The following is a 243,793-nucleotide window of genomic DNA, read 5'->3' as shown; positions in this document are numbered from 1 at the left end:
GCTTTTTTGCTTGTTTATTTTAGACTAGGGAAAGGATTTAAACATGTTTATATGACCAGAAGGTGCCAAAGGGATAGGGCTAAAGTATATAAAAGAAGTCAGAGAAAGAAGCTGAAAGTAAATAAGGCCTTGGAGATGGGATGGAAGAAAAAGCTGAACCCTGAAGGTACATGTTTTTCAAGAATTAAGAGTCCAACTTAGAGTGGAAACTACAAATTTATAAAGGTATCAGATATACATTGTGACACTATTAATTAACACTAAGTAGTCCTGGAGTAAGAAGTGACAAGGCACATGGTAGAAAGACAGGGAAATAAGAGTGCTAGAAGAGAAGACTGAATCAGCAAGTGACTCTTTGGATCAATACACTAGTAAATAGCAACAAGAAGATAAAACTTTATTCTACTCCTGACAAATAATTACAAATTTTAAATTAGTGTTGTTAAAATAGTAATATCAATATATTAATGGTTTTAATGTCTAACTCTTAGAAAATATTAATCCCATACAACTTTTTAAGGATACATTTATATTCATTTATAAATTCAATATCTGGTATAAAGACATCAAGACTCTTGAGAAATTTTTAAATATGAAGGCTTAAACATCTCACCTTACTTGTGCTGCACTATTTTTATTCTATCACAGAGCTAACTAACCATGTATATATACACTCATTAGCCCAAAGCTCATCTCTTGATACTTAAATTAGTTTCTTTAGAACATATTAACTTCTATCATTATGTTAAATAATTCTACCTATAAAACTAAAATAATAATCTATTTCATAAGTTGTTATGAGGATTAAATGAGTTTAAATATAAAGTGCCTAGAATAATATCTGATAAATAGTAAACACTCCACAAGTTACCCATTATTATATAATTATGAACCTGTCACAGAATGACTTTTAAATTCATATTAACTTAAAAATTAAGTATTACTAGAAAAATAGCAAATAATATAGTAGTATGATTAAAAATGTAAATAAGTATTACATATTTTAACAATGATCTTTGCATAATAAACAAAGACAAAGAAAGCAGTAATTTTAAACCAAAAAAGGGTTGATTTTCTCTAAAAATGTAATTAACTTTTAAAAGAAAGGGCTTTCTTTAAAAAATTAAAATATAAAATTTATTCAAAAGCAATAAATAACAGCTTCTATGCAATAAGAGCTACATATAATAAGTAAACACAGCACAGTACCAACAATTCCACTTTTTTCATCACGACATCTTCTTTTAATTACAAGTTTTCTCCCTAGAGTAATGCAAAATAATTGATTAATATCTGAAATATTCTTATATTGATTTAACATTAAAAGTATACTATAATAGTCAGAAACATAATTTAAAGCAAGAATGAGAAATATTTAAGTCAACTGCAAAATACGAATCAGAAAAAGTCAATAATAGACCACATGGATACAGATAGCAAGTAATTCTGGAGGAGTAGATGGAAGTACAGATTAAAATAAAGTAATTTTAAAACTCAAAATGGCATATAAAAATAACAGATGTAGGCATCAGTGTCCTCTTATAGTTCAAAGGCACATGAAAAAGAAAAAAGTCTTAAGGATAGAAAGAAAAAGAAGATAGATGTTTGTATGCACAACAAAGAAAAGTAGGAAGATAGAGGAAAAGGAGATTTAAAAAATACAAAAAATACAAGTTAAATATTTTAGTCATATCTTGGACTTTACCTGGGCTATGAATTTGAAAATATTATCATGTACCTAGGTATTTCCCTATATTCCTGCTTCATCTCATTTTTTGCCTATTTTTGCTTTCCCTATAGCCGATTTTCTCACTTCTAATTTTTCATATGTACTATATTTTGTAAACTACGTACAACCCCCTTTTAGAATAAAATGAATATTAAACAATAATTTTTTATAAATTCCTAACAAACATCCACTGTTCTAATAAAAAAAATGATTAGAATAGTTCTTATTGTGAAGTCTCTGAGCTCTCTGAAATTGTGTTCAAAACTGTATAACTTTTTAAGTTCTGAGCTTTTCTCAGAGTTAGAAGCTCTATGTTATAGTCTTGATTGTGAATAGAATTGCCAAGATAGGAATATGAATTATTAACCATTAGAAAATCTATATTAGGGCTGCAACAAAAAAAGGAAAACATTAATTAAGCCCTTCTCATGTGCCAATTTCCATGTTTTTTTCCATTGTACTAGGGGATTTTTTTTTTTTGTACTGGAGATTCAATCCAGGGTCACTTAACCACTGAGCCACATCCCCATCCATTTTTAATATTTTATTTAGAAACAAGGTCTCGCACAGTTACTTAAGTCCTCCCTAAATTGCTGAGGCTGGCTTTGAATTTGTAATCCTCTTGTCTCAACCTCCCCAGACACTGGTATTATAGGCATGCACCACCACAACCAGTACTGTACCAGTGGATTTTTGGAATGCATTGTAGAGCAGGGCTGCATTCTGAGCAGTTGATTTTCTACACAGAGCCCAACAATAATGACCCCAGCCTTTGCATTGCTTAAGGGCTCTTTACACAAATCAGATGATGAATTAAATTCTCTATAGACTTGGCTGATTTGATTTTTGACAGAAATTAAAGTTACAGCATGTGTAGGAAACAACTTACGATATCTCATGAGTAATAGTAACATCTCATGAAAACTTCAAACTAAACTTTTAAACTTTAGTCACTTAATGATTTTTTTAACAATGCAGATTAAATTTGAACATGGGTGGGGTTGTGGCTCAGTGGTAGAGCACTTGCCTCCCATGTGTGAGGCACTGGGTTCGATTCTCAGCACCGCATATAAGTCAATAAAATGAAGGTCCATTGACAACTAAAAAAAAAGTTTTTTTTTAACATAGCAGATAAAAACAATTGTTTAAAAAGTCAAGTATAGCAGTGAAGAAGTTAAAGACACCATAATTAGGACAAAAATTTCGACGGAGCTCCCCTTCCTTGGTGCCTGAAATTCCTGCTTATTTTTCTTAATGATTAATTCAGGACTATTCTAGGGCCTTTGTATAAGCACCATGAAAGAGATGAATGAGTTCAGGCACAATTCACTAATCAAACTAACTACTTTCATATCTGTTTGGCATAATTGGTTTCTTCACATTTCACTTAAACAGAGTCTCTCTGGCTTAAAAGTTTTTTGTTTTTTTTTTTTTTTTCCGGGCTGGGGATGTGGCTCAAGTGGTAGCACACTCGCCTGGCATGCGTGGGGCCCGGGTTCCATTCTCAGCACCACGTACAAACAAAGATGTTGTGTCCGCCGATAACTAAAAAATAAATATTAAAAATTTATCTTTCTCTCTCCTCTCTCACTCTCTCTTTAAAAAAAAAAAAAAAAAAAAGTTTGTTTTTTTTTTTTTTGTACTGGGGATTGACCCCAGAGATGCTGAACCACTGAGCCACATCCCCAACCCTTTTTTATTTAGCCACAGGGTCTTGCTAAGTTGCTTAGGGCCTTTCTAAGTTGATGAGGCTGGCTTTCAACTCATGATTTTCCCGTCTCAGCCTCCCAAGCTACTGGGATTACAGGTGAACACCACCATGCCTGGCTTAAAAGAATTTTTGTTATAAAGATATACATGTCTTTCTCTATATAAATTTATATATAGACATATATATTTATGTATATTTATATATATAAATTAAATATATATTTATTTTAATTGTAGATGGACACAACACTTTCTTTCTTTATCTATCTATCTATCTATCTTTCTATCTATCTATCTATTCTTATGCAGTGCTAATAATCAAACTCAGTGCGCCTCACATGTGCCAGGCAAGTGCTCAACCACTGAGCCACAACTCCAGCCCTTAAAAGAGTTTTAAAATCCTCCCTGGAAATTAGAGATCAATGTAATGTCATACTTAATAGTGGGCATAATACACTGAAGATCAGAACTAGACTGCAGATCAAGTCTCTACACTCCAATTTAAAAAAAAAATCTCTTATTTTTAAAAAAATTTACAAGTGGTATACCTTTATTAAGATAACATACATGTGAATGACCATGAAATCATTTAACAGTAAAAGTAGAGCAAGTCAAAGTTTCATTCAACAATAGCAGTTTTATCTCTGAATTTTCTTACCTTCCATTAAAGGAAAAAAAAGACAAAAAACAAAGAATAGGGAAATTAGAGAAGAAAGAAATAGAGACCCATCAGAAAAAGCAGCAAGAAGATGTCTTCAATTACCCTTGCCCCTTAAGAAAAAGGTATAATATACAAGGAGCAGTCACTTGAAAACTAAAAAGTCAAGATGAGCATTTGTCTAGTAAACATTGTAGAGATGAAAAAAATGGAGCAATGAACGGAGCTTTGAGCAACCCAAAGAGCCAGTCCTTTCTATCAAAGACAAAATTGAGCTGATTTAGGGAATGTGATTGAGGCACATGAGGTGTAAGAATTCCACGTGACCTTTAAGTTCTAAGTACTGACTGTGGTTAATTAATTTAAAACTCAGTAGAACATCATTCAAAATAAACAAAACTATTTGAGCACAGAATTTAACTTTTGATTTTATGAATCTAATTGGGTATAGAATTTTGAATATTTTAGTACTAAGCTTCAATGATAATGGAATGGTAAAATTCCTTGATAAAACATAAAATGACAAGATATTCAAATGCATCTGCATATTCCAATAACCTACAGAATAAGTAATCATTCTATCAGTTGTGTATTAACTTTTAAGTTCTACTCTCCTAACCCCTAATTGACTAAGCAGCTTCAAGACCAATCTATTTAATCAGAAATTACTGAAGAGGATAGAAACACAATCAATGTAAACAGTATAGTACAGAGCAGGGACTCAGTTTACTCATGTGTAATAATGGGGACAATGACATTATTCATTACAATAGAAGAACTATTAGGTTTTCTCTGTGTGTGTGTGTTCTGCGAGAACTCAGTGTCTTGCACATGCCAGGCAAGTCCTCTACACCTCCAGCCCTACTAAGTACTATTACTTTGTACTATTAGGATAATAATAATAACTATTGCTGGTACTATTACTGAGCTATTATAAAGATTAGGAGTTAATTTATGTTAATTATTTAGTGCCTAATATATAGTAAATGCTATGTCTTATTATGATCATAATCTGTCACTACATTTATCAAAATTATCCTGCACAAATTAGGCTTTGTTTCTACCAAAAATAGACCCTTACACACCTGATTCTAAGGGTCATTGGAATAGAGCAGAGGTTCTTGAAAGGAACAGTACTGACCTGTAGGGAACATTCTAGAAGTCTGTGAGGGTAGTTTGAGTTGTCACTAAATTGAAGAGAAAGGGAAATCCTGCTTCTGCAATGTAATAGGCGGGGACAAACAATGCCGGATCTGGTCCTATGATTTACAGGGTTGGTCCCACATGACAAAATTATCTGGCTAATAACTCTATTAAACTTTCCTATTCTACCTATACTCTCCCATTCTCCAAGTTAACTATTTCATATACCTTCTTTGCTTTTAAATCTCCAATGCCTTATCCTAACTTAGATAATAGCCCTGTTTATTAATCAATAAATTCTTCTACCACCACCAAACCTTCTAGTCCATGTGTTTCTATTCCCACATTTTTGCTCTTCTTCTTACTACAGTCAATAAACTTCTTCCTTTTTACCTAAGACCAGTACCTCTATCTCTCTAATTGTATCTTTTTTGGTCACTGTTTTTCATGGTATTGAGGACTGGAGGCAGGACCCCCACATGCAAGGCAAGGCTCAAACAGTGAGCTATATTCTCAACCCTTTTTAAATTTTTGAGATAAAGTCTTGCTAAATTACTCAGGCTGGCCTTGATTTTGCAATCCTCCAGCCTCAGCCTTCCAAGTAGCCAGGATTACAGGCATGTGTCATCATACCCAGCTAAATCTAAAGTTGTTTGTTTGTTTGTTTTGGTACCAGGGATTGAACCCAGAACCCACAGGCATTTAACCACTGAGCCACATTCCCAGCCACTTTTTATTTTAAGACAGGGTCTCAATAAGTTGTTGAGGGTCTCTCACTTGTTGAGGCTGGTTTTGAATTTGCAATCCTCCTGCCTCAGCCTCCCAGGCTGCTGGCATTATAGGTACCTGGCTCCCATTCGATTTTCTTACCGGCTTTTCTTCCTAACACTTTTTTTTTTTTAAAAACCTGGCATTATTATACAAAGTACATGTATGAAGACTTGAATTGGGTGTCAACATACCTTATATACAAACAGAAATATGAAAAATTGTGGTATATATGTGTATTAAGAATTGTAATGCAAAAAAAGTACATGTATAATGGCATAAAGTGACGTGAACATACTTTATATACAGAGAATCAAAAAATTGTGCTCTATATGTGTAATAAGGATTGTAATGCATTCCACTGTTGTGTATTTAAAAAAAATAATAAAATCATTAAAAATCCCTTTGAAAGTATTAAAAAAAACTCTGGCATTATAACATATATCTATTTACTTATTTACTGTCTACCCCACTAAAATGTAAGCTCCATGTGCAAAGGATATTGGTCACTTTTATTTGTTTCTATACTCCCAGTGCTTGGTATATAGTAGGTGTTCAATAAATATTTATTGATAACAAATCTTTACATATTTGGGTCTGCAACGACCCTGTGCACAAGTGTGCTTGCCACAACAGTTTTGAAGTGGTTTGAGGCCTTGCCCTGATCCATCCAGATCAAGATTATAGAAATTTCAGACAATTGCTGGGTACAATGGCTCGTGCCTGTAATCTCAGAGGCTTGGAGGATCCTAAGTTCAAACCCAGTCTCAGAACTTAGCAAGGCCCTGAGCAACTTAGAAGACCCTGTCTCAAAATAAAAAATAATAGTAATAAAAAAATTCAAAACGTTTAAGTTCAATTCTTGATATCAAAAAAATCAGACAACGAAAAAAAAAAGAAAAAAAGAAATGTCTATGAAGAAATTAAATATCTGAATAAACAATATCTAATAAACACAACCACAGTTTCAAATGCTAGATTTTATCAGACTTTCACAGGGAAAATTTCACCGAGATGGAGTGATATTTTAAAAATTTCTATTATTTGCCTTAGCTTTATTAACAGGTTGTAAGCTATTACAGCAGATATCAAATCTTAGGCAGTTTAATAAGTACAGGAATTTTTATACATAGCTCAATATTTTTCATTGTATAATTGATATAGTAGCTATCCAGTTAGACATAAGTCTTTAAGAAAATGGGCAGGGATAATGATGGTACTGACTTGTTTGCATTTGTATTTTTCACTTCATAAATTTAACTGAATGAAAACTCTACTACAAAAACATATAGAATGTACAAAAATGTCTTATAAAAACAATTAGTGTGCCAAGTATAGTGACGCACACCTGTAATCCCAGTGGCTTTGGAGGCTGAGGCAGAGGGATCACGAGTTCAAAGCCAGCCTGGGCAAAAGTGAGGGACTAAGCAACTCAGTGAGATCCTGTCTCTAAATAAAATATAATATAGGGCTGGGGATGTGGCTCAGTGGGTGAGTGCCCCTGAGTTCAATCTCTAGTACACCTCCCAAAAAAGACAAAAACAAAACAAAACAAAAAACAATTAGTGCAATTACCAATCTACACAGAATAATATAAATAAAATGGATAATAAATTTGGCAGAAGTCATTGTAAATTGCTATCCCTTAATTAACAAGTTTTTCTAAAGGGAGTTAAGTTTACATTTCACAATTCCTATCTTTATATTAACAGAAGACCTTTTTTTTTTTTTTTTTTTTTTTAAATTAAAGCTGATTAAAAACTCTTGAAGGCATGCAGGGAATAGTAACATTCAATAGCTCTATTCAGCAGAGAAACCCAAGAAGTTAAAAGATGGAAAAGAAATTACAGGTATTTTCATTATTGCAAATCACATTTTGAACTTAATTTTTTAAAACGTTACTCAGTATTGCCTTACTTTATTATGCCACTTGCACTGTTTGTTAAATACTTGAAATTTCAAAATATTACTACTACTATTATTATTATTTTATACAGTTTTCTTGCTATGAATAGAAAATTACACTCTTTTAAATATAAGGAGGAGTATGAAGACATGAAAAGAGGCTGCAACAGTCTTTGTCTTAGGTTTATTCTTTTTTTTTTAAAGAAAGAGTGAGAGAGAGTGAGAAAGAGGGAGAGAGAGAGAGAATTTTAATATTTATTTTTTAGTATTTGGTGGACACAACATCTTTGTCTGTATGTGGTGCTGAGGATCAAACCTGGGCCGCACGCATGCCAGGCAAGCGCGCTACCGCTTGAGCCACATCCCCAGCCCTTAGGTTTATTCTTAAAATTTATCTTTTTCTAAAAAGCTACCTTAATGTGTTTGAAAATGAGGCAAAAGAGCATCTAAAAATAGCTGACATTATCTGAAGGACAGTATTTACATAATGTAGACTACAGGCATGTGTATTGCATGGGATTGCAAGCATGTGCCATTGCGCCCAACTAAATATATATATTTTTAACATATATATTTTATACTTTATGTATAAAATTTAAAATCTTCTTTTTAAAATTTAGTAGTGTTTTCCTAGACACTTTAAAGTTGTTTTTCTGTGAATTTTAAGTCTTAAATTTTTTCAATTTGTCTATCACAAAAGAAAAGTACCTATTCTCATTCTTTTCTAGCACTTACATTATATGACCATTACTGATCTAAGACAAACACATACAAGAAGATTTTCATGATATGGCATGCTTGACTTAAATAATGGTTGAAGAATAAAAAATAAAAATGCATATACATACACAAATATATACAGGATGAGTATTTTTCACCTGAAAATCTAAAATTTTTTTTAAAAAATATATTTATTTTTAAAGTTTTAGGTGGACACAATATCTTTATTTTACGTTTATGTGGTGCTGAGGATCAAACCCAGTGCCTTGTGCATGCTAAGTGAGCGCTCTACCACTGAGCCACATGCCAAAATGCTCTAAATCATGACAATTTTTGAGTACCAACATGACATCACAAGTGGAAAATTCCACACTGTGAAGTTTTTGTTTTAGGCACAAATTACTATTTATAAAATTGCTTTTAGGATGGGTATATGTGAAGTATAAGTAAATTTGACATTCAGACTTGAGTTTCATCCTCAAGATATCTCATTATGTACATGTAAACATTCCAAAACCTGAAGAAGTCCAAAGCACTTCTGGTCCCAAGCACTTTGGATAAGGATACTCAACCTATATATACATATATATTATATATATATAATATTCATTGTATATATTTTCTTCCAAGTAATATAATTATATTTATCAGAGACAAATTGTTACAACTTATAATGAGATACATACCTGAGTTAAACCAGCACCTGTTTGCATAGAAGATTTTTTTAATAGTCTCACTTCTTTGTTTATGTATCTCAGCATCCCACTAAGAGTAGTAAAGTCATTACTCTCAGAACTATCATCCTCTATGGTATATGTGTGAGATTTAAATGAGTCTGACTGGGTATAAGTCAGTTCCTTATGGCTTTCTTCTAATGTTGAAGGCTGTTCTAATTGCATTTTCTTTAAGTCCTGTAGTAATTCTTCAGAAAGATCTTCATTACCATGAGATTTGAAACTAAGATCACTGGCACTAATAGAACGACGTAGTTTTCTGCACTTGAAAACAGATGTGTGAGAATGTTTAGTAAACTTTGGATCTTGACTATCAGGCATAATTTCTGGTAGAGGTGTAAAGGGAGCTGGTAGAAACTTGATGTCTTCTGCCTTTTCATGTCCAGAAACTCTAGCTTGTAATCTGGTTAATTCTGATTCCTACAGAAAAATTAAACACAGTACATAGAAGGTGCTCAGTATATTTTTATTAAGTGAATAAACAACCTAGAAAATCAAACTCTTAGAAGTCATCTATGTCAACCTTCATCTCAGAACAGGACTTAAGATCTTGACAGCAACTCTTTAAGAATTTTCCAAGGGCTATTTAAACACTCTACTATTTAAGATAGCTTCATTTTGAGACAATTACATATGTTCATTCAAAATATGTCTAAAGTAGCCTATGGAATTCCATAAATACTAGGTTTTCCTTATAGAATTTTTTTTAGTGTTAATGACAATTTTAATTTCTATTCAAAAATAAAAATCTTACACCTAAAAATTTCTCTGAAAATATATAGAGATACATGGTATACACAAAGACTACCTTCAGAATTTCTAAAAGGAAATAAATATATTATCAGCTATTCTGCTTTTGTAAATTAGAATTATTTTGAGAAAAAAATTAGAGGGTCATAATCTTTAATAAATCAATCTTATTAAACATTATATTTCTGTTATTTTCCCATGTCTTTCATTGGGTACTCTGAGCTGTACCAGGATACTGAGAATGAGACCTGTACTGCAAAATCAAGAAGCCTAAAGAAAAAGAAAAAGAAAAAAAGGATGGTATTTTAATTTTAACTAAAAGCTAAATAAAATATTAAAATTTTCTATTTTTAATATTGGGGATATTGCTCAGTGGTCAGTGCCCCTGAGTTCAATCCCCAGTAACCCCTCCCCCCTCAAATAATAGTAGCCTCCTGTTTAAATGAATCTCCTTTTTTTACAGGTATATTTAAGATATATATTTTTAAATCATTTTTAATCTGATAGTTTCTATTTTTAAGTTTGTTCCCTAAAAATACTGTCCCTAAAACTGAAACTGTTATAACCATAGTATACAAAACAAAATGAAACTTTTAACTCCCACATTCCAGTTCTTTTAGGACTTTGTACTATTTTATTTAAATACCTTACTTTTAAGTGACTAGAAAGAGTGACAAGTTTTTGTTTTGGTGGGGTCTTTTTTTTCTTCTTTTTTTTTTTTAAGAGAGAAGTTTTTTTTTTAATATTTATTTTTTTTAGTTTTCGGTGGACACAACATCTTTATTTTATTTATTTATTTATATATATATTTTTTTTATGTGGTGCTGAGGATGGAACCCAGTGCCCCGCGCATGCCAGGCGAGCGCGTTACCGCTTGAGCCACATCCCCAGCCTTGGTGGGGTCTTGTTGTGTAGATCAGTTTGGCCTCAAACTCAAAGTACTCCTGCCTTATCCTTCAAGGGATTATAGGCATGAGCCACAATACCCTGCTTCCAAGAATTGTTTTTTTTTACATTTATTTTTTAGTTGTAGTTGGACATAATACCTTTTATTTTATTTTATTTTTTTATGTGGTGCTGAGGATCGAACCTAGGGTCTCACACATGCTGAGCCACAACCCCAGCCCTTGAGAATTTTTTATAGTAAACCTTAAGTTCACATTTTTTGGCTACAATTAATAAAGTAGTTATAGAGTTGACATAGGATTGTACACAGCTAGAGTTAGGGTATGTTTTCCTGTCATGTGTTATCTTGCAATAATTGAGAAACATTTCTCAGATAAGTAGGAAAACATAACTTTTCAATAAAAGGAAGCATATTAAATATACTAAAAACAATTTACCTTTTCCTTTTTTTTTTTCCCTCTCTCTTTCTTCCAAGTACTGGGGGTGTTATACCACTAAGCTACATCCCCAGCGCTATTTATTTATTTACATAAATAAATATGTATGTATGTATTTTTATATTGAGACAGGGTTTCACTAAATTGCCAAGGCCAGCCTTGAAACTGTAATCCTACTGCCTCAGCCTTCCAAATTGCTAGGATTACAGGTGTGTGCCACCACATCTGGTTAACCTTTTTCTTAAGACTCAAAGGTCACTGTGAGCTGGCTGTGGTGGTGCACACCTGTAATCATAATGGCTTGGGAGACTGAGGTAGGAGGATTGTGAATTCAAAGCTAGCCTCAGCAAAAGTGAGGTGCTAAGCAACTCAGTGAGACCCTGTCTCTAAATAAAATACAAAATAGGGCTGAGGATGTGGCTCAGTGGTTGAGTGCCTCTGAGTTCAATCCCGGGTAAAACCCCCCATCCCCCAAAAAAGAAGGTCACTGTGTGAACATTACTGTAGTGTGCCATCACTGTCTTAGCTTTGCCTATGTTCCAACTGCTCTCAAATACTAACATATATGCTGTCAATGGAACTGCTTCCTATTATTTACAGCTACTTGTACTTGGTCTGTTTCAACACTTCTATTAGACTTTCTTCTTTCTCTTTTATCTTCCAAACTCCTCTTCAGTTTAGACTTTAAAGCCTATTGAGGTTGTTTTTGAGAGCTGTGTCAGATAACAAAGGAATTCTATTTTCTGACTGCTTTACTGGCTAATTACAGTACATATTGTAAGATCTCTCTAGGGGCTATGGTTATGGCTCAGTGGCAGAGTGCTTGCCTAGCATGTGTGAGGCACTGGGTTCAATTCTCAGCATCACATATAATAAATAAAATAAAGGTCCATTGACAACTAAACAATACTTAAAAAAAAAAAAAAGATCTCTCTATATCTATGGTTCATTTATGAATGGCTACTCCTGACCCAGCATGGCGGCACATCTTATAGTCCCAGCTATTTGTGAGGCTGAGTCAAGAGGATCAAAAGTTCCAGACCTGGCAACTCAGCAAGACTCTATCTCAAAATTAAAAAAAAAAAAAAAAAGTTAAAATAAAAAGGGTAGCTCAATGACAGAGCACATGCCTAGCATGTGAAATGTCCTGGGTTCAATCCCTAGTATCTCCATAACACACATGCAAGGCTATTAAACACAGCCACTATTTTTGCAATTTCCTAAGTAGATAAACTTAAAAATCTTGTAAATGATTAATATCTACAGTCAAACTGCATTAACCTCATTGATAATATTCAGCAAGTAAGCAGAAATAATTACTGTAATAAGGGATTACGATGCAGAATCTTTTAATTTTTTAAGATTGATTTTTCACAATGAAGCTTTCTAATTTTGTATGTTATGCATATGCATCTCCAGAATACTAGGAATGTTAGAGATTTTTTTTTTTTTTTTTTTTTTTTTTTGGTGCTAGCGATTGAACCCAGGCGTACTCAGTCACTGAGCTACATCCCCAGCCCTTTTAATATTTTGTGTAGAGGACAGGGTCTCACCGAGTTGCTTAGGGCCTCACTGAGTTGCTAAGACTGGTGTTGACACTCATAATCCACCTGCCTCAGCCTCTGGAGCCGCTGGGATTACAGGTGTGCGCCACCATGCCCAACAGAATGTTAGCATTTTAATAAAAGTATTAATAGAGTGTTCAGACTAAACATATTTTTGTTTGGTTTTGTTTTGGTGCTAGGGACTGAAGAAGGGTCTCACATATGCTAAGCACATACTCTACTCCTTGATTATACCTTAAACCCCTAAATATAATTTTAGATTATGTCTATTCAGCTTTCATCTACTACCATAAATATCAACTGTATGACAAAAAAGAATTTAAATGCTCAGGATAGTACAGAATTAGAAAGATTTCTAACATATTACTTGGTTAAGTTTTTTCATTTCTATAACTTCCATTTTGCTATAAAAGTTATTTATTATTTGTTATTTTTTTAAAGGACTTCACTGATAACTCTACATTATATATTGGCAGTTTTGAACCAATGTTAACTTTTTAATCTCTATGCATTCTATTGATATAAATTTGAAATTCCAGCTAGGTGCAGTGGCACATGCCTGAAATCCCAGTGACTGAGAAGGCTGAGACAGAAGGATTACAAGTTTGAGGTCAACCTTACCAACTTAGCAAGGACCTTGGCAACTTATTGAGACCCTGTCTCAAAATAAAAAATAAAAATAAAGGGCTGGTAAAGTACATCTTTTTTTGGCACCCCCCAAAAAATCAAATTCCAAACTTTCAAGATCAACAAATAAATAACAACAGTAAACAAATAACAACAGGCTACTTTAAAAATTATGTTTGAGTCCACTAAAAAAGTTCTAAGTATAATTTTGTACTTCTACTTTATAAATTTTACAGAAATTTTACTGGTTTTGAAAAATGCTTCAACTTTCTTAGTAAAAATCCCTCAAACATCATTGTTATTTGTTACATGGGTTTATATTTATATTATACAAATTATGGCTGGGGTTGTGGCTCATCAGTAGAGAGCTTGTCTAGAATGTGTGAGGCCCTGGGTTCAATCCTTAACACCACATAAAAATAAATAAATAAAAAAAAGGTATTCTGTCAAACTACAACTAAAAAATAAGTTTCAAAAATATAAAAATAAAAATAAATTATACAAATTATTTCTTTTGGGTAATACGATATACAGCATATTAATAATTTCTCAAATTTACCTTCTAAATAAATGCTTTTTATTCAAACAGGTCTATGGTGTAGACTGCATTTTTTCCCTAACATTCATGGGCTTTATTATTTTGTTAATAAATTTATTGGTACATTATAATTATAAAAAAAAAAAAAACCAAAAAAACAAAAAAAAAACAAACAGGTCAATAATTGGCCATAAAGTCCTTTACAAACTATAAGAACAGGAAAAAAAAGGCCATAAATTTACTTTTTTTTTTGGTAGTGCTGGAGATTGAACCCAGGACCTTGTGCATGCGAGGCAAGCACTCTAACAACTGAGCCACATCCCAGTCCATAAATTTACTTTTTCATAGATATGTTTCATTACTTAGATGTTTACTTACTTTAATAAGTAATGCTTCATTTGCGGCTTCAATTACTTCATTCCTGTCTTGAACTTGTTGATGTAAATTGCTCACAGTGTCCTGAGCTTCTTCTAATTCCAGTTTTGCCTTCTCTAATTGTTCATTTAGCTGCTGAACAGAAGTCTTTTGAGAGTCGGCAGATATTTTCCACTTTGTATGGTTCTCCTGATGTGAAATCATCTACAAAGCCCCCAAATTGTAAAAATAAAAAAGAATGAAAATAGGGTGGAGTTGGTTTCAACAACATTCTAATACTTGGCTACTACCACTTACTTTTTCTTAAAAGAAAGTAAATTCTGTTTAAATACACAAACATCTAATTTCTCAACAAATAAAATACTAGTAGAAAAAAGGGAGTGAAGGAACACATTGTTTTCCATTTACTTAACAGTTAATCACATGCAATGAACTCTATTTGGATCCTGATTTGAACCATTAAATTATAAAGGCATGTTTTTAGATAATTATAAATTATAATTATAAATTTGAGAATTTATTGGTAATTTATCTAGTATTAAAAAGGTCTTTATTATAATTAATTGTTCAGTTATACAAAACATACTTATTTAAATTTTGACCTTTGCATGTTATATTATCAATGTGTCCCTTTTTTTAATGAGATCTTTATGGTTATACATAGTAGTTGGATTCATCCTGACAAACTCATACATGCATGTAAATCAATTTCAGTTCTTCATCACCCCTTTTCCCTCCCCATTTTTCCTCCCATCCTCCCCTTCTCTCTTCTCCTTCCTCTATCTACTAGACTTCCTTTCACTCATTCATAATTTGCATTTGATTGGCTCTTTATGTAATCTTATCCCTCCCTCTACCTTTCCTTTAGTTTACTCTAGCTTACCATTGGGGAGATAACATTCAACCTTCAAGTTTCTTGAGTTTGGCTAATTTCACTTAGCATATTCTCCATTTTCATTCATGAAAATACCATGACTTCATTCTTTTTAATAACTGAGTAGAACTCCACTGAACATATATATACACACAATTTCTTAATCCATTCATCTACTGACAGGCATCTGGGTTGATTCCATAATTTAGCTATTGCAAATAGTGCTACTATAAACTCTGATGTGGTTGCCTCATTCTAGTATGCCAATTTAGAGCTTTTGGGAGAATACCCAGGAGTGGGATAGCTGAGTCATATGATGGTTCCATCCCTATTTTTTTTTTTAACTTTATTTTATTTATTTATTTTTATGTGGTGCCGAGGATCAAACCCAGGCGAGTTGCTCTACCGCTAAGCCATAACCCCAGCCCCACCATCCCTAGTTTTTTGAGTAATCTCCAAACTGCTTTCCAGAGTGGATGAACTAGTGTGCAGTCCCACCAACAATGTCCAAGTGTTTCTCCACAATTTCGCCAGAATTTATTGTTGTTTGTAATCTTGATCACTGCCATTCTAACTGAAGTAAGATGGCTATAAAGGCATTTTTAAAAAATATTTTTAGTTGTAGATGGACACAATTCCTTTATTTTCTTTCTTTATTTTCTGGGTTATATGCCTGATGTCCTAGTGTCATTATTAATAACACTGCTTTTCATTCCCTAAAGTATTCCCTTTTAGATTAAAGAAGTGGGCAACATATTGATGGATTAAATGAAATTGGTCACAAATTGATAACTGCTGAACAGTAAACGTAAGAGGATTTGCACTATTTATGCTATGTTAGTTTGAATATCTTTAAAATTTTCCACAATGAAAGGTTAAAACAAACTCATTTTTATCTCAAAAAATCAGGAGTTTTGCAATTATTAAGTGACTTTTCCGACAGTTCTGAAGCCTGCATTTTAAAAAAAGAATATTGTTAAAAATTAAGATCCCTTTTTCTAATTATTACGATAATACTGTATCCTCTCAGCTTTACATTCAAATAACACACACTTTAAAAAAAATCTGTGTTGGACTGGGGATATTGCTCAGCAGTACAGTGCCTGCCTACCATGTGTGAGGCCCTAAGTTAATCACCAGCACCACAAAAAATAAATAAATCTTTCTCAGCCATCTAAATGTAGAAAACTATATTATACAATTTTATGACAGACATAAAAATATTAGTATCAAATACTAAACAGCAACACTAGAACAAATTTTTACAGCTTATTTTATATAAGCAATTTTTCCTAAATAATTTCAGGTAATTATAAAACTAAAAATACACAACTGGATAATTACAGATAAAAACAGAATAAAGCTCATATATAAAAGTGCAATGATGAGTGAAGGTCAAACACTTGAACTAATTATTACTGAGAGTCACTAAACTGAGTAGATAATATCAATTAAATAATTATGTTAAGTCTAATAAAATTCACATTTGTCTCTAAAGACCAAGAGTTATAAACTCTTGGCCTGAGAACTGGATACAGACCTACCAATCCCTCACAAAAATGTTATCTAATCCCTACTAAAGGAATTTAATACAAATGTATCTGCAACCTTTATTTTATTGAAAAATGTTTTATTAGGACCAAGCTCAAAGAGAATTTTTTTAGATCAGATACAAAGATTTTGGGCAATATTTTCAAATGTAGTTTTTAAAAGTTGAAAAATATTATTCTAATCAATAATACTTGCTTTGTCCATAAAGGCTCATGATACACTGATAGATGACAAAAGTCCTAATATTGCCTCTCTAATTTATAATTAGAACAAATATTGGAAATTACAAAGCACTATAGACTGATATCACATGAAACTGTTTATGTCAGCTATTAAATATTTCCAATTAGTTTTCTGGAAGTACTATTTTAGAATTCATAATAATGATGGGCCAGGCTTTGGTCTAAGAACTTTACTGTATTAATTCATTTAATTCTCACCAAAGTTTTATGAGATAGAACCATTATACCCACTTTAGACAGAAAGGTTAAGTAATTTGTCCAAGGTCATAAATGTGCTTAGCCATAAGCAAGTATTGGACATAGAATGCCTGGTTCAGGAACTCAAGCTCTTAATCTTACAGTATATTAGTTCACTGTATATGTAAAATTGTGTGCGTAGCTATAAGAAATGAAGACCACAGCTAGGCATAGTAGCACACACTTGTAGTCCCCCAGCATCTGGGGAGGCCAAGGCAGGAGGATTACTAGTTTAAAGCCAGCCTCAGCAAATTAGCAAGGCCCTAAGCAACTAAGTAAAACCCTATTTCAAAATAAAGAATAAAGGGGCTGGGGTTGTGGTTCAGAGACAGTGTTTGCCTACCATGTGTGAGACACTGAGTTTGATCCTCAGAACCACATAAAAATAAAATAAAAATATTGTGTCTACCTATAACTAAAAAATAAATACTAAAAAAATTTTTTAAAAACCTCACAATATATTATTCTGTATTGAACACTTAAGAGCTAGATAGACTCATACTTTTGTACAGATAGGTCAACCCACTTCAGTGGGAGATATCATAACAAATTAAAATTTTCTTTACCTCCAAATGATAAGCTTCTTTGAGGGATTCTACTTCTGCTGACAATTTCTTGATTTCTGCTTGCATTCTTGCTTCTAAATGAGCTTCACGTACTTGAGAAGCCCCCAATTCTTCAACTAAGTGAATTTCATGTGCTTCCTTAAAAAATGACATATTGAGTAAAGGTTATATAATTTGTTTATCTTGTTAGTATAGCTAAACAAATCCAGTGCATTAATAGAAGCAGTTTAATCTTTACATAAACATACTTCAAAATCAATTAATTAAATGGTACATTTTTGAGACTTTTCAGGGACAAGGAGTAGGAAAGTATTAGTATATCATTTGGTACCATAAGTTCACTAACCAATACTTTCTGTAAAAACAAACTAATAACCACAGCATGCTGGACTTTGGCAGATAATAGTGCCTTCTTAGGTATGACTCTGTATTTTTGCTCACTAGTTGCATTATTTGCTTAATAAGAATGAGGGTTTTTAATTTTTTTTTTTTTTTAGTTGTAGTGGACACAAAACCTTTATTTTATTTATTTATTTTTATGTGGTGCTGAGGATCAAACCAAGTGTCTTGTGAGTGCTCTACCACTGAGTCACAATCCCAGCCCATGAGTTGTTGTTATCCAAACTTATTTAATGGTACTTTATACTACCTGTGCTTGTTATGTTAATTAAGTAATTTTATTATACACAGAAGTCCCCCCCTTAAATGAATTAGGTTTTTGCTTTTGATGGTTTTGCTTTCTGTGGTTTCAATAATCTGCAGTAAAACCCAGTTCAAAAATACTAAATGGAAAGTTACATAAATAATTTAAGACAGACATGGTGGCCTACACCTGTAATCCCAGTGACTCAGGAGGCTGAAGCAGGAAGATCCCAAGATGGAGGCTAGCCTCAGCAATTTTGCAAGACACTAAGCAACTCAGCAAGACTGTGTCAAAATAAAAAATGAAAAGGACTGGGGATATAGCTCAATAAAGAAAAAGAAAAGGAAGAGAAGGAAGGAAGGAAGAAAGCAAAGAAGGTAGGTGGCCAGATGTAGTGGTGCATGCCTGTAATTTCAGGAGCTTGGGAGGCTGAGGCAGGAGGATCAAAATGAGTCTGAGCTTAGCAAGAACCTTCAACCCTGTCTCAAAAACAAACAAACAAACAAAAGGCTGGGGATGTGGCTCAGTGGCTAAATGCCCTTGGGTTCAATCCCTGAGAATGAAGGAAGGAAGGAAAAGTTAGTTTTAAATGTAGACGTTCAGAGTGTCATAATGAAATCTGTCATTCTGCTCTATTCAGCTCAGTAGGTGAATCATCCCTTTGTCTAAAATATCCACACAATATATGCTATATAGCCACCATGTCTGTCTTAAATTGTTTATTGTTTATGCCTGTTAGCTAGTAGCCATCTTGGTTATCATAGTATTTCAGTGCTTATGTATAAGTAACACTTATTTTACTTAATAATGGCCCCAAAATGCCACATATGCCAAAGATAAGCTGTAAAGTGCTGTATATATAGAGTTTGATATTGTCTGTGACTTTAGGCATCCACTGGGGGTCTTGGAACATATCCCCCAGAAATATTGTATACAGTATTATAAACACTGAAAACTTTTTTGTGCAAAGTAAATTGTATGTTTTGAAACAGCTGTATAAGTGAGTCACACACATTTGGTACACAATTAGAAGCAGTCAAGATAGTTGTAAAGGGCTGGATTATATGGCTCAATGGTAGAGTGCATGTGTGAAGCACTGGGTTCAATTCTCAGCACAATAAATAAATAAATAAATAAATAAATAAATAAATAAATAAATAAATGTCCATCAACATCTAAAAAAATATTCTTAAAAAAGATAGTTGTAAGATATTATGGGAAGCACAGGCTGGGGTTGTGGCTCAGTGGCAGAGTACTTGCCTGCACATGTGAGGCACTGGGTTTGATCCTCAGTACCACATAAAAATAAATAAACAAAATGAAAATATTGTGCCCATGTATAACTAAGAAAAAAATTTAAAAAATTATTATGGGAATCACCATAAAAATATAACATATTATACTTTGATTTACAAATATCTTTTTATTCTTTCTCTAAAGAAACCAAAATAAACTTTAGATGATAGAATGAGTATGGTTTATGCAAGAAAGACTAATTCTAATCAAATGACTAATATAAAAAGAACCAATTACTGATTGAGTTATCTGTTACATTTTCTGAGTTCTGTATATGAATACTTCTTCTCAGAAGCAGGTGGCAAAGATTTTATCCCATTCTATAGGCTCTCTCTTCACACTCTTTTTTTTCCTTTGCTGTAAAGAAGCTTTTTAATTTGATGCCATCCCACTTATTAATTTTTTATTTTAATTCTTAAGCTTTAGAAGTCTGTTAAGTTGGTTCCTGTGCCAACATGTTGGAATGTTGATTTCATCTCACTTCAGTAAGAAAGGCAATATTATCAAGAATATAAATAACAATAAATGTTAGCGAGAATGTACGGAAAAAGGTACACTCATCATTTTTGGTGGGACTGCAAACTAGTGCAACCATTCTGGAAAACAGTATGGAGACTCTTCAAAACACTAGATATGGAACAACTTCATGACCCAGCTATCTCACTCCTCAGTATATATACAAATGATTTAAAACTAACATACTACATGATGCAGCCACTCAATGTTTATGGCAGCACAATTCACAATAGCTGAGCTATGAAACAAACTTATGTGCTCTTCAACAGAAGAAAGGATAAAGAAAACATGGTATATATACATAATGGAGTATTACTCAGCCATAAACAAGAATGACATTATGATATTTGCCAGTAAATGGATAGAACTGGAGACTAAAATGCTAAGTGAAATGAGGCAGTCCCCAAAAGTCAGAGGTTGAAGTTTTCTCTGATATGTGGAAGCTAATCCAAAATGGGGAGGTGGAGGGTGAAAAACAAGTAAAAAAAAGATCAGTGGAGTACATGAAGGGGAAGGAAGGAAGGGAAGAGGAATAGGATAAGGAAAGATAGTGGAATGAATCTGACTTAGCTTTCATCTGTACATATATGAATATACCACTGGTAAATCTCCCTTGAATGCATATCCACAAGACACCAAAAAAAAAAAAAAATCTATAAGTGAATAGCAGAAAGATCAATAGAGGGAAGGGAACAGGGTGAGGGAGGAGGGAAGGGAAAAAGGAAGTACTAGGGACTGAACTGGAACAAATTGTATTCCATGCTTTTACAATTATGTCAAAATAAATCCTGATGTTATGTACAACTAAAAAGAACCAATAAAAATAACATCAAAAAACAAATATATGAATCTACCTTCAGTTTGAGGTTAAAACATAATATTAAAAAGTATTTATATGACTTCTTTTAAAACCCTCTATTCTCTCTGATGGGGAGGATCACAGCTTCTAGGACAGAAATCTCCTGTTTCTCCTTTGCTAGAAAAGCAATAAAAATTTTTCCCACCTGTTATGTGGTGCACACCTGTAATCCCAGTGGCTTTGGAGGCTGAGGCAGGGGGATCACAGCCTTAACAACTTAGTGAGCCCCTCAGCAACTCAGCGAGACCCTGTCTCTAAACAAAATATAAAAAATGGCGGGGGGTGTGGCTCAGTGGTTGAGTGCCCTTGGTTGCAATCCCTGGACCAGAAAAAACTTTTTACCTTTTTTCTCAGGAAAAAAGGGCATTTTTAAATATATATATGTATGTGTACATCTGTATATTTATTTATTTAGCATTACCGGGGATTGAACTCAGGGCCCCTGTGCCACTGAATTATATCCTCAATCCTTATTTATTTAGTTAGTTTTCAGAGAAGGTCTCACTAAGTTGCCTAGGCTAGCCTTTCTTTCTTTCTTTTTTTAATTAATTTTTATTGTTGGTTGTTCAAAACATTACATAGTTCTTGATATATCATATTTCACACTTTGATTCAAGTGGGATATGAACTCCCATTTTTACCCGGTATACAGATTGCAGAATCACATCAGTTGCACAACCATTGATTTACATATTGCCATTCTGGTGTCTGTTGTATTCTGCTGCCTTTCCTATCCTCTACTATCCCCCCTCCCCCCCTCCCCTCCCCTCTTCTCTCTCTACCCCCTCTACTGTAATTCATTTCTCCCCCTTATAATTTTCCCCCTTTCCCCTCACTTCCTCTTGTATGTAATTTTGTATACCCCTGAGGGTCTCCTTCCATTTACATGCAATTTCCCTTCTCTCTCTCTTTCCCTCCCACCTCTCATCCCTGTTTAATGTTAATCTTCTTCTCATGCTCTTCGTCCCTGCTCTGTTCTTAGTTACTCTCCTTATATCAAAGAAGACATTTGGCATTTGTTTTTAAGGGATTGGCTATAGGCTAGCCTTTCATTTTCAATCTTCCTGCTTCAGTCTCCTAAACAGCTTGAATTAGGTGTATGCCACCGTACTTGGCATTAAAAACACTACTTAAATAATTCCACTTGGGGTGAGGTTGTGGCTCAGTGGTAGAGCACTTGCTTAGCATGTGTGAAGCACTGGGTTCGAATCTCAGCACCACATATGAATAAATAAATAAAATAAAGGTCCCTTACTAAAAAAAAAAATTTAAAAGAAAATAATTCCACATAACTCACTTTTTAAGCGAGCTTATCTTACCAAATAAATCTAATTTTACTATACTTAAATACTACTGATAAGGTCAGAAATAAGATAAAAGTTGACAGCTTCCTTTTTCCTAACAGATCCCCCAAATATCTGATATATCTCCAATAAAAATTTCCTATATATTCTTTATTAGTTTAATCATTTAGAAATGTGACTCAGAGCACAGTTAGGTTTAATCAAAATTAAAGGTAAAAATATTTAAGTTCCTATGCTAAATTAAAATTTTAGAATATCAATAAACACATTTCCTTAAAGTCTAATTAACACAAGTAAATCAATCTAAATACTTTTTTTTAAATGTAAACATTTTTTTCACAATTCCTTTATTTTGTTTATTTATTTTTTTGGTGCTGAGGATCAAACCCAGGGCTCATACAGGCAAGGCAATCACTCTACCACTGAGCCACAACCCCAGCCCCAATCTAAATACTTTTTTAAGACAAGTTGTTAGTCTCATAGTAAATATGAGAAAATATAAAAGCACTTTACCTCCCCAAATGTTCTGAACTGAAGATTTCCAACAATTACAAATTTAGATAAAAGTGGCCACAAATGTAAAAACTTTTACTCAAAAAAGATTTGCTTATTTTTTCTTCAATAGCTCATACTCTCTTGAAAGTCTAAAAGGGCTTTATAACTCAATTTATCAAGAACTTATTAGTTTAGTCCAAACAGTTCTGAAGGACTTACTAGTTATAATTACAAAGTTATAAAAGTATAACATAACTTTTTTCCTCTTAAAAATGTGGTAAATTGGTGGAGTGTGGTGATGTGTGCCCGTAATCCCAGTGACTGGGGAGACTGAACAGGGAGAATTGTTTAAGGCCAGCCTTAGCATTCTAGCAAGGCCCTAAGCAATTTAGAGAGACCCTGTCTCAAAATAAAAATAAATTAGGGCTCAAGATGTGACTCAGTGGTAAAGCACCCCTGGGTTCAATCCCTAATACCATAATAAATAAATAAATAAATGGTAAATTGTACAAAACATAAAATTTACCATCTTAACCACTTTTAAGTGTATAATTTAGTGGTATTAAGTATAATCATACTGTTTTGTTTGCACTACTGGTGTTTGAACTCAAGGCCTCAGGCATGCTAGGCAAGTGCTCTAGCACTAAACTATTCTCTGTACATTCACATTTTTCTGAAACTTGGTTCATTTTTTGCAAGAACTATATAATACAGTTCAAAGTGTTAAAAATTTTAAAGATCTTTCAGTAATAATGAAACTATTTAGAACAGGGATTACTTTCTCTTTAGAGATTTGCTTTATATCTTCTAGTTCACTGGAGAGCCTTTCTATTTCTCTCTGTGCTTGGACTTGTTGACGACGAGCCTCCACCAATTCTGTTTGAGAGGTTTGCTTCTGCTCCTTAGTCAGCCTCAATTCTTGCCCCAAATCTATGCTCTCCTTGTACTGAGTAGCAATATACTGTTCCTGATCTTTCATGACCTGAAAAGCACAAGAAATTTGTAGGTTTCAAAATGAAATACACAATGTACTTCTTATTCTGATTACTTTTTCCTAAGTGAAATTTCCCCTCCAAACTAAATCCCTATAAAACTTAACATACAGTGTGTATTACCCATTGTGAAACTGATATTCAGAAAAAATTTTTTTAATAAGCAAATGGTAAAAGTACAATATAATAAGTCTGAAACTCTTAGTGATTAATTTTTCATGACTTAATATATACAAGCTTTATAATCCTTTACCATTATGAATATAACATTTATGAAAGAATATATATTATACTACAAAGAGAAAAAAGAAGTTAATATTTGATTATTCATGTAAAAATGAAGAATATATTTGCATGGATAATTAAAATCTACCATTAATAGACATAGCTGGGTTAAGGTTATGATCTCACTCTTTATAAAGACATGTTATTAGGGCTACTCCTCCCTCTGAAATATTTTTTACATTATTCAATTAAATCCCTCATAAAGTATAGGTTGAGTATCCCTACTATGAAAATCCAAAATCTAAAATATTCTGAAAATGAAAAACTTCCTGAATACTGACATGAAACCACAAATGGAAAATTCCATGACATTAAACTTTGTTTCAGATACAAAATTATTAAAAATATTATATTAAATTTATCTTCAGGCTATGTGTACAAGGCACTAAGATGTCCCATATATGTATGCAAATATTCCAAAATCAGAAGAAATTCAAAATCCAAAACACTTCTGGTTGCAAGCTTTTTAAATAAGGAATACTCAACCTGTATTGCTTCTTAGAGGGGGAAAAGAAAAAGAAAAAAAAAAAGAGAAGAAAATTAGTTCTAAATCACCCATGTGAGATAGGTTATACAGTAGGTAAGGACACTTGACTTCAAGGACAAAGAAGGAAAGAAACCAGTACAGATCACTAGGGCTTTGATGTTTGGAATGGAGGCACAGGTTATAAATAAATATAAGTATTTTTAGTCCTTCCTTGTTAGAGATCAGACATAATAGAGCTGGTAATAATAGGATTAATAATCATTTTCCCCATCTCTACTGGGGCCTAAACTTACTTTCAAAGACCCTGCTTGATTTATATATGTAATTAATTAAACAAATACTTATTCATACTTACTATAGATATGTACAGTTCTAGGTGTTGGGGATACAGGAGTGAATAAAGGAGTCAAAATGGCTACCCTTGGGGCTGGGGTTGTGGCTCAGTGGTAGAGCGCTCGCCAAGCACGTGCGAGGCCCTGGGTTTGAACCTCAACACCACATAAAAATAAATAAAGAAATAAAGATATTGTGTCCAACTACAACTAAAAAAAAATATTTTTTTTAAAAATGGCTACCCTTATGAATTTATATGCCACAGAGAGAGAGAGAAATAGTCCAATACAATAAAGAGTTATATTTGGGGCTGGGGTTGTGACTCAGAGGAAAAGCACTTGCTTAGCATGCATGAGGCACTGAGTTCAACCCCCAGCATCACATAAAAATTAAATAAAGGTATTGTGTCCATCTACAACTAAAGAATAAATATAAAAAAAGAGTTATATCTGAAGATTTAACAGTTGAGTATTTAAAAACAAGAAAAAGTTACAGACACTAGAAACAAATTCACTTTTTAAAAAGGCAAGTGGGATGAATGGATTTACAAATCAACACACATGCAAACTGATGATATAAAGTCATCAAACTTCATCTGGTAACAATGTATTTGGCTTTAATAATGAACAATTATCATCTTTTTACACACTCTCTGGATGGAGTTCCTCAAGTACAAAAAAAGACTCTTACTAATATCTGTATCTTCAAGTCTATTACATGGTAGATTCTCAGTACATATTATAAGCATGTACTGCGAACTGCATGAGAGATAACATGTAAAGGAAAGGTAGGAGATAAAAAGATAAATAAGACATTGTAAACCATTGTAATATTTTTAAAAGTTAAAGAAGAAACTTAAGGCATTTTGTACAAATACATAGCCTAAAAATACTTATGGCACTGTTTCTATATATTAAAGTTAACAGTTTTAAAACATAAATATTCATTTCACTCTTTCAAGAATACTTCTTCCTTAGGTGGAAAATAATTTTTGCTTACACTCTCCATTTCTTTCAATCTTTGATTTGTTCTTTCAGTTTCCTTTTTCAGTTGACTTATCTCCTGTTCATTTTGTAGCATTACAAACTCTTTCTCTCGAAGCTGTTCTTTGGCATTTTGCAATTTTTCATTTAAATTTTCTATCTTAATTTTAAACAGATGAGCATTATTAATGTAATAATGGAAAAAAGGAAACAGAACAATCATAGCTATGTTCTGAATAATTCAAACTTTAAATACTCATATCTAAAACATCAAAAGTAAAGTAAAAAATTATTAAGACAATCATCATTTAGAAATAAGCATATGAATTTTTGTGCTTAATAAGATGCTTATGGGGGCTGGGGTTGTGGCTCAGCGGTACAGCAGTCGCCTAGCACATAAGAAGCACTGGGTTTGATCCTCAGCATTACATAAAAATAAATAAATAAAATAAAATTATTGTGTACAACTACAATTAAAAAAATAGATGCTTATGTGGGGGTTGGGATTGTGGTCCAGTGGTAGAGCACTTGCCTAGCACACATGAGGCACTGAGTTTGATCCTCAGCACCACATAAAAAAAATAAAATAAATAAAATAAAGGTATTGTGTCCATTTACAACTAAAAAATAAAAATAAAAAATAAAATGCTTATGTTTACATTTAAAATATATTAATAAGATAAAAGTTTCAAACATAATTTGTGTAAGAAAAAAGTGTACATTAAAACAACAAATGTTACATGACCTTACAAATAATTTTATAGATAATATATGCATGAGGTTAAAATATAGAGACAAAGTTGTGGTGGTGTACACCTTTAATCCCAGTGACTTGAAAGGCTGAGGCAGGAGGATCACAAGTTTGAGGCCAGCCTAAGCAAGAGCCTGCATTAATATTTAAAAAGAATAAAATGAACTGGGATGTAGCTCGGTGGTAAAGTGATCCCGGGTTCAAATCCCAGTACCTCCAAATCAAACAAAAAAACAACTCTAAAGAAGAAAAAGTCTACTTCCTATTTTATTCTTCCTTAGAAGCAACCAGTTTCCAGAATTACTTACAAATTCTTCCAGAAATATTTTATTCATATTCAGACATATTATAAGTAGTATGGGGACATATTATAGGATATTAAAAAACATTACACTCAAAATTACATAAAAAGGAGAAAAAAAGAAAAATGTCATCAATGTCATCATCTGTAGTTCCAGCTATTCAGAAGGCTGAAGCAGGAAGATCACTTGAACCTCAGAAGTTTCAGACCAGACTGTCTCAAAACAAAACAAAACAAAAAGCTGTTTTATGTGAATGATTGCTTACAGTTTTTTTTAAATGAGATGGACATCATTACCCTAAGTACATATATGAAAGACACGAATGGTGTGAATATACTTTGTATACAACCAGAGATATGAAAAATTGTGCTCTATATGTGTAATATGAATTGTAATGCATTCTGCTGTCAAATATAACAAATTAGAATAAAAATAATTTTAAAAAAAGTTTGGGCCTTTTATACATTTATTTTACTTATTTATTTTTATGTGATGCTGAGGATTGAACCTAGTGTCTCACAAGTGCTAGGTGAGCACTCTATTGGTGAGCCACAACCTCAGCCCCAGATTGCTTACAGTTTTAGTGTGTTTCGTTTTAGTTTTCTGCAACACTGAGGATGAACTAACATCTGTGTGCATGCATGGTAGACCACATCCCTAGTCCCTTTTAGTCTTTATTATGAAAAAGGTTCTCACAAAGTTGCCTTGACTAACCTCAAACTTGACATCCTCCTGCCTCAGCTTCCCCAGTAGCTGGAATTATCACTTAGCTAGCCCAAAGTAATTTTTTAAACAATTTAAGATGTGTAATCTTTCAATAATTACCTGTTTGTTGCAATCTTTAAGTTCCAATTCTGATTTCTGCAGATTACCCTCTAATTTAATTATTTTTTGTTCCATTTCTCCTCTGTGTTCTCGAATAGTCATATCCAAATGGGTAACCTAAAAACAAGCAATATTAAACTGTTGTTCAATTTTACTCTGATGTAAAATCTATATGCTTAGAATGTGCTTTGGAATTATTTATAGCGGATATAACAAATTGAAACTCATGTCAAACATTTTTTTTATATTCATTTTTTAGGTGTAGATGGACACAATACAATGCCTTTATTTTTAGATGGTGCTGAGGATCAAAACCAGGTCCCACCTGTGCTAGGCAAGTGCTCTTACCGCTGAGCCACAATCCCAGGCCCTAAACATTTTTTTTTTTTAAATAGGAAAAACAATGATTAATTACTAATACTGGGGCTTGAGCCCACATATATAATAATAATAATTATTATTATTGGTAGTGGGGATTGAACTCAGGGGTACTTGACCACTGAGCCACATCCCCAGCCCTATTTTTTTGTATTTTATTTAGAGACAGGGTCTCACTGAGTTGCCTATCACCTTGCTTTTGCCGAGGCTAGCTTTGAACTTGCGATCCTCCTGTCTCAGCCTCCCGTGTTGCTGGGATCACAGGAGTGTGTCATGGCGCCCAGCTTATAATGATTGTTCATAAATAACAAATCAAATGATTAAGACTCCATCTTATGCTGGATAAAAACTGCTAAATGCCTTCCAAATATTTTTGTTCCTCCAACATTTAATTGATAAAATAACTTCTTTTATCCCATTCTCTTCTGATATAGAATAAGATATTAAAACACTCGGAAACTAAGCTAAACTAACCCTTATTCTCAAAAACCAGTTGCTATAAAGATATCAAAATAAAGAGATAATATATTTCTAACTTAAAAAGCGTTTATGTGCAGAGATAAAACAAATATAAAATGCACATTTTACCAAAAATTAGTCACTTCTGAAACCCTATATGATTTGTCATAACAAAAAATTTCATTAAAATATAATTAAGGGCTGGGATTGTGGCTCAGTTGAGAGTGCTTGCCTCACATGTGTGAAGCACTGGGTTCAATCCTCAGCACCACATAAAAATAAATAAATAAATAAAGGTATCATGTCCATCTACAACTAAAAAAAAATATATTAAAATATAATTAAGATGCATGTGTGATGGCGCATGCCTATAATCCCAGCAATTTAGGAGGCTGAGGCAGGAAGATTACAAGTTCAAGGGGGATGTGGGAAAAAAATGGAGAAATTTTGATTGGGCAAAGGGAAGGGAGAAAAGGGGAGGGGGTTTGGGGGCAGGAAAGATGGTGGAATGAGATGGACATTATTACCCCAGGTACACGTATGACTGCACATATGGTACAATGCTACATCATGTACAATCAGAGAAATGCAAAGTTGTGTTGCAATTGTGTATAATAAATCAAAATGCATTGTGCTTTTTATATATACCTAGTTAAAATAAACAAATTAATTTATTTTAAAAAAAGATTATAAGTTCAAGGCCAGCCTCAGCAACTTAGCAAGGCCCTAAGGCAACTTAGTGAGACTCTTGTCTCAAAAAACTTAAATAATAAATAAATAAAATAAAATGCTGGGGATGAGACTCAGTGGTTAAAAAATATACGTCTGTGTGTGTGTATACACAATTTAAAAACATCAACCTGAGCTGCTCTTTGCTTTAGCTCCCAATTTCTCTCCTTAAGTGCCTGATCCATTTCAAGGAGTTCTTGCTTTTTGTCTTCAATCTCCATCTTACAGTCTCTGCAATTTATCAAAAAAATAAATAAATAAAAATAAAAAAAACAGATCAAAGCAGATAGTAGGAATACTATAGTTTTAAAAAGTTAGGCCAACAGGGTTATTTTTCCTATAAAGTAAAAGCAAAGAAATATATGTAATTAATACAAATTGAAGGGTTCAAATTAAAGGAATGATGTATAAAGAAAATGACAACACATAGTTAACAAAAAAATGTACTATTATGGACAATTTAAGATAATTGTTAAATAACTCCCAGGGCTCTAAGATTGAATTGATTTAAGAGTTTTTCTTAAAAAAAGAAAAAAAAATCCAGCTAGGTGCAATGCATGCCTATGATCCCAGTGGCTTTGTAGGATGAGGCAGGAGGATAGTAGGTTCAAAGCCAGCCTCAGCAACTTGGTGAGGCCCTGAGCATCTTAATGAGATGATGTCTCAAAATATAAAAAAAGGGATATGGCTCAGTGGTTAAGCACCCCTGGGTTCAATCCCTGGTCCCTCCCCCCCGCCCAAAATATCCACTGTTTTTTCATACATAAATCATGGGTATATTTGAAAATCTTTTACATGTAATAGCTGTGAGTTTATTACTATAGAGTGAAATATTTATTCTCATGTTTTGTATTCCTTGTATGCTAGGCAACCCCAACCCTAACTATTGTATTTCACAGGGGGATTTTACTCAAAATGTCTTACATATAATGAAGTACTAAAGTCTAATACAAAACATTTAAAATATAGTTTTAATGAATTCTACCCTTTCTAAAACATTAGCATATATAATTTTATATTATAAAATGCTTAATATTAATATACTTTAAGAGAATTTCAACATGGAACTCTTAGTTCTGATATTACAGAGGATGAAAAGGTTGATCTTAAAAATCTTCATATGATCTTCCAGTCAGAAACATGAAACAATGTTAATAAAGATACTGACATTTATTTATTATTTTTTGTGGTACTGGGGATTGAACCCCATGATATAGGTACTCATTTTTAAAAGCAGATTCTAAAGCTAATTTTATCTTATTGTGGAACTAGGGATTGAACTCAGGAGTCTTATGCATGCTAAGGTAACCATTCCACCACCACGTCACACCCCCCAGTCCCTTGAACTAATATTTTAAAAACAATATGAAATTAATTCTAAGGAAATCTTCTTTGAAAAGAGCTGAGCTTATAAAATTAATCTATTAGCTAGAATTTAAGATATCACTGTTTTAGCCAGGGGTGATGGCATATGCCTGTAATCCCAAATATTTTGGAGGCTGAAAGCAGAGGATCTTAAGTTTAAGGCCAGCCTGAACAATTTAGCAAAGCTCTGACTCAAAATAAATAAAGGGCTAGGGAATGTAACTAGGTAGTAGAGAGCTCCTGGTTCTCTATCATCTGGTTAATTTTATGTTTAATTTATTTAAAGACTACCAAACTATTTTCCACGGCAGCTACCATCATTTTAAGTTCCCACCAGCAATATATGAAGATTCCAATTTCTCTACACACTTACCAACACTTGTTATTTTCTGGTTTTTCTTTTTTTTTTTTTTTTTAATGGTTGTCCTACTGGCTATGAAACAGTATCTCACTGTGGTTCTGATTTTCATTTATAAAGGAGTTTGACTTTTATTCTGAATGTTTTGGGAAACCACAGAAAGTTTAAATAGGGAAATAAGATGAGCTAATTAAATGTTTCAAATTATAAATTGAGCAGGAGCAGTGGTGCACACCTGTAACCCCTGCAAATCAAGAGGCTGAGGCAGGAGGATAGAAAGTCCAAAGCCAGCCTCAGCAATTTAATGAGAACCTATCTTTAAAAAAAAAAAAAAAAAAAGGACTGAGGCTGTAGCTCAGTGGTAAAGTGCCCCTAGGTTCAATCCCTTGTAAACAACAACAAAAAAGGTTATCTATTCTGTGGAAAATAGAAGATTGAGGGAATCCAGAATGTAGGCAGGGAGACCAATTAGGAAGCCACAGCAAGAACAGGTGAGAGATGATAGTTCATGGTAAGGTGCGAAAGAAAAGAGGCCAATAAATCCATGGATTTAAAAATACATTTTACAAACAATGTTGCATAATGACCTGAAAAAAAAAGAGATGGAAAGATATAATAATCTTCCAGATTTCTGGTTTGAGCAACTGCATGATACCTAAATAAGGGGGTGCAGCGTTACGATGAAATAAATGAGTTGTATTTTGGCCAACATCAAGCCTTAGATGCTTTTTAAAAATATCAAAGTGGAAATAACAAGTTAGTAGTTGGGTATTTAATCTGGAATTTGAGGAAGAGATCAATACTGTAGATATGGGTTTGGAAATATCTGTCGGATAATATTTAAAGCCATAGGAAATTTATTAAGGATAAGTACATGGAAACAGAATCCTAGGGTATGTTATCTAATTTTTTTGGGTCATCTTGTTCTTTATTCCAGATTTCACATCTGCTTTGTAACGCTTTTCCTTTTCTAGGTCTATGGGAATGCTTTGGCTGTGATCTAGCTCTCCACCTCTACTCAGTATAAATGAGTGCTAGATAGTATTCTGTGCTATTATTGTTAATCATAGTATCACAGTTGGACAGACTTAAATTTAATTCCCTTCTCTAGACCCCACCTGTATTACTTTGGGCATTTAGTTATATATATTTTTCTCAAGACTTCATCATCTTTTTTTCTTTTTTTAAGAGACAGACAGAGAGAGAGAGAATTTTTTTTTTAAAGAGAGAGAGAATTTTTTTTTAAGAGAGAGAGAGAGAGAATTTTAATATTAATTTTTTTTAGTTTTCGGCAGACACAACATCTTTGTTTGTATGTGGTACTGAGGATCGAACCCGGGCCGCACGCATGCATGCCAGGCGAGCACACTACCGCTTGAGCCACATCCCTAGCCCAAGAGAGTATTCTTTAATATTTATTTTTTAGTTTTCAGTGGACACAACATCTTTATTTTATTTTTTTATGTGGTACTGAGGATCGAATCCAGTGCCTCGCACATGCCAGGCACTGGCGTTACCATTTGAGCCACATCCCCAGCCCAAGACTTCATCATCTTATCTATAAAAAAAGAAAAAAAAAAAAAGGTGGAAGTATATATGTTGTAAGGAAATGAGTGAGAACATATATGAAGTCCCTGACACAGTCCTAACATAAAATATGGAGTTAATATAAAGAGTAATACTACTACTAATAATAATTTGCTATTAGCCACTGCTATATGATTGCCCAACTGTTCCTTTTTTTTCTTCTCTTTGCCACTACAGCCAGTGTAAAATGATCCAAATAAGGGTAGAAGTATTAGCAGCCAATAACAACAGCTGAATCAATTAGATGGAACATGGGATAGTTGACTAGATGGGCCACAGCAAACCAACAGCAGTTAGAAGTTTGGAAACCTAGAATTCAATAATAAATTTTATTGTATGACCCAAGGATTCAGAGTAATAAAAGAAATACCTGTAATTGTGATATCAGTTCTTTTTTTTTTTTTTTTTTTTCAGTTCTTATTATTTAACTTACCTAAGTTCCGCTGTGAGATCCTTTATGGTAGTATATTTTTCCTCCAATGATAACTGAGCTTTCTGTAGTACATCTCTCAATTCCTGCAGTTGTCTTAAAGTACTTTTTAATTCTCCATGAGCATTGTGTAGTTCAGTCTCCAGTGCTTCCCGTTTCTGCAAAGTTTCTGTTAGTTCAGTTTCCGTGTGGTGTTGTAACTTCTCTAACTCCTTCACTATTATGAGAAGAGAATAGCTTTATAACAATATACAAACCATTTTTTACTAAGAACTTGTAAATAATTAAATAATTAAGTATCCAGTTTTAAAATAAAATAAAAACAAGATTGACTTAAAAAAAAAAAAAAAAGAGAATATCCAGTTTTATTCATCTATATGAGGCAAAATACTGAACACTCTTGGTCCCTTCCAGCACCACCACCTCAAATTCTCATTTTATTCAACTTCTTAAGTACAAATATACAAGGAGCTAAACTCAGTCAACTGTTTGCTTACCAGCACTTGTTTTCCTTTCTAGTTCTATCTTTGTCTGATCTAAGATCATATCTAATTGAGAGAGATGTATGGCTTTATTTTCTCCATCTCGTTTTAGGTGCATTATTTCTTTTTCCATTTTAGACAGTTCTTCTTTGTACTGATCCATCTCAAGCTTTACTTGCCTAATTAAAAACAAACAATAGAACAGGTAATCTGGAAACTTCAAAACCATTAGACTTGTTTCTGACTAAAGAAAGCCTGAAAATTACATAAGAAAAATATTAGCAAAATGTCTATTGAGAATCTTTTTTTCTATTTGATAGTGGTTGTTTACTTTGGAATCTGTGAGTGAAGAAATGTAAAATAATAAAGTACTTCTATTAATTTATTAAAACAAAACAAACAACAACAAAAATACACGTACCAGAACATATTCCTACACCCCATATTTTATGTAGACTTCTCTTAAGATATTTCTGATTGCAAGGCATTTTATTCAGTTTTAAATCACGTGTTTGTGTTTGGTTTCATAAGGAAATTGGTGGGATTAAATCGAGTTGTGAGAATATGGGAACTAACCTACTGCTTTAGTTCTCTGGACCACTTAACCTAGAGTTTTCCTTATCAACATAAATGTCAAAGGTTGGATCATCAGAAAGCATTGTCTTTTAACTAAATTCAGCAGAATCTGATATCCCTTAGATATTATATCCATCATTCTGGTTATTTTTTAAATACAAACATTCTTTTAGGGTTTTTTTAATTTTTAAAATTTGTTCTAATTAGTTATACATGACAGTAGAATGCACTTTGACACATCATATAAACAGTATAACTTCTCATTTTTCTGGTTGTACACAATGTAGAATCACATTGGTTGTGTAATAATATATGCACATAGGGTAATAATGTCCAATTCATTCTACCATGCTTCCTTCCCCTATACCCCCTCTTCCCCCCCCTTCATTCCTCTCTGTCAAAGTAACTATTCTTCCCTAGTCACCCCCACTTTATTGTGAATTAGCATCTGCATACCAGAGAAAACATTTGGCTTTTGTTTTTTTGGATTGGCTTATTTTGCTTAGCATGATATTCTCTAGCTCCATCAATTTACTGGCAAATACCATCATTTCATTCTTTTTTAAGGCTATCTACTCAGAATCTTAACTCACCTATTATATTTTAAAAATTTTCTTTGTGCTCTACATACCACTAAATACAAATGTATTACCTTGTAATATTTAACAAGGCTAGCATTTGACCTAACTTAATAAAACTTCATATGTATTGAGAATATCCGGGGATAGACACTTCATTTAATCTGGAATTTCTATGATCTGACATAGATCATAATGAAGCCAACCAATCAAATTATTCATCACAAAGATCGATACTGCTCAGGCTGGAGTTGTAGCTCAGCGGTAGAGCACTCGCTTAGCATGTGTGAGGCACTAGGTTGGATCCTCAGCACCACATAAAAAAAAATTAATAAAATAAAAGTCCATCAAAAACTACAAAGAAAAAAAAAATATATATAAAAAGATCAGGGCTGGGGTTGTCATTCAGTGGTAGAGCACTCGTCTAGCACATGTGAGGTACTGGGTTCAATCCTCAACACCACATATAAATAAATTTTAAAAATAAAGTCATTGTGTCCATTTACAACTGAAAAATATTTTTTTAAAAAAAGATCATACTACTCACAGGGGAGCCAAATCAATCATTTTTACTCAGATCTTTATTATTAGAATGATCTTTGTTAGCATATAGAGAAGAAAGATTCCAGGACTGTACAACCTTCCTGCTTTATAGAGGGAACTGAAAGGAGTTGTGGATATAAGCATATTAGTGATTTAAATGACTAACTTAAACTCAGTCAAGAAAGGAGCTGGGAGGAGGGTGCACACTTGTAATCCCAGTGACTGAGGAGTCTGAGGTAGGAGGGTTAGAGGCCAGCCTCAGCAACTTAGTAAGAGCCTGTCTCTAAATAATAAATAAAAAAGGTCTGGAGATGTAGCTCAGTGGTTAAGTGTCCTTGGGTTCAATTCCAGTACCACACAAAAAAAAAAAAAAAAGGAGAGAGGGCATCATGGAATTAGACAGTGCTAGAACTGACAGATAGATTAGAGGTCCTGGTTGGGTCAAAGACTTGTTAGAGTATTATAGGGAATGACACATAATTGTCAAATTTTGGAGAAATTGTAGATACTGGAAATAATAAGATCTAGGGCAAACAATGGGAGTGTCTGAGGTTATTAGAGGAGATTATTAGAGGAGAGTATTAAAAAAAAATCAGAAGCCAAGATGTCAGAAGCATCTGTTAGGTGTATACTGAAACCCCTAAGAACTAAACACAGTGGCACATGCCTGTAATCCTGGCACCTCAGGAGGCTGAGGCAGGAGGATCATAAATTCAAGGCTAACCTGGGCAACTAACTAAAAGAGATACTATCTCAAAAAAAAAAAAAAAAAAGTGTGTGTGGGGGGGTCTGGTATATCTGGGATAAAGTGTCCCTGGGTTCAATTCCCAGTTAATACTCCTACCCCTCAAATCCTTTAAGAATCAGGAGTGGTGGTGGAGAGAGCAGCAGTAAGCCAGGTGGCCTGTAAGAATCAGCAACAGTGAGGGATAATATAATATATTGACATTAGGATCAGAGTACACTATTCTAGGCACTGACTGTATGGTACAAGAGCTATGGGTAAAAGTTTTACTTCAGAGAGCTGCAGGGAAAGAAGCAATGTTCTCAGGGAGTATCACGTTTCTGGTACAGCAAGAGAAAAGAAGAGATAGCGAATATAGGAATGCCTTTTTAGATAGACTGTGCATTCCAGTCCTTCAGGAATTGGGATAGGGTGAGAAAAAGGAGAATATGTGGAGATCTTTTTGGGAATTCATGGAAGGGATGAGAGTTGACCTGGAAATCTAACATGTCTTGTGGTGTATAAACAAAGTTATAATGTGATGAGTCTTCATGGACCCAAGGTAAACAACAACAGCAAGGCTGTGTTAATGGGTAGACACCTGTCACTGAGAAAAAGAAGGCTTGAAGGACTATGGTTAGTCATAAACACAATGTGCAGAGGGAATCTGGGGACAAGTTTTTAGTTCTAGCATGTAAGTTCACTCTTGACTCCTGTTGGCAGAAGAGTAGACTAATTATGAGTGTATTACTATATGCCAATTCTTGTTGATTAAACAGAAGAGGGTCTGCGGAAGCAGGGTATTGCTTTCAGCTCATGGGTTCCTTAATTGACCAATTAAAATATTGATGCCGGGGCCCAATCCAGTTAAACTAAATCATAATCTTTACATGTAATTTAATCTAAATGTGCGACTCAGGTATCAGTATTTTTTACAAACTGCTTATGTGATTTTAATGTTCAGTCAAGGTTGAGAGACACTGTTTTCTTTTATCGTTACTCCCTCCTTTATACAGTTAAGAGTATCTGCAAGTGTCTAGGTGAGGAAACTTTGCCTATAACTTTGAATGTTATTCATCATTTAATACAACAGTTGCTGAGTGCCTATGAGATATAAGGACTTAACGCTAGTTGTGCTAATTGTTATACAGAATTCTAAAGTAAACTAGATATGGCCTTTGCCTTAAAAAACTTTCAATATAGCAGAAAGGTTAAGGTATTAAACTATAATACAAAAAAGGCATAATGAAGGATATGAGGGAGATAAAAAATACTATATGAATTCAGATTATGAAGAAATAAATTCTTCAGGCAAATATTTCAGTGGTTACTAATTTTGAAACAGATATTACTGATATAAAAATGGGAAGGTAAATAAAATGAACATATTCACATTTTACCTGGAAGTACCAGTAAGCTCAATAACTTTCTGCCTTTTCAAATCTGCATCATGAGCAGCTGTTTCACATTTTTCCTCCATTTTTCTCAACTTTTCAGCTGAACTTTCCCTTTGTTTTTGAAGTTCTTGTTCCAGCTTTGATACCTTGTAAAGCAGTTCTCAGTAAGTATTTTAAATTACCAATAAACATTAGTCAAAAGAAAAACACTTTTATAAATATGTAGCCTACCATATTATTCCATTTCAGATGTATTTTTAAAAATCAAAGTAAACTGTGCATTAGAGGGGTGTGGCCTATAGTCCCAGCTACTTGGTAGGTTAAGTATCATTTGACCTCAGGAATAGGAGGCCAACCTGGGCATAGTAAGACCCCATCTCAAAAATAAACAAGTAAAATTTAAAATAATTTTAAAAATAAAAATAAATGATTAAAAAACCAAAATTATATTGAGCTGGGGGTGTGGCTCAGTGGTAGAGTGCTCGCCTAGCACGTGTGGGGCCCTGGGTTCGATCCTTAGCACCACATAAAAATAAATGAACACAATAAAGGTATTGTGTCCAACTAAAAAATAAATATTAAAAAAAGCAAAATTATAGACCATGAAGCAATGTTTTAAAAAAATACAAAAACATAACTTACTTTTTAGCAATAAAGATACTCTATTCACATGTTACTTAAAAAAGTGGCAACATCATAAACACTAAAATAAGACATAAAACCCCAACAAGACTAGCGGGAAATAGCTCAGTGATAGGATACTTGTCCAGTACATACAAAGTCCTAGTTTCTATCCCCAGAACTATAAATAAAAAGGAACAAGAATTGAATAAATAGCTAAGTGTAGTGATGCACGACTGTCATCCTACCTACTTGGGAGGCTGAGGCAAGAGAATTTTAAGTTCCAGGAAAACCTGGAGAACTTAGCAATATCCTGTCTCAAAATAAAATTAAAAGGGCTTGGGGTATAGCTCAGAGGTACAGTGCATGCCTAGCATGTACAAGGTCCTAGGTTTAACTCCCAGCATGGAAAAAGAAAAAAAAATAATTTAGTAAATATTCTCCTTCTCACTCTCTACATTTGAATAATCTTGTGTGTATGTGTGTGTGTGTGTGTGTTTGTGTGTGTGTGTGTGTGTGTGTTCCTTTCTTTCTTCAGAAATTGGCTAGTTCAGTGAAATATTCCTAATTCCCATTTGACTATAAACTCTATGACCTGCATTTTTCCTATCTTTTTTACAATAAAAGAGGTCATTTTCACCTATGTAAGTCAAATTGCTTCTTATGTGTTCTGGAATCAATTCCTATCCACATTCTCAGAAACCTCACACTATTGACACTCTTTTCTCCTTCCTGTATCTTCAATCTCTAGTATTTTATTTTCTTCTTTTTATCTTTTCCATCTCTTGTGGTGGTACTGGGAATTGAACCTGGAGCCTCACATAACACTAGTCAAGTACTCTACCACTGAGCTACATTTCTGGCCCCCCCTTTTTTTTTGAGATAGGTTTCTAGTAAATTACTGAGGCTGGCCTAGAACATGCAGTCCTGCTGCACCTCCTGAATAGTTGGGAATACAGGCAGGTGTCACTACAACCCCAACATTTTATTTTTATTTTCTTAAATAACAGCCCTTAAACATGTTTCCCATTGTAAAAAAACTGTCTTTCATACCTATACCTTCCTCCACCTACCACCCTTTCTTTCAGCCCCTGCAAAGCCCAATTTCTATATTACTGTCTCATTTCTCATTTACACCTCAATCTAAAGAAAAACTGTCTGTTCCATATAAACTTCGATTAAGTCACCAGTAGCTTCCAACTTGCCAATTCATCAATGGACTTTTCCTAATGTCCATTTTACTTCCCAGTGATTCCAATAGCCTATGACAATGTCCTTCCTTTCTTCATAAAATATTTACTTTGGCTTCTATTTATCACATCCCTCCGGGATCTGTCCAAGCCAATCTTCTCACTTCTCATTCAGTATTCTGTAATCTGTTATTTCATGTTTTCAATAAACATTTATATAACTGTGGTTCTCAAAGATAACCTTTGCTTTTGACTTTAGTATCCTCCCAGCTTTCCTAAAACCCCTCACAGAACTAAATAACTAAATAATATTAAAACAGCAGTAAGGGCAGAAGGTACAGTTTAATGGTAGAGTGCTTGCCTAGCATGTGCAAAGCCCTGGGTTTGATCACAGTACCAACAAAGAATAAACAAACCAAAACTAAAGCAAAACCAAACCAAATACCTCCAGTACTCAGGAAATAGGGAAGGGAAACAAGGAAATCTACCTCCTGAATTCTTGATTAAACATCACACACATAAACACAAGGAATCTAAAGTAATAATCTGAAAGGATCCAACATGAATCAATGTATATATAAAAGAAAACCAGAAAGAAAATTTATACTTAAGAAATTGTTGGATGCAAACTTCTGTAGACTCTTAAAGAAGTTAAAGAAAGGGCTGGGATTGTGGCTCAATGGACCGTGCTCGCTTAGAACATGTGAGGCAATGGGTTTGATCCTCAGTACCACATAAAAATAAATAAAATAAAGGTATTGTGCCCATCTACAACTAAAAAAAATTTTTTTCTAAAAGAAGAAGTTAAAGAGAACAAAATATTGACTTAAAACAAAGAACAAAGATAATTATCATACAAAGAATTCATATGAGGCCAGGCATAGTGGTGGCTCAGAAGGCTGAGGCAGGGGCAAGAGGATTCTAAGTTCAATGCCAACTTCAGCAAAAGCAAGGCACTAAGCAACTCAGTGACACGCTGTCTCTAAATAAAATACAAATAGGGCTAGAGATGTGGCTCAGTGTCCAAGTGCCCCTGAATTCAATTCCAAGTACAGCCCCCACCAAAAAAAAAAAAAAAAAATTCAAATGAACTAGTCAAGTTAAGGGGAAAACAACAACAACAAAAAGAAGAAACCTATAACATCAATACAGAAATAAAACCACTTTAAGAGGAACAAGAATCATAATCAGTCCTGCCAAAGTCAGAGTGAATTATAAGGATTTAGGTAGTAGGAGTCAAATAGCAAGGAGATGAAGAAATATTTCAGGGTGAGGCTATATAGTAGGCTTAGTAAGGTCTAGACTTTAATGAAAGGAATGAAAAGTTACAGAAGATGTCTCTAAAAAATAAAACACAGAATACCTGCATGATACACAATTGAATGCACTGAAAGGAGTCTTTAGATCCACTGGAGAGGCTATCTTATATGTTTTCTGTTGCTATAACTGAATACCATATCATATACTGGCTGACTTAAAAAGAATAAAGGTTTATTTTGTTCATGTTTTTGGAGGTGGTTCTGGAGTGGGGAAAGTCCAAAGTCACTATGCTGAAACTGAAGGCCTTCTTACAATGGGGACTCTGCAGAGTCCCAATGTGGTACAGGGCATCACATTACTGTGAAAGGAGAACATAGAAGAAACAGAGCCAAAATGGCTTTTATAACACCCCCCACTATCGAGATAACTCATCAGTCCATAAGTAGATTCATTCATTCTTGAGGTCTGAGCTCTCATAACTCGATCACTTCTTCTTCTTCTTCTTCTTCTTTTTTTTTTTTTTTTTTTTTTGGTATTGGGGATTGAACCCAGGGGAATTTTATCACTGAGCCACATCCCCAGCCCTTTTTTGTATTTTATTTAGAGACAGGATTTTGCTGAGTTGTTTAGGCCTCAACAAGTTTCTGAGGCTGGCTTTGAACTTGAGATCCTCCTGACTCAGCCTCCCAAGAGGCTTGGATTTACAGGCATGCATCACTGTGTCCAGCTCAATCACTTCTTAAAGGTCCCATCTGGTCCAACTCTTATCTTACATTTCAACATGAGTTTTGGTGGGGGCATTCAAAGCACAGCAGAGGCTGAGGATAAATTTGAAATAATGAAAGATCATCCATTTGACAAAAAACTAATCTTACAAATGTAGTAAGATTACATTGGAGGGCTGGGATTGTATCTCAGTGGTAGGGTGCTTGCCTAGCACTTGCAAGGCCCTGGATTCGATCCTCAGCACCACATAAAAATAAATAAGTAAGGGTATTGTCTCTAACTAAAAAAATGTTTTTTTAAAAAAAGATTACATTGCAAAATGTATAAATTTTTCAATTTGTTTATTTCTGCAAATTTTCTTTTGAAAAGAGAAAAAAACAAAAGAAACGAAATATCTGTAAAGAATTCTGTGAGGTGAAGAGAGAGAGAGAGCCTACATCTTGCGAGCAAATTTTTATCCCTCACACATCAGATAGAACACTAATCTCTAGGATATATAAAAAACTCAAAAGCTAAACACCAAAAAAAAAAAAAAAAAAAAAAAACCAACAACAACAACAACAAAAAACAAATAACTCAATCAAGGCGAAGGACCTGAACAGACATTTCTCAGAAGATGATATACAATCAATCAACAAATATATGAGAAAATGTTCATCATCACTAACAATTAGAGAAATGCAAATCAAAACTACTCTAAGATTTCATCTCACTCCAGTCAGAATGGCAGCTATTATGAATACAAACAATAAGTGTTGGCGAGGATGGGGGAAAAACGTACACTCCCACATTGTTGGTGAGACTGCAAATTGGTGCAGCCCATATGGAAAGCAGTGTGAAGATTCTCTGAAATCTGGGAATGGAACCACCATTTGACTCAGCTATTTCTCTCCTCGGTCTAAACCCAAAGGAATTAAAAACAGCATACTACAGGGTCACAGCCACACCAATGTTTATAGCAGCACAATTCACAATAGCTAAACTGTGGTACCAACCTAGATACCCTTCAGTAGATAAATGGATAACAAAAATGTGGCATATATACACAAAGGAATATTACTCAGCAATAACAGAGAATAAAATCATGGCATTTGCAGGTAAATGGATGGCATTGGAGAAGATAATGCTAACTGAAGTTAGCCAATCCCCCAAAACCAAATGCTGAATGTTTTCTCTGCTATAAGGAGACTGATTCATAGTGGGGTAGGGAGGGGGAGCATGGGAGGAATAGATGAACTCTAGACAGGGCAGAAGGGTGGGAGGGAATGGGAAGGGGCATGGGGGTAGAAATAATGGTGGAATGTGATGGACATCACAGAGTACATGTATGAAGACATGAACTGGTGTGAATATACTTTGTATATAATAAGAGATACTAAAAAATTGTGCTCTACATGTGAAATATGAATTGTAATGCATTTTGCTGTCATATATAAATAAAAAAATAATAAAAAAGAAGAAAAAATAATTCAGATAAATTTGGCAAAGAATGAAAGAAAAAAGGTTAGTACTCTAGTATAATAAATTCTCGAGGGCTCTTTCACTAAAGTAATAACTTTGTTCTTATTTTATTTATTTTTTATTTTTATTTTTTGCAGTGTTGAGGATCAAACCCAGGGCCTTGTGCATGCAAGGCAAATGCTTCTGTCACTGAGCTACCTCCCCAGTCCCATAACTTATCCTCAGAACTAAGTAGGAGGAGTATTTTCCTTTGGGAATTTTGTTTTAGTATACTGCTTTGCCATTTCTTTAGAGAAAATCACACCATGTGCTGATCCAAAATGTCAACATTAGAAGGAATAATGATTCAGATAGGTAATATATTTGGGTTAAAAAAAAGAGAGATTGAGTAGAGAAGTCTAAATTATAACTAAATTGTGGCTGCAGTATTAGATAACAAATATGTGGTGACAGAATTAGATATTCAGGTCAGATTATGGAGGATTAGAACTTCATTTTTACAATATCAATACAGAGTATTTCTTATCATGTGAAATATTTAAAGTTAAATAACAATTTCTATTTCATAAAATAAAACCATCCAATAATATATACCTGTTTTTCGAGTTTAGTCTGAATATCTTCTAGCTCTCCATTTCTAATTGTCTCTTGCTGTAACATTTGCTGCTGTTGCTGAAGAGTATGCTGTAGAATAACATTTTGCTCAGTGGTCTCTTGAAGACTGTGATTTTTTATCTTTAGCTCTTTCTGCAAACAGTATACCTAACAAATACATATATTTCTCATTACAATGAACTGTTTCAAATAAAAAGCAATTAAATGTCAAATCTGTCTTAATTATCCTCATTTATTATGTGGAGCAATTGTCATGAGGGTCAATAGTAGTCACAGTTTATTACATAGAAGGGTGAGGTTATTTTTCTGATGGAGAGGTATATTATAAGGACCTGGTTGGTGTCTGGAGATGTATCTTTTAAGACTGTCCTGTGTGATTAGGTTATTTTGGCTGAGGTACTGAAACATGCTTTCTTTCTGGGAGCCTGCAATTATTTTGATACTTACAGGTTGGTCATTATTCATATCTGACCTAACCCATCCCTTCCAAAAAAAACCCAGAAAACTCAGAACTTTGGAATCATAAACAGTCTTCCCTAGGCAGAAAAACTATACCTCTTGTCATATTTCACTGCAATGGAAAGGAATATGTTCTGTATGAGTCCTACTAGATGAAGTGAAAAATATAGGTAGCTATGGATTTCTCTACATTTCAGCTAATGCACTTTTTCTGCTTTGTGATAATAAATCACGGCCATGAAGTACTGCAAAAATATTAGTCAATATTTATTATTAGGTTATTGTTGTTATTTATAAAAGACTATTCCAGCAAAGCACCCGGGAATATTCTTGCTCCAAAAAACACATACAAGGAATAACATTATCAGCTGAGAAATTTCACTCATTCACTCCAAATATTTAGTATTTGAATATGCTGGTCTCTAAAACTGATTTAAAAGATATTCTTAAAATTATCTAGTAGCACTGGTATTAAGAAGGGAAAAAACAAAAACCAAAAAAACTGTCCTTTGCCCTAATAATCCAAATCCTAAAAACCTGCTAACAGAAATCATTTAAAAAATAATATAAATAACCTAGCATAATTTAAAATATATTGAAATTCACATTGCATCAATATAATTATGACAAGATAAATGAAAAAGATAGTACCACAGAGAAAGGTGTATATAAATTTTCTTTGAAAGTTTTCCTATCATTGTTTATGTAATAATTTTTTTTTAAATGAAGGGAAACAAAGCTATTCCTTTAAAGCAAAGACTCTTTCCAAGAAAGAAATTTTAATTCCTTGCAAGACATAGCACAAGAGAATCATGACTTGGTTCTTTTTTTTTTTTTTTTTAATTATCCAGCCGAATATTGGAAACCTGGAATAATCTTAATATTACAGGCAACTAGCTAATTTCTAATTCTGATTTTAATACTCATTTTTATGCTAATCCATTTTACTTAAGTCTGCCTGAAAATAATTTAGTGCAAATATTCATCAGTATTATCTGTTTTCTTTTTCTTTCTTCTTCTTTTTTTTTAATTTCTTTTTTTTTTTTTTTTTGTAGTTGTGTATGGACAGCATGCCTTTATTTTATTTGTATGCGGAGCTGAGAATCAAATCCCGTGCCTCACACATGCTAGGCAAGCACTCTGCCACTGAGCTGCAGCCCCATCCCTACCTGTTTTCTTTATCCGCTCCTGACAAACTAAAGATCACACTTCTATAGTGGTTTATTTTATATCAAACCAATGTCCCTACAAAAAAAGTTTAAATATGTTTTTTTCTTTACTGGAACATACTGTCTCACACTTACTTTCCTATTTAAAGAGATAATGGGCAAAATATTTAAATATGATAAAACAGAAGAAAAAAAATAAGATCTAACCCAAAACACCAAGAAAGTCACATCATATAACAACAAATTTTATTTTATTCAGTAATCTAGTCACTGGCAAAACTTCAATTATAGGGTTGGGTTTGTGGCTCATGCTTGCCTTGCATACATGGGGCACTGGGCTCAATCCTCAGCACCACATAAATAAAGAAAATAAAGATATCGTGTCCTACAATCAAAAAAAATTTAAAAATATATACGTTGATGTATATAATGTTAGCTGTATCCAAATAATAATTTACAATAAATAAATAAAGATATTTTATAACATTTCATTGGACTGTACTTTAACTTCTAGATAGCTTGACTTTAAAGTAAATATAGGGGAAAAGGACAAAAAAAAAATTTTAAAAAAAGAAAAAGTAAATATAGGGGCTGGGCATGGTGGTACATGCCTGTAATCCCAGTGACTAGGGAGACTGATGTAGGAGAGAATCATAAGTTCAACAATATCTCAGCAATTTAGTGAGGCCCTAAGCAACTTAGCAATACTGAGGAACAAAAATAAAATAGAAAAATTCTGAATTCTTTCGACATAATAAGCAAAGTGCTAGACATTAAGGATACAGAGAGAATAAGATAACTCAAGAAAAGGTCTTTAATCTATTACCTGAGAAATTTATTTCAATATAGAAAGTTTAATTTCTAAATCTAATTCTCTTTTGGGGGGGGCGGAATTGAACTCGGGGCACTCAACCACTGAACCATATCCACAGCTCTTTCTTGTATTTTATTTAAAGACAGGGTCTCACTGAGTTGCTTAGTGCCTCGCTTTTGCTGAGGCTGGCTTTGAACTCATAATCCTCCTGCCTCAGCTTCCCAAGATGCTGGGATTGTAGGCTTGTGCCACAGCACCCAGCTCTAAATCTAATTCTTAATTCTTCAGACAATGAGAAGAAACAAAAACAAAATAGAAAAATTTTGAATAATTTCACTCTAAACTAAATATTACTTATTTTATATTAGATGTTATTTATTTTATATTAGAATTGCTCTGTGATATTAGTAATTTATATGATTCTCTAAACAATAAATAATTAGAATTTTAAGAGAAAATATATATATAATATTTTGTTTCTCAGTTGTAGTTGGATACAATACCTTTATTTTATTTATTTATTTTCATGTGGTGCTGAGGATCGAACCCAGGGCTTTGCACATGCTAGGCAAGCACGCTACCACTGAGCCACAACTTCAGCGCCTATATATATATATGTATTTTATATTTATTTTTTAGTTGTAGTTGGATACAATACCTTTTTATTTATTTATTTATTTTTATGTGGTGCTGAGGATTGAACCCAGGGCCTCATACGTGCTAGGCAAGCACTCTACCACTGAGCCATAACACCAGCCCATGGTTTTATATTTTAAGTTGCACTGAAATAAAGGTTGTTCTTTAAAGAATATAAAATTTGGAATGTACATTTTAATATCAGCTACGTAAGGATATAGTATATTAGGGGCCAGGGATATAGCTCAGTTGGTAGAGTGCTTGCCTTACATGCACAAGGCCCTGGGTTCAATCCCCAAAACCACTAAGAAAAAAAAAAATACACCATAAAGTATCTTAAAAATAACTCAAAGAGGCCGGTCATGGTGGCACATGCCTGTAATCCTAGCAGCTGGGAGGATGAGATAGGAGGACTGCAAAGCCAGCCTCAGCAAAAGCAAGGCGCTAAGAAACTCAGTTGAGACCCTGTCTCTAAATAAAATACAAAATAGGGCTGGGGATGCAGCTCAGTGAGCAAATGCCCTCTGTAGTTTAATCCCTGGTACCAAAAATAAGTAAAAAAAACTTAAATAAATCACATGAAAATTGTGCTACATATAAAGGAAATAACTTACCTCTTCAGATTTCTTCTTCAGCTGTTTTTCAAATTTTTCCTTATTTCCTTCCAATTGATTCAAATGCAAGGCAAGCTCTTCCTTACAAATTTCTAATGCTGAATCTAGTTGTCTAACCTAAGCAAGGAAAAGGGAAGGGGCAAAAAAAAAAAAGGAAAGTCATCTAATATAATGAATGCTTATTACACACTCAATATTTTACAGATTTATCTCCTAAAGTTTACCTCACTGCTTCAAACAGTAAATATACAGTCATAGTTAGAATATAAAATGTTATTACAGAAGAGATAATATTGAGAAAACTAATTCTTTGTAAGAAAACAAAAGGGAAACCAGAGAATGGAATACTGAAGAATAAAGAAGTGATGGACAAATAGAGGACATTCTAGGAAAAGGAAGTATTCAGAGAGGAAAGCACTGTGAAAGGGAATGGAGAAGCTGGAAGGAGGTTAGAGTTATCAAGAGTATAAAATTGTAGGACATGGTCATTGAATAATAAGAATGATAAAATAAACTGGAGCCAATTGTCAAGAATCTTCAAGTCAAATCTTAAAAACATTTTCTTAAAAAGGTAAAGCAGTCTTTAAGCACATTTTTTAAAGTTGTAGATGGACACAATATCTTTATTTTTGTTTATTTTTTTATGTGGTGCTGAGGATCAAATCCAGTGCCTTGCGCATGCAAAGTAAGCGCTCAAGCAAGCCCTCAACCACCAAGCTATAACCCTGGTCCCTAAGCACACATTTTAAACCCTCTTAAATAAGAAAAATAGGAAAGTAAGAACCAATTTACAAATCAGTATATTGTTAATGCTTTTAAGATAATATTTTGAAATGCTGACATTAATAAGTACATGAAAATATTTAATTCAAGCTCCTCAATTTGAACATATGTTCCATATCCCATCTATTAATAATATTCTTGTCTTAATCCTTTCTTTTCCTTGTTGTAATTCTGAGCTTCTGGAGGTGGTTTTTCTTTTTGCTTTTTTAAAGAAATTCTGTCAGAGGGCTGGGGTTGTGGCTCAGTGGTAGAGTGCTCGCCTAGCATGCACAAGGCACCGGGTTCGATCCTCAGCACCACATAAATGTAAAATAAAGATATTGTATCCACCTAAAGCTTAAGGATAAATATTTTTTTAAAAATTCTGGCAGAAAATTGACCTGAGGAGTGTTTTTTTCTCTTACTGCTAGTAACATTCAAGGAATGTTCAAAGAAATGTTCAAAGAAATCTCAACAAGACTAGGAAAAAAAGAAAAAAATGTTCCACTTGCAGATATTAATCTCCATCATGAAATTATCCTTGCAACTCTTATTTCTATTTTTTTTAATATTTTTTGAATTTTATTTATTTATTTACTTTTTATTATTAGTTGTTCAAAACATTACAAAGCTCTTGACATATCATATTTCATACATTTGATTCAAGCAGATTTTGAACTCCCATTTTTACCCCGTATACATATTGCAGATTCACATCGGTTACACATCCACTTTTTTACATACTGCCATACTAGTGTCTGTTGTATTCTGCTACCCTTCCTATCCTCTACTATCCCCCCGCAACTCTTATTTCTAAAAGGGGAATCTTGAACTGGGAATGGTGGAACATGGCTATAATCCCAGTTACCCAGGAGGGTGAGGCAGGAGAAGCCCAAGTTTAGTTGGGTTCATTTGCCAGCCTGGGCAACTGATCAAAAGTTTATCTCAAAAAACAACAACAAAAAAAAAATGGTTGGGAATGTAGCACTAGGGATGTAGCATAGTGGTGGGATAACCCTAGATTCAATTGGTTTGACCCTTGTTAAAAAGTTTTAATGCTTCAATGGGTTATATCCAATTGAAATATAGATTTTAACTCAGTAATAGGTTAAGGACTTGGGGGAGATAAGGGAAATACTTACAGATCAAAATTTTAAAAGGCACTCACTCTCAGGGTCACACAAATACTGGCCCTTTATGTGTATAATCCTAAGAGTGTCTCCTTAAATTTTGCACTAATGGCATCTCATTTGATTTACCTTAGTTCCAGGTCTGCAGCATAGCCAGATATTCTGCAAGTCTAACAAGTTCCCAGGTGATGCTGATGCTACTAGTCCATAAACCATACTTATAGTAGTAGTGTTATAAAGAACATTTTCAAAACACTGGGGAAATTTCATTATGAACTATATTGAATGATGTTGCTGAATTTATGACCTTCTTTAAGGTGTAGTGTGACCCCATAACAGAAAGTTCTGCTCATGGAAGATGCATGTGTATGTATTCAGGAAAATTAAAGTATTATGACATGTACAACCTTGTCTCAGGTGGCTGGCAAAAAAGAAGTATTTGTGTAGGAGGAGGTAAGTGTACACACAAGCATGCATGTATGTGTGCATAGAGAGAAATGAAGTGAGTGTACCTAGAGTATAATGGACAATGAATCTGGATGAAAGGTACACAGATGCTCCCTGCAGTAGTATTTCAAATTTTTTGAGGGTTTGAAATTTTAAAAATGTATTTAAATTAATAAATTAATTAAAATTAATAATAAACAAATTTTGATGGACTTTCTGATTTAATCAGAGCTTGAGAGTCTGAATCACATATGAATACATTGTGCAGTGTATATGCATCCCTTGCAAACATACACATACATGAATGAACGAAATGAAAACATACTGACAGATATACATGTATATAAAGGCATGAAGCCAAAGAAACTTCTCAAATACACCATCTGGGGACAAATAGGTGGGGCTTTAGGCTGCATATCTTCAACAACAGCAATTAAGCTCTTCTGTTTATTTTTCCACTTAAGATTTTTTTTTTTTTTTTTTTTTTGGAGGGAGCAGGGAAAAATTCCAGAGTAGAAAATAAATAGAAAACAAGAAAAATACCTTAATACCTCCCTTACTCTATTTATTTATTTTTGGTACTGGGGATTGAATCCACATCTCATGCATGTTAGGCAAGTGGTCTAACACTGAGCTACATTCCCAGCCTCCAAAAAATAGAAAATAAATGAACAAAATCTTAAGAAGTACTGTATCAATTTTCTGTTTAAGAGGCAACATAATTTGCTTGATTTATTGGTCTCTTGTTATCTGTTTAGAATTTTATCATCAACTATTTAGCTATCATTAATCATAATTTTATAACTGATACAACTTTAAATTCATCCTCTTAACTTTCCTGTATATAGAAAACTCATAGTACTTCCTTGCAGAGAACAACTGAGGCATGCAAGGGGATATAGACAAAAATCATAAAAAGAATAATGACATAATCAGGAAAAGTAGGATTCAGATTTCTGTTTTGATGCTACAGATAATAGAGGTTAAGAATCATTTAAGTATAACTTGAATCATGGAAATTCTGCTTCTATATTTCTTTCTCATTTTGATTTTTTTACCCAAACAGCAAACCTGTTAAAGGTATTAAGGGAATAAAATACAGCATCAGATTTCATTCCCTTACTAATTTTCTTTCCATCGCATACCTGGCTTGAAATATATGGAAATATCTTACTAGATAACTGCCTAGATGTTTAGGTAGTTTAATGAAGTCGCTAATTTTTTTTTTTTTTGGAGGGGGGATTATTTCATGAAATAATTTCTGTCCTATGACCTTTATATACTAAAGATTTTTTTTTTTTTTTTTTTTTGGTACCAAGAATTGAACCCAGGGGTGCTTAACCACTGAACCACATAAATAGCCCTTTTTATATTTTAATTAGAGACACGGTCTCTCACTAAGTTGCTTAGAGCCTTGCTAAGTTGCTGAGGCTGGCCTTGAACTTGCAATTCTCCTGTGCCCAACTACTAATGATTTTTCAATGTTAATGAACTTTGAGATTTTTCTTACATGAGGAAATAAATTGAGATGGCATTTACTATTAAAGAATTGAGAATGTCATAGGAATAGTTACGAATAAGCATAATTATACTTACATGGGCATACAGTCACAAAATGAACTAAAAACAAAAAACCAAGAAAAAGTAAATAATGTATTTTTTAAAACAATATGATAGAATAAAGTAGAAGTATATTTGGACATATCAAATTTGAACCTCTAAAAAATGCAAAGGAGAAAATATTGAATATATAAGAGTTTTTCCCGTTATCCACAGAGGATATATTTTAAGAACCACAGATAGTACTAAACCCTATATATACTATTTTTCCTGTATATAAATACTCCAATGTAATGCCCTTTTGATCTCAACTAAGTACTCATCAGGCAGTATGGCTGTAACATTTGTAGTTTAAGGTACTACAGTAAAGTCAGCATAAATTTCTTTTTCCTTCTTTAAAATTTCACACATAGATTTGTCTTTACCATAAATCTTAGCAACTTCAGCATATAATATTTTTCCATTTCTTATTAAATCCAGAACTTTCACCTTTTCCCTTAAAGGAGAACTTTATACTTTAGTTTGGGCAAATCTGAATTGCTAACATCACTACTTTCATAGATTAGGATCACTATTAAATAAAGTAAGAGCTACTTAAACATAAGCACTATAATACTAGTTCATCTTATAGCACAGATGGCTCCTAAGTGATTAATGGGCAGTTAGCACATACTAAGTGGATACAATGAGAAAGAGACGATGAAACAGATGAGGACAAATACAAGATTTCATCATACTACTCAGAATAATGCACAATGTAAAACTCATGAATTATCTCTCAATTTTTCTAATATTTTTGAACTGCAGTTGACTACATGTAACTGAAACCATGGAAAGTGAAATCACAAATGAGATGATACTGTATAATAATTAGTTATTAAATTTTGAACTTAGCATATGCTAAGCATTTTATATATCTAGTTTTGTTTAATACACTGCTATTCTTCTGAGGTGTTGTTATACCTATCTTAGAGAGAAAAAAATTAAATTTCAGATAGCTTAAATAATGTTATATCCAGTTAACAGGCATCTTGAGGCCAAAAGTGAAACCCAAGTTAATTCAGCAACCTGGTCCATGTTTTTAATCATTAAGATATACTAGCCACAAATCCATATTTTAGCTGAAAATTATGGATTCATCACTTAATTAACCTTACAGCAGAACTGGTAAAAAGAAACAAAACTAGATTTACTTGCTTTGTTAATTCTTTACTGGTAATGCTAATAAGTTGCAATTATAGCTAAAGTTAAAAGACCTTTTTTTGTGTGTGTGTGTAGTTAGGGATTGAACCCAGGGCCTTGTGAATATGAGGCAAGCACTCTACCAAGTGAGCTATCCCTAGCCCAAAAGACAATTTTTTAATGGTTCAGAAAATCATAGGACCAAATAGGCTAGATAATCCATAAATCACATTATCAACTATCAAATGATTAAGATTAAAATTCAATGTAAAGAAAATATGCTGCTGGGCATAGTGGTGCACTCCTCTAATTCTAGCAACTCAGGAGGAGGAGGTAGAATTGTAAATTCCAGGTCAGTCTCAGCAACTTAGTGAAAACCCCATCAACTTAGCAAGACCCTGTCTCAAAAAAAAAAGAATGAGGGATATAGCTCAATGCTAAATCACCCTGGGTCCAATACTCAGTACTAGAAAAGAAAGAAAGTAAACATAACAACAGAAACAAAGTTCACTGAATCAAGTCAAATCTTCAACAATTAATCAACATTTATGCATATAATTTTTGTAATTTATGTGTGAACTGTCTTCAATAAGAAAAACAAAAAGTATTAGCATACTAGCCTTGATTGTTTCTTCAGATACTTGATTCTGTAATACTTTCAAAGCTTCATCTTTCTTCATATTTTCCTTTTCCATTTCCTGAAAACGGGAGGTGGGGAGGTGTGGGGGGAGAAGTAGGAAAAACATAGTAATATGAGTAAACATTTTTACATTTGTAAAGGTTATTACACAAGTGATTTGATTAGAATTAACATGTCATAGAAAGATAAAACTATTAACACTTTTATAAAGATGACTTTACCCCTTTGCTTTCCGTCAAGAGTCTATCTAGTGATTCAAGATGATGCTGTTTACATATTATATCTTGTTGCAACATAGACATAGTCTTTTCTTGTTCTTTAAATTGTTGGTCTTTTTTCTCTAGTTGAGCTTCAAGCTAAACATAAAAACAGGATTAATTTTCATATTATATTTTTAAAATGTTTCAAACATTTTCTCTTATTAAAAAAACGAAATGAATGGTTAGAGATGTAGCTCAGTGGTAGACTGTTCCCCTAGCATTTATGAGACTCTGGGTTCAATCCCCAATAATGAGAAAAAAGGAAGAAATAAAAATCACAAGCCTATCTTTATTCACTTTCCTCCTTTATCTATACTAAGCTGAAACTGGTCTGTATCATTTTCTGGTATGTTTCATTATTATATATGTCTTTTACACTTTACTAAATACATACAGCCATGAACAATATGTAGTTTTCTTTCTTGAAAATTTACATAGATATTATCAATACTTCTAAGTTTTGGCAAGTTGCTGTCTTTACTTGATATTGTTTTAGATTCTTATCCAAGTTGATATACATAGATCTAGTTCATTTACTTTAGAGAAGTATAAGATTCTACTGTAAGAATAATGACAATTTCTCTACTCTTCTACGTAGGAAAAGTTACTCTGTATTTTTACTCTTACGATAGTGCTGCAATAACATCTGTTGTAAATGCCTCTTTATGTATATGTGTAAGAGTTTCTCTAGAATAGACAGATCACCTAGAAGTAGACTTCCTTGTTGTAAGATATGCACATTTTCAATTTCAGTAGGTATTTCTTTTCAAAGTGAATCAAGATTTACACATTCATTAGACGTATGTAGGATTTCTCACTCCCCACAACTTCACCTATAATTGGCATCATCCAAGTTCCAAAAAACTTGGAACAAAATATGAAACTACTCAATATGCATATATTTATGTATATATATCATGTAGCTATACACAAATAAAAAAAGATGTTATATCTAGTGATCTATATATATCACACATCCAACCATCCATACAATAAGAATATGGCAGCCACAGGATTAACAGGAATATATAAAACCAAAGAATTCTGAAATGAAAATGAGCAAATGAAAACAACAAAAGGACACATCAGAAATTAGAGGCTTTTTAAGCAATTTAAGATAATATTGAAAAAGGAGTATGTGCAAGTTAAACTTCCTAGTAAGCAAACAAGGAAATAAATTCTGGATCCTATTAAATAAGGAGAAGGAAATTTTTAAAATGAGGGTTGAAATTAACTCCAATGGAAATTTCAAATATAATGTTTTCCTAGAATTTCGGCCACTCTCATATTAATCACCGAAGAAACCCTCAGGGATGAACTCATTTGAAAGATATTTTTTATCTTCTAAATCAGTAATCCACTTTTTAAGGACCAATTATAAAATAATTTAAAATATGGAAAACAGCTTTACAATAAAGTTGACAAAATATTAAGTCATAATTCTGAACAGGAACAACTCAAATGGCAACTATTCTATAAAATGAAGCTATTAAAAATAATGTTTATATTGGGTGCGGTGGTGCATGCCTGTAATCCCAGCAGATTGGGGGGCTAAGGCAGGAGGATCATGAGTTCAAAGCCAGCCTCAGCAAAATCGAGGCACTAAGTAATTCAGTGAAACCCTGTCTCTAAATAAAATACAAAAACTAGGGCTGAGGGTCTGGGGTTGTGGCTCAGCAATAGAGCACGCCTAGCATGTGTAAGGCATTGGGTTCCAGCCTCAGCACCACATAAAAATAAATAAATAAATAGGGCTGGGGATGTGGCTCAGTGGTCAAGTGTCCCTGAGTTCAATCCCCAGTACCAAAATATATATATGTGTGTGTGTGTGTGTGTTCCTCGAAGACTAGGAATAGTCTTCACTATATGACCTAGCTATATGACTCCTCAGTATTCATCCTAAAAAATTAAAGTTGTCTTAGTATAATGATACAAGTATACCCATGTTTGTGGCAGCCTAGGCGTCCACCAACAGGTGAATGGATAAAGAAAACGTGGTATATGTATATATACAATGAAGTTTTATTCAACTATAAAGAAAAATGAAAGTATGTCATTTGTAAGAACATGAACGGAAATTGAAAACATTGTGATAACCAAAATAAGCCACTCTCAGAAGGTCAAGGGTCATATAGTTTTCTTTCATATGTGGAAATTAGGGAGAAAAAAGGAAAAGAAAGGTTGTAGGGGCAGAATCTCATGAAAATCAAAGAGAGATCAGAATAGAGGAAAGGGAGGAAGGAGAAAAGAAAAAGGAGAAATACTGGCCAAATTATATGTGTGCATGTATGAATATGTAACAAAGCCCATCATTATGTACAACTATAATGCCCCAATAAAAAATGTGAGCCTGCACAGTGTCGCACATCTGTAATCCCAGTGGTTCAAGCAGCTGAGGCAGAAGGAACAGGAGTTCGAAGCTGGTCTCAGCAATTTAGTGAGACCATGAACAAATTATTAAGACCCTACCTCTAAATAAAATATATATATTTAAAAAGGGTTAGGGTTGTGGCTCAGTGATTAAGTACCCCTGGGTTCAATCCCTGGTATAAAAAAAAAAAATGGAAACATTTTTTAAAAATAAAAAACTCGTGTTTATTGACAAGTTTTGAGAGTTCTTTATTTATGTTTTTGCTGGATATGGGATTTACAAATACTTTCTCCACCCTAGCTTATCTTTCATTTTCTTTCACAGCATAAAACTCTTTAGTATTGGTGTATTCCAATTTATCGGTTTTTTGTTGTTGCTGTCATCGTTGTTGTTTTTCATGGTGGTTTTAGTATCATACCTAAGAACTCTTATCCTAACCTGAGGTCATGAGTACTTTCTTCTAAGAGTGTTACAGTTTTTAAAAAAATTATATTAAAATCTATGACCCATTTCTTTTCTTTCTTTCTTTCTTTTTTTTTTTTTTTTTGTGGTGCCAGGGATTGAACCTAGGGCCTTATGCATGCAAGGCAAGCATTCTACCAACTGAGCTATGTCCCTAGCCCAGTCTGTAAGCCATTTCTAAGCACTTTTCATATTAAGGTATACATTCATCGAGGATCCATTATTTTGTATCTGGATGTCTGATTATTCAAGCATCACAGGTTGAAGGACTTAACTCTTTTGAATTGCCCTTGTGCCTCTATCAAAAATCAAATGATCAGAGCTGGGGATATAGCTCAGTGGTAGAGCACTTGCCTTACATGTACAAGGCCCCTGGTTTAATTCCCATCGTTGCAAAAAAAAAGAAAAATCAAATGATCACATCAGCTGAGTCTATTTCCAGACTCTAATCTGTTCATCAAGTACCTATCTATTTGCTAATATCATATTGTATTGATTACTAGAGCTTTAATAAAAATCCTGCAGCATAAGTCCTCCAACTTTGTTCTTTTTTAGACTTGCTTTGGCTGTTCTAGTTCCTTTGCCTTTCCACTAAGAATTTTAAAACCAGCTACATACCTATAAAAACACAAATTTTGACTAGAATTTTGATTGGAACACATTAAATTTATAGATCCATTTAAGGTTGACTCCCTAAATACTTCCAACCACAGAAATGGTGTTTCTCTTCATTTACTTAGGTCTTCTTCAACATTTTGCACATACAGATCCTCTACATATTTGTTATATTTATATTAAGCATTATATTTTTGGAGCTATTGTAAATAGTACTATTTTTAAATTCTTGGTTTTCAATTGCTTATTGCTAGTATGCAGAAATATGAAAGTTTAAAAATTTATTTATTTTTTTACTTGTAGTTGGACACAATACCTTTATTTTTACTTATATTTATGGGGTACTGAGGATCAAACCCAGGACCTAGCACATGCTAGGTGAGAGCTCTACCATTGAGCCACAACCCCAGCCTGAAAGTTTTAAATTTTACTGGTTCTTTTTAGTTATACATGACACTGAAATTCATTTTGATATAATTAAAAATATATATATCAAAATGAATTTATATAAAATATATCTTATTCTAATTAGGAACCCATTCTTATGGATATGGATATGCACAAGGGTGGGATTCACTATGGTATAGTAATACATGTACACAGGAAAATTATTAGAAATAAAATGTTTTTTTCTTTTTATTTAATTTTTTCAGTTGGCAATGGACCTTTTTTTATTTATTTATATGCGGTGCTGAGAATTGAACCCAGGACCTATACATGCCAGGCAACTGCTCTACATTGAGCCACAACACCAGCCCAGAAATATGTTAATTTTTGGTGTTGTTGGTTTTTTGGTCTACTTGTTCTAAAACTATAGAAAAGAGTAATGTTGACATCTTCAACTTTAATTTTGGGTTAGTTTCTCCTTTCAGCTTTCTTAATTTTCTTCATGCATTTTGAAATTCTACTGGTAAGTATACATACTTTTATGACTGTTACATAACCTTGGTGAATTGAGCCTTTTATTTATTTATTTTTTTAAAGAGAGATAGATAGAGAGAGAGAGATTGAGAATTTTAATATTTATTTTTTAGTTTTCGGCAGACACAACATCTTTGTTTGTATGTGGTGCTGAGGATTGAACCCGGGCCGCACGCATGCCAGGCAAGCACGCCACCGGTTAAGCCACATCCCCAGCCCCAAGCCTTTTATTGTTATGCAGTGTCTCTTTTTGTTCCTGATAATTTTCTACGATCTGAAGTCTACTTTGGTATTTATACTTTTTTTTTTTCACTTGCTTCTCTCTTGCACAAGTCTCTTTCATTATTAGGCTATGTTCAGATTTCCATTTTATCTTTGTATCTTTCTACTTTATCTCAACAATTTTTTTCTTGGTTGCTGTAGGGATTATAATGTACATATTTAACCTTTCACAGTCTATTCACAGTATTTTTCCCAAAGTAAATGTCAAATAGAACTTTATAAGAAAATAAGTCTATTTACCCTCTTCCTTTATATTGTAGTTTTCACAAATATTATACCAACATACTTTGTCAAAAAGTAATTTATCTAGTATTGTGAGTTCACAGCCAGCCTCAGCAAAAAGCAAGGCACTAAGTAATTCAGTGAGACCTCTCTCTAAATAAAATACAAAATAGGGCTGCAGATGTACCTCAGTGGTCAAGTGCCCCGAGTTCAATCCCTGGTACCAAAAAAGTAATTTATTCAAATATTTACTATTTTTGCAGCTTTTCATTTCTGAGGTCCTAAGATTCCCTGTTGTATTATTTTTCTTTTACCTGAAGAACTATCTTTAGTATTTCTTCTAGAACAAGTCTTGTGACAAATTCTCTAAAATGTCCTATATATAACATTGTCTTTATTTTACCTTCATTCCTAGAGAATTATTTTTATTGAATATGAAATTCTAAGGTGATGAATTTTCTCTGAGGACTAAAAAAATGTTACTCTTCTGTTTTCTTATTTCCGAGGGTTTTGTTGTTGTTGTTTGTTTTGGTAGCAGGGATTAAACCCAGGGATGCTTAACCACTGAGCCATATCCACAGTCCTTTTTTATTTTTTATTTTCAGATAGGGTCTCCCTAAGTTGCTTAGGGCCTCACTAAGTTGCTGAGGCTGGTCTCGAAATTGCAATCCTCCTGCCTCAGTCTCCTGAGTTGTGAGAATTACAGGCACGCACCACTGTACCACTCAATGTTTTTTTTGTTTTGTTTTGTTTTAAATATTTATTTTATTTTTATGTGGTGCTGAAGATCAAACCCAGGGCCTTGCACATGCTAGGCGAGCACTCTACTGCTGAGCCACAATCACAGCCCCCACTCCCTGGTTTTGATGAGAAATGTGTAGTAATTTTAATCTTTGTTCCCTAGTTACAATGTTTATCTCTGGTTGCTTTCAAGGTTTTTTTTTTCTTTTTTTAAATATTTAATTTTTAGTTGTAGTTTGACACAATACCTTTAGTGTGTGTGTGTGTGTGTGTGTACACGTATTTATTTATTTATTTATTTATGTTTATCTCTGGCTGCTTTCAAGATATATATTTTTAAATATTACTTTACAGTTGTAGTTAGACACAATACCTTTATTGTGTGTGTATGTATGAATTTATGTATGTATTTACCAACTTACTTTTTTACATATTTACATATTTATTTATATGTGGTACTGAGGATCGAATTCAGGGCCTCGCACGTGGAAGGCAAACATTCTACAGCTAAGCCACAACCCCAGCCCTGGTTTTTTATTTATTTGTTTGTTTGTTTGTTTTTGTGGTGCTGGGGATTGAAGCCAGGGCGTTGTGCATATGAGGTATGCACTCTACCAACTGAGCTGTATCCTTTTTTTACATTCTTATTAGTGTATTATACTTAATATATAAGAGTGAGGTTCAGGGCTGGGTGGTAAGCTCAGTGGTAAAGTGCTTGCCTAGCACAGGTAAGGCCCTAGATTCAATTCTCAGTACCATACAAAAACAATAGATAAAATAAAGTTAAAATAAAGATAAAATAAAGTTAAATTCTCAAAAAAAAAAAAAAAAAAGGAAAACTAGGGCTCATTTTGACATATACGTACATGCATGGAATATAATTTGCTTCAGTTTGTTCCTTGGTACTTCCACTTTTCCTTCTTCCCTTCCTCCCCCCTTTCCACTTCCTCTGTTCTACTGGTCTTCCTTCTATTCATTTATTTTTTTTTCAATTGGTGCTTTAAAGATTTTTTTTTTCTAAGTTTTCAGCAAGGATTTTGATGTGTCTGAAAGTGGTCTTCTCTGCTTTTATTCTCTTTGATATTGTTGAAAATGTAAATTTTTTCTGTGATCAAATCTGTAAAGCTATCAGTCTTATTTTTTCAAATATTTTTCTACACAAATCTCATGGTCCTCTCCTTCTAGGATTACGATGACAAGAATGTTAGAACATTTGATAATGTTCTTTAAACTCTGTTCAGTATTTTTCTCAAATCTTTTTTTTTCTTTCTCTTACTCAGAGAAAATAATGTCTACTGATCTATACTTAAGCTTACACTCTTCTTGTCACCTCCATTTGTTCATTCAAATTTTCTATTTTTTATTTAGTCTTGTGTTCTCTGTATCATATCATTTTTACTTTTTTAAATTAAATATTTATTTATTAGTTGTAGTTGGAAACAATACCATTATTTCATTTATTTTTATGTGGTGCTGAGGTTCGAACCCAGGGCCTTGCACATGGATAGGCAAACACTTTACCGCTGAGCCACAACCCCAGCCCCAATAACATTTTTACCTTTAACTCAACATTAAGAGTGTCCCGAGCTGGGATTGGAGCTCAGTGGCAAAATGCTTAAATTGCCTAGCACATATGAGGCACTAAGTTCAATCCTCAGCACTACATACAACTAAAAATAAATAAATAAATATTTTTTAAAAAGGATGATCACAGTTGAAATGGAAAGCATATTATATTGAAAAGCATTGGTGGGTCACAAATGTAGCCCAAGGGTAGAATGCTTGTTCAGCATGTATGAAACCATACGTTCAATCCCTAGCATCACAAAAAATGAGCATTATAAAATGGATCTGGAGTGAGATTCTAATTATAGTGCTGCTAACTTTTTTGTCCTTGTTTCCTCACCTACAAAATAACCAATACTGTGCTAGTAATGAGGTTCTCTTCATCACTAACTATGCATTACTTACTCTTTCAATCTGTTTTTCCATTTCTTTATGTTGTTCAAGATGAATTTTCTTTGCTTTTTCAAAGGCTAAGCAAATTTTCTCATGCTCTGTATTGATATTGGTTTCTAGACTTCTTATCTTTTCATTCTTTTCCTAGAAATATAAAACAGGTTTAAAATATAACTAAGCCAGGTACAGTGACACACTATGTAATCCCAGTGGCTAGGGAGGCTGAGGCAGGAGGATCACGAGTTCAAAGCAAGCCTTAGCACCGGCAAGGTGCTAAGCAACTCAGTGAAACCTTGTCTCTAAATAAAATATAAAACAGGGCTAGGGATGTGGCTCAGTGGTCGAGTGCCCCTGAATTAAATCCCTAATACCACGCCCCAAAAGAAGCATATTAAAAAACTACTATTTTAATTTTATTAAGATATTTGACAAAACTTGAGGGGCTGAGGTTGTGGCTCAGTGATAGAGCACTCGCCTAGCATGTGCAAAGGCCCTGGGTTCGATCCTCAGCACCACAGAAAAATAAATAAATAAATAAAGGTATTGTGTAAAAAAAAAAAAAAAATGACAAAACTTGAATAACAACTTGTTGTATTAGCCTATTAACTTGAAAATATAGGAACAAACAAAAAAAGAATGACAAGAAGTTCAGTAGAATTTTTAGTTTCCTACTTAGTATGTTTTATAGTAATGATACAAAAACAAACAAGCTATCACCAGTACCTAAAAGTCACAGTAAACTTGTAGCAAAAAGGTAAATTTTACCATAAGTTCCTGTTCAAGTTCTGCATTTTTTGCAGCAGCTGATGAATAAGCAACTATTTTTTCTTCTAACTGTTTCTCTAGAGTTAAAAGCTGAGAGCATTTCTTTGTCATCTGAAAATACAATGAAGTATAAAATTAGTTTTTTAAGAATATACATCCTAAAATTAAATACCTGTTCCTCTTTTTGAAGTTTAAATACATTGTGTCTAGATAAATAGGGCAAATTTATGGTAATAAACAATTAAGGCACAAAGTGAATAACCTTTTAATTCATGTAATTATTAAAACAAGTGACAATTTAGAAGAAAAACAAATAGTGTTGGGTTGAGGCAGTAGCTCAGCGGCAGAGCACTTGCCCAGCATGTGTGAGGCACTGCGTTTGATCCTCAGCAACACATAAAAAAATAAATAAATAAAGGCATTCTGTCCATCTACAACTACAAAAAAAAATTAAAAAAAAAAAATAGTGACAGGAAGCCAGGCATATCATATCACTCCTTCCATTAGGAAATACATAAGTAATTTAATTTGCATCCTAACCCTTTTTTTCTTTTCTTTTCCTTGCACTATTGGGGACTGAATTCAGAGATCTCTACCTTTTCCTAACCCATTTTTTTAAAAGTAGTTCTTACAGATTGAAATTAATATTGCAAAACGTTAACAGTAGTTATTTCTGGTGGTAGAATTATCAATGTTTATTTTCTTCTTTTTCTGTTTCTGAATGTTAATGTTCAACAAGACTATTCTGTTATTTTTTTTAAGTTATTAATCTCAGTACTTGAGAATTTTCTAAGTGGCAGCCTATAATTATAGACTAAATCTCCTTTTTGATTATTAACTGAAGTTCCTATCTTACAAGTCTTTTCCATGGACTTGACAATAAACATTAAGACACAAAATTAGACATTTAAAAAACATCCTTGGGCTGGGGCTGTAGCTCAGTGGTAGAGAGCTTGCCTTGCATGCATGAGGCCCTGGGTCGATCCTCAGCACCACATAAAAATAAATAAATGAAAATAAAGATACTGAATCCATTTACAACTAAAAAAATATTTTTAAAAAAATCCTTATGGGTCCTGGAGTTGTGGATCAGCGGTAGAGTGCTTGCCTCGTGCATGCAGGGCCCTGGGTTCAATCCTCAGCACCACATAATAAAAGGTTGAGTATATAATACATACCCATGTAATCCTGGTCTGCAATTACCTAATGAGGCATCCTTATCCTTTCCTCAGTGAAAATCAAGATCAGATATTCATAAAACAGTTCAGAATACAATCCATAGTATATCTATATCAGATTCACATGCAGTTTTTTAAAAAATGTAAATTTCTGAGCCATACCCAAAGCCTGCTGAATCAAAATTGTTAGAATGGTACCCAGAAATGTACATGTTTGAGAGGCTTCCTAGGTGGCTTTATTATGGGCCAAGCTATAATGGGCAATGACCAAACAAGACTCCATTTTACCTTAAAACTCCATGTTGTGTCTTCTCTCATGGGAAAAACCCACCTCTGAACCCACCAACGCTTGCTTAGCATAGCATACTGGCAACACAATGGTAAAACTGTTCTTTCTGTCCTTATATACTAAACTTGTGCAATGTACCCTAACTGCATAGAATGTTTGTCTAGACGTTAGTAACTATTCTTTAAATTGTATTCAACTAGGGTCATTTTGACCCACTTTCCCATCTGCTTATAATTTTAGACCTCATGATTTTGTTTGTGGTCAGGAATCATAGCCACAACCACTTATGATAAATGTACTGATATGCTTTATTTGTGGTTTTGAACTATAAAAGATTCACTCTAATCCCTTTAGGGATTAGAGGAGGGCAGACTTGCAGTCTGCCCTTTTGCTGGTGAATAAAGGTTCCATCTCTTGTTTTGAAACTGACTCAGTCATTGATTACAATCTTACCATAATAGTTCTGATGTTTTTCTAAAATTTTAAATTCTCTACCACTTCTTTTCTTTCAACTACATAATCCAAATTCTCTTCTTCTTTTAAAAAAAATTTTATAGTTGTAAATGGACAGCATGTTTTATTTATTTAGTTTTTTATGTGGTGCTAAGTATTGAACTCAAGTGCCTCACACATGCTTGGCAAGCACTACAGCCCCAGACACCAAATTCTCTTCTTATAAATTTGCATTTACCTTGCCAACTTATACTGTGGAAGAAATAATAAACTGCAATGCAGTATTATTTTCACCAAATTGAGGACCTTTTAGCCAATAGGGAGCATGTTCCTATTTTAATTTAAGTTAAAATAACATGTTTCCAAATATAATTTCTAAAATAGCTTAAAGCTTGGCACGGTGGCACATGCCTATAATCAAGAGGCATGGTTGAAGGGGACTCAGAAGGGTGAGGCAGTAGAATCACAGGTTCAAGGCCAGCCTCAGCAACTTAGCGATACTGTTTCTAACTAACAAATTAAAAGGGCTGGGGATGGAGCTCAGTGTTAAAGTACCCCTGGGTTCAATCCCCAATATATATCTATGTGGTACCATTTTGCAAAATTTATAAATCTAGACTTAAATTGTTACAAAATCCCACAAGGTATTTTCTATCTTCAAACTTAGTACACGTGCCCAGCTAATTTGAAGCTTACTTCACTTTCTAGTTTGGTAGAGTTTGAAGCTTTCTCTAGAAGCTCCTCTTGAATCAGTTGAAATTGACTAGTTCTGTGAGCCATGTTAACCTTCAGATCAGAATTCTCAGCTTCTATTTGCATCAGCTTAGTGCGTAATTCTTCTATTCCAGTAGCAAGTCTTTGCCTCTCTCTTTCATATTGCTTGTTCATAGTCTGTTGATTGCGGTCTTTTATAATTTCTGTTGATAAACACAAAAGGAAAAATTTTCTGGATAAAACTTCAAGTACAAAAATAAATATATATAGTTGAAATATTTAACCATAAAGTTTAGTTTCTGATTTAAAGAATAAAAAGGATGTAGAAGGAGACATGCAATAAGGAAATGGTAAATAAAGCACTTTCTAAGTTAAATATATAACAATGAGTGAACAAGCTCTTCTGAATCATTTATTTTACTAGGTATCTAAAGACTATTCCTTATACCAGAAAGTTAAGAATGCTTCCCACTTTTTAAGATACTATTTTTAATAGAAATAATTATAAAATGCTTTATTTTTTAAAAAAGTTGCTTTGTTCCCCTAAACTAATCATAAAATTTATTTGGACAATTTGAGATTAAGAACTTTTTTTTTAAAGGGGTAGTGAAGATTGAACCCAGAGGTACTTTACCATTGAGTTACACCTCTAGTGCTCTCTATTTTTTATTTTGAGAAAGAGTCTCACGAAGTTGCATAAGTTCTCACTAAATTGCTGAGGTTGGCCTCGAACTTGCCATCCTCCTGCCTCAGCCTCCCAAGTCACAGGATTATAGGGTATGCCACTGCATCCAATCATTAAGAATATTTTTATGTACTATTTGTAGATACAGGTTCAAAAGGTACACACAGTGAACCCTTTCTAGTCTTATATTCCTTACTTACAAACTAGCTGAAGAAAATACACTGAAATTTTAAAAACTACTAAGGTTTATCACAGGTAGCTTTCTGACTATGTCTTCTCTCCATTATAAACATTATACCTTCTCCTACTCCACAATACCTGAATTTTCAAGAGCACTTTTAAAAGGCAAAATGTAGGTGATTATATAAGAATACACATATGGAAACAAGGAGAGATACACTTTGCCCTCAAGGGTTGGATAAGAGGCTATTTCCCATCAATCCCCCATCTCCACAATATTTTACTTTCTAAGCTATCCATGTCATTGACTCTATTCTTAGATGTTAGACTACATGACACATTATATTTATCACTACCTATAATGACCACCATTCCCTCTGCTAATCACATCATTCTCTTCCCATTCTAATTACTTAGATACATGATTTTATGTCACTTCTAATGCTAACAGCCCTTTGTATTTAAAGATAGATTATGATATTTATTAATACCCAGGGCAACCAACCACTAAAAAAAGTAAAAGTATACAAATAATATAGTGTATGAAATCAAGAGTGGAAATAAGACATGAGATGCTAAAATATACTTGAACCCCAAAAAAGGCAAAAAAAATGAATAAAATGGAACATTAAAAAATGATAGATTAGACCCTCCAAATACCAATATTACATTAACTATAAGCAATCTAAACACCCCAATAAAATTCCACTTAAAACACAAAAACTATCTGAATGGATATAAACGCAGGACCCAATTATATGCTTTTTTTAAAATTTTATTTTATTAATTTTAGCCTTATTTTATTTATTTATATGTGGTGCTGAGGATGGAGCCCAGGGCCTCACACATGATAGGCGAGTGCTCAACCACTGAGCCACAACCCTAGCCCCCAATTCTATGCTTTCTATGAGAAACTCACTATTTATAAAAACACAAATTCAAAGGATGAAAAAAATGATAAAAAAAAAAACACCAATGGAGGGCCTATATTTATTTCAAACAAAGCAGCGTTCCTACAAGAAGTAATACTAAGAACTAAAAGAGACATTTAATATAATAAAAGGGTCTATTCAAGAAGAAGGTATAACAATCTCAAATAATATGTACATAATATATTCAAAATACAAGAAGCAACAATTGACAGAATTGAAAGGATAAATAAACACACATACAGATATATCTGAAGATTTCAATACTAGTCTCTCAGTAATTGACAGAATAAATACACAGAAAATCCTTAGGGATAAAGAAAACTTAAATACAACCTTACGATTGATAGTAAAAAAAAATCCCACCCAACAATCACAGAATAAACAATTTTTCAAGAGCAATTAGAACACTAAGACAGACCACATGCCAGCCAATAAACAAAGTCTCAAAGTACTTTCTTCTTTTTTGTTTTTAAATTTATTTATTTATTCTGATTTGTTATACAGGACAATAGAATGTATTTCAATTAATAGTACACATATATAACACAATTTTTCATGTCTGTTTTTACACAAAGTAGAGTCACACCATTCGTGTTTTCATATATGTACTTAGGGGGATGATGATATCCATTTCATTCCACCATCTTTCCTACGCCCCTGGCTTCCTCCCTTCTCTTCCCTCCCCTCTGCCCTATCTAAAGTTTCCTCCCATGCTACCCACCAACCCCATCCCCATTATGGATCAGCATCCTCATATCAGAGAAAACATTCAGCATTTGGTTTTTTGGGATTGGCTTACTCCACTTAGCATAATATTCTCAACTCCATTCATTTACCTGCAAATGCCATGATTTTATTCTTTTTTAATGCTGAGTAATAGTCCATTACATATTCAAAGTACTTTCAAAAAATAAAATCAAGGCTGAGGGGGTAGCTCAGTGGTAAAGCATGTGCTTAGCATACATGAAGCCTTGGGAGGGGGAGTGAGAGGAGGAGGAGCAGGAGGAGGAGCAGGAGGAGGAGGAGGAGGAGGAGGAGGAGAGCCTTTATAAGTAATGTGAGAAGGAATAAAAAGAATTCTGATGGAAATGTTATGTCTTGATTGTGGTGATAGTACCAAGAGTATAAACATGTTAAAAAAAAACACACTTGTAGCAAAACTTACCAAAATTTTATATTTAAAATGAACACATCTTATTGGATTTTATTAAATTTTATTTCAATAATATATTTGGTTTTTTGGTACCGAGGATTGAATTCAGGGGCACTCGACCACTGAACCACAGGCTATTTTGTATTTTATTTAGATGCTTAGCACCTCGCATTTGCTGAGGCTGGCTTTAAACTCATGATCAGCCTCAGCCTCCCAAGCCACTGGGATTACAAGCGTGCACCACCACACGCAGCTCATTAATATATATTTTTAAAATATAATGCGAAGTCCAAAAATTCTGAAATAATTTGCTCTCTTACCAGAACATAATTACCCATAACAAATTATCAAGTGTGTTTAACAGAAACCAAACAGCTGTTAATTTGTTTGTTTTCTGTGGAACTGGGAGTTGAACTTAGTGTCTCATACATACTAGGCAAGCACTCTATTGCTGAACTACATCCCAAGGCTTTATATGTTTTAAATTTTGAGACAGGGTCTTACTAAGTTGCTGAGGTTGGCCTCAAAGTTGTAATCCTCCTACCTCAGGCTTCTGAGTAGCTGGATATAGGCATGTGCTACCACACTCACCTTAATGATAGTATTTTAAAGAAATAGATCAGCTATACACAATGGCACACATCTGTCATTCCAGTTACTTAGGAATCAGGAGAATCACCAGTTTGAGGCCAGCCTCAACAACCTAGCAAGACACTGCCTCAGAATTAAAACTAAAAAGGGCTGGAGACATGGCTCACTGGTAGAATAACCCTGGAATTAATCCCCAGTACTGTAGTATTTCAGTCAATAGAATAAAATAAAATAGTATTGCCAAGAACTCTGATTACCATTTATTAAATAATTCAACATTATATACACAATGGAATATTACTCAGCAATAAAAGAAAATGAAATCATGGCATTTGCAGGTAAATAGATAGAACTAGAGAAGATAATATGAAGTGAAGTTGGCCAATCCCTAAAATAAACAAATGCCGAATGTTTCCTCTGATATAAGGAGGCTGATTCATAGTGGGATCTAGTGCTCCCTAGGGGGAGCATGGAATAGACAAAATCTAAATAGGGCAGAGGGGTGAGAGAGGAAGGGAGGGGGTATGGGGGTAGAAATAATAGTGGAATGTGATGGACATTACTATCCAAAGCACACACATGAAGACACAAATTGGTGTGAATATATTTTGTATACAACCACAGATATGAAAAATTGTGCTCTATATGTGTAATAAGAATCATAATGCATTCCACTGTCATATATAAATTTTAAAAATTAATTAAAAAATAAAATTCAATAATATATACTCACCAGCTTGATTACCACCTAGTTTTACAGGTTCTGTTTCTAAAGTAGTCAACTTGCCACTTTCTTGGCTATTCTTACAAATAATGTTCTGAGATAACTGGTTTGCAGTCAGATTTGCATGAAGCTTTTGAATCTCCGCCTCTTTTATTGCAAGCTTAATCCTGGCACAAAACAAAAGAATCCAATATGACAGTAATTCTGTAAAAAATATCTCATACTACTTTTCACCTTTCAAACTGGCAAAATTTTAAAATTCTGATATTAGTTAACTCTTAGGCAGGATATAGAAACTTTTATATATAAACAGTAGGATTATAAATTAGTTTAGCTACTTTCTAACTTGATTGAAACTAGTAAAATATAGATGACCTACAACCTAGAAATATGAGTTTTAGGAATATATTCTAGAGAAGCTCTCATATATATGTGTAGGGAGCCATGTATAAGGATTTTCTTTGTAACTATATAATAGAAAAAGACTAGAAATAAAGTAATTATCAATAAAAGAATAGATAAATTGACACCATTCTAGAAAAAAAATCCTAATAATATTAAGATCAAACTAACCACCCAAATCTATTCATGGACCAACCACTCTACCTATCCCAACATGGATGAATTTTTTAAAATGGGCATGGTGGGCATGTCTGGGCATGGTGGCACATGCTTTTATCCCACCAACTAAGGAGGCAGGAGGATTCCAAGTTCAAGGCCCTAAGCAACTTAGTGAGACCCTGTCTCAAAATAAAAAAACAAAAATGACTGGGGATATAAAGCACTCTTGGGTTCAATCCTTAGTACCAAATAAATATTTTAAAATGATGTTGAGTAGAAAAGCAAAATTGCAACTATAGAGTTCACTTTTATTTGTGTATAAGAGAAAAAAATGTACACAATATGGACAGAAAAATACACATCAAATTCATAATAATGGATAAGTAGGGAAAGAATTAGATAAACAATAAGGGTCAAAGTGTATTATCCATCCTGTAATGTTTTATTTTTTATTTCGAGAAACAGATTTGAAACAAATATCACAAAATATTAAGAAGAATCAAATCTTAGTTGTGGAATCAGTATTTGTTATAATACTCTCTGAACTTTTCCTTCTGTATTTTTTTTTAAATTATTTTATTTTATGTGGTGCTGAGGATCAAACCCAGGGCCTCACATGTGCTAGGCGAGTACTCTACTGCTGAGCCACAATCCCAACCCTCTTTCTGTATTTTTTTAATTTTCTCAACTAAACACCTTCATTTAATTTCCAACAAAACCATTCTATTTGTTGTAAATTCAAAATATGAAAAACATACCTCAATTCTGAAATCACCAATTTATTTGCCTCACAGCAGCCAATGCAATTGTCTTCTTTGTTTGACAAACTACTCATCTGGTGCTTAGAAATGGATGATTTAAAACCAAGTATTTCTCTTTTTAACTACAAGTTTAAAAAACAAATGTTTGTAAATTGTAATACACATGTGGATGCCATTGTTTTCTTATTCAGAACTCTTTAAGTTTGAAAAATTGTCTGAATTTAATAGAAGCAACCTAATGTCCATCAATAGGAAAATGTACAAGTACATTAGGAAACATTTGGTTAATGGAAAACCTATAATTAATTCAGATAATTGGAAAAGTATAATAGTTAGATAAACTTGAGTTACATAAATTAATATGGTTACATTTTACAATACCAAGTAAAACAACAAACTCCATTGATACACAAAGTATTTTAAAAAATATACTAAGAAGAGCTGGGGTTGTGGCTCAGCAGTAGAGCATTCACCTAGCATGTACAAGGCCCTGGGTTCGATCCTCAGCACCACATAAAAATAAATACATAAATAAAATAAAGGTATTGTGTCCAACTACAAGTAAATAAATACTTAAATATGTGTGTGTGTGTGTGTGTGTGTGTGTGTGTGTGTGTATGTGTGTGTATAGGTAGATGGATAGAGAGAGAGAAATGTATGGGCATGGTGGTGCATGCCTGTAATCCCAGCAGCTCTGGTGGCTGAGGCAGGAGGAGCACAAGTTCAAGGCAAGACTCAGGAATTTAGCAAGGCCCTAAGCAACTTAGTGAGACCCTGTCTCAAAACAAAAACTAAAAAGAACTGGGAATGTAACTTGGGACCCTGGGTTCAATCCCAAGTACCAAAAAAAAAAAAAAAAAGAGAGAGAGAAAGAACAACGTATGTATTTATATAGAAATTTATATGCGGCAACATTTAAATTATGGATGAAAAGGATACAAAAGAATTTCAGAATAGTTGCTACTTTTGCGTTTAGAGGGAGAATAGAGCTGACAAAGTACATATAAAGGTTTTACCTATAAAATTTATTCTAAAAACATTTGAAGTTGATAGAGCAATGTGTCCCATATTTTGCAAATGCTAAGCTACATTACAAATACTAAGCTAATTACACATTCTAGAAGTAAAAAGTTCACTTTTTCAAACTATATCATCCTTAGCACTTCATGAAACATAGCATCAAGTATATATTATCATATCAATTTCATAGTCATACATCAAATAATTCTTAACTCTAAGCACATATGAAAATTTTAATTTAAAATGAAAGTTATCTGTATATGATTACTTTCTAATTTCAAAAATAAACATTAGATTAAAAATCCTACCGCTGGGGTTGTGGCTCAGAGGTAGAGTGCTCGCCTACCATGCATGAGCCACTGGGTTCGATCCTCAGCACTATATAAAAATAAAATAAAGATATTGTGTCCACCTACAACTAAAGAAAAAATGTTTAAAAAATCCTAGCAAATAATTAATTTCTAATACAGGGCCTCTCAAATACTCAGCAAGCACTCTACCACTGAGTTACACCCCAAACCAGTTCTATGTCATTCTCATAACTACATTTAAAGTTGCTCAACATTAGCCATTGAGGAAATGAAAATATAAACCACAGTGTATACCACTTCATACCCACTAAGCAAAATGACAATGACAAGTGTTGACAGGCATGTAGAAAAACAGGAACTCTCATATACTGCTGGTGAAAATGTAAAACAGTATAGCCATTTTGGAAAACAATTTGGCATAAATTTACCACATGACCCAGCAATTCTATTCTTGGATATCTACCCAAGAGAAATAAAAACATGACCACACAAAGACTTCAATGAAAATGTTCACAGCAGCTTTATTCATAATAGCCTAAAAGTAGAAATAATCCAAATGTCCATTAATTGGTAAACAGATGAAATGAAATACTATTCAGAAATAAATAAGAAATGAAAAACTGATATGTACAACATGAATGAACCTCAAAAATATTAAAAATATAAAATAATAGGAAAAATATGTGCAAAAGACCACATATTTTTACGTTTTCATTCTTCAAAACAGCCAGAAAGGAAAAATATATAGAAACAGAAATTATTAGTAGTTTCCCAAGGGTATGTGGTGGAGGTAGAACACTAATTCTAAAAGGACACAAGGGATCTTTGGGGGATGGCAGAAACTTGAAACTGAATTGTGGTGATTATTATAAGATTTTTAGCAAACTTATTAAAAGTCTTAAAACAATTACCACAATGCAGGAAATTTGCCCAGTACTGCAAATAGAAAACTATTTATAATTTAGTAAATTTACTAAAAGTTACTAACATTTCAAATGGTTGAATTTTACAGAATAAGTGATATTTCAATAAAGCTATATTTTTTAAAATGTGCCATTCTTATATATGGCATCATATATAAAAGAAAGTATATAGGGCTGGAGTTGTGGCTCAGTGGTAGAGTGCTCATGTAGCACACATGAGGCACTGGGTTTAATACTCAGCACCACATAAAAATAAAATAAAGATATTTTGTTCATCCATTTAAAAAGAAAGAAAGAAAGAAAGAAAGGGTACAGAAGAAGAAAGGTAAATGTGAGGCAAAAATAGGAATTAAATTGAAAAGAAATTGGTGCCAAAGTACAGACAAGTAAGAACAAAACTAAAAGCTAATAAAGCAACTCCAAACTGATGGTCTCTCATAAAACACTTGAGTAAAATTTTTCTTTTCCATGATACAACAAGTGAAGTACATTTCTTTTCACAGATACTTACTGGCAAATGGGATATCATTTTTCCCAAGCTTCTCAGTTCTACCCTTGAACTTTCAATTTCCTGCTGACATAAATCTAGTCTCTCATTCTGTGCTGCAACACGAACCTTTAATTCTCGGTTTTCATTCATCAGAGAAAATTTTTCTCTCAGTATTTCTTCTTTGTCTTCTAACTCACTTTCGAGCTTCAGAACACTTTGTCTAGATTCAGTTAATTGTGCCATGACTTCTGAATTCTTCACTGCCATGATTCTTAATTTTTCTTTTCCATTGTTATTTTCTTCTTTTAATTGCCTATAAAAAATAAATGAAAATAAAATGTGCATTCATTTTTAATAATCATATTTACATACTCTAAGTACAGAAATATTGAAGTGCCAGACATGGTGGGGCACACTTGTAACCCCAGTTACTCAGGAGGCTAAGGCAGAAGGATCATAAATTTGAGGATAGCCTTGGCAACTTAAAAAGATCCCTATCTCAAAATAAAAAATAAAAAGGGCTGGGATGCAGTTTAGTGGTAGAATGCCCCTGGGGATCAATGCCCAAGAATTGAAAACAAAAACAAAAAAAAAAAGCATTGATGCAAAAACCCTATCAAATTGCTGGGCATGGTGGCGCATGCCTATAATCCCAGTGGCTCAGGAGGCTGAGACAAGGAGAATCCCAAATTCAAAGCTAGCCTCAGCAAAAGCAAGGTGCCAAGTAACTCAGTGAGACCTTATCTCTAAATAAAATACAAAATAAGGCCAGGATAAGGCTCAGTGGGAAAGTGCCCCTGAGTTCAATCCCTGGTACCCCCCCCCAAAAAAAAAACCCTAGCAAACTGAATACATCAGTACATTAAAAGATTATTCACCACAATCAATTGGAATTCATCCCAGCAATGAAAGGATGGTTCAACATAGGCAAATATACCATACTAATAGAATGAGGGGCAAAAATAACATAGTTATCTTTTTTTTTTTTAATTGGTTGTTCAAAACATTACATAGTTCTTGATTTTTTTTAAATTTTTTTTATTTTTTTAATTTTTTTTATCTTTTAGTTCTCTAATTAGATATGATAAAAATCAACATCTCTTCATGATAAAACTGCTTAGCAAACAGGTGTAGAAAGAACATATCTCAATACAATAAAGGCCATATACAATAAGGCAAGAATTAACATACTGAATGAAGGAAAGCTAAAGCCTTTCTCTTTAAGATTTGGACAAAGAAAAGGATTTCCACTTTTATCACTTTTATTCAACATGGTATTAGAACTCCTAGCCAGAGCAATCAGGCAAGAGAAAGAAATAAAGAATATCCAAATTTAAAAAAGGAAGTCAAATGTAACTCTTTATAGATGAATGAGTTTATTATATATAGAAAACCCCAAAGGTTTCACCAGAAAACTATTAGAACTAATTACTGAAGTTAGCATGGTTGCAGAATATAAAAATCAACACAAGAATCAGTAGCACTATTATTCCTCTGGTGTTTTGTTTTCTTTTGTTTTTTGAGTGCTAAGGCTCAAACCCAGGGCCTCATGCCCAGGTAAGCACCCTGAGCTACTCCTCAGCCCTCAAGTAGCATAGTTATAATGACAACAGTGAATAATCTAAAATCTAAATCAAGAAAGCAATCCCATTTATAATAACTACCAAAAGATACCTAAGAATAAATTTAACTGAATTAGTTAATTACAATGAAAATTATTATAAAATACTGATGAAAAATATTTAAGAGAACACACACACCAAAAAAATGAAAGGTATTCATGGACTAGAAGAATCAATATTGTTAAAATGGTTACATTACGGGCTGGAGATGTGGCTCAAGCGGTAGTGTGCTCGCCTGGCATGCGTGGGGCGCTGGGTTCGATCCTCAGCACCACATACAAATAAAGATGTTGTGCCCACCAAAAACTAAAAAAACAAATATTAATAAAAAATTCTCTCTCTCTCTCTCAAAAAAAAAGGTTACATTACCCAAAGCAATCTACAGATTCAATGTAATCCCAATTAAACTACCAGTGACATTCTTCATAACAATAGAGAAAACAATGTAAAAATTTATATGGAACCAGAAAAAGCTCAATAACCAAATTTCTTGCTATTCTGAATAGCCCAAGCAATCTTGTGCAAAAAGAACAAAACAAGAGGCATTACACTATCTGATTTCAAAATACACTACAAAATTATAGTAATCAAAAGTGTGATGTTGGCATAACAACAGCTACATAGACCAATGGAACAAAATAGAAAGCCTAAAAGTAAATCCACATATCTACAGTCAACTAATTTTGTGGGGAGGGTATTGGGAATTGAACCTAGGGGCTGTCAAACACTGAGCCACATCTCGAGGCCAATTTTGTATTTTATTTAGAGACATAGTCTCACTTAGCACCTTGCTTTCACTGAGGCTGGCTTTGAACTCGTGATCCTCCTGCCTCAGCTTCCCAAGCTGCTGGGATTACATGCGTGCACCACCTCGACCTGCTACAGTCAACTAATTTTTAACAAAGCCACCAAGGATATGTACTGGAGAAGAAGCAGTTAAATAAACAGAGCTGGAAAACACTGGTGTTCATATGCTGAACTATGAAACTCGAACCTTATCTTTCACCAGTACACCCAAGACAATGAAACTACTAGAAAGAAACATAGGGGAAACACTTCAGGTCACTGAAATGAACAAGGATTAAAAAAATAAAAATAATAATAATAAAAAAAAAACAACCTCAAAGCATAGGCAACAAGCCGGGATCAGTGGCACACACACGCCTGTAATCCCAGCAGCTTGGGAGGCTAAGGCAGGAGGATTGTGAGTTCAAAGCCAGCCTCAGCAAAAGCAAAGCACTAAGCAACTCAGTAAGACCCTGTCTCTAAATAAAATACAAAATAGGGCGGGAAATATGGCTCAAGTGTCCGAGTTCCCTTGAGTTCAATCCCTGGTAATCACCCCCTCCAAAAAAAGCAGAGGCAACAAAAGTAAAAATGGACAAATAGGATTATATCAAACTAAAAAGCTTCTGCAGAGCAAAGGAAACCATCAATAGTGAAGAGACCACCAAAAAAATGGAGGTAAAATCTGCAAACTATACATCTGAAAAGGGGTTAATATATAGAATATATAAGGAACTTCGAAACCTCAATAGCAAAAAAAAAAAAAAATTCTCATTTTTGAAAAAATGGGCAATAGACCAAAACAAATATTTCTAAAAACAAGACATACAAGTGGCCAACAAATACACGAAAAGGTGTTCACCATCATAAAAAGCACCCAAAATGCAAATCAAAACCATAATGATATATCATCTCACCCATTAACAATGACTACTTTAAAAAGACTAAAGATAACAAGTGCTAATGATGACACAGAGAAAAAGGAATTCTTACATTCTGTTGTGGGAATGCAAATTAGTACAGCCATTATGGAAAACAATATGAAAGTTCCTCAAAAAATTAAAACAGGGGGCTGGGCATGTGGCTCAAGTGGTAGCATGTTCGCCTGGCATGCGCGAGGCACTGGATTTGATCCTCAGCCCACATAAAAAAAAAATAAAATAAAGATATTGTGTCCACCTAAAACCACTACTCATAGTAATCAAGAAATAAAAACAACTGAAATATCCATCAACTACGGAATGCATAACGAAAATGTATATATACAAAATAATATATTATTCAGCCATAAAAAGAATAAAATCCCGTCTGGGGTTGTGGCTCAGAGGTAGAGCGCTTGCCTAGCATGCGTGAGGTACTGGGTACGATCCTCAGCACCACATAAAAATAAAATAAACATATTGTGTCCACCTACAACTAAAAAATAAAAAATTTTAAAAAAATGAAATCCTAGGGCTGGAGTTTTAGCTCAGCAGCAGAGTGCTTGCTTAGCACATGTGAGGCACTGGGTTCAATCCTCAGCACCATGTAAAAATAAATAAAGGTTTCATGTCCATCTACAGCTAAAAAAAACATTTAAAAAAAATGAAATCCTGTCATTTGAAACAACATGGATAGACATATAGATCATTATGTTAAGTGAAGTAAGTCAGACATGAAAAACAAATAACACATGATCTCACCGACATGTGGAATATAAAGTTCATCTCATGGAAACTAGAGTATAATGGTGGTTACCAGAGGCTGGGGAGAGTAGGGAAGGGGAAGAACAGAGCTGATCAATGGGTACTAATTTGTAGTTAGAATGGAGTAAGAAGTTCAAGTATGCTATTGTGCAAGAGTGTGAGTACAGATAATAATTGTGCACTGCATATTTCAAAAGCTAGAAGAAAGCATTTTGAAATGTTTTCACCATAAGGAAGAGATGAATGTAGTGCTGGGCACAGTGGTGCACATCTGTAATCCCAGTGACTCAGGAAACTGAGGCAGGAGGATTACAAGGTCAGCCTGGGCAATTCAGCAAGACCTTGTCTCAAAACATAAAAAGGGTTGGGAATGTAACTCAGAGGCAGAGTGCTCCTGGGTTAATTCCCCAGTCCAAAAAAAAAGAGAGATGTTGGAGAATTAAGTATGTTCTGATTATACAATGTACACAGGTATCAAAACATCACGTAGAACCCTATTAATGTATACAATATTTGTGTTTTAATATATCAGCTTAAAAATAACAATTTCAAAAAATTTGAGGGCTGGGGATGTGGCTCAAGCGGTAGTGCGCTCGCCTGGCATGCGTGCAGCCTGGGTTCGATCCTAGCACCACATACAAACAAAGATGTTGTGACCGCCAAGAACTAAAATATAAATATTCTCTCTCTCTCTTTTAAAAAAAAAAAAATTGAAGCTAATTCTAATATTTAAGTATTGCCTACTTTTGTGTGTATGTGTGTATGGTTGTGTGGATGTGCAGTACTGGGGACTAAATCCAGAAAACTTCTACTAGTGAGCTTATATCCCCAGCTTTTTTTTATTTTGAGACAGGGTTTTGCTAAATTGGCCTTGAACTTGCCGTCCTCCCACTTTAGCCTCCTGGTAGCTGGGATAACAGGTACGCACTAATGAGCCTGACTAAATTCCTGCTTTTTGCACGGCGGGGACTCACATCTTCTTATGGTTGACATTGATATTACTTGCTGTTATAGTTGAGAAAACTGAGGCACAGAATTGCCCAGTGTCTCACAGGTAGGACAAGACTACTTACTATGTTGGGATCATTTCTGCTCCCTTTCTAAATATGTAGTATAAGAAATCTAACTCCAAAATCCCTCAAACAGCATTTTGCAGCATGAAGAGAAAGTTCTGGAGCTTGGTAAGTTGCCCAGCACATGCCCATAATTCCAACAATTCAGGAGGCTGACAGGAAGTTTCCAAGTTTGAAGCCCAGTCTCAGCAACTTAACAAGACCCTAAACAACTTAGAGACACCTTGTCTCAAAATCAAAAATAAAAAGAATTGGAAGGGGCTGGAGTTGTGCTCAGTGGTAGAGCACTTGCCTGGCATGTCTGAGGCACTGGGTTTGATTCTCAGCACCACATACAAATAAATAAAGATCCATTGGCAACTAAAAAATATTTAAAAAAGAAAAGAAGAAGATAATGATGAAGAAGAATCGGGGATGTAGTTCAGTGGTAAAGCATCCCTAGGTTCAAACCCCACACCAAAAAAAAAAGTTTTGGATAGGGTAAGGAAAAATCATGAACTCTTCACAATGGACAAAAGTTAAAATCTACCTGTAACAGATTATTAGGGCACTAATATTTTCAATTACATATACATGCGCACGAGCGTGCGCACATAAACACACACACACATATAAATATATTTATCTATTAAAAAAACTTAACCATGGGAACAACCTTATGATCAGAACTGCTTTTGCATTTTGTCAATTCCCTTTTTTCACATTTTTAACATCTCTGTAATTATGATAATCAATAGTTCTAATAAGAGTTGTCAGCTAAGCAGGGTTACAATGTAGTTACATTGCTTATGCACTTGTAAACAACAATAGAGCCTTCAGCAAAACTAGGAGAATGGGTTTCTGTAAATGGGAAGAAAAACCAGGAGATAACAATGGAGCACTTTAAGCCCACAGAAACAAATAGTTGTATGGAACAGTTGGGTAGGTGATAAATCAGATACTTTTGTGTGTGTGTGTGTGTTACTGAGGACATTCTTGGTCCTTTCTATTTTTAAATTTTGAGACAAGAGTCTCCTAAGTTGCGTATGCCAGCCTCAAACTTGCTATCCTTGTGCCTTAGCTTCCCAAGAAGCTGAGATTACAGCATGCTCAGCTGTAAGTCAGATATATATAGGAAGCCAGGAGCAGTGTAGCATAAACCTTCATAAGTTCGAGGTCAGCCTCAGCAATTTAGCAAGGTCCTAATCAAAGTAGAGAGACTGTCTCAAAATAAAAAAAAAAATAAAAGGGTTGGTGATGTAGCTTAGTGATAAAGTGCCCCTGGACTAAATCCCCAGTAATAAAAATTAAAAATAAGAAAATAAAAAAGATTTATATATATGAAAACTCTTGGCAATAGAGTCAAAAGTATGTAGAACCAAAATTGGCTCAGCAAAATTGCAATATCAACTTAAGAGCCCAGTATCAGTGCTTATTAGTTCTTACAAGAATTCTATCAAGAAATACTGTATCAGCAGTACTCTTGATGACACAAGGAAGAAAGATACTGTGGACACTTTGAAGAGTCAATCTCTGAGTGTAAAGTTTTAGAACCATCTTAAGCAATTTATTTCATTTATATTTTTCTTTTTTTTTTTTTTTTAAAAAATAGTACTAAGGATTGAATTCAGGGCTTGAGCATGCTACAGTATTTTCCTCTTTATGCAAGTAATATGATTTTTAAAAATGTTTTTAAGGGGTTCAGGAGATAGCTCGGTGGTAAACTGATTGAGTAGCATGTGTGAGGCCCTGAACTAGATATCCAGTATTAGAAGAAAAGTCTTAAGAATTCTTTATCATAAAGTATAAAATAAAAATTTAAGTGATAAAGCACTGTATCATAGTACAATTAATAGTATTTTTTTCCTAAATATATCTTGCAATTGATAGCATCAGATGATAGGAAATATTCTGGTTATATAAAAGTAACCATTACAAAAACTATCGTTACCTCTTCTACCACACAAAAATACTACATGTACTACTTAAGGAAAATGTTAAAATAAGACAAAGCAATTATTTGAATTGCTACCACTACCCTTAAATTAACAGTCTGAAGTTATAAGGATTGATTAATATTAACCTCTGAACTGATGATGGAAATTAGTTCTGAGAGGCTGACATGATATCCTAGAGAATGTACAGTCAGAAAACCTTGGTTCTCATATTTGATCTTTCTGACCTTAGTTACTCTCTGGGCTTCCATTTCTTCACTTATAAAACAAGAGGACTGCTGGGCATGGTGGCATAAGCCTATAATTCCAGTTACTTGTTAGGCTGAGGCAGGAAGAATGGAAGTTTGAGGCTGGCCTGGGTTAACTTAGTGAAAACTTGTCACAAAATAAAAAACAAAGGGTTGGGGATGTTGCTCATGGATTCAATCTGCAGTACCAAAATTAAAAACAAAAACCCAACAATAGGGGCTGTGGTTGTAGCTCAGTGGTACAGTACTTGCCTCGCATGTGTGAATCATTGGGTTCGAGTCTCAGCACCACAAATAAATAAGTGAATAAAATAAAGGTCCATCAATAACTAAAAAATAATTAAAAAAAAAAAAACTAAAAACAATAGGGCTGGAGTTGTGGCTCAGTGGCAAAGCGCTTGCCTCACACGTGTGAGGCACTGGGTTCAATCCTCAGCACCACATATTTTTATAAATTTTATAAATAAACACACACAAAAAAAAAAAAAGAAATAAAAAATTTTAAAATGAACAAAATAAAGATATCGTGTCCATGTATAACTAAAATAATATTTTTTAAAAACCCCAACAACTTCAAGGTGATAACAATAACAAGAAGGTGGACAAGGTTATTCTTCATGATTTCCAAAGTTCTTTTTTTTTTAAACATTTTTACTAGTTATTAGTTAATGTGATCTTACTATAAATCATTATGTCTGTTAATTTTTTCTAACTATATATGCAAAGCAAATATGTTAATCAACATCACGGTACATTTAAAACTATGTTACCATTAACATGTTTTATTGCATTTAAAATTGTAACTTTATACCTAGAAAAGTGTTTCAGGCACAAAGCTTATCATTCTACATATCTAAGTTCATAATTATAATATGTAAAATCTTATTTTTAAATGTTTTAGTTTTTTACATCTCCACACAAAAATTCTTTTTTCTGCAATACTGTACCTTAATTTTTCCTTCAGAATTTCAAGTTCACTTTTATATAGACCACACTTTTCTTGTAGCCTTTTATTTTCTTTTTCACAGTTAACTAGATTTTTTTCTAATATTTCTTCTTCAGTTTGAACCTAAAACAATAAATTATTGTTAAGTACAAGTACTTATATGGTCATAAGTTTAGGTGTTTCAAATTAAAAATGTAGGTAGTATTTCACAAGCAGGAGAGTAGAAAGTGATTTCATGTTTTAAGTCCCCAGACTTACAGTGAAAAGAAGCAAAGTGAAGTTCCTGGGAGTAATGAAAGACAAGAAGGAGGATGCTACTACCTGTCCAGAACTACTTACAGATGGGCAATTGCACTGTCACTTAAAAGCATAAATGTTCTGGCCTCATTTGTACAAAGCAAGCAACTCAAGTAGGAATGTTGTTCCCAAATTACTAAAGGCTAATTTCAGTGCAAATATTTCAGAAGTACTTTTTGAAAGGTTAGTCACAAAATACTCCCACTGAAATAACAGTCTGAAATGTAAAACATAAAATTCAAGCACCCAGGTTGGAGCAAGAGCAGTGAAGGACTGGAATATCTGCCCTACTTCCTTTGTTACCCTTGGTTATATTCACCCAAGTATAGGGGTTTTACTCAGCAGAGTTAAAAATTGATGATCTTAAGGAAAGCATAAAAAGATGGGGCTGGGTTGTAGCTCAGGGGTAGAGCACTTGCCTCACATATGTGAGACCCTAGGCTCAATCCCCAGCACCACATAAAAATAAATGAGCAAATAAAATAAAGATTTAAAAAAAAAATAAAGTATAAAAAGAAGTTTTCCTCTCTCTCCCTGAGGATATTCGTTAAGATATTCCCCTACAGATGTTATTAAGAATCCATCTAAGATATTCCATCCCCACAAGGACCTTCTCCCAGGCTTTCATAACAGTGAATTAATTCATACTTAAGATTTCAGTATCTAATGAGATCTTAATAATTTTTTATACTGCTAAATGGTGTTTACACTTTTATTACAAAAGAATGACAAATTGGGGCTGGGGATGTGGCTCAAGCGGTAGCGCGCTCGCCTGGCATGCGTGCAGCCAGGGTTCGATCCTCAACACCACATACAAACAAAGATGTTGTGTCCGCCGAAAACTAAAAAAAATAAATAAATATTAAAAATTCTCTCTCTCTCTCTCTCCCTCCCTCTCTCACTCTCTCTTTAAAAAAAAAAAAAAAAAAAGAATGACAAATGAAATCTTCCTCCATATTAGTACATGATATGGTCAATAACTTCCCCTTTAAACTTTTTTATTCTTTAGATGCCATGGCAGTATTTTAATAGACCTTTTTTCTTTACTTCCTTTTATTAATAACTCATTTTTTACTGTGCTTTTTTCCTTTTTCTCTTTGAAACTTTATTTTTCCCTTGCTAAAACTGTGTTAAGCACTCACCCCAAGTCTCTTCAGGCTATACAAATCATTTTAAGCAACACCTTAACTCATGAGCCCAAAGGCATTTAACTCAATATTTTTAAATTTTCCTCCTTCCTTCCACCCAAAACTTTTTTTTTTCCTGTATTTTTATCACTTTTTTCCTCTAAGGAACAAAAATATCTTTATTTCATTAAAAATGGACTATATCATCTTTCATGTCCTTCAGACTCTTGTGCTGTTTTTCATTTCCCTGTGCTTCCAGAATTCTCAATTTCCCTCTGCCACACACTCCAATGACCCTTGCCTATGAAACCTACTAAGGTGTTCAGGGTATCCCTATTTCTAAAAACTCTTAATCAGCTTCTTTCTTTCTATCCTCTCCCCTCACCACCATTTATTGACTCTTTACCTTGTATAATGATATATCTTTAAAACTACCTCTACTACTTCCCTTCCCATTTTCCCGATTCTAAGATTGTGCCTTCTATATAGTCCTATCATACTTCATCCTTCTTGACAAATTTGCAACATCTGGCACTGAAGATGTTCATTAAAAACACTCTATTGCATTGGATTTTCTTATTAGACTTTGATGATTTTTCTTTTTTTAATCACCTCTTCTCAATATATTTCAAAAGCTCTTCCACCTATTTTTATCCTCTTATCATATACAAAATTCCTCTGTCAATATCCAAGCCGTCTACCACTTAAATACTGTCAATTCTTTTTTGTAATATTTACTATTTATTTTTTTAGTTATAGTTGGACACAATACCTTTATTTTATTTGCTTTTATGTGGTGCTGAGGATTGAACCCAGGGCCTTGCACGAGCTAGGCGAATGCTCTACCTCTGAGCCACAACCCCAGCCCAAATACTGTCAATTCTTCTTTTTTTTTTTTTAATCTTTATTGTTTAGTTGGATGTGGACACAATACCTTTATTTTATTTATTTATTTATATGTGGTGCTGAGGATCGAACTCAGCGCCTCACATGTGCTAGGCAACCACCCTACTGCTGGGCCACAATCCCAGTCCCTAAATATTGTCGATTCTTAAAATGCAGTTCTAGTCCAGATTTCAATGTCTAAGACAAGACTGGGAGACACAAATATCTACTTCTAGATATTCTATAGACATTCCAAAATAGAATTCACCTTTTCCCCCAAATTATGTATTTTTATTCATGATGCACTCAAACTAGCAACCTAATAATAGTATACTTTTCTCTCTTTCTGTCTGCTCCTAATATATTCAAGTGGTTATTAGATGCCACTGATTAACAGCTCTCATATCTCTCTATACATATCCATCATCTTCAGTAACTCTTGCCTGGTCTCTCAGAGTGTCCTTGACTTGCATCCATCTCTCCAATACAATTCACAGTGATATCAGAATGAGCACCCTGAAATATGTGTTTGATCATTTCCTCGGCTTAAAACTATTTAATGATATGCCATCATCTTTGAAATATTCTAGCAGCTCACGTATCTCCTCCATGAAGCCTCTTCTGAGCCCACCACTTTGTTAAATCTCCCTTTATGTCACCAACCATACCAATTTATTATATTTTCTAAAATACTAAACTTATTTGTCTATATACCTGCAAATCTTACTAGACTGTGACTCCTAGGGAGGCATTATGTGTTACGTATAACTGAACCTCCCAGAGACTAGTATAGAATCTGGGATGTAAAAGGAACTCGATAATTATTTAATAAGTGAACACACTATGGTTATCCGTACTCTGAATCTTCTTACTCTACCTTTCTTAAAGATTTTTTTCTCTGCTCTCTTTAACAGAATCACTGAGGGGCTGGGGATGTGGCTCAAGCGGTAGCGCCTCGCCTGGCATGTGTGCGGCCCGGATTCAATCCTCAGCACCACATACAAACAAAGATGTTGTGTCCGTCAAAAACTAAAAAATAAATATTAAAAAAATAAAAAATAAAATTTCCAGAATCATTGAATTCTCTTTAATTATTATCCCAAGATGGAAGTATCCCATATTGGTATCTCTTTACTAGACCTGTTCTGAGCTCAATATCTGAATATCCAACTCATGACCTTTCTCCATACAGGATTTATTAGTCTTTTTTTTTTTGTAACAGGGGCACTTGAACTTGAACTCAGGAGCACTTGAACAATGAGCCACATCCCCAGCCCTATTTTGTATTTTATTTAGAGACAAGGTCTCACTGAGTTGCTAAGAGCTTCACTTTTGCTGAGGCTGGCTTTGAACTCACAATCCTCCTTCCTCAGCTTCCTGAAGCACTGTGATTACAGGTAGTGCGCCACCAGGCCTGGCTATCATGAAGTCTTATTTAATAAGATATTAAATAAATGTAAAGAAGTCATTATATTCCTATATGGGATCAGTTTAAGCAACCATGCATCAGGGAAAGTGGGCTCCTCTTGGGCTGGTAGGTCAAGGAGACCAGTTGAAGGCTACATAATCTACTTGGTCTTCATTTTCAGGAGGTGAGGAGAATGAATCTCCTGCTTCTACCTCTCTAGCTCCAACCTCAACTCATACCATACTTCTCTGTATTGTGTCACTACTCTAATCTTCTTGGATTAAAAAAAAAAAGTTTATTCTGACAATAAATGTATTTAATAGTATCCTTAATTAATATTTTTAAAAAATCTTTCTTTCATTGGACACAGTCATATATACCTGAAAACAGTTACTTGGGAGGCTGAGGTAGGAAGATCACAGGTTCAAGATAGCCCAGCAACACCCCCATTTAAAAAAATAAAAGAAAGAAATTATATGAAAAATATATAAATTTTGAAAATTCTTTATTTAAATGATTTTACTATGAATAAAATCATAAAAAGTATTCTCCTTTAACCATAAATAAACATATTCTGCTTGTAACTATCTTCATTTTCAGAATATGAGCATAGTACAAAAAACTGAATTTGTACAACTGCCTTTTTACCTTTTCCAATTTTTCAGCCACTTTTTCCTTGTATTGTTGGAAAGCTTTACTTAGCTCCTCGGCATTATATAGTGCTTCATTTCTTTGTCGTTCAGCTCTAAAATTTAAAAAGAGATAATAAATACAAGTGAAGAATGCTCTATATTTGAATAGTTAGGTTCCAAAGTAATTTTTTTTAATATCTTTTCCCTTAGTTGTTGATAGATCTTTATTTTATTTATTTATACACGGTACTGAGAATCGAACTCAGTGCTTCACACACACAAGGCAAGTGCGCTACCGCTGAGCCAGCATCCCAGCCCCAAAGTAATTTTTATTTAATTACAAGTAATAATTAGAAGTTTCTTTAATAGTAAAACAGATTATTAGGCTTAACCTGTAAAATGAAGAATGAAGACTATACTATGATCATTTTCATACCCTATCAACATAAAAAATAAAGTATAACACAAAACAAACTCTAAAATATACATAAATTCCTGTATATTGGCAATATTTCCTCCTAAGCTGGAAAAGACAGATTAGAGAAGTAGTCTGTTAGATGGTAAATTTTCAATGGTTAGGTATTACAGAACTACTACACTGTTTAAAATATTAAAAGTACCAAATAAATTCTGTGACTTGTTCAAATAAATTTCTAAAAGGTATTTTAATAAACAGTAACCTCCACTGTTATAAGATATAAAACTCTAAACAAAAACAACAAAAATAAAATCCAACTATCACCAAGCACTGCTTAAGCCTCACCTTGCTATTTCATCTCTAAGTTAACCATCACCTTTCCTCATATTTCTCAAATTTAACTGAGAATAGGAGCTGGAACTTGATCTATAACCCCCATACCTAAAACATTTTTTATATTTAAACCTACTCACATCACATTCTTTCTAGTGTAAATAAATGCACGACCTTCCTCTCATCCAAGATGAATTACTCAATCTATACTCTTTAATCTTTACTCTTCCCACAAAGGAACTTCCCTCTACTCTCTAATTTTCAGTCCTTTCTCTATTGGCTTTTTTTCCCCCATATATAAACAAATTCATGTGAAAGTACCTCACTTTCTGAACACTTACCTTTTTCCTTGTTTACTTTGTTCAAGTAAGTCTACCTTCAACTTTATACATTCCTCTTTGGACTCTTGCAAACTGTGTTCCTTTTCAATCACCATTTTCTGGCTCTGCTCTAATTTATCTTCTGCCTCTCTACAAAATAAATTTAATTTAATTTTTGTGTGTGTGTGTGTGTGTGTGTGTGTGCGTGTGGTGCCGGGGATCAAACCCAGGGTCTCATGCATGTTTGACAGGCACTCTACTGCTAAGCTGTATCCCCAGTACCATTAAAAAGACTTAAAGTAATTAAAACAGATATGTAAGAATAATGCAACATTAGGAGTTCTATTATTTAAGTCAGAGAGTTAAGAGAAACAAATATGTGAGATAAAGAAAAAGGCATATTCATAACTTGTTAACTAAGAGTTTTATAAGGAACAAAAGAAGGCTTCCATCAAATGAGAAATATATCTGAAGTAAAAGTTCACATTTCATGGTCATATACTAGAAACCATTAGTACATAGCTCAGAAATAAGGATGACCAAAGGGTGGGGGTGGGGAGGGAGGGGGGCAGTGCTAGAAAGTGATATCGGCCAAATGTTATTGTTATATTGCGCATGTATGAATATGTAACAAATCTCATCATTATATACAACTATAATACACCAATAAAAAAATGTGGGAGAAAAAGAAAGGATGGTTATTATCACCTCCACATCCAACAATGTTTCTGACAGTGCTATCTAATACAAAATATAAAAGTGAAAAAGTAAGAAGTACAAATAGCGAGGGGAAAAAACAAAAATTTCCTTTATTTCCTGATAATATCATTAACTATCTAGAAAACTAAGGAGAATCAGAATGAAAAACTGTTATAACAACAGTATGTGAAATAGTCCAATTACAAAATAATTACATTATGCAAAAATCAAGCCAGGTGTGGTTAGCATTTGCCTTTAATCCCAGCTACTCAGGAGACTGAGGTAGGAGGACCACTTGGACCTAGGAGTTTGGGACTACCCTTGATAATATACCAAGAGCCTATATCTTTCTTTTTTTTTTTAATATTTATTTTTTAGTTGTAGTTAGACACTATATCTTTATTTTACTTTTATGTGGTGCTGAGGATTGAACCCAGGGCCTCACACATGCTAGTAGAACTCTCTACCACTAAGCCAGGACCCCAGCCCCAAGAGCCTATTTCTTTAAAAAAAAAAAAAAATTCAGTAACCTTCCCAAACACTAACAATGAATGAAATGGGAACAAATTCACAATAAACAACATTATAGGAGCTGGGGTTGTGGCTCAGCGATAGGGTGCTCGCCTAGTGCGTGTGAGGCCCTAGGTTTGATTCTTAGTACCACATAAAAATAATAAATAAAGGTATTGTGTCCAATTACAACTAAAAAATAAATATTTTTAAAAAATTATAAAATAGCAAAGAATTATTTTAAATGTGTTGAAGTTAAATTTTATATATATAAAAATATAAATTATATATATCTACAAAATATATAAAATTTTATATATCAAAGAAAATTACAAAACTGATGAACTTGAAAAACAACTTTAGTATAAATCAGAATCATCTGCAGCACTTGTTAAAACACAAGATTTGGTGGCCCTACCTCCCATGATTTGTGGTTCACTAAACCTGAGATAGGACCTGAGAATTTATTTCTAACATGTTCCCACATGATGCTAATACTGCTAATCCCAGAACTACACTCTGAGAATCAAATAGCATAATATACTAGTGAGTATACATGTATTTTCCATTTATCCAAGATAGAAAAACAAATGATAAAGTACCTGATTTCTTATATTTTATTTCTTGCACTTTATTGAAGGACTGAGTATGTATTACTATACAATGAGAAATGAACTAATTCATATTTAATAAAAGCATGTAAATAAACCCCTCAATTTACATTTACTATTTTTTAGTCCCTATATACTACATGTAATCTGCAGTGAAGATGAGTTATGATTGACTACAATTAGGTTCAATAAGTTCTAAGATACCTGCACACTACCTGGGACATTTATTATAAATTTATTGGAGGTGTGGGGAGGGACAAGATTTAATAGGATATAACAAAGAAGTGGGAAATGAAAAATCTTAAAGTTATAAAAAGGTATACTTACCTCAAAACTTTATCTTGAGCTTTAACTTCTGCTTCTAAATTTATAATCTGTTCCTCTAATATTGGGATATTGGCTGCCTGTTGCTGAGCAGACTCAAGCACTGAAATCTAAGACAGAAAACAACTTTTAGAGCACTTTCTCTTATAAAATAAATTAATCTATTTGGTCCTTAGTCTTTTCCCTGTCAGATGAGGGGGTTCAACAGAACTCTTCAGTCACTGGTCAAATGTAATGCTATCTATTCCTTTAATCAACATTTAGATGGGCATGTCATTATTACACAACAGTCTCAGCATGTGAGGTCTTGCCATTACCCTTAATATCCTCAATATCCCAATAACTGATTAGTATCTGTAGGCAAGTGGGGAGAAGACTATCTACTGACATCATCTAGAAACAATTTCATATAAATTAGAATATTAAATATAAAACATCAAACCATAAAAAACTGAGTTTCTATGATTTGAAAATTGATTTTAGGGCTGGGATTGTGGCTCAGCAGTAGAGCACTCACCTAGCATGTGCCAGGCTCCGGGTTCAATCCTCAGCACCACATAAAAATAAATAAAGATATCGTGTCTAACTACAACTAAAAAATAAATATTTTTTAAAAAATTAATTTTAAGTAGGCTCAGTAATCATTGTAATCTCAGTGATTCAAGGGGCTAAGGCCAGCCTGGGCAATTTAGTAAGACCACATCTCAATATAAAAAATAAAAGGCCTCGGTATGTAGCTCCGTGATAAAGTGTCCCTGGGTTCAATCTCCAGTACCAAAAGAAAAAAATAAAAATATAAAACAGATATGGATATAAATCAGTAATAGAGAGGTTCTGAGTTCAATCCCTAATACCGAAAAACACGCACACACAGAGAGCAAACAAACCAAAAAACATGTGAACTGACCTGGAAAAGACAACTTCTCTAAACTATTTTTGAGTCCCTATGTACTACATGTAATCTAAAACACAATTTAAAAAATATTGAGATTATCTATCTTACCACTTAAAACTGTTGTGTTTAAGTCCTTTTAAAGAAAAGGTTAAAGTCTTATTAGTTCAGTGGTTAATAAACTCTTTTTTTATTTAGCTGGACAAGGTAATACACACCTAGGACTCTAGGGGATGAGTGAGGCAGGAGGGTTTTACAAGTTCGAGGTCAGCCTTAGCAACTTAGCAAGACTGTCTCAAGATAAAAAATAAAAAGGGCTGGGGATATAGTTCAGTGACAAGAGTATCCCTTGGTTAAATGCCCAGTTTGTAAAACAAACAAAACCATCTATACCTCTTTTGAGTTTAAGTAAGCATTTACAAGTTTAAAGAGATTATAGTTGAAGAAAATTAAAAACATTTTTAATAAACAGAAACGGTGAACAGACAGATCACAGAAATCTAAATGGGCAAACAAATATACTGAAAAGATAAGCCTCATAAGAAATCAGGAAAAATGGTCTTTTTACCTCAAGGGGACAAAAACAAAATGTAGAATGCAGGAAATGACTAAAAAACACTTGTTCCCTATAATTTGGTCATTCTGCCTCTGGGAATCTATCCCAGAAACAATCCCAAATACCAATGAAGTTTTATGCTCATTACTACACTATTTTCGCTCTAAGCTGGGAAAAGAACAACAACATTTTGTCATTTAAAAAAAAATTTTTTAGACACCGATGGGTCTTTATTTTGTTCATTTATTCATATGTGGTGCTGAAAATCGAGCCCAGTGGCCCCCCACACATGCTAGGCAAGCGCTCTACCACTGAGCTACAGCCCCAGCTCCTTGTCATTTGTCTTTATATTTAAGTAGAAAAGAAAAATACTTTCCCCTAACTCCACTACTTAAAACTATATAGACTACAAAAAGGATTAGACAAATAGACCATAAAAGTAAATAATGAAAGCCCCATTCTGACCTTTCAGTTCCTCTTGAAGTTACCAATAGACTTTCTAACCTTACATATTTCACATGTATAACTATATACATACAAACATATATTTATGCACTTTTTATAAAAAGCAAAACTGGGAACTTTGTATATATGTTTTGCTCTGTAGTGTTTTTCTATCATTAAATATATGAAGTAATAGATTTTTTTTTTTTTTGAAGAGTTGGGTATGAAACCCAACAATCTCATATATTCAAGGCCAGTGTTCTAACATTAAGCTACTTCCACAGCCTGGTTATATTTTTGAGTGCTGATATTACCCTAAGTGTCTTTACATATGTTATAGCATTTGAACCTCCTAACGTTCTGTGTAATTCAAATAACTTTGCCTCTTAGTACTGATATATTTATCTCATTATTTTTAAAAAGACTTTTGTTGCAACCCATTTTATAGGCATAACATAATTTACCATATTTCTAATTTTAGACATCTTGAGTTCTTCAATTTATTAATTATTATTAATTTTTGGAAGCAGGGATTGAAACCAGAGGCACTTAGCCACTGAGCTACATCCCCTTTTTATTTTGATACAGAGCTTGCTAAGTTGTTTAGGGTCTCACTAAATTGCTGAGGCTAGCTTTGAACTTATGATCCTACTGCCTCAGCCTCCCAAGACACTGGGATTACAAGCATGCACCACTGAGCTCAGTCAACTTCTATTTTTTTATAACATCAACCATACAATAAAAATAGGAACCACTTAAATAGGAAAATCATCAACTAAGTTATGGAATAATCACACAATAAAACATAATGCTACCATAAAAATGATCAGTGAAAAAGCTAAGTAAATCCATCAGAAGATGTTCAGATTGGGCTAGGGAAATAGCTCAGTGGTAAAGAGCTTGACTTCTTACTAACATACGTGAGGCCCTGGGTTCATTCCCAGTACCATCAAAAAAAAAAAAAAAAGAAGAAAACATGAACTCTGACTATACATGAAATAAAAACCATAGGACAACCCAAAACTATTCAATAAGGGTCTGGATTCAACTATGTAATCAACCAGTAGGGTAATTTCTAGATGGTAGAAACTTTTGAGTGATCTTTCTTCTTCCTTTCTTCTACTCCTTAAGGTTTCAACAATGACAGTGTATTCTCTTTAAAAAGGAAGATAAATAAACTATATTTGTCTTGTATATAAGAAATACAACACTCTGGTAATTCTAAGAATTGATTTCTCTAAATGTAAAAACTATAAATTTCCCTAAATCATTTTAAGATATAATTTTTTTTTATTTGCAGAGGGATTATTGGGGTTGAACGTAGGAGTCCTCTACAAATGAGCTACATCCCCAGCACTCTTTATTTTGCTCAATAAGTTGCTTATGGCTTCACTAAGTTACTGAGGATGGTCTCAAATTTGTGAACCTCCTGACTCAGCTTTCCAAGATGCTGGGATTACAGGCATGCACCATCGCACCCAGCTAAAATCAATTTCTTAACATATCAGTAGTATCATAATAAAAATTGCTACATATTAAGGCAATAAAAAGAATATTTTTCAAATATTTTTCAAATAGATGAAAATGATTTCATCTATTTCCTGTTGGCATGTTGATCATTTCAAATACATACTTTTGCTTTTGACTGTGTTAATTCAAAGTGGATTGATTCTATTTTAGTCATTAAAGAATGATTCTGTGTGACCAAACAAGCATTTTGTTGCCTAAGTTTATTAAGTTTCTCTCGAAGACTTTTAATTTCTTGATCCACAGGAGATGAAAAAGACATCTGAAAAATAAAAAAGAGCAATCTATTTTTAATTAGTTAAGGACCACATAAAATGAAAAATGATACATAATTATCAAAATTAAAAGCTAAAAAAATAGATAAAATATCTATTGACTACTGATGAAAATACTTGAGACATCATTACTCTCTCTTCTACTGCTTGTAGAAGCATGCATTAAATATAACTTGGGAAACAGTGGATATTTTGTTAAACTGACTGGTATTATCCAATAAAATTGAATATACTAAAATCAACAATCTCTCTCCTGAGTATAAATCTGATAGAAACATTTGCACTTTTGCACCTGAGGATATACAAATACAAATATTCAGAACTACATTGTCCATAAGAGTAAATGAAAAGAACCCAAATGTCGACCAACAAAGAGAAATAAAAGATTGAAATATTTTTTGTTCTGTGTATTTATTTTTAAAAATTATAGTTGTAGATGGATAGCATGCCTTTATTTTATTTGTTGATTTTTTTTTTTTTTTTTTTTTTTTGGTACCGAGGATTGAACTCAGGAGCACTCCACCACTGAGCCATATCCCCAGCCCCATTTTGTATTTTTATTTAGAGACAGGGTCTCACTTAGTTGCTTAGTGCCTTCCTAAATTGCAGAGGCGGCTTTGAAATCATGATCCTCTTGTCTCAGCCTCCACAGCTGCTGGGAATACAGGTGTGAGCCACTGAACCCACCCTTATTTGTTGATTTTTATGTGGTGCTAAGGCTTGAATCCAGTGCCTCACATGAGCCAGGCAAGCACTCTGCCACTGAGCTACAGCCCCAGCCCTTATTATGTGTATTTTAAATATATTCTTCTTAACAAACATTTTAATTTTCATGGGGGTTGTGATTTTTCAAAACAAGATTTATATTATTTTTTTTGGCAAGGGGACACTGGGGATTGAACCCAGAAATGCTTTACCACTGAGCTACATCCCCAGCCCTTTTTATTTTGTATTTTGATACACAGTCTCACTACACTGCTTAAGGCTTGACAAATTACTAAGACTGGTCTTGAACATGCAATCTTCCTGCCTCAGTCTCCTAAACCATTGGATTTATAGATGTTGCCACCTCACCTCATTAGTTTTGGTTTCTTCCTTTTTTTTTTTTTCCCGAGTAATATATTTAGGTAATTCAAAATCAAAACTACAATAGAAAAAGCATACACAGAAGGGGCTGGGGTTATAGCTCAGTGGTAAAGTGCTTGCCTCTCACAGGTGAGGCACTGGGTTTGAACCTCAGCACCACATAAAAATAAATAAAGATATTATGTCCATCTTTTAAAAAATCTTAAAAAAAAACATACACAGAAGAGTCCAGCCAATCATTAGTAGATAGGTAACCATTTTCACAATTTTCTTATTTAGTACTCTAGTGATTCCACATGCATACACAAGTAATACAAATTACCCACCTACCTTGACTCTTTATGCAAAAATGAGGATATTTTATACTCTATTCTGCACCTTGCATTTTTTATTTGAACAATATATACTGGCAATCTCTCCATAATCAATACTTAGAGAAACTCAAACAATTTTCCCTTAAATAAAAGTTTCCATTGCATGAATGAACCATAGTTTATTCAATCACCTATCACTGGGCACTGAAATTATTTCTAATGACTCATTTTGACTCATTTTGTACTCACACAGATGTACCTATAGGATAGTTTTGCAGGTGAATATTGCCAAATGCCTCTCCATAAGGATTATATCATTTTGCATTCACACCAGCAATGTATATTCTCCAAATATCAAAACAAAAGACAGTGTCAAACATCTGGATGTTTAACAATATGATTAGTAACAACTACTACTTAAATTCAGTTTCATTTTGAATTTCTTTAACTGTAAGTGAAATGTAACACTCATCCATTTGCCTGAAGATCATTTGTATTTCCTTTTCCATTCATGTTTTTTGACCACTGGGTTACTATCTTTTTCTTTTCACTTTCAAGGAGCCTTATGTATACTATAGATTAACCCATTCTCTTTGATAGGTATTACTAAAAGCTTTTTCTTTCCAACTTGTGACCTATCTTTTGATTTTACTTATGGTAAAACATAATGTTTATATACATATAATATATACAATAAGAATTATCAGTAATTCGGAATCAGGATAGGGATCAAAGGTCCCAAAATTACATACTCTTTGTAGACATGGAATTGAATTTATTTTCTGAAATGTAGGCAAAAATAGTTTCATTATGCAGCATCCTTACAGAAAAATCTCTCAAAGAATGGTTTTTTGAAACAGAAAGAGCAAATTTTTATCAAAACATATGATATGTATATGCAACCTTGTCTATGTACATGAATTTTGGGAATGGGGACATGATAAATAGGAAGAAGAGAGGGCAGGTCAGTGAAAGGGTTGAGTAAGAAAAAGAGAGGAACAGATTTCCAGATCAGGAAAAGATTTCTAACATCATTGACAAACTTAGGCATAATGAAAGGAGAATAGTGCCATAGCACCACATAGTACCTGATTCAAGCTAAATTGTGAATATATGTTAGTTAATTAATAATTGATTATCTGTTATCTATTGGGCATAATACTAAAATCAAGGGAATTATAATTTACTTGAGAAAAGAAGACATTAAACTACAAAAAGGCAACAAATATAGAAGCTTATTAAAGCTTAAAAATAAAGTAATACACCAAGATAACTATGTTCTTGTTAGAACATTAAAAAAAAATTGCATTTTTAATTCTTGAACCCTATAGTAAAAAGAGTACAGAAAATTGAACAGGCATTTAAAAAAAACACATTTTAAGTATATAAGTCTAAAACTAAAACTACTTAAGTAGATAATCTAAAAACAATAACCTTATCTCTTGCACTTTTTTGAAATTCAGTATTACTACCAGACATTTTACAAAGTTTTTTATAAGATGAGTAGTTCGAAAGTCCTGGGTGGCTAGGCGGAACAAGATCTTCCAAAATGAGCCTTTCGGTCCTTGAGGGATTAGAGGTATAATCAGAATTTTCACTTGGACTAACACTAGAGACAAAAAGAGAAGTATATTTTAGTTCTTAGATAGTTTAAGTAGTCACTACAAATTCCTATAGAATAAATAAGGAAAGAAAAAGAAATAATCAGAAATGATGCTTAAAATTGTATCTATAGTTATAAATGGAAGGCAACATTCCAACTAAATTTTAAATAAACCATAATTAGGCCAAGTGGCACACCCTATAATCCCAGCCACTTGGGAGGCTGAGGCAGAAGGATTATGAATTTGAGGCCAGTCTCAGCAACTTAACAAGCCCTCAGAAACTTGGTAAGACCCTGTCTAAACTAAAAAATTTTATTCCCAAATAAACAAATAAATAAACCATAATTAACATTAAACTAGCAATCTATGTACTTCCTGAGCATCTATGCTAAGGTTACTTAGGATTCAAAAAAATGTCATAGCAATGAAAGATTAATATAAAGCTCCAAATATACACTGTATATACACTGTATCCTTTTTTTTTTTTGGCAGTTCTAGGGATTGACAAAGTCACTCCACTACCGAGCTACCTTTCTGGCATTTTTCATTTTTTTTGAGATAGTGTCTCACTATCACCCAAGCTGATCTCAAACTTGCAATCCTCCTGCCTTGGTCATGCACTACTGTGCCTCACCACTCACTATGCCTCACTATTTCATGCTTTTATTCCTAACCCATTACTGTTTTTTTAATATGTAAATTATTCTCTAATATCCTTTTTTTCTAAACTGTGAGTTATATTAAAACTCACAGTAGGGGCTGGGGATGTGGCTCAAGTGGTAGCACGCTTGTCTAGCATGCATACTTGAGGCCCTGGGTTTGATTCTCAGCACCACATAGAAACAAAAAATAAAGATATTGTATTCACCTAAAATCTAAAAAATAAATACCTAAAAAAAATGCATAGGAAATTATATCTTATTCCAGAGGCATATTAAAAACACAATATATAGGGCTGGGGCTGTAGCTCAGTGGTAGAGCACTTGCCTAGTATGCATGAGGCACTGGGTTTGATCCTTGGCACTACATAAAAATAAATAAATAAAAATAAATATGCTGTGTCCATCTACAACTAAAAAAACATTTTAAAAAAATAATAATAAGGGGTTGGGATCGTGGCTCAGTGGTAGAGCGCTCACCTAGCATGCGTGGGACCCTGGGTTCAATCCTCAGCACCACATAAAAATAAATGAATGGAAGAAAGGTATTGTGTCCAACTACAACTAAAAAAATAAGTATTTAAAAAAATAATAATAATTACATAAATAAAATAAAGATATACAAAAAACAGTTTTATCATTTTAAGAAATCTTTAAAAAACCCACAATACGTAATAATGGAACTAAACATTTTACATTCATAAATTAAAGTCACACTCTGAATTCTATATGTGATTTTACTTACCTGGATAATTCTTCCCCTAAATTCTGCAAACTCCATTCTGTTATCTTCAGTTCATGTCTTAAGGAAGCAACATTTGCAAGCAAACTTTCTTCTTCATTGTCTTTATTACAGTAGTCTGATGAACTAGATGCCATTTCTTAAAAAAAATAAAAATTCTTGTACCTTGCCTGAAAGATTCCGTGGTGTCAGTCAAAAGGTTCTCACAGTAATGGAATTTAATTCATTATTTTTCTATTTCGAATGTTGTGAAATCTTTCATGGTGATTTAAAACAAAACAAACACAATAATAATAAATTTCTTTGTACTGTAAAGTCATGAAAGATAATTCAATATAATCTGAGTGGACTGATTTTTTATTTTAAGCAGGGTCTAGTCATTACAGTCCCTCTTTTCTAAGCACATTGTCTTCTTTTTTTTTTAAATATGTATTTTTATTTGTTGATGGACCTTTATTTTACTTATTTGTTTACATGTGGTGCTGAGAATCGAACCCAGTACCTCACACACGCTAAGCAAGTGCTCCACCACTGAGCTACAATCCCAGCCCTTAAGTCTTCTTAATAAGTGCGTAAAATACATATTTTTGTTCCACATTAAGGATGAAGAAGGTATAATTCAGAGACAAATTAATTTGCTCATGGTCACATAAAGAGTGAAACCAAGATTTTAATCCAGGTCAGCAAGATCCAAAGACCTTTTAATTACGTTCAACTATTCTTTTCTACTTCTTTTTTTTTTTACTTGTAGATGGACGCAATATCTTTATTTTTTTAAATTTATTTTTATGTGGTGCTGAGGATCGAACCCAGGGCCTCAAGTACTCGAGGCAAACGCTCTACCACTGAGCTACAACCACAGCCCCTTTACTTCTCTATTATGTCAATTTCAATATGAGGTATTTGAATTTTCATAATCACTGATAAAATGTAATCAGTACAGTCTTTCATATTTTCCTAGAAGGCAATTAATTACCAGATAAAAGTTATCTCCTCCTCCCATTCACAATGGTTATAAAATTTAAACACATACACACAGTCGCATTGACAAGTCATAAACCACAGAGATCAAAATTACATCTGGAAGTTCAATTCATACAACTATTAAAGAAAAAGAAACTTATTTCTTCAACTGTTGAGTATTTCTAGGGTTGTGAAACGCTACTGAATTCCATCACACATAAAAAAATCATCATAAGACATTTTTATTATTGGAATTATAAAAAAAAAAACTAAAGATTTAGAATCCCTACTACTCCTATACATTTTACTGTATAATCTTACAATTCATTCCTGTTTCAGATTCCACTTACCTTCTTCATTATAGCACCTCTTTTATCACCCTTTTAAAAATTCTGACCACATCCTGAGGTCCAAAAGGCTAGAAGTCCTATGTATTATATTTAAGACTGTACATTACAGTCTTGAATGTACATATAAATGTACATATAAATGATGAATACTAAACTGCCTTTCCTTCCCCTCATCCCTCTAAAGTAATATGCTACATTTAATTCCACACTCAAAATCTCTCAGAGATAGGGTGAAAGGTTAAGGGGGGGAAAAAAACTCTCACCTTATTGGAAAAAGTTGGGGCAGGAAATTAAATATTCTCTGTAATCTTAGCAGACAAACTGTTTTTATCCTCCTTCCTTTTTGTTTCCACAAATGTTTCTGCTCAAACTTCCCCAACAAAATTCAATGATCAGGTTTCCATCCTGCTTTATCTAGTCAGCATCTCTAGTCCCCTGTAAAATTGTGGAGAAAAAGTAAAGAAAATTTGGACAAGTTCAAAAAAATGCTGTTTGATGCTGTATTTTTTATTTAAGTCAAGTTTTATGATCAAATCTGTGTATTTCCATATAAGAATTTTCTAACCTTTTTGAGGTGGTAATGATTACATTTGATGTTCAAACATTTTCATTTTTCTAGAGGATCATTTACTGTCAAATAAAGATTGTTCCTCACTTCAACTTAACAGTAGTTACAAAAAAAAAAGCTATCTTCATTGCCTGCACGTACATGGGAGGGTACATCATTGTACCTAGAAGCCCAGACGACGTCATCTTTTAGCCCTAATTAACTGTTTTATAGGTACACACGCATGCCCACCACAGGAAGGGGTATATTTTATACCCCGACCAGAGGAAAGGGAAGGGGGCGGGTAGTCGTCAATTCCAGGAAGGACCAAACTTCTGGGTCCCCGACACTGGCGGAAGCCTAGTCTCGAGCGCCTACTTTATACCCAGTGATTTTGATAAGATCTGGCTGCAGTCGGAAAAGATTTCCCATTTTGGGAAGAGGTCATCGTTTTCTTATAGTATTATCCTGTCAGGAAAACGCTCAACTTAACATCATTGATCCTACGTCCACTTGGAAGAAGAGGAGCAAAACTTGACAGCCTCGGATCTCTCGTCAAACCAAACACAATCCTGCACAGCGGCATGCTCAGCAAGAGCGAGGACCCAGGCCTAGCGCGTCCAAGGTGCCCCGAGGGAAACAAAACTGGTTTCCACCCGCCAAGGGGCATTCGCTCACCACCCAAGTCGCAGCTGGGGACAGGCCCACCGCAGGGCCGCGCGACACGTCTGCGCTCGGAGGCCTCGGACCCTCTCCCGGGCCACGGCGTGGAAGCCTCAAACACACCAAAAGGAGAACGAGCGAACCCAAGCGAGTTCGAAGAGCCGCGGGAACCGTTGGGACGCGCCTCCTCGGCCGCAGCCCCGCCCCCCGCGCTGATTCCGCGAGCGTAACGTCGCGGTCGCAGGGCCTGCCGGGGATCGTGGTCAGCTAGAGCCGTGGAGCCCGCTCCCCGTGCTTTTCCGGGACTACATTTCCCACAATTATAGCCAAGACGCCCATTGGTGTGGGGAAGCCAGGAGAACCTGCGGCGGTTTGAGTATGAGGCTGACGGCCCTGACGCTGGGCGTGAGGAGGCTGAGACTGGGAGGGGTGAGGAAAGGGAGTGCTAGCCCCGCCCTCAGTCCCTATCCTTTGGAGGACAGCACTTTTCACACAGCGCGTTTGCCGCCGCCGCGGCCGCCACCTTAACTTTCTTCATATTCTGAGTCTCCCTACCACGAGGAGTCCAGGGAAGAAAAGCGGAGCCGAGGCGCCAGTATCTACACCTCCCACGCCACTTTCAGCCCAAGCTCGCCCCAGCAGGGATGGGAGACAAGATCTGGCTGCCCTTCCCCGTGCTCCTCCTGGCCACTCTGACCCCAGAGCTGCTGCCGGGGGCGGCCAGCTTCACTCCCTCTTTGGACAGCGACTTCACCTTCACCCTTCCGGCCGGGCAGAAAGAGTGTTTCTACCAGCCCATGCCCCTGAAGGCCTCGCTGGAGATCGAGTATCAGGTAAGTGAAGCGAGTGAGCCAGCCTCCTTCCCTTAGCCCTGCTCTACCGCGTTGTCGCCTCACCCCCTTAGGAACTTGCCGACCGCCAAGGAGGTGAAGGGGCGAGGGCCACTGGGGAAGCCCGCCCGCGCCGCGCAGGCGCACGAGACGAAGCTCCCGCCGGCGTCGGGAACCCAGAAGTTTGGTCCTTCCTAGAATTGACGACTACCCGCCCCCTTCCCTTTCCTCTGGTCGGAAAGAGGCTAGAAGTGATGATGTTGGTGGCTTTACTTTTTGTTTCTTAACTCTCCAATCGTTTTTCTAGCTAGTGTATGCTCCAGTACTAAGAATTTCACACAGTACAGGACAGATACACGTTCTTCTTTATCATTGGACAGAATGATGACACTTGTTTGAGTCACCCCCACCACTGTCACCCAATTCGGAAATTATTAATGTTCCCTGTTCTTGTTGCATTTAAGGATTTTGGAATTATGAATATGTGATTATCACTAAGTGCGATTTTGAAATATCTTGAAAGGAGCTATTTATTGCCTTATTTAGTGGTGGATTTCCATCCCAGTTATATATTCATTATTTTCAAATAAAATAAGATCAAATCGTTTATTAAAACTTTATAACCTTTCATTGAACATTATCAGCATTATCCGCATGTCCGTTTTCTTTTCAGTACCTGCTTAATACTCCATTGCAAGGAATTTCCTTATTTTGTGTGTAACTCTAGTAAAGGATAAATTTCTATTTATTGTTTTTTTGGGGATGGGGCTACTGGGGATTGAACTCAGGGGCTTTACCACTGAGCTACATCCCCAGCCCTTTTTATTTTTTATTTTGAGATAGGGTCCTGTTACTAAGGTTACTAAGTTACTAAGAACCTAGCTAAATTGCTGAGGCTAGCCTAGAATTTGGGCTTCTCTCTTGCCTCAGCCTCCTAAATCGCAGAGATTACAGGTTTCAGCCACCATGCCTGGCCCCACGAGCTAATTTTGATGTTTACTGGTAGCACTGTTTCATCTTTAACAGATAACATAACCAAATTTAATTTTTAAGTTGATATAAAGTATTTCTTTTTAAATTGCATACTCTTACACATAGAGAAAAATAAAAAGTGATATAGAATTTTTATTTGAAGGAACTTTAGGATTAGATTATCAGTGTCTAAGATAAGCATAGAGAGTGAAGTATCTAAAGTCATATAGTTTAGCTATCAAAATAAGACTAGAACTTAACATTTCTTGATTTCCAGTAATGTTCAGAAATTAAACCATAGGGAGTGGGAGTGTCATTCAGCGGTAGATTGCTTGTATGCCCTGGGCAAGGGTCTGTTTAATTCCCAGCACCTGGAGAAAAAACAAATCGAATGTTTGCTGAACAGTTAATATATGCCAAGAATTCTGTAGGGTGTTGGGGGGGGAGGGGTAGTAAAAGTAAAAAAGAGAGTCCTTATTCTCAAGGAGCTTAATTAAAGGTTACTGGTTTATAAATAGATAAGTTCAATAGAATATTGTCAAGTGCTATTAGCAGAGGGCCACTTCTTTGAGTTTCAAAAAAGGATTCCTGGAGAAAAGAAATCAAAATCTGGAAACTTGCTTAAATAAGACGTGAATGCAAGAAATGAGGGTATTTCCATAAAGTGAACAAAATGAATAGACACATAGTCCTGAAAATGCATAGTAGGAGAATTTAGAGGTAGGCTTATATTAGGTAGAGCTTGTATTACATTATAAGTTTTAAGTTTTAAAACTTGAAACAAGTTTAAATTTTAAAATTTATTAGATTTTAAGACTAAAAGTTTAGGGTAGGAAAAGCAGAAAAGGAAATTGGAGAGGCCAAGAGGCTGGATCATGGGTCATGAACCATAGCCTTGAGTGCCATGCAGAGTAACAGTTCCCATGTTTTGTATGCCATTTAAGATTGAAAGGCTGGAGCTGTAATTCAGTGGCAGAATGCTTGCCTAGCATGTGTGAGGCACTGGATTCGCCTTAACACTGCATTAAAAAAATAATAAAGGCTTTCTATTCATATAACTACAAAAAAAATTTTAAAGAAGATTGAAGCAGATTGCTAGATGCATTGTGAAAGATGGGTTTAAGGGAAGCAAAATTAGAGGAAAGGAAACCAACTTGGAGATTAGTGAAAGAGTCTATAAAGAAAACAATTTGTATTGATCAAAAAATCCTCAGTATTGGGCTGGGGTTGTAGCCCAATGGAAGTGGAAGACCACTTGCCTACCATGTGTGAGGCCCTGGGTTTGATCTTCAGCACTGCATATAAATAAATGAATAAAGTAAAGGTCCATCAACATCTAAAAATATGTTTTTAAAAAATACCTCAGTATTTATCCACATATTAGGGTAGAATTCAATTTTTTTTTTTAATTTTTTTTTTAGAATTCTATTTTAACTACTAACTTCTTGGGTTCAGAGCTTGGATTCAGAATCCTGACTCTTAATTGCAACTTGTGAGGTCTTAAACAAGTTACTTCTGACTTGCAAAATGGAGATAATATTTACTACCTCATGGAGTCTGTTTTGGGGGAGTAGAAGAGTTAATAAATGCCCAGAGACATCCCTGACACATGGTAAATGTTCAGTGAATGTTAGTTTTACATTTATACCTCTGGAGTTACATAGCTTGCTTTAGCTTTATACTTGACATCTTTAGTCACTCTTAAAGTGACTTGTTTATTCCTCCAAAGCATTCTTCCAAAAATTTTTTTTTGGGGGGTGGTATGTACCAGGAATTAAACCCAAGGTTGCTTAATCACTGAGCCACATCCTCCTCCTACTTTTAATTTTGAGACTAAGTCTCACTATGTTGCATAGGGCTTTGCTAAATTGCTGAGGCTGGCTGGCCTCAAACTTTTAATCCTTCTCTCTCAGCCTCCCGAGCTGCGGGGATTACAGGTGTGCGTCACTGTGCCTAGCTCTAAATAATTTGTTTATGTCATTTAGTATCTGTAATATTTTCTTTAATATGTTTTTAGTTGTAAACACAATACCTTTATTTTATTTGTATGTGGTGCCAGGGATCGAACCCAGTGCCTCACACATGCTAGGCAAGCACTCTACCACTGACCCACAACCTCTGCCCCAATATCTATAATCTTAATGTTAAAGGGATTTGTAGGGTGAGGATTATCTTTACTCTTTGTTTACATTTTCCAACTCCACAATTAATTTCTCAATAGCTACAAGGTACTGATTTTTATTTTACAGTTGGGAGATTTCCTCTCTCCCCCTAAAGGTTCCCTGAAGTCAACTGACAGTAGGTAGATCATAGGTAGATCAATAGGAGAGAGAGGCATTTGATCATAGTTTAACATAACACAGGAGCCTTCAAATTGAAAACCAAAAATCCAGAGAGTATTATTCACATTTATGCTTAGGTTTGATAAAGCCATATAGAAATATGACTGGACAAATAGGTATGATCTAATAATAATAGATTGGGGGGGAAAGGTAGGTAGTGGAACCAGTAAGGCCTGTCTGATTCTTCCTGGATTTTATGCAACATTTCTTCCTTCTGGTTATGGGGTACGACTCTTTCTAGAATGGGAGTTTACAGTCAAGTAAAATGGATAAGTGAATTTCTTTATGTTCAAGTCTTACACAGAAACATAAGAGAAAATTAGAAAAATATTTTAGGTCTTACGGCTAATTATGGGATAAAGGGGTTCTAGTTTTCATGTCCCACCTTAGGTAGAAAGAATTCTAGTTTGTATGGCTTACTTCAGGGAAAAATGGGTAAAAAACAGGAGGACAAAAGAAGGTTAGAGACAAACTTTGCTTCTCAGGTCTTTACTTACTTTGGGGTATCATTTTCTGAACCTTAAATTAGTATTTATTAATATTAAATAGACATTCCAATGTTGTCCTTGGTACTACTGGTTACATATTGGTGTGTTTTTGTGTGGTTTTTTTGGAGTTAGAGTTTGAACCCCAGGCTTTATACTACTGAACTACATCCCCAAACCTTAATTTTATTATTTTTTTAAATTTTGAGACAGGGTCTCTTTAAATTGCTGAGAGTCTTGCTCAATTGCTGAGGCTGGACTCAAGGCAGTCCCCCGTCTCAGTCTCTGGAGTTGCTGAGATTACAGACAAGCACCACTGCGGCCAGCATTTATTGAAAATTTTTAATCATTTTTTACTTTTAGGTTTTAGGAGATTCATTTCTGGGTAATTGACCAGCCCCACTTTATATTACTATAAATTCTTGAAATCTTTTCATTCCAATACCTATATCTTATGAATAAAATGGATCACTCATTTAAAAATTATATCATTGTTAAGTGCTTAATGTGTGTCAACACTATCCTATGTGCTAGGTATACAACTTAGTAAAAATATAATCGATGGGGCTAGGATTGTAGTTCTTCAGTCATGTATGGGGATAGACATTACTCAAATTTGAAAGTGTAACTCTAATAAGTGCTATGAAGGCAAGCACATGAGTCTTGAGTGTGCTTATAGGAGGAATTTTTTTTTTTAAATTTCATCTGGAAATTGAGGGAAGACATCCCAGAAGTGGAGTTGAGAACTGTGGAATAAGCAGGTTTCTAGGCATAAGCAGGTGAGTGGAACAAGACAATGAGTGAGAAGAATAGTCTGTGCCTAGGAGCTTCGGAAGAAGACAGTCTATCTTGGAAGAAATGAGGGCAGTACAATGAGGAAAAAGTGGTACAAGACTATTCTTGAGAAGTCAGTAGTGACCAGACCATGTAAGGCCTTTTAAGGATACGGATTAAGGATACCCTTGTTAGATATGCATCTTTTACAGAGTATTAGGGAGCAATTGAAGAATTTTAAACAGGTTAACCTGATTAGATTTGTGTTTTGAAAAAGATCATTTTGGCCACAAAGTATTGAATTCTCTGTGCCAGTTTCCGTATACACATAACCACAATAATCACTTGCTTCCTATGGTTCTTATGACAATAAATATATTAATACATGTAAAAGGCATGGTGTCTGACACCCAATAAGCACTCCAGAAATATTATAGAAAATATACCCTCAGCTTGGGGCTAGGGTTGTGGCTCAGTGGCACAGCACTCATCTAGCAGTGCAAGGCCCTGGGTTCGATCCTCAGCACCACATAAAAATAAATAAATAAAATAAAGGCATTGTGTCCAACTATAACTGAAAAAATAAATATTAAAAGAAAATATACCCTCAGCTTAGAACAATACATAGTATATAATAGGTACTTAAAAATATTAATAATGGTTAAGAATTGTAATTCATTCCTCTGTCATATATAAAATAATTAATTAAAAAATATTAACAATGGTGAACCAAATTTTCACTGAACTTATATAATTGAGTAAGTCTTTGGGAGAAAAGAGCTATGTCAAATTTGTTTTATTTTTATTAGAATTTTTTAATTTTTTGTATCTTGTGTCAGATTTCAATATTTTTCCTTCAAATTGTCTATTTCATCTAATTTTTAAAAAATTACTAGTATAATATTATACCTAATACCATTTGGAATATCCTATCTCCATTTTATCTGCAGGTATACTCACCTAATGTTATATGTGTATGTATAAACTAGATAAAGTTTTAATGAGCTTTGACAAAAAATTGGCTTTTGAATATTTTATTTCCTGGTTCATTAACTGATATTTTTTGAACTTTCTTACTTCCTGTTATAAAAATAATATACATCCATGGTCTGGGATTGTGGCTCAGCAGTAGAGCATTCACCTAGCACGTGCAAAGCCCTGGGTTCGATCCTTAGCACCATGATAGATAGATAGATAGATAGATAGATAGATAGATAGATAGATAGATAGATGTATGTATGTATTGTGTCCAACTACAACTAAAAAAAAATACATATTAAAACATAGCCCAGCCTGGTGGTACATGCCTATAATAATCCCAGCAGCTCCAGAGGCTGAGGCAGGAGGATAGCGAATTCAAAGCCAGCCTCAGCAATTTGGCAAGGTGCTAAGTAATTCAGCAAGACCCTGTTTCTAAATAAACTACAAAAAAGGGCTGGGAATGTGGCTCAGTAGTTAAGTGCCTCTGAGTTCAATCCCCTGTACCACCCCCCAGAAAAAGTAATATACATTATTGTTAGAATAAGTCAAAGGTATAAAAATGAAAGAAAAAACAATCTGTCACTCTCATGGAGAAAGGAGGGATTACATATGATCTTATGGATACTTGTCATTGTCCTAAATATGAATTCTTCCACATCTTTTCCCATACTCATACAAACACATGAAGCTTGGTTGAGAGTTTTGATTATTCTTCATTAATTCATTCATTTTAATTAAAATAATTGTCATCATGATCATTATAATCCTTACAGAGTTTTGAATTGTAAGAAAAAAGATATTTTTATTTGATGCTGGGGATTAAACTCAGGGCACTCTACCAGTGAACCGCATCCCCACTGTGCCGCACCCCCCTTTATTTTGAGACAGGGTTTTGCTGCGTTGCCAAGGCTGGCCTTAAACTTGTGATCCTTCAGCCTTAGCCTCCTGAGTAGCTTGGATTATGGAATACATCACTGTGCCCAGCAACATCTTCATTTTTTATGAATGGTATATTCTTTTGTTTTTACTTTTTTTAAAAAATATTTATTAGTTGCCGATGGATATTTATTTCTCTATATGCAGTGCTGAGGATCTAACCCAGGGCCTCACATATGCCAGGCAAGTGCTCTACCATTGAGCCACAACTCCAGCCCGTGGATAGTATCTTCTTGAATTTTTCTGAGGATACATAGTATATTTATCTGAGGACACATGTTTTTAAGTCTGTTAACTATTTTTAGAGAACTTGATTCCCAAGAAAAACCAGTAGTGAGTGAAAATGAGAACATTTCAATTTCAACAAATATTTGATGTTTCTCTAATTTGTTTTAAGAATTTTGAAATTGATTAATATTGGTGGCTACATATACACTTTGTTCAGTGAATATCTTCCAGAAATTACTCTTCAACCTGAAAATGGTGTTTTGAGGCTGTTTGTTTTGGCTTGTTTGTTGCAGTACTGGGAATTAAATCCAGGACTTTACCAGTGCTAGGCAAGTGCTAGAACTAAGCTACGTCCCCAGCTCCTCCAGTCTTATGGATTATTTTTATTATGTATATTTTATATTTCATTAGGATTTAAATAAAATTATATTTCACCAGCCATTTGAAACCAGTTTTGTTACCATTAAGAGTGCAGAAATAGTTTTTACTGAGAATGATCTTTTATAAGATTATATTAAAACCAATAAGAAAAATAAAATAGTGTTATTTATGAAAAAGAATAGCCATTGAGTGTTGGTTATTTTTTAAGAGGCTGTTATGTTCCAAATAAATTTTTTTTTTCATTTTTAACAAGTGCTATAAATACAAAAGAGAAAAGGCAGGGAGAGAAATGAAAGAGAAGAAGACAAAAGAAAGATTCTACAGGGAAACATTAAGACACTTTAATTTGTATAAGATGGGAAAAAGATGAATTTATTAAATATCTGCATCAGTGACAAAATCAAAACATTGGTAATATTGTAAATGCCCTTAGAGTTATAAATATAAAAATAGTGAGCAATGTAAAAAATTTTTCACCCATCATAAAGATGCTTTGATCCCAGATAATATATGATTAAGTGTCAAAGAGGACAGGCATGGCTTCTGTAGGAACACAGGAAAGAATATACAAGAACTGGGTGGGGGATAGGGTTAGGGGGAGGCAGAGACCATTTTTAGAGAACTTAAGCTGGTAGCTCTTGAAGAAAATGGGTACAGTTGGATGAGGAACCATTCAGGAGTCCATAAGAACACTAGAGACAACACAATATACTCATTAGTAATTACTCTGGGGACTGGGGTTGTGGCTCAGTAGTAGAGGGCTCACCTAGCATGTGAAAAGCCCTGGGTTCAATCCTCAGCACCAGAAAGAAAGAAAGAGAGTGAGAGAGAGAAAGAAAGGTATTGTGGCCAACTACAACTGAAAAATAAATATTTAAAAAATAATAATAATTACTCTGGGTCTGGACACACTGGTGCACACCTGTAATCCCAGCAGTTTGGGAGGCTGAGGCAGGAGAAGTACAAATTCAAAGTCAGCTTTAGCAATTTAGCATGGCCCTAGGTAATTTAGTGAGACCCTGCCTTAAATAGAAAGGACTGGGGATATAACTCAGTGGTAAAGTACCTCTGGGTTTAATCTTTAGTATCAAAAAATAAAAATTATTCTGAAGCCTGGTGAGGTAGCACATGCCAGTAATCCCAGCTACTTGGGAGCCTGCAGCAGGAGGATTGCAAATTTGAGGCCAGCCTGGGCAACTTAGTTTAAGACTCTCTCTCAAATTAAAATTAAAAGGTATTAGGAGGTGGGCATGGTTGCTGGGATATAGCTCTGTAGTAGAACAGTTACTTACCTAGCAGGGAGGCGGCCCTGGGCTCAATCCCCAATTCAAATCCAAAAAATTAATCTGGAGACAGATTACCAAATTCACATTTTGACTGTGCCACTTGTTTGTTTTATCACCTTGGAAAAATTACTTCTTATGCCTCAGTTTGAGGTTTGGTGTTTTTTTTTTCCTCTTCATGATAAGAATAATATAAATATGTACAACAAGTCCCACTACTATGCACAATTATGATGTACCAATAAAAAACTATGGAAAAGGAGCTGGGGTTGTGGCTCAGTGGTAGAGTGCTTGCCTAGCATGCATAAGGCACTGGGTTTGGTCCTCAGTACCACATAAATGTAAAATAAAGATATTGTGTCCACCTAAAACTTAAAAATAAATATTTTTTAATAACCTATGGAAAAAAGAATAATAGGACTTACCTTTCAGAATTTTATAAGGAATAAATTAATCCACATAAATCACTATAACAATGTGTGGCAGAAACTATAATTGTTATCTGCTGTTATCACTATCATCACCCTCATAAGGACCTTTGAGGGTTATAAAGAAACAAATCATGATCATTGGCCAATAGTTGGAATATTCAGTTTGTGTTGTAGTAGAAAAATATGTTAAAGAATAAAGAAGTCTGGGATGGGGATGTGGCTCAAGCGGTAGCACGCTTGCCTGGCAGGCGTGTGGCCGGGGTTGGATTCTCAGCACCACATACAAATAAAGATGTTATGTCCACCAAAAACTAAAAAAAAATAAATATTGAAAAAATTTTCTCTCTCTCTCTTTTAAAAAATATTTTAAAAAAAAGAATAAAGAAGTCAACTGGGGTCAGATCATGGGAATCTTGAATTAAGTAGCTAATGTTTTTTTTTTTTTTTTAATTGAAGAGGAAACAAACTCAAGAAGTTATTTAGAATCTTCTCCCTCTCCACCTTCCCTTCCCCCTTCTTTGTGTTATTGAGATGCTTTACCACTGAGCTACATCTCCAGCTCTTTCAGTTAAATTTCAAGGCTGCCTTTGAACTTGTGATCCTCCCACTTCAGCCTCCCCAGCTGCCTGGAGGCTTGTCTTAAATTGCCTAAGGTTTTTTGTTGTTGTTGTTGGTTTTTGTGTGTGTGGCGGGGGTAGGGTACCAGGAATTGACTGAGGGGGCATTCGACTACTAAGCCACATCCCCAGCCTTATTCTGTATTTTATTTAGAGACAGGGTCTCACTGAGTTGCTTAACACCTCACTTTTGCTGAGGCTGGCTTTGACCTCGAAATCCACCTGTCTCAGCCTCCTGAGCTGTTGGGATTACAAGCGTGCGCCATCACACCTGGCTTAAATTGCCTAAATTTTAAGTAAAAGGCCCAGTATTTGAACTGCCCTCTAATTGCTTCTTGGCCTTTTAGCTAAAATCAAGTGTGAACTGCCTTCTATTTCTGTCCCCTGTATGAGTCTTCTCAATAAAGCCACTGTTGTAGAAATATTTATTTTAGTTACCTCCATAAGGCCTAAATTTAGGTTATATGGAAATAGGAATGGATAGGGAAAGCACAAGTTCTGAAAATGAATGGAATTGAACTAGGTGAACTTTCAGCTCCCTTCTCATTACATCATATGATCTACTTTATATTTTATTTTCAGAATTTATAATATATATTTTTCTCTTGTGTGCTCATCTGTAGGTTTTAGATGGAGCTGGATTAGATATTGATTTCTACCTTGCCTCTCCAGAAGGCAAAACCTTAGTTTTTGAACAAAGAAAATCAGATGGAGTTCACACGTAAGTAATCTCTTTTGAGTTCTTTTGGCTGAATAATACCAGTGAGCTATCTTGAAGACTGAGAAATTTAGTATTTTCATTACTAAATATCAATATTAGATAACTTCACGTGATTTTAAACAGTCCTTGATGGAGGACCATCTTCTAAACTTAAAACGTCTTCCATTACCCTTTCTTTCGTTTGCTTCCCCCAGATTCCCTTTGAGTCGGGGTCTCGCTATGTTGTCCAGGATGACCCTGATCCCTGTGCTCATAAGATCTTTCCTCAACTGCCCCAGTAGCTGCAACTAGCGTTTTTCTTTTTGTTGAGGCATTTTTTTAAAATATTTTTAATTGTTGAACACAATATCTTTAATTTTATTTATTTATTTTTATGTGGTGCTTAGGATCGTACCCAGGGCCTCACACATGCCAGGCAAGCGCGCTACCACTGAGCCACAACCCCAGCCCCCCCACCCAACCCGAGGCATTTTGTTTTGATCCTAAATTTTTTCTTTGCTTTGTATTTAACTAGATTAGTATTCCTGGGTATTACCTTCAACATACTGTGGCATTTTTTTCTGGCTAGCACAGGCTTTTCATTTTAATTGAAAAGGTATTGTTCCAGGTTTTGTGTCTTCAGATTTCTTGAACTGCTAAGCTATATCATATATGTCTGTAGTTTTCTTTCTTAGAGCAATGATCTGAGTGTGTGTGTGTGTGTGTGTGTGTATAAATTGATTGTTTTACTCAGAACTCACTTTTTTTTTATGTAATTAGAAGGTTTAAAAGCAAAATCTGACCAATAAGAAATCATACAACTGAGTTAGTACTACCCTGATTCACATCAGAAATTGCTTGTTTAAGTTCAGAGTTTGACATATTACATATTCTCTTCTTACATTCCACTTCTCTCTTTTCATATCTCACTGATATATTTCCCTTTTCTATTTTATTATTTTACTATAGCACTTTCTTTAGTCAGTATCATTACTGTGTTAAAACTAAACTCTGAGTTTACAGAAAGAGGAAGAACAAATATGGAATATCTTTCCATAAATTAAGATTGGCATGTTATAAGCTTCTAAATTAATTTTTCCAACCTACTACAAAATAGATTGATTCCCAATTCTGATTTTACAGACAAGGACCATAGAGAAGTTAAATAAGTCTGCAGGGATGCATGTTCAGGGCGGAGACAGGATGAACCCAAACTCTTGCTTTCTACCATTTGATGCTTAGAACATCCCTGGCACATAGCACTATTTTAAGGACTAGCTATTATTATAATTATTGATCTTTATTAACCAATGTGCCTGGCATGTAATTGATACTCAATAAACACTAAATAAATGAAAGAAAAACAAGTCTCAACTGTGATTTTTTAGGATACTAATTTAAAACTCTTTTTAATGATATTTTACCTATGTAGAACATGGGGAAACATTTGTATAAAACATTAGTAGATGAATGGTAGTGGTTCATCTTCTAAGTTTCAGAATATAAAAAATTTCTGTCATTTTTTTTATTTCTTCCCAATTAACTGGTCTCCTTCAGTGATAAATCATAATTAACTCTTAGGGGGAAAATTATTATATTGCTTTATTCCATAGAATTACCTTTAACTAAGCCATTGGGAGATAAGACTTTATTTTTTCTTTTTTTATCTTTGTGTGATTTTTATTTCAAATATTTGTTATAACACCATCATTATTCCTTGGAACAAGAGCAAAATCACCCCCTGCAGAAACTTAGGAACTATGTACAGAATTTTACAGAACAGAGGCAACACTTTGGCAGAGGCTGAATGTTGACCAGAGAGTGGAATTCAGCCAGGTAAGGGTAAGATGAAGGTGCCCTGTGAATCCAACTTCAGCTGCCATCAGGGCATACCTTGTGCCAGTCACAGATTGTAGGCTGTTTTGGGAAGGTTTAGGTGCAACACAGGAATTCCATTTGTCTACTGGTTAAACCGCTGACTGTGCCATTAGGTCAATGTCACTCAAGTTTCTGGCCAGCCAAACTCCTGCAGCCAAGAGTCCCAAGCTCAGGATCAAGTTCCTCTAGAAATCATTCCTATCCATGACAAAGCAATAGACTCCTCAGAGCCAGTCCAGAATTTCGAGGCCTTCATTTGAAGAGCCGGCAGTGCTCACCTTAACCCTGCTGGAAGCCATTGATACTTTGGATCTCTGCACAACACTTGCAAGATCAAGACTTTCATTTAAAATAGTTCATATTTGTTGAATTCTTTTAATATGCCAGTGAAGTAGTCTAAGTACTTTTCATGTATTAGGTTTTTTTTTTATTCATTACAATTCTAAAAGGTACATAATAATAATACCATTTTACTAATGAGTAAATAAGGAATAGAAGAAGTTGCGGAAGGTGAATAGCAACCAACTAATGAATAGCAAAACCCACATCTAAACCCAGGCAGTCCAAATTTAGAAACCTACTTTGTAAAAAGTACATTTAAACAAAATTTTTGTCTTTAGTTATATTTTTTGTAAAGGCAACTAAAGTCTTATGACATTTGAATAGGTTTTACCTTTTAAAAATCTACTTTCTAAAAAGTAAATTTAAACAAAAAGTAATTTTAAACAATTTCTAAAAAGTAAATTTAAAAGGTCTCTAAAGAGAGCATTAAGTAGCATAAGCAAAATCTGTCTAGCAGTGCCTGGAATGCATTTTTTCCTAGGCAACTGAGTTAGTACTACCCTGATTCACAGCAGAACTTAAACATTTTGACCTGTTTGTGTTCACTCTTCATTCTGCTAGAACTTTATGCATTTTTTTCTTACATACATAACAATAGTGGAATGCATTACAATCATAATTATTCATTCACAGCACAGTTTTTTATAACTGTATATAAAGTATGTTCACACCAAATTATGCCATTATATATGAGCTCTCTTATTATTATTTTTATTACAATTCTTAATACACCTTTATACCTCAATTTATCATATCTCTATTTGTATATAAGGTATGTTGACACCAAATTCACATGTTCATACATGTATTTTGTATAATGATGAGAGTCTCCTTCCACCATCCATGCTATTCCACTTCTTCCTCCCTTTCCCTCCCACCCCTATTCCCTATCTGGAGGTAATCTTCCTCCCATGCTCTCCCTCCCTACCCCATTTTGAGTCACCCCTCTTATATCAGAGAAGACATATGGCATTTTGGGGGGGATTGGCTAACTTCACTTAGCATAATCTGCTCTAATGCCATCCATTTCCCTGCAAATGCCATGATTTTATTCTTTCTAGTGATGAATAATATTCCAGTGTGTATAAATACAACATTTTTTTTATCCATTCATCCACTGAAGGACATCTAGGTTGACTCCACAATTTAGCTATTGTGAATTGTACTACTATAAATATTGATGAGGCTGTGTCCCTGTAGTATGCTGTTTTTAGAGCCTTTGGGTATAGTCCGAGAAGAGGAATAGCTGGGTCAAATGGTGGTTCCATTCCCAGCTTTCCAAGGAGTCTCCATACTGCTTTCCAAATTGGCTGCACCAATTTGCAGTCTCACCAGCAGTGTATAAGTGTACCCCGCCCCCCCTGCCGCATCCTCTCCAGCACTTGTTGTTGTTTGTCTTCATAATGGCTGCCATTCTTACTGGAGTGAGATGGTAGTTTTAATTTGCATTTCTCTGCTTGCTAGACATGATGAGCATTTTTTCGCATATTTGTTGATTGATTATATATCCTGTTCTGAGAAGTGTCTGTTCATGTCCTTGGCCCATTTATTGATTGGATTATTTGTTTTTTGGGTGCTTATCTTGTTGATCTCTTTATATACCCTAGAGATTAGAGCACTGTCTGATGTGTGAGGGGTAAAAATTTGCTCCCAGAATGTAGGCTCCCTATTCACCTCACATATTATTTCTTTTGCTGAGAAGAAACTTTTTAGTTTGAATCCATCCCATTTGTTGATTCTTAGTGCTATAGGTTTCTTATTAAGGAAGTTGGGGCCTAGCCCCATATGATTGAGATTAGGGCCTTCTTTTTCTTCTGTTAGACTCAGGGTCTCTGGTTTAATTCCTAGATCCTTGATCCATTTTGAGTTAACTTTTGTACATGGTGAGAGATAGGGATTCAATTCCATTTTGTTGCATATGGATTTTCAGTTTTCCCAGCATCATTTGTTGAAGATGCTATCCTTTCTCCAGTGCATGCTTTTGGCACCTTTGTCTAATATTATAAGGTAGTTGTAATTTTGTGGGTTAATCTCTGTGTCCTCTATTCTGTACCATTGGTCTACTAGTCTGTTTTGGTGCCAATACCATGCTGTTTTTGTTACTGTTGCTCTGTAGTATAGTTTAAGGTCTGGTATAGGGATACCACCTGTTTCACTCTTCCTGCTTAGAATTGCTTTAGCTATTCAGGGTCTCTTATTTTTCCAGATGAATTTCATGATTGCTTTTTCTATTTCTATGAGGAATGCCATTGGGATTTTGATTGGAATTGCATTGAACCTGTATAGTGCTTTTGGTAATATGGTCATCTTAATAATATTAATTCTGCCTATCCATGAACAAGGTAGATCTTTCCATCTTCTAAGGTCTTCTTCTATTTCTCTCTTTAGGATTCTATAGTTTTCATTGTATAGATCTTTCACCTCTTTTGTTAAGTTGATTCCCAAGTATTTTATTTCTTTTGAGGATATTGTGAATGGGGTAGTTTTTCTCATTTCCTTTTCAGAGGATTTGTCACTGATATACAGAAATGCCTTTGATTTATGGGTATTGATTTTATATCCTGCCACTTTGATGAATTCATTTACTAGTTCTAGAAGTTTCTTGGTAGAGTTTTTTGGGTCTTCTAAGTATAGAATCATATCATCAGCAAATAGTGCTAGTTTAAGTTCTTTTTTTCCTATAGTTATTCCTTTAATTTCTTTCCTCTGTCTAATTGCTCTGGAAGTGTTTCAAGAACTATATTGAATAGAAGTGGTGAAAGAGGGCATCCCTGTCTTGTTCCAGATTTTAGAGGGAATGCCTTCAGTTTTTCTCTGTTTAAAATGATGCTGGCCTGAGGCTTAACGTAGATAGCTTTTACAATGTTGAGGTAAGTTCCTGTTATCCCTAGTTTTTCTAGTTTTTTGAACGTAAAGGGGTGGTGTATTTTGTCAAATGCTTTTTCTGCATCTATCAAGATAATCATATGGTTCTTATCTTTAAGTCTATTGATGTGATGAATTCCATTTATTGATTTCCGTATGTTGAACCACCCTTACATCCCAAGGATGAACTTTATGCATTTTTAGTTGGATAGTATTTTGCATCATTTGTCATAAAATTCCTTTTTAAAAGTTGTCAACATAGATTTAGAAAAAATAATGTAGGAATGACTTAAAGTATTAAGGCATCTTTGTTTTTAACATACCTGCTGAAGCTCATACATCTGAGTCAGTATTTCTCAACCTTTTCATTTGTACTTTCTTGCCCCACTTGAAGCCTTTTTAGACATTTTTTCCTAGTTAACATGCCATGAAACTTTAATACCACAGATACATTGCTTATCTGGTTATGTACTATATATATATCTGCACTTTATGCAAAGGTTACTCTTCTTATTAGTGGGTAAGAATGGCTAAAGTTGAGTTAATAACATCAAAACTAAATTCAATTAAAACAGAAAGTTCTTAAGATTAAATATAACTTTTCTTTTATGTGTGTGTGTATTTATGTGTGTGTGTTTGGTGTGTGTGGTCCTGGGAAATGAACCAAGGGGTGTTCAACAGAGCTACTTCCCCAGCTCTTTTTATTTTTATTTTTTTATTTTATTTTGGTACCAGAGATTGAACCCACAGTACTTAACCACTGAGCCACATCACCAGTTGCTTAGGGCCTTACTAAGTTCCTAAGGCTGGCTTTGAACTACAGTGCTCCTGCCTCAGCCTCTCAAGCCACTAGGATTACAGGCATATGCGACCATGCCTGCCTTAATTTTTTATTTTGAGACAAGTCTTGCTAAGTTGCTTAGGACCTTGCAAAGTTGCTGAAGGCAGGCCTTGAATTTGCAATCCTCCTGCCTCAGCCTGCTTAGTCACTGAGATTAAAAGCATGTGCCATCACACTTGCTTTTTTTTTTTTTTTTTTTTTTTTTTTGAGACAGGGTTTTGCTAAGGTGCTAAGACTGTCCTCAAACTTGTAATCCTTCTGCCTCAGCCTCAGGAATTACTGGGATTAAGGCACGTGCCACAACACTTGGCTAAATTAACTTTATGAGTAATTTGTCATGCAATTTATTTGCTCATATATAGTAATATATCAATTATACAATGCAAAGCAGTTTATATAAATATATAAGAATAGCAATGTAATTAAAAATTTTTAAAAACATTCAAAACATTTTTCATCAAAAGTAAAATTATTAGAAAATTACATTAATTTTTTAAAAATGATTTTTAGTAAAATTATTTGTGTGTGTGTGCATGGGTATGGTGTTGAGGATTGAACCTAAGGCCTTGTGCATGCTAGGCAAGCACTTTACCACTGAGCTACATCCCCAGCCCCAGAAATTAATTTTTGCTTAATAAAGGCAGTGAATTTTAACTAGCTACTATTTGTTCAAATATTATTGATAGTTTTTTCAGGATTTGGCATGATTAATGATGGGTTAAATAACCTCTATAGAATTAAATAACAAAATATACTCATTTTTGTTAATTCCCCAGAGAAGCATTAAGGATTAAACATAAATATTCACATGGGAGCCAGTGGCAATCAAGAGGCATATTGTAAACCACCTCTGCAGTATGATTTCAGGAACAAGCAGTCAATCAATTGAAAGTCCTCCAAAGAACTGCTATTTTTCATTGCTTTATAGTACTGTTATTGCATACATTTTGTGTATTTTGTATGATTTCATGCTGCTTGTAAGATACTAGAAAAACCCAATGAGAGAAATTGAATTTTTAAAGAATAAAATTCAGATAGGATTGAACATTGAAGGGTCATAAACCATTATAATTAGCCATTAGCTAAGAATTTTTGCTCTTTTCTGAGCAATATCACACCCATTGAGGATACATGGTCTGAATAAATGCTGTCAGAAATTTTTTGTTAATTGGTTATATTGTTGGTGTGAATAAATTAGAGAATAATAGAAAGTGTACCTCTGGGAAATGTCCCACATGTGGGTAACTTAATATTCATGATTCATGTCTTTATAGTTTGTTTATATGTTTTTTTCCTTTTAAAATTGTTCTCCATTGTATTCACCAGTCTTTGCTCAGCTCCTTCCAAAGGTAAAATAAGTGCTCAAAAGAAAAGTTTGCCACAGTTGAGGCAATTGCAAAGAATGCACGCAATCTCTGAGCTGTATTATAGAAAGATGAATTAACTTCAAAATCAGAAAACAAACTTCATCTATGTGATCATAGGCAAGTATCTTAACTTGTTTAAAACTTATTTTACTTACCTGAAAAAGGCCAATTATGCCTAATTCCAAATATTGATAAGGATTAAGAGATAAAATATGTGGAGCTAGAGATGCAGCTCAGTGATAGAGTATTTGCATAGCACGTGTAAGGCCCTGGGTTCAGCACTCAGTACCACATAAAAGTAAATAAATAAAAGTATTTAAAGCGAGATAAAATATGTAAAAGTAGTGTGTGAATTATGAAGGTATATATACAAGTATTGGCTATTACTATTTATAGTACATATGTTAACATCTGTTTACATTGCTATCTGTTATGCTTAAATAAAAATCAATAAGTTGACAACAGAACTTAGGCATGGTGACTTCTGTGATAGAATGTTTTCCTCAGGAAATGCCTTTTCAAGTTGCAGTAAGCACTTAGCATCCTTTGATATATGATACTTGCCCCCAAATTAATCTGAATTTCACTGAAGATATTAACTGAAAAGTATAGTTTGGATCCTCCCTTTCTCAAGCATGATTTTTATAGTGTTGTATAGAAAAGATATTCTAAGACAAAAGGTAATGTCCAGTGTAATAAAAATGATGAAATAAAGGATATTTGAAGGCTACAAATGTAACACTGAACCACAAAAAGATTAGAAATATTAATCCATAGCAGTTTTGACCTCACACCCTCACTCCTTAAGTCCCCCAATTCCAGTTGAAGCCTTTCTTGAGAAAATAAATAGAATCAGATGATAAACAGTTTAAAATGCAGCTAGGATACTTAGTGGTAGCTAACATGTGAGAGCCTGAATTCAGTCCCCAGTACTGCAAAAGAAAATTAAATGACATAATATAAAATCAAATGCAAAGCCAGGCCAAGTGGCGTATGCCTCTAATCCCAGCAGCTCAGAAGGCTGAGACAGGAGGATTGAGAGTTCAAAGCCAGCCTCAGCAATGTCGAGGCGCTAAGGAACTCAGTGAGGCCCCATCACCCCATCTCTAAATAAAAAATACAAAACAGCACTGGGGATGTGGCTCAGTGTTTGCGTGATCCTAAGTTCAATCTCCAGTACCATAAATAAATAAATAAATGAAATTAAAATAAAATGCAACTGAGAAGGTTTAGAAGTTCATCTAAGGAAATAGGAAACTTGCTAGATATATCAAAACCTTTATTAGAAATATCATTAGAATCGGGGCTGGAGTTGTGGCTCAGTTATAGACCACTTGCCTGGCATGTGTGAGGCCCTGGGTTCAATCCTCAGCACTGCATATAAAAAAATAAATAAAAGACCCATTTATAACTTAAAAATATTTTTTAAAAAATCTCATTAGAATAAAGAAAACTTTCATGTGGGAAAAGATTAATGTACACATTAAGTACACTGAATTTTGTTAAAGATTCTTTGTTATTTACAGTTACTCTGACTGAATTTTAGATCATATAACATCTGAGTCAGTAGTTGTTGTAGGGTAGGTTTTATGAACTCAATTGCCCTACCAGAGTATTTGAATTGGTTTTTGGCCAGTTTCTTAAGGTGTTATCAACAGTCTCTTTTGAAATAATTAACTGAATAACTGGTGTTTCAATGATATAAGAATGTAAACTAATTTTGCTGGTCTTTCAAAGAAGTGGTGTTTGTTTCTTGTTTGTTTTCTTCTTGTTTGGGGTCCACAGTAGGGGAGGAAGGAAGGAAACGCACAAACGAATGAACGAATGAATGAACCATGGAAAAAACTACCAGTTCTTTTGAATGTGAGGTAATAATGTGAATGGCATTTATTCGGTAAAGGTAATGCCACTAGGAGTAAAATTTTGATTATTGACTGTAGGCCTCATCTCTTAACCATTGAAAACTGTATTATACAACAGCAGACTCTAGTGTGGCAATATGTAAATCAATGGATGTGTAACTGATGTGATTCTGCAATTTGTATACGGGGTAAAAATGGGAGTTCATATCCCACTTGAATCAAAGTGTGAAATATGATATATCAAGAGCTATGTAATGTTTTGAACAACCAACAATAAAAATTAATTAAAAAAATAAAATAAAAGTAAAAAAAAAAGAAAACTATATTATAAAAATGTATTTAGTTAGGAGTACTGGAGTACTGGAAGAAAGCACTTGGTATAGACATTTCATTGCTACTTTTGAAAACAAAACTCAGTTTACAGATTAACTTCATTTGAAAGATAGGTTGGAAGATATGTTTATACACAAACTCATTATAAAATTAGCTTTTAACATTTATAAAGAATTAAGTTTATTTGAATTATCATATACTCAGGTTTTTAATATTTTTCTGTTCCAAAAACAGATGCAGTTACTTGAATGTATATATGTCCAGACTGTTTTTTCCCAAGAAACTAAAAATTTTTTTTAATACTAAGGAAATCTATTAGGAAGCTGTTCAATTTTTATAAACCATGTTGTTTCTTTTCTTTTACCTTTAGTTGTTTTTCCTTTGATCCCAAGTAGAAATATAGATAACTGAAAATATGCACTTTTTTTTAATACAGGGTTGAGACTGAAGTTGGTGACTACATGTTCTGCTTTGACAATACATTCAGCACTATTTCTGAGAAAGTAATTTTCTTTGAATTAATCCTGGATAATATGGGAGAACAGGTACAAGAACAAGAAGACTGGAAGAAATATATTACTGGCACAGATATGTTGGAGATGAAACTAGAAGACATTCTGGTTAGTATGATTTTTAATAAAATAATAAAAATTATTAATTTCAGAGGCCTTACTGTGTGATGGAAATTGATAACTAAGCATTTTGTATTTATTATTCAAGAAAATATGTTTCTAGTATTTTCTTACCTTTGCCATAAACAGTTTGACATTTTAAATCTCAGTCTTACTTTCTGTTCATATGACCTTTGTATCGTTTTTATTTTTTATTTTTTTAATTTATTTATTTTTTCTGGTACCAGGGATTGAACTCAGGGGCACTTGACCACTGAGCCACATCCTCAGCCCTATTTTGTATTTTATTTAGAGACAGGGTTTCACTGAGTTGCTTAGCACCTTGGTGCTATTGAGGCTGGCTTTGAACTCACAATCCTCGTGCCTCGGTCTTCCAAGCTACTGGAATTACAGGCTTGTATCACCGTGCACAGCTGTATCATATTTAATAACTTGTTTCAACAGGACTCTATTATAGAAATATTTTATTCAGAAAATGTACAATTTAGAGTACATCTTTGTTAGACTTGTTTTATGAATATGATATTGAAAAATTGATTATGATTTTGATTGTATAGTATGCACATCTAAAAATGGAATATTTTCTAATTTCACTATTCCTTTGCGAGATAAAAACATGGAGCTGGGCATGGTGGTGCACATCTATAATCCCAGCAGCTCAGGAGCCTGAGGCAGGAGGATCTCGAGTTCAAAGCCAGCCTCAGTAACAGCGAGGTGCTAAGCAACTCAGTGAGACCCCATCTCTAAATAAAATACAAAATAGGGCTGGGGATGTGGCTCAGTGGTAGAGTGCCCCTGAGTTTAATACCTAGTACCCCACCCCTCTTTGTACCAAAAAAAAAAAAAATAGTTGTAAAGGATAAAAAGATACTTTATTCAAAATGCCACTCATATTATCTATTTCATATTATCTATTATCAATTAATAGTATCTTTGTTCCTTTTAAAAGTAGCTATAAACACAATAATTTAAATACATCAGAAGAATTATTATATAACCTTACAGCTTCTTTATGTAATAAAATAGCTATCCCTTAATTAAATCAAGTACCTGTCTATCTTGAAATTGTATTTAGATTGAAAAACTTAGCATAAAGCATATCATTAACTGAAAATATCTGAAATATTCTTTTATAGTAAAATAATTTTCTTTATCTTCAGGAATCCATCAACAGCATCAAGTCCAGACTAAGCAAAAGTGGTCATATACAAACTCTGCTTAGAGCATTTGAAGCTCGTGATCGAAACATACAAGAAAGCAATTTTGATAGAGTCAATTTCTGGTCTATGGTTAATTTAGTGGTCATGGTAGTGGTGTCAGCCATTCAGGTTTATATGCTGAAGAGTCTGTTTGAAGATAAGAGGAAAAATAGAACTTAAAACTCCACTGGATTACTTAACATTGAGAAAAAGAAGCATAAAAATGCAATAAACTGGTACCATTAGTAGTCGTTTCCAAAATGTTTTATCATTAAGTGTAAAACAAGTATCATTTTAATGTGAAAGGAAAGTTTTCACTTTCTGTGCAAATAGTCTTATCAATTCAGTTGTTTTTAAGTGTATACCAGGAATATTTTATAAAAGATAAGTTTAATTGAATGAAGCCATATTAATAATTGTATTTTCCTAATTTTGAAAAAATTTTTCATATGTCACAGTGAATTAAAGAAATGAATATTGGGTCTAAATGCAACACCAAAAATCTGCTTTTGCCCACAACTTCTTTGTAAATGTGGCAGTTACAAATCAATTGTAAAAGTTTTTAATATAGTAAGTTATATAAATCATGTGAGAATTATATAAATATGAATTGAATATATTAAGTTTCCTCTTTACATATGCATCTCTCCTAAAAGATAAATAGAAACAGCTCTGAAGCAAACATTTTTAGAATTTTTAAAACCAAGTATATTTCAATGTAAAATATTAACAAAATGTATTAGTTTTATATACTTAGCCTACATTCCCAAAAGTTGACATTTTGTTAATTCAATATCTTGAAACTGCAAAAGCATACTTTCTCATTAAAATTAGGACAAGTTTTCTCTTTGAAATGAAGATATAGAATTAAAAGTGTTCTAAAGTGAAGATACATAGATAAAGGTTGGTCAGCATCCATAAGGATGCATTCTGTCTAGACCTTAATTAAGGTATAGAATTTTAACAGTAAATATGAGATAAAATAAATTTATTTTTATATTATCTATCAACAGTGTTATGTTAGTTCTAACATGATTATTGACTTCAGTAATACATTATTACCAACAATTGTGAAGGAAATAGTGCTTAAAAGGATATGGTCCTAATGTAAATAAATTTCTCCTTTTCTGAGTTCTGGATGTTATCAGAAACAATTTAAGGATATCTGATCCAAAATAATGATCACTTAAATGGAACTGCAAATAAATAAATATCTGGAATCTGATGACTTATCATGATATGCCAATCCTAAAATAAATCATTAGAGGTTAAGTTCCAGTTAACTGAGGAAACTATTTGTGGGTTTTATTTTCTATAATTTTTCTGTTTTGAATTGTCTTTTATTTGTATTCAGGTACAATTTTTGAAACATAAGCTCTACCATAAAATTTAGTACTGAGTGTAGACATTTATTATAATTTTTATTATACATTTCTAGTCACTTTATTTATGTTGAAGTAAGGATTAGAAACACAGTCCCAAGTTATAAACACCTAATGTTTAAATAAGCCATACATACATAAAAAATCTCCTATTCTACTTTATCACAGTCTATATAATCTTACTCAAGTAATAGTAATTTAACTTCATCATAAAACAAACAAATTTTAAGTTATACCCATTGATAGTATTATAGTAAATATGAGTTAGAAACAACTGAAAAATTTGGGCATAGCTGGATGTCGTAGTGCACACCTCCAGCTACTCAGGAGGCTGAGCTAAGAGGTTGACAAATTTGAGGCCAGTCTCAACAACTTAGTGAGACCCTGTTTCAAAATGAAGAACAAAATAAAAAGGGCTAGGGATGTTGCTCAGCAGTAGACTGCTCCTGGGTTCAATCTCTAGTACTACACATACAAATTTGGGCATAGAACCCATCAATATATAGGTTATATTTATATTGCAGGAATTCTTGACAAGCAATAACGGTACCCAGGAAAATAAGTGATTCCATTTACAACTTACACTCAGTGATATGGAAAAAAATACATTTCCCTACTTTTTATGCCCTAGAAAAATAGAAGGCTAGAAACTATTCAGAGACCTTTTCTTTTTTCTTTTTTTTTTTTTTTTTTTTTAACTTCCTTTGGTATTGGGGATTGAACCTAGGACCTCATGCCTGTTAGTCAAGCTCTCTACCATTGAGTCACATCCCCTCTTTAAAAATGAGGTAAATGCCATATATAATTAATTACCTTATTTGGCCAAGAAAATATTTCAGGTTCTCTAAGAGAAGCCCATGCAGAACAAAGGCCAATAAGATCATTCTTAATAAAAAGTCCTCCTTTTTCTCCTTTCTGTCAAATTCATAATGAGAAGCATACTTATAGTACCATAAATAACAAAGCAGGGTACAGATACAACTACTGCATCTTTTCTATAAAACTGTGATTAAAAAATTCTACCTCTTATATAAGGCTATTACTGTATACCGTACTTCATTTCTTACCTAAACTGAGTTGTTACATCACCTTCTACATAGGTGATTTTGCCACTGATTTTAAACCTATGATTCAGTAACTACTCACCATATAATAGTGGCTTTATTTGGAAAACAAAGAATTTAGGATTATTAAGGACAATTATATTTTTATAGACACAAAACAAAATGAAGAGTGAAATATTTAACAAGTATGTTACCTGTATTGGCTAAAAAAATTAAAATTTATAAATGAAGAACAAAAATCTTTTAGAAGGCATTTTATCTGTTTCATGTCATTTTCTAATGTCACTTTCTAAATTAAAACTATGCTAACATTATGTTTATCACTTAAGAGCTGATTTTGTCTTTGCTTATTAATTATATAAAGTACTACAATATTTAAGGCCTGAAGTTCATTCTGATTTGCATTTAGATCATTATTAAAGTGCTGTTTTTCATTTGAATGTCAACATACAGAAAGTAAATAACTGTTTTAAAGTAGCATTGAAAGAAACTACAAATTGAAATGTAATTTCATGTCAAGTATATTTATTTTTCTTAAACATTATATCTTAAAATTGAAACTGAGTACGTGATCATATATCTTTTCAAATGAAAATCTTTATCTGAAGTTTTTAAAGAAATTAATTCAGCATGTAATGATTTTTTCATCTGAAGTGTAATGCACAGTTTTGTTTTATATTTGTGAACAGCCATCTTAAATGAGCAATGGACTACGAGTACCAAGTATAATAAAAATTACCCTTTTTTTTTTTTTTTTTTTGGTGGAATTGCCGGGGATTTAAACTGAATAAAAATATTTTCAAAGAAAATCTTGTCTACCAATTATTATAAATGCTGTCTACTCCTTAAATCCTTCCTTGATCTCAATCTAAGTTAAATGGGTTTCCAGTCCCATTTTAAATACCCATAGTTCCTTGCATCTCTTTATATTATACTAGTTTGTGTTCTATTTATGTGTGTACATTTTTATCTGTTGCCTAGACATGCATTGTACCTAAAAGAGCCTTAAAATATAAAGAGGCAAAAATCATCAGTTTTCTTGGGATTTTTGTTCATGCTAAGGATTGAACCCAGGAATGCTTTACCACTGAACTACATCCACAGTCCTTTTTATTTTTTTTGAGACAGGGTCTCACTGACTTGTTAAGACTGACATTGAACTTGGGATACTCCGACCTCAGCCTCCATTTGTAGAAATATTTTAAATTTATCTTAAAATTTGTTAAAATATAGCATGTATGAGTCTGGACCTTGCCTGGACTTCTGAGAGCCTTGTATCATAAACTATAGCTATATACACTTATTAAAATTTATGTCCAGAGAAGGGCACAGATTCAAGAATTCAGGCCTAGAATAATATTATGTGCAAGAGAGTATATTAAGACAGTTTCTACACCTAAAGAAAAAGACGAGAAGATGTAGGGCAGGAAAAAACCCTGTAAGTTATTTACTGAATCAACAGTTTAAATAATGTGAACTTAAAAAACAAAAACACTGCTTTAGTTACTAGAGTTTTTCCATTTAAATAGTCTTAGGTGTATTAGTGTCTTCTTCCTATATAAGCTAAGAAAATGGGGAAGCAGTAAAATGAACAATGAGAATTATCCAACACTGATAAAAAAACTCACTTATTTTGCAATCCTGAAAAATTTTTGTTGTGCTGGGGATCTAACCCAGGGCCTTGTGCATGCAAGGCAAGCACTCTACCAACTGAGCTATATTTAGGTTTAATATTTTAGAATAAGAAAATTTTGAGAATTACTAAAATTCTTATAATTAATGTGTGCCAAGGCAGAGGGTACCACACCACATAATATCTAGAACACAGCATTTCTTCATACACAGGTTAGGCACACTGAATTATTAAATGAAAAGTAAAGTTTCAAAACATGAATGTTCCTTTTAATTAACTAACAGGAACACAAATCTAGGAGGCTGAGGCTAAACATATCACCACCTCTGGATTTGTACAACTGGGAGAACTTTTTGAATCTTAGTTTTGTATTGTCTGACTTTTTTCACTGAGCACTATTTTTTTAAAATATATATTTTTTAATATCTTTATTTTATTTACTTATTTTTATGTGGTGCTGAGGATCGAACCCAGGGCCTCACACGTGCTAGGCGAGCCCTTTACCGCTGAGCCAACCCCAGCCCTGAGCACTATTTTTATATCATACTTAGGAAATAGTAAAACCTTTTTTGGGGGGGTGAGGGGTGCAGTGAGGATAAAAGATCTCTTCCCTTGTTTTCCCTGCTTACATTGCCCCATTCTTCTAAAACACATTTTCATTTCTTTGTAACTAGTTCAGTAATTCTTTTGTTGCCAGCCAAGACACAACAATTTGGGGTTAAGCAGAGAAGCAACAAATTAGAAACAAAATAGCATTGTTTCCTACCAGTCAGGTTTAGATGCAGAAAGGGAGTACTTTTTACCCCACATGATACATACTTAAGGGTTTTCTTCTCAAAAGGATTGTGTCCTAGAAAATCTTCCTGAGGTGCCCATAAGGCATTCTTTCTATTGTCCCAGTTTAAAGCATTTGGCTCTCTTGCAGTCATGCACTCCTTGGGTGCACCTTTAGATGTGCCCCTTTCTGGTCAAAACACAAATTTCCCCTTATCTATTTGCTCCTTTTTTTTTTTTTTTTTTTTTTTTTTAAGAGCATTGTATTGTAAGTAGTAGTTGGGTTCATTTTAGCAAAATCATACATGCATGCAATTTGATTTACTCCATTTTAGACCCTGTTCCCCTTCCCCACCCTTTTCTTTCCCCTCATTCCCCCTATTCCACTACCTTAATACTGTGCTGCCTTGAAATTTCTTCCACCAGATAAATTATGTCATTTTTAAACTCAAGTCTCCCACAGTCTCAGGACATGGACAAAATGTAGGCTTTAAACAAGTAACCACTAGTCCAATTTCCAAGAATTATTTCCATTTGAAACCATCAGCATTGCCCTTATTGTCCACATTCTTATCAGCATTCTGATCTTCCCCAAAAAGCCCCCAAAAGAATTTAAGATCTGCTGGTGACAACATTCTAGGTGTTTCCTAGCTTGCTTCTCCCAACTTTCCCCAACTCATCCTGCCAAACAATTCCAAAGGCTTTTTCACATCATCAGGTTTAATCATGGTAATGACCCAACCTCTCAGTACCAACTGTTAGTCAGCCTTCTTTTACTGTAGCAAATACCTGACATAATCAACTAAATAAAAAAAGTTTATTTTGGCCCATGGTTTCAGTCCGTGATCATTTGGTTCCACTGCTTTGTGTGAGGCAACATACCAAGGCAGAAGCATGTAGCAGAGGAAAACCAACACCTCATGGTCAGGAAGCAAAAGAGCATAAGAAAGAGTTAAAAGAGGCTGGAGTCCCACTATTTCCTTCAAAGCTACTCCCAACTCAGTGACCTAAAGTCCTCCCAATAGGCCTACTTCTGAAAGGTTCAACCATCTCCCAATAGTAGCAAGGGCTAGAAACCACACTTTTAACACATGGGCCTTTAGGTGACATTCCAGAGCCAAACAATACCAGCATTTAAAGTAATACTGCTGAATTTGATTAAATAATGCAAGAGTGCAAAATTTTACATCTAACCATTTCCAAAACTGAAAGGGTGGAGAGGGGTTAATGGCGGGTAGGAAAGATAGTGGAATGAGATGGACATCATTACACTAAATACATGTACAGTTGCATGAATGGTGCATCTCTACACTGTGTACAACCAGAGAATTGAAATGTTGCACTCCATTTGTGTATGATGAATTGAAATGCATTCTGCTGTCATGTACAACTAAGTGAAATAAAATAATAAAAATTATCCTCTGAAAGTTGACATAGTCTTCATTGACAAGTGGTCAACTAATTGCAGATAATTTTTTGAAGATACTAAATAACCAAATTACTAATATTATTACAATTCATGTAATCTATACAGTAAATATTGAATTACTACTAAAACACCTTATCTCCTCTCTGTTCCTTTGGGCTTATGACTATGAAATATGCAAATAAAACCATGTCATGTCAACTTGCTGTTCTTTAAAATGATACTTTGTATGTGTGTGTATGGGTGTGTTAGTGAGGATTGGACAGAAGGCCTTCAACATACTAAGCAGGCAGTCTACTGATGAGCTATATTCCCCAGAGCTTAAAAAAAAAAAAAAAAATCTGAGACAAGATCTTGCTTGAACTTGCAATCCCCCCAGTAGCTGGAATTACAGGAGTACACCACCACACCTGGCAGTACTACTTTCACCTAGGTTCATGCTAGGCAAAACACTATTTCTTCTTCCTCATCACACACAGAACACATGAAATAATTCGAGCTATAGTCTTATTACAGCTACCAGTTATTAAAAACCATGGTGCTATACCTGCCAGGGAATTTTTGTTATCTTAAAGAAATGTGAAGTCCTATAGGGAACTACAAAATAGTCAACTTACTCCACATTATAGTCATATCTCAATTATCCAGCTGTCAATTTTCTAGAACCTCAACTCCTTCTGTTTCATAAAGTAGGAAGCAACAAAATAAAAAAAGCCCTTTTGAGTAGTAAATTTTTAAAAAAGCCATGTACTTTTTCTTTGTAAAATAAATTCTCAAAGTCTAAAGAAATCATAATTGTAGGTTAACTAAGGTTTGAACGTTTATTTACATGAGTACTCTTTGTCCAGAAAACTTTGCTTAAATCCTTTCCAGTCTATAGCAGATTATGAATGTTTAGAAATTAGGTGGGAAAGAAAACCACTAAGTACACTGTGAATATAAACAAACATGAAGACTCCCACAGAATATATATGAAAAAACAAATATAAAAAAAAATCACAATCTAAGGATGATTCTTCTATCCACATCCAGTTCCCTGTGAACACAACCATATTACAGTAACACACAATACTCAATGTTCATAATCTCATTTCCTAACTAGGAAAGACTATCCTGCCAAAATGATTTTAAAAGTATGAAATATTTAATATACTCTAGAAAACCCTTCAATAAGAAGGCATGTTAATGTTCTAGTCTTAAATTGGCTTAAAGTTGTTTAAAGAACAAACTGTGATTTATAAACAGGTATCAAAAATGGGTTTCCAAAGATGTAATTCTTCACCAGGAAATTTATATCTGGAATTAAAATAACAAAATCAAGGTTCTACAAAATTATAATTAGTATAATTTCACAAGGGAATTGTCATAAAATACTTTTAGATTCTGGAAAACTTGGTAGAAATCAAAACAGAGCCTCTTTAAGTCTTACATGCGTCAACCGGCTTTGCCTCCCTTTATTCTCCCACAAGTTCCATCTCCTCAAACTTCCATGTCTCCTCAAAGATGTATTTACAAGGTATCTACGCAAATTCTGTATAGGAAAGATTACCTTACATCCACTAATGTCAAAGACAAATACGTCAATTAGTGATTAAAACAATATTGATAACAACCCACTATCAATTCTGGATGCTGTTATTAAATTTAAATTGCATTTTGAGTAAATCTAATAATCAATTTACTTATAAAGTGATATATCAAACTGTGTAAATCAGTGACTTATATACAGAATATCCAGGAGTTGTTTTTTAAAATCTTTTTTTTTTTTTTTTTGGTGGTAATGGTGCTGAAGATTGAACCCAGGGCCCTGTGCATGTGAGGCAAGCTCTCTACCAAGTGAGCTATACCCCCAGCCCTTAAATCATTTTTTTTAAATGCTATTTTACATGAAAAGTAAAACTTTTGAAAATGTTAATTTCTTTCAAAACAATTCTTTAATGTTTTAAAGTGGGGATCAAATCCAGGGGCACTTTTCAACAACCGAGGTATATCTCCAGCCCTTTCTATTTTGAAAAATGTTGTCCAGGATGTCCTCAAACTCTCCATCTTCCTGCCCACAGCCTCCTGTGTGGCTGGGTTTACATGTGTGCATTACTGTGCCCCATTAAACTTATTTTTACAGCCAGGTGTGGTGTGTACACCAGTAATTCCTGTGCCTCAGGAGACTAAGGTAGGAGGATTACCAGTTAATGGCCAAGCCTTGGCAACTTAGTGAGCCTCCCCAATTTCAAATTTTTTAAAAAAGTATGAGGCAGCTAAGGAAATATAGCTCAGTGCTAGAGGTCCTGAGTCTAATACCTTACACCACCAAAACAACGCCCCCCCCCCAAAAAGGGTGTTTTTGGTTTGTTTTTTTTTTTTTTTTTTTGGGTGTGTGTTGTGTGTTAGGAGGGCTCCTGGTGGGCATTTTTTTTTTCTTTTTTATCAGCAATAAGGATTAAACCCAGGGGTGCTTTACCACTGAGCTGCATCCCCAGGACTTCTTGTTTCTTGACACAGTCTCTCACTAAGTTGCTTAGGGCCTTACTAAGTTGCTGAGACTGGCCTTGAATTTGTGATCCTCCTGCCTTAGACTCCCAAGCCACTGGGATTACAGGGTGTGTGCCACCACTCCTGGCCAATGGGCTTAGATTTAACCTCTGCTTCTGTTTTTTTTAAAAAAAGATGTTGATGGACCTTTATTTTATTCATTTATTGCTAGGCAAGCACTCTAACACCGAGCCAAAACCCCAGCCCCTGTTTGCTATTTTTTTTTTTTAAGTGCCCTAAATATGTGCAAGGCCCTGGGTTTAATCCTAGTACACAACCTCTACCCATTTTTTTTTTGAACTTTTTAACAAGCTTCAAAATATTCAAATTTTCAACATTTTATCTTTTTAGCACATAATGGTTGAATCCCCTGGGTAAAATAAAACAACAAAATATAAACTAGTTTAATTATCTAGCCCAGGTCATACAGAGAATGCTGAGTATCAAACTGACAACATCCAGAAGGGAACCAGTGGCCAAGATCAGGCACATGCAAACTCAAATGTTTTCCAATATCAAACAATTGCTCCTCCAAAACTTAACAGTTTGCTATAGTTTCATAACTTGTGCAGGGTACATAACCTTAATGTTAAAGCTGCTCATGTAATAACTAAGGAAACATAAAAATAGTAATTAAATAATAAGAAACAAAATAGTTTTGACAGGTAGGATTTAACTTCAGAGGGCTTAAATCCACTACCTAAGATTTGTTGCGCCATCCACATAAACTAATTTTGCCCATTTGATGATAATATATCATGCCCCCCCAATTGAGAAGGTATGTCATAGGGTGGAGAAAAAAAAAGCAATTCAACATTTTCTAGTAAATACAAGAAACAAAAAGTAGACTAGTGATTTCGAACATGTATTTTTTTGTTCTAACAAAAAGTACATTTTATATCATTTGTGAAGGCTTTTATTGGTTTGCTTTAAATCCAATGGAAAAATCTGTTGAAGGACACATCTTATTCCTTGAGGATACTAGACAAATATGGTGTTACTTAGTATCCAGTTTCTCTACTCACTTCTTATTCTATAAATTATGATCATGTCAGATATAATATCTGACTTGATCATAATTTATAGAATAATTCTGATTACTCCTATTGTGCTCTAGTCTGGTTATTAAGAGTCCAAGAATCCATGTTTATCACTTCCTACTACAGTACTTACTAAAATCTATTTATTTTGGATTAAAATGAATACAGTGGATTATTTTTACATCTTTCTGTAGTCTGAGGGCAAAGTTTTTTTTTTTTAAAAAAAATAGGACATTCTTTTATATGAACCCTGACATCTTCTACATAAGCAAAAAGAAAACAAGTAGTTGGGAAGACTGAATTTTTTTTTTTTTTTTAAGTTTGAGGACAAGGTAGAAAGAGACATTCTCTTTGAAGTATGGAAGCTGGCTAAATATTATCTTATTTTTTTTAAAAAAAACTTTTAAGATGAACATGCTATAATTACTAATATCACATGAGGGACAAGAAGAAAACAAAAGCAAAGTTTCATAAAGATTAATTCAAGTAAATGTATCTGCAGTGGAGTAAGAAAATCCTTGCCTCCCTAGCTAAATAAAAGCAGTCAACTTTGCACTAGTGTGTATTTTCAAGCAAATACAAAAGCAAAACTCATTAGCTCTTTAAAAAATACACACATTTAATGTTGGTCTGTTTTAATTCTAAGTAAAGCAATTCCAAAAATACAAACTGAACATCAGAGCCATGTGAACCACCATGATAAAATAAAACAGACATTCACAATAATTACGTCTAAAGACAGTTCAGCTCAATAAATTGTCTTCCAGGTATGTTAAAGAAAGAGTTACTAAAAATACTGCTGGTGTTCAGTTAGAATTCAAGGACTTTGGGGAAAATGAAGTAATATGATACAGGTGGAGTGAATAAGGTTACACGGGATTTACATTTTCCATTACCCCTACACATAAACAAACATTCAAAAATCAACACAAACTCTGTGTTATTCAAAATATTGCAGCTGCAGGAAAGGCAACTTTAAATTAATAGCTAGGGGAAAATCAAGTTTTGGTGGAGGTAAACAGAAGTGACAGTTTTTAATTTGCACTTTTGTAAAGCTCATTTATACCTGGTCAACCAGGAACCAAATGCAGGACAACGAAGTTCTCTGCTTCTTTTGGCTATGTGACGAGAAAAAGTCATCTTTTGAAGATGTTTAAAGAAATAAAGCAACTTTCTTTACAAACAGTCAAATAATCAATTAATGGAATAAATAAGTACTAACCCACATTTTTACCACTCTGTCATCACTACACTTTATATATTTTTCATTTTGGTGGCAAATTCCCCAATTATTAGTCTAAAATCCACCAACCATTTTGTAAAAGTAAAATGAATAGCCACCAAAATAAGAATATTCTTCTGTTTACTCTTTGGCTAAGAAAGAAAACAAAACAAAACAAAAAGAAACAAGACAACTCTAACACTGGTGATAAAAGAAACTATTTTCTTTTTTTACACGTAAAATAAAGTTATCAATTTAAATCTTGGTACATTTTATAAAAACAAGAGGTAATGTTGTAAAAAAAAAAACAGCAGTAGCCTTAGCTGGCAACATACTGTTTGTTAACCCTGTGCAATAAAATACTTTGTTCATACTACACTTATTCAAACATTACTAACAGTTACTACAGACATTTCAGGAATCTTCACGGGACTCCTACAGACTTACTGTTAAAACTGAGAGACATTTACAATCATAATGTGCCATGAAAATTTGAAAACGTTACTTATAAAAGGAGATGTTGATATTATTTGAATTTGTTTTAGGTATCGAACAGCTGAGTTACAAGGACTGAAAGTGAAAAGCATTCTAAAAGCCCATGAACACTGTTGTTCACACCCTTCTTCAGTACACACTAAACTTGTCTGACACATTTCTCTTCATACATAGCAAGCAACAGCACCCAATAAAAGCCTGAGAAGAAATGCTGCTGTGTAAATACTGCAACTATTCCTGAAATAAAGAATTATGGGATATATACTCCAAAGCTGCCCATTCCCATAATTTGTATTGCATAGGTCACATATTCACACACATATATATACACACATGTGTATATATATGTACATGCAAAGAATATATTAAGACGACAATGAAGTCTAGTCACAGAGCAATTTACAGGCTCAATATATTTTTTTTTACACTTTGCTTGAAAGAAAATTTCAATATTTTACAGTCTTTCAGTAGGCATTATATACACTGCACTTTATGAAATCTAAAAGGTATTGAAATAAATTTCTTCCAACATTTTGGTAACAAAACAGACAATGTTTCTCCAAAGACTTGTGCTATCTACATGATCTGTTTGCTCTGATAACCACTAATCACAAAAACTGACTCAATGGAATAATTAGAAAAATTATCTAACACCATGCATGGGTTTGAATCAATTTTAATATCCTATCCTAGAAACATTCTACAAATCTTAAGATTTAAAAAATTAAGTCTCTGTTCTGATTTGTAAAAGATATCTTTTTATGACAATATCCATAACATCAACAAGTACATGTTAAGGCTAGTATCATCTTCTTTTGTGATTTTTGTTGTTGTTGTTCTTGTTGTTTTAAGAAAGAGTTAAAAGCCAGACTTCTTTAGGGCTTTGAATGGTACCTACATAAAATGAGAGTGCAGTGAACATAATGTTCAGTCCTACAGTCAGGATGCAGTCGCTCCTTCCCATTCCACAAGATACTGCACCTTTCCATCAAGTGTCACCCGACGAGCCAAAACTCTGTATTTTTCGCCACATGCTATTCTACCTGCAGCACCAAAATAACTAGTAATGGAGTTTTTCAGATGATTAAGTTGTAACTCCTGATCTGCTAAGTTATTCAGAATCTCTGTGTTGAGTTCCTCAAATTGATAATCTTCTTTGCCTTCATCATCTTTTACAATTTCTGAGTTCTGAGTCTGGAGTGCTCTTCTCGGAAGACGACCTCTTCTTCTCCGCAAATGTGGTATTGCAGCAGGCCAAGATCTTCCTGTGCGAGTTCTTTTTCTGGAGTCAGACAACCTATGTAACAGAAAAGGGCAAAATTGTTTAACTTTTTAAAACATCCTCTGCCCACAGATGTTCTCTGGTTTTTAGGATCACTCTACTCTTAAGTACACACCCTGGCTTACACAAAAATCAGCCAAACTAAAGCAATAAATAAAAGCCAAACTAAAGCAATAAATGACAATCACTTGCTTTCCTTATTTCAGAGTCCATCAATTTTGTATAGTGTTTCTTCCTAACTAAACACTATTAAGCTTAAAAAAAAAAAAAGTAAGTTTTAAGCTAGGAGTTCAAGAGGCAAATTCTTATCAAAAGGCTATAAGTCGCGTATTTTAAATAATCTCATCAAAAAAAGCAAAAACAATAAAATAAAAAACTTTAAAAAATCATCCATTCATTCACTGAAACAAATATTGAAGATCAACTACATAAGACCCTGTTCCATGTGCTTAAATAATAAAATTAGAATAAAGGTTTAAGTGAATTAAGTGAAGGAGTTAAACTATATGTTTGAGATCTTCTTCAAACAAATGCAAGCAATTGATTTTATGATAACAAAAAAGGAGAATACAGCATGACAGCTAAATTCAAAAACTTTACAATAACATTTTTTTTTTTTTAATTTTTGTACCACGGATTGAACTCTGGGGCAGTTGGCTACTGAGCCACATTCCCAAACCTATTTTGTATTTTATTTAGAGATAGGGTCTCAATGAGTTGCTTAGCACCTCATTTTTGCTGAGACTGGCTTTAAACTCGAGATCCTCCTGTCTCAGCCTCCCGAGCTGCTGGGATTACAGGCATGTGGCATTGCACTCGCTTACAATCACAATTTCTTTTTTTTTAATTAAAGATATATTTTTTAAAAATACAGAATATCTTTATTTATTTATTTTTTATGAGATGCTGAGGATCGAACCCAGTACCTCACAAATTCAAGGCAAGCGCTCTACCCCTGAACTATAACTCCAGCCCCACAATCATAATTTCCTAACAATCCAGCTGTGATATATGCTAAACATGTGACAGTAGCCTTAACATTTGATACCCTATACTGTTTCCTAAAATATAAAATGGAAAACCTATAACTAAAAAATTATTTGAAGAATTAAATTTAAAAATGTATATAAAAAGCTTAGCAGAGTGCCTAATTAAAGGGCAAAAAAAAATACCTCATGCTAGGTATGGTTGCGCACACCTGTAATCCCAGCGGCACAGGACACTGAGGCAGGAGGATGCTGAGTTCAAAGTCAGCCTCAGCAACTTAGCAAAGTACTAAGCAACTCAATGACACTCTGTCTCTAAATAAAATACAAAAAATGGATGGGGGTGTGGCTCAGTGGTTGAATGCCCCCAAGTTGAATCCCTACCCCTTACCAAAACAAAGCTCACATTATCACATTTTAACTCTTGAATTTAGAATGTTACATTATTTAAAAGATCATTTTTTGAATTGTGAATAAAACTTTAAGAATGTGTAAAACTTGAAAGCAAGTAATTCCGACCTCAAGTAGACTTAACTTTTCATATTGACATGATGGTTTTGGAAATATGTGTCCTTCTAAAGAGTTGGGTTAAATAAAATTTTAATAAAGGGGACTGATATATTTTTTACAATCCCAAATTTAAAATCCTTTAATTGACAAGGCTTATCAGTATCTGATAAATCAGACACTGATTTGAATTATTTTTTAAAAAAATCAGCAAGACACTTTTGTTAACAACAACATTAAAAGGCCTAAGAGAAAGGGCACAGTCTCTAAATCCTTCTATCAACTGCCTCTGAAAGACAGACTATTCAATCACCACTTGGGTAGGGGTGGGGGTGGGGTGCACACATCCAAGAGAAAATTGTTACAGAATAAAAACATAAAATGGCTACCCATAATGCCTGGAAATGCTAGACGAGGTAGTTTCTTTTGCACTGGAAGCACCCGTGAAATCCACATCTGAGGTATTAGAAGAATGTGCAGGACCCTCAGTTCTCCTGAGACAAAAGAATTTAAATGGTATAACAACTATATTACATAACAATAGAAATACTAATCACCCCCCAAAACTTTTTTTCCCTAAGAAAGAAGAAAATAACTTTCTATTTACCCTATAGAACAAGGTAAATCCAAGGTAGGACTCTCTGTAACTGATTCCTTATCCTGGAAAAGAAAAAATATATACTTAAAGTATAAGTCTACAGTAAGTAAAAATATTAGCTTCTTAATAATTTCATTCATTCTTCCTCTCTGAGAATATATATCAAAATAAACTCTTACCAATGGTGGCTCAGCAGTTTTTTGAATCATTTTTCTTGTGTATGGGCCAGGAGGACGACCTACAGATTTTTTCTTTCCTTTTTTTTCTATTCCATTGCTTACTTCTCTGAAACAGAAAACCATTATGTATTTAATCTCTGCATAAAGAAAATAGTTTTACACATGTATTTAAATATATACAGATTTTACTTTTATATTAATGTCAACAAAAACTATATTAAGCGTAAGCTGGAACTACTAGTTTAGGTATAGATAATACATTCTAATTTTAAATAAATATTTCTTAACTTGAGATTATGAAAGGTTTACAGTAAGAAAAGTTTAAGGGAAAAAAAAAATGTTCTCTTAAGTTCTGGAATATACATACCACCTAAAGATTTAAAAAACAACAACCAACCAAACAACCATACTGGATAAGAGAGATTTCAAATGTTTTTAAAAGTTTAATTAATTGGTTTAGGTTGTTCCTACTTGAGGCATTTTTTGAGAAATTACGTCTAAAAATTACTAAAATTGGTAGTTAACCTTAGTAACTATGTTAAAATTATAGTAGCTATCAATACAGATTTTTTTTCCCCCTTGAATGACACTATCAGAAAGAGGATGAAGCCCAGACTAGCAGAATGTAAAGGAGAAAGGAATAAAGAATCCTTCATTGAATGGCAATGAATGGCAGGGAGTCATTCATAGGGTAAAAACTTAAGACTTGGAAAATCATTATTGAAAGACAAAGTCAAATATTAAGCAAAATAAAGCGGAAAGTACAGTAGCCAAGGACATATCTAATAGAAGGGAAGAAGAAGCAAATAGCAATATACAGAACATGTATTTCATTTACTTAACAAAAAATAATTATTATGGAAAGAAGATATTAGATGACAGGAATACGAAGATGTTACTGGTGCAAAGGGGTTCATAATAATAATTAGAAGTTGACAAATATTTATACAAGCAAGCTAATAAAACGGGGTACTGTGAGAAAGTTACCCAGGAAAATTCAATTATGGAAAAAGGGGAAATGAAAAATACTATATATTAATAAGTTAAGAAGAGTCAAAAAAGGGTCGGGGAGGAAAACCCTATCCCACAAGATGCCAAACTAAGGTCAGGGAATAAAAAGAAAGTATGAGGAAGGAAAAAGTGGGGGGGAAGAACAAAGCAGAACTAGATATAATCAAAAGTTTCAAGGAGAAGATGGATGAAATTCTTTTTTAAAAAATAACATTTATAAAGGACCACTGTACTTAAGAAAATACTCTCATACTAAAAGGATCAATCCATACATAGGGTCCAGAAGAAACTGAGGACACATTTGAAGAAAGTTGAATCCTTATGTGGTAGCACCAAATGATCTGATAGGTGAGCTGCTATTGATGGAACATCATATCAAAATCATCATAGCAATGAGAAAGAAAATTTGTGGATTTTTTTTTCCTAATTCATAATATGGACAACTACTAGAAAAAGATTAAAGTGATGGCATTTAAAAGTGATAGGAATAGTTAGCATTTTTTTCCTTCTTGAAAGAAACCTTACAGTCTTATCTGCTTTATTACAAACTTCAAATTGCTATGATACATCACCAACATTTTGTAATTACATTTTCTTACTCTCCAAGATGACTATTTTATTTACTCTTTAGGTTTTCCTCTCTGTGTAACTCTGAGCTATAATTTTTACTTCATATTCCACTAATAGAAGCTACCAACTTGTTTTAGTCATCTTCCAACTTTCCAATATGTAATACAACCAGTATCTATCTATACTCATCTTCTTTTTCACCACATTTCAAAAGAAAGGTGTTTCTCCTTCTATCAAAGCCATATCCCATTGATGCTCTAGATCCCTTTCTCAAAGGTGCTACAATATCTTCAATTAGTTCCACTCTCTCCTATACCAATATCCTCTTCTTCACTGGATCATTCCTATTAGTGTAAAGAAAGAGATTCTAATTATCTCCCATCAATTAAAAAAAAATCATATACTATTTCCCATCCCTCCCGTCTTCGGCTGCTATTCCATTTGTCTACTTCAGTTCACAGTAAAAACTGTCTGAGCATTGATGACATTTACCCCTTCCACTTTCTCCACTGTCATTCAGAATTCTTAAAGGTTGTTTCCTTACCCCACTTCCTTTATTATCATTATTCTGAATCTTCCTATGTTGCTCATGTGTAGAAGCACAGTTTTGACATGTAAATTTGGAACTGCTAGAATCAGTAACATTTCTGGCTTGTATCTTTACTACTCCAAATAAATTGTTTCTGATACAAAATGTTATTCAATAAGCATTTTTCTCTCATCTTAATCCACCTCTCACCATCATCCAATACAGCTTAATATATTAATTTTTTTGAAACACTCTATTTCTTTTAGTTTTTATAACATTGAATTTTTCTGGTTTTCTCCAAACTCACTGATCATTCTTTTTTGTTTATTTTACCTCTCCAAATTTATAAATGATGCCACTTTTCTGAGTCACATTCTCTGCTCCACTTGTTTCCTAGATAATTTCATGCATTCTCACGGCTTTATAAATCACATTCCAAATTTATACAACCTGCCCTGGGCTCTCCTATAAGCTCTTGACTCATATCTAATTGCCTAAATGTCACACCATCATTTAAATGTCCTTCATAAGAATTTCACTCAATGAGTATAAAACAGAAAAGTGCTTCATTCACTTTGCCAAAATAATGTTTATCCATATCCTGTTAATAGACACCACCACCCATCAGTAGTTTGATTCAAAAATCATTTAACTTGATTCCTCCCTTTCTCTCATGAATTTAATTAACAGCAAGTTCAATCAATTCTGCCTTGAAAAGAGATCTCAAATCTTTTCTCTCCATTTGATTGTTACCACCTATTCTATTTCTCACCCAAACAACTCCAGAAGTATTTTCTCTTCCATGTTTTTATCTCTATACAATGCATTCTCAAAAGCATATCCAAAGAAATTTTCATAATTAAATCTGTTTATATCCCTTAAATGGCTCCTCAATGTTCTTAGAAAATAACCCAAAGTCTTCTTGAGACTTACAAGACTCTACAAGATGAAGACCCACCCAATCTTCCCAAAATCTAATACAACTCCCTGATAATGCCATACTAGACTTCTGTGAGTTCCTAGAATGTCTCATGGCCTTTATGCTTGTTATAGAGTGCTTTTCCCTTTATTCTTCATATTTTTAGATCATTCTTATTCTTCCCCATTCTTACTAAGTCTAAACCTTAATACTGTCTTAAATAGTCCTTCCTTAAGTCTCCCTTTTAAAGTACAAAGACCCCATTTCTACTGATCCTACTAAAGTCTAAAATAGTGTGCAATTTCTTTAAATAGCACTAGCATGATCAGTAAATATTTTACTGTTATTACCCTTTTTTCCCCCCATATAATATAAAGCCCACCAGGGCAGAAGGAAAATCTGTCTTGTTGTGTTTTCCCAGCACTTACATAATCAGGCATTTGGTAAATGTGCTGAATATGAATGAATGAATGAATAAAAAATAAATGAACAAACAAATGAACAGGCCAGTAATTTAAGCTGTTTGCTAGCAAAATCAACAGGGTCTATTCCTTGAGGCCAAAGGTCTAAAATAAACAAACATACATACATCTAGTATCAACTCTTCATACCTTGTCTAAGAAAGAAATTATGGACAGGGGAAAAAAATAATAAATCAAGGTAACTGCCACTTGTACTTTCAAATATACTAATGAAACTAAATAACATACATTTTTAGTTACACATAAGCTAAAGAGAAAAACTAAGCCACAGATCAACTTTTACCTTGAATCAGATATAGGTTTGGATGCCTTTCTGCCTTTAATTTTAAATTCATGGGATGTTCCTTCAGGTTCTTTCTCTGCTTTGAAAGCCACATTTGGTGGCACAGGAGGAACACGAATTCGCAACCCAAACAAATGCTTCTTCTTCTTTATTTCTTTCCCAGACATAAACCTAAATTTTTAAAAAAATTAACTAAAATTTTAAAAACTGAACACATATATACATGGTAGACCCTAACTTTTTCAGATATAAGGTCCTTAGACACAAAAGCCCACCAATACTACAAAAACTCCTTTTTTCCCTTTGCTTTCCTTGATAACTATCTGCCTCAGAGCCAGTCCACAATAGGATATCATGGGAGAAAAGATAGGACTACAAGGGAGAAAAGGAGATGTCCACTTTTTAACAGGGCGTGAAGGGCAGGCATGGTGGAGCGCACCTAAGGCCCAGTACTTAGGAAGCTGAGGTAGGAGGATCACTGGAGCATAGGAGTTTGACACTAGATGGGGCAATACAATGAGACCGCATCTCAAAGAAAAAAGAAAAAGGGGGAGAAGTGTATGTATAAGTTCCTAAAGCAAAGAAGATGAACACAAAATATTATCTTTTTTAGTCCCAATATATTTTTCCACATTTTAGTGTCACCTACTAGAAAAAAAAAATCTCTAAGTGTTTAGAAAAAGAAGAAATCTATTTCAGAATAAATGTGCAAAGAGAGGAAATATGGTCAGGAATCATGAGTGACCACATTGGGAAAGATAATTCTAAAGGTCCCCAAAATAAAAGGAGTGTCGACATTCAGTGTCACATCTGAAGTTGGAAAAACTTACAGCAGAGAAATTTTTTTTTTTTTTTTTTAAGTGGAGTGTGGACTTGGGCCTCTGAAAAATATATTCCCTAGCCCTTGCCTTTTGTCTTTGGGGGTTCCTATTTCCAAATACCTTCAACTACTTCAAACCTCCCTGGCTACAAGAACCTCTCTCTAGCAATTATTGGGCATGTTCTTCCACTTTAATATAGGAATGAGAAGCCCCCATTTCAACCACAATAAGAACAGCTGTGTTTCTGGCACCCTAAGTTCAGAATTCACTGTCCCACAGAATATTTTTACCTGTACAATAATTGCTCAGGTACCCTTATGGCTTTCCAACTACTCTAAAGCTCTAGCCACTAATAATTAAAACATTATTTAATGAGGAAATGTTGTCAAGTATATTTCTTTTGCTTTAGTATATATACCTTTCTAATATAAACTATGAAAAAGCAATTCTGATGCTGTCATTATTTAACACAGCAACTTGTTTGAAACAATAATTTTATAATGTTATTCAATAGTTTTGAGTCAGCACACATAAAATTCCTATGGCATTTTGAAACATTTTCAGGAAATATAGATATGCTGGTTTTAAAAAAAGGAAGGTGATCTATACAAGAATATATCAAATAATGTCAATTATTATAGACCACTCATACCAGTAATATTCTTTTCTGTAAGTAATTTTAAGACCAGAGATCTTAATCCTTTAAAAACCTTATATTCTCTATAAAATCTTCCGCTATGTTTTGCATATTCTTACCTGCTAGCAAGATTTTATTTTACTTGCAGTAGACTGCATTGTAAAAGTAAAAAGCTACTACTGAATATGCTTTTTCAACAGAATGGACCAAATTCCCCCCCCTTGAAGATGCTGATATGCCTCCCTCCTACCATTCCCAAAAGAAGGCTTACTCTTCCTTCTCCAACCCTCAGGAATTTCTACTTTACTCTGACCAAAAGAGATTTAGGACATCAAAAAGTTTTAAATGGTATTCTAGATACCAATCCCACAATTCTTAACGCCATAATTCCTTATACTTACTAACTGTCTCCCTCATAGGGTTACATAAAATAAATCAACTTACATGGTCTTGTAATCATTTAATGCCTCCAGAACATGCTCATATCTTTCAGATTTTGGTGTGTCTGCCAGCTGTGAAGTATCAAGAAACAATTTAACGCACTACAATTTCATCAGTTAGTAATATACAGGTACTAGATAGAGGCAATATGATGAAGAGGAAAAGTACATTGACTAGTAGTCTGAAGACCTAAATTCTAATTCCAGGTGCTCACTGATTATGTGATCTACTCAGGGTCATTTAATCTCTCCAGGCTTATTTTCTCAACTACAAAAAGTAGAGTTTAATTATTAGTTCATTATATGGACAAAATGATGTCTGTGAAAGAACTGAAAACTATGAACACTAATAAAAATGGGACCTTGGTATTAGTTATCACTGAATTTTTAAAATTCTATAACCTGGGGGGAAAATACATTAGAATTATTTTAATATATACCATGAAAGCTCCTAACATATCAATATAAAGGGGTCTAAAAAGTAATGAGAAACATTTCATTTCCCAATACCTCCAATATGATCATAAGTAGAAAAAAATGTGAAATGGGGGCAGTGTTTCATAACAATTATAGACTTTAAATGGCCCTAAATGCTTAACAATTTTTCATCATAAACCATTTTAACTAAATATCCAATTCTATAAAATATTCTATTTTGTTCCAATAACAATTTTCCCCAGAGACTTTTCCACCTCTTCTTCAAAGTTTAAAGACTAGGACCTATTAACAAAAAAATGTTAAGTTATAAACAAAGTATCACAGTTGGCATTTAAACTATAGCCAGTGTGTTCTTTACCAGCTGACTATCAAACCTTAGAATTGTTTTAAATGAAAGAGCAAATAAATCTGCCTAAAATAATACTGGAGACTTAAAAACCATCTATTCCAACTCTTTAACAGATGAGTTAATAAATATAAAGGTTAAAAGAACTGTTCAAATTCCCTTGGCTAGTTAGGGAGAGAGCTAAAGCCTCAACCCAAATGACTTTCAAGTCCATTCTTCCAACACTGACTGAAATCCCACTATGTGCCACTCTGATTGATGCTAAAAACAAAAAAATACATGAACAAGCTCAGATCATCATACCATCTCCTCCTACTGTAATTTCTGAGGTGTCCAATAATAGAAAATTTCTTCCATTTTCAGTGCTGAAAATTAAATCCAGGCCCACACACATACTAAGCATGTGCTCTACCACTAAGCTATACCCCCAGCCCAAGAATTTCTATTTACAAAAGAATGAAAAAAATCATACTTTAAAGCTTAAACTCTAAATCTAATTCAACCTCCCACCAAAAGTGCAATCTCTTTTTATAAGAGAGCTAGTCATTCAACCTTAGCTTTATTATTACCATTGATAAAAGCTGATACACAGGGTTAGGGGTCCAGTTCAATGGTAGAGCACTTGTAGGTGCAAGGCCCAAGTTTAATCCCCAGTACCACAAAAGAGAGGGAGGAAAGGAAGAAAGAGAGGAGAGAAAATTACACGGGTAGGGGGTGAGGAGGGCAGGCAGGTAGGCAGAGAAAGGCTGATACACCTACTAAGGAAGCCTATTCCATATGGTAAGCAAAACCTCCCTTGAAGTTTTCTATTCCCTCTTTAGCAAGACAGCCGTTTAAATATTTGAAATCAGTTATCATGTCTAAGTATTGGATTAGGGTAAAGTTTTTAATCTTCTTCCTGTTCCCCACTCACCACCACAAATCTAAGATCAAATTGCAACTACTATCAAGTATCCTCTGTACTGTTTGTGTTTATGCCTAAAAACAGTACTTTATAACTGTTAATTTTTGTTTTTAACTCTAATTATTCCAGAGGATCTTTTCTCTTGATTCTGACACCTTTCTTGAATTGAAGGTACAAACAGAGAATCCCTATGGCCTTCCATTACAGTCTTCTTCAAGAATATCTAAGTCATTGATTTTGTTACTGTTTTTCAACAAGTTGCCCATTAATTTCCACTTTAATTAGTTCACATTTCAAAATCCTATCCAAGATCAAGTTATACTATGTCTATGCCATGCCCACAGAATTTGACAAATATTGCTAATCATATCAACAAAGAAACTAGGGTATTTAACACACTTTATTCTAATAGGGTTTTTTAATTGCTTTTTTTAAATCTTCACAAGTCATATATCTGATATATGCAATTTTGTTAAGAATCAACAACAAAACTGAGTTTCTAGTTGTTGAAACAAAGTTATAAACAAAGTATTGAAATCCTCTTATTTTTTGAAAATCACAAGAACTCCCTTTTCTTTTGGTACTTATTTCCTATGGTTTCTCAAAAGTTTTATAGAACTCCATAATTATTTTGCATAGGACAATATATTTTACTCATAAAAAAGGACCAGATGTTTCCTTTGTGTGTTTTGCAAACTAAAAATGTAACTTAATAGTATAAATTGTATCAAATGTAATTCAAAGTATCATATTCATATGACCAAAGTTGGTAACATATCTCCAAAAGAGAAATCCTCTTGCTCCAACCTTTCTATACTTACCTCATACTGTACTTTTATTTTCAGTTTTACACATTTCTATACAAACTTACATGCTATTACTAACTCTTCATTTCAATAAAATACAACCCTCCATTACTAATGCTGAATTCTATACCACCTAGGCTTATACATGCCAACAGTTTATTTTCCAACTCATATACTAATAAATAACCTTCCGTGTCCCAAGTATTGCTATTAATCAGATTTCTTGTTATTTTTCACTTTAAAATATTTTACTACCTTAATTATACTAAACATTTCTCTCGCAAAATATTTCTACCATGGTATTTCACTGAGTTTCATTTATGCTTTTCTCCCTACCTCCCTCAAAAGTTTAAGACAGCATATATATTTTTCTACTATCAACCTTAGGGTTTTTAAATTTAAGACCACAGTTAATGTAAAGTATGTTATTAAAGAATCAAAGACTGGGGCCAAGGTTATGGCTCAGTGGTAGATTGCTTGCATAGCAGGCATGAGGCACTGGGTTCGATCCCCAGCACCACATAAAAATTTAAAAAAAATAAAGGTATTGTGTCCATCTACAACTAAAATATTAAAAAAAAAAAAAAAAAAAAAAGAATCAAAGATTGCCAGGCTTGGTGACACATGTCTGTAATATTAGCTCCTCTGGAGGTTAGGACAGAAGGATACCAAGCTCAAAGCCAGCCTTGAACTTAATGATACCCTGTCTTTTAAAAGAAACAAAAGAATTTTTTTAAAGGGCTGGAGGTGGGCTCGGGTGGTGGCTCAGTGGTAGAGTGCTTACCTAGCATGTGTGAGGTGGCACTGGGTTCGATTTTAAGCACCACATATAATCAAGTAAATAAAATAAGGTCCTTCAACAACTAAAAACAAAATTAAAGGAGGGAGGACTGGACGTATGTCTCAGTGGTAGAGCACTACTGGGTTAAATTCCCAGTATCACCAAAATAATAATAATAATAATAAAATTGACAAGAGGTAAATCCAAAAAAGTACCAGCATCTCTTTTTAAACTGGGCTTGGTGGCACATGCCTATAATCCCAGCAGCTTGGGAGACCGAGGAAGGAGGATCCTGAATTCAAAGCCAGTCTTAGCAATGGCAAGGTGTTAAGCAATTCAGTGAGATCCTGTCTCTAAGTAAAATACAAAATAGGGCTGGGGGTGTGACTCAGTGGTCAAATGCCCCTGAGTTTACTCCCAGGCACACACTTCCCATCTCCTTTTAAACTCCTGAAAGCAATTTAATACACCAGTGACACTTCATTTTAAATAAGAAATCCTTATTATGGTCTCAAATGATAGATTTTTACTAAAAAGAAAACATTTCAAAATACTGTAGCTACTTACATTACTACACTCAGTCTATATGATAATCATTAAGAAACCAAATCTCAAAGATGTACAAAAACTACGTAAGGATTGGGGCTGGGGTTTTTGGCTCAGCAGTAGAGCGCTTGCCTCACACATGTGAAGCACTGGGTTCGATCCTCGGCACCACATAAAAATAAATTTAAAAAATAAAGATACTTTTAAAAAAACTACATAAGGAAATATGATATTAAAATATCACTATCTTCTAACATGGTTTTAAAAGTTTTTTGCTTCCCTTCACAGCAACCCTATAAAACAAACAACAGAAAAGATATGATACATGAGAGTCAAATATGCCTTTCAATATGAAAGGATTACCTACAAAACAAGTTTAATTTTGAAACTTCTTTTTTTTTTTAATTAAAAGAAGTCACAGCTTTGAATAATAATGTGTCAATGTAGGTTCATCAATTTCAACTAATGTACTACTTTGGTGGGGGATACTGGCAATGAGGGAGGCAAAGTTATGTGTAGGAGAAGTGGAGGAGTGTACCCTCCTCTCAATTTTGCTGTGAACCTAAATCTCCTCTAAAAATAGCCTTTAATATAAAAGAGGGGCTGGGGATGTTGTTCAGTGGTAGAGTGCTTATTTACCATGTACAAGGCCTTCCATTCAATGCCCAGTATCACAAAAAATAAATAGATAAAACAGAATACAGTATTTCCTTCATGACAATGACAATCCAAAAAAAAAAAAAAAGAAAGAAAAAAGCACAATACACTAAACAGAATACAACCAATTCAATATAAAATTACAGCAAGTAATTACAGAGGTATGTTATATAAATAACAAATATCATTATAGTTCATCTAGTGTCATTATATATTAAATTAGGTTTGAATTCAAAGCTCAGGAATGGTAAATATGGATTCAGTTCCTCTCTGTGATTAGGGACAAAATGTACATTCCTAGCCAAAATGTCACAAAAGTAATCTAACTTCTTTTTTTTTTTTTAAATAAACTTTACCATATGAATGTCAATAAGCTTGATTTTTTTTAGCATTTTTTAAAACTGTTGATGGACCTTTATTTTATTTATTCATATGAGGTGCTGAGAATTAAACCCAGTGCCTCACACATGCTAGGCAAGTGCTCTATCACTGAGCCACAACCCCAGCCCATAAGCTAACTTTTTAACATTATCAAAAGATGACTTTCTTTCATCTAAGCAAAGGGAGGAAACTCCACATTTAAGAGAGAGTAGAAATCATAACACTTCTGTGTTTTATCTCATTTTTGAAGAGAAACTTCTACAGCAATATAATCTATACTATGTATAATAAAAGCTGATGTTCAAAATGACTCTTGAAAACTCCAAGGTACTAAATTATAAAATATTACATTTAGTATATACTATTTCCTATGTCTTGAAAATAGTTCATGGAATTTTATGGAAAAAAATTTGATAAACCTTAAGTTGGATCAGTAACAAAATTCAATTTGCAATTCAATTCCAATGAAACAAGAAATTCTTATTCAAATATGTCCATCTTTGTTTCATATTTAAAAGTAAATTAAATGAACACTGAAAAACAGATCAGCAAAAAATTTATAATTTCATTACTAAAATATCACTCTAAAATCTAATTGTAATTACAATAAAAAATGTAAAAGACTGAGAATTAAAAACCTGAATGTCAATTATCAGTAATTAGTCTGTAGATGAGACAACTCAACTAAAAAGTATTTTCTTATTTTAACTCTAAGAAAGCAGTGAGGAATGATTAAAGTCCTTAAGTGGCAACCATCCTTTGAAAAGTTAAATTTGGGGCTGGAGTTGTGGCTCAGCAGTAAAGCACTTGCCTGTACTAGGTGAGGCCTTGGCCTTGATCTTTGGAACCACATAAAAATTAATTAATTAATTAAAGAGATTGTATCCAACTATAATTAAAATATTATATATATACTTTTTTAAGTTAAATTTACTTTTTTCTCCTTTTTTTTCCCTGACAATACTGGGGCTTGAATCCTCAATCTCATGCTAAGGAAAGTGTTCTATCACTGGCCTACATCCCTAGCACTTCTTTTTCTAAGACACTACTATATAGGCTATAGATAATAAAAACATTTACTTGCTAAAGTAAAATTTTACTGTGGATCAGAAAATTTAATTGAAGATGGCACACCAGGTATACAGATGAATCTGTATATGAAGCACTGAAAGTATCATGCCTAGAAGGAAGAATTTTAAAATGAATGCATTGGAGCACTAAATATTAAGATGACTATAAAGAACACTACAGTTACTATTAGTGCCTTACTTTTTTTTTCTCTCATTAGTTTACTGAAATTCAAATTTATAAATCACAACATTCAAACTTCATTAAAAATTTTCTAACACTTGAAACGCCTTCTATCAATAGAATTTCAGTAATTCTATATTTTAATACTTAAGTACTGTTATTTGTTTTATTTTATGTAGCTAATATACCAACTAAATAAATGTAAATTATGCTCTAATGGCCCCCAAAACCTCAAAAACCCCAAATACCATTTATATGAGTTTTATAAACTCTCACTTGCCTAAAACTAATAGAAGAAATTCTCCCTAAATTTCAAATCAGCTTACAATTTTTATCTCAAAGTATGCATAATTAAAATGTACATATCTGATTCTATATTATGAAACAAATTTTTTAGTTTTCAACCAAGAGTAGTTAATAATATGTATTTTAATAAATCTAAATAAATGCTAAAAATAAGGTAAATTTTTCTAATTTCTTCCCTCTTTGTGCTAGTCTATAGTTCCAAAATCTTTTTCAATGAACATGCACTACTTTATATTCCTTTGTTTGTTTTTTTTAGAAAAATTCTTTGTAAAGACAGTGTAAATAATTATGCTTCACAAACGAGAAGCAAAACAAGATTTTCAGAATGAGGAGGGACAATCTCCAACTCAGGCAGCTTCACTCTCTAACTCATCATTCTAATCCTGTTATCTGATCTCACCATTCCTGGAAGTCAGAAATATATGAGTACCAACAAGAGAGGAAAGAAGAAAGCTGCTTACATCTCTTAGAAGAAAAGGAGGTGAAACCATGAGTGAGACACCCAATACAAAGAATTTCTCCCACCCTTCTATCTTTATAATGATTCTCACTTTAGAATACAGAAGAATCAAATAATTTACTTCCTCCATCTATAATTTTCCAGAGTCAACAGGCAATAAATAAACATAGAAGGATGAGAAAGCTGGTCCTGATAAGCCTATCACATTTATTCCTCCCCAGAACTAAAAATAAAATTCTACTTTGGTCGTATGACTTGTCTCTTAGATTGTTGTTGTTGTTGTTTTTTTTAAACAATAACAAAACAAAACAGAAAAATCATCAAGTAGCTAATGAAGTTAGCTCTAAGGTCACCTACCTCTCCAGGGTGCAATCTATCCCAGTTTTCATTAATGTATGTCATAAGCTCAAGTTCAGAATCAAAGTATTTCTTCTTGTGAATAACACTTAGGTTGTAAAGGCATAGGTGTGCTATATCTACCCTGGAATCAAAAAATAATCAAAATATACAAAAACAAGGTTTTGGGTTATTAAAAAATTAGTTTCTTTATAAAATCAGTAATTAATCCAAAGTAAATTATTCAGATGGATAGAGGGTCAATGTCCTAAGTCATATTCATAATACAATAAATCATTACATATGAAAAAGCTGGAAAACATTAGCAAAACATTAACTTATTATGAATAATAATTATAAACTAAAAGATACCTGAATTACTTCTTAAAATGCATTCAAAGAGGATCTGAATTTAGGAGAAAATAATTTACAATCAAGATTTTTGTATTTTTAATACTACATAGAAACTACAGAACAGACCATACTTTATCAGGCTTTACTTTATCTAATTCATGAGTTAAATTCTATCTGTTCCTAAATTATGTAAAAGATAATAAAAATACTTATAAATACTTATTTTAAGTATTTTATTACAAAATCTATAAAACTAATCACACCACACATTCTGTATAGAATTACTATACAGAAACTCATGTTTGTTTAACCTACGTATCTTCTACTATATGCTATTCTAAAGGCACAAATGAACTGGAACTATGAATAAGATTTAAAATACGTTTGAAAACTACATTTATGCCATTCTACAATAAACAGCCTTATTAACTTAGCAATAAAAGTGAATAATAATTAGTGAAGATGGCTTAAAGATAAATAAAAGAAATAAAGCCAGGTATAAGGAACAAAGTTTTATTTAAATAAGTACACAGACACAGAACTTTCATTTTGGAGATCTAATAATATAGCTCCTTTCTTCTTAACAGAAATATCCATTCTTACCACTGTAATGGTAGACGTTTGAGGTATTCTGGTCCAGAACTGCAGACAGAGCAAATAAATGTATAAAACCTAAGGAAAAAAATTTTATAATGTCATCAAGAATATAAATACAGGCAAATAGTCAGCAAATGAAGATCCTACAGTCAATGTAAGGACTCACACCCAAAACAAAAAGTAATTTCAATAATGAGGCTAAATTTAAGGAATTTCTTTTCAAATAACAAAGTAGTTAGGGAGAAGGGACAACTTTCTAACTATTAGAGTCCTTTGACATTCCCGCAGATTCATATGTACCATAATTTACTAATACTTGCGTGTGTTAGGAACTTGGTGGCTGCCCCTATATACATTGTCCATCCAATGCTCAAAATAACCTAGTAAGATAAGCCCAAAGGAGACATGCTGACCTTCTTAAAGTCAAAAAGATGGTAATAGCTGCATAAGCCAAGGTTGAAACCCAAATTTAGTGCTCTATCTTTAATTTTACCTCCTAGAACTCACTCTGTTCTTCCACATAATACTCAATATAGAAAGTATCTGCTTTTAGAAATTCTTTAAGGTATAAATTGTGTCTGTGATAATTGATGTATGTACATCCCATGTATGTATTATATGTCAAAATACATTCTGCTGTCATGTATGACTAAAAAATAAAAATAAATCATATGGTCAAAAAAAAAACATAGAAAAAAATAAAATAAAATAAAATAAATAAAAAATAAATAAATTGTGTCTGTGGCCTTTTCCAATTCTCTGTCGTATGATCCTTTCTAAGTTTTTTAAAGGAAGGTACCAATGATAGTAGGTTAGGGTGCTATGGAGGCAACAGAAGTAAATGCAATCACTGACACTACTTAAAAGTTCTCTGGAATAATATCCAAAAGCACAAAATCATGTGTATTTAAAGCATATTATTCAGTATTTTCCCTGAAGTGACCTCTTTACAAATCACTGTCAAAAATTTTTTTAGAAATTACAAACTGTAAAATAAATACAATGAAGAAGTCACAAAAATAAAATTAATTAGTAAGATTAAAAAGTTCTTCTTACCTATCTCCAAATAGCATTGGTTTTTGAAGGCATTGCACACAAGCCTCATGAAACCACTGCTTACATTTGCAGCACTGTAGCATCTTTAAATACCAGCTATTAAAATAAAAAAAAAGTTAAGACTAAAATTACTACTTTTTGATGAGGGAAAAACTTCATTGTTCATTAAAACAACAAAGTAGCATTATCCAAACTACAGTCATGATTAAAGCATTATGTTTTTCTTTTTCTTTCTTTTTTTTTTTTTTTTTTGATGGTGCTGGGGATTGAACCCAGGCCCTTGTGCATGTGAGGGAAGCACTCTACAAACTGAGCTATATCCCCAGCCCAGCATTACGTTTTTCTTTTTTTTTTTTTAATATGTATATTTTAGTTGTAGTTGGACACAATACCTTTATGTTATTTATTTTTGTGGTTCTGAGGATCGAACCCAGGGCCTCACGAGCGCTCAGACTTCCAAATAGCTAGGATTACAGGTGTGCACTACCATACCAGGCTGATATAGCAAAATTTAATAATAAAGATGAATAAAATTATAGCCTCTAATTATGGATATATATAAATTAACTACAATGGTCAATTTCAAATGATTTCTTCTTTATAATCTAGTTAATAATCAATGATAAGGTGGCTGTCAAAGCACCTGGGAGTCAAAAACAAATATACCATCTCTAGTACCTGGATGGCATATTTTTTTCAGTTAAAACTTAGAAAAACTACATGGTATTTTCCTCTGGCAAATGATATCCTGTATTCATAAGAAATGGAATATTTAGGAAAGAATAGTAAGGTATGCCCTCTAATCAATCTATGAAAAAGTCTCATCTTTGTTCTGTAGCTTAAACCAACATCTGTCTCTTATGCTCTTATGCTCTCAAATAACAGTATCAAATGTAACAATTTCTAAATGGTCAATCATATTAAATGTGAAATCCAATAAAACTAAAAATTTTCAGACCTGACAGTGGACCCCTACAGTATATATTTTTTCCCTCTACAGTTTATTTTTATAAGATACATAAATATATATAACTCATTTTAAAATGCCAGAATAGGGGCTGGGATTGTGGCTCAGTGGTAGAGCGTTCGCCTAGCACAGGCAGGACCCAGGTTCGATCCTCAGCACCACATAAAAATAAAGGAATTGTGTTGTGTCCATCTACACCTAAAAAAATAAATATTTTTTTTTAAATGCCAGAATTGCCTTACAGTAAGATTTTTTTAAATACATGAATATGATTGAAACCTAGATGTGAATTTTTTGGGTGAAATAATGGTGAATTTTCTTCCCCTAGCTGTCTTTAGTGATACTTTCAAGCATCTGCAATTCACTACTAATCTTACCACCAATCAGTAAGAAAAATAAGACAATGTAAGCGAATGAAAATTAAAAGGACATTAAGTAACTGTATTTACTTACTCTCCAGGACCTCCACAATAGCAGTAACACTGCTGCACATTGGTTTTATGACCTGCATCCCATTCAAGGTCTGCCACACTATAGGGTAATGTCTGCTTCATGACTTGCAATGCTTTGGCATTTGGTCCTTTTTTAAGTGCACCACCCCTCTACATATTAGAGGGAAAAAAAATCATTTGAAAGAGTAAAGGTTAAAATTTTAAACACAGTTCTAAAATTTTAAAATGCCTGAGACTGCTAAAAAAAAAAAAAAAAAATCTGTTCTAAATTTCTAATATCACAAACTGATTAATAATCTCCATTTTCTGTCTTCTTTCAAATTACTGCCCCAATTCCCATACCACTGTCATGAAATGAAGAATAACTTCAAGTCACTTAAGCATTAATTATTTATCAAACAATAAACGTCGATTTTTCTGGCAAACAACAATTGTTCATACCATTCAAATAAACTTTTGATGTAAATAATTATTATATTGATAGCTTTAAAAATACCAGCTAGGGCTTTAGCCCAAGACACTTAAAAGATACCTTTGTTGTTGTTGCAAAAACACATTGTCGACAGAGCCATTTTTCATCTGAATCAATCACACTGGAATCAATATGAGGTGTATGACACAACTGATGGTACCCTTAATATCAAAAAGAGCATAAAGCAAATTCTATTTTATTAATAAATAAGGCAAAACACATTTTCAAGAAGGCATTTTAGTACCGTTTCCTGCATTAAAATATTTACAATTGATGAATATAACTTTGGATAATAGCTTCAAATTACAAATGTATTTTTTAGTCATTCATCTTCAACACAGGTACTCAGTATATAACTAAATATTTCCACAAGACTAAAAGAAATCAATGTTTACCTTGGCCACATTTATCACATATAACCATTTCATTAGGAGCTTCTGAATACTCTTCTTGACATATTGTACAGACCATTTCCCCACTTCCAGTGGCTCCTGAAATGTTTAAAACATACATAAAAGGCAGGGGGTCACAAAGAATTCCATATAAAACTATTTTTATGACTCAGTAGGTAGCCCACGTGGGCAGTATTTGATAACTAGATCAAAATGTTTCACAAGACAAAATGCTCTCTCAAAATGGCATTTCTAGTTTCTCTGTGTTCTTTCCACCTTTAACTTAAGATACCTGTGTACATTCACACTTCAGTCTGCTTTTTGGCAGAGGGCACAATTTACATTGTTCTCAGGCAGCATCTCAATTATTCATTTCTGATATTCCTACTCCTGGGGGTAGGGTTAGGGGGTTGAGGCAGGTTTAAGGGCACACATTCATTCATCCTACATCACTAATATCATGAGACTAAAGGAAAAGGGCAAGGAAAATATGTAAATAATCTCCTTTCTCTATGGATTCAGAATATTTCTTTGGATTTACTAATTTATAAAAAAGACTGGACACCAATTATTTCATCTCTGAAATCTGGAACTATGCTGAACAATAATGTACCCTAACAATAAAGTACCCAATAATGTCTGCCACTGTAAAAAAGTCTGGAGTTCCAGTTATCATTCTCGTGTGTGTGTGTGTGTGTGTGTGTGTGTGTGTGTGTGTTTTCTTATGTATTTTCTGGTACTGGGGATTAAATCTGGGGGCACTTTATCACTGGGCTACCATCCCCAGCCTTTTTAATTTTGAGACAGGCTCTCCCTAAGCTGCTTAGGCCCTCATTAAATTGCCAAGGCTGAAATTGCTATCCTCCTGCTTCAGCCTACTGAATCCCTAGGATTACAGATATGGACCAATTCACTTAGCTATCAACTACACTTCTCATCTAAATAAAAAATCATTTTTTCCTTGAGCATTGTTATTCTTAAACAAAAAAGAAAAAAAAATCAAAAAATTTAGAATATAATTTTATCATACCAGCACAATTATCATTTCTAATATTCTCTTCATGCCTATTTTAATACAATCAAAATAATAACACACAGTTTACTTGCATACAAACAATAATATTCATCATTTTGTGCTATGGGTCAAGTATTGTTAAGACTATTCACGTTTTATTTAATTCTAAAGCTAACTTATTAGATAAATATCCTACTCCTAGAGAAAAAGTGAAGCTCAGACAGATACACTAACCAAAAGACCCTCAACTGTAAAGTATCAAGACTAGGATCCAAATTCATAAGACAGAATTCCCATTCTCCCCACCACAAGGTACTTCCTTTCACTAATACTATGTAATAGTTCTTCTATCAAAAGCATTTTCACACAGCCAGTTTTCAAAATTATGACTTTTAATAACTGCATTATATTGCATCTAGTGGAAAGAACCAAATTTAGTTCATTACACTTCTACTGTTGGCCATATAGGTTAGCAATTATTGTTTCGTCTGGTTTTTGTATTTTTGCTTACTTGTTTGTCTGTTTTGGTCTCCTGTCGTCTCTCCTCAACTCTGTTTACTTGGTATGCTTGGTAGGACCTGGCCTCCCATAGCTCCTGGGTTTATGGCTCCAGTCAGGAAAGTAATCAGACAGCCTGGGACCTCTCAGCCCAAATCTGCAACTCCCTGGAAAGGGAATGATAGCCCCTGCCTGGAGTAGGTGCCTGAGTTGATTCCCACTATAAGAGTGAGAGGGAAGGCAGGTCTTCAGTAAAAGGGGTGCTGATCCGTAAACAATATACATTTACCTCAGAAAACATTCCTGAGGAACCTGGGAATACTTGTGAAGTACATGTTGTTTTGTTGTTGCTGTTGTTGTTTTTACCATCAAGTGTACAAGAATCTTCCCATATAGCTTAGTGGTCCTCTACTAGAAAATCTAACTGATTACTGTAGTCTTGGTCTTTGCATTTTAGAAATACAAGATTTTTGTTTGTTTGTTTAAAATATGCTACAGTGAACATTTCTCCTCTAGCTTTTTTCTTTTAAATTATTTCTTATGAAAAAACTTCTAACAGTTCTAGAAGTGAGTCTTGTTGGACAGATCAGAGTACAAAATTTTTATGCATTTAATGCAATTGTTATAACTGAAATAGAAATTTATACTGTCACCAGCATTGCAGGAGTATATCATTTCAAAGAAACAAAAAATAGCATAGGTGTTTAAATACCTTTTTGAAATTATGTAATAGTCTTAACATCACACATATCTCCCTCTTATGGCACACATTTCTTTACTAATAAGATCACATTTTTCCTTATTTATGTAAACTTTTTTAATATTTATTTTTTAGGTGTAGATGGACACAACACAATGCCCTTAGTTTTATGTTGTGCTGAGAATCGAACCCGGCTCCTGCCCGTGTTAGGCGAATACTCTACCACTGAGTCACAATCACAGACAGCCCCTAATGTAAACTTTTAAGAAGTATATTGCTAGGGCTGGGGTTGTAGCTCAGTGGTAGAGTGCTTGCCTCGCACATGTGAGGCACTGGGTTTGATCTTGGCACCGCATAAAAATAAATATAATGTGTCCATCTACACTAAAAAAAAAATTGAAAATAAAAAGTATATTGCTATGGGCTGGGGTTATAGCTCAGTGGTAAAGCATTTGCCTCACATGCGTGAGGCCCTGGGTTCAGTCCCAAGTACCACATAAAAATAAACAAAAGAAACAAAGATATTTTAAAAAGAAAAAAAGAAAGACTGAATCTTCTTTAAAAAAAAAAAAAAAAGTATATTGCTAGATAAAATTAATGTATTGTTATATGTATAAAATACATATACGCGGGGCTGGGGATGTGGCTCAAGCGGTAGCGCGCTCGCCTGGCATGCGTGCGGCCCGGGTTCGATCCTCAGCACCACATACCAACAAAGATGTTGTGTCCACCGATAACTAAAAAAAATAAATATTAAAAAAAAATTCTAAAAAAAAAAAAAAAAATACATATACGCACATTATTATATACATATATTATTTTAGAGTTATACACACAAACATAAATAAATAACTTTTAGGGTTCTTACAAGAAAGAAAACTACTAAAACTATTTCCTGCTGATCTGTCATATGATTTTCAGGTTCACTTTGTATTTGTATTCTATAGTAATAAGTTTCTAGGTGCAACAAAGAGTTACATGGTCAAGGAGCAATCCTTTGTAATTCTAGGGGGTAGTATAAGGAGCCAGTGAAGAAAAATCAACCACAGATCACTAATCTGATATACAAGGTGGGACTCTTATTAGACAGGATCCTTCAATTTTCACAACTTTCTACCTCTATGTAACTGGTTTACTTTTTCTTTCCGCTACTTTTTAAAGGAAAGGAGAAAAGGAGGGAACAAAAAGACAGACTTATCATAAACCTGCAAAAACCTCCAAAAGTTGAAAGGGATACATAGCAAAAAGAAGAGGAACAGGAAGCAATATTACATGTCCAGTCCCACTATGGAGAAACCCATCTTTATTTACAAAGTAAGGAAAAAGGAGTAATTCTGTTTGTAGGGTACTTTTTAAACTCTCCTCAAATGTGATACTGAATTATCATAAAACAATACATTCAAAAGAAAATGTCAGGTTGAAAATCATATTTCAGTATAAAACATGTTCAAGAGAAATAGTAGCACCTGCCTGTTTGAATGTCCTTCCAGAGAACCCAGGATTTAGAACTGTCTTCAAATATGATGAAGCAGCTCTGTTTCAAAATGTTTATCTGCAATACAGAAGAATATTTATTTCTTAAATTATCAACATGAAATTTAAGATTATTAAAAGTTCACTGCAAAAACAGAAAAAATGCCTTCTATCAGGATAACTTGCCTTTTTGATAGTTCCAAGATAAAACAAGCCATCTGACCATCTAGCTAGGACATCCTGACCCTCTTCAAATTTACATGCTGGCTTTTTGGCTTTATGTCCATCCTGTAAAGACAGCTTGGTCAAGGATGTTGGGGTCTTTTGGTTTCGACGTAAAGGAGACCGCTTGTGGACCAGTGAATTACCTGCCCCTGTAGAGTCTCTGTTTCGGAAATAAAAAAACAAAGATAAAACTTACTTATACACAGTTTATACCAATGATATGTCAATCAAAAATTGATTTGTTAAAAAAAACTTAAATTGAAGGAAATACAAGAACCTCAAATCACAAATACTCTCCCAGTAAGTATAAAACAAAGCAATAGCAATTCTCAATATTCATTCATTGTATACCCTAAAGTGAGGTCCAAATTCAGCAACTACTCTAATATAAACATATTTGGGCAGGTGTCATTAAAATATCAGCTTTAAGGGTGGGCAGGCAGGCAGGCAGGCAGGCCAGTCATGAGGAAAGAAAGCCTTGAATCTCATGACTGAGTTTAGATAAAGAATAAAAGTGACTTAAACCTTAACTCCTAATTATTCCACAATCAGTAAAGACACATTAACTCTGGGCAGGTAGATGGGTATAGTCACACTCACTGGAAGGGCAATCAATATTTTTTCTACAGGAAATCACTACTGAATTTAGCCTTATTTGATTTTCAGGGGTTTACACACAATCCTTTAAAAATACAGACTGGGAGTCTAAAACAAACTGAGAACCATTAGTTTCACAAAATCACATTCAAATGCAAAGTGTATTATTAAGAACATTTACTTCTTTTTAAGCAAGTGACCTCAAAATGATACACTACATGTAACAGTCATTCTATAAACACCACAGCATACCATCAAAATTCTTTTTGGGGAGTAGCAGGGATTGAACTCAGGGATATTCAACCACTGAGCCTCATCCCAGCCCTATTTTGTATTTTATTTAAATACAAAATACAATGAGTAACTTAGCACCTCAACTTTTGCTGAGGCTGGCTTTGAACTCGGGATCACCTCCCGAGCTTCTGGGATAACAGGCCCGGCTATCATCAATTTTCTTAAAGGTAACAAAGCAGTATTTGGTTTCACAATTCCATTTAGATATATTTCACTAATTAAACATACAATGAGGGCTGGGGTTGTGGCTCAGCGGTAGAGTGCTCACCTAGCACGTTCGAGGCCCTGGGTTCAATCCTCAGCACCACATATAAATAAAAATAAAGGTATTGTGTCAACTACAACTAAAATATATTAAAAAAAATACAATGACATATAAAACTACATAGATGATAATCCTAAAATTGACAGAATAAAAGTTAGTAAAAATAAAACAAGTGGGGAAGGAAAAATGTTGCATTACCTAAGAATTAAGGATAACTAATTTTAGGACCAAAAACTTCACAAATTCTTAGGAATCCTGACACTGCTACAACATAAATCTTAAAGATACTATGTTATGTGAAATAAGCAAGACAAAAAGGACAACTACTCTATTAATTCTAGTTACATAAGGTACAAAGAGTAGAAGAGTAGTCAAATTCATAGAAAGTAGAAGGATGGTAGGTAGGAGCTGGGAGGAGGGGAGAGTTAATGTTCAAATGGGACAGTTTTAGTTTAAAACAAAATACATTTTAAAGATATCCAAAGAAATAATAACTAATACCTTCTTAAGTTGCTTAAAAACATTAATCTATACATCCAAGAAGCTCAACAAACTTCAAATACAATAAGGGCAAAGAAATCTACACTCAATCACACCACAGTAAAAATGCTGAAAGACAAAAAGAAAATCTTAAAAGAAGCACGTACAAGGAAATCCCAATAGGATTAATGAGACTGCTCATCAGAAACAATAAAAGAAGGCAGCTGGATGACATAAAGTGCTGAAAGAAAAATTGCCAACCAAGAATCTTACAGCTAGCAACACTGTCCTTAAAAAATTGGAATAAAGGGGCTGAGATTATGGTTCAGTGGTAGAACGCTTGCCTAGTATGTATGAGGCACTGGGTTCAATTCTCAGCATCACATATAAGTAAGTAAAGGTCCATCAACAACTAATAAAATATTTTTAAAAAAAAACTGGAATAGATACTTCCAGATAAACCAAATCTGTACCTATTATTAGCAGTGCCACCTTACAAGAAACACTAAGGAAGTTCTTAAGGTTTAAAGTAAATAAATCAAAAAGAAATTAAAATACACCCACATATCAAACAACAACATTGGTAAAAGTAATTAAATAATTATAAAGGAATGAAAGCATATTTCCTCCAAACCAAATATACAAAATATTAAGTATATAATTCAATTGTTAGGCTTAAAACATATAGAAATATGCTACATTTGAAAAGAACAGCAAAAAGGAGGCATGTGGGGGCAAAACAATATTAAAGAAATGACATATAAGATAGTAACTTGAACACAGAGGAATGAAGAAAATCAAAAAAAGTAAACACAAGGATAAACATAAAATGAAGTTTTTCACATAGAGAAAGTATCTGCTGTATCCGTAAGTCACTCACTGTTTCAAGTAATAATGGTATTCTATGAAATAGCTACTATTAAACTGGCAGAAATACCCTATGCATGATTCCTGTTTCATCACACGATATTAAAAACCTAAATTCAAAATCCAAATTTAATAATTTTTACTGTTTCATCAAAAATGTTCTTAAGTAAAATTAAATTGTGCATATATGTCTATGTCTATTTTATATTTTTTACTGTGAGCACATATCAACGAAGAACACTAGCAGAGTCTGATGTCACTGCCTTGATTCACACTAAGGTACAGAGCAGTTTTAGCTAACATTGTTTGTGCACCATCTGTACACATGTCAACACAGTAGGGAAGGCAAAAAAACAATCAGGTGTGCTACAGTTCCAGCTATTGGGAGGTTGAGGTGAGAGGATGGCTAGAGCCTAGTAGTTTGAAACAAACCTGAGCAACATGGTAAGAACCCATCACAAAGAGAAAAGAAAAAGAAAAATGTTAGTATTATTTGATCTTGTAGATCCTCTGAAAGTGTCCATGGATTACATTTTAAGAGCCATTGTTCTAAATAAAAAAATTATATACGGCCATATATATTGTTAAAGCCATCTATGAGAAAGAGATGCTTTAGTAATATGAGGGGTTTAAATGTCTGACAGGATAAGTACTAAAAAGCAGAAGTAAAAATGGAAAATTGAATCACAATTAATTCTATCATCTGGAATGCTCAAAGCCAGGCTGAAACCTTTGGACACTGAAACAATTTTATACCTTAAAATCACAGTGTGAAAATAACCATGTTAGCAAAATCAATTTTTAAAAAGCTATACATCTGGTGATTACCTGAGGGGTTTTATACCCCTTAAGTAACTAACCAAAGCCTGAACAACATAAATATGGTAAGAAATGACCTCAAGACAATGCCAAGGAGTTAAAACTATGTTATGACCTAGAATCTTCTAATTCTGAAGTGGAAAATGTATAAAACAACCAACAATGCAAACATTCCCAGACAGTTTTATATGCTCCACTATTGTTTTAATAAATTTTTCTTGATGGTGAGGTCTGCTTCTTCCTTACTCTATCCTGCACTATTCCCACGCAGAGTTAAGTGTCCGTAAATCAATAAGATCTTATTTTTCCATTGCCTACAGTTTATGTCATGGTTTTCTTTTTCTTTTCTTTTTAGAGAGAGAAAGAGAGAGGGAAAAAGAGAGAGGGAGGGGGAGAGAGAGAGAGAGAGAATTTTTTAATATTTATTTTTTAGTTTTCGGCGGACATACCATCTTTGTTTGTATGTGGTGCTGAGGATCGGACCGGGGCCCCATGCATGCCAGGGGAAGGCGCCACATCCCCAGCCCCTATGTCACGCTTTTCTTTCTTTTTTTTTTTTTAAAGAGAGAGTGAGAGAGGAGAGAGAGAGAGAGAGAGAGAGAGAGAGAGAGAGAGAGAGAGAGAGAAATTTTTTAATATTTATTTTTTAGTTATCGGCGGACACATCGTTGTTTGTACGTGGTGCTGAGAATCGAATCCGGGCCGCACGCATGCCAGGCGAGCGCGCTACCACTTGAGCCACATCCCCAGCCCCTCATGCTTTTCTTAATACTCCAATGTGCTGTGTCTTGGAATGAAACCTAACCTAGTAATAGTTACCCTTGATCCCTTATATCTCTTCCTACAACCTTATTTCTCCTCCCACTCATAGCCAAACCTCTAACAAAGTTGTTTAAGATTATCATGTGGCCCACCCTACATTAAGAATTTTGCATATTCATTTGCAAAACATTTTTAAAATTTTTTTTTAGTTGTAGTCGAACACAATACCTTTACTTTATTTATTTCTTATGTGGTGCTGAGGATCAAACCCGGCACCACCCAGGTGAAGCAATCTACTGCTGAGCCACAACCCCAGCCTCCCCGCCCCCCCCCCCCCCCCCCCCGACAAAACATAAAAATAAATAAATGAAATAAAGATATTGTGTCCATCTACAACTAAAAAAATGTTTTTTTAAAAAAGAATAATCATTGTAATGCTGGGTACAGTGGCGCACGCCTGTAATCCCAGCAGTTCTGGAGGCTGAAGCAGGAGCATCCCCAAGTTCAAAGCCAGTCTCAGAAATGGCAAGGTGCTAAGTAACCCAGTGAGAAGGGTCTCTAAATAAAATACAAAATAGGTCTGGGGATGTGACTTAGTGGTCAAGTGCCCTGAGCTCAATCCCCAGTATCAAAAAGAAAGAAAGAAAATAATCACAGTATCAAATACTATGTACAATTTTCCTTTTTACTATAAACTACTACAAACTTTAAAAAGGAGACAAAACAATTATAATGAACTATCACAGACTTATTATTGAGTTTGAATTATCATCTCAGGGTCAAAATCATTCAGTAATACACCCATTTTTCTCATCTTTACATGTATGTTATCTAATGTCATCGATATCGTCAAATTGTTCTCCTAAAAGGTACCAATCAACATTCTCTTTCAGCTCCCTACCATCAGGTGAGCCGCTTCCCTCTGCCATACTCTTCCACCATGTTGTTCTGCCTCACCTGGAGCCAAGAGGAATGGAGCTAGCTGTCAATGGACTGAGACCTCTGAAACCAAATAAATCTTTCTTCCGCTAATTGTTTTTGTCAGATCTTTTCTAGTCAGAGCAGTCAAAAAGCTGATTAAAACACTAGTATTAGGGGTGGAGTTGTTGGCTCAGTGGTAGAGCGCTTGCCTTGCATTTGTGAGGTACAGGGTTTGATCCTCAGCACTACATAAAAATAAATAAAGACCTACAACTAAAAAAATATTTTAAAAAAACTAGTATTACAACACTGCTAGTGACATCCATCTTGAAAAAGACTCAACAAAGATGTTTCCTCCCTTAAGAGCAAGTAAAAACCAAGGGTTTAAGCCACTATTTCTTTCTTGTTCTACTGTTCCTACAATAAATAAGACCTTGACTCAAGAATTTAGAAATTAGCTAAATAATTTTAAAAAGAATGTGCCTTAGGGAAAATTTTGAATTCCTCCCAATCCGTTCCTTAATTTTATTCCTCCAGCAAATTAGAAGACCATCTGAATTAGTTGTGTGATCCTGAATAAACAGTTTATTTAATTTAGCTAAAATAATCTCTTAAGTACTATTGTGAACTTTAAAATAGAGGGTAAGAGCTGGTCACAGTAGTGCATACCCATAATCCCAGTGATGTACACCCATAATCCTGTGATTCGGGAGGTGAAGGTGGGAAGACCCCAAATCTGAGGCCAGCCTAGACAACTTAACAAGATTGTCTTATAAATGATAAAATAAATTTTAAAAAATGAAATAATAATAAGCCCGGCAAGGTGGCACATGCCTGTAAACCCAGCAACTCGGGAGGCTGAGGGAGAATCATGAGTTCAAAGCCAGACTCAACAACTTAGCGAGGCACTTAGCAATTCAGTGAGACCTTATCTCTAAAATATTAAAAAGGGCTGGGGATGTAGCTCAGTGGTTAAACACTCCTGGGTTTAATCCTCAGTTGGTACAAATAAAATAAAATAATAAAAATAAAAGGGAGGTTGGGGATATAGCTCAGTTGATAGACTGCTTGCCTCAGATGAACAAGGCCCTGGGTTCAATCCCCAGCACCACAATAAAAAAATTTAAAAAAAATAAAAGGAGCTGGGGATGTAGTTCAGTGACAGAATGCCCCTGGGTTCAATCCCTACTACCACACCAAAAACAGAAAGGAACTAAAAATATAATTAAGAAACTATATTTTGCTAGGTCCTTACTAACAAATGATAAAAAGAAACCTCAAGAAATCTGATTTATCTTCAGGTCAATTACTATTCCTTCAGTAAATATTTAATTAGTGCCTGTGCTAGGCCCTATGGATAAAATGTTGAATAAGATAGTCAAGGTCTCTATTCTAAGAGCTCAACATTCTAAGAAAAATTCAGCTAGATCTTCTTTATAAAGATTTTTTTTTTTAATTCAAACCCATCCACCACCAATTCAGGTTAAATACTCTCTTGGTATGTTATAGTTCCTCCACCATTAAATTTCTCAAACTGTGCTCTATTTGCCTAATTGTCTTTACTTATTCTACACCGGCTACATAGCCTGTACTCAGAGGGGAAGATTGTCCTTTCTTATTTACCATAACTTTCCCAGTGCCTAGCATAGCATGCAGAATGCAGTAGGAGTATAATTAATAATCAGTGAACTACCAGAAGTAATTGGTAGTTTAATTAAAGGCAATCTCCTTAAGGGCCAAATGTCACTGCCCTGACATAGGATTCACCTCTCCAGTAGAAACTTTCATCCTTCTACTGTGTTGCTACACTTTCCATCCTCTCCTCTGGTAACCCCAATCAACCAAGACACATCCACCACAACCACGTCTCAGGTACTCCTGCAACTACTCTTTAGTCCATGAAGTGCCACTAGGCAGCTAAGGGAGAAGAAAAAAAATCTAATTCTACTTTATACTGCCATATCTCCTTTTCCTTTAATATTTTTTAGTTTTAAATGGATCTTTTATTTTATTTATTTATTTACATGCGGTGCTAAGGATCAAACCCAGGGCCTCACACAGACCAGGCAAGTGCTCTACCACTGAGCCACAACTCCAGCCTGGAAGCACTCTCCTTCTTGACTCACCAATCCAGAAAACCAAATAACTTTGAAAAATAGCAGGGGGAAAAAAAGAGCACTGCTAAGAGAGAAAAAAAAAAATAAAAAACTGCTATCCTAACTCTGAGCACCAATAGGTCTCATCTCTTAAGAACACAAACCTGCCATGATTCCCATGCTCTTTCCAATGATTTTTTCCATTCCATTCCTGGGAAAAATAGCAAATATGTGGGTTAATCTCATGTGAAAGATAAAATCTTACTGAGAGTGACACTTGGTGAGATCTTTCTTTCAGACATAGTCAAATTCATGAGGCCAAGCAGGGCCAAAGTAGGACCCAGAAGCAAGGGAAACAGTAAACAAACTTGGCCCTGTACCAAATCTATAGGTAAGGAATTCTCATGTCTTGAGACAGGTTATAAATAAAATGAAGCTTGGATGCCTTCTTTTTGATTGAGTAATGCCTTAAAAATCTTTTTTTTTTTTTTTTTAAAGAGAGAGTGAGAGAGAGAGAGAGGAGAGAGAGAATTTTTTTAATATTTATTTTTTACTTTTCGGCAGACACAACATCTTTGTATGTGGTGCTGAGGATCGAACCCAGGCCGCACGCATGCCAGGAGAGCGCACTACCGCTTGAGCCACATCCCCAGCCCCCTTAAAAATCTTATATCAAATGAACATCAACATAGAAGACAAAAAGCAGAAAACTTCGGGCTTTCTAGACCTTCTTTCTTAAAAAACTACTTTCCTGACTCAAGCCCATCTATCAAGTTCAGGTTAAACATTCTCTTGGTATGGTACAGTTCTTACATCATTAGACTTCTCACATCATGTTCCATTTGCCCTACTCTATTTCTTGGACTGAGAAACATCATGATGTTTGTATAATCAGAATGCATATTTTCTTTAAAAAAATAGCAGAAAAAGGAATAAAATGAAAAACATATATTGTTTCAGCTGAGTGCAATGGAACATGCCTGTAATCCCAGCAACTCAGGAGGAATAAGGCAGAAGGACCACAAGTTCAAAAACAACTTTGAGAGACCCTGTCTGAAAATAAAAAATTAAAAGGGCTGTACATGTAGCTCAATGGTAGAGCATGTGCTTGGGATCAATCCTCAGTATAGTACAGCACACGCAAAAAAGAAGAAAATAATTACAAACAACCCCACTACTTCTCTACCCTATCCCCTCTCACCTTCCAGTTCTGCTCTCAAAGGTAGGTGGTTTTTTTAATTCTTCAGGCAGTTCTTCTGAGAAGTACCAAACAATGTGCTTATACTCTCTCTTTAAAATTATCAATTTCAGACCTGACTTCTTGCTATAGAAGATGATTTACATCTTACAACTCCCATATCCTACCTCTTTGATAAATTTTATTGGGCTAATTTCATTAAATCACTACTTAAATAAAACTCTAAATATTAGTCACTGCAAAAGTTAAGTAGTAGTAAAGGGCTGGGGATGTAGCTTGGTAGTACAGGGCTTACCTAGCATGTATGAGGCCCTGGATTGAAGCCCCAACACCACAAAAAAATAAAAATTTAAAAAGTAAGTAGTTGGGGCTGGGGTTGAAGCTCAGTGGCAGAGTGCTTGCCTAGTATGTGTGAGGCACTGGGTTTGATTCTCAGCACTGCATAAGAAATAAATAAATAAATAAATAGTCCATCAACCAAAAAAGTATTCTTACCAAATTTCTATTCACATATAATTTTATCTCAGGATTGCTTAACATATCCTCTTATTGTCTCATTTCAAATTATCAAAGATAATTTCAAAACCTTTTCTTTTCTATAGGTAACTCCTGCTTCTAGAGCTCTTCATGTTCCTGTACCAATCAGAATGATTGTCCTCTAGGCCTTGTCCTTACCATCTTGGAAGTTCTCCTAATCACTCTGCTTCCTAGATCACATATTATTTTGCTTCAATAGTGCCATGCAATAAAAGGAGGTGTGCATGTGAATTTTCCAAGCCTTCATGTATCTAAAAATATCTTTCTCTCACAAATGACTTATAAAGGCATGGGGCCTGTAGGAGAGGCAGAAGGCTGGCTTGCGTCCAGAAGTTAAAGGACAATCTAGGCAACATAGTGAGACCTATGAACAAAGAACAAGACAAATATAACAACTGTCTGATATTTTCCTGCACATAGAATTTTATGTTGAGTATAACTTTCCCTCAGAAGTTTGATGATTTTTTTTTCCTACTACACCCAGGACATAAAACAACACTTCTACTCTTTTTACTCACTGGTTAGATTACCTCTCCCTACCCTGGTTTTTTAGGATCTTCCTTTATCCTTGATGGCTTAAAATTTCATTAAGAATATGGCTTGAGTGGCTGGGGTTGTGGCTCAGCAGTAGAATGCTCCCCTATTACTTTGGGCCCTGGGTTCGATCCTCAGCATCACATATAAAATACAACTAAAAACATATTTAAAAACAAAAAAGAATGTGGTTTGAAGTTTTACTAAGGATATATCTAAGTATAAAGACATCCTTCAATCATACTGTCCCTTTCATTACCTACTTCTTTAGAGATTTTGTTTTTTCTCTTTATCTTGGGTTCTCCTTTCATGTTACAGGCTTTCCTCAACTATTTAGTGATCCTTAGGTGTCCACAGATTTAACACTGAGGTTATTACAGGAATGTGCATGGGAACTCTTTGAGACATGAACTTTGCATTAGGGTGATCAGGTGGTTTAGATGTGAGCTGTCCCACAAAAGCTCAAGTGTGAGACAATGCAAAAAAAAGGTTCCCGGGGAAAATGTTCAGATTATGAGAGCTTTTTTAACCTAATTAGTGGGTTAATTAATGGATTAACTGAGTGGTAACTGCAGGCAGGTAGGGTGTGACTAGAAGTAGTAGGTCACTGGAGGTATGCCTTTGGCTGGGTGGGAGGGAGTTATATTTCATTCCTGGTTGGTGAAGCTCTTTGTTTCCTAGTTGCCATGACCTGAGCTGCTTTCCTTCACCATGCCCTTCTGCCATGATGTTCTGCCTCACTTCAGGCCAAAGCTAGAGAGCCAGCCAACCATGACCTGAACCTCTGAAACCGTGAACCAAAATAAATGTTTCCTTCTTTATATTGTTAAGTCTTTTGGTCACAGTGTCAAAAAAGCTGACTAAAACAGGTGAAAGACAACACTTAGGGTGAAAACCTCCAAATGCCAAAATATAGAAAAACGCAAAAATGCAACCATATTATGAACTACACACACACACACACACACATACACACTTGTCTCCTAAGCTGCTGAGAGCTTTTATGTGAAAACTAGTTTTCAGAATATACTTTAATTAACCAGAACATTTTACCACCAAAATAATGTATATTCCCACAACTATTTTATGGTAAGAGTATAATTAAACTTAAGAAAAACATGATTTCTAGCCAGGCACGGTGGCACCATACCTATAATTTCACCAGCTCAGGAGGCTGAAGCAGAAGTATCTGAGTTCAAAGCCAGTCTCAGCCAAAACAAGACACTAACAACTCAGTGAGACCCTGTCTCCAAATAAAATACAAAATAGGGCTGGGGATGTGTCTCAGTGATGAGTGCCCCTGAGTTCAATCTCCAGTACCCCCCTACCCCCACCCCGCCAAAAAAAAAAAAAAAGAAAAAGAAAAATATGGTTTCTAAATTTACAGCTGTAGTAATTCAACAAATATTTGTTGAGTGCCTCTTATAAATCAGCTATAGTAAGCTGGATATTAGAAGGAAAAAAATAGAAAAGATACAGTTCATAAACTAAGGAAATAAAGACCAAAAAAAAAGAAATACATCCACACACACAAAAAAAACAATGTGCAATATAATTCCTAACATGAATAGATACAAAAAGAAATACTATCTAATCCATCCAGAAGCAATAGGCAGTGTTAAATAAGACTTCATTGAAACTCACGTTTGTTTTTTTTTAAGAGGGTTAAGTAATGGTAATGTAATGGTTAAGTAATTCAAAGATGAATTCCAGAGAGGACTTCATAAACCAAGACAATATATGCAAAGGCACAAAGTCAATAACAGACAATTTTGTAAGAACAAAAACTTCAATATAATTACAGCTTAAATTTTAACAGTGAGAAACAGGCAAAGGTAACATTGGAAAAATGAGAAAAAAAGCCCACCTTGCAACTGGGCACAGTGGTATATACCTGTACTCCCAGCTATTTGGAAAGCTGAAGCAGGAGGATACAGGTTCAAAAGCCATAGCAAGACCCTTGCAAAATAAAAAATAATTTTAAAAAGACTGGGGGCTGGGCTTGTGGCTCAGTGGTACAGCACTTGCCTGGCACGTGTGAGGCCCTGGGTTCCATCCTCAGCACCGCATATAAATAAATAAACAAACAAACAGATAAATAAATAAATTATTTATTTTTGAAAAAAAGACTGGAAGTATAGTTCAGCAGTAATACCTGGGTTCAATCCCCTGTAGAAAAGATAAATAAAGAGAGAAATCTTGCCTTTCTGTTTTATTTATTTTTATATATTCCCTGTGCCTAGCTCGTAACAGGTTCTCAATATTGGATGAAAGAACAGTCAAATAAGAGAGACAACATGGGGACCCCTAATCTGCAATAATCTATAAATAAGAAAAGGGAAAACCTGAATTAGGGTCATAAAGAAGTAGGAATAAAAAAAAAATCTCCACATAATATGTCATTGAATGACCTACTTTATATATTTCACATTTACCAAGTTTTAAAAAATAATCATGGTACCACTCTCTATATAAACAAGAAATAACTTTAGAGTGGAATGAACAGTTACCAATAATTAACTAATAAGCAAATAAGAAATTCAGAATAACTCCTAGGTTTTTAACTTGAGAACTGAGACTGGGATAGGGAAATCAGGAGGAAGGCAGTAATGAAATTAAATCATCAAGCCAGGCAAGGTAGCCCAGCCTGTAATCTCAGTGGCTCGGGAGGCTGAGGCAGGAGGATCACAAGTTCAAAGCCAACCTCAACAATGGCAAGACGCTAAGCAACTCAGTGAGACCCTGTCTCTAAATAAAGTATAAAATAGGGCTGGGGATGTGGCTCAGTAGTTGAGTGCCCCTGAGTTTAATCTCTGTGGTACCTCCCCAAAATTAAATCATCAAGACTTGATCCAAAAAGGATGTCCACTAGGAAAAATACTCATTAAAACCTGACCATATAATAAGTGTGGGAGACCAACCTTGCACATGACTGAGTCACACTCCCGGCTGGGTGCTGAGGCGCTCAGTCGCAGAAATGTGGCAGAGCTTTCCCCACCCTTCTTGGGTTTGAGGGACAGTGTCTTGTGCATGGATGTGTCTTGCTACAGCCCCATGGGTGGAGCTACGCTCACCTGTTCCTTTTTAATATTACTCCTTGCCCTGTTTAGGATACAATGTTCCATGGAAGTGCCTTGTCTGTGTCCCCTTATCTTACTGTGCCCTTGGGTGACAGCAGACATCATGAAACTAGACTCAGTCCTCTGAAACCTGACCCCTTGCCTCATTTGAATAGCTTCTCCTCAATAAAAGGGGGCAGCTCGTACTCTCTCTCTCTCTTCCTGCAGACCCTTAAGGTCAGAGGAGACATCACAGCAACCCCAAAGAAAAAGGTATTGTGTCTCTTGTGTGGTTATTTTGACAGCCCAGTTAGCCCAGTTTACCTGGAGTGACCCCTGAGTGTTTTAGTCACGAATGAAACCCGGAAATAAAGGAAGTGTGAACAATTTCAAATTATAAAGTCTTACAGTATATGTTCTTTGGCTACAATGCTATAAGATTAAACATCAATAAGAAGGTAACTTAATTTTTTAAAAGTCTGAAAGTTGAGACATACACTTTTAAAATAATCCTGGTTTCTCCCACAAATAAACTGCACAGAGAGAGAGGGCAAGATGTAGGGCAGAACCTATAATTGAAAAAATTTAAAAACATTTTAGAATTAGCAAATTAAAATAAAACCCTTAAGCACACTTGCACAATTAGACTTAAAAAAATAGTAATGACATAAAATAGGATTATGATTACCTTTGAGTGATGGAAGGGCCAGAATTTGGGCTTCTGGTTTAGCTGGAAATGTTCTATTTCTTGACCCCAGCATGTTACAAAAGTGTTCCCTTTGAAACAGGGACCTAAAAATTTATTGACCTATAAATTTATCCTATGCAGTTTACTTGTGCTAACATTAAAAAGGTCGTTGGGTTTTTTATAAAGTTAACATCCTTAGAGATCTGAGAAACACTGTATCCATGAAATAAGAAAAATAAGGAACTCTAAGATATAAAATTATAACCAATAAAAATTTAATAGATGAAAAACAAAGATAATAAAAGGAAAAAGAATAAGAAAATCAAAGGATAATCTAAAAAATCTAATGTGAAAACAAATGGTGGGGAGAAAATTATCAAAGAAAAAAAATTAAAGAACATTTCAGAACTAAAGAAAAGGAGTCACCAGATTGAGAAGGCCATCTTATTAATCTTTGATTAATAACATTTTCAGATTCATCACCTTTCTATGAGCCTGATAGAAGAAAGTGAATAAAGGAAATAAAAGGCAGACATTGAATTCAAGAGATTGAACACAGCAGAGAGGCAAAAAGAACAACCATGTAAGTCTAGATAGCCAGAAATCCAAATGAGAGCAGAACTCCATAAGGGTATTTCTGAGAAAAAATAAATGGAATAAAAAAAGTGTATGACAAATGACATTGTGGAAAAGCACACGTTGAGAAAAGATGTGTGAACATTTCTATGTTAAAATAAACTAGGCAAAATTTTTTTGGGGTGGGGGTAGTACCAGAGATTGAACTCAGGGTCACTCTACCACTGAGCCACATCTCTAGCCTTATTTCATATTTTATTAGAGACAGGGTCTCACTGAGTTTGCTTAGTGCCTCACTAAATTGCTGAGGCTGGCTTTGAACTCAAGATCCTCCTGTCTCCACCTCCTGAGCTGCTGGGATTACAGGAGTGCACCACAGAGCCCGGAGCAAATTTCGGTTTTAATGAAATAATTTTTAAACCCAATTATATTAAGAAAGAAATATAATTCCTGAAACAGCTAAAAGCTAACAAATGTTTGGCACTTTTCTAAATTCTTTGCATATACTGACTCATCTAACTTTCACAACTATTTCTATTCTACATGGTTCACATGTAAATAACTTTTATATAAACAAATAAAAACAGCTTGAAATTTTTTATAAAACCATACTGAAATAATAGGGAGAGGGGATGAAAGAAATTCCTCATCTAACAGTATAAGAACATAAAGACTTCAAAGTTGATGAATCAAGTTGCAGTGATACAAATTGGATTGCAAGTTTGAGATCAGCCTAGGCAACTAGACTAACTGTCTCAAAATTTAAAAAATGAGGGGCTGTGGTTGTGGCTCAGTGGTGGAGTGCAATGCACTGGGTTCGGTCCTTAGCACCACATAAAAATTAAAAAAAAAAAAAAAGGAAAAGGAAAAGGACTGGGATGTAACTCAGTGGTACAGTACCTCTGGGTTCAATCCCCAGTACTGGGGTTGCAAGATAGAAGATGATGTAGTGCTATTTTACTTAGAAATATAAAGAAACAGCTAAGGCTTAGAAGTAGTTGTCTGGCTGGGTACAGTGGCACACATCTGTAATGCCAACAACTTGGAGGGCCAAGGCAGGAGAATCACAAGTTTGAGGCCAGCCTCAGCATCTTATCAAGACCTCAGCAATTTAAGGAGACCTTGTCTCAAAATTTAAAATATTAAAAATGTATTAGTGCCTCTGTGGTAAAGTACCTCAGTGGTAAAGTGCCCCAGGCTCAATTCCCTGATTCTAAATAAATTAGTAAATAAATGTAGTTGCCTCTAAGGAGTCAAAAAGGGTGGAATTACAGACAAGAAACTACATCTTTTCACTAAAAGCCTTTTTTTTTTTTAAATATTTTTTTAATTGTATATGGACACAACACCTTTATTTTATTTATTTTTATGTGGTGCTGGTGATCGAACCCAGTGCCTCTCACATGCTAGGCAAGCGTTCTAATTTTATAACTCCCTGACATTTTAAACTCTTACCAAGCGAAACTTTGATTAATATTAAAAACTTAAAAAATAAAAAACGATAAAACCAGTGAGACAAACCCTTGGTTATATCAACATCCACAGCAGTGTTTCACAAAGGGTAGTCTCTGGAATACCAGAGTTCTATAGAATGTTAATAGTTGGTATGTAAAAAAATGGTTCCAATAATTAAGTAAATGGAAAGACTTTTTCACAGGACTTCCTTGAAGCCTATGTGACAACATACTTCATAATTTTTCCTTAATGTTAAACCACAGGAACTCTCAATTCCCTTCTCCCGAAACAGCTCAAGAAACTATTGTTTTAGGCACTGGTTCTCAATTAAAATCCATAAACTAGAACCAGTCTACACAATGAAAAAGGAGGACAACAAATTAAGTATTTATTTATGTTAAAGTCAACTACCTTAAAAGACCATTTTGTATTGAGAGCATATTCCTCTTCTTTATGTTTATTTATTGATTTTGGTTACAGGTATTGAAACCAAGGGCAATTAAGCACTGAGCCACATCCCCAGCCCTTTTTGTTTTATATTTTGAGACAGGACCTTAAACTTGCAATCCTCCTGTCTCAGCCTCCAGAGTCTCTGGGATTACAGGCATGTAAAACCACACCCACCTTGAGAGCTTACATTGTTAAATGTAAGCTAAAGTGTCTTATGAAAAGATGGTGATCAGTGGCAATTTTTAAAAACATTCTTAAAAACTTTCCAAAATAGAGCTGGGGTTGTGGCTCTTCTGTAGAGCGCTCACCTAGCATGCATGAAGCACTGGGTTCAATCCTCAGCACTGTATCCACCTGTAACTTTTTAAAAATAAATAAATAAATAAAACTTTCCAAAATAAAAAGCTAACAACCCTATCAGTGCACTATTCCAACCCTGTCAAAGAGATCAAATGGTTCATAAAAGTCAAGTATAGGAATCTTTGAAAAACTATGATTTGCTGAGTTTAGCTTATTCTAAAATCTTAGCTCCTCAAGGAGCTCATAGAAGATTGGAAGTGTGGGAGAAAAAAACTAAAGTATTCATATTGGTTACAAAAATGGAGAATTTGTTGAAACAAGAAAAATAACCTAACCAAGTGTTTTCAAATATTCTCGCAAACCTTCTTACTTTCACACACTGATGATTAAGTGAATCTTCTGTGTAAAATACATACTAAAAACAGAATCAAACAATTTTCCAGTTTAAATTACAACACCTTGCTTATCACTGATCTCTAAAACTTTACAATGTTATAAGATGGGTATTTAAAATAGCGCTTAAGTAAATTAATTAAGGCCTTATTTAGCCACACATTTATTGTCAATTACAAAATTTTTAAAGCAAAAAACTCTTAACATTGTACTTAATTTCACCTCACTTGATTGAAACTTCTCCACCCTTACACCTTAGGTTGAGCCTAAGCCCTCTAGAATTAAAAATAGCTTAACCACCTAACAGTAGAAGCAATGACAGAGTTGTTTACACTTTCAATGAGTGTAGCTTTTGTACTCTTCGTGAAATTACAGAAAATATTTTTAACCATCTTAGAATTAAGGATAAAAATACCAGTTTTATAGACATGTTTGTATTTTGAGGTTTTTGCAATCTAATAAAACTTATGATCACAAAAGATTTTAAAAAGTATAAAAATATAAATTTTAACTTTCAAAAAACCATAAATAACACTGTCAATATAACATATCAGGTGTTTCCAGAAAAGCAAAGAGATTTCAAAAATAAATCAGATTTTTAAAAAAATAAGACAACTGGTTAAACCTTCATCACATTATCTACAACCATCTAAAACTATTTGTGCAAATGGAAAATAGTGGCTCTACAATGACATCTGAACTCTGGCTAACACTAATGTTAGTTTGCAGATCTTTGATGATATATTAGTTTTGAGATGACTACCTACAATACAATGGCTAACAGAAAAAGTTTAACTACAGACTTAAAATACCAAAACTTTTGAGGCCAATTAATATACATAAAACAATAGATAAATGAAATTGTGCACATACATTAAAAAGTCTAGAATTGTAAAATTGTTTACACTTACACAAATAAGACTCCATTAATAATTCAGGCAAGATTAAAATGAATGGAAAGTACAGAATTTTCACTATAATCCTACAGACTACAGCCCTAAAACCAAGGAAGAAAAAAATAATAGAACTGAGATGCACTTGCGTCAAGCCACTGTCTTATTAAATAAGAGTTAAAAAAAATAATAAAATAAAAAGTATGAACTGGATTCCAGTTAGGAACTAAGGTCACAAAATACAGAGGGGAGGGCAAGAATATATTCAGAATTAACAAGTAGGAAACCAGGTCATTTGTTGTTGTTTTTTTTTTAATATTTATTTTTTAGTTTTCAGCGGACACAACATCTTTGTTTGTATGTGGTGCTGAGGATCGAACCCGGGCCGCATGCATGCCAGGCGAGCGCGCTACCGCTTGAGCCATATCCCCAGCCCGAAACCAGATCATTTGTGATCACTATCAAGTCTCCTGCCCACAGTATATTTAGTCACAAGGCTTTTATAGGTCTAACTGAAGTCATCCATTAGTGATAAAATCATGTACTTCTAGAGATGGTTCAACTTGGCTGTTAGGTTTCCTGAGTAACAGCTGATTGCCCTTGATTTTGACATAATAAAATGCTGAAGGACAACTGTCTCTAGCATTTGGGTCAGGGTCCAGGGTCGGGGGTGGAGGTGGGGGTAATGAGGATTGATCCCAGGGGTGATTTACCACCCTTTTTGTTTTGTTTTGAGACAGACTATCGCTAGGTAGCTAAGGGTCTCACTAAATTGCTGAGGCTGGCCTCAAACTTGCTACCCTCCTGTCTCAGCCTTCTGAGTTGCTGGAATTACAGGCCTCCACCACAGTACCTGGCCTCTAATATATTTTTTTCCAAAGATATGCATTTAAGAGTATCATATATGCAAATACACAAGGATTTTATAAATATTTCTTCAAACATCAACACAACTGGGACATTGATATTAGACTGAAAATGCTACAAATCAAATATTGCACATTTACTTTTCTCGTCCCAAAAAAATGTCCTTTCATCTCTAGATCCAGCCATACTGGACTCCTATCAAGTCTTCAAAAACCAAGATCTGGCCAGGCATAGTAAGTAGTATGTACCTATAATCTCAGCTACTCAAGATAAAGAACCAAGAGGATTACTTGAGCCCAGGAGTTCAAAGCCTGCCTGTGCAACATATTGAGATCCTGTTTCATATGGGGGGGAGATCTTTCCCACAAGGCATTTACACATATTATACCTCCTACCAAAATTACTTTCCCCTCTCCTCCATTTTTTGCAAAACTGATTCTCCCAAATAATTGCTATAAAAATAGGTACACTCTCCAATATTGTCAGAGAACAATTTTTTAAAATGTTTATAACCTTCATTTAACTTTTAAAATTAAATTCATTTTAAAAACTGACAAATACAAATAAAGAATATAGGGCTAGATTGTAGCTCAGTGGTACAGCCCTTGCCTAGCATGTGTGAGGCACTGGGTTTGATTCTCAGCACCACAGAAAAATAAATGAAATAAAGATACTGTGTCCATGTACAACTAAAAATTTTTTTAATTATTAAAAAAAGAATATAATAATCACTTATATTTACCAATTAATTACCCCCCCTTTTTTCTGCATACTTCACAAGGCAGTGAAAATGTCTGTTGTTCAACAAACATATTTCTAACACCTAAGACTATATTCCACATAGAAAGTTCTCAACATATATCTGTCAAATAAAGAAACTCTTAATAATATACACCAAAGTACAGTACTTTCTTTAAGGTGGATAGCCAATAGTTGTTTGTTGTTTACTCAAGATTTAAGAAGTAATGTCATGGGCCTAAGGTCGTGGCTCAGTGGTAGAGCGCTGGACTAGCACATGTTAGGCCCTGGGTTCGATCCCAAGCACCACATAAAAATAAATAAATAAAACAAAAGTATGTGTCCATGTACAACTAAAAAAAATATATTATGTGAATGATTTATATGATGTGAATAATTTATATGATTTATATTATGTGAATGATTTGAAATTATAAACTTTTTTTTTTTTTGTACTGGGTAAGTGCTTTTATTTAACCAGGGCAGCAAAAACTATCCTTCTATCTATCTAATGATGGGGAATTCATAAACTACTACCAAAAAATCTTCAGACTGAAAAATATGAGGGGAAAAAACATTCAGACTGAGAGTCAATAGAGGGGTTCAAGTGCCCAAAGGAATCTTAAACTAATCTGAAGACAGAAGAAAGTAATGCTCTTCTCATTGAAAATTGGTTACTGTTTCAATATGTTTAAAATATATTCCTATTGTAAAACTGTAATTCTAAATAAACAAACAATTCCAACTCTACTATGAAGAGGAAAGTGGTACATGTGCTAGATGCTTCTCAATGAGCTAAAAACTCAAAATGATTAAAACCTAGTCTCCTCAACTCAGAGAACTTGAAATTAGGAGAAAAAACACAACCTATTTTTCAAAAAGTTTTAGGTATTACCATAGACCAGTGGTAGAGCATGTGCTAAGCATATGCAAGGCTCAGGGTTCAATTTCCAGAACCAAAACAAATGAATTTAGGTGCTATAACTAGTGTTGTGGTTTAGATATGAAGTGTCCCCCCCAAAAGCTTATGAGACAATGCAAAAAGGTTCACAGGTGAAATGATTATGACAGCTTTAGACTAATCAGTGGACTAATCTGATATGGATTAACTGGATGGTAACTGTAGGCAAGTAAGGTGTGGCTGGAGGACATGAATCACTGGAGGTATGCCTTTGGGGTTTATATTTTGTAGCTGGTAAGCAAAGCCCTCTCTGTGCTTCCTGGTGCCATGTTCTGAGCTGATTTCCTCTGCCATACCCTTTGGCCATCTTGTTCTACCTCACCTCCAACCCAGAGCAAAGGAGTCAGTCATTTATAGACTGAAACCTAACCGTGAGCCCCAAATAAACTTTTCCTTCTTTACATTGTTCTTATCCAGTATTTTAGTCTACAATAAACATATCTTCAAATACTGTACCAAAAAAAAAAAAAGAAATTTTCTTAAATATGATGATCATTTCCATTATGTATACACATTCTGAAAGAATAACCTGGTTAAAGATCTGTTGGGATACTAATCTCTTCGCTCAAAAGGTAGGATGATAGCTCAGAGAAAAGAGAAGCTAAAAGGAAAAGAGAAAGAGAAATTCCTCAACTTTCTCCTCACCCCCTTTTCCTTAAACCCATCCACTTCTCTAAAGACATGCCTCTTTTCTCAAGTACTAAAGAGATGTTATATCAAGAATCTTATTTCATCAACAATTTCCCTTTCCTTTATTTTTAAATCCCCTCCAATTCTCCTTGGTGTAAACCTGCCATAATCAAAATAAAACAAAAACAACAAAAATTCTTATAAATCACTTCTCCATTTTTCTCATTCTTCTCATCAATAAACTTAGAAAAGCACTTTCCACTTACTCAATCCGTAACAAGCTGACTTCTGTCCTGATTACTGTAAACAACTGCATCAAAGACCTCCAAATACCAGACAAGTCTTTCAGTTCTCACTGTACCCAATCTTTGATAATAACTGATGATTATGATCTATTTCCTGAAATTATCTTCTCTTGGTTCCTGCAATGATACCTGCCATGTGCAGTATGTGCCTTTTCTCCAACTTCTCTGGCCATTTCTGTTTCCTGTAGATTCTTCTTTGTCTGCTTAATCCTTAAATATTCAAGCTGTCTGGAATTCCCTCCTCCTGTTCTACACAGTTAGCTTGTCCTGAGAAGACATCTACTCCTAACGCCTCACCTAATTTTTCTGTTGACAATTTCTAAATCTCTTATCTTCAGTCCCATTCTATCCTGAAAACCTTCAGATCCTTTTTCTAATTGCTTACTCTCTATCTGGATTCTTCTAGCACCTTTAACTTAACTAACATCAAATTCTTCAAACTTCTTCCCTTCCTTCAGTAGTTCCTGACTTACTGCCATTCCTAGCTGACCATTTCTCAAACTAGAAATATGTGGTCCTTGATTCCTCCATCTTCCCTAACCCAGCAAATATTTACTAAACCCTGCTGTTTCTTTCTTTAAAACTCCCCAATATCACCAAAACCACTGCCTTACTTTGGGCTATTAGCTCCTCCACAATTACTAATGACTCCCTACTGATCTTCCTGTCACTAACTTCATAGCTTATTTAGTGTCCCCCCCACCTCGTGCTGAGGACGGAACCCTTAGGTAAGAACTGTAATACTGAGTTGTAGTCTCAGCCTTTTATCCATTTTCAATTTACAATTAGAAAACTCTATTTTAGTCACTACTTCTCAGTCTAAAGAACTGCAACAACAGATCCTAACACCTAGAGAAGTCATCTAAGAAGACCTCATTTTCACATTTTAATGCAAAAAAAAAAAAAGGTAAAATAATCTTAAAACTAATGTTACTTTTTTGTTTGGGGGGGTATACTAGGGATTGAACCCAGAGGTACTTTACCATTGAGCTACATCTCCAGCCACCACCACCACCCACCCTTTTAGACAAGCTCTTATTAACTTGCTGAGGCTGGCTGGCCTCAAATTTGCAATCCTCCTGCTTCTACCTCTGGAATCAGAGATCATAGACAAGCGCCACCAATCCTGGCATAACTGACATATTTTATAATCACTAACTGTTCAAGTGACAAAATATTCCTCATTTCCAACATATGAGAGTACTGGTGCACACACAGAAAATGACTATCAGCAGGCACTGGGAAAAATATTAGAGGAAATACTGAGGCATCTTTTATTCCCCTCGCCCACCACTAAATCACTAAACAGTTTTAGGAGAGGATGGAGTACATAGTAAATGAAACACGTTCAGCTTATTTCCCAAAGTAAAAATCAAACACAACTTGTTCTTGCTAAGAATAAGCCCATGTTAGAGACCAGCATATATTTTGATTCTTAGTTTTTTAAAATACTGTGTCATCATACATTTGATACAAAAATTGATACTGTGAAGAAAAATTCTGCTGTAAAATAAAACTTGGCGATTTGGAATCTATAAACCCCACCCCAAATGATCAGAATAAATTAATTCAGCAAGGTTGCAAAATATAATAGCAATAAGCAGAAGTCAATTACATTTCTATACATTAGCAATAAAGATTCCAAAAATGAAATTAAGAATAAAATCCATTTACAATAGTACCAAAAAAGAACAAAACACTTAGAACTAAATTTAACAGAAAAGAGACTTGTACAATGAAAATGACATAAAATCAGAAAAAAATTAGACTAGAAAGATATCCCATGTTCATGGATGTTAACAATGGCAATTCTCCCCCAAATCAATCTACAGATTTAATATGATGCCCATTAAAATCCCAGTTTGAAAAAAGTATGAAACCCCAAATAGCCAAACAATCCTAAAAGAACAAAACCTGAGGACTCACACATTCTAATATCAAAACCTATTACAAGGCAACAGTAATCAAGATGTTATGGTAGTATCATAGTATAGACATATAAATCAATGGAATAAAATTGACAATTCAGGTCAGGCATGGTGGCACATGCCTGTAATCCTAGCAGCATGGGAGATCGAAAATTCAAAACCAGCTTCAGCAAAAATGAGGCACTAAGCAACTCAATGAGACCCTGTCTCTAAATAAAATACAAATTAGGGCTGGGGATGTGGCTCAGTGGTCGACTATCCCAGAGTTCAATCCCCAGTAACACCACCAGCACCACGCCCCTAAAAAAAAAGAATTCAGAAAACAAACCCTCCCTTGTCTGGTCAATTTATTTATTTATTTATTTATTTTAAAGAGAGAGTGAGAGAGGGAGAGAGAGAGAGAGAGAATTTTAATATTTATTTTCTAGTATTCGGCGGACACAACATCTCTGTTTGTATGTGGTGCTGAGGATCGAACCCGGGCTGCACGCATGGCAGGCGAGCGCGCTACCGCTTGAGCCCCATCCCCAGCCCCTGGTCAATTTATTTTTGACAAGACTGTTAAAATAGTACAATGGAGAAAGAACACTGGTCCTAAGAAACTGGAACTGAAGACTGAAGTTGGGTCCCTACCTCACATCATTCAAAAATTAACTCAAATGGATCATGGGAAACTAAGTCAAAGAGCAAGGTAATCTCAATAATAAAACTGCATTTTTTTAAAAAATGGATCATGGACCTAAATGTAAGCACTAAAACTATAAAAGTTAAAGGAAGCATAGGGAGTAAATCTGTGTGACCTTGATAGACAATGGTTTCTAAGAGGCAACATTAGAAACACAAGCAAAAAAAAAAAAAAAAAAAAAGTGGGGGGTGGGTAAACTGACTTCAAAATTAAGAACTTTTCTGCTTCAAAGGACACAATCAACAAAATGAAAAGATACAAAATGGAAGGAAATGTTTGTAAATCATATTTTAGAGAAAGAACTTGTATCCGAAATATACAAAGAATTTTTGCAACAATAAAAATACAACCCAGTTTTTTTTAATATTTAATTTTTAGCTGTAGCTGAACACAATACCTTTAGTTAAATTATTTATTGATTTATTTTTATGTGGTGCTGAGGATTGAACCTAGGGTATTGCACGGGCAAGGCGAGCACTCTACCACTGAGCCACAACCCCAGGCCCAAGACAACCCAATTTTTAGTGGGTTGTCTTAGGAAACAGAATCTTATATCTTAAAAAACTAAAGAAGACCAAAGAAGCATTTACTATTTCCAATGAGTATGTGGAAATATGCTCAACCTCATCAGCTATCAGGGAATTGCAAATCGAAACAGCAAATACAATTTCCCACCCACTAGGATGATTATAATCAAAAAGACTTAATTGTCTTGGTGAAGACATGGAGAAATTAGAAATCTCATACTGGTGAGACTATGTAGGATGATTATAATCAAAAAGACTTAATTGTCTTGGTGAAGACATTGAGAAATTAGAAACCTCATATTGGTGAGACTATAGCATGGAACAGTCTTTAGAAAAGTCTGATAGTTCTCAAAATTTTAAACAGTAATTCCACTTCTAAATATGTATCCAAGAGAAATGAAAATACACATCCACACAAATCCTGTTCGATTATTACAGCATTACTAACAAGTCAAAAAAATGAAAATAATCTAAATGTCCACCAACTGACAAATAGACAAAATATGTATTTTCATACAATAAAGTATTGATACTTGTTACAACATGGATGTACCTTGAAAACATTAGGTCACATAAACGGAGTCAAACACAAGATCACATATTGTATGATTCCATTACATGAAATGTCCAGAATAGACAAATCTATAGGCACAGAAAGCAGATTGATGGTTCCAATGGCTGAGGGAGAGGGGAATGAAGAGTGACTGCTATTAAATAGAGATTGGGGGTTTTTCTTTTTCTTTTTTGGCATAATGACAGTTATTTTAAATTAGACAATGGTAATAACTGTAGACTCTGTGACTATGCTAAAAAAAAACAAACACTGAATTGCATGCCTTAAAAAGGTGGATGTGAGGAATGGGGGTGTGGCTCTGTGGTAGAGCACTAGATAACATGTGAGAAAGTTTTGATTCTCAGCATTTCATATAAATAAAAAAGGCCCATTAGATATGATTATGTGTTAGAGTCTGTAAACAAGTCTGGATGGTGCCTGGCAAAATGCCAAAGGGAGTGGTTTGTGAAGTAACAAAAGCGAGCCATTAAGTGTGGAGATTCCTGATTGGTTGACTGCTGTATCTAGTTTATGCTAATTAAGATAAGCTGTGCAAAATGTATAAATACCTCTGTTATCCTACAATAAACGGCTCCTATTCCTGCTGCATCAACGTACACAAGTTATTCGTCACCCCCCGGATATTTTGCCCAGCCAGCCGGGCAGCGGCAATTATGTATATATAAACATGGTAGTGAATTATATCTCAAGAGAACTGTTATTAAAAAAACTATACAGTTGCTGGGCAAGGTGGTGCACAACTGTAATCCCAGTGATCCAGGAGGCTGAGGCAGAAGGATTATAAATTTGAGCCCAGCTAGGCACAGGGGCACATGCCTATATTCCCAGGGGCTTGGAAGGCTAAGGAAGGAAGATCAGGAGTACAAAGCCAGCCTCAGCAAAAGTGAGGCCCTACACAACTCAGTGAGACAGTCTCTAAGGAAAATACAAAGTAGGGCTGGGGATGTGGCTCAGTAGTCAACTGCCCCTGAGTTCAATCCCCAATACCACCACCCCCCTCCAAAAAAAAAAAAACAATAAGTTTGAGGCTAGCCTCAGCAATTCAGAAACACCCTGTCTTAAAATAAAAATAAAATAAAATTTAAAAAAGGACTGGGGATATAGCTCAGTAGTCCTCAATACCAAAAAATAAAAATAAAGTTAAGATTTGTACATTTCAGAATGTGTAAATCTACCTTAAGATGTTTTTACAATAATAAAAACAAGGGCTGGGTATGTAGCTCAGGCGGTAGCGCACTTGCCTGGCATGCGTGTGGCCTGGGTTCAATCCTCAGCACCACATACAAAAACAAAGATGTTGTGTCCGCCGAAAACTAAAAAAAAAAAAATATTAAAATTTAAATAATAATAAAAGCAATGGAGTGGAATGGGTAGAAGTACAGATAAAACAAGAACCAATAATGCTTAAGTTCATATTCCCCTGGTTCACTATGCATGTTTGATATTTTCCTTAAGTGTTTTTTTTATTTTAGTATAAAATTAACAGTAAACATTCCTAATATCCATTTTCTGTTGTTTGTTGTTTCTTGACTTAGGAAACAGAATCTTAAATCTTAAAAAACTAGAAGACTAGAGAAGCATTTATTATTGTTACATGAAAATAGGTAAGACAAAGACATTATGTGTGACAAAAATGAAGAATTCTTCATGTTAAAGTGAAAATTTGAATTGTTTGTTTTTTCTGGGGGGAGGCGAAAGAGGGTGTTGGGGATTTAACCCAAATACCCTTTGCCACTGAGCTACATCCCCCAGTTCTTTTTTTTATTTTTTATTTTGAGACAGGGTCTAAGTTGCTTAGGACCTTTCTAAATTGCTGAGGCTGGCCTTGAACTTGCAATCCTCCTGTCTTAGCCTCCCAAGTCACTGGAATTGCAGGCATGTGCCATAGCACCTGGCAAATTTCCTCAATTCTAAGACAGTTCCTCATCCTTGGGTTCCTGTGGTCTCCATGCTTCATAGATTAATAATTCCTAATATATTGATGTAACAACCCCTAATTGATATGCCCCTGTTACATATAGCCACTTAAATTTTAGTTTTAATGAAATTAAATTATAAATTCAGTTCTCAGTCTCACTAGTTACATTTTAATGTTCAATATCCACATGTGGCTAGTCGCTTACTGGAATAGCAGTAACAGAACACTGATGAAAGTGTTATTATGTAATACTACTCTAATTAATAAGAAACATCCACAAAGAAACTTCTATTGTCCAATTTAGGGTTGTTGTACTTATTTCCCTATAACAAACTTTCTTTAAGAACTGGGGAAACAAGCATGAATATCAACCAAGGAATGCCGCAGTTCATGAAAGTGTAGACAGATTAAAATAGCAGTTAAATTCTACTTTACAAACCAGCAACTACAGATTTTGACCATGACAATGCCTAAGAGGCCAATTTCCCCAAATGCTAAAAGAGTATCTAGAATATGAATAAATCAAACTGTTTCATCAAAAACCTAATGAAAAGGTCTACAATCCATGACATCAAAGAATTAATAAGGCTGGGGTTGTAGCTCAGTGGTAAAGCACTTGCCTAGCACACTTGAGGCATGGGTTCAATTCCCCAACATCACAAACTAAATAAATGAAATAAAAGTATTGTGTCCATCTACAACTAAAAATATTTAAGAAATAAAAACAGTTAATGACCCCTTGCAGAATACACAGAATAAAATTCTTCTCAGAACAGAGCTTTGAGGTAACATGCATAACTAAAAGAACTATTAAATTTGTTTTGTCTAGAAAAAAGGTTTAACTATTTCTATTCATCTAATCCTAAAACTGTGTGTGCATTTAATTTTGACAGGTTTAACTTTCCATTAATACCCATTAACAGTATAGGTATTCACTATCAGGAAACAAGTGCATTCTTTTTTTAAAATATTTTTAGTTGTAGATGGACACATTACCTATTTTATTTATTTATTTTTATGTGGTGTTGAGGATCAAACCCATTGCCTTATATATGTGAGGCAAGTGCTCCATCACTGACCTACAAGCCCACCCCCAACAGGTGCATTCTTAATTCAAATACTTAGAATATTTTTAGTACTTCAGAAAAAACTGAAGGTGAGCAGATTTTAAAACGTAAATTCAAATACATTTCTATATTTAGGAATCCCAAAACAACAAAAAAACTTCACCTTGCATTTCCTCTGGAGCCATCACTGCAAGTACTTGAGTGTGTAAATAACATTCCCAATACAAAACAGAATGCTTTATGTTAAGTAATTTAAAATCAACTCTTTTCTTACCTAAACTACTGGACACCTAAAGCCTTAGTCAAAATGGTTCCACTTAAATCATTGTCGAACCTCTGAAAAGGTCACATAAGAATTTAAGTACATCTTTTTTAATCCACAATAAATAATTTTAAATTCAACTGTCCTTGTAATTCACTGCCCCCTCCCCCCAAAAAAGGAAATTCTCAAGAAAAAATAAAAACATGGAAATCAAAACCAGCCTGTAGGCAAAGCAGTATACAGGAGGGTCACATGAAATAGATCTGAAGGAGAAAGTTACTACCACTAGAGCATCTGGAGTCAAATTAAATCAGCCACTATTTACATATTTCTGGCTCTGTGCTGACCTCACATGGTGCTTTCCTGTATGTTAAGACACAGGCCTACCTGTGTTTTCATATTCGGATTAGTATTAGATGCTTTCTATCCTTAACCAAAGTTAAATGTTTTAAACACAGTAGTATTCTATAACCTTTCCCCATTATTCATGAACCCTCAATGTTCGTCAAAACACCCCGATAAATCCATCTGTTCCTGCTAATTGCTTCCAAAGAAAAACTCTAGCAACCAAGGACACCAGATTGTAAAACATGCAGTTAAGAGTTCTGGCATTACCCAACTACGTTGTTTAGAAATCTTGGCAAATTAGTTAAAATCCTTTAAACCGTAATTACCTCAGTTGTAAAACTGAATTCAATACAAATCCCAAGAAGGGATATGAGTTAAATTTAACTGAACATTAGAAATGTCTCAGGTTTTCTTGTGCGCTCCAAAGATAAGGTACCTCCCCCATCTCATTTTCCCTTTCAGCTTTCAGGGTTTGCTTCCGGACTCCACTTCAGTGTTCCCCTTATTCTCATACTATATCCAACCCATCCATTCGACCCCCCTCACTCCAATTCTACACAATTCTACCACCCTTAGCGCCCCCTAAGGTCCAAGGTAGCCCCTCCACTTGGTTCCCCCATCTCCTCCAGTCCCAATTTGCTAACCGCTCCTCACAGTTCCCCACCCCCTCGTCACCAGGTTCATCCTGCCCCTCCAACAGACTCCCGCCCCCAGGTTCCTTCCTGCCCTCCAAACACAGCTTTTTCCGTCTCAACGTTTTATCTTGTTCCTCCAACAGAATCCCCCAACGCCCTGCTCTTTCCTTTCGTCCCTATGCTTGTCCAACATTTAAATGACTATTCCTTCCCATCCATTCTTTTCAACATACACATAAATGCAAAGGCACCCACAGACAGAAGCCCCCAACCCCCACCTCGATCCTCCATCTTTCCCTTTTACACTTGCTTCCTTTCTTCCTTCTCTTTCCCCCACCCCCACCTCCTCCGGAAGAGTCGGTTCCCAGGCCAAGGTCTCACCTCATTCGGTCACTTCAGTGGTGCCAACCGCTTCATACAGGAAAATATAACCAATCACGTCCCCGTGGGCGCTTCCCCTGCGACTCCGAACACTTACTGGGTACCCGCCCCACCGGGAACCCCGCACATACGCACGCACAAAACGAGGTCCTCGGGGACGAGGGTTGTGGGTAGAGTGAGCCTTCCTATACCGGCCTCAAACACAGCCCACTTCGCTACAGCCCTTCGCCATTTTGGTTTCCCGCGGACTGCCGGTGCATTCTGGGAGCGCGGAGCGACTCCGGGGCCGAATGGCAGCTCTCCAGGGCCGCGGAGGGGCGGGGACTGCGCGGCGAGCGCGGAAGAACACCGCGCCCTGCGTCTTCGGCCGGGGCTGAACAAAGAAGGACTCTTTAACATTGCGGTAGCTAAGTCCTTCCGCCGCCGGTGCTAACACAATAGTGAACGCTGGGCTCCAGATCGTTGGCTGTGCTACGCTCTTTGCTTCAAAGGGAAGACTTGTGTCCGACATTTAGCATGCGTATTCTGTCCGGTAGAAATAGCTCAGTCCTCTATGTATGATGCTGAGCAAATTTCCTTTCCTTGGAGAAAACCTTAGCTAAGACTCGGATTTTTTTTTTTTTTTTTTTTTTTACGTTCTTCTTAAAGCCCAGTGTTAGAATTCTCTTCAGCGGGGAGGAGACCCGCAAAGTCAAAATTAAATTTTGTTCAAAGATTGCTCTTCAGTCCCAAACTCTAATTAGGAGCAGCTTATGTGGAAGATTTTCAGATTTTCCCCCTAACAATGAAAAAGCTTTTCTCCATTTACCTGCTTTGCAATCTTTCCTAATTGTAATGAAATCTGAAAATAATCTCGTGCACAGTGGTTTATTTTAAAGAATACAGAACTTTCATACTAGAACAGACACTTAGCCTACTGCCGACAGGGGTCCCAACTGACAAGCTGTGTGAGTGCATGCTATTCTCTTTCACTTAGGTTAAGATATAACCCAGCTCTTAATAGCCATGTGCAGGACCCTTATTTAGAGTTTTGTTAAAATTTTTTAAATAATTTCGTTTTTATATTATGTCACAGGAATAATGAATACATGTTTTTTGGTTTGTTTGTTTTTCTTTTCTTTTTTTTTTTTTTTTAGTTACAGACGAACTCAATACCTTTATTTTATTTATTTTTATGTGGTGCTGAGAATTTAACACAGTACCGCTCTAACACCAAGCCACATCCCTAGTCCCTGTTTGTTGTTGTTGTTGTTGTTGTTGTTTTGTTTTTGAGAAAGTACCTCTTTGTGGCATATCCTCCCTTTGCTCCTATTTTGAAAGGCATTCTCTTCAGCCTATAAAAATTTGGCAAATAAGCATGTTCGTTTTATCAGCACTTTATCCACCATCATTACTGTTTCATTATAAGTTTTAAATTGCATACTATTCTAAGTAGTGTTATGAAATTTCACACTTTCCAACTGTCCTGCCCTAAATGTGACTCGTCCCTTTGCACAGCGTATCTATTTGGTCTACATTACCTGCCCATTCATTAGTCACTTAGTGTCTCAGTCATCAGATCTGTTGTCATGGTTTTGCAGAACTTATTTAATAGTGATCCCAAAGTGCAAGAGTTATGATACTGGCAATTTGATATGCCAAAGAGAAACTATAAAATGTTTCCTTTAACTGAAAATGGGGGCAGTCTCAATAAAGAAAGAAAAAAAGCTGAGGCTGAAAGAGTAGGAAGGAGAGAGAGAAAGAGAGCAACCTCATTCACACGGTTTTTATTACAGTTTATTGTAATAATTTAATTATTAGTTATTGTTAATCTGTTACTAATGTATAAATTAAGCTTTATCATTGGTATGCATGTATGGGAAGAAACATGGTACATATAGGATTTAGTACTTTAGAAGATTTTAGGAAGTCCCCAAGGAAGCGAAAGCCATGTGTCTTGGAATATATTCCCTGCAGTTAAGAAGGGACCACTTAGGTTGGAGCTGTGGCTCAGCTCAGCGGTAGAGGGCTCGCCTAGCACCGGTTTTGATCCTCGACACCACACAAAATAAATAAATAAAATAAACATTAAAAATAACTTATGAGTCAACAAAGAAACCATCATAATAAAAGTTACTCACAAAAATTTTAAAAAAAATAAAGGACCACTGTATTTGAGTTTCTGAGACTGGAATGACTATCTCTGAGGTACTGAATCCCTGAAGATGTAGAAATTAGGACTACTTGACATAAAGTTAAGGACAATTATGCCAAATGTTCTCTAAAATTGATGATGTATGATTAGGCATAGGTACATAGCAAACTTAATTATTTTGTAAAATATCTTTTTTTTTGGGGGGGGGGGGGTGGGAGGGTTTGAACCCAGGCAGGGCGGCTTTACCACTGAGCTATATCTCCCATCCTTTTTTATTTTTTATTTTGAGACAGGGTCTCACTAAATTGCTGATATTGGCTTTGAATTTGTGATTCTCCTGCCTCAGCCTCCTGACTCACTGGGATTACAGGAGTACGCCATCATGCTAGGTTTGTATCTGCTTAAGTCAAAAATTTCTCTAACCAATCTAGGAGCAGCATTGAAGACAAATTTATGAGAAATTGCCGCAGACTAGCTGGACACAAAATCAGAGCCACTTAAGCAGGAACAAACTTTATTTTTGAAACTGCCGCCAATGCCCTGTAGGCTCCCGGGAAGATTGCCCGCGGAAGCTGGTGGCGTTCTCCCGGATCCCAAGAGGAAGTTCCTCCTCTGGAATTCCCTCCTACTGCTCTTCCCCAACCAATGGGAACTCTCCAGGAGTCCCATAGTAGGCCGAGGTGAACAGCAGGAGTCCAATATCCATATGAATGCAAATCTTAACATAATCATATCATTTCAATGGCTTGCTGGTATCACCTTTCAACCAAAAATGCCATGCATCATATTACTTGGCTGTGGCTCTTAGCAAGAAATTATGTCAAAATAAAATTGAGATAAAGTGAAACTTGAAAGGTATCAGATACAGTGAGGCTAAAGACAGATGTAAATCATTAGGACTATTATTCTGAGAAGCAGAGTGAAAATATATGATCAAAGTATTTAAACTATTAAATGGTACTGGATAAAATACTAAATTATAATGAAATATTGTTGAGATAGAACATCTAACACTTTAGATTCCTTAATGACTACAATAAACAGTGACTAGTGTTTTGCAACCATTACCACAATTCAGTTTTAGAGCATTTACATTACACACCCCCAAATTCATTATGCCCATTTACAGTCAATCCTCCTTCCCACCCTCAATCTGCTATTTCTATAAATTTGCCTTTTCTGGCAATTTCATGTAAATGAACTCATACATTTTAGTCTTTTGCATCTGGCTTCTTTCACTCATGTTTTTGAGGTTCATTCATGTTTTACCAGTTAGTATTTCTTTCCTTTTTATTGTTGACTAGAACTCCGTTGTATGGCTATACCACATTTTTATTTATTCATTCAGTTGAAGGACATTTGAATTATTGAATCATTTCTGATTTTGTACTATTGTGAATAAATCTACTTTGAACATTTATGTACACGTCTTTATGTACACATTTGTTTTTATTTTTCTTGAGTCCTAAAAAAGGAGTTGCTGAGTTACATGGTAAATTTTATTTTATTTATTTACTTTTTGGTATGGGGATTGAACTTAGGGGCACTCAACCACTGTGCCACATCCCCAACCCTTTTTTGTATTTTATTTAGAGACAGGGTCTCACTGAGTTGTTTAGTGCCTTGCCATTGCTGAGACTGGCTTTGAACTTGGGATCCTCTTGCCTCAGCCCCCTCTCCCTGCTCCCCCCTCCACCCGCCAGCCACTGGGATTACAGGCGTGCACCACCATGCCCGGCTTGCATGGTAAATTTTTGTTTAATTTTTAACTTTTTTTTTTTTTTTTTTTTTGATACTACGCATTGAACCCAGGGGCACTTTACCACTGATCTACATCCTCAGCCCTTTTTATTTTTTTGAGACAGGTCTCACTTACCTAGTTAGGACCTTGCTAAATCACTGAGGCTGGCTTTGAACTTGTGATCCTCCTGCCCTCAGCCTCCTAAGCCACTGGGATTAAAAGCATGCACTATCATGCCTCGCCTTTGGCCCATTTTTTTAAACAGGCTTTTTTAAAAATATTTATTTTTTAGTTGTAGTTGGACACAATATCTTTATTTATTTTTATGTGGTACTGGGGAATGAGCCCAGGGCCTCACCCATGCTAGGCAAGCGCTTTACCGCTGAGCCACAACCCTAGCCCCTGACCCAATTTTTGACTGTGATATTTGTTTTCTTATATCAAGTTTCATTTTTGAAATATATTTTGGATAGAATTCCTTTATCAGATACAGGATCTGTGGATATTTTCTCAGTCTCTTTAACTTTATTTTGTAGTACTGGGGATTAAACTTTGGGGTGCTGTACCACAGAGCTATACTCCCAGCCCTTCTTTTAAATTTTGAGACAGAATTTCACTAAATTGCCCAGGCTGACCTCTAACTTGCAGTCCTTAATCTCTTAGCATGTGAATATTCAATTGTAGAAATAAACTTTTGTTGTGATTATGTATTTTAGTGTACTCTGACTGATACAATCTAGATGTAGCATGCACAATCAGCTTATGCTAGGCAAGTGTTCTACCACTGAGCCACAACCCCAGCCCACATTCTGTGTTCTTATTGAATTTTATTTCATTGATCTGTGTCACATTTACCACCCAGTTGTGCTAGGGCAGTGGGATAGGTTGCCAAGAGACCAAGGACAACACCAGAGATAGGATATGAGATAGAAGGTTTACTGAGAAATACTTACAGGGAGGTGTAGTGCCACTGGCTGGGTAGATGCTTTTTCAAAAAGACCAGTGGTGATGGACTGAACAGATGTACTTCTGTTTCATGCAGTGCCTCCAGTACCTCTCCAGAAAGTAGAGCCTCCTATGCCTCTCTGAGCTTTGTCCACCTGGATAAGCACTTCCTTCTTCTGACCCACATCAGTTACTGCAGAGAGGGGTTTTTTGTTTTTGTCTTTTTGGTACAGGAAATTGAACTCAGGGGCACTTGACCAGTGAGCCACATCTCCAGCCCTATTTTGTGTTTTATAGAGACAGGGTCTCACTGAGTTGCTTAGGACCTCACTGTTGCTGAGGCTGACTTTGAACTTGAGATCCTCCTGCCTCAGCCTTCCTTAGCTGCTGGGATTACAGGCGTGTACCACTGCACCCAGCACTATTCTGTATTGTTAACATACCTATAAAAATATTATCAGGTTATAAGGCAATTTCCATTCTTGCAGGCCCCCTGAGGCAGCTGTATCTTTGACCTGGTGCATGTCTTCTTTTCTCAGATCAGATTCTGAAATGAAGGTACTGATCTGTACATCATACATCATCTTGCCTCTTGCCTCTCTCAGTTCTTTTTTTTTTTATAGATTGGAGGGGTTATAATTTATCATTTGTATAGACATGAACTCTGGAAAAATATACAAGAAAAAATGTAAAATCAATTATCTGGCCTCACTTAATTCTACTTCCCACCTGTCTCTCCTTCACTTTCAATAACAAGATGACTAACTGGAGACTTTTACAGGTACTCTTAGAGGCCTTGATTCATGTTGATGTATTCATGTTAAAAAGAATCTCCTGGGTTGGGCTTGTGGCTTAGTGGTAGAGTGCTTGCCTAGCATGTGTGAGGCACTGGGTTTGATCTTCAGCACCACATATAAATAAATAAATAAATAAATAAATAAATAAATAAATAAATAAATAAATAAAGATATTGTGTCCATATACAACTAAAAATATTTTTAAATAATAATAATAATTTTCTGCTATAGCTATACTATTGGAAGCTGCCTTATGGTACACCTGCTGTTGTAAAGAGTCATCTCAAAGCATGGACTCCAGACCAACAGTGTCAGCATCACCTGGGCATTTTAGAAATACAAATTCCAGAGATGAACTCCACATCTACCACATCAGAATCCCCAGGAGTACAGCTTGCAATCTGTGCATTGATTAGCCTTCCAGGAGATTCTGATTGCTCTGGATTCTAATATCCCCTGCCCTAAGGGTTCCTGCTTCAGCCATGGCTCCACAGGCTATGTTTTAGTCCACCACCTGTGGCTGTGTGGTAGGGGGTAAGTGGAAGGCCTTTCTGCATCACTTTCTGGCTAGGTGGCCTGGATTTCCTTTCAGTTTCCTCCTCTGGAAAGGAAGGTTGAAAACTCTACTTGATCCTGCTTCCCTCCCTGGTTTGTTTGTAAATAAGATGCAATCTTGCACCTAAATGTTAAATGCATAGCACCAGGGATATGCTAGAGAGATATGCAAATAATTAATCTTTTTGTACTTAATAGTAAGGATTTGGTCTCTGTTCTTACCACCCTATCCATCCAACCCTTGAGGGTAATGGGTCCTCAGATGTCATATAAACCCTGCCCAGTGTCCCTTCTCCCTCTTCACTTCTATTTTTGAGATCCTTTGGGTCCTTGCCCCATCTTCCAGCACATTCTGTGACGGATGGCACCCCTGTTCCATCCCACCCTGCTGGGAGCACTACCCTCTAAAGTTGCTTTCAGCTCTGAAGTTCTAAGGTTTTGTGTCTTACAAGGTTCTAGGATCCACACCAAGTCTTCTTGTTTATTAACTGATCTAATTGTCATGCCAGCCCTATGAGCTATATAGCAAATATGGTTGGTGGACCCTTCTCCATTCTCTTTATCAGAGCAGGCTCCTCCCAGGCTGGTAGCCATGAATGAATGTTGCAGGTAAATGGATGGAGTTGGAGAATATCATGCTAAGCAAAGTAAGCCAATCCCAAAAAAACAAAAGACAAATGTTCTCTCTGATAAGCGGATGCTGACCCAAAATGGGGATGCAGTTTGTGGGGAGAATGAAGGAACTTTGATTGGGCAAAGGAGAGGGAAGGAAGGGGAGGGGGAATGGAGGTAGAATGGTGGAATAAGATGAACATCATTACCCTAGGTACATGTATGACTGCACATGTACTACATGACTGCACATGACTCTACATTGTGTACAACCAGAGAAATGAAAAGTTGTGCTTCATTTATGTACAATGAATTGAAATACATTCTACTATCATGTATAACTAATTAGAATAAATTTAAAAATTAAAATACTAAAAAAAATATTTTTTAAATTCACTTTTCAGCACTTGGACCACTTACTGAATTCTTGACTTATGTCTCTGTAGCTTACCAACTATTTTATATTATAACAATGATGAATGTCTACACTATAGCAAATAATTACCCAAACTACCCACAGAAATTCCATGAGTATGAACAACAGCATTGATCTCCAGATACTGACAGAAGGGTATGGGTCTTTCTGTGTCCCAAAGTGGCTGCTTTATGGCACTAGCAGAGTAGCATGGTTTACAATACAGTAAGCAACATTCCCTCAGTTCTTAATCATCCACATATCTTAATGATCCGTTTGTCATTCCCCTCACCTTAGAAATTTTGAATTTATCTTTTTTTCTTATTACAGCCTTGACTCATCTATCTCAATAGTACCTCCAAGTGCCAATTTCTTTTTTTCTTTCTTTATTTTTATTGGTGCGTTATAGTGTACATAATGGTGGGATTTGTTATTACATATTCATACATGCATACAATATAACAATGTAATTTGGTCAATATCATTTTCCAGTATTTCCTCTTTCTCTCTCCCCCAAGTACCAATTTATTTATTTATTTATTTAATTGTCAATGGACCTTTATTTATATGTGGTGCTGAGAATCGAACCCAGTGCCTCACACATGCTAGGCAAGTGCTCTACCACTGAACCACAACCCCAGACCCCCAATTTCTTTTTGTTATTGTTATTGGACTGGGGATTGAACTCAGAGGTGCTCTACCACTGAGCTTCACCCCTAGCCCTTTTATATTTTTATTTTGTGACAGGATCTTGCTACGTTGCTGAAATCTGGTCTTTAACTTGCTGTCGTCCTGCCTCTGCCTCACAAATTGCTGGGATTACAGCCATGTGCACTGAGCCTGGCTAAATACTAACTTCTTAATTCCCTCCAAGTTTTACTTTATCAGCTGAATCCTCCTGTAGACTGGGATTCCTATTTAATTGCCTTGAACTTGAGTGTAAGAGATTAAAAAGAAGTTTTAGTGACTCCCCAAATATATACTAAAAATTGCTTTCTAAAAGTGTCAAACTGATTTACAGTGTTTCAATATATAAGTATTGATCTCATATACCCTTTTCCTGTACACCTAAGATATTAAACACATAGCTATCACCTTTGTTATAGTTAAATTTGCAATATTCCCAAAATTCTATATTCAAAATTCAATATTCTCATCTGTTGAAAGAATGGTCCCCAGTGTGGCAAAGTTGAGAGATGGAGCTTTTAGGCTATGATTGGATCATGAGATCTGACTTAATGAACTACTGGGAGGTGGGGCATAGTCAAAGAAGTAGGTCACTGGGAGCAGGAAGGATTTGTTTTCTGCTTGGTTCCTTCTTCTCCACCACCCTTCTTCTGCCCCCAACCCCCACCCCTCTACTTCCTAGATGCCATGAGATGGAAGATTTTCTCTGCCATTTGTTCCACCAGAATACTTCTAACTTGGAGCTGACTTTGGACTGAAAACCCTGAGACGGTCAGCCAAAATAAATCTTTCCTCCTCTAAGTTGTTTTTGTCAGGTATTTTGTTCACAGTGATGAAAAGCTAACTAACACCACCTTGATTATGAGGTCTACAAAAATAATCAATGAAGAAATGACCCTAATGCCTAAGGGTCATTCATAACCCCTCTACCCAGACAGAACCTTCCTTTACTTAGTCTAAAAGTTAAATACTAAAGCTAAAATACTAAACTTTCCTGAAATGAAAACTGGCCAGATTAAATAAGTCCAGCTTAATTAATTTATTTATATAATGCATGTGTGTGTGTGTGTGTGTGTGTGTGTGTATGTGTGTGTACAATATTTGTACAGAATGAGAAGGAAAGCTGCTTCTATAGAATTTTAGAAAAATACTTTTGACTAGCATACCCATTTAGGCTCTTACTCTTTGTTCATAATCCTTTCCCCTCTTTCATGCCTGAAACATGAATGTAATGCCTAGAGTAACAGCAGCTATCTTGTGATCATGAGGACAAAAGTCACATACCGATGATGCTAAAGCAGAAAATAGGAGAGTCCAGCACTGTTAATATCCTTGAAAATTGTATTAATCCTGAATTCCTGAACTTTTTGTTTCATAAGCCTTGAGAAATTGCTTAAATTTCTTTGTTTTATTTCCTGATTATTTCAATGTAGGTTAATAAGAATATTATTATATCTACATCATAGGCTTGTAAAGATAAAATTATTAATTCATGTAAGCATCTAGAACTACGCCTGGCACATAATATATGTATAATAAATGTAGGTTATTTTATAATTAACAAATAAACTATAAAACAAATTCCTATCTTTTTAATCTATCATAGCCATTTTTCTGTTATTTTCAGCCAAACTATTTTTTTTTTTGCACACAGGAGGGCGAGTGTTTCTGGGGATTGAAACCAGGGCCACTTAACCACTGAGGTATATTCCTAGGCCTTTTTATTTTTAGATAGGGTCTTGCTAAGTTTCTGAGGGCCTAAGTTGCCCAGGCTGGCCTCAGATTTGAATTCCTCCTGACTTAGCCTCCTGAATCACTGGGATTATAGCCATTTTGGAAGTCAGTTTGCCAGTTTCTTACAAAGGTAAACATACTTTTCCCATGGGGTCCATCACTTATATTCATTGCATTTACCGCAACTAAGGAAAAGGGGGCGGCTCTGTTAGAACATTTGAGTTTAAATGGAAGAGTGAACTTTAGACATTTCTTTTAGAAAACAGGTGACATAGTACAGTCATTTGAAAATTAGTTGAGAGCATTATACACTATGAACCAGGAGTAAGGATGAGTCACAGAGGCAAATGGGACTGTTACTCCAGCACAAGGTAGTCAGGAAAGCTAGTGGCACTGTGAATGAACAAAAAGGTATGGCTCCAATAGACCTTTGGAAAGAGAGAAAGTATAACAGAAACTGATCAACAACCATGGTTTATGATTAAAAGAAGAGGGAGCATCCAGGATGAAAAACTGAAAATGATACTATAGAAAAAGAGAGCTTAGAAGAAGCTCTTGAAATCTTCTTGAAAATAAGCTATTTTTCAGAAGATGATGACTTTGTTCTGAATATACTATTCTTATTTTCAATACTCAGAATTTGAGATTCAGTAAGGTATCCAATTAGAACTATTCTAAACTGGGAGAAAGGGCCTGGAGTTCAGATAAGTGAGAGGGTAAAGAAGCATATTTGAAAATAATTAACATAAGTTTTAATGTATGTTAATATTTTATTAACATAAATCTTTAAAGTGAGAATGAAACCAAGAACCTGGAGAATAGCAAGTGATGAAATGACCCTTAGGATAGCCCACAGATAAGCAGGAGGAAGAAAAGCAGAAGCCAATAAAAATAACAGAAGGTTTGGGGGTGTAGCCTAGTGGTAGAATGTTTGCCTAGCATGCACAACGCCCTGGGTTAAATTCCCAGTACTGCCAAAAATAGATAAATAAATGTCAAAATTAAAAAGTAAGTAAGTAAATAAATAAATAAAAATAACAGAGAAGAATGTGTCATAACTTAATAGTGTTACAAAGAGCTGGGAGGTACAGCTCAACAGTAGGGCACTTGCCTACCATGCATGAGGTCCCAAATTTGATCTCCAGTACCACAGTAATAATAATAGAAGCATTCAGAAAAATTCCCATTTCCACTCTCTTTCAGGGCTTCAGGATAACTCAGATTTTTATTCCAATTAATAAAAATGTTCAGAGTTTTGTGAAAGTTAGTACTAAAAAGCATCTCTAATTCAATTTAACATTTACTGAATATTTCTCTCTTATTCCCATTTTCTCTGATTGATCTTCTCTCAGTGAAAACCTTAAGAAACTGGCAAACTTTACTTTGGATCTTTTGGAAACACTGTCTCTAGGAGTACTGAAGTACAGTTACCCTGAGACCACCACAAGGCCACAGTTATATATAGCTACTCCAATTGAGTCTCATCAGAGCATAACTTTGCAGCCATCCATGCCAAGGTATAACACAGAGGTGAACTGATTCTTAATCCTCCAAATAGTCATCTGCTTGCTAAAACACAAGTAAATGGACTTATCAGCCCCACATGGAAAAGAATCATCCAGCTGATCTATGCCCCAATTGCTCACTCATAAAACTTTTAGGTATAATAAAATAATTTTAAGCAACTTTTTAAAATAATTTATTATGCAACAATAGATATCTGGAATACTTAGTAAATATGTGCATATCTTTTCTCTCTTTTTTTTTTAGAGTGAGAGAGAGGGAGAGAGAATTTTTAATATTTATTTTTTAGTATTTGGCGGACACAACATCTTTGTTTGTATGTGGTGCTGAGGATCAAACCCAGGCCGCACGCATGCCAGGCGAGCGCGCTACCGCTTGAGCCACATCCCCAGCCCCATCTTTTCTCTCTTGAATATCAATTTCTTCATCTATAAAACAAAGGAATTTGATGACTAGATGATCTGAGTTTCTTTTTGCTTGAAATTACTGACTTTATTCCTTGTCTAGTGACTCACCTGAAACTAAAGCACTTTCATATGTTAAAATAAAAAGAATTAATCATCTAAACAAATCGGGGATCCTGACATAGTGAGGACTTTGAGATTTAAATACAAAGGGAGAGGGCTGGGGATGTGGCTCAAGGGGTAGCGTGCTCGCATGCGTGCGGCCGGGGTTCGATCGTCAGCACCACATACAAAGATGTTGTGTCCGCTGAAAACTAAAAATAAATAAATAAATATTTGAAAATAAATAAATAAATAAATACAAAGGGAGACGGATTCCTAGGGTTCTGATCAGCTGTAGGACAGGGCAGCCCCCCAGAGCCACGAGGTTCGCCTTCCTGAAATACGTTGGGGCCCACGCTGCAGTGTGGTCTTCCAGTAGGGCAGAAAATTACTAAAAAAAAAAAAACCTTACAAACCAACCCCTGAATATGGGGGCAAAGTTTTTTAAAAAAAAACTTTTAACAAGCAAGTAACTCAGGTTGTTTTCAAAGATGAGTACCTGTGCTCTAGGTGGGAAAAAGTTTTTATGTGTGGATGTATATTCCCATAAGATCCAAGACAGAGTCGCACAGTCTATTAACTGTATCAAAGGCCCTGCTGTAGTCCCTGAAGAGCGACTGGCGGAGGAGCCCCTTCTAGGGTGGTGAGGCCAAGTGCAGCCAGAGCGCACGTGGTGCGGAATAACAGCACGTTAGGGAGTCGCTGTTCCCTGCTGCCAACACGAATGAGCTCTTGCCATGCCTGATGAGGAGGAAGTGTAGGTGTATGCAACCCAAAGATTTTATCCCTAAAACACCAGAAAAATTACAAAAGACTTCAAAAGAAATTTGAGAAAATGACTGAAGAACTCAAAAGCAAAAGACAACTCTAGATAATGATGTACCTGTCCTCTTATTTGAATCTCATGGCTCATTGAAACATAGTCCCACAACTAAAATTAGTGGTCACCACAGCACAATGGAGAAGAAATTACAAGAGATGAAGGAGAGGGGCTGGGGATGCGTGCGCCTGGGTTCGATCCTTAGCACCACATACAAAGATGTTGTGTACAAAGATGTTGTGTACGCAGATAACTAAAATAAAATAAATATTAAAAAATTCTCTCTCTCTCTCACTCTCACTCTCACTCTCTCTTAAAAAAAAAAAAAAAAAAAACACAAGAGATGAAGGAGAAGAGGGAAAAGTCTTTCCTCTACCTCTTCCCAGATGACTGTGCGGGAAGCATCTTTAAACATTTCACGTGATTCTTTGAGTACAGATGATTCCTGTTCTGGTGGTTTACACACACCTTTGGATGATCTCTGTGGAAAATCAGGATGTGAAAATCAGGAAAAAAAAAATTGGAAAGGACTGTTAGTGGAATTAGAAGTGATATGTGCACATCCTCATGTGTTAAAAACAGCACTTATTTATCAGCATCGTCCAGTAATCTCCATCAGTCGAGCCCTCAGAGATCCATGAGTCATCATCTTTCAAAAGAGGAAGAGGTGAATTGGCGGAAAGACACTATAGGAGAAGTAGTCACCCCAGACAAGAGGCTAGCAGAGGCTATATCTGAGATGTTTGAGAAATATAGCTGGGGCTGGGGTTGTGGCTCAGTGGTGAAGCACTTGCCTGGCATGTGTGAGGCACTGGATTCGAGTCTCAGCACCACATATAAATAAATTAATTAAATAAAAGTCCGTCAACAACTAAAAGAAAAAAAAATTTAAAAAGAGAGAAAGAGAGAGAGAGAGAAATACAGCTGGTCTTCTACAATGTCTATAGCAAAAGGTTGCCTTTTGGAGCATTCAAGGCCCAGGAATTTCACAGCAAAGAGAAAAAGAACATCACCTCCAAAAGACCAGCTGAAGAGAAAGAGGCTCAGCCTGAAGCCTGTTTCTCCCAGGCTGGAGCAGAGACTGCAGCCAGCAACCAGGCCTGCCACCTCCACTCCTGATCATGGGGAGTCCTATGAGGACTATTTCTCACCTGACAACCTGAGGAAAAGGGTTGAGAGCAGCTTAAACCTGGATCTCCACCACTATCAAGTCCTGCTCAGCTTGGCTGCAGAAGTTTTTCTAAGAGGGAGAGAACAAGCATTAGAAATGTTTGATTTTTCCTGCATTGGTGAAAACCCCAGATCAGTCCATATGACTCAGTTAACAGCAAAATCTTGCTCCTGACTTCAGAAACCTGCAAAATGTGAACAGAACACAATTCCAGTTGCATGGCTGGGGAGGAGACCCCCATGCTGAAAACAGCCAGTGGTGTGCTGGGTAGCTGAAGACACTTCCCCAGGTGGAAGCTCTGCTTGACCAGAAGGACAGGAGGGTGACTTATGTCCTCCCAAGAGAAGCAGAGAAGATGTGGGAGGATCCCTCTGTTGAAAAAGCGGGCAGAAAGAAGACTCCACTTCCACTTTCAGGGAGTGAAATATCAGAAGTATCACTATTACATATCTTTCCCTTGAGTATAAATTCCCCAGAATTATCTCACTAAAAACATTAACATAATTTTCCATATTTTAAGCCTACTATTTATATCTCAACTTTTTCAACAAATGTCAACAAAACATTGTATATTAAGCTTAGCATGTTTTCAAACTATGTAGAATCATGTTGACTCCAAAGTAAATGTGTTTGCACGTGGACTGTTTTGGTAGTTCAGAACACCATGCTCCTAAAACCTATACTCTTATTCTCAGTTTTTATCTACTGTATTTTTAAGTGTTTGAATAGCTTTTAATGAAATGTATACATAAATTAAGTGGAAGAAAACTAGTTTCAAACAGTGTGTCACAATTTAAATCTCAGTGTTGACAGGAGTGGAGTGGTCCTTGGAGCAGACCTGGCTCTTGTCCCAGGGCTGAGCTCTGAGAGTCCCAAGCCCTGAGCTCCAGGCTTAAATAGGAGAGGATAAGGGGCCAGCACTGGTTGGCTCCCTGGGACTTGGAGTCATTAGAATTAAGGGTGGGTGTGGGCCATCACACAGGTATGCAGGCAGCACCTGTGTGATTTGTTCTGACTCAGATGGGAACGATCTGTGTGCCCTGATGTAAGGCATCTTCTAGACTCTGGTGCCTCTTTTTGTATCATCACCAAGAGACAAAATCATTCAATTCAGGCTGGGGTTGTGGCTCAGTGGTAGAGCCCTTGCCTAGCATGTGTGAGGCATTGGATTTGATCCCCAGTACCATATAAAAATAAAAAAATAAAATGAAGGTATTGCATTGTGTTCATCTACAAGTAAAAGAATTTTTTAATATTTAGTTAGTTAGTTAGTTGTAGTTGGACATAATACCTTTATTTGTTTATATGTGGTGCTGAGGATCGAACTCTGGGCCCCATACGTGCTAGGCGAGCACTCCTCCGCTGAGCCACAATCTCAGCCCTTAAAATTTTTTTTTAAAAAATCATTTGATCCTAGAGTAAGAAGAGACTTCCATGCTGTGTAGCCCAACCTAACCTCTTACTTGCATAATAATTGAGTCTCATATATGTCTTAAGTGTTCAATGTCAGCCACTGGGACTCAGGTAAACCATCTCTTGGGGAATCTACTATAGGGAATGCTTGGAGCCCTTCGTTAAATGGACACTGCACTCCTGCCAGAGCTGTAAGCAGGAAAGACTGATCCACAGCAAACTAGGCCTCTCCAGATCTTCCATGCTGAAATAAAGTCTTTTCAGTTCCTGTTTTCAATTAAAATACATACATACATAGAGAAAATAATACCTCTCTCTGATGCCAGAGTAGGGGGTAAGGAGAAGGGAGGGATGGGAAGGTGGTAAATGAGAAGGTGGGGCAGCAAAGAGATGAAAGCTGAGGCTTCAGAGATGATGGCAGAGGGGGCTCCTGTGACAACTGAAAAGTAGTGAATCTAGAGAATAAATACATTGAAAGCAGAAGCAAAATTGGCATGTAGATGAAGGTGGTTCTCAGCCTAGTGGGGAGGAAGAGAAAATCTATCAAAAGCCCATCTCTTGATGGTCAGTGGTTATGTTCACAAAATATATATCCTCTCTTTCTTGCATTTCTGAATTGTATGCATAGGTACTGTGGGTTTTTATGGTGTCTCATATCCCAAGTCAACACTGAAACTCTTGGGTAGAAGTTAAGAATGCACATCCTGGATATAAAGCTAGAGGATGCGAATTTGTACTTCCATGAAGTGGGTCAAAAAGGATTATTGTTGGCTGGGGATATAGCTCAGTTGGTAGAGTGCTTGCCTCAAATGTAAAAGGCTCTGGGTTCAATCCCCAGCAACACACACACACACACACACACACACACAAAGGATTATTGTTGTTATCACTCAGAACAGTCTTGAGTCTCCCTGCCTTAAGTCTCAATATCTATAAAGAATAATTCTTAACTATAAAAACGATTGAAACTATACAGATGAATCTAAATTAATCTAAAATTAGACTTCATACCATCTATTTCCATATTTGATGGCATAAACTTTTAGGAACACAAAAACTAAATTGTGATTGTTGTTACCTGGTAATTTGGGGCTTGTCAAATCATCTTCCTACACTTCAACCCCAGAAGAATTTGCATGTGTTGCCATCAAGTGATATTAGTACGATCTCAGTAGTTGAAAATTTAGGATGAGTGAGTGAGAAATATGTGTGCAATCAAAACCAATCACTTAGGGTTGTGAATGCAGCTCAGTTGGTAGAGCAATTGCCTAGTGTGCATGAGGCTCTGGGTTTGAGCCCTAGCACCACAAAGAAAAAAAAAAAAGTCACAAGAGCTATATTCCAGTTCCCATTTCCACATACCCTGCTTAAAACACAAGGCTTTGGAGAGTAAATCATCAATATGAGGCAAGTAGAATAGTAAGAAAGATACACCTATCTTCTGCATCACACTGCTCAATTGTCCACTGACCATTCAAAGATGTGGGCAAGATGAGAGACACAGCATGAAGTAAAAGGCAGAGAAACACAAGTGGGACCTGGAGGAGGAAAGTTGCTGGCCAACCTCTGTCACTTTATTAACTGATATTTTTAGGCAAGTGTCCTAAGTTCTCATGGCCTCAGCTGCTTTGTGGACTCAGTGGGGAGGATAAGAATATCAGCATTAGGGCAGGACACCGTGGCATACACACATAATCCCAAGTACTCATGGCTAAGGCAGGAGGATTGAAGTTCCAAACCAACCTCAGCAATTTAGAAAGACCTTGTCTCAAAATTTAAAAAGGGCCATGAGTATACTTCAATGGCAGAGCACTTACTTAGCATGTATGAATCCCCTGGTTTCAAACTCAGCATTGCAAAAAGTAAAAAAAAAAAAAAAAAAAAAAAAAAAAAATCATTAAAATGTCATTGTGGGGCTAGGGTTTTGGCTCAGTGGTAGAGCGCTTGCCTCAAATGTATGGAAAACTTGGTTAGATCCTCAGCACCACATAAATAAATTAAATAAAGGCATTGTGTCCATCTACAACTAAAAAAAAAATTTTAAAGTTATTGTGCAAATTAATGAGATGATATATGTAAGTGCTTCTTTTTTTCTCTTATAGCAATTATTACATGTCTGATTCTCTGGAGTCAACTGTAAGCTCCTGCAGGGTAGGAGGGAATTATGTTTCTCTATTCCCTGTCCTTGGAAAACTCATCTGGCACATAGCATGGATTGCAGTGTAGCTCTTACGCAAATTTTATATATTCATTTGTTTAACAATGTTAATTGTGTTCTATATGTGAAGAACTGAGCTACATACTGTCAAGAATGCATTCAAGAATTAAAAATTTATAGGGCTGAGGTTGTGGCTCAGTGGTAGAACACTTGCCTAGTATGTGCAAGACACTGGGTTTGATCCTCATCACCACGTAAAAATGGATAAATAAAGGTATAAAAAATTTGGTATCTGTTTTTAAAAAAATTTTTTAAAAAGAATTAAAAATGTATATCTTGGGCTGGGGATGTGGCTCAAGTGGTAGCGCGCTTGCCTGGCATGTGTGCGGCCCGGGTTTGATCCTCAGCACCACATACAAACAAAGATGTTGTGTCCGCCGAAAACTAAAAAATAAATATTAAAAAAAAATCTCTCTCTCTCTCTCTTTCTCTCTCTCTAAAAAAAGTATATCTACAAGGTGGGCTAAAGTGCAGAGTATGGAGACAATGGCATTAATAAGTAATTAAAATGCAATACAAATGTATAAAGGTGTGAAGTATCCTAGGAATGAGAACAAATTCAGTAAACCTAGTATGAAGGATAAAAACAAGGATAGAAAGATGGTTGAGTATTATCATAAGAGACTCACATGATAAATGATATTGGCTGACTTTTAGATTGTAAGGGCTGTGACTGCAGCCTGAAACAAGCCTCGGAAGGGCAGCAACTCTGCCTTGGAAATAGAGACTGGAAACATGTCAAGATCCTCTCTCTCTCTCTCTCTCCCATTGCACATTTAATAGGTGTCATGCTTAGACTGTTACATTAGTGATCAACAGCATGGGTGCAAGAAAAATCTCTTTGTTTGAATGTTTTACACTTTCTGCAGAACTGAAACTAAAATAACCTATTACACAATTTGTCACAAATACAATCCTGAGCTTTTTTGCCCACACACATAAACATTGTCTAAAATATGTCTTCTTTGTTGCAGCTAGGCCTGGCCACTCCTGTGCTTGACTGAACTCATAAATCTGTTGAAACCTATAACTTCTCTGTCCTTCTCTGGCTCTCTTCTCCTGCTAAACTTTGTTTCCCGACAGTAATTAAAATCTTTCCCACTACTGTAGCTATTGCTTCTGCTGGAACCACCACAACCACCTTGATTTCATGATTTGGCAAAGTACCTGCCTCCATCACCATGGGGCCAGAGTTTCTGCCTCCAAAGTTTCTTTCATTCATAGGTCCAAAATTTGAAGATTGATTGTCATAATTGCCAAAATATGTGTAGATTTCACCACCTCCAAAATTGTTTCCATTATTACAAAATTAATTTTAGCCATCCCAGCTGCCACCACATCTACCACTACCACATCTGCCACCAAACCACCATAACAGTTCCATTACCGAGGTAGTCATTGCCACCAAAAACATCTCCACTTCAACCTCTTTGACTAGATGAAGCACTAGCCATCTCTTTCTTCAACAGGGTTTCCTTTACTTCATAGTCGTGGCCTTCACTAGATGGTATTGTGTGTGTGTGTGGTACCAGGGATTGAACCCAGGAGTGCTTAACCATTGAGCCATATCCTCAGCCCCCTTTTTTTTTAATATTTATTTTTTAGTTGTAGTTGGACACAATATCTTTATTTTGTTTATTTTTATGTGGTGCTGAGGATTGAATCTAGGGCCCCATACGTGCTAGGCAAGTGCTCTACCACTGAGACACAACCCCAACCCTCCTTCAGCCCTCTTTTATTATTTATTTTGAGACAGGGTCTTGTTAAGTTGCTCAGGGCCTTGTTAAGTTGCTGAGACTGGCTTTGAACTCACGATCCTGTCTCAGCCTCCTGAGCCGCTGGGATTACAGGTGTACACCACTGTGCCCAGCGCTAGATGGTATTTTTAATGATAATCTTATCAAAGCCTCTCTTCTTGCCACTTCCTCAGTCATGGTTTCAATCATTTCCGTTTTCCCATACTTTCCGAAATAATCTCTTAGGTGAAGTTCTCCAGCATCTTCTTTAATACCACCAACAAAAATCTTTTTAACAGTTAACCAGGTACCTGGTTTCTGAGAATCTTCTTTTGAGACAGCTGTCTTTGACTCTACAACTCTTTCTTCCACCCCAGGTAGCCTTGCATTCATGCCTACATCTATCTCCTCCACAGTTGAAAACCCAAAGCCCCTGAAGCACTTGGTGTTTGGATCTCTTATTACCACACTGCTGGTGAGTATTCCCCTTTTTTCATAATGGCTATTCACATTCTCATGGATTGTTTAGAAGCTCAAGTCTTCAACGAAGAGCTTCCCATAGGGGTTCTGGCTCTTTTTTTTTTTTTTTTTCCCTTTTAAAGAGAGAGAGAGAGAGGGAATTTTTTAATATTTATTTTTTTAGTTTTTGGCGGACACAACATCTTTGTTTGTATGTGGTGCTGAGGATCGAACCTGGGCCGCACGCATGCCAGGCGAGCGCGCTACCGCTTGAGCCACATCCCCAGTCTGGTTCTGGCTCTTTAGAAGACTCTGACTTAGATACAATAGCAGTCTGAAGAAAGACTTGAATGGGGCTGGGGTTATGGCTCAGCGGTAGACCGCTCACCTCACATGTGCAAGTCCCTGGGTTCGATCCTCAGCACCACATAAAAGTAAATAAATAAAATAAAGTTTAAAAAAATGTTTAAAAAAAAGAAAGACTTGAACAATGCTTCCTCAGTATCATCTATAGAAGATTCATTCCCCCACCCCTTTTATTTTTGTTCCTTTCTTTTTTTATTTTAATATTTTTTAGTTGTTGACAGACCTTTATTTATTTATATGTGGTGCTGAGAATTGAACCCAGTGCCTCATACATGCCAGGCAAGTGCTCTACCGCTGAGCCCCAGCCCCAGCCCTTTTGTTCCTTTCTTGATTGTTTTCATTCTCTCCTGCAGATAGCCCTCTCTAAAGAGGGATTGGCTTTCAGCAAAGCTACAGTTTTACCATAGGAATAAGTTAAGAAAAGGAAAAGTCCTCCACCTCCTCTTTCCCCCACCCTCACCCTCCTGAGGGTTCTAGCCCAAAACTCCCAGGGAAGTTTTATGGGCTAGGATCAACTGGGATCAGATCCTATTGCCAAGAAAATGAGATAGCATGTTCAACAAAAGTCGTGTCAATACTATCCCTACAGCTGGAGAAGTAAATTCTTTTATTAACTCTCACCACAAGATGCATATACATAGGGTTGAAGAAAGGGTGTTTGCCCAGAGAAGGGATTGCCATTCTGAATTGCTAAAATACTTTTAGTCTACTAATATGTGAAAAATTTGAACATCCCTAATGATAACAATAATAATAATAACAACAACAACAACAGCCTTTATTTTATTTTAAACCTGCGCCACTGTATGGAGAACACTTTATGTGTGTCACTTTATTTGGTTCTCCCAACAACACTTGAACCCAGTGCCTCACACATGCTATATAAGCGCTTTACCACTGAGCTACAGCCACAGCCCCAAGAAGATATTATTAATTCCTATTTTACAGGTAAAGCAACTGAAGCACAGAGAAGATAAACAAATTACCCAGGGCCACACAATAGTAAGTACAGATTTGAACCTAGTTTAGTTTGACTTTGGAGATGACCTTTTAATCACTAATATATATATATATATTTATAAATAGGAGAACCATAAGAAACTTTAAAACAGATCCATTGTTTAGAAATATCTCTCTGGCACTGGGCAGAAACTGGATTCAAAAAGGGAAATACTACAAATAAAGAGGCACAGTGAGTGCACTGCATTCAGAGATCAAGAGGGCCAGTATTAGACGGAAAACTACACACCTACTCAAGTCTTGGTACTCCAGTCCAATTTAACTGACTACTTCTTGTCCCTGTCTCTCTCATGTCATGGACAAATAGTAATTATTTGGCACAAATAGTAATTATAACTGAAGAATGTACTTAATTACATAATATTAGGTATGAAAATTTAATTACTCAGGACGTACACATTAAATTGTAGCATTGGAAGGAGTGCTGATAAAGGAAGATAGGAAAAAGTAAATAAGGTCCATTTATGAATCTTCTTTCACCATTTTATCAGTTAATAACAAAGGCAGTTAACAGTTTTCTTTATGTGATAGAATTTTCTTTTATTGTGTTCCTATTCCCTCTGGATTATACCGTTGTGGTATTTTTAAATAGTTATTTAAAACTCATACAGTACAATTATGAAGGTTTATGGTCTTGTGAGATCAGGAAAGGACTTGGATGCTGTCAGCTGGGGCATTTGAAAGCTTTCAGGTTTGTCAAAACAAGGGCTCTCTGGGGGAGCTCTCCAGGGTCCTGGACTGACTGATCAATGAACTAGATCTTTGCGTCTTTCTTTTCTTTTCTTTTTAAATATTTATTTATTTATGTATCTTTAATTTTAGGTGGATACATTAGTTTGTTTTTATATGGTGCCGAGGACCAAACCCAGTGCCTCATGCATGCTAGGTGAGCACTCTACCACTTTCTTCTTACCCATTGTTATACTCTGAATCATGCCCTTCTGATCAACTGTCTGTCTCAAGTATTTCTTAAGACAACTTGGTTCACAGGCTGAGTTCCCAATAAGTTTTAACTAACTTTATTCCAATGCCTTCAAAAATCCATAGAACCAGTATTTCAGTTTCATTTTCAGAGCTATTATTCTTCGTTAATTTATTTTAACAAATACTATTGAATGTAGACAGATATATATCATAAAAAACTACAAAACTTACAGAATAAAATAAATAAAGGTGAAAATCTATGTGAGTTGGGGTTAGTAATTAGCTTTTATTTAATTTTTTATTTCTTAGTATTTTATAAATTTAATTTAAAAAATAACAATTGCAATGACATCAATGATTGATCATTTGTACTCCCCCTACCACTGGGGGGAAAACCTATAGCAATTAGCTTTTATATGCAATATCCAAATCACAACACATCAAGATTTAAAACTTCTGTTTTTCTAGAGACACTGTTATGAAACTAAAAAGACAAGGTGTAGTCCAGGAAAAATATTTGCAAACCATGTATCTGGTGAAGAACTTGTATTCAAAATATATAAAGAACTCCTAAAACTCAACAATAAGAAAACAACCCAACACATTAAAAAAAGAAAAAGAAAATAACCCACTTCAGAAAGGCGCAGGGCTGGCGGTATAGCTCAGTGGTAGAGTGCTTGCCTTGCATGGATAAGACCCTTAGCTCCATCCCTAGCACCTCAAAAAAAGGGGGGTGCAAAAGAGATAAGTAGATACCTCACTGAGGAAGATATACATGTAATAAATACCATATGCTTATCTATTCAACTTCACATGTCATTAGGAAATTGAAAATTAAAACAATGAGATACTACTACACACCCATTATTATAGCCAACATCCAAAAAACTAGCAAGACCAAATGCCAGAGAGGATGCAGAGCAATAGGGACTTTTATCATTGCTAGAGAATGGTTCAGGCTCTTTGGCAGACAGTTTGGCAGTTTCTTACAAAGATACACATAGTCTTACCATGTTATTAAGCAGTCATACCCTTAGACATTTATCTAAGTGAGTATGTTTACACAAAAACTTGCAACAAATATCTGTAGCAGCTTTTATTCATATGTAATGAAACATCTCAAAACTTACTGACTTAAAACAACAGCAATTAATCATTTGGTCATAATTCTCTTGTGTTAAAAACTGAAAGCAACCAAGATGTCTCTCAATAGATAAATAGATAACAAACTGGAATATCTGTGGAGTAAAACATTATTTAGTGATAAAGAAATAAACAATGAAACCACATAAAGACATGGCAAAAACTTAAATGCATATTGCTAAATTAAGGAAACTACTCTGGTCAGGCATGGTGGCATACACCTGTAATCCCAGAGACTTGGTGAGTAAGGCAGGAGGACCACAAATTCAAGGGCAGACTTGGCAATTTAGAGACCCTGTCTCGAAATTCAAAAATAAAAAAGGATTGGGGATGCAACTCAGTGGTGGAGCACCCCTGGATTCAATTTGCTGCAACAACAACAAAAAAAAAAAAAAAAAAAAGAAAGAAAGAAAAAAGGAAAAAAAAGGAAGGAAGGAAGGAAACGAGATAAAGAAAAAAGAAAAAAAAAGAAAACCCAACAGTCCTGGCTGAGCTTCCAATTGACAACCAGTGTCAATCCAGGTGAGGCCATTTTGGAAGTAAATTCTCCTGTACCAGTCAAGCCACTCCAGCTGATGCTATGTGAGCCAATGAGCTTTCCCCAACAAGTGTTGACCAAGTTGCAGAATTATGACCAAATAAGTAGTTACTGTTGTTTTTAAGTCAGTAAGTTTTGAGATGTTTCATTACATATCAATAGGTAACTGAAACCACCCCTATAAGGCTCAATTTCATCTATTGTATATGTTAGCCATGAGCTAACATATATAATATACAACATATATATCAATAATACATACCTCAGATTTGTTGCAAGAATAAGTGAAATATTTCCTGGTACTAGAGGTACTTAAATATTGCTATTTGGCAATGCTGCATTCTGGCAGGCACCAAGGAAGTGCTTGAGGACTGACAATTTTATTTAACAATATTGATTAATTGCGCCAGAGCCATTGTCACCTTCTCTGACTGCCCTCTATTTAATAGAACCTCTCTGCTACCATTTTTTTTTTGCTTCCTAGCACTTATCGCCATTAAAAAAAAACATTTATTTTTTAGTTATAAGTGGACACAATACATTTATTTTATTTTATGTGATTTTAAGGGTTAAACCCAACCTTCTTGCATGCTAAGTGAGCGCTCTACCTCTGAACCACAACCCCAGTCCCACTTATCACCATTTTAAAATGACTTTTAGTATCTGCTTCCACACTAGAATATAAGCTCCATGAGAGACAAGACTTTGTTTTGTGATGTCTCACAGATAATCAGTAAATATAATTTGTGTACAATCAGATATATGAAAAATTGTGCTCTATATGTGTAATATGAACTGTGATGCATTCTGTTGTCGTACATAACAAATTAAAATTAAAAAAATTGTTAAACAAGTAAATGAATGTTGTTGCTCATAAATTACCATTTTTCACTAAAGAAATAATGGAAAATTTCCTGTATTCTAATTCAGGCTTAAACTCTTTCAGTTATGAGCCCTCAGAACAACATGTTTGGTTAGTTGATTAGGCAGTAAAACTGTTTTGCTCTCCTGAAGGAGAAAACTTAAGTTAGAAACATTATAAAAGTAGGTGAAGTACCATTGCAGAACAGCTTAAATCTCAACCATCTTAAGCTAATTGACTTCATTAAGCTTTACAGATTCATGTTTAGCTTTTATTCTTTCTGCTGATTTATACCTCAGACCTGGATCCTTTTTTAATATTTATTTTTTAGTTGTTGTTGTACACAATATCTTTATTTCATTTTTATGTGGTGCTGAGGACTAAACCCAGGGCCTCACACATGCTAGGTAAGCACTTTACCACTGAGCCACAATCCCAGCCCCTCAGATCCGGATCTTTAAAAATATTCAATTTGCCTTAAACTCCACCTTGATTTCAGTCTAAAACCCACTTATACACAATCACCCAACCACAGAATCTGTAGTTTCTTTGGCTGAGGTCTGAGCAGGACACTTTATTAAAAATTCTTCTTAAACACACATCAATTTAGCTTTTTAAAATGCTTCTCTTCTCCTATTCTTCTTCCAAAACTTTCTAAAGCTTAACTCTAATAGATTTGATCAGGTTAACCCTAAATCTGATCTAATCTCTCTAAAAATTTTCTCCATATCTTCTTCACATTTTACCTGAAGTGAGTTGCATACCTAAAGCCCTAGGGACATAATTCCACATTATCTACAACCGTAAGAGTAGGATCCTAAATAGAATAAGTTATACTCTATGTAGATATAATATGCCAAAATACATTCTACTGTCACGTATAACTAAAAAGAATAAATAAAAAAAATAAAGCCCTTAGGACAGGCTAGTGAGTCATCTGCCTGTGAAATCACTGGGGAGTAGCGTGGGTACTGTCAGCCTTTACGCCTAGAAGACCTGTTCTTAGCCAGATGTGGTGGCTCATGCCTGTAACCCCAACTACATAGGAGGCTGAGTCAGGAGGTCTACAAGTTCAAGGCTAGTCTCAGTAATTTAGTGAGACCCTGTCTCAAAACAAAAAAAATGAAAAGATCCCAGTATCAATAACCCCCATCTTCACCCCCAGACCCCCCAAAAACTGTTCTTGACCCAGGCAGGTGGTAAAGTTCTCATGTGCAGGAGGGTATTGGGATGTAGATAGGAGTACCAGTCACTGCATACTATATTCCAGATGTCAAATGGACTCTGGCAAACATCAAGAGCTGCAGTGCTTGTGTGTAGATCTTTCTAGCCAGAATACACAACAAGGATTCCGCAAAGAAACGTCCTCTTGAAGTTTTTAGAGGACCTCACTGATTGCTCAGGGATTTTGTCAAGTATTACACTATATAGGCTGTTGTCTGAGTTGAATTGTTATTTGTACCTCATATACAGAAGGCAGTTCAAATTCAAAGTCTCAAATATAAAAACTAAAACCTTTAAGCTATTAGAAGATAACATAGCTGTGACTTTGGTTTGGTAGATATGACAACCCAAAACATAAGCAACCAAATAAAAAAAATCAGACTTAATCAAAATTAAAATGCATATATTTCAAACAATGCTATCAAGAAAGTGAAAAAAGAATCCAGAGATGGGATAAAATATTTTCAAATCACATATTTGACAAAAGAGACATTTATCCGGAGTATGTAAAGAACTCTTACAAATCAACAATAAAAAGACCACTAACCCAGCTTTAAAGTGGTCAAAAGAGGACTGGAGATTTACTTTTAAAAAAAATTTTTTTTAGTTGTAGATGTTCACACAATATCTTTGTTTATTAATTTATTTTTTATGTGGTGCTGAGGCTCGAACCCAGTGCCTCACACCTGCAAGGCAAGCAAGTGCTCTACCACCAAGCCACATCCTAGCCCTGGAGATTTACTTTTGTGGTAAAGCATTTGCCTAGCATGAATAAGGCCCTGGGTTCAATTCCCCAGTACTTGGGGGGTGGGGAACATGACAAAGGATCTAAATAGAAATTTCTCCAAAGAAGATAAATAAATGGCTAATAAGCTCATCAAAAGTTGCTCAACACCTTTAAGCCATCATGCCCTGTTACTTCAACTGGAGACAATTCAATTGAAGACAACTCAATTTCAGAGCTCTTGAGTCAACTGAGGCCTCTCACAGGCTTCCCTTTTCCCACAGATGCCAATCCCATGAGACTCCACAATAAAGTTCCTCCTAAATTCCATCTCAGATCTTCCTAGAAAACTCCCTGCCCCTAGTAGGGGCAGTTGTACCCAGTTCCAAGTATGAGAGGTACTCCAGAAAATAGATGATGGTAACTGTAGGTTTAAAAAGATGACTAAATCAAGCTTTCAGGCTCAGTGAGTTCATTTTAGCCAGAATCTGGTGTTGGGCTAGCATTCTTCTCCAGTGTCCACTGTAGGGCTGACCTAGGGAAGAGGGGGGCCCAGTCCTCTGGGGTTCTCTGACTGCCACTTCCATTGTAGTTACCAGATCAATGTTTTACTTCAAAGATCTATATGTTTTCTATTAGGAGTTTATTAACATTGATTGAGTTAACATTTATTAAATTGACCATATTTTATCAAATAAGTATTTTAGAAACTGAATTATGGATTTGTCTTCAGGTGATGTCTAATCTGCACTAAAAAAATTAAAAAAATTTATTCTCCATTAAAAATGTGAGGACTAGAGCTGGGGTTGTGGCTCAGTGGTAGAGTGCTCACCTAGCACATACGGGGTCCTGGGTTTGATCCTCAGAACCACATAAAAAATAAATAAATAAAATAAAGGCATTGAGTCCAACTACAACTTAAATTTTTTTTTTTTTAAAGTGAGGACTAAGAATGATGATAGATTTTGCTACTTTAATTTCTGCAAGTTGATATGAGGACTTTGATCCTAAACATAGACCAAAAAAGCACAGGCCAATTAGGGTGAAGAATGGGGACAATACAAGTTTTATAACCCAGCTTTTCTTCTGAGAGGCTGGGGGATGATCCAGGAGCAGGGGTGGTATAGGATGGGAGTTAAAGAAAAACAACACAATAAAAAAACCCAAAATACTGTTTCTCTAAGCCCAAAAGGACAGGTTGAGCCTGATGCAGGTTGTGTTTATAATCCCAGACTAGAAGGAAATGGCAGGGAAGTCTAGATAAGACTTTAATTTTGTCATCATCTTTAATTTCCAGCATCTATACAGCATCTAATTTTGTTGCACAAGTGACTGGATGAGTCAAAGTGAACACATTCATCCTTCTTGCCACCACACTCCAGAGTCTAAGCCAGCATTTCACAAAAAGTGATCTGTAAATGAAAGAATCTACATTTTTAGCCTAAAAAAATTTAAGCACCACTTTCTCTTAAGGAACTCAGTTTATTTCATCTGAGCCTTTCTTAGTTCCATTACTTATTTCTAGAGATGAAGCAAGAGAATAGGGCAGAAAGTTGTAGCTGTAGATATATCACAATTTATTCAAGGGTAGGACACTGCTGTCACCTTAGTTTTCCATTTAATTTCTCACTTAATTTGTTGCTGTGTGTGTTGGTTGTACAGTTTGACGATTACTATCTCTATTTTCTTCCTTCCTTCCTTCCTTCCTCCCTCCTCCCCCCCCCCCTCTTTCTTTCTTTCTTAGTACTGAGGATTGAACCCAGGAGTGCTCTACCATTGAACTATACACCCAGCCCTTTTTGTGTTTTGAGATAGCGTCTCACCAAGTTGCCCATACTGGCCTACAAATTGTGATCCTCCTGCCTCAGCCACCCAAGCACTGGGATTGCAGGTGCACCACCATGCCTGGTGAGGATTATTACTCTAAAGGAGTAGCTAGTAATAACTTTCCATTATTCTCTAAATATATTTAAAATAAATATTATCTTGCATTTGTTTATGCTCAAACTCTGATACATTTTTGCTCAACCTCACTGTCTTATAATAGCTTATAAGATTTATCTAATTTATCCTCAGAAGTTTGGGTTTTCATCATAAAGAAGAACTAAGTGTCATCTACATGTCACTTTCCCAGTTCAGTTCTTATTTTCTTCATCTATGATATAAGATAACAGCATATTACTTGTAGGTGTGTTGGGAATGTAGAAAATCCATAGAAGACACCTAGCATGGTGTCTGATACACAATGGCATTCAAGAACTGTAAATTACTTTCCCCTCCCTCCCTGCATTACTAAACAATTGAACATGTCTACTGTTTCCTTTTTTGTTTATTTGTTTCATTTTGTTAGAACAAGTCAAAACTCCTTCATGAACTGCAGACATATTCAGGTGTTATTAGTGTCAACCATGTGCATGTGAACATTCCAAATTAGACAATTGTAATGATATTGACCTCACAGCTTCAGATAAGATTAGAGTCAGATCAGTATACATGGCAACTAAGGCTAGGAATTAACCAATTCAACAATTTACCAGGATCTTTTCTCTCTCCAATCATAGATAGATTTTCATTACACTATTCAACATAAAACTTCAATTATATTGATATTTAGACATACATAGAGCCTCGTAAATAAATAATATCAACTATGACATAACACAATCCTTTTGTATAATTCATGTGTTTTTTTCCTGGCTGGTGGTTTTGATTATGGACAGGCCATTCAAACTTTCTAAAATAAGTTTTCAAACAATCTTTTTTTTTGAATTTTTAAAATATTTTATTTCTTTTTAGTTTTCGGTGAACACAACATCTTTGTTTGTATGTGGTGCTGAGAATCAAACCCGGGCCCACGCACACCAGGCGAGCGTGCTACCGCTTGAGCCACATCCCCAGCCCTCAAACAATCTTTTGTCAATGCAATTTGATGATATGTTACCTGTTATACCTTGGCTACTCTTAAAATTTCTAAAAATGTATAATGTATATTGATTTTCCACATTCTAGTCTCATATATATACTCCCAGGAAGGGAATATATATATATATATGTATGTATATAATCGTCAATTGTTTAATTTTGGTTTTGAATCGTCAGCCCTTGAAAAAATTTAGAAATGAAAAGAGTAGCTCAGGGAACTCTAGGTCTATGTAACTTTCCTAAATTGAATTCTGTATTCTCAATTGATTTCATTTAGATTTTTTTTTTTTGGTCAAGTGAGTAATAATTTATACATAGCTCTTATTCTTATTTTCCCTAGCTGTCATTTGAACTCTGTGGTGAACTCAGTGTGGGTGATCCCTATATTAGTTTCACAATAATATGAAAAATCACTGGTCTGAATTTTGTTTTAGAGCACCAACTGCTGTGGTATTTACTTCTATTTGAATCTACCATGGTGTATAATGTCAAAACAATACATTGGAACCAACAGCCCTTAGGGTTAAAATGATCCATGTACAGATGGTGGCAAGAGTCACCTAAACTCTAGATGTATAAATACCCTATATACGTACTCAGAGTTGTGAGTAAAGGAAAGATTCCCACAGTATTAACCTACCTTCAACAGACCATGCAAATAAAGAGAGTGAAACACAATCTGTCTATACATTCTTCGCAGTTTCAATTGCTGTAACAGGAGAAATGGTGTTTTAAGGGTAGAAATTCACAACTGCTTTAGGACATCAGTTTACAGCTGGAGCCTGCTATCCATTCAGAATGGTTAGAACTTTTATAGACAATAGTCTCACTGTTAAAATTAACAGATTTTGTATTCTTAGGAGTAAAGTGCTTTAAAGTCGTGGCCTGACTTTAGCTTTGGCCTTAATTTTCCTTTTATTTCTAAGGAGCTTCTGTAAAAGGATTCCTTTGTTATCATATACAAGTTCATTATAATATAACATTAGTTTTTCTGTATTTTCACAAAAGAGAAAGTTTTTTATATGAACTAATAATTGTCTTTACAAAATATTTTTTTCTGATCATAAAGTATTGCTATTACTGCAAGAATATTAAAAAGTATAAGGCAAAAATTAAAAATTAATTATAAAACACCTAAAGATTACCTTTGGCATCCATATTCCAATATGATATACTTCTTTTAAAAGAAAAAATATTACATCCATGGTTTAATTAAATTGGATGTAGAAAATACTCAGCATGGGATTAAATATATTTTTCTTTTCTTTTCTAATACCTGTTTTGGAAACTATTAATAAATAATTTTATGAAGCCAGGATTGAAGACAGAAGGGCATTCTCTAGAAAAGATTATTATTATTATTTTATTATTATTATTATTTTGTGTGTATGTGTGGTGCTGGGGATTGAACCCAGGGTCTTGTACATGTGAGGCAAGCACTCTACCAACTGAGCTATATCCCCAGTCCTAGAAAAGATTATTTTTAAAAAAAATTAAACATGACTAATAATAAAGTATCACCAAGAAGAATAGGAAGTGAATAAGCTCATTATTACGTTTGTAGTGCCAGCTACTCAGGAGGCTTAGACAAGAGAATCACTTGGGTCCATGAGTTTGAGACCAGTCTGGGCAACATACTGAGACTTCAGTCTTAAAAAATAAACAAACAAAAAATACGTATCTTGTAAAAGTGAGGAAAAACATCAAAAAACACAGAATAATGTGAATCTTCAAAACTCAATACTTTTCTTTTGGATTCGCCACTTGTATATTTGCTGATTTTTCTTCCTCCGCTGAGTCTTAAGGAAAAGCCATGACAGCCCTTACTCCGTCCTTTTCCTTCACATCCCCTGTTTTACTCTTCTCAAAGTAGGTCATCGTCCATGTTACTTATTCCCTATCACTTCCTTCCTCCCTTCCCTTCACTAGATCTACCCCCTCTCCAGGTGTTCCCATCTCGTCTACCTACCCACCATCTTCTGCTCCATTTCCACTTTCCACTAAGGCACTTCAGAAAATCAGGCCGTGATTTTACTTAGCCCTTGGTCCTTCTTCTGGCTCTCCCCTCTGCCTAGGATGCCCTTGCCCTGTAGCTCATCTTTTTCTATCTAATTGTTTCTTTAAATTCTAGAGCAAATGACACAGATTTAGTAAGGCTACTCTTGACTCAACCCTTGCATGAATTTTGTATTTGCTTATAATCAATATTGGGGCTTTTAAAAACAGAAAAGAAAGAACATCACAGTCTGGTTTACATTATCATTTGTTTTATATTTTGTTTATTTCTTTCACTGTTCTGTTACTTTTTGGGAGGGAGGAAATATTTATTACTCAATTTTAAATTGTCATATTACCAAATATGGTTTCAGGCACCCAGGAGATAATCAACAATTTAATTAATAATAATCAAGCTTTGAGTAAAACTCTACCTTATTATACCACTTTTCCACAAGATGCCTGTAAAATTGTGTTGAAACATTGATGGGATTGGTGTCTGCAAGAACATTTTGGAAATGTTAAATTTTATAATGATATTAATAGACTTTCAACGTTGAGTGATGTATTTCCTGCTAAGTCATCAAGAAGCATACAATTTAAAATATAATAAAAATCATTTCATAAAATAGAGAGTTACAGGGGCAGGGAATGTGGTTCAGCAATAGAGCACATTCCTAGCACATGCAAGGCCCTCGGTTTCATCCTTAGCACCACATAAAATAAATAAATTGAAGGTATTGTGTCCAACTACAACTAAAAAATAAATATTTTTTAAAAATAAGAGTTTCAAAAGCCTGTTGAAATAAAGAGTTGATTATGTGATTTTTAAAAAATATTTTTTAGTTGTAGATGGACATACAATACCTTTGTTTATTAATTTATTTTTTATGTTGTGCTGAGGCTTGAACCCAGTGTCTCATACATGCAAGGCAAGAACTCTACCACTGAGCTATAGCCTCAGTGCCCCTACTTTTTTTTTGTTTGTTTGTTTTAAGACAGGGTCTTACTCAGTTATTTAAGGCATCACTAAATTGCTGAGGCTGGACTTGAATTTGAGATCCTCCTGTCTCAGCCTCCAGAGATTACAGGCTGGGATTATAGGCACGTGCCACCACACTCAGTCTGATCATGTAATTTTAAAAATACCAGCAAAATGACACAGATTTCGTAAAGAGATTGCCTCAAATTATCCAATAGAAGTAAAGTTGGAGACTAAAATTACCTTAGTGTTTAACTAGAACCTTTCAAGTTTGAGAGCCAATCTTACATGACACATCAAACATTCACAACAAACATGAAAGAGGGATATCACAAAATAGGTTGTTTTGTTTTTTGTTTTTACATAATTGGAACATTCATCGAACCCTGAATTTCTGGTCACTAAGACACACAAATATAACTGCATGTGATGCATTGCTATGCAGCCAAGTATATTTGTTAATTTAATGACAAATACAAACAGTTTAATCATCAGAGTTAATTAGTATGTTGGAGATGGAGATGGAAAATGTTACATAGAATGCAAAACTAATTGCTTCATGTGAAAATAAAGAAGGACTGAAGTGGAATGGAGTATGAAGATCAGCACCAGAGATATGAAGATATAGAATATGATAAGAAGCAAACAAATCCTCCCTTCCTTCCTCTTTCTTTCCTCTAATAAAGGTGAATTTAGTGTTAAGTCCAAAGCCAGACACTGTACTGGAAGCTGGAGCTACAGAAATCAAAAGGCCTTTATGGATTTACCTTCATAGTTATGTGGAGAAAAAAAATCAATAAGTAATTGCAATACAAGTTAAATGCTGTAAAAATAAAATTCTGCAACCATAAAGCATAGAGATACTCTTTGATTCAGACCTATGTCCTAGTCTTCTTTTCATTTGGGCTACTCATCAGTCAACTACAATTTATTTTAATTCATAAACATTAGTCACAACAGAGAGACAAAATCAATAAAGTCATGATAACGACTTTTACCAAAAATTAAATCTTTCTCCCCTGTCTTCACCAAACAGAGGCACCTGGCAGTTTCAGAGACTGGTTTTTCCCTGGTCCTTATCAGTACATCTGCATCTGCTATTTTCTGCTTAATTTAGGGGAAAACCCCTCATGTTCCTCAAAATATTTTAGTGAAACTGACCAACGTTAAGCCCAGAAGTTTGTAGGATATCCTCCATGGAGAACTCCCTGTCCAGGTCTAATTGCTCTCTGTGTATTGAAGTGTTCTGATGATACATACATTTTTAAAATACTCCCAATTTCTTCAAAATTAACAAGACAAGTATGATATGCATTTGCTTTATGCTTGCTAACCACTCTGTAGACTACTTAAGGGTGGGCACTGTCTCTATATCTCTGTATCTACTATAATACCACAGTTAGTCTAAATGCCTAAGAAATATTGAGCTGAATAAATTGTAACCAGGGCTAGCAACGCAATTTGTGGAGCCTAATGGGAAAAAATGAAAATAAAAGTCATAAAAACGGTCAAAAAAGTAGGGGAAAATGTAATGTTTATAGCAGCATTACTTATAACATCGTAACATCCAAAAAAATCAAAACAACCTTCATGTTCATCAACTGATAAATGGATAAACAAATGTTATATGTGTGTGTATACACACACACACATACATACGCACAATAGAATATTATTCAGTCATAAAAAGGAATAAAGTACTGAAACATATTACAACTTGGGCAAATCTTAAAAACATTAAGCTGAAGAAACCAGTCATAAGAGGCCACATATTGTATGATTCTATTGATATAAAATATCCAAAATTGGGGCTGGGGTTGTGGCTCAGCGGTAGAGCGCTCGTCTAGCACGTGCGAGGCCTTGAGTTCAATCCTCAGCACCACATAGAGATGGATAAGTAAAATAAAGGTATTGTGTCCAACTACAACTAAAAAAAATTAAAAATTAAAAAAAAATATCCCAAACTGGGAAATCTATAAAGACAGAAAGTAGATTAATGGTTGCTTTGGAGCAAGTGGAGAAGAGGAATCTATATGGGTAAAGGAGTGAAAGCTAAAGGGTTCAACATTGCTTTCTGAGGTGATGCTCTGAAATTGACTGTGATAATGGTTGTGATACCAGGAGGAAGAGATAAGGTGGGAGGATAGGGAAATGGGCCCCTAAGTAACTCCTGGGCAGTAGAACACAAAGAACACCTGCAGATATTTGCTGAAACACTTTCACAAAGGCTATTTTAAAATGAGGTCTCATGTGACTAGGGTCCATGTATTTCCAAAAGAAGCAAAAAATGCCTGATTAATATTTTGATTGGACTACGGCTGCCTAAATACCTTATGACACTGAATGCCTTACCCAGGATTGGGTAGGGGGCTGACTTCCTTAAACCTATAGTTCTATATAAACCGCTAGACAGTAGTCACTCTTTGGTACCCCTCTCTTGGGATCCTTTCCTCTTTAGGAGCTCTGTTTTCTTTCTAACTCTAAAAAATCCTGTTACTTTGGCTCTCACCCTTGTGTCTGTGGATTTTATTCTTAAAATTCATGAGACAACCCAACCCTGTACCTGTGAATATACTAAAAAACATTTAAAAATACACTTAGGGCTGGGGATATAGCTTAGTTGGTAGAGTGCTTGTCTTGCATGCACAAAGCCCTGAGTTAAATCCGCAGCACCACAAAAAAAAAAAAAAAAAAGAGCTGTTTAAATGAGTGAATTATATGGGATAGCTTTTTAAAAGTATTTTCCTTTCCTTTCAGGTCTCATTCTAGGCTTTCAATGGCATTTTATTTGCTATTTACTAGTATTTAATAATACATTTAAATTTATTTCATATGAATTTTAATGTTTATCTTTCTATTTTACAATACCAGCTTTAATGCATTTATCAGAATTCAACTCAGGCAGCCACAAAAATCACACATTTTGTGGACTTTAGCTTATACATATATGTGTATCTTGTGTGTGTGTGTATATATATATATTAGTTATAGGTGGACACAATGTCTTCACTTTATTTTATGTGGTGCTGAGGATCGAACCCAGAGCCTCACACATGCCAGGTGAGCACTCTACCTCTGAGCCACAACCCCAGCCCCTATACTTTGTTCTTAAAGAACAGTAGAAACACTGAACAAAATAACCCAATTGTTTTTCTTTCACATTTTGATATGCACATTCTCTACCAGCTCTATCCAGCTTATAGTGGATAAAGGAAGGACAGAAAGGGAAAGGAACTAAGGAATTATCTTTCCCTTTTCTTCTGCCATTATTCTCTCAGTCAGCGGCTACCTGTAGGGAAACAGTAAGAGGAAGAAACGGTATGACGAGGCTGCTTGGCTATTTGTATCTCTTAAGATGTAATTGTTTTCTTTCTGCATTCAAAACAAGATCTAATTTGGATGGAAAACCTGACCTCTCAAGGATGTCAGTACCCCACTTAGTGGTGGACCTACAATACAAATCTTGTATTTGCCTTATATCTTGCTAAACTCTCAGGCATTGTGAGTCTACACAGGAATTCTGTGTTCATGAGGCAAATATAGAAAGCTGTACACAAATTTGTCAGCAAAGAATGGAAGACATGCTCATATCACCTCTGCTCGTGCCCTTGTCTCTTCTGACTTCACTTACACAATCAAAGTTGTGATTATTAAGAATTTCAAAGATTGTGATTATTAAGAATCTACACAAAGTTGTGATTATTAAGAATTTCTGTGGACTGGGGATGTGGCTCAAGTGGTGGCGCGCTCGCCTGGCCTGGGTGCGGCCCGGGTTCGATTCTCAGCACCACGTGCAAACAAAGATGTTGTGTCTGCCGATAACTAAAAAAAAAATAAATAAATAAACATTAAAAAATTCTCTTTCTCTCTCCTCTCTTTCCTCTCTCACTCTCTCTTAAAAAAAAAAGAAAAAAGAATTTCTGTGGCTGAGAGGTAGAGTGCTCGCCTACTATGCGTGAGGCACTGGGTTCGGTCCCCAGCACCACATACAAATATGTGTCCACCTATAACTAAAAAATAAATATTAAAAAAAAGAAAGAAAAAAAAAAAGAATTTCAAGTTGGATTGAATAAATTGTGAGGCCCTTCCAAGCATTGGCTCTGTGTGATTGCTCAGGTTAAATACCCACCCATGAAGCCAATTCTGATTGAAATGCTCAATTTCTAAATAATTTAGATCCATCTTCAGAGAAGAAATGCATCTGAAGACATAAAATGTCTCAAGTTCTAATCTTTTATCCCAACTGACTTTGCGCATATGGGTGTTGTTGGCAGACTCTTGGAATTGAATTAGGTGTTTCCATCTCTCCTTTATCCTATTCTGACCCAAAATAAATAAATAAAAATAAAGCTTAAAGAGTGAAATGCTGAGTCATTTTGCTCAGTGCATCTAAGTGGAGAACAGATGGCCCTCTTCAAAAGGCCGTAATCCCCAAGAGGGGCTGTGGTTGACTGAGGGAACAGGGGAGAGGCTGAGCCATTGGATGTTGTGGGGAACACACACGGGTTCAGTGGGGCCGCGACTAAACTGGAGAGATATCAGGTAAACCAGGAGCCATATCCTACAGAGTCCTTCTGCCAACCTTCTTCTCTCAGGAGCACAGCAGTGCTTCGGAATAAATGATGAGAAAGGGAGTTTGTAAATTAAAACTGCAGATGCTTAACAATATTTCAAAAAGTGATTTTTTTACTTACATCTAATTTAATAACCTTAATAAATAAAGGTTATCTCTCCAAAGTGCCTAAGAGAAATGCTTAAATAAGTTATTTATAGTATCACTTAACCTAAAAAATACTTTTTATCAGTTTCATTCAGCTAAAGCACAGAACACTTCTAAATTACTTTTTTTTTTTTTTTTAATATTTATTTTTTAGTTTTTGGCAGACACAACATCTTTGTATGTGGTGCTGAGGATCGAACCCGGGCCGCACGCATGCCAGGCGAGCTCACTACCGCTTGAGCCACATCCCCAGCCCCTCTAAATTACTTTATAACTATGATAGTAATAAGAGCCCCCAAAATTTATTGAATATAGAATTAGATAAAAGAATCTAATTTTGAAGAAAAGCTGTTTAAGCTGTGGTGATAAGCTCTTAGGTGGTATCGAATGCAATAAATTCTACTACATTATAATGCAGTAACAGAAATGTCTGTTAACTGACACCTCCCTTTTTAATCTAGTACATATAATGATTATAAGGTTTCATAAATGGCATTGGAACTTGTGTGGTAATTTAATATTTTTAAATGGTAACATTGCATCTAATTTTAATAAGCATCTACTTCTGTCATTTGAAGATTTAATTTCAAGAATATTTTATTTATATGTATATACCATATACATACAATAGGGAATAGGGAATGAATATTCCCTATTCTTTGACAAAATATAAAAACCTAGTAAATAAAGTCTTCATTTACTTTCTTTCTAGATTAAGATTTCCAAACTTCCCTAATATCATCTAATATATATTTCTAGGGCTGGGGTATAAAGCTCAGTGATGGAGCACATATTTAGCATCCATGAAGCCCTGGGTTTAATTCTCAGCACCACCACCCCCAAAATTCCCACATATTTTTGCTTTAAAAATACTGGGCTGGGGTTGTGGCTCAGTAGTAGAGCACTTGCCTAGCATGTGTGAGACACTGGGTTCAATCCTCAGCACCACATAAAACATAAATAAAGGTATTGTGTCCATCTACAACTTAAATTAAAAAAAGTCATTCTTCTGTGACTGAGTAATACTCCATTGTGAATATATACCACATTAAAAAAAAAATACCTTGGGGCTGGGGATGTGTCTCAAGTGGTAGCGCACTTGCCTGGCATGCATTCGGCCCTGTGCGATCCTCAGCACCACAAAGATGTTGTGTCCGCTGAAAACTAAAAAAATAAATATTAAAAAAATTCTCTCTCTCTCAAAAAAAAAAAAAAAAAAAAAAAAAGCAAAAAAACCCTTAAAAAAAAAATACCAACAACTGAGCTGGGGATGTGGCTCAGTGGTAAAGTGCTTTCATGGCATGCCTGAGGCTGTGGGTTCAATCCACAGCACTGAAAAAAAAAAAAACCAAAAAAAAAAAAAACTTTTTTTTTTGCTTTCATTATTGTCAAATAAATGTAATGGGTTTATTTACTTTTCTATTCACTTTTGTTACCTTCATGTGTCATAAGCCCTGCTATCAAAACAGAATACTCTATTTTTTTTTTTTAAAGAGAGAGTGAGAACTTTAATATTTATTTTTAGTTATCGGCGGATACAACATCTTTGTTTGTATGTGGTGCTGAGGATCGAACCTGGGCCGCATGCATGCCAGGCGAGCACGCTACCGCTTGAGCCACATCCCCAGCCCCAGAATACTCTTTTAAAAACAGTGTGATGCAAGTGTAAATTTTATCCCGGTGCAGATGTTTGATACACTACTGATTGGCACATGAAGGTGAAAGCATGGGAAATACAATCTCAGACCCATTTTTATGCCATTGTTCAACCACAAAACAATCCAAGAGTCCTTCTGGAATCTTCTTCTACATTAACAACCATTAGTGCATGAGAAGACGTATTGACCTAACCTTTTTAATGTAATGGTGCCTCTAGCTGCATTGTTTTGTAAGAAAAGTCATTGAACTGTCTAATGCCAGATACAGATATTTTTAACTTTTTTTTTCAAATTTCCAGGGGATAAAAATTATACTTTTTCTATACCTATTCTCTCATTTTCTTTGACTAGGATTGGGCTTTGTATTCAGGAAACAACTTTATCATGGGCACTCTTATTCTAAGCTTTATCTATAAGATTCTTCACAAAAAAGCAAACCTATGTTAGTAATCTAAGAAACTACAAATGATCAATGACAACTTTGACTATCCATGAACTGAGAAGCTGCATTGGAAACATTGAAGCCAAAAAGAAACAATATTGCTTCTGCTTCTTTTTAAATCAGAGAATAGGTTGAGTAAATGCTAAGGATATAATGCTTCCTAGTGAGAACTGGATAACAAAAATTTCCCTTTGTTTCTCTGTGCATGGGATATTAACATGTAAGAAGGATGATGGATGCCTCATGCCACAAGAGGCTTCATAGCTAATAGAAACTTTATCCAAAGAGTGTTTACTAAGTTGAAGGCGATTTTCTAGTATCCTGGGCAAGTTCTTGGACTTATCCAGATCATGATTTATATTAGTGATTTATTTATTTGTTTATTGGCATGGGGAATGAACTCAGGGGCACTTGACCACTGAGCCACATCCCTAGCCCTTTTTGTAAGAAATTAGAGACAAGGTCTCACTGAGTTGCTTAGCACCTCGCTGTTGCTGAGGTTGGCTTTGAACTGTGATCCTTCTTCCTCAGCCTCCCAAGCAGCTGGGATTACAGGCATGCACCACTGCACCTATTAGGCCTAGTCGCATATGCAAGAAGGAGAGAGATAAGGGGAAAAGAGCAGGAGAACAAAGGAAGCCTAGGACACATAAAATAGACAGAATGCCTCATTTCTGGGGATACCAGGATACCTCCCAGGAGAAGTCTATGTTACTCCTTTTTTTTTTTTTTTTAACATTTATTTTTTAGAAGTAGTTGGACACCATACCTTTCATTTATTTATTTTTATGTGGTGCTGAGGATTAAACCCAGGGCTTTGCACATGCTAGATGAGTGTTCTACCGGTAAGCCACAATCCCAGCACCGCCCCCCCCATGTTACTCCTTTTAAAATAAACCCTGCTTTATATGCTTAAGATCAATCAATCAATCATGGTTTTGAAGATTTTAAAAGTGTAACTCTTCACTCAAGCAAAATCTTCACAGAATGTAAATATACAAAACAGAAAAAATGGAATAACTCTGGTGGGGGGGGTATGTGAACAAAGACACTTTGTGATGATGGCAAAAGGTTCGACTTATGCAGTGGAGGGGAAGAAATGAAGAATGTCATGCGCTTCTTGTTGAGAGCCACAGCGGAGTAGGAATGGCCCCCAGCATTTTGCCAGAAGTAATGGTTGAGAGGTGACACCAGTGAGCCATTAAGATGATGATAATTAAGGTAAGCTGTGTATAATTGCTGTGACTGGATGATGCTGGATTGAAACAGGCTGTGTATTGAGTTGTATATAGACCCCTGCTGTCCGGCAATGGAGCGGCTCCCATAATAGGGCGGCTCCTGCTGCCTCGGGCACCCCACCCGCTACTTTGGAGTTCCCTTAGAGTTCTCCCGGGGTTCCCATTGAGTTTGTGCAGAGCCCCGGTGAAGGGTGAGAGAGTTCCCAGGGAGTGCGCGTGGGGTGCCAGTGGAGTTCCGGCAATAAAGGAGTTCCTGTTTGAATCTACAAGTGCCTCGTGGTGGTTCGGTTATTTGGTGCCCAGCCAGACTACGGCAGCTTCTGCCTTTATCAATACTTTATTCACTCAATACAATTTCACTCCATAGGTTCTTAATCAAGAAAATGACAATCCTTAATGCTAGGCACTGCAACAGACATAATCAATTCACAGCAAACAATTCTAGATTAATTCTACGCACTGCAAACACACTTAATCATGATAGGCTTGTGACAGACATTCCCTCTGCATGCTAAGCTCAAGTGTGAGAACAAAACCATGGTGATCAGATCAGGAACCAAGGCAGGCATCTCCTGAGGTAGAGTTGATGGCCGTTAAGTTGAGGAGAGGGTAGGTCATAGGGAGAAGTTGTGACTCTCACCAAGGTCAAGATGTGGCATAGAGTTTGAGAGCAGTGAGGAAAATGTAGAGGATCAGGCAAACAATGAAAAGAGTTAGGATTCAGTCCATGTCCTCATCAGGCTCTCCAGCATGAGGGCATCAGTGTTGGCTGGCTGAATGTCTGTTCATTTTGCCCCCTCATTTATACTAAATTTTGCAGTTTTTGACCACCCTTCCAATTCCTATCAGCTGCCACTGGGTCTCTCAGTGACATCATTTACACTGGGGTTAAAGCATCTGGTCTGGTGGTCCCCACCCTGATTTTCTTGCCATTATCTGGGCAAGGACAACATGCCAGAGACTTCCAGTTTGTCAGGATGGGGAGAAGTGACTTGTTTGTGCCTGAGGGCCATACTGGAGGGCTCTGTTAGGCTAGGCATGCCTGGTGAGAGTGCAGGTTTCAAACTGGAGTTTTTAAATGGAGTTGCTTAGGCTAAGACTTAAGGCCATCCTTACACACTTCCACGTACTTCCAGATCTTTTCAGAGCTAAGTTAGAGACACTCCTGTTCCAGGTTAATAATACTAGCCAGCTTTTATTGGTACTCACTAAATAACAAGTGTTGTGCTAAGAACATTACAGTCTATTACCCCCTAAAGCACTGTGTCTTTCCATGAGAAAAAAAATTACTTATTAGCTCCATTTTACAGATGAAGAAACTAAAGGTCAGGAACTTCTGAGTTAATTATTCATGGTCTCACTGTGATAAGTAATGTAGCTTGGGCTGGGCACAAGGTTTCTTGACTCCAAAGCTCAGGTTTTAACTACTATGGTCTTTGGCCTTCTAGGAAAGCAGTGCTCTACATTACAGTTCCAAAGTTGGTGGTGCACTGGACTGAAACGTGTAATAGTAGCACAGGGCTCATTCAAAGGAGCCCAAACCTCAAAACACACCATCCAGCCAAAGCACGCTGATTCTCTAGATCTGCGTTCCCATCTAGCTCCATCTCTTTTTCCTTCTGCCCTCCCCCTTTCCTGGTTTCCCATCTGTGGCTTCTCTTTTGTTGGCATCCTTTGATCAATTTGGCACCTGGTGGTTAAAACACAGGCTTCACCCTGTGATGTTCCCATTGCTTCTTTGACAGAATCTGACACTTACTTCTGCTTCTCCAGGAGCCCACCCATCTGTTTTCAGTTTTGTGATGCCCCAGGTGTAGCCACCAGAATGCCAGATGTGGAGCAACAGTTGGTACTGGAAAAACGAAGAATGAACATCAAATGCATTCTGGTTTTTTGTTTTGATTGTTTTGTTTTGTTTTGTTTTGTATTTTACTTAGAAACGTAAGATACATTGTCAGATGAAATTACATGTTCTAGTTCTCACATTTATGTATGAACTTTTTCATAATAATTCACCATCAGGAGTCAAAGTATTTCAACATGCTTCAAAATAAAAAAGTTGATTAAGTGACTACCGTGTAGTCACTTAAAAAAAAAAAAAGAGAAAGAGAAAGAAAGAAAGAAAAAGAAAAGAAAGAAAAAACAAACAAACAAAAACTCCCAAAACTTGTAAAAGAATGAGAATCTGATCAGCAAGATGCAAAAGTTTGATAACCTACTAGGTAGGTGAAGATGTGAGAAAACCGTCACTGTAAGAGTACATACTAATAAAATTGTTATGAAGCAATATTAGGCAATATCAGTCAATAATAAAATGCACATACCTTTGATCCTCCCAAAAAAATGTGAAAAACTTTACTGCTTATTTTTTCTCTCTCACAGCATGTGCATGTACATACACACACACACACACACACACACACACTCACATCCCATAGTGAACACCGCAAATGTGATAGGTATTTAATATTTGTGTAAAATTGAATGTATAAAAAGCATCTTTCTCTAATATTCATAAAAACTCATATAAAAATATTTTCCAAAGATAATTGGAAGAGGTATTTTTACTCTGATCCTTCCAAAGTTCTCCCCATGATAGGGTACAAGTAACCTGTGAATTTCAAAGAATCTGGGCTGCTACAGGAGCCTGGTTGTGTTTCTCATCAGATCAGCTTCTGAGAACAGAGCCCTGCACAGGGCCAAGGGAAGGAGACCCTTCATGTCACCAGACCCTGCTGTTACTACAACCTTTCGTCAAGGGGTAGTGTTCTTTTTTTCTTTTTTTTTTAATTAAAAATGTCATTTATTATAGTTCTTTCAAGCAGCTTTGGGCTTCTGCATCTACCATGGAATACTTTTGTAATTCCCTAGGCCCAAGGAAATGCCTGCTTCCCTGGAGGAATTTTAAAGTAGGGAGGCAGTACCCATTTTCTTGTCAAAGCTCAGCTTTGATACTTTCTGCTGGGGTTTCAGGTTGAATAATAAATAGCATTTCCAAAGCATGAAGACAATTAAGAAAAATATGCAAGTGTCAGGTAGGTAGAGATAAAAATACACCCCTGTTATGGTAAAGACTAGTTCGGAGAAGAGAGTTTAGCTATAAACTGTACAGACTGACTCACACACTCACAGACAGTATTGGGTGACCCTAGATCTATCCCTGTAAAATTTACAACACAAAGGAGCACCCAGAAAGTATGTGTTCTCTGCAAGAGAGTAGATGCCAAAGGAAAAGAGTATGTTCATTTTGAAAATTTACCAGTCAGTTAATTCACTTTGCCTTCTATGGGGAGGTGATGGAAGGGAAAATGTGTGAGGTGAGAATATATGCAGAGTCCTGGTCTCCACGGTCTGATGATGGACTTGGGTAAAAGGGACTGAAAGATTGAAGACAAAGAGGCATATGGAAGGACATAAGAGAGTAGGCATCATGTGTAGAGATATTTTGTTGTTTGTTAATACCCACCAGAAACATCTACCATAGAAGAAGTACTAAACAAGGTAGATGAATTTTCCAACTAGTTGATGCTAGCCAGCCTTTGCCTCTATTAACCCTGGAATGGACATGATGAACGTATGAACAGAGTCAAGGCGAGGTATTGACCCAAACCATGGGAGAGTCTAGCTGTTGCTGCCTCTACACATCCAAGTTGTCCAAGCAATATAGATTAACACTGGATCCTCATTTGGAACTAGTCCTCCAGGAGGCCGTCTTGAGAATCCCTTCTATTCTCAAGGGAAAAGAAACTTATTCCTGATATGGGTTTGCCTCTCCTGACCATAAAGCTTCAGCCAACACCATTTTATGGAAGCTTATGGAAAGTCTCAATTACAAACTTAGAATCACATCCAACCTGGCCTCTAGCAGGGAATCCATTCTATAAGAATTTGGGACCCCCAAAAGACCACCAGAGACCAAGATTGATGTAAGCAGCAAAGAGGTGTTTATTGCGAGCTAGCTTGGTCCTCCATGTGCACACAGCAACTGGTGACGCTGAGAGGCCAGGGTTCGCAACAGTTTTATACACTCTTTGGGGAAGGCAGGGACTTCACATATTTCATAGCATCTCTTAGCAAATCATCACACACCGTGGGAAAATCATAAAACAACTCTAAAACATGATTAGCACATTCACTGGCGGGAACAAGTTGGGTAGGGGTGACTGGTTACTACAAGAGGGGAATTCGTTTGAACTGATTGGTTTAAGCCATGAGGGGAGTATGTGCTGAACTACATGGTTTCCCAACATGTTATCAACCACCATAATCTACTGGGAAGGTCACTTGGCATCCCAGTTATTTTCCTTGTCTCAGGCTGATTGGTGGTTGCTAGGGAGTTGCTATGGTCCCTCACCTAGCCTGACTGATTCAGGGACACCTGGCTCTGCAGATCTCTCCTGTTATTTGTAGACAAACAACTCATCAGGGTGGGCATGTGCTTAGGAGTGCTCTGTGGGTCTTTCCAAGGACAGGCTTTGCTCTGAGGTAGGGGCTGGTTTCTCAACTTATGGGAGTAGGTCCATAACTGTTTTTTGTTTGAATGGTGTTTTGCTCAGCTTTGTGTCACTGTAATCAAAACATCTGACAAGAACAATGTAGAGAAGGAGGAAAAGTTTATTTGGAGCTCATGGTTTCAGAGGTCTCAGTCCATAGATGACCAACCCCATGGCTCTGCGCCCACGTGAGATAGAACATCAAGACAGAAGGGCATGGTGGAAGAAAGCAGCTCAGGACATGACAACAGGAGGCAGAGAGAGAGAGAGAGAGAGAGAGAGAGAGAGAGAGAGAGAGAGAGAGAGAGATCTATTAACCAAAGATATAAACCCCAAAACCTCAGTAACCTGATTTCTCCAACCACACCCTTCCTATCTAGGTAATCCAGATAATCCATCAATTGCTTACACCATTGATTAGGTAACAACTCAATAATCTGATCATTTTACCTCTGACCATTCATACTGTCTCACACATGAGCTTTTTCTTTTTTTTCCCACATATCCAAACTGTACCAATGGTATGGTTGAAAAATAATATGGGTTTTCCATTTTTCATTTGTCATTGCTTAAATAGACATTATAGAAATATTTTTTTCTGTGCTGAGAGCCATAGCCAAGTAGGAATGACGCATGGCATTTTTGGTTGAAAGGTGACCCCAGCAAGCCATTGAGATGATAATGTTTATGTTAAAATGTTCATTCAATTGGAGATTAGACCTCTGCTGTCTGCCTAGGCCTGCTACTTTGGAGCTCTCCTGGGACTCCCGGAGAGTTCCCATTGGTTGGGGAAGCTCGGTAGGAGGGAATTCCGGAGGAGGGATTTCCTGTTGGAGTAGTGTATCCTGGGAGGAGCCGCTTGGCGTGGCGTTCAGCATTTTTCCTGGGAGCGTGTGTGGAGTGTGCTGGTGGAGTTCAGAAATAAAGTTTGTTCCTACTTCAGTGGCTCATGATTTGTGCCCAGCCAGACTGTGGCATATCTGTTTCTTTTCTTTTCTTTCTTTCTTTCTTTTTTTTTTTTTTTGTTGTTGTTCCAGGGATGGAATCAGAAGGGCTTAACCACTGAGCAACATCCCAAGTTCTTTTAATTTTTTGAGACAGAGTCTTGCTAAGTTGTTTAAGGCCTCACTAAGTTGCAGAGGCTGGCTTTAAACTTGCAATCTTCCTGCCTCAGTCTCTCAAATTGCTGGGATTACAGGCTTGCCCCACTGTATCTGGTGACATTGTAGAACTTTTTTTTTTTTTTTTTTTTGGTACCAGGGATTGAACTCAGGAGTACTCAACCACATCAGGAGTACTGAGCCACATCCCCAGCCCTTTTTTGTATTTCATTTAAAGACAGGTGTCTCACTGAGTTCCTTATTGCCTCACTTTTGCTGAGGCTGGCTTTGAACTTGGGATCGATCCTCCTGCCTAAGCCTCCCAAACCACTGGGATTACAGGCATGCTCAAACATACCGGGCTACATTGTAGAATTTTTTTTAAGTTGTAAATGGACACATTATCTTTTTATGTGGTGCAGAGGATTGAACCTAGTGCCTCACAGGTGTGAGGCAAGTGCTTTACCACTGAGCTACAGCCTCAGCCCCATTGTAGAATTTTTACATAGTGTTTTTCTACTGCTGTTTAAGTTGAATTTTGTACTGCCCAAAGTTCATATATTGAAGTCTTAACCCCAGTACTTCGGAATGTACTAGAGGGCCTTTAAAGAAGTAACTGAGGTATAGTACGGTCCTATAGGGGCCTAACTCCAATATGACTGGTGTCCTTATAATAAGGAGTAGAGTAGGACACAGATACAGAGGGAAGACCAGATGAAGGCAAATGGAGAAGATGGCCATGATAATGAAAAACTAGCCTCTACTTCTGAGCAAAGCCTGTCCAAGGAAGGGGCATGACCCTTGTTCTTGGAAAAACCCACAGAGCACTCCTAGGCACATACTCACCCTGCTGAGTTGTTTATCTACAAATAACAGGAGAGATCTTCAGGTGTCAGGTGTGACTGACTCAGTCAGGCTAGGTGAGGGCCCATAGCAACCCCCTAACAACCACCAATCAGCATGAGACAGGGAAATACCTGGGATGCCAGATGACTCTCCCAGTAGTTTATGGTGGTTGATAACATGTTGGGAAACCATGTAGTTCAGCACATACTCCCCCCATGGCTTAAACCAATCAGTTTAAACGAATTCCCCTCTTGTAGTAACCAATCACCCTTACCCAACTTGTTCCCTCCAGTGAATGTGCTAATCATGTTTTAGAGTTGTTTTATGATTTTCCCACGGTGTGTGATGATTTGCTAAGAGATGCTATGAAATATGTGAGGTCCCTGCCTTCCCCAAAGAGCGTATAAAACTGCTGCAAACCCTGGGCTCGGGGCCTCTCAGCCTCACCAGTTGCTGTGTGCGCATGGAGGACTGAGCTAGCTCGCAATAAACACCTCTTTGCTGCTTACATCAATCTTGGTCTCTGGTGGTCTTTTGGGGGTCCCGAATTTAAGCATAACAGTAAGAGTGAAATTAACTGCTAACACAGCCTTAGGCTTCTGTCCTCCAAAAACTATCAGAAAATAAATTTCTGTCGTTTAATCCATCCAGTCTTTGATATTTGTTTTGAAAACCCTAGCAAACTAATACAGATGCTAACTTAATGAAAACTAGCATTTATAGCTACCTTTATAGTTTACAAAGCACTTTCAGCAGTGCATCTTATTCGAATCTCCTAACAATCCTCTGAGGTGGTTGATAGAATGTTCTCATTTTCATTTAGAAAAATGAGGACATGAGAATCCCTAAAATCATATAAGTGACAAAATAAGGTCTTAAACCCAAGTGTTCTGGCTCCTGTCCCTCTGTATACCAAGTGGGGACTGAAAGGAAAGTGAGGAACCGGGACACAGGTGAGCGAGAAATGGCAGATGGAGACCAGGCAGAGATACACACGAGAGTTTATTTGTCAGAGCTGACAAACAAAGGCACATGCCTCTGTGGTGGAGAGAGGCACGACAGGATTGGATTTTGCTTTTGTGGGTCAGGTTCAGGGATCAGAGCCAGGTAGGTCCTAGTGCAGCTGGTTTAGGCTTGGGGGTTGGTATGAGGGAGTGGTGAGCCTTTCCCTGAAAGGTCCTTGGGAGGGGAAAATGGTGGCTGTCGCTTAAGATGGTGGCCAGAAGAACCTTACAGGAACTTCTCTGTTTAAAAAATCAGCAGTGACTTTCCATTGTCCAAATTCTTACTTGGAATGGCATACAAGGTGCCTCACATTCTGGTGTGCCATCTATGATCATTTCCAGTTCCATCTATTATTGTTTCTCTTTCCAGTCCATGCTCTATCCATAGGGAATTACTAGCCACCGCATCATGCCATCATGTGAGCCATTTGTCCAACTCATGTGCTCTCATTGCCTTTTCTGCTTGAAAACTTATCATGAATTCTTCAAGATCCAGCTCAGTTTTCACCTTCCCTATGAACCTCATTGAGGCTTTCTCTCCTTTGAGTCCCCATATTTTGCATACATTTCTGCAATTGAACTTATAAGACTGGGAAGCAAATTAACATATGGAAAGGGCAAAGGCTTTGGATCTAGGGATAGGGTCAAATCCTGACTCTGTCATATTTCTTTCAATCAAATGGCTTTTATTGAGCAAGAATTACATGTTCCAGGGATACAGAAGTGACAAAAAATATCCTCATCCTGAAAGATTATAATTCTAATGCAATTTAGTTGAGAATTCAAACCGTAAATTAAAATTTAGAGAGACAAGTATACTTCATGAAGTAGAGAGTGAAAGAAAGGCAAGGTAACTTCCTAAACCATGGTCTTCTCTTCAGCAAATAGGAAGGTCTGCACTCTTCTGTTAGGGTGTAATAATTATGGCAGATAAATACACACCAGTCTTCCAGGCTAGATAGTGTATGAGGTAGATTGTCCTGACATTAATTATTCAAAATATTGGGTCTATCTCATTATGTTGAGTTTATTTTTATGTTTCTATCTTTCCTACTTGACCATGGAACTTCCTTGAGGGCCAAGAACAATCTTATTGGTCTTTATTTTTTAAATGTTTGTTGAATGAGCTCATGAATGCCTCAGGGACAAGAATGTACCCAGGATCTCCTCTGTTCCAAGATCAAGGTAACAAGGTTAAGAACAGAACAACAATAACAACGACAAATAAAACTACAAAATCCCTAAAAACTCTTCAAACTTCTCAGAACATTCCCCCTTTCAATTCATAGAACAAATGGAACTTCCTTCTGTGATTTATATCATCTAATTTATCAGAAATTACTAAACTTTTATCTTAAAACACAAAAGAACAACTTCTAGGTGGGTAAATTATTGATATGAGAAAGAATATGTGTAGGTCAAAGCAATAATAAACCCAAATCTTCTGATCTTTTTTCTTTCAACAGTTATCAATACTTTATCTCAGAAGATCTAAAACATATATTTGACTGAGAAGTTGGTCATTGGTAGAAGACTGGAAGACCAATATCTCAGGAACACTCTCTCTTTCCCTTTATGGTTAACGCTAAAGGATTGGGGGGGGGGGGTCCTGAGAACATCAGTTAAAAAAAAAAAAAACTGTAATGCCAGATTCGTGGGACCCCAATAGACCTCCAGGAGCCGAATCCGATGCAATCACATAAGAGTCTTTATTGCAATCTGGAGCCTGGATTCACACCATTTCTGATGCAGCGGTCCCAGGGAGTGAGACCTGGTCCTTTGTTCAGTGAGATTTTATAGGTTTTTTGAAGATACTCTGTGCGTCACAACATCACACAGCAAATCATTTCACACCTCAGGAAAGTCAAACAACAACTCTTAACATTGATTAGCACATTCACTGGAGGGAACAAGTTGGGTAGGGGTGATTGGTTAGTACAAGAGGGGGATTCCTTTGAACTGATTGGTTTAATCCATGAGGGGAGTACATGCTAAACTACATGTTTCCCAACATGTTATCAACCACCATAAACTACTGGGCGCGGGGGAGGTCATCTGGCATCCCAGGTATTTTCCCTGTCTCATGCTGATTGGTGGTTGCTAGGGGGTTGCTATGGGTCCTCACCTAGCCTGACTGAGTCAGGGACACCTGGCTCCACAGATCTCTCCTGTTATTTGTAGACAAACAACTCAGCAGGGTGGATATGTGCCTTAGGAGCACTCTGTGGGTTTTTCTAAGGACAAGGGTCACGCCCCCTTCCTTGGACAGGCTCCTAGAGGGGTTGCTATACTTTAGGTTAATGTTAAAGTTTCTCCAGATGAATGTACAATCTGAATTTATGCTCCAAATTACCAGATTCCATTCTACTTTCCACCATTCCGTCTATTTCCTTCAGTTTGTATGCAGATTCTGCTAAGCAGGTGGTCTGTAGCTTGCACTTAACAACACTTACCAGCTGTTAAATTTACACATCTCTCTAATTTAAATGCTTAATTGCTCTCAATGCACTCAATTTACGCTCATAAACCCCTCTCAAAGGGCCCTCAAACCTCTTTGCCTGTGATAGATTCTAAAGCTAAATGAACCATGGAGTCCCTTGGTAGAAAAGGAAATATCTAAATAATTTTATGCTGTTTTGAATGTTTATAATTATTTGTCAGAAAAAAATAACATTTAAGAGTTTTCTTTGAATTAGCTTTGGAGAGAAATAAAAGGTTAGTTTCCATAACTGTCAGATCTTCTAGTCTCTTAACATAATTGCTTCTTGAAACTGGAACTCAAGACTGGTATCATTATATTTATATAGTGTTCAAGATGACAAGATAGACTAAAGGGCACATTAAATACTCCATGGATGGTGATTATATCATTACAAACTATCCCAATGTCAATGGCAACTAAGATAACAAATATAGGTAATAATATCAGCTACTTGGAAGGCTGAGGCAGGCGGATCATGAGTTTGAGACCAGCCTGGGCAACATAGCCAAACCCATCACAGAAAAAGAAGGAGAAGGAGAAGGTGGGAGTAGTTAGTTGTTTAAGTAGTCTGGATAGGGAATCTGATAAGGCTCTTTACTGGCTACATCAGGTCCCAGAAAGTTCAAGTGCTTTCCCTGCCTAATAAGTGATGGAAGGCAGGCCTGGAATCTTAAGTCCTTACTTCCTCCAGCAGCATCTTGACCACTCAGTCTCTCTTGTCCCTCCGTAGATTGCCATCAACTACAGAAAGGAGAAAAGGCATAATACAAATAAGGCTTTATTAAACCTTGTACAAGATACAAAATTGATTTTTATTCAACCAGGTGCTTTGTACTTTAAGCCAAACCACATATTAAAAACAGATATTTAGACTAGGCTAAATTACAGAGTACTTCTTGACTCAATTAAAAAGGATTCTCTATTGGATTTCCTTAAATATCTAGCAAATTTTTAAGTTGGCTTATGCTAACTTCAAGAACATATTTATCATGTAAATGAAAGTATTTATGCATTCAAACCCATTAGTAAGAGTTCATAAAGTACCTAAAACTTGCCAGGTGCTATGCAACTTTTAAAAATAATAAGTGCAGGCTGGGTTGTGGCTCAGAGGTAGAGCACTCATCTAGTATGCGTGAGGCACTGGGTTTGATCCTCAGCACCACATAAAAATAAAACAAAGATATTGTGTCCACTTATAACTAAAAAATAAATATTAAAAAATAAAAATAATAAGTGCAATAAAATCTCGTGTTCCCTGATGACAAGAAGCTTTTTTCTTGATTGTGGACACACGACAAACAACTGAAACTACTCAAAAATAAAACAGTATATTATACATTATAGAACTATACAATATAGAAAATAGGTAGGCCATGTATAATAAAGAAAAAAAGGACAAGTGAGAAATTGTGTGGAATTTAAACATCTCTGAACTAATTTTGTGTGCTTTCCAGTTTGTTTATGGGTTAGCAAATGGAAACAAGTTTAAAACAATGCAGATCAGAAACTGTCCTTAGAGGCTGCGCTGTGCTTGCCTACAGGCAGAGTGCTTGCCTTCCTTGCCTGAGGCTCTGGGTTGAATTCCCAGCACTGGGAGGAAAAAAAAAAAAAATCTAGAAACTGCCTTTTTTCTCCTTTTAAAATTCAGTCATTTGAAAACTTTGTAAGAATGTTAACGCCCTCTAGTGGCTAGTAATAATAATACCAACAATCTCCACCAAAACTAGTGGATATTAAAACTAGTGGGAAGATTAACTTAACAACCATTTTTGCATAAAAATTTCTCTGGTTAATCACATAATCTCTGGAGCTGGACTGCTTCAATCCAAATACTGGGTTTGCTCTTACTGGAAAAAGAGCTTAATCATTCCTTGTCTGAATTCTTTGACTATAAAAAGAGAATAGTAATAGTACCCTAGGGCACCATAATATTACCTATCACAGAGTAAGCATAATATGTTTGCTAAATAAATTAGAACAAATTGATAAATATCATACTTAGGTTTTGCTGACGATAATTTTTTCTAACTTAGGAAAACTAAATTCTCTAGGTTCCTTTGGTCATTTAATAGTGAATAATTATGTGTCAGAAAAATCTTTAAGAATGAACTTTTGGGGGGAATAGTTTTTGGATTGATGGGAAAATTGAGAAGACAGTAATGAATTCCCAAATACCCCGAACCTGGTTTTTCCTCCCCTTATCATCTTACATTAGTACCTGGTACATTTGGTATAAATTGCAAACTAATATGGGCACACTATTATTAACAGAAGTCCACAGAAAATATTGTATCAATATTCAGATTTTATTAGCTTTTGCCTAATGTCTCCTACTGTTTTAAGATCCCATCTAAGATATCATATAACATTAAGCAGTGGTGTCTCCTCAGGTTCCTCTCATCTGTGACAGTTCTCAGCCTTTTCTTGTTTTTGATTTATGGAGGAGTACCAGTCAGGTATTTTGTAAATATCCCTCAAATAGAATTTGATATTTTTTCTCATATTAGACTTGGGTTGTGGGATTTGGGGAGGAAGATCACAGAGACAAAGTACCATTTTCACAAATTATCTGGGTATTTACTATCATCATGATTTATGACTGTTGATGTTGACCTTGATGACCTGGCTGAGGTAGTTTTTGTCAAGGTTCCTCACTGTAAAGTTCCTTTTTTTCCTCCTTTTCTGTTTCCTTTAGATTAAAGTCACTTTGCATAGCCCATACTTACGTGGGGATTTATGCTCCTCTACTTTAAGAACAAAGTCTCTACATAAATTATTTTGAATTATTCTAAATGGACAATTTGTATTCTCTCCTCCACCCATTAATTTATTTAATCATTTGTTTATATCTGCATTGACTCATTAGTATTTATCTTATATTTTGAATTACAATTCAACTTTACTTTTATTCATCTATTTTAGTTTGCCCAAATTCTTCAAACTTTGGTCATTGGGAACTCTTTTGGTGAGCTCCTCTGTTCTTTTGCCATAACCAATATTTCTGAAATGTCTCACACACGCACACGTGTAATACATATAATACACATACACATACATATATACACACATACTCCTTTATTTTCTGGCAATACAACATGCTCTATACTTATCTTGTATATTTATTTCCTGCCCCAACCTAGAATCAGCCATTTCTCTAAAAAGCCCTTAATTCCTTTTATTGGAAACCCATTTTAGAAACCAAGATCTGGGTACAAGATGCCTAGTCTGTTTTATGGAATGTACTAGGTCTATTAGTGCTTCTTAGCTAACCGATTGAAGAACCAGTGCACATACACTATCTACAAATATTTGATATATAACTATCTGTGTCCATATTAAGCTGAACATGAGTTTTTACTAATGTCTTCAACTTTAATTGATTACCTCATAGATCATTCCAGCTTTCTCCCTTGCTTATCTGTACAATCTCACTCCAACGATGAGAAACCTGGCTCATGCCATCTGCTATCCATTGACTCAATTATTCCAGTATCCATGCATAGCAGTATCAGAATTGTTAACCCATATTTCCAAGTGAAACAGTCTTCTCAAATAAAGTGATTTCTTATGGGCAATTGCTTTTACTTTTATTATTAGAAGGTCTTACAGATTCCACTCATTTCCAAAGTTACTTAAGGTCAAGCATCCTCCCACCACCTCCTTCAGTGAGGTTATTTAATGCATTTTTAATATAGTTAGATTTTACTGTCATGCTCTGCTTTCCTTCCTGGAACTCTCCTACCTCCTAAATTATTCTCTTTTACTTTGCATACATTAAATATCACTCTGTGTTTTACAATTCTGCAGGCTTTAACACACACATTGTGTAGAATTGTTTCACTTGCTCAAATATCACCTGTGCTTCATCTTTCTAGTCTGCCCCCCAAATGTATCCCTGGCAAGCTCTGAAATCTTTCTTGTCTGTATAGGTTTGCCCTTTCCAGAATGTCATGTAACTGGAATCAGACAGCATGTAGCCATTTCATAGTAACATGAATTTATAGTTCCTCCAGGGTAGGGTGTGGTGGCGCATGCCTGAAATCCCAGCAACTCAGGAGGCTGAGGCAGGATGATCCCGGGTTTAAGACTAGTCTCAGAAATTTAGTGAGGCCCTAAACCACTTAGTGAGACCCTGTATCTAAATAAAATATAAAAAATGCTGGTGATATGGCTCAGTGGTTAAGTGCCCCTGGGTTCAGTCACTGATACTATTAAATAAACAAACAAATGAACAAAGTTCCTCCATGTTTTTTTTTTCAATGAGTTGATAGTGCATTACTTTTTATTTGTGAATAATATCCCATTGGGTGAATGTATAGTTTATTCAATCAAACAATGTTTTAATATAAAGATAAAGAAGAAATCATCTTACCATGGAGAAGTTCACAGTTATTGGAGTTGGTGGCATATAAATAAATTATAGCACAATAAGAACTATATTACATTTCATGTGTATCTAATTAAAATAAAAAAAAATTTAAAAAAAGAACTATATTACATGCAGAAGAAGGAAAGTGTTGTGAGTACCTGTAGGAGATAATGGACATCTATGTGGAAACATGATAAGATATAGATACAGAGAAAAGCTGGCATCTGTCCGGGGCCTTGAAGATGAAGTAGGCATTTGGGTATGAGGTGGGAAGAGAGGAGGAAGGTGACTAGGGGAAAAGAACTTGCCGAGAAGTATTGCAAGAAGGTGACAGAGACTGAATACACATGCATTTTCCTAATCTGCACACATGTCCTCAGTTGGATTTGCAGGCCGGGAGGAATGGGCTCAATGGTGCCCCATTACTTTAACTCTCACAGAGAATCTACTATTGTGTGTCAGTTGCAGTGCTGGGCACCTTATACACATTTTTTCCTGCACAGAACTGGACTTATGCATGTTACACACACATACCTGCAAAATATGGAAGGATTCCATCTTTCTCCCTGTTGGAAGCTGATATTACTGATGGGATTGCTATTCAAATGTGTAGGATGGGGGAAGGGACACAGCTCTTCTCACCCCAGCTCTTTGTCTCAGGCCCCCAAACTTCAGGAAAAGCTATTGCAGAGGCTGGGAACGTAGATCAGTGATAAAGGGCTTGCCTAGCACAGTTCAAGCCCCAGCACTTAGGAAAAAAAAAAATCTGTTACATACCAATTGCTGCATTCCTTGGGGATAGTCACCTCCTCTGTCTTATCCAGAAGTCAGTTTTTTGAGATCACTCCATTTTCTTTTCTACCCCTTAAATTCAATTTACCTAAGCAAGTCCAAAAATGAGTGATGATAGGAACTGGGATCAGAATTGGAAGACACTGAGCTTTTTGTTTATAAAATAAGGTCAACTTAAAATCTTTTGACTCTGCCCTTTGTAAGTTTCCTAAAGAAAGTCAAAGCAATTTAGGTAATCTGCACTTAGGCTGCCTACTTCTTACTCAGAGAATTCAAGACAGAACTTTTTCCCCTCAGGTTGACTCTATAATATGTGGCAAGGCTTGGGAATGGGCCAACAAACATTCCATCAGAATAGCACTGTAAAACTCTCCCCGGCAAAAAGCTTTAAGAATATGGAAACTGGAAAGTAAATGCTGCCTTGGCTCCAACCAACTCTGTTTGGTCATCGTGATTTTTTTTTTAATGGTACCAGAGATTGAACCCAGGGATACTTTTTTCCCCCCTAATATATTTTTAGTTGTAGATGAACAAAATATCTTTATTTTTATTTATTTGTATGTGGTGTTGAGGATCGAACTCAGGGCCTCACACATATGAGGCAAGGAGGGTTCTACCACTGAGCTACAACCCCAGCCTTAATCCAGGGGTATTTAACCACTGATTTATAATCCCAGGTTTTTATTTTATCTATTTATTTATTTATTTTTATTTTGAGATGTTCTCACTCATTGCTTAGGGCCTAATTTGCTGAGACTGGCCTTGAACTTGCAATTCTCCTGTCTCAGCCTCCCAAGTGGCTTGTGCCACCACGCCTAGCCAGTTATCATGACTTGGCACTGCAAGATAGTATGTTAATTTGTACCAAAAAACAAATTACCAGTTTGGGATAATCTTTGATGAAGACTTGGCAACTTTATTGACTCTGCAAATTTTTTCATGTTTTCAGCCAATGCAATCTGCCAGGGGATGTGTATGAGTGACACATCACATAGCTAAAAATAAAGCAGCACTTAATTTGACACCCACTACTTGATGTCAGAAATAGAACCACCAAGTGACTCATAATTATTATTTCAACTATTTCAAATACTGGTAATTGAGTTTCCTATATTCATTTCCAAAGATACAAATGTTTCCAAAAATTAAACTGAAGTTTATTGTGGAATAAACTTTCAGAATTTGGGAAATTATAGAAAGTCACAATTGCATGAACATAAACAAAATATGTGTCCTTACCTCATTTGGTTAGTTAATATTTAGTTTATGGTCCTTATAATTTTATTATTATTGTAATCATACCTTTCCCTTTAGGAAAAAAAAAGTTATTGTAGTCAAGTTGAACTAGAGGTGGTTGTATATACAAACAATTCTGTTTCTAGACAGAGACATCCTGAAGTGGAGCATGTGTTTAAAACATTTGTTTGGGTGCATTATAATTACGCATAATAGTGGACTTCACTGTTACACATCTATATGTGTGCATAACATAATTTGATCCATTTCATTCCCCCATTACTATCCTTTTTCTCTACTCCTCTCTCCCCCTGGTCCTTCTCCTCTACCTTACTGGTCTCCCTTCTGTTTTAATTAGATCCCCCTTTTTTCCTTCTTCTCTCTTTAGCTTCTACACGTGAGAAAAAATATATGAGTCTGGCCTATTTTGTCCAATTTAATGCTCTCAAGTTTCTATTTTCCCGATGACATAATTTTGTTCTTCTTCATGGTGAACTGAAACTCCATTGTTTACATATATCACAGTTTTGTGGGTTTTTTTTTAATCTATTCTGTTGACAGCGTAGGCTGTTTCCATAATTTGGCTATTGTAAATTGTGCTATTATAAACATGGGTATGCCTGTATCTTTATAGTATGATGACTCATATTCTTTTGTGTTATGGTGGTTCCATTTGTACTCTTGTATGGAAGCT

At 35.2% G+C, this 243,793-nt stretch overlaps 3 protein-coding genes and 1 pseudogene across 4 annotated transcripts; 1 reads left to right on the top strand and 3 right to left on the bottom strand.

Moving 5' to 3' along the window:
* Window positions 1–1,200: 1,200 nt before the first annotated feature.
* Window positions 1,201–99,201, bottom strand: Ccdc18 (coiled-coil domain containing 18). Its single transcript, XM_076861889.1, has 30 exons — window positions 99,057–99,201; window positions 98,095–98,266; window positions 96,522–96,773; window positions 94,948–95,122; window positions 91,945–92,100; window positions 88,423–88,529; window positions 86,297–86,425; window positions 85,221–85,317; window positions 80,857–80,978; window positions 72,583–72,874; window positions 69,815–69,939; window positions 68,505–68,662; window positions 64,213–64,433; window positions 61,597–61,707; window positions 60,844–60,975; window positions 53,220–53,354; window positions 52,979–53,056; window positions 47,278–47,394; window positions 43,565–43,732; window positions 37,716–37,858; window positions 33,910–34,073; window positions 33,416–33,629; window positions 29,804–29,903; window positions 28,107–28,223; window positions 26,245–26,388; window positions 23,927–24,130; window positions 18,036–18,173; window positions 14,569–14,769; window positions 9,320–9,787; window positions 1,201–1,263 (listed from the first exon to the last, which is right to left on the bottom strand). The coding sequence occupies exons 3-30, from the start codon at window positions 96,653–96,655 to the stop codon at window positions 1,249–1,251; spliced, it is 4,365 nt and encodes a 1,454-aa protein (XP_076718004.1). The 5' UTR covers window positions 96,656–96,773; window positions 98,095–98,266; window positions 99,057–99,201; the 3' UTR covers window positions 1,201–1,248.
* Window positions 99,202–99,498: 297 nt separating this feature from the next.
* On the top strand, window positions 99,499–124,575 carry Tmed5 (transmembrane p24 trafficking protein 5). Its single transcript, XM_076863481.1, has 4 exons — window positions 99,499–99,874; window positions 109,925–110,022; window positions 119,926–120,109; window positions 121,282–124,575. Exons 1-4 carry the CDS (start codon window positions 99,686–99,688, stop codon window positions 121,498–121,500), a joined length of 690 nt encoding a protein of 229 aa, XP_076719596.1. The 5' UTR covers window positions 99,499–99,685; the 3' UTR covers window positions 121,501–124,575.
* Window positions 111,969–112,178, bottom strand: LOC143403411 (mitochondrial import receptor subunit TOM6 homolog pseudogene; annotated as a pseudogene).
* Window positions 124,576–131,761: 7,186 nt separating the features above from the next.
* On the bottom strand, window positions 131,762–186,789 carry Mtf2 (metal response element binding transcription factor 2). 2 transcript variants are annotated; one of them, XM_076863480.1, is made up of 16 exons: window positions 186,688–186,721; window positions 157,686–157,702; window positions 157,504–157,605; window positions 157,315–157,396; window positions 153,635–153,730; window positions 153,300–153,400; window positions 152,769–152,917; window positions 151,349–151,444; window positions 150,299–150,367; window positions 149,363–149,486; window positions 142,134–142,201; window positions 140,232–140,402; window positions 136,438–136,543; window positions 136,268–136,320; window positions 136,050–136,154; window positions 131,762–134,182 (listed from the first exon to the last, which is right to left on the bottom strand). In XM_076863480.1, exons 5-16 carry the CDS (start codon window positions 153,708–153,710, stop codon window positions 133,825–133,827), a joined length of 1,476 nt encoding a protein of 491 aa, XP_076719595.1. In that variant the 5' UTR covers window positions 153,711–153,730; window positions 157,315–157,396; window positions 157,504–157,605; window positions 157,686–157,702; window positions 186,688–186,721; the 3' UTR covers window positions 131,762–133,824. The 2 variants fall into 2 exon arrangements, with proteins under 2 accessions (XP_076719595.1, XP_076719594.1); XM_076863479.1 differs by having other exon boundaries at window positions 157,504–157,702; window positions 186,553–186,789.
* Window positions 186,790–243,793: the final 57,004 nt, after the last annotated feature.

The sequence above is a fragment of the Callospermophilus lateralis genome, chromosome 7 (genome assembly GCF_048772815.1).
Source record: "Callospermophilus lateralis isolate mCalLat2 chromosome 7, mCalLat2.hap1, whole genome shotgun sequence".
Classification (NCBI taxonomy): Eukaryota; Metazoa; Chordata; class Mammalia; order Rodentia; family Sciuridae; genus Callospermophilus; species Callospermophilus lateralis.
This window is presented reverse-complemented; position numbering and strand designations above follow the sequence as displayed.

What these genes read in the sequence shown, in the direction of transcription:
- Ccdc18 (XM_076861889.1), bottom strand. Translation starts at nt 96,655, where the DNA reads ATGGCATCTAGTTCATCAGACTACTGTAATAAAGACAATGAAGAAGAA. An exon ending in GATTGAAAGAAATGGAGAGT is followed by an intron (nt 24,131 to 26,244) that starts GTAAGCAAAAAT and finishes TGTGCTTTTCAG; the next exon opens with GTCATGAAAGATCAGGAACA. An exon ending in ATGAAGCATTACTTATTAAA is followed by an intron (nt 9,788 to 14,568) that starts GTAAGTAAACAT and finishes ATTTTTCTGTAG; the next exon opens with GAATCAGAATTAACCAGATT.
- Tmed5 (XM_076863481.1), top strand. Translation starts at nt 99,686, where the DNA reads ATGGGAGACAAGATCTGGCTGCCCTTCCCCGTGCTCCTCCTGGCCACT. An exon ending in CGCTGGAGATCGAGTATCAG is followed by an intron (nt 99,875 to 109,924) that starts GTAAGTGAAGCG and finishes GCTCATCTGTAG; the next exon opens with GTTTTAGATGGAGCTGGATT. An exon ending in TGAAACTAGAAGACATTCTG is followed by an intron (nt 120,110 to 121,281) that starts GTTAGTATGATT and finishes CTTTATCTTCAG; the next exon opens with GAATCCATCAACAGCATCAA.
- Mtf2 (XM_076863479.1), bottom strand. An exon ending in CTGGAAGGACATTCAAACAG is followed by an intron (nt 153,731 to 157,314) that starts GCAGGTGCTACT and finishes TAAACATTTCAG; the next exon opens with GAGCCACTGGAAGTGGGGAA. An exon ending in CCAATGCTATTTGGAGATAG is followed by an intron (nt 150,368 to 151,348) that starts GTAAGAAGAACT and finishes TTTTTTCCTTAG; the next exon opens with GTTTTATACATTTATTTGCT.